Source organism: Cupressus sempervirens, chromosome 1, assembly GCF_028749045.1.
Source record: "Cupressus sempervirens isolate cs-2001-9-10 chromosome 1, ASM2874904v1, whole genome shotgun sequence".
Classification (NCBI taxonomy): Eukaryota; Viridiplantae; Streptophyta; class Pinopsida; order Cupressales; family Cupressaceae; genus Cupressus; species Cupressus sempervirens.
The window spans coordinates 48,600,874-48,889,231 of NC_143118.1; the positions used below are offsets into that span (position 1 = coordinate 48,600,874).

General features: G+C 35.1%; 3 protein-coding genes across 6 annotated transcripts; all 3 read right to left on the reverse strand.

The window, feature by feature from the left end:
* Positions 1-8,731: 8,731 nt before the first annotated feature.
* On the reverse strand, positions 8,732-142,867 carry LOC149576111 (lactate/malate dehydrogenase family protein). Its single transcript, XM_089816349.1, has 14 exons — positions 142,665-142,867; positions 142,369-142,471; positions 127,976-128,062; positions 90,297-90,381; positions 35,497-35,678; positions 35,290-35,360; positions 35,042-35,132; positions 34,787-34,861; positions 34,404-34,505; positions 34,050-34,172; positions 9,852-9,920; positions 9,587-9,655; positions 9,388-9,441; positions 8,732-9,241 (listed from the first exon to the last, which is right to left on the reverse strand). The coding sequence occupies exons 1-14, from the start codon at positions 142,823-142,825 to the stop codon at positions 9,188-9,190; spliced, it is 1,326 nt and encodes a 441-aa protein (XP_089672475.1). The 5' UTR covers positions 142,826-142,867; the 3' UTR covers positions 8,732-9,187.
* On the reverse strand, positions 48,620-49,811 carry LOC149576112 (uncharacterized). The gene is made up of 2 exons (XM_089816359.1): positions 49,460-49,811; positions 48,620-49,324 (listed from the first exon to the last, which is right to left on the reverse strand). The coding sequence occupies exons 1-2, from the start codon at positions 49,809-49,811 to the stop codon at positions 49,164-49,166; spliced, it is 513 nt and encodes a 170-aa protein (XP_089672485.1). The 3' UTR covers positions 48,620-49,163.
* LOC149576113 (uncharacterized) lies at positions 49,734-52,542 on the reverse strand. Of its 4 annotated transcripts, none has more exons than XM_089816347.1 (6): positions 51,918-52,541; positions 51,081-51,729; positions 50,726-50,958; positions 50,456-50,608; positions 49,970-50,370; positions 49,734-49,865 (listed from the first exon to the last, which is right to left on the reverse strand). In XM_089816347.1, exons 2-5 carry the CDS (start codon positions 51,695-51,697, stop codon positions 49,970-49,972), a joined length of 1,404 nt encoding a protein of 467 aa, XP_089672473.1. In that variant the 5' UTR covers positions 51,698-51,729; positions 51,918-52,541; the 3' UTR covers positions 49,734-49,865. The 4 variants fall into 4 exon arrangements, with proteins under 4 accessions (XP_089672473.1, XP_089672468.1, XP_089672464.1 ...); XM_089816342.1 differs by having other exon boundaries at positions 49,735-49,865; positions 49,974-50,370; positions 51,081-51,726; positions 51,918-52,542; XM_089816338.1 differs by having other exon boundaries at positions 49,735-49,865; positions 49,974-50,370; positions 51,918-52,542.
* Positions 142,868-288,358: the final 145,491 nt, after the last annotated feature.

Consider the following 288,358-nt stretch of genomic DNA (forward strand, 5'->3'; position numbering starts at 1 on the left):
TCTTATTAATACTAAGGCTAAGTTGATTTACTAGTTTCTCACTTTCAATTTTGTCATTATTGAACACTTGAATTCAACCTAGAAGTTGTCCCTCACATGAAAAGAGTGGAAAAATATCCTTGCTGAATTATTGCAAAGGCCTAATGAACCTAAAAAGCTATGTTTTCTGTGAAGACTCCTCTTGCACAAGGTGCCCATTCTTAAGCCTGATGAGGATTTTAATATTTTCTCCTGCGGCAAGAACCTTGAAACCATCTACCACATCTTTATTCTGAATACTGTTTTGCCAAGGAAGTATGGGCCATAATTTTGATTCTTATTGATGAGAACTCTAACATGAATGATATCATACTTGGGAGATTTGTGAGTGACAACAAATGCTGCAATCTCTTTTGGTATGTTCTTTCTACTGAAATTTTATGGCTTATATGGAAAAAAAAGAAATTATAAAATATTCTCTGAGATTATTAGAAATCTTATTGGGTCTCTTAGGAGACTCATAATTTATGAAATCTCTATGCAGATCACTATGATCCTCAAGATTGAGGAAGAGAAGTTTCAGGAGCTTCTTCAAAATGGATCAACCATTGTGCTTAAAAAGGAGGTGAAATATGGTTGTACAGAAATTGATCAAGGAAAGCCTTCTGCATTTGGGAAGACCTTGAGGATAGAAAGAAACAAGATCCCTAAGAAGAAAGAGGATCTGCTTGTGGTTGATCTTGTGGCCATTCTTCCTCTTGCTCTAGATACCGTGTTATGCCCAGGCCCAATGGGTTGGATCACCGTTGTTCCAAGGAGTTCAATGCTTGAATAAATGTGAATGCTCATATAGTCTATTTTCTTGTATATATGTTTGTGCCCTTTTGTTGCACTCTTCTTGATGAGCTCATAATTTGTTACATAATAGTTGATGCTACAATCATTAAATAACAAACCGATATAATGGCTAGCTATACAGTTGTAATATTTTTTCTCTTATACTCAATAAAAAATACTTATAAAGTCAATTTATTTTAATATTTATTTTTATTTGCAAATTAATAAAACATTTAAATAATTTTAAAACTTAAATCTTTTTAACATATGATTTTTTATATTAATTTACAAATACTTTCATATATATATATATATATATATATATATATATATATATATATATATATATATATATATATATAGATAAAAGTTAAGTTGTAGTCTATCAAGAGAACATTATAAGGTAAATTAATTCAAATAACTTTTAATTATTTTGTATTACAAATATTAAAATAAATTTCAATTAATTTTAGCATTATATATAAATTTTGTTTTTAATATAAAAAAATTCACAATTGAATTAATATTTTATATTTCAATATTTTTAAAAAAAAATCAAATTGGAAAAAAAATTATATTTTATATATAAAAAAAAATTTAAAAAAAAAAAAATTATTCTATAACAAATAATTTTTTCAATAAGATAAATGATTAAAAATACTAAATTAATTTAGCAAGAGCCTACAACACAATGGTAAATTATGAGTCTCTCATCTAGGGGGTGGGGTCTTGGGTTCACCTCTACTCAAGCTTAACACATAATAATAATTAATCTCAATAGATTATAATAATAAAATAATAAATAATTTATTATTATTTGTTGAGATTGATTATTATTATATGTTAAGGTTGAGTAGATTTGAACCCCTCAAAATTTATTAATGTGTTGTAGGCTCTTGTCTAATTTTAATAATTTTTATTTGTTATTTGTAAATTTATAAACAAAAATCAACTCAAAGAAATATATGAGCTCTTTAAAAAATGAAATTAGATTTTAAAAAATCATCTAAATATTACTAACTTCACTATTAAATGTATAAAATGCAAAATTAACCCTAAAAATTATTTGCATATCACATATTTTGCAAGTATTTTTAAGTTGATAGGCTTATCCAGATTTTACGATTTCCCATCGGAAAATTGTTAGCCCATGTCAGATTTTAGATTTTTTGGTAATAATGCTTTCCTTTCATTACCCACTTTCTAATTGTTTCTATCTATCATGTATATTTCTAATTCAAACTTTAATTTCTATTATCTACCTCATTATTTGAAGGATTTTATTTAACTTTTGTTTATAAAAAAACAAACTTAGCTTCAAAATTGAATGCTCAAGCCTTCTTAATTCATAGAAAAGTCTTAAATCAGCTATACATGCAACTTATCATCTCTATTATATTAATCCATGTGTTGCATTAGCCTTTGTATTTTACGAGTGTTAACATTTTATTCATTTTTCAAATGTTTATATATTACATTTTTAGCCTATTTGTTAGTTTATTACAATATATATTGGGAGAATGATTTTATGAGTGTTAACATTTTCTTCATTTTTCATATGTTTACATATTACATTTTTAACCTATTTGTTAGTTTATTACAATACATATTGGGAGAAATAAATTTGTTTAAAAGATGCCTTTTTAAATGTATGTGAAATTTTATTTCTACATTTTTTTATTAAATCTTTTTCACTAGAAGTTTTCAAATATCAAATGATGAATAATGCATTATATTTATTTGTATATATGAAACAACAAAAATATAAGGTCTTTATGCATTTGATTTAAGATCAAATTGGGAATAAATTATATGAAATTTACTAACAACTTTTCAGAATAAATCTTTTACGATTTACTAAATAATTTTATTCTAGATTGATAATACTAGTTTTTTTAATTTGAAAATTGTTAAATTACTTAAATTATAGAAAACAGGAGAATTTTTTTTATGTAGAGCATTTGTAAAAATGACAAAATGAGAATCACATGTTGATGCTTACAATAAGTTGGGGCATTCTCTCCATTTTATGATTTTCTCATGATGTATTAATATATTTGTAATATTTGATTATTTAATAGTGTGAGTTTATAAAATAAATTATTTTCTAAATTCGATTGTGTGTATTTTTTTTATCATCAATGTTTCAGATCACACTACATGATCCATCATCAAGATGAGAAAGTGCAGGATAGTAAAGATATGCAGACTGAACCTTTCTCAAGAACTATAAGAAGAGAAGGGGAAAGCATGCAAAACTAAGTAGAGAAAAAAACAAAAAAACAAAAAGTGCATCACCCAAAAAAATAAAAAAATGAGAAGTAAATGATAAAGGGCAAAAATAATAATAAAATATAAAGGAAGGCCCCAAAAAATGAACCAAGGAGTCAAAATCATGAAAAGAGGAGGAACACAAATCAAACACAAGAAAAACACTTAACATTTATAATAAAAGAAAGTGGATATATATATGCATACACGTGTGAGTATATACATACACACACACACATAGATATATACCTATATATAAGTATAATTGTATATATGTAGAAGTATATTTATATATATGTACACACACACACACACACATATACATATATACATATATATATATATCTATCTATCTATCTATATATATATATATGTATGTATGTATATATGTCCAAATGTGTGTGTGTACTATAGAGCCAAGATTACAAATATATGAGAAATAAATGATAAATGCCAAAAATAATTTAAAAATATAAAGGAAAAATCCCAAAAGATGAACCAAGGAGACAACATCATGAAAAGAGAAAGAACAAAAATCAAACACAAAAAAAACACATAACATTTATAATAAAAGAAAGTGGATATATATGCATACGTGTGTGAGTACACACACACACACACACACATATGCATATATATAAATATACTTCTACATATATAAAATTATACTTAGATATGTATAATTGTATATATACACACACACACACACACACACACACACACACACACACACACACACACACACACACACATATATACACATATGTGTATATATATGTACACACACACACACACATACGTGTGTGTGTGTCTACTATAGAGTCAAGATTACAAATATATATTATATGCAAATCTATATTGTTATGTATATTACCTCCCTAATGTCTATAAATGTAAGAAATTATCTATGCTAGTAAGTAACAAGAAAATTGAAAATAAAAAGCAACATCAAGGGAAATTAGAAGAAAACCACAAACCAACAATGACAAACACATGAAAGAAGAATTCCTAATACAAGTACAAAAATAAAAAAGAAAGTAGACACACTAAATAAATGACTAACAAGATCAAGAGACCACTTAACCAAATAAATAAATAAAATAAATGTGTGTGTGTGTGTGTGTGTGTGGGTGCGCGCACGCCTGAGAGAGAGAGAGAGAGAGAGAGAGAGAGAGAGAGATCAACATGCACCAAGAAAGAAAGAACTAGACATGAATAATTTCACCAACCAACAAAAAAACCAATATAGAAAGAAAGAGAGGGTAGAGCAAGAGAGAGGGTGGTGGGGAGGGGGGGGGGGGCGGGGGGTGTGCGAAGAGGAAACAACACCACAAGAAATTGAAGAAAACATCAAGGATGGTGGGGTCTGTCGAGCGTGCCAAAATGGAGGCTATCAAGTGTATCGAGTAGGGGGCACCACGAATGGTTAATGGACCACCCATCATCACGATTGAGGTTAATGGAATGGTTAATGGACCACCCATCATCATGATTGAGGTTAATGGTCCATTAACCTCAATCGTGATGATGGGTGGTCCATTAACCATTCGTGGCGCCCCCTGCTCGATACACTTGATAGCCTCCATTTTGGCATTAACCTCAATTGTGATGATGGGTGGTCCATTAACCATTCGTGGCGCCCCTTGCTCGATACACTTGATAGCCTCCATTTTGGCACGCTCGACAGACCCCACCATCCTTGATGCTTTCTTCAGTTTCGTGTGTAGTGTTGTTTCCTCTTTTCCCTCCCTCTCTCTCTTGTTCTTCCCTCTCTTTGTTTCTCTATTGGTTTGCTTGTTAGTTGGAAAAATTATTCGTGTCTACTTCTCTCTTTCTTGGTACTTGTTGTCTCTTTCTTGGTGCATGTTGATCTCTCTCTCTCTCGCACACACACACACACTCTCACACACACACACAACATGCATACTAGCATTGATAATTTCTTGCACTCACTTCTTTCACTCACACACACACACACACACATTTATAAATCTATCCATGTCTCTCTCTCTCTCTCTTTATAGAGAGAGAGAGAGAGAGAGAGAGAGAGAGAGAGAGAGAGATGTTTATATATCTATATATGCACACACACACACACACATTTATTTTGTTAAGTGTTATCTTGATTTTGTTAGTCATTTATTTAGCGTGTCTACTTTCTTTTTTATTTTTGTACGTGTATTAAGAATTCTTCTTTCATGTGTTTGTCCTTGTTGGTTTGTGGTTTCCTTCTAATTTCCCTTGATGTTGCTTTTATTTTCAATTTTGTTGGTACTTACTAGCATAGATAATTTCTTACATTTATAGACATATAGGGAGGTAATATACATAATGATATAGATCTGTATATAATATATATTCGTAATCTTGACTCTATAGTAGACACACACACACACACATATACCTATATGTATGTACATATATATACCTATACATACATACATACATACATATATACTACTTAGATATATATGCACACACACACACACACACACACACACACACACACACTTTATATGTGTGTGTGAGAGAGAGAGAATATATACTTCTACATATATACAATTATACTTATATAGGTAAATATCTATCTATCTATATATATATGCTCACACACGTATGCATATATATCCACTTTCTTTTATTATAAATGTTATTTATTTTTCTTGTGTTTGATTTTTGTTCTCTCTTTTCATAATGTTCTCCTTGGTTCATTTTTTGGGGTTTTTTCTTTATATTTTTAGATTATTTTTGTCCTTTATCATTTATTTCTCACTTTTATTATTTTTTGGGTGATGCACTTTTCACTTTTTGTTTTTTTTCTCTGCATAGTTTTGTGTGCTTTCCCCTTCTCTTCTTATAGTTCTCAAGAAAGGTTCAGTATGCATATCTTTACTATCCCGCACTTTCTCATCTTGATGATGGATCATGTAGTGTGATCCGAAACGTTGATGATAAAAACACACACAACCGAATCCATAAAATAATTTATTTTACAAATGGATTGTGGAAATATGCTAATGTTAAGTGTGAGTTTATTATCATTATTTTTATGATTTTCTAATTTTATAGATAGTTAGCTATCAACATTAATTTATTGGAACTGCTAAAGTTGCATGGTTTGAGATTTTCCTCAAGTTCTAATAGGGTGAAGTTTATTTTCTATAATTTGTGCATATCTACATACAATAGATTTGACAAATTTATATAATCTCTTGATTTAAATAATTTAATATACAAACAAATTTAGATTAAGAAATAATAATTTTTATATTAATATATTATAAAATGGAAATAAGTGATAATGAAAAGATATAAAATTTGACAAGTCTATTTTTTTAGCAAAATCTCTGTATTAATTATATCTATTTTTCTTTCCATTCAATATATCACTTCTATCGACTTTTTCGTTGCACGTACTAAACATGCAACTACTAGTCTTATGCTCTTCTCAACTTACTACTAAACTCCACTCCTTTAATAAGATTGTATATGTTTAGTGATTTATTTTTTACAAAAAAAGTTCAATTGGATGAATTTAAACATCATTACCTATCCCGCTAGAAAGAACTCGACTAATTTCACTCTAGTGTTTTTGTCTCCCATAAATATGATACAACAATCATGGCAAAATCCGATGATCGCTCTATGGAAAATAAAACAGGGCGAGTCAACAAAGTAGAGTTAACAAACAAAGTGTGTAAAATGAACACATGAATATGAATTGACAGGGAAAAATCATGACAAATGAACGGATCAATGAAAATGAACCAATATTTAATGGTCTAGATGAAAACAATGGTCATCCATGTTGTTTACATAGTTGATCGCTTAATTTAGCTCGTCAATCTCATATAGAAAATGCCTTCAACAAAAATATTATCCGTAGATTGGATATAGACCGATGATTACGAGTTGAGTTGCTCAACTTTAGCAGATCGACCCTATGCCCATGAGATTGATCTTGAGTGCTAAGATCAAATTTGAACAAAATAGATTCTTTTTTGTGCTCCAAAGTGAAAACTTTCTTTCATATGATTCTCTTTTTAAGGCATAGGATTTTCCAATACAGATTTCTTATCATCAGAATTCATTAAATGCCTTTAAATACCAAGATATCCATTAAATCATGCAAATTTTTACCAAGTTAACTTGTAACAGTAGTGGAATATGTAGTAGTTGGCAAATATTGGACCACTATTTTGTTGTTTAGGATCAACCTACATGCTACAACATTGACTTAGCGCATGAGAGTGGATATTGGGGGCAATAGGAAAATGCATGGAAATAGGTGTAATGAATGATAAGTGTAGTGAAATATGTGGTATTAAGATAAAATATGTAGTATAATGTGAAAATGAGTATGAGTGAAAATCAAAGAGCTAGTCCAAATTTTTGCAAGAGTGCCATGTTTTTTGACATGCAATTGTATTGAGCCATCCATCATAATGAGCTTGAAATTAGACGAGACTTCACATATATGAATACTAAATCTTAATCAACCACCCAATTTTAATAATATGGGTATTACATGCAAGACTACGCAATCCTCCACAATACTTCCAAGATGCAAACAATAGTATACACACATGATAGGGGATACCAAATACATTTCCTGAATATAGTTGAGACAAAATAATTTATACTTAGTATAGTAGCCCTTGATTTTATTAGTACTGGAAAAAGGCACATTAAACAATTGATATATGTAATCTATTTCTCTATTTTGCTAAATTTTGAAGAATACTATCCAAAAACCTAAAATTGTTAGCTTGAAAATAATTGGATTGTCATTTTTCAATTGTAGCATAAACTGTGTATAAAAGTGTAAGCATGTGATTACAATGACATTTTGTTTGGATGGAAAGTGTCGTACATATCAAGGAAACTAATGCATCCAACTTTCCTAAGGCACCCTTGGAGTCACTAATAGATTTTATAGAAAATGATCACATTTAGCACCAAGCAAAGTGTGTCTCAAGTTTCATTCCTTTAGCCTTTGGTTTCATTTGTGTAAGCAATGTAAATATTCAAGGATGACTGGTAACAAACTCTGCATATTCTTCATCTTCTTTTCTTCCTCTACTTATTTACAATTACAAGTACAAAATTGACTGCAGTAATTATAAGTGGTAATACAAATAGTTGTGTGGGTTACTTATAAGGTATCTTTATTGTCATCAAAGAGCTTGTGATTCTCCACTCCCTTTTTCAATTTTGATTAATAAATTGACTTTTTCTAAATATAAAAGAGGCAGGTCCATTTTTGTTGATGCATTCTCCATTTCTTAGAAATTAGAGGATGATTAGGGTATATCTCATACAATCCGATAACATCTATCTAGCATTCAAGATGCACATTTGACTATATTTATTAATTAATTGAAATTAAAGCTTATGTTGTAAATTTCAATTAACCAAAAAACAAGATTAAATGTGCATATAGAAAGATGGATAGACAATATGCGTGAACCCCTAGTCCCAAAGACACATGTCAATAGTGATATCAAGATGGGAGTGAGCACACGAGACCACTTATGCTCATATTTTTCTAATAAAGAGATAAAAATATTACCAATATATAATATTTTATGTACTGATACAATTTCCAAATTTAGGGCAATATAAGCATGCTTTCAACGCTGAATAAACAAGAATAAATATATATTTAAGAACAAAATGATGTAGACAGAGTTGTGCAAAGTCAGAAAGTGTTCTGTTCAAAAAATAAATAGTTCTAGTAAAATGTATTCAAATGCTTCCCTTGGTACATGTGTATTGACTTTATATAGCTTCACATGTGTTTTATTGCTCAATCATCCATTATAGCTCCACGTGGAAGTAGAATTGGTATTGGTGACATAAAAAATTCTACTTCTGCCTGATAATTATTCTATTGTGTACCTATAATGCTCAATGATTCATATGGGGCTAGATGGTCATTCGGTTCCAATTGCAATTTCAATTTCCAAAAATGCAATTTCCACTGCCAGCTCATAACGATTGAAGATATGAATCATATTGTGTATAGTAGTACTATTAAAATTACTCATTCTTCTGTTTAGTGAGAAACAAATGCAGTCTAACAGAAGAAATTGAATGCCTATTGCTCTCCTGGAAGAGTGGTGTCGCCAGGCAACTCACAATAACCATTTCCCTGAAAAAGAACAGTTTTCAATGTTCAATGTGTCTCACAAGTTATCATGATCTCTGTACCATAATAACTGATAGAAAACCAATTTTTAACAAAATCTAGATAATGCCAGGAGGAAAACATGGATATTGGCTACACTGAAATCTTACCTCTCCAATCAGATGAGCAACACACCTCTTCTCAGCGAGAAGCTCATCTTCACTCTGCAGAAAATTAATAGAGAATTAAAATATATATCAAGTGATAGTAAATAATTCAGACAAAATATTCTTTAGAAATTTGAGATTGTCAAGCTAAATTGCATATGCCATCTTCATCTCCAATGATTAGGGATACAATGCTGCGAACCTTTTTTATTCTGGTGCAGAGGAAATCATTAATGAGAACATCTGTTGCCAACTCATAATCTCCATCTCCCTGTAAAAGAATGAATCCTTAAAAATTCCTTGAAAACCTTTTCCCCTCAAAATGTTTCTAGAATCTAAGAGTTCCGGGTTTTCTTTTTAGTGGAATATTTATCTTGAGAAATAAAAGGTTTTGATGGTGAAGGTCATGGTTGAAAGCATTCTAACAAAAATATTTAGTATCTTCAATCCAGAAGGCAAGCTCTAACCTTTGATCTGCATGGCATGCTAAAGATAATGTCTTCTGCAATTCCATAAGGATTCCCAGTGGTGTACACCTGTATGTTCAAGATGACGATTAAGTATTCAGTTATTATCAAATCTGATGAAAAGATCAGATTGTGTTTCAAAATATTGTAAAGAACTTGAGTATGTAGTGAACTAAGACAAATGAGAAATGTGAGCGTGTGACTTCAACATATAAAAACTTGGTTTCCTATGGATAATCTGACAATACAAAACTCAAATTAAGTAAATAAACAATTATATAAAAGAAGAACCAAATATAAATTGTGTTAGAAAGACATCAATATACTATTGATACTACAAATCTGAGATCAAATAGAAATGTTTATTAAATTGTAGCTTTTAATTCATGATACAAAAGTATAAATGCTTTTAGAGATACATTCATTATGGTCATGCAAGGTTGTAGAGTCAACCAGAGGAATATTCACAGCTATTCTTATTATGCCTATTATTGTGGAAGGTTCACTGCAAGTAGCAAAATTGGGCAAGCATCCATAACATTCTTCATGCCCTGAATGTCCTTAGATCTAAACCCTTTAACATGTCTAATCTGTATTAAAGCCAGCCAATGAGTGATCATCTTCCTATGTAATAAGCCCTGCTAGCTCTCAAACAATCTGTGATGAAGAATTGATTTTTCATTTTTGTTTTTGAGGTTTTGCAAATTTTCGATACAACAATGTAGTAGCAAAATAGAAGATATTGCAATAATAATTCAACTTAAATATTTCGATATTACATGGGGAATATATAGTTGAAATTTCCAGAGTTTAATATCAACTCAGATACAGAGTATTTTTACAAAATACCAACAACCCGATTGATAAAAATCCCCTATTATCTAAATCAACAATACCCAAAAAAATTAGAAGTTACAATTCATGAATTTACAAGTAAAACATGCCTTGAAACCCTCTGAAATTAAGACTATAAGCAGCAAAATAATTCTTCAACATACAAATGCAACTAGAGATATGGAAAATGTTGCTCCCAAAGTGCAGATAGAAAATAACGTCCAACGGCATATATAAATGGGTGCTCAACCAACTCCAAATTAACCAGCACACAATTTGATATAACAATTCTGATGAATCCCTTCACAAATTACCTAAGTTGCCGGTTTGGACGCTGGTTCAACATTTGGGTTCGAAATTCGTTCAATTTTTTTTTGGGCTAGGTTTAGGTTAGTTTGTAAGTTTTTAAAAAAATAAAATAAATAATAGAAACATATGCTGCAGGAGTTCATATGCCACTATGCTAATATTAAAGCGATTTAACAAAATATCATTTAGTAGTGATAATATCAAGCAAATCTGGTAATTCAGTAAGATATTGGCTAGAAATGCCAAGAAAAGCTAAATAGAAAATAAGGTATGGTATAGCGGTTGGATGAATGTAAAAATTGTAAATAAAATAGTGTCTTTTAATTTGGAATTTCTTACTGCTATACTTTGTTGGTAGATTTTGCTCTATGGATAAACTTGAAATGTCTCTGAAACTTTGTAATTGGTCCTAGAATATTTTGGAGCCTTAGCTTTTCGAGCAGTGTTTCATGGAATTAGAGCTTAGCTCATTCTGGGTTTACGAAGAGTCACATTGTAGGCTGCTGGAGATCATACCTGTTTTAGGTATTTTGTTGCATTAAACACCAAAACGGGGTCATTTCAGGTTTGCTGCTGCTCAAAAAGCACTTTACTCCAATGTTGAAAAGTCAACAAAATAATGTCATTTTCCAAATTCGTTGAATTCCACCCGAGCTCCGCTAACATTTAACACATTCGCTACAAATTCCCCCAAAATCGACTAGGGTTCAAAATATTGAATTCGCAAGGAATTTCATAGGCAACAGACGGATTTGATAAGACTTCGAACCGACTAAGAATTTGAGGGAATTGAATGTTGAATTTGAGGATTTTGGAGCGAATTCGACAACTTAGCAAATTATAGAACAACCTCCAACAGCAAGAAAAATTAAACTTCTCCTTAGCAACAGTTAATACAGTAGGAGAAATGACAAATTCTACACCTTAGCACAATTTGCCAAGCAATCTCGAAATGATTCTCAGAATTAAATATACAATATTTCAGCTGTAGATCCCAAACCCTTATACTTCAACAAGGACACCAAATTTCAGAACTTTAGAAGTGTTACAAAGACAACAAGAGAAAAAATAATATTCAATCAAATGCTTTTCCTATGAAATGGGCTCATATTTATTATCTCCAAATGACACAAAGTATCCCAAATGCAACTTCACTTAAGAAGCTTCCTCAACACAACATTAAAATCTAACAAAGTGCCATATAATATAATTATTAATTACTTTTGGCTCCTAAAAATGATCTTTTCCACCATAACATAATATTTTGACACACAAGGCCACTGTTTCTTGTAGTCATGATTTAAAACTTTTCATCCCTGTTCTAACAAGCTATGATATTGTTGTGACCAACATAAAACACCGACAAAAATAACAACCTCAACATATATAGATGAATAATAATAATTCACCCATCTTGCGAAAACAATAGAAGAAGCATCAAAATCAAAATCTAACAACACCAGAGTGATCCTAATGAAGAAAGACAAAGAATGAACTTGACGAGGTGACTTAAAATAAATAGATACTCCCTCAAAGATTCTTGGAGCCCAAACCAGAAGCCGAAAATAAAAACTAATAGCATCACTCAACTCTTCTAACTCAACTGAGTTCATTTCAACCAGCGATTTGACTTACTATAAATAGTAAGTACCTCAAACCGAGCCAAAACACACCACAGGCTGTTGGAAAGTCTATAACCCCACAATTGAGACCCTCAAATCCCATTTTCAGCTCACGAGGGTTGCAATGGTGACCTGACTAAGCCCAAACGTAGGAACTTGCTAAGAAATGGGGTCATTACATCCTATACAAAGCCAGTGTTGTCATTTCATGTCCTTTTCAACCCATTGTTTATAGCCAATATAGGAACCTTGAATGTACTTCTATGTAATGTTACCTCAATTCTTAATCAAGTTTATGAAGTGATAGAGATAATTGATTAAACACAAAGGAGAGAAATACCGAGATTCCTTACATAGGAGATTATAGAGGATCTTTCCATAATGGAAATGATTGAGAACTAGAGACATAAAAGAAAGTTACTAAACATTAACTAAACAACTTAATCAACACTATAAGCTAAATATCACAGTATCACAGTCAAGAGCTTACAACAAAATAGTGAATTGTGAGCCTCTCATATGGGAGGTCTTAGGTTTGCGTTTAATTGAGCTTAACACATAATAATAACTAATTTCAAAAATAATAATAATAAATAACTAATAAATAATCTAGGCTTCCAACCATTACCTATCAAAATAAAAATAAAAATCTCACAATATTACTTTAATGCCCTCCCTTAATGGTCATTCTACTAATTACCATGCAAAAGACTTGACCTGATTTGCTGTTCTGTTGGTTGTTAATGCACAGAAGGTTGAATCCTCCTCTAAATGCTCTACAACATGAGCTTGTTTGGATTGTTCATCAGCCATCCACTTTCTATAGAGTTTCTTCATATGACCAAGTTTACCACAATAGTAATATGTGAAATTTTTTGGATTCTATGAAGAATCGTTAGGTTTGCTTTGTCCTTTTTGCCAAGTGGACTTGCCTTTGCCTTTCTCATTGGCAATAAAAGTTTGTTCCACTTTGACTATCTTGTTGTTTCTACCAAACTGTTGCTTCTACCTATCTTGCTATAAGAGATTGTTGAACAAATCATCAAACTTCAAATAAACATTGGTAGAGGTGATCATGGTAAGATTTTCAACATAATAACCACCATGTTCTCTTCTTCCATCTTGCAACCAATGGACTCCAATTGATTGTAAAGTCATTGATCTTCATTAAATGATCTTGCAAAAGACATCTTGTCATTCATCGTATTCGAGAAAAACATATTTTTAAGGAAGAAAACCCAACCTTTATTTGATGTCTCATGCAGATCTTTTGAGTGACTCTAGATCTTCATGTCAATGTTGCTATATGGCACTTCTGGAAGCATCTCATTGGCAACAGACAACTTAAGCAGCATAATTAGTTCATGATTCCACTCAACAAACTTGTCCAAATCTTTACCACAACCGGGTTATGAAGAGCTTTACCAAAAATGTTACATCCCAAATTTATGCTTATTTTTAAAATACCTTATAACTGTTGAGGTTTCATGTGAAGCCGATGGATTGGTAGATTAGTTTAACATTATGGTTTCATGTGAAATGGAAAAGTTGGTTATTCATTTTAATTTCTTGTAAAGTGAAATGGTGGTTAATCATTATAATGTTTTATGAAAATGATTACTTGCTATAGTAACTTGATTTTATAATAAGGAACATGTTATTATCATGGAATTTCTCTTTTTGCAAGAGTGTGACAAAGGGGGGAAGCATTGCCAAAGAATAAATGGCATAAGGGATACCAATCCGCCTATGGGCCGACAGATATGAATTCTAACCACGAAAGCTAAGGGTAAACAACTAGGTAAGCAAGATTATACTATGGACTACCATGAGCCAACCCAGTCAACATTTATGTATCATAGGAATGAGAATCACTATGATTCGTCAGATTTAGGCGATTTGTCTTGACTCTCCTGATTTTTCCTAACTCGTTGAATTGCCTTTGCAATTTTTGAGGCATCAATTGCTTGAATCACTGGTTTAGTCGATTTTTGGCTAAATCCTCAAGTTATGTGCCTCATGACTCGGCGAAAAATAAATTTAAAAAAAAAAAATCAATTTGTTTTTTTGTCGGTTTCATTTTTTTGGTTGCATCTCAATTATGGGTTATGATTATTTAAAATTTTATTGTTCGAGCAGCAAATATTGGTGTTTTGGAAATACATCAGATATATAGTTACAAATAACTTTGAGAATACCTTCCTTGACTGAACATACCATGAACTCCAACATTCTTAGAAGATTAATTAGATCCTCCTTAAAATCTTTCAATCATATGCAACACTTAAAACCTTTCATTAGATCAGATATATGATATATGATATTATCAATTTCTATTTACTTAAGCTACAATTTTCATTTTATGCATTTGGTGGATCTATCATTTATGTTTCTTGTTTATATATGTTAGCTTCTATTTGATGATGTTATTGTGTGTTTAAGTTACATTCAATAAAGGGTGCATGAAATAAAATTTAAATCGTCAAAATCTTTAAATTTCAAGGTTTTTTTCAGTTTGCCAATTCATAGGCAATTCATAGGCGATTGACGATTTGAGTAAGCCTTGCCCATTCTGATCCGATTCCAAGTTTTGGTTCTTTGATATGTTTTATAAAAGAAAAGATCACTAAGCATTAATTAAAAATAAGAACTAATGTGTTACCTTATAAATTGGAATGCTCTCAGAGCTTCCTATGATATCTGTCATGTCTTAGTATATCAATACCATAATGTCTACATATACTTGCATATGTATATACACATATAAGTGTGTATGCATAAATTCGAATGAGACGTACATATACGCCCACTTAATATATGATGTAGACACTCGATATGTTGTTGGAATATCACACATACATACACATATATACATGTGTACGTACATACCAAAGTGTAGGTAGGTATACTATGATATTTTTATAGTAAGAAATTTAATAGAGTTATTATTTTTCCAACCTTGGAAATGATTTTGTTATTATATCATGAGCGGCCATATTTCTATATTCTTTCATTAAACCCTTATATTTTTTTGGTGGCCATTTTAATAATAGTGCCACACATGTTGCCCATGGCTTTTTGTTTGTAACTCTTTTCCACCTTTTACTTTCTTGCTCGTAATCGAGCATGCAACCAAGCAAGACAAAGATTTTAATTTGTGCAATGGTTCATAATGAGAAGCATTCGAAACTTCATAACAGAAATATCGCAATTTCATAATGCCTGCATTTCAATTGGTATTGTTTCACAATCTCATTTTGCTTGTGATTCTTTCATACTACCTCACAGTCGCATATAGTTGCTATTTCATTTGCCTTGATTATTGAATCGAGCATCATCGTTGTGAGATCAATTCACTATAAAATCTCTTGCACATATCTTTCCACATTGTGAGGACACAAGTTGAGAAGTTTCGCGAGTCGCATTAGAGGCTATACCAAATATTTCTCTACTCTTTAAGTTTTTAACCCTAGTTTTACATCTACCAGCAACTGCTTAGAGTCTGATTGAGCATTCAAGGAAGTGATATTACAATTCAGTCATGCAATACTTCTACTTATTTTTGTTCTTTACAATTAATATACGAGGCTTGTAAATCTTAGCCTAGAATTAAGAAGGCAACATTATCATAGATAGAGCCTTGCTTTGAAATGAACTATTTATTTTATTTTTGTCTAAGTTTTGCAAATATGCTCAAGATCGAGCAATTTGTGACAACCTGTAATAACATCTTCTTTTAAAATTGTTTTTTAGTTTGGAATAAGATCCAAATAGTGCAAGCTTATACAGCGATATCTCTTATATACCCTCAGAGATAAGAGACAACACTCTTATGAAGAGTCATGAATAAATTACAAGTATCATGAATCTATTGTTAAGCCATAAGCCCACATCGAGTAGAATGAAATTGGCTGTGATTATACAATGATTAGACAGTCAGCCCAGGAATTCATCAGGGAAGACCAGCAAGGTCGAGACGAAGGGTGTGTAGTGATAATTATTGAACCACGGGTTATCCCTACATGATAAGAGAAAGAAAAATCAGTAACAAATATGCAAGTGTTTAAACTGAGTTAGGTCATGGTAATCCATTGTATAGGTCTTGTTGTCAAGTTGAGCATTGGCTGGTCGGGTAAATAGTGCTCACACAAATCCTTGGCCAAGGTAGGTTAGTGGCATGCGTGCTGCTGTGATCACTAAAGGTAAGGGTTGCTAGTAGTTGGCAAATAGACAAATGGAAGGTATCCATAGCCTAACTAGTTGTCTAGCCAACACTCTAACACCAAGATGCTTGGTGTCCGGACAATGGTATCCCAAGCCTAATCCCAAGGTAGGGAGGGCCTTTCTCAGTAGAGATTGTGTGGGGATACTTATGGGTTTGCGGTTGGGAGGTTAAGCCCTTGGCAATGCTTCTTCTCTCTTCCAGATGCCAAGGCTTGCACAACACGAGGATAAGATCTGCATGCAAGATAACTACTTTTCGGGTACTTTTATATTTTCCACATTCTAATCTATGTATTGCGTAAGTGGTTATTATAGTGAAGTTAGTTATTCTTTCATTGGATTAAGAATCAGTTAAATTGTTCCTACCACTTGAATATATAGATTGAGGATGAAACTATTTTTCATGTGTATATGATATGATGGCCATTATAACTGTTCTTATTTTATTATTTAAATCAATTAAAATAGGAGTGGAAATTTTAGCTTGTACAAAAAACAAGTTGACAAGATACCAATACTCAAAAGTGGTGAGCACGTGTTAGTTCCAAGTATTATAATTCTTATCGTTGAACTGCTGACTGCCTTTGAACATGATACTGGATAACGAAGCCATTCCTCACCCAATCTACAAACATAAAAATTTCAAGTTCTCAAAAAACTTCAATTTTTATTGACAAAAAATCAGCAAAAATCTGAAACCTACAATATGTTTACAAAATAGCGTAATTTTTTTTAATACCCACAAATTCTATAAAAAGTCATCCGAAAACACTAATAAAAAAATCAGAAAATTTTCCAGCACACCATTTTCCCTAGAAACCCTAGGCATGACCTTGAAAAACGCTGCCCTGAGAAATTCAACCTAAAAACCCTAGGCACACAGAAAACACCACAATTTTGGTAAAAATGTCAAAAACATTTGCAGCAAAACATCCCGTATGTCCTATAATATTTGGAGGACCTTTCATGATGCTGCCTAAACTGGTAACTGAGGATCTTTCAAGAGATACAAGCAGATCCAAGAGAGATTTTTGTGAAAAGAGCTTAACGATGATATCCTTAAATATATAGAGGAATGCAAATTGTGTCAATAGAAGGAGCACACTTTTTGTACTGGTTTTCTACAATCCTTACCAATTCGCAACCAAAAATGGGGGAAAGTATTTCAACGGGTTTCACCATTGGGTTATCAGAATAGCAACAAAAAATTTGTATTTATCTTATTGTTGACATATTGACCAAACTTGCAGAATTCTTTGTTGTATTTGAAGGCATTAAAGCAATTCAAGTGGCTTATTTATGTTGGAGTTGATGAAAGCCAACTCCGAAGACGCCCAAGAGAAGCCAAGGAGAGGAAGAGTATGGAGCAAAAGTAAAACCCTAAACGGACATGAGAGACCACATATATGCAAACACAATGAAAATGTATTTACAATGAGAAGTGATTATGTGATGAAAAAATACAAAGAGGGAGCCCGAATATAAAGAGCTCATGGAAGCTTGTAGAACAAGCTGGAAAGTGGTAGAAGATAAGGATGACAACTCAGCACACATCCACAAAAGGTGGAACATGCTAGAAGGGAACAAACTCTCGTGTTGTCAACAACTAACCACTACATGCATTAAATACAAAATATTAAATAAATGCATTTGCCTAAGTAAGCTTAAGCAATAGAATAAATAATTTATTTATTTACTCTAACACCCCCCCTTAAGTGCAACTTAGGGAAATGCCTTAAGCTCACAAAACTAAGATGAATGCAGAATGGGTCCCGACAACGAGGCCATGTTAGGTACCCATGAACAATGCAAGAAAATGCAACCTCTGTAAAACGGGAAAAGAGAGAAAACCACATGGGAAAAACCCTCCCCCAAAAAGAGGTAAAAACCTAGTGAAGAACGGAAGAAGCCTCCAACTAGGGAAATGTCCCCTAAAACAGGAACAAGGAGTGATCATGAAGAGCATCACTGAAGCATGAAGAAGCCGCAAATCTGCCAAACTGCTGCTCTGAAGAACCTCCATGGAAGAAGAAGACACGAACCGAGCATGTCTATATGGTAGATGATCCATCTCACCGAAATGCATAGGTAGCCAGCCACTGCAATTGCCTTGTACGTAGGATCAACCATTGAATACATAGTTCACACTATCGAACCATCGAACCACAGATGTATTAGAACAACAGCATAACCCCCCCTTAATGCAGACGGGGTGTGATGACAAGCAACTGAGAAGGTGGGCCAGTGTCTCCTGTAAACGAACCAAGAACGACGAGAGAGGAAGAGAGGTACAGACACCTATAAAGACACGGTCAAACTGACTCTGCACGGGGCTAATGTCGTGGAAGGGACACTCACTTGACAAAGGGAGAAGCCTAAAATAGCAAACAACTATCCCCCCATGGTGCTTTATGAAAATAGTGCATGTACAACTGACTCAGAACAACGTTGATGACCCCCGGAATGCAAAAGTGACACTTTATCTCAGTGCGATACAAAAAAGTTCTTCAAAATGATAGCTACAATAATCAAAACTAAAACAAGCTGCAACAAAACATAGTATAGCCTAAAATAAAGGAAACCATGCCAGGAAAACGATCCTCAGGCCTAAAACACTCAAAATATCCACCATATAGCAAAAACGCCAAAACTATGATAGAAAGAGCATGGGCCAAAAACAAAGAAAAAAGGACCATATTTCTGAAAAGGGGATAGAAGCAGCTTTCCAAAAATATAAAGTTTTCAAAAAACAGGCATAGGATGCAAAAGATATGCTTGCCGGAGTCAAAAATAGAACTTTGAACTTCAACAGAAAAAGGGGCAAAAAAATGCATCAAAACCTAAAAATACCTACACCAATGTCTCCGTCTCGAAACCAGCTTTTCAGCACTTCTTTCGGATCAGAAAAATACCTCCGTATGCTCAAGTTATGGCCAAAAAGCCGCAAGTAGGTCCAAAAGTGACCTTGGAGATGTGCAAGAGGCTTGATGCAGTGACATCATGCTGACGTCATCAGTTTACTGCATTAAAATTGACGGCCCCGTCAGCTGTCGCAGCAAAAAAGATGCCACGTGGCAAAAGGCTAACGTGGCAGGGTCCACGTGGCAAAGCGCCATGCGGCAGCCTTGCCACGTGTCATGCGGCAAGTGGTTGCTCACTGTGCAGGTTAGATCGCTGATGGAGTAGCTAACTGGATCTACGTGGAGGCTGAGTTGTTTGCGGGCGGCAAATAACAGGCTGCCACTTGTCAGAAGAGTGAAGCAGAGGGGCCGCTGCTGGTGGCCTGCCGAACAGGTGGCGTGGAGGAGGCCCAGTTGAGAGGAGAGCCAGAGGAGCGGCAGGAGCCTCCAGCGAAGCGGCGCGTCGGAGGTGCGCGGGTGGCCCCACGGTGGCGCGTGAGCGCTGTTGCGGCGGTGCTCCCGAATTTTATTTTTTATTTTTTTTACTGTCGCGCGTCCGTACGACGGTACAGTAAGGTCCTGCAACAAAAAAAATTTGCCTCCCGGAGCTCTGTCTCCAAAATCGAAAAGCTTTATATGAATCCTGACTGCAAACGGCCTTTCAGATCCAATGGTGATGCCCGTTTGGGCCCAATGTGCTCCGAAAATTTGCTAATCCCCTGATTTGAAGAAAAAATGCACAAACAAACTAGGGTTTGTGACTTCAAATCACGACTTCAAAAATCTTCCACGAAGCAGCAGTAGGAAGGCTCTGATACCATGTTGGAGTTGATGAAAGCCAACTCCGAAGACGCCCAAGGTCACCTACATGCGAAACCTGTCAAAGAGAAGCCAAGGAGAGGAAGAGTATGGAGCAAGGGTAAAACCCTAAACGGACATGAGAGACCACATATATGCAAACACAATGAAAATGTATTTACAATGAGAAGTGATTATGTGATGAAAAAATACAAAGAGGGAGCCCGAATATAAAGAGCTCATGGAAGCTTGTAGAACAAGCTGAAAAGTGGTAGAAGATAAGGATGACAACTCAGCACACATCCAAAAAAGGTGAAACATGCTAGAATGGAACAAACTCCCGTGTTGTCAACAACTAACCACTACATGCATTAAATACAAAATATTAAATAAATGCATTTACCTAAGTAAGCTTAAGCAATAGAATAAATAATTAATTAATTATTTACTCTAACAATTTATTCTTCAAGGAAGAATTCTAATTGCATGGCATGCCAAAAAAAAATGTAAGTGAGAGAGACAACAAGTTCCTCAATCTTTTATATCAATACATTTTCAGATTGAGAGGGATTGAACCTAGACAAGTGGGTGGAAGGGTAAGTAAGAAATTACGTGTCTTGAGACAACAAAAAGATTGGTAAGATGGCTACAGTTGGGCAACTATTGTCACAACCATAGTTGAAAAAAATCATACTTGGCAACTTCTCACCAAGACCTAAAAAAAAATTCGGCAACTTCATGGCAAAAAAAATCAACTTAAAAAGTTGCTTAAATTTAATAAAAAATGTAATTTTTTGTAAAACTCAATGAGATGTATCTAATGAGTCCGTAAATGAATAAACAAAGGAAACATGTTGAACCTAGATATATTTAAATGCAAATTGGGTACAAAATGGCATCCTAATGTGGAATGTTAATGACTGGTAGCCTGATAGTATGAAGCAAAATTAAACTAGCAAACTATCGGATTGGGGTGAATTTGAACTCACATGTCATTGAGAAGGATAAGTCATTAAAAGTGTCAATAGTATTTACATCCAAGAGAGATATCGAGCAACAGTTTGTCATATAGAGTGAGGGGGCACAACCACAATAGACTCTCTCGAACTACACCTTCTAGTTCTACCTCTCCCCTAGATTTTAATAGAGTTGGGAAGAGAAAGATGTAAAATGTTTTGATGTAGTATTTATTTTTAGCTTTACAAAAGCAATTATCTATTGTAATTTTGTTTCAAACTATCGGCCAGGAAAATTCTACATAAGGATGCTATGTTGTACCCAATTTGCATTTAATGCAATCAAATATAGCTAGACCCGGCTTTTTTCTTTTATGTACTCATTTATTGACTCATGGATGCATCCATTGAATTTTGCGAAGCAATGCATCTCTAATGAAATTTAATGTAATGTTCCAATGTTCGAGAGACTCCCGAAACAAACTCAAGACAAAGTGATGGTCGTACGGTATAGCTGAAAGGAGTGAGAAACATTGATGTATGGACTGTTTGGGGTGGACCACATGGTAGCTTCTGGAAGGCCATACGGTAGTTGCTAGGAAGCTATACGGTAGCTTCTCGGAGGCCGTACAGTAGGAGATGGGGGTGTGTGCAGACAAGAACGTACGGTGGGGGTAATGAAGGGGCCATACGGTACTAATGGCAAGGCCGTACGGTGAGGGAAAATAGAGCTGTACGAATGGAAACACAAGGCTCTACAGATGGATAAGGCTGTGTTGGTACACATATGGACCCAGATTTTAAACTTTCAGTTTCAAGTCTTGAACCTTTCAGTTAGGTTTTGAACCTCTTTGAACTACTTCGAACTTGGTTCAAAGTGGTTTGAAGTGGTTCGAAGTGGTTCAATTTGTTCAAAGCAGGGTTCAATGTGGCTTATTCCATGTTCAAAAAAGTTCATGTGGTGTGACAGGTTCAAGATAGTTCAAATTGGTACAATAGTTCAAACTAGTTCAAATTGGTTCAATTAGGTTCAATATGGTTTAAATTTGGTTCAGAAGGACCAGTCTACCTCATTATGGTATAATACAGGCCAAGCCAACTCAATTAGAATTCAGTAATGCATAGGTGCAAACTCAGGTATAAAGTTGCAAGCAGTCTAGTGGTCTTAGTTCAATGATTCAAAGATGCAAATATGAGTTCAAAAGTACAGTCAAGTTCCTAAGTTTATGACAGTTTAGTGATCCAAATGATGTAAATTCAATTGCCTAAAACCCAAAGTTTAGAATTCAAAACTGTGAATGTGGGATATGGAAAAGAGTGGAAATGGATGGAATTTATACATTTTTGGATCAACCAATAAGACTTGCAGGGACTATGGGAAATCATGTTTTGCATACAACAAGATCAGTCACGGGCATTGGTTAGACAGTTATATTTGATAACTTGATGGAAAAGAGTTTGAAGGCAGTGAATCTCCAAGAATGATCAAGGTGCTATAACATAGAATGGTTATGACATCAAATAAAAATACAGTGAAATGTGAATTTGATGGAGCATCCTTATTTCGATGACAATACAAGTAGCATTGTCACTCTAGTTTTCGACCCATTTTGTCCCTTGCCTTATGAAACATAAACTGCTTCATAGAATGAAGAATACAAACAAGTGTTCAATGGATATATACATCATGCTTTTATGGAAAGAGGAATTCAAGAAGTAGTTATGATTTCTATAACCATAGATTTGCAGGAAGCCAAAAAATGGGTCTCCATGCGCAGGGCATAACTCCCAACTCCACCGTTGGATCATGCTCCATTTTAGACATGTGTGAGTAATCCTAATTCTCTAATCCCTGATTGGAGAGATCTTCAAATTGTTTCCATATTCAGGAGTTACATATGACTGTTTGTACCACTGTCGGATCAGCAATAATAGTCACAAATTGCGGATGACAGGAAAATTAGTCTCAGTGCGAGTGCCATAACTCTAAACTCCACCGTTGGATCTCCCTAAAATTAAAATATGTTGTGAATATCCTAGTTATCTAAATCCTCACTGGAGCGATCTTAAAAATTCAATTTTTTTTGTGAGATATAGGTGACTCTGTGCAGGTCTATCAAAATTATCTAGAACCCTCACAAATGCAGATGACAGAAAAACAATCATATTTTGGGGGCCATATGTCTCAATCTGACCATTGGATCAGGCTGTATTTAAGATATTTATTGGAAAACCTAATAATCTAAATTTTCTCCAAAGATTTTTATGAGATTCTTTATGGATCAAAAGTTATGGGTTTCTATTTGCACCTCTATCGGATCAACAGTAACAGTCACAAATGTGGATGACAGAAAAATTGGTCTCGGTGCGGGGGCCGTAACTCCCAACTCCACCTTTGGATCTTTACGAAATTGAGATATTAGAGTATTCCTAATTCTCTAACTTCTGACCAGAGTGATCTTTATAATCTTTCCGGGTTGATGAGATACATGTGACTGTTTGCACCTCTATTGGATCAACATTGTGTCACCAGCAAATGCCACCTGTCAACATATTTTAGATGGTCGTGAGATCAAGAAAAGATCCATTATGTCACTTGTGGAAGAGTATATGGGTGCATATTTCAATATGAAATATGATTATTAATCTATTCATATTTCTAATGTTTGTAAAACATTAAAGCTGATAAAGGGATACTTTTCAAGAATTGGTTATTATAACCGTATAACAGTTTTGAAATTCTTTATATTGGGAAAGCAGCAATGTGAAAGGGGTTCCACTTTTCTTCCAGAAACTACAGACTGTGTGCTTCAACAGGGTGGGGGAAGTCGTCCAGATTTGTTCCATTTTCTTGTGAGGAAGAGAGGGCAGAATTTATTCCTGAACTGTGTGTTAGAGATAGGAGAAATTTTGATTTGTTAATGTAATGCAAGGGAAAAGAGTTTTAGTTTTTCTTTTAGACAGTGATTTTGATTGCAAATGTGTAATAGGATCTTTGTTATTTTTTACATTTTAGAGAAGGGAGACTGGAGGATAATTGCATATCAAAACTTTGATTTTGGGGCAGTTTCCTTCCACTAATCATGATCTTTGTGTTGATTTTAGTTTTCTCTGAAATACATTTCAATGTCACTGTTTCCTGATTATGTTATCATTTGAAGATATCTTTAACAGCTCTAATTCCTCATTTCCTCAAGAGGATGGAAGATACTTTCTTTGTGTTTGTTTGTTTCATAATACAACATCCAGGCAAATAGACTCTAAGTTATTTGTTGTTCTTTTCTTTTCAGTCATTTAATTTTTGCATCTATTTCGTATTTACAAGTAGATGTTTGTAAACCTTTTGTGCTTTTTGGTTAAAAGCATCCATATTTAATTCATTGTAAATCATGTACGAGGAGCTGTACCCAATAAAATTCAGAGGAAGGTTATCAATTCAATGATAACCTATCCAATTGTTAGTGCTGATTTAGTCTTCTTATCTAGGCATTTAGAGTTAATTTGTATGTATTTTCTTGGAAGACAATCTGTTCACTAACAGGCTGTGATACGGAGAGATGTGCTTCGTGTTGTGGGGTATGGATGGAAATGCTCAATCATGCAACCAAAAACTTACAGATCCAAATTCATGAAATAAGCCAAACAAGAGATTGAACACGAATAATCCTTCAATTAATATATGCCACAAGATGGTGCTCCGATTTGCCAAATTCGAGTGAAGTATTATAGGCGACAAAATAGGGTGAGGGTTGAATCCCATTGAAATCGAAATTAGTCAAGTAGGGAAGATCTTTCACTTCCGAGATGGTGAACAACAGAAATCCAACAGGAATTTGCAATATAAAGAAAATAATCAAAATCACATACCTACAACTACCTACAAGCCGTGCTTAAATACCCATCAAGAAAAACTTTTTCGAGGGTGTACAAAGGTAGCCGACGACAACACTTACCAACTAAAATTTAAAAAAATGGGTTCGAGATAGACTAAATCAATCAGCCCATTAACAAAAATTTGATTAATAATTTATTTTATGACGGGGATATTACAGTCCTCTCATCCCAAATTTTGCTTGTCCTCAAGCAAATGCAATGCCAAATGTTGTAGAATGTGCTCGCCTTCCCATGTTGCATCGTCCAATGAAAAGTGTCTCCAGTGTACCAAATATTCCTTGACTGTGTAGTTCTGTAGGGTCTTCTCACATACTTCGATGATCTCAGCCGATTCCAATATGAGCTTCTCTTCTTTATTGAGCAGCGGAAGGTCTGCAGCTACCATTATGTTTCGTCCCATAGCTTCTTAAGGAAGGAGACATGAAAAACATTATGAATACGACTCCCCTTTGGAAGTTCCAGCTCATAAGCAACTTCACCGATGTGGTGAATTACATGATAAGGGCCATAAGATTGTGGCTTCAGTTTTTTTCCCCCTTTTCCTTTAATGAGGACTGCCAGTATAGCTGAAGTCTGAGATAGACCAAGTCGCCTACTTTGAAACTTCTCTCGATTCGGCATTTGTCGGCATACATCTTTTGTTGATTTTGCACCCATTGTAAGTTTTCCTTCAAGCATCTCTAGATGTCCTATCCCTCCTGAAGCCAGTCCCTCGCCCTTGGTGCACGACTGTCACCCGGTACCGTGTCAATGAATGAAAGGGGTTCATACCCATATAGTGCTTTGAAGGGTGTCATTCTGATGAATATGTGGTAGGTGGTATTGTAATAGTATTCTCCGAGGTGCATCCATTTGACCCACGCCCGTTGTTGTGTCGGAATGTAGTTTCGAAGGTAGCCCTCTAACCACTTGTTCACAATCTTTGTCTGTCCATCTATCTAAGGGTGGTAACTAGTACTTGGTGACAATTCTATTCTTGCCAACCAAAACAGTTATGTCCAGAAGATAGTGATAAATTGTCCATCCCAGTCACTAACAATGTTTCGGGGTAACTCGTGTGGATGAAAGATTTCTCTGAAAAATAGATCGACTACCTGTGTAGCTTGAAAATCGGAGGGGATGGTGAAGAAATGTGCATACATTGTCAATCTGTCAACTACCACAAAGATATAGTCCTTCCCGTTCACCTTAGGGATTCCAGTAATGAAGTCCATCGAGATACTTTTCCACTTCTATTCTGGTATAGGCAGAGGTTGCAGTAACCCGACAGGTAGAGTATGTTTGGATTTGTTCACATTGTCTTACATACTGCAATATGCCTCCTTTAAGACCTTTCCATGAAAATCTCTCCCTGATTTGTCTGTAAGTTTTGAGGAAGCCTAGGTGCCCAACCAAGGATGAGTCGTGTACCTCCTTCAAGATTCTCTGCTTCAATTTGGATTCAAGCACTAAGTATATTCGATCCTTATAGTAAATGATGTCATTCACCACTTTGTACCGATCATCCTGTGTTGCCATCCATTAGCTCATAGGAAAATGTGTTTTTGGAATATTCCACCAACAAATGTGCTTTCCAATCAGTTGAAATCTGAATCAGTAAGTAGATAGCAAGTTTCCTAGACAAAGCATCTGCAACCACATTGTTTTTTCCCTTCACATATTCAATGTCAAAATTAAAAGCTTGAACATTGCTTACCCATTTTTGTTGCCTTTCGTTCAAGTCCCCTTGCTCCAGAAAATATCTCAAGCTATTATGATCAGTATGGACGACAAACTTTGCACCCATGAGATACTGTCAGAACTTGCTTAGTGCATGAACGATAACTAACATCTCCTTGTCATAAATGGAATATAAATGCTCTGCTTGTGTAAGTTTTCGACTCTCGTAGGCTATGGGGTGTCGATCTTGCATCCGTACCACACCAATGCCTTCTCTAGATGCGTCACATCCAAAATGAACAGTCGAGTAAAGTTAGGTAAGGCAAGTACTGGACAATTGCTCATTGCTTCTTTCAACTTACCAAAAGTGCATTGTGCCTTTTCATTCCACTAGAAGGAACCCTTTTTTGTCAAATTTGTTAATGGTGCATTGACTTGAGAGAATCCTTTAACAAACCTTCGATAATAACTGCAAAGTCCAAAAAAACCTCTCAACTCAAAAAGTGATTTTGGGGAGGGGGGGGGCAATCAAGGATAGCCTGAATCTTCTCTTGATGAACCTGTACTCCATATTTACTAACAATGTACCCCAGGTACAATATTTCTGTCATATCGAATTCACACTTGGATCGTTTGGCAAACAAAGACTAATCCTTCATGATCCTTAGGACTTCATCCAGATGATTCAAGTGCTCTTCCCATGTTTTGCGATAAATAAGGATATCATCAAAGAATACTAGTAAGTACTTATGCAATTGTTTGTTGAAGATGTGATTCATACATGACTGGAATGTAGCGGGTGCATTTGTTAATCTGAACGCCATGATTAGGAACTCATAATGGCCGTAGTGACATGGAAGGCCATCTTCTACACGTCTTCCTCCCTTATGCAGATCTGATGGTATCCGAAACAGAGATCTATTTTTTAAAAATAAACCATGCCATGTAATTCATCCAATAACTTATCAATCCTCAAAATAGGATATCTGTTTTTTATCATCTTTTTGCACAACGCATGGTAGTCCACACACATGCGCATTGTCCCATCCTCTTTAACCAATACCACTGATGATGCAAAAGGGCTAGAACTAGGACAGATTGATCCTTTCTCAAGCAGTTCATGAATTGTCTTTTGGATCTCATTTTTGAATTTCTTGGGATGGCGGTAGGGTGTGGTTATGACTAGCTTGGCACCTGCTTCCAACTCGATAGTATGTTCAAACCCACAATGGGGAGGTATGCCTGGAGGGATGTTTGTAAAAACTTTATCATGAGCACTCAAGATATTTTGAAGATCATCATCCTAGGGAAGTGTTCGTTGTCCTTTTATGGGTTCTGCTGAAACAAAACAGTGTGCAGCCCAAGCAATGTCATCATGCCGAAAGATTGCCTCCATCCGATGTGCTGAAACTTCCTTCAGTTCCTCATTAGCCATTCTGTGGAGAACAACCTTCTTCCCATCAACAAAAAAAGCAAAGTCCATTCGTTTGAAGTTCTGAGTGTATTCATCAAGTGTCTCTATCCACTGTATGACTAGAATAACCTCCATATCATCTAGGTCCACTATGAAGAAATCCTCTGTCACCGTGTGGTTAGCCATGGTGATACTTAGTTGGGGAACAAGGTGTGTACAAGGCAGAAGGGTCCCTCTAACGACCTTGACCTAGAATCCTACATGTGTCTCAGTAGGTAGACCTCTTCGTTTCACCAAAGATGAGTTTATGAAGTTTAGAGTGGCTCTGCTATCGAGCATCACCACGACCCTTTGTCTTTGAAGGTATGAAACACCGTGCACATCGGGCTCCTAGTTAAGGCGATAGTTCCTCCGCACCGTACCAATGCCGTAATTCTCTCTGTACGGTTCAAACTAACCATTTTGTTGTCTTCGTGGGGATGACTTTCTTTAGAAGGTAGATCTTCTTGTTTGTCCTCATCATCAGAGACGACTTTGATGTAGTGAATTTTTCCTTTCCCAATGCATTTGTGCCTAGGTTCCCACAGTCCCTTGCAATTGAAACATAGTTTCTTCCTTCAAAGCTCCTGTTGAGTAGCTTTGTCCGATAATAGCTTCTTCAGTACAGGTTTAGTATCTTTGTCCCTCGAAAACACTAGCGGTTTGGAATGTGAGTACCCTCGAGAGGATGACATTGATGATGATGCCATGCGCTCAGCCTTCTTGATGGCCTCCAATAGGGTGGCAAGATTGAACTCTTTTACCCAACCCTTCAATGGTTTTGTCAATCCATCCATGCAAAGCACTATCTGTCTTCTTTCGAAAATGTCTGTGACCAAAACAGAGAGTTTCTGAAATTTCGTAATGTATTGGTCAATCGATCCAGTTTGCTTCAGTTGTGCCAATTCTTTGAAATTAAGTTCCGGATCTTTACCATCAAATTGATCTATCAATTTCTTAGTGAATTCTGCATAAGTATTTATTTGGTCATGCCCTAGTGTGATGGTCTCGTGATGCCACCATTCATGTGCTACTCCCTCCAAGTGTAATGTCGCAAATTTAATTGCTTCTTCTTCTGGCATAGGATTAAGCTGGAAGTAAGTATCAGCCTTCATTACCCAAGCTTGCGCAGATATGGATCCGGGTCTGTCAAATGGAGACAAATTTACTTTACTCAACTTCCTTTTGAGATCATCGTTAAAATATCCTCGGTTTCTGCCTCCCGAATATCTCATTCTTAGATCTGCGTAGTCTTTGTAAGATATATCTTCCTCAAAATTCGCATTCTTCTAGTCTTCTCTCAACTGTTCTTGAAATTCCTCAAAGGTTGGCTTCTTCCATCAGGGTGGTGCCTCTGTCCGTAGGTCAAAAGACGACATGGAAGGTCGTGAGCATACTGGATGAGGGTTTTCTTTACCCGACACCGAGTCTGCGTTGTGACCATTTGTTCACCGGATATTTTATTGTCTACCAATTTTTTGAGAGTTTCTTCCATGAGTCATTGAGTATCATTGATTTGTGCCTGATTCCTTGCAAGTTCTCTTAGCAGCGCTACGAGTTCGGCAGTTGTAGGTTCTGGTTCTGCCACCATTTTATCAACCGAATGGGATCTTCTTCTCTTCGAGCTATAAACTCTCATTCATTGTCCATAGGTTGGCAAGATTAAAGCTCTGATACCACTGTAATGTTCTGTTGTTCGGGAGACTCCTGAAACGAACTTAAGACAAAGTGATGACCGTATGGTATAGCTGAAAGGAGTGAGAAACAATGATGTACCAATTGTTTGGGGTGGGTCGTATGGTAGCTTCTGGGAGGTCGTACGGTAGGAGATGGGGGTGTGTGCAAACAAGGCCATGCGGTGGGGGTAATGAAGGGGTTGTACGGTACTTATGGCAAGGCCGTATGGTGAGGGAAAAAAAAGTTGTACGAATGGAAACACAAGGTCGCACAAATGGATAAGGCTGTGATACAGAGAGATGTACTTCGTGTTGTGGGGTACGGATGGAAATGCTCAATCATGCAACCAAAAACTTACAAATCTGAATTCATGAAATAAGCCAAACAAGAGATTGAACACGAATAATCCTTCAATTAATATTTTTCACGAGATGGTGCTCCGATTTGCTAGATCTGAGCGAAGTATTATAGGTGACGGAATAGGGTGAGGGTTGAATCCCACTGAAATCGGAATTAGCCAAGAAGGGAAGATCTTTCACTTCCAAAATGGCGAACAATAGAACTCCAACATGAATTCACAATACAAAGAACATAATCAAAATCACATACCTACAACTACCTACAAGCCGTGCTTAAATACTTGTCGGGAAAAAACCTTTTCAAGAGTGTACAAAAAAACCGATGACAACACTTACCAACAGAAACTAAAACAAAAATGGGTCCGAGATAGACTAAATCAATCGGTCCATTAACAAAAATTTGATTAATAATTTATTTTATGACAGGTATATTACATTCAAGCAAATTTTTAAGTTGCTGAGTTTTTAGACAAGTCCAGCTTTTTCAACTTTGATGTGAAGTTTGAATTTTTTAGGTTGTACTATGACCTCAATTATTCATCCAACTAATTGAGGTTTGGTGTATGAACTCCTAATCCATGCACTGTTGTTTTGGGAATTTTCTCATATTGCTAGGTGGTGCCTTACTCATATGATTACTCTTCTATCACATTGGCATTAGAATCTTTGAATTTCATGGTGTGGTGAGTTTTTTAGTAGTGTATAGGGGGTTGTACAATGTTACTCTCAATCATATCAAACATGTTTGGTAGTTTTTAATGCTTGTAGGTGTAATTATTTATCATAATATTGTTGTTGGAAATGTCTATTGCCCTTGATTTATTGTTTGGAAGGGGTAAATCAACATTTGGTGTGTTTGCTGAGTGATTAATGTCATCAGACCTGAATAGATCTTGTTACTAGAAAGGATGGAGTTGTAGCAAATCTACATCAGCCTATATTCTCATCTCTCTAAGGTATTCTACTTGTTGGATTCGGGACTAGATTAATTATCCGTATCACTCAACTTACTATGGAGTATTAGAGAAATTATATGAGTTGTATTGCTTTTGCTATATCATTGTAAAACATTGGATGGTAGTAATGTCAGTGGACATTCATATTGTCATTGATGCATTTACTCACCACACTAAACAAGTGAACAATATTGGTCTTTCTCACCTCACTGAATAAGTGGAAAATATTGCATTTTTGTTGCCCAATGAATAAGCGGTACTTTTCTATTTGTTTCCATTGGATAAGTAGAAGTGCCATTGTTTCTTTCTTTGAATAAATTAGTATAAATGTGAACTCTTTGTTTCAACTGTATTGCACACTCCACTAAATAAGCCTGGAGTTTTCATTCTTTCCAAAGATCACCCAAGCACCCCTGAAGAAGTGAGACTGGCTGGCCTTCCACCTAGTGCGTTTTCTTTCAAGTCATTGCATTCCATTTAGAAAGTATGGTCTTAAACACTATATGCTCTCACCTTGCCCATCTTGGGAACTAGCTGATTAGAAAGTGGAAAAGATTTTCCATCATTGTATCTCATTTTCAATTGGGAAAAATTCAAACTAATAGTAGTGTCTATTACATCCGAAGATGGGATATTCAAACTCTCACATAATCATAGACTTAAAATATAAGTAGAAAACCTCCATACCTAGAACTCTTTTGGGAATTTTGAAACTTTCTACACATTGATAGCACATGGAGGGATGAAGAATGAGAACACATACATGAAAACTTAACTAAGGGAGATCCATTATGAATTTTTGCATATTAGTTATAAATGATGGGGATAATAAGGACAAATGCATAAGGGGGTTACAATTCAAGACTGATTTGGACACACTGTCAAACTAAACACTAGCATTGTAATAAAACAACTTACAAATTAAAAGAATAAAATTGGAAATAATTATTACTATGTCACTTTGGGAAAGCGGGGGGGTGGTGGACTTCCTAATATTCTTTGAACAGGATGCCTGCAACATTCTTCATAAGAACATAATACTCTGCGTGATCCTAAAAACTATATACTAACTCCTACAACTAGCTAATTCTGCATTAGTTGCCATCCAAGCCAACTTAAATACTCACCTATATGCCTTAGGACAACTTAAATACCTATTAATGTTTAAGTAACTTATATAAGAGTTAAGGTAGCCACAAGGTGAATACTCATAACCCAATATACACTACAGGATTAGGGGCATAGCAAACACAAACTCCATATATTTGAATTATATATTGGAGGGATGTCTTAAGATGTTTTAATACAGAAGAAACAATGGATCCTATAATCGGTTTGTTGGGAAGTATAGTGGATAATAATCACGAGTGTAAAGAAAGCTAAATGCAACAATATAAGGAAACAAGATGAAAAAGAAGAAAGATAGAATGGAGGAGGAACATTAAAATAGGAAGGAGCAGTTTAAGCTGAATGTGCTAGAGGTTGAAAGTTGCAGGAGGAGATTAGATTGGTGGGAAAAGATATAAACCAGTGAAATGGACAATGAAACAAAAAGAGGTGCTAGGGGTCAAATGAGATGGTGGCATTTAACATAGCATTATGAATAAGGCAAATAAGAAGAGTTGCAAATACTAACAACAAAGAAGATATGAGGATTGACAAAGTATGACCTAGTTCCTTGTTCTAGAATTGGTAGAGAGGAAAGGAACCCTGCAAAATTTATTCTCATTTGGAAGCACCATAAAAGAAGGTTTAGTTCATTTGTGAAAACTCTTTGGAGAAAAAGAAGAGATCTGAGAAGAAAGTAGTGTCCAACAGAGTAAATTAGAGTTCAAGGAAGAGGGACAATTTGTATTGAAATCCAAGACTACAATTAGGCTTGTGTAAGCCTATTGCAGGGAAAATGATGTAATTTTGATTGAATATTTATTTGCTAATCCAATTCATGTTCAAAAGCTTGAGTTGAATTTTTGGGTAATGCTTTGCATGGATTATATATATTTTGTTTTTTGAATAGTTCTTAATTGGACCCTTCTACCATGACTACATCAGAACAGCACTCCTTAGTTGTAGCCTTCTATTATGACCACATCAAAGAAGCACTTCCAAATGCACAACCTCTAGTGTTGCTTTATTGGCTTGAACTTATATTTGCAAAAGAAGTTGAAATAATAGTTGATTTAGCATACAATAAAAATGTTGATCAACAGAAGCATTGGAGTAATCAGAAAAGAGCAGAATTCGTATCTTTCAAAATAGAAAATATGACTTAAAAAGCATGCTAAATCTGTTCCAATCTCCAGGAAGTGCAATGTACAACGTCACAAGCTGAGGGTGAAAAGGTTTTAAAAAGTTACGAGTCCATGTCAATGTAGATTCAGCTCTACAACAAAACCAGTTCTTGATAGCTTCCAAGTGCCTACTATAAGATGTGTGATGTTGCATGATTTAATTACAACATTAGATGCATATTTTAGAAAAAAAATGAAATCAATGATACATTACCAACAATGTAGCTTTATACTGAATAAAAGACATTGCTAACAATATGACTCACCCCTGAAGAAAACCAGTCCCCTGGAGGAGTAGGTGTGACAAGTGATTTTACAGCATCTACAATTGACACAGCTGTGGACGCAGCTGAAGATCTTCCCCACTTCTTTATCAAGACACCTCCACGCTGCATTTGAGAAAAGAAGGAAAACAAAAATGAATTTGAAAACTACTTGGTGCCACTGAAAAAGATCATCACTAGTTAATTCCACAAGTGTACAATTTGGTATTCATCTCTAACAACTACACATAATCTCGGTAAATGAAGCATAATGGCACAAGTGATTTCTACTCTTATTATGTATATCACTTGTAGATTCATTGAGGAACTACATAAGGCTTCACATGAAATCTGTACCTTTTGAACTTTTTCAGTGAATTCTTCTTCCAACCATTTGGTATCAGTGATAATTTCTGTGACAGGTATTCCATGAATTTTTGCATTGACAAAATCTGGAACCTAGAACATAATAACACGAATCAATGAAAACATAACCAATTGTTGTTATCAGAAAAAAAGAAATATTCATATCCTTTGTTGTACAGGCATGGTTTGTTCCACTACTGGAACCCAATCCATAAATTCTGGATTTGAATGCTTGATGAGACTCTTTATGCAAGTGCACAAGAGGATAAAACCCAGCAAGCATCATTCATCAATTTACTTGCCACGAACTTCTGCTAATAAATTGGTATGCTACAAGGATAACTGATATCTAAAAAACACCCAAAATTTCAAACCTGAGTTGTTGAATGATTTCCCCAGATTGTCATGTTTGATACATTATCATAGAAAACTCCAGCTTTGAGTGCAAGCTGTGTCCAGAAAAGACAAATCAGAAAATGCACTTAAATTGGCCAACCAGAAAAAACTAGAGACGAACATAGGATAGTTGGACATGCATAAAAAGAAGAGAAAAAGCATTTCATAAAAGAAAATGTATAGATATGTCCCATAAAATGCAACATGATTTTGGAAGAATGTAATATGTATACCTGACATTTGGCTCTATTTTCATCGAGTCTTGTCAGTGCGTGAAAATTCTTAGGGGAAATATTGGGAGCATTTTTAAGACAAATGAGGGCACTGCAATACAAAAAACGATAAGCCTCAAAAGTTCATTACATTAGAGAGGATGTTGCAGTTGTTTTTCTATCCACAGCAATATGTACAGCTCTATATTCTTGAGAAGGTGGTAATTATATTTTTCATTTAAGTTCAATTGTGAAAAATGTAGACTCACTTTGTGTTGCATGGATTGCCAACAACGACAACTTTTACATTCTTGCTTGCAACAGCATTAAGAGCCTTTCCCTGAGAATTTTGTTACATTTTAAATAACATGAATTTATTTTTATATAGTATAAATGATAAATCAGTAGATTATATCTGTACATCTTGATAAAGCATCTAAATTTATAGAGGTATGTTTTTATTTCAATGAACTAACCTGCTCTGCAAATATTTTTCCATTTATGTCAAGCAAGTCTGCTCTTTCCATTCCAGGACCACGGGGCTTTGCTCCAATAAGAAGAGCCCATTCAGCATCACGAAAAACATCGTAAGGATCCACTCCTATGCTAACCTCTCTCAGCAAAGGATATAAAGAGTCTTCGAGCTCCATTGCAACACCTGGCAAGTTTTGTAAGTTAGCAAATCAGCATAAAATGTGACACTTGGTCTAAATGACATAAGATTGCAGAAAAAAAATGACAGTGAAATTTAATCATTTTGAAAACAGGAAACTCAAAAACCAGGCCCTTAAAGATTTTGATATTGCATAGAAATATTGCAGATCTATTTATGCCTATTAAATATTTCACATTTTTCCAAATGGACATGGATGTGAACCACAATAGGATGACAGGTTCAATAGGATCAATGAAATGATGCTCCATAAAGGGTTGAAGACATTGCTTGAAGGCAATAAGAAGTCATTTATTATGGCATTGTGGCCTCTTTAAAGTGCACAAATGGAAAATTCATGGAAAAGGTTGATACATCATACAACACCTACCAGTTAGGATTATTTTTGGTTAGGAAGTAGTGTTCACATGGGCATTCAAATTAGTATTATATGTATAATAAATATTAAGATGAGAAACAACTTAATATTATTGTTAGTGTAGTTTTATAGAATGTTTGTTGCATGAGTGCATGTAGGGACATGAGATAAGGGATTTATTATAGGAAAATGAACAACCTTCCAATAATATAGTAGATGTGAATCGTATATACATGTGCTGTATTATTGAACAAAAATAAGAAATTGAAAACATATCATTATATGTGCACTCTGAAATTTAACATTTTCCCATTTCATACTACATATGTATATGTAAATGTATATTTCTTTGTCTATATATAGATAGATAGATAGATAGATAAAAGCATAGTAACCTCCCCAAACCCATTTTGTTTTACCTCCCCAAACTCATCAGTTGCCCATTGTCAATGAATTCATTGTTGAATGTGATTAAAGATCCATATATTTAACAGCCAAATTATCAGTCTTCTAAGACAATGTTTTTTTATAGGTGTGGATCCTTATATTTAAATTTAACCACCTTTTTGAGAGCTACACTAGACAAACCATATATCTTCTCTCTTTCTTCAATTTCTTGTCAGGGATCAAATAATTTATAGCTACTTTTCATTCTATTAAAAAATATTGCTCACTCCCTTTCCAAATCAATAGAAGACCACCTCACTTCTCTTCGTTTTGTTCCAACATGTTAAACCTCCCCCTAAAGTCCAAAGGATTCTATGAAGAGGATTCAGCCATTTCCACGACTTATTTCTTTCCCTATAGTCATTAGCATAAGAGGAAAAGCATATTCCAAACTTCAAATTATATTTCATAAAAATCACTCACCCACACCCTCCTACAATTGGGAACATCCATCCTCCTTATCATAATTGGCTCACGTATTGCTTAAAAGAATGAAAATTCCTCCTTTCCCTTTATCATGTTTGCCACAAAACTGAGAGGCTTCTTTCCAAATAGAAATCAGGCTGGTCTCCAATTGAAGCCAATTGCTTTGACTTCTTGAAGGAAGAGAAGATCGAGAAAGTTACTCCTATTTAAGAATCTCCTAATAATATACTTTCTATTTGGGGATTACAAAACCTTTATTCCAACTAATGCACTTTAGGTTCATCATTATTTGAAGATGAATTGACAACCGTTGGATTCCTATAAGTTCTAGCAAAGCATTTTGGAGTTTTATCATCCTTTCCTTTTCTTCTATTCTTTTTAATCACTCTCTTCCCTACTTTGTTGCTTTCTTTTTTTCATATTTTCTGACTTCTTTTTCCAAACCAACTTTGTCTTATTCCTATACTAAGGGTAAAAGGTTTATCAAGTGTTGTTCTGCATTTCTTTGAGTTTAGTTCATTATTTAATTGGCTAACATTGATCAATCAATCAACCCCAATTTTTATAATGAACCCTTTTATTGAAGGCTTTCATCAAGTCCTTTTCATTTTTCATTTTATTAAGCCTATATTTGATTTTTGAAGCCATCAACGCCCATTTTTTGCATTTTTTAGTGTGTGTTTATTTGCTTTTGATCTTTTGGTTTTGTTCAATCCCTTGCTTTCGATTTTCCCTTCGATTTGGTATATCTTAGGGGTTAATTGGAATTGGCAGTCAAAAGATATGACCATTTTAGTGCCCAAAACGTGAACTCTCTAGATGCAATTACATGATTTAAGAAAACATGTTATATTTTTATGTTGACATTCACTTTTTGAAAAATATAGCATAAGTTCACTTTATGTTATGTTTTGAAGTTACTTTATCACTTAAGTGACTATAGAGCACTTTATGTTATATTTTCATGTTGAGTTGCTTTTAAATTTTTTCACTTAAGTGACTATTAACTATATAGTTTGATTTTTTTCGAGTTACTTTATGTTTTATTTAAAACATCTAAGTTAAATATTACTTTTTGAAATGATATTTGCACATAATATATTCTTTATACAGTGTAAATGTTAGTTTTGACCCAATTAAGTGGTATTTCCTCAAAAATCAATTAGACATGTGCTTAATTGATCACTTAAGTTGTGCATTTACTTGTTTTCCAACCCATTTACATGTTATATGTAAGTGCCTCTAGAGAATGAATTTTTTGCACTAGAGAGTCATTTCAAAATACTTAAACATGTAATTTAAAACATGCAATGGGTCTTCTAGAATGTGTTTTGCATCTAAAGGCTCAAAGAAATGAAAATGCATTGTTTTTAAAATATGCAATAACCCTTGGAGAGTGCAATTTTGCACTATATGCTTGGTTTTGACAAGTTTTAAAACATGTAATGCCCCTTCTAGAATGTGATTTGCATCTAGACTCTAAATGCATGCATTTTAAAATACGCAAATGTACTCCAAGAGTGCAATTTGCATAAGAGACCAATTCCTATGCATTTTAAAACATGTAATCTCTTCCCAAGAGCACGATTTGCCTTTCCTACACATGTTATTGCAAGTTGAGAGCACAATTTTTATCTCCAAGACCAAAACATCCATGTTCTTGCCCCCCAAGAACACGTTTTTGCTAGAAAACTTGAGATCTGCCCATTCCATGGCTTGGAATCTCTCCAACTAGGGTCATTTTTGCCTCCTTATGCATTCCCATGCATTAGGCATTGAAATCCAAGCAAGAAACAATGCATTTTGTGATATTTTGAGGACACATTTTGGTTAAAAATGGCCAGATTTGGGGCATTTTGATCACATTTTTGTCTAAGTTGAAATCATTGTGGAGTTTCTAGCCTTGTATTTGCTATCATTCAACACATTTTTGCCATTCATTGTCAAAAATGGTTAATGTAGTGGCAGATTTTTTTTGTCAAAAACGTCCCTCTATTTGGTATTTTGCAAAACCAACTTGCATCTTGGAGATCAGAGAGAACATTTTTGGCATATCCATGCAAAAATGCACATCGATTACTCATTAATGTCCATCACTTACAAAGTTGAAAAAGTCAATATAGTTGTTTGTGGATTCGAATTTAGAGGAGAATCTTTCTTCAAATCTATTAATCCTCTACATTTGGCTCTTTGATCACCAAGTAAGTCGAAGTTTTCAATTCCTTGCTATTTCATTGCATCTTTTCATCATTCTTGTACATTTGTACCAAGATGTGCTATTTAAAGTGCGGTTTTTTAAAATAAGATGAGAACCTCCATTTTTTGAGTGTTTTGAATTTCCCCAAATTCTAAATTCAAATTTGCATAAGAGAGCAACTTTTTTCTTGTCATGTTTGAGTCAAAGAACAAAGGTATGTTTTTGTTTAGTTTCATTGGTTGTTTGTTTGCTGTTTTGTTTTTCTTCTTTTCGAAGAAGTTGCAAGTTCTTTCCCAAGAACGTGAGATCATTTCCCTTCATTCCATTTTCCACCTTTTTATGCAAGTACAACATTTCAATTCACATCCATCATCACATTCCAAGCACATTACATTTCATTCTCCATATGCCAAGCACATGCATTTCCATCCTCCATCCACATTTACATGTAATCTCATCCTTCATACACATTTACATACATACCTATCCTCCATACCCACTTATATGTAATTCCATCCTCCGAACCTAATTACATGTTTCCATCAAGTAATAATTACATGTAATTACATCTAGAGAACCTGATTTTGGTAAAAGGTCACACTTTAAACACCAAAGTTGTCATTTGCATGCATCCTATGCACCTAGCTTGCAATTCTTGGCCATACCCGGAAAAGTCCATCTTCACGCATGTGCAATCCACCCTTGAGAGTCTGATTTTGGCCATTTTCGCCCAAATACATATGCTTTTCGGTTTATTTTCAGCTATCATATGTGTTCTATCCATACTTTGAACACTCATCCCTCATGGATTCATCATTGTAACTCAAATCTCAAAGTTTTCATGGATCCAATCTCATTGAAAGATGTTTTCATCTTGATGTTGTGGCATACTCTTCAAGATATGTCAAAAATTCTTCAAAGGACAGAGCCATCTTGTCAAGAAGACATCCTTTGATTTTCAGGAAGCAATTATTCATTTGATCTCCATGTTGGTCTGAGAACCTTGGTTTGTGAAGGAATGCGTCAAGCACATTGACTGTAAAAGAAAAAAAGAAAAAAGAAAAAAGTTTAAAGTGCTGATGGAAAGTTATTCGGAGTTTAAATCCAGACACTATTCAAAGTGTTACAGACTCCAGAATGTGCCAATCTACAAAGGAGAATTCACGACAACTCGAACGAGAAAAAACTTGATCACATCAAGTTTTTAAATAACAACAGGCAATTCATCAAAGAGAGATAGAGGCCATCAAAAGATGCAACATCATGGTTATTAAGGTGAATGTAGTGGCATAAAATACATTAACTCCTGATCCTATGATCATCTGGGATTGCATCAAGTATAGGGCCTTCGTTACATCCCAATTTTTGTGGGCTCAATTTAAAAAATGTTCATCTAGCCATTGAGGTTTCATGTGAAGTTAGTTGACAGGTACATTTGTTAGGATCGTGTGAAATGGTAAGATGGTTAATCATTATAATTTCATAAGAAGTTGGCATGCTAGTTAACCATTATGATGATATTTTAATGTTATCTTAGAAAGTTGGTTATTCATCATGAATTCATCGAAAGTGAAATGGTGATTAACCATTATGATAGTTTATGAATAATAAAAGTTATGATAATTATGGTTATATTGAGGAATATAATATGATTATGGAGAATTACTTCCCTGCAAGAGCACGTCAAAGGGGGCAAGTATTACCAGAAAGAAGTTGGGCACAGGGGGGCACCACCTACCATTGAGCAAATAGGTGGGTGTCCTAAACTACCATGACCAAGGATGAAATGACTAGACAAGCAAGAAGAACAAAGAATGACCATGAGCTAGCCAGTTAGATTAAAAACATTATAAAGAACTTAAATAAGAATATTACCTTCGTTATGTATTGATCTCTGTGTACCTTGAAAGCTATCATGTCTTAATATAGTAATATCACATCTATACTCATGCTTGGGTGGGTAAGAAATATGTACATATGCATACACATATATGTATGTATGTGCATATGTATACAAAATTCATCAACAGCGTATACATGTACATGTACATACACACACACACACACACACACATCCCTACATATCATAATTACTCAGGCAAAGTCCAAGAGGTTTAGCTTAGTTGGTTGAAGCAATGAGTTCTTATTGTGGAGACCCTGGTTCAAAGCCCAAGAGGGACATCTTTGTGGAATTCTAAGTTGTGGCTCTTGATCTTCTATTGGTTGTATTTGTCTCATTGATTGCTCGTAAGGAGCTTGAATAAGACTATAAGTCTCGTGTTATTGCTTTAATAAGCACAAGATTTGTAAATGATTTCAATATTATAATTACTTAGGCAAGAATGAAGGTATAGGTATGGTACTAATATACCAAGACATGAGCTAAGTGTATTTTTTTGCCACCTACATTTTTTATATCTTCAAGTCTTAGACTTTAGTCTTTTATATAAATATTTGAGCAATCATGTTGTCTTGCTATTGCCACCTTTGGTGCTACGTCCTTAATATTATTGTATATAGGGTTATGAATAGTCAACTTGTGGCTATCTTAATCCTTAATTAAGTCATGTTATCATTAATATAGTATAATTTAGGTAGGTAGGTCGGCCTAGGTGTTATGAAGGGCTGTGTCTATTCAACCTAAGTATAATTAGGTATATATAGGAAATTGTGAGTCTTATTTCATCTGAAGTGTGTTCTCAATGGAGATATTTGGAGGTTGCCCCCTCGAAGTGGCCTATTACTCTCATTTATTATCAAGTATTTATATAATATTTCATATTATTCCTTCTATTATGAAAGTTATTTCATTACATTAAGATCTTGGCACCATAGAGGCAAGATTTTTTCTCAACATTGGGGCAATTTTGGGAAGAGCATAACTTTCAGATTTTAGCGAATTTTTCAAAGATTTTTAAAGGGTTTTTGAAGAACATATTAAAGAAGCAATAGTCCAAAATTTAGAGGAATTGGAGTAAATTTGAGGAAATTGTTGCAGAATTACTACTTCTACACAATTTTTTGAGATCTTCATATCTCTCACATCCTGCCGAATTGGAGTATAACTTGTATTGGGTTTTTCAATACATAGAAGAGGAGCCTAAATTCAAAGCTTGGAGGAATTGAAAAACAAAAATAAGCAAGATATTGCAAAATTAGGATAATTCTCTCTCAAGGCAGAAAAGTTGCTAATTCTTTTGGGGATTTTTTCCGAGTAAGGATTTCTTGGCCTAAGTAAGTTACAATAAAAAATAAATAAATCAGAAAATTTACATTTCATTTGTGTGATTTATTTCAAAAATATTGGTTTCCATCATGACAGGGCCTCCAACAAGAGGCAAAAAGAGTTCTACCACACCGGGGAAATTTGCTAATCAAGATTGGGAAGCAATAGAGGATAGTAGGCCCAATGAGGAACTTAGTAAGTTCAAGGAAGAGGTTAAGAAGGAGATATATCAGATATACGAAGCATGTTAAGAACCTATATGAATGAAACAAGGAAGTAGCTTTCAAGCAATCAAGGTGAAACCTTCAAGTCGACTAATAATTACACAAGTTTTATTAATCCTACAAGATCTAAGAATTTTTTTTCCAAAGGTGGATATGCACAAATTTGATGGCAAGGATCCTCTAACATGGATAAATCAAATGGAGATTTTTTTTGAAATACATCAAATCCCATATAGACAAAAGGTTACGATGGCTTTCTTATATCTAGAACCAAATCAATTCATTTGGTATCGTTGGCTTTGTACTCATAGGAGGAAAACGGGTTTCACTATATCATGGTCAATTTTTACAGAAGAACTGCAAGCACAATATAGCAATAGTGTGACAGAAACTTCTTTATCCAACTTGCTAAGCTTCAACAAACAAGTTCAGTTAAGGATTATATTCAACAATTCCAAAATCTATCCTTAAGAGTGGATACAATTACAGAGGAGAACTTCAATGATTTATTCTTGGGTGGTCTCAAGGATCACATTCAATATGAGGTACACATGTTTTGTCCCAGTTCAGTAAATGAGTCTTTTATATTGGCACGCCGAGTAGAGGAGAAGTTCTTGATTTCTAGAAAGCAAGGGGCTAATGTGACAAGAGACAAAGGATATTCAGCACCTTATCTTCCTCAACCTACTAGGTTGACTCCACAACAAATTAAGGAGAAAAGAGCAAAAGGGCCGTGTTTCAATTGTGATAGAAAATATAGTCGAGGACATAAATGTAGTGAAAAGAAATTGTTCTATATTGAAGGTCCAAGTGAGGAAGAAGAGGATGAGCCCATATCAGAGGAGGATAGGGAGTCAGGTGAGGAATCACACAATTCTCAACCAATCATTTCTTGTTATGAACTTTCAGGTTTTAGTGCACCACAAACTCTTAAGGTCATGGGTTTCTTAAAGAAGCAGAAAGTAACAATGTTGATCGACTCAGGTAGTACTCATAATTTCATCAACAAAAAGTTGGCAACTCTTCTAAATTGTTTTATATATCCAGCCCCAAAGTTTCAGGTTTTGATTGCAGATGGGGGCACAATTAGTTGTTTAGGGAAGTGTGTCATAGCATCAAATTATCCATGGGAGATTATCAACTTGACACCCCAATGTATGCGATATCCATGGGTGCAGCAAATATTGTTTTGGGAATACAATGGCTTACTACATTGGAAACAATTGAGATGAACTTCCAAGAACTATTCATGCGATTTCAATCACAAGGAAAGGTAGTGGACCTAAGGGGATTGAAGGCAAAATGCCCACAGATGGTAAGTTCTCATCAAATGTAACTTCTTAAGAAAGGTGTAGATGGATTTGTGACCCAGCTATGTCATTAGAAGTCTCTCAATCTAATGCTCTTACTCATCTAGATTTACAAGCAATAATTGATCATCATTTAGTGATTCTTGGAGATATGCCTAAAGGACTTCCTCTTAAGAGGGATCATGACCATGCCATACAACTAGTTCTAGGGAGTCAACCACCAAACATTAGGCCTTATAGGTACCCACACATACAAAAAACATGAGATAGAAAAAATTGTGGAGGAAATGCCAGAGGTAGGAATTATCAGGCATAGCCAAAGTGCTTACTCCTCACCTGTTGTGCTGGTACGTAAGAAGGATGAAACTTGGCACATGTGTCCAGATTATAGAGTGCTCAACAAGTACACCATTATAGAGTGCTCAATGAAGCAACAAAAAAAGAATAATAAGTTGTCTCCAAGATATTATGGACCATACCAAATCATGCAAAAGATTGGTAGTGTTGCCTAAAAGCTTGAGTTGCCACCAACAACAAAGATACATCCAGTTTTTCATGTTTCTTGTTTGAAGAAGGTAATTGGGCAGAATATTCCTACTCAAACACTACTACCAAAATTTGATGAAGGAGGAAGAATAATTTTGGAACCAAAGTGCATTCTTCAAACACGCAGGAAGAAGCAAAGGAACAAAACCCTGATTCAGTATCTCATCCAATGGAAGAATTTACTAGTTGAAAGAGGCCACATGGGAGGATGAGGAGTTCATTCAAAAGAATCCAGACTTGGTTAGCATTGAGGACAATGCTTCTTTCAAGAGAGGGAGCATGCTACGCCCTTAATATTATTGTATATAGGGTTATGAATAGTCAACTTGTGGCTATCTTAATCCTTAATTAAGTCATGTTATCATTATTATATTATAATTTAGGTAGGTAGGTCAGCCTAGGTATTATGAAGGATTGTGTCTATTCAACCTAAGCATAATTAGGTATATATAGGAGGTTGTGAGTATTATTTCATCATCATATTGTGAAGTGTGTTCTCATTGGAGATATTTGGAGGTTGCCCTCTCGAAGTGGCCTATTACTCTCATTTATTATCAAGTATTTATATAATATTTCATATTATTCATTCTATTGTGCAAGTTATTTCATTACATCGGGTCATCAAGTTAGTACAATCGTTCGAATTTCTTATGAATTTTTAATTCTTGGCAACGTTTCCTATCACCGTAATCTTGTTGCTAGCTGCTGCAGGAGGTCTCTTTTCTTGACCAATGATTATTTCCATATATTTACTCTCAGATCATGCTGCAGGAGCTCTCTCTCTTTTTGTTTTTACTTCATAGAAAATAATTCTCTTTTCCCTCTGCAGTTCGAATCCGAGTATTATTGCTTTCCTCATTTTTCATTTTCACACAAGCACTCTGTGATATCAAGCTCTTCCTAGAGGAGAGAATATATATATATATTACAAAGCCATAGATAGCATGAGTCTAAGTTTGTGTTATTCATCAATCTATTGAGATCTTGGTGCCAACATTTCCACATACCTACTATAGACACCAGATTGCCACCTGAATTAGGTTATGTTTAAATGTTCCATCATAATCCTATGTGTCTTTCTTTCTATTATGCCGGAAGTACTGTTCGGCTGTATTACTATTATTTGGCTGCAAGCAATGAAGTGTGATGTTGTTACAAGTTTTATTCTGTTAAAAAAATATTTCACTATAGTTGTTCCAAAGAACTGAAGCAAGGGTCATCATACGTAGACGTAATCAATAAGTCTTTGAGATAGTGTACTCGATTTATGAAATCAAATTAGAAACTTTAGTCATATTTACTTATGATGCCATAGGCTGGAATGGCATGATTTTATGGCAAAGGAATAAGGATTCATGAGATCCTACATAGAAAAAAATACACAGAAGAATTATTAGCATTAATATTTGAGTACAAGAGTAATTAAGCTCTTGGTAATCTCTTGAAAGGATTCTTTTTGTCAAGTCGAGGGATGGTTGTTACTCTGGCACTAGGTTGCTTAGTGATTGGTCAGTGGTGTCCTAAGCCTAAGTCTAGGGTAGGGAGGGCCTTTCTTGGTTGAGATTGTGTGAGAATATTTGAGGGTCCGCGGTTGGGAGGTTAAGCCCCTAACAATGCTTCTCCTCTCCACCAGATGCCAAGGCTTGCACAAGGCAGAGATAGGATCTGCATTCAATATCTTCTGGTAATGGGTATTTTACTCTTATAATATTTTAAATTACAAGATGAAGTTATGTTAGATTGATTAATATTGTTGAATCAATTATTTGCTTCAATGAAATCAACTTTTCCTCTTCACTGCAATTGGTAAACAGTTAGATTAGTTGATCTTTCAAATTAAGCATGAAATATATTTGTATGCTTGAGATAGGCCTACTTGATGGATGTTATAACTATCCTTCTTTTATGTGAATAACGAAAAATGAACGTATCTTTTAACTATATGTTATTGCCATAATTAGAAATAAGGAAAGGGATGATACAGTGGTATTTGATGCTGTAAATGGTATTGGTCATTGCAATATAGTGGTATAACTATTTGTGCCTTAAGTGGTATATGTGAGCTAACCTGAGTTTTACAGATGCTGCCCTAGGTGGATTCTGGTTTCGGAATTTAGGGTATGGAAAACTTAAATCCTCTATTTAGATTTATTGAAGATGCCTTCAACTGTTAGTTATGATAATTCAGTTAAACTGATTATAACTATTAATCTCTTTTGCATGAACATAACTATTAAAACTTCCTTCTCATGAATGTGAATTAGTAACTATATTTCATTGATTTGCTAGTCATTAGCTAAGACTTGTCGAAGGAGATGTTACATATGGTATCAAAGCTCTGGGTTTGACACTGAACCATAGGCCCAACACTATTTCAGGGAAGCTGAAAATGTAATGTTGAATGAGATAGAATGAACATTTATTTTGCATAACTGAATATTTTACAATGTAAGTTGGAAAATCACACCAAAGATCATCCAAAATAGCTAGGGAAGGGCTGAGATGATGGTATGGTCCATATGAATTGGAAAGCTAGATAAATTTGCAAAATCATAAAGATGAATCATAACTATAAAAATTAATATGATTGGCAAGTCGAGCAGTGGGTGATCGGGCACACAGTGTCCATAGGAAATCCCTGGCTAGGGTAGGTTTAGTGGCAAGATTGTTGCTATGATCACCAAAGGTCAAAGTGCTAGTAGTTAGAAGATAGGTTGATGGAGGGTATCCACAACCTCATCTGATGTCTAGTCGACGCTCTAACACCATGATGCTCGGGTGGTAGGACTGCAATGGTGCACGTGCCTTATCCCAGGTTAGGAGGGCCATCCTCCGAGAGAATGAGTGAGGATTACACTAGGTCCAAATGTTGAGGCTTTAACAATACAAACCAGTTTCCATAACCCTTGATGCAGTGTTATCTAAACCTTGATTGTAACTTGTTATTTCTTTTAGTTACATGTTTCGGCATTATTCTTTATGCAATCACATCCTTGTTCATATAAAATGGTAGTTAATATTTTGTTATCCATTTTTGAATTTGAATCAAAAAATTGTGAACCATGATTTTGAGAATTCTTTTTCTTTAATCTTGAAAGTGCTGATCTTTTCTAATGGTGAACCATGATTTTGAGAATTCTTTTTCTTTAATCTTGAAAGTGCTAATCTTTTCTAATGTTGATTAAATCACGAGAAGGCCATACATCACATTTTGTGCTCTAGTACGAAGTAAGCACACTTGCATAACTAAAACTATCAATGCTTATTTATAGATGTAACTTTTATTTGACTTGAATTTTTCCTTGAAACATTATGGTGTCAAGATGGGCATGAGAGCCTAAGTCACATGAATGGGAAAAATAGATTCTCAAATCTCTATAGGTGATTGGCAAGCACGCCCAGATGATCTACCTAGCTAACAAGAACCCTATGTAAATTTTTTTAGATGCTTATGATCAATTTATAACCCAAGGATGGGTTGAGCTAAGAAATTCCATCTTAAATGGTAATGATTTTCAGCATGGAACTTGATTTAATAGATTACGAAGAACTTACAATATTTTACTTGTTTCCAAATATCTAAACTATGTCTCAATTGTTATAAAATAACTAAACTAAATTAGTGTGCACATAGGTGCATGGATTTGAAATGTCTTCTATGAAATAAACAATACTAGACAAGATATATGATATGAGTTGATGCTATGAGAAGTATGCTATTATGAACTTGATTAGATGAGTGAGGGGATTCTTTAGGTAGAGTCCCATGGAAATGTAAAAGTTTTGTGGATAAACCAGACTTAGGGTCTGAGCCACAATTGGAATGTTGTGGATAGAACCAAAGTAACAAGAATCGGAATAGGATCGGAATCGGCAAGGCCGAATCGAATCGTGAATCGGCAATGAATCGGCAATGAATCGGCGATGAATCGGCAAATTTGAAAAAACCCTTTAAATTTAAAGATTTTAACAATTTAAAACTTATTTCATGCACCCTTTATTGAATATAACTTAAACACACTATAACATCATCAAATAGAAGTTAAAACTTAACATACATAAACATGGAACATAAAATCCATCACATATGTAACTATGTTATCTAAAATGTAAATTGTAGGCTAGCTGAAGTAAATAGAAATCAAATGATCACAATGATTTAAATCATAGAATGTTTGTAAGATGATCCATAAGACATCAAATCATAAATGTATGTAAGAATCTAAGATGAAGATCCATGAAAGTTTGAAACATATGTCTATCAATGATTCAGTATCAATATCTGTAAACAAAATATAAAAACAAGGCTCCAGCTCAAGCCTCAGACTCATAGTCATCATCATCATCCTCAACATCATCCTGAAGCTCGGCTGCAGCCTCAGCCTCAGCCTCTGAGTATCCAGTCTGCCTAGTAGCAAGGCGTCTAATGTAGGTCCTAGAGGACTGTCGAGCCATATCTCCCGCATGTAAGATGGGCTCATGAACATCGCTAGGGCCTGTGCCTGTGCGTGCACGTGTGCGTCTACCAATGCCTGAAGAACATGCTCTAGCTACCTCAGCCTCTATATCCACCTGGTCAACCCACACACGGTCTTCCTCAGTGAAGACTGGATCCACAACCTCTGTGAGCCACTCTGATTCTGGATCAATCTCCTCCAGAATGATCGGAGAGGAGTCAGTGCCAAAAATCTGTCTGATCCTAAGATGGAGGTTGTAATGAACAAAGACAATATCAATCAAATCTGCACTGTCAACCTGTTTCTCCTCTTTGAATGGATGTGCTCGAACATGGACCAACTGCGCTCACATCCAGAAGCGTTGCTTGGCTGACTCAGAATACGAATGGCAATTTTTTGAAGTTTTGGGGTTGTGGCCCCAAACATTTGCCACCATCTATCTGCAATAAGGGAAAAATTGAAAATAGAAACAATTAGTCTCATTTACAAATTACAAGTTAACTCTAAAATTACATAATCAACTTTAAGATTAGAATCTAGATTCATGAACATTGAATATATTATTTAATTTTTACTTGGCTGTAGTGTTGTCTGAGCATTTATGGCCATCCTGCCAGAGAAAAGTGGCCCCTCTTTATTGTTGAACTGGTCTAGCTCAACAATCGCAACAGTGCTATCTTCATCGCTACTCAACCTCTGAATCACTGTGTATAAGCCAGTGAGAACCTCCGCATCCGCCTTGAACTCAGGACGGAAACGATATGCCGGATTCAGAAAGTAAGCTGCTGCATGGATGGGTCGATGGAGCTGATTCTGCCATCTCCTATCGATGATGTCCCAAATAGGGCCATACCTCTCCTGCACTCCTGCATATTGGGCTCTGATGGCCTCCTTGGCCCTATCCATGCCCTCATAAATGTAGCCCATAGAGGGCTTCTCTCCATCAGCAGTTCGTAGCAAAGCTACAAGGGGCTTAGTGACCTACATATAAAGTAAAACAAAAAACTTGAGTCAAAACTTAAATATAAAATAATATAACTTAAAGTAAAAGTAAAATACTAAATGTTAAATTGCAATAAATTTACCTACAGGATTTCTCTAGTGGGTTTCCAAAAACCATCCTCATCAAATATGCAATCCGCCACATCTATCCCTACAGTGGTCATAGCATAGGAAGAGGAAATCCACTCCCGCCCAACAAACATGCTCCTCAATTCATCCCTTGATGTCAACAAGGACTGCAAGGTGATGAAATTCGAGGCAAACCTCGTGATACCTGGGCGAGCTAACTCTTTGCCTTCTGTGTACTTCCTCATTGTGCTAAGGACAAATGAATGATTATAAATGAATTTGCATATGTTTTTTTCCCTTTCCACACATGACTTGACAAACTCAAGTTTGTCAATTTCCTCCAACATGAGGTCAATGCAATGTGCCGCACAAGGGGACCAAAATATGGTGGGGTGCCTCTCCATCAAAAGTTTACCTACAACAATTTTAAGTCAATTAGAAATTCAAATTTCAAAATTCAAATAAATTTATTTTCAAAACTTGAAAAGTTAAAAGTTTACCTGCAGCAACATAACTTGCTGCATTATCCGTCACCACCTGGATCACATTTTGTTCTCCCACCTCTGCTATGACTTCCTCAATAGCCTCACATAAGTATGTGGCATTTTTTACATGTGCGGAAGCATCAATGGATTTGATGAACATGGTATATCCTACAAGTAACAAAACAACGAATTAGAATATTAAAATTAAATGGATCATCAACAAATTAGCATTCAACAAATCAAAATTTACAATTATGTATGTAGGAAAGTAGAATGATCAATTACCTCCACAGGATACAAGAAAATTGAGGAGTGTTCTATTCCTCCTATCTGTCCAACCATCAGTCATGATGGTGCAACCCTTTGCAATCCACTCCTTTCGGTTCTGCTTGAGCTCAGCCCTCATGTCCTCTACCATCTCATCCAAGAGGTATCCGCTCAACTCAGCCTCAGTTGGGGCTTTAAACCCCGGACCACAAATAGCAACCACGTCTATCATATTCTGCCAATAAGGAGCCCTGTCACAAATAAAAATTTAGATGTCAAAGACTCAAATTATAAAACAAGTAAATATAATTAAAGTTTTACTTTTACTTTTAATTTTAACTTTAAAGAAAACAACGAAAAAAGAATCAATTACCTGGCTGCAATAAATGGAATGTTGCAAAAGTACCAAAATTTGCATATCTCCTTTCTGGCAGCATCATGAATTTCCTTGTTCAAACCCATGCCCTCAAGCGTGGGTTGGGAACCAGGAGTAGTGCGGGGCACAAAGTAACTATCCATTCTGTTTTTTCGCACTCTAAGCTGCAATAGGTTGGTGTGGGACTCTGTCTCAGTATTTGACCGACTAGCACTAGCACGAGCAGAAGAACTAGGATAAAAAGGAGGCTTAGAAGAAGCCTCTCCAACACAACCTACAGATGCAGAAGCTGATGCAGATGCAGATGTGGATGCGGCTGCAGATGCGGATGCGGGAACATGGGAGCCAATACCCCTTAACCCTTCAAGTTGCATTTTCCTATTGGCTTTGTCTTTTTCAATTTTTTCTAATGCCATTAAGCAAGTGCGTTTTGCCTTAGGAGTTTGGTGAGTGCAAATTGTAACATCGTGTCCAGGTATAGCAGCAATGTGGTATTTCAATCTATAAATACCCCCAGAAGTTATTTTTTCTTTACAAAAAATACATTTTGTTTGATATTTGGTTCTTCCAGGAAACTCTTCGTTATATTTCCAACATTCATCTTTTCTACCCATTGCGAATTTGCAAAAAATGAAAGCAAAGGCTGCTGCAATAAAAATTTATATGTAAAATATCAAAGTTCGAAGCTAATAAAAGCTACAAAACAACAAACCCTAGTTTGCAACTTAGTAAAAATAAAGAACATTCAAGATCTAAACTAAAAATCTTGAAAACTATAAAAATTTAACAAAAAATGCATAATACACTAACATGCAAAAAAAAAAGAGCACTTACCTCTTGCAAATGAGTTGAGGAGTGTTGAGATTGGCTCCCTAATGCTCCCAATGCAATTGATGGCCTCCCCAAATGGATTGCTGATCTCTTTTGTGCTCTTTCTTCTTGCCGGTTAGAAACCTATGGCTTTTCTTTTCTCTTCTACTCTCTCACTTTTCCTCTCTTCTACTCATGTTAAACAAATAGAAGGCCCTTTACGGTTATAACAAAGAGAATAGGTCAAAAACAAAGTAAAAAAAACAAGCAATTTTTTTAAATTTTACAACTCTATACTTTATTGGCCGCGGGCGATTGCTGCTGATTTTTCTAGGCGATTCATGCGATTTTTTGGATGAATCGCCTGAATCGGCGATTCAGGCGATTCACCTGAAGAAATCGGCAATGGCGATTTCCGACTCCAAAAAAATCGCCATTGCTGAATCTAATCGCCGAATCGCCGATTCAAGTGATTTTATGGCGATTCTCATTACTCTGGTTTTATATATATAATATCTTCAATAGTTTAGTCACATAGGTTTATCCGATTGAAGCTACCAAACATCAACACTCCCTCTTAGCTAGGGAGAATAAACGCAAGATTACCTCAATGTAAAATCAGGAATGACAAGATTTAAGGATATCTTTTATCAGAAGATATCTGCCATTTAGATATCATCTCATGATATCAAGAGTAATGGTCTCAAAATATCAAGTCACAGTACTAAAAAATGCCCATAGATAATGTATCCTCAATAATACTTATCATAGAAACATTCATGGTCTATTTAAGGAGCTTAATCCACCTTGCAAGATATAATCTATCATGATCTATCTCAGACATCATAAGATGTCCATCACAATAGAAGACCATGATGAACTTAATCGGCCATGCAATTTATAAACGTATCATGATCTTCTTAGCATTATAAGATGTTCATCATAATAGAAGATTAAGTTATTTAAAGATCATTATGTTTCAATAATTTCTATAGATACAAGTGATAATCATTTTGAAGTTGTCACTTCCTCATGATGTACACAGGGGTAGGCCCATTAAATTTATGCAGTCACACACATGAATATTCAGACTCCCTTTGGATATCAATCTTCTAAGCTCCTCATCTAATGTTAGTTTTGATGAAGTGGCAGACTCCCTCTAAGTCTGATATGGATCTTCCTTTTCCTACAATAACATCCCTAGAGAGAAAGGAAAAGGTCAAGGCAAATAGCTCTTATAGTACATATAAAAATACAAATAAGTGAGAGACTACAATGAATAAAAAAATGTAATACTCAAGGAAAATACTTATCTACACATCAACATCTATGATGCAATCTATTATACTTCGTGATTCGTCCTCTTGATGCTAATATCAATACTCCCTTTGAAGTAATAATTCTGAACAATATATATCTTTTATATTTTGCACACAAATTTGTTAGCATGAATGTTGATGCTATTGGGGAGCATTGCAAAACATTGTTATGATGTATCTATAATTGTGTTTGTCATTGATGACAACATAGTAATGAGTTTGTAAAAGATTGACAAAGCAGCAGACTGTGATTTTTGTATTTAGGACAATACATTACTTATCTGCTTATGCATAGTTACCTGCACATACCATAGTATGTATTGGACACATGGGCAAGTGCGCAGAACTTGAATCGACAATGTATGGAAGATATGGTTGATATCAAAGTTCCAAAAATCGCCATGAAATCACCAAAATCGCGATAAGATTCATGGCTCCCGATTTTTTTGGAATCGGAAATCGCTGGGGGCGATTTTTTCCTGTGAATCGCCTAAATCGCCAAAATCGGCGATTCATGGCAAAAATTGCCAAAATCGCCATCGTGAATCTCCAGAAATCGGCCGCGGCAGCAAGGATAGAAAGTTCAATTTTAAAAAAAAAACACATGTTTTATTTGCTTTCTAAGTTGACTTTCCTCTTTGTTATAACCCTAAAGAGCCTTCTATTTGCTTAGTATGAGTAGAAGAGAGGAAGAGTGAGAGAGAAGAAGAGAAAAGAGAATCTATAGGTTTCCAACCAGCAAGAAGGAAGAGCACCAAAGAGAGCAGAAGTCCATCTGGGGAGGCCATAAATTGCATTGGGAGCATTAAGGAGTCAATATCAACACTCCTCAACTCATTTGCAAGAGGTAAGTGCTGGTTTTTTTTTTGCATGTTAGTGTAGTATGCATTTTTTGTTAAATTTTTTTAGTGTTCATTTGCAAATCTTGAATGTTTTTTATTTTTACTAAATTGCAAACTAGGGTTTGTTGTTTTGTAGTTTTTGTTTATTAATTGCAAACTTTGATTTTTTACATGAATTTTTTTATTGCAGCAGCCCTTTGCTTTCATTTTCCAATTTCCACAATGGGTAAAAAAGATGAATGCTGGAAATATAATGAAGAGTTTCCTGGGAGAACCAAATATCAAACAAAATGTATATTTTGCAAAGAAAAAATAAATTCGGGAGGTATCTATAGATTGAAATACCACATTGCTGGCATACCTGGCCATGATGTCACAGTTTGCACTCATCAAACCGCTGAGGCAAAACGTACTTGTTTAGTGGCATTAGAAAAAATTGAACAAGACAAGTTGACTAAGAAAATGCAACTTGAAGGGTTAAGAGGTATTGGCTCCTGTGCTCCCACATCCGCAACCGCATCTACATCTGCAAGTGCATCTGCATCAGCTTCCGCATCCGTAGGTTGTGTTGGAGAGGGTTCTTCTAGGCCTCCTTTTCATCCTAGTGCTAGTGCTCATGTGAGTGTTAGTGGTAGTCGGTCTCATACTGAGACAGAGTCCAACACCAACCTATTGCGGCCTAGAGTGCGGAAAAACAGAATGGATAGTTACTTTGTGCCCCGCACTACTCCTGGCTCCCAACCCATGCTTGAGGGCATGGGTTTGAACAAGGAGATTCATGATGCTGCCAGAAAAGAGATTTGCAAATTCTGGTACTTTTGCAACATTCCATTTATTGCAGCCAGGTAATTGATTCTTTTTTCTTTGTTATCTTCAAAGTTAAAGTTAAAAGTAAAAGTAAAACTTTAATTATATCTACTTGTTTTATGATTTTAGTTTTTGACATCTAAATTTCTAATCAATATCATTATCTATTTGTGACAGGACTCCTTATTAGCAGAACATGATAGATGCAGTTACCATTTGTGGTCCGGGGTTTAAAGCCCCAACTGAGGCTGAGTTGAGTGGATACCTCCTAGAGGAAATGATTGAGGATATGAGGCATGAGCTTGAGGACAACCGAAAGGAGTGGATCGAAAAGGGTTGCACCATCATGATTGATGGTTGGACAGATAGGAGAGGAAGAACACTCCTCAATTTTCTTGTATCCTGTGGAGGTGATTGATCATTCTACTTTCCTACATACATAATTTTGAATCGTGATTGACTATTTCAAATTTTGATTTGTTGATTGCTAATAGTAATTATAATTCGTTGTTTTGTTACTTGTAGTATATACCATGTTCCTCAAATCCATTGATGCTTCTGCTCATGTAAAAAACGCCACATACTTATGTGAGGTTATTGAGGAAGTTATAGCAGAGGTGGGGGAACAACATGTGGTGCAAGTGGTGACGGATAATGCAGCAAGTTATGTTGTTGCAAGTAAACTTTTAACTTTTTAAGTTTTGAAAATAAATTTATTTGAATTTTGAATTTTTTCTAATTCTAACTTAAAATTTCTAAGTTTCCTAATTTCTAACATGTTTGAAATTTGAATTTCTAATTATCTTAAAATTGTTGTAGGCAAACTTTTGATGGAGAGGCACCCCACCATATTTTGGTCCCCTTGTGCAGCACACTGCCTTGACCTCATGTTGGAGGAAATTGGCAAACTTGAGTGGGTCAAGTCATGTGTGGAAAGGGCAAAAAACATATGCAAGTTTATTTATAATCATTCATTTGTCCTTAGCACAATGAGGAAGTACACAGGAGACAAAGAGTTAGCTCGTCCAGGGATCACGAGGTTTGCCTCGAATTTCATCACCTTGCAGTCCTTGTTGACATCAAGGGATGATTTGAGGAGCATGTTTGTTGGGCGGGAGTGGATTTCATCTTCCTATGCTACGACCATTGCAGGGATAGATGTGATGGATTGCATATTTGATGATGATGGTTTTTGGAAACCTGCTAGAGAAATCCTTAAGGTAATTTTATTGCAATTTAACATTTAATATTTTACAGTTTACTATGCTAATTGTTTAATGATTTAGTTTTACCTTAAGTTATATTATTGAATTATTCTATGTTTAAGTTTTGACTCAAATTTTTGTTTTACTTCATATGTAGGCCACTGAGCCCCTTGTATCTCTCCTACGAACTGCTGATGGGGAGAAGCCCTCTATGGGCTACATATATGAGGGCATGGATAGGGCCAAGGAGGCCATTAGAGCTCAGGATGCAGGAGTGCAGGAGAAGTATGCCCCTATTTGGGACATCATTGATAGGAGATGGCAGAATCAGCTCCACAGACCCATCCATGCAACAGCTTACTTTTTTAATTCGGCATTTTGTTTCCGTCCTGACTTCAAGGCGGATGAGGAGGTTCTCACCGGATTATATACAGTGATCCAGAGGTTGAGTACTGATGAGGATAGCAGTGCTGCAATTATTGAGCTTGATAAGTTCAATAATAAAGAAGGGCCACTTTTCTCTGGCAGGGTAGCCATAGATGCTCGGGAAACAATACAGCCAGGTAAAAATTAAATAATATATTCAATGTTCATGAATCTAGATTCTAAACTTAAAGTTGATTATGTAATTTTAGAGTTAACTTATAATTTGTAATTTGTAAATGAGACTAATTATTTTTATTTTCCCTTATTTCAAATAGATGGTGGCAAATGTTTGGGGCCACAACCCCAAAACTTCAAAAAATTGCCATTCGTATTCTGAGTCAGCCAAGCAGCGCTTCTGGATGTGAGCGCAGTTGGTCCATGTTCGAGCACATCCACTCGAAGAGGAGAAACAAGTTGACAGTGCAGAGGTTGAATGATCTTGTCTTCGTTCATTACAACCTCCGTCTTAGGATCAGACAGAGTTTGGGCACTGACTCCTCTCCGATCATTCTGGAGGAGATTGATCCAGAATCAGAGTGGCTCACAGAGGTTGTAGATCCAGTCTTCACTGAGGAAGACCGTGCGTGGATTGACCAAGTGGATATAGAGGCTGAAGCAGCTAGAGCACGTTCTTCAGGCATTGGTAGACGCACACGTGCACGCACAGACACAAGCCCTAGCAACGTTCATGAGCCCATCTTACATGCGGGAGATATGGCTCGACAGTCCTCTAGGACCTACATTAGACACCTTGCTACTAGGCAGACTGGATACTCAGAGGCTGAGGCTGAGGCTATAGCCAAGCTTGAGGATGATGTTGAGGATGATGATGACTATGAGCCTAAGGCTTGAGCTGGAGCCTTGTTTTTATATTTTGTTTACAGATATTGATACTGAATCATTGATAGACATATGTTTCAAACTTTCATGGATCTTCATCTTAGATTCTTACATACATTTATGATTTGATGTCTTATGGATCATCTTACATACATTCTATGATTTAAATCATTATGATCATTTGATTTCTATTTACTTCAGCTAGCCTACAATTTACATTTTAGATAACATAGTTACGTATGTGATGGATTTTATGTTCCATGTTTATGTATGTTAAGTTTTAACTTCTATTTGATGATGTTATAGTGTGCTTAAGTTATATTCAATAAAGGGTGCATGAAATAAGTTTTAAATTGTTAAAATCTTTAAATTTAAAGGGTTTTTTCAAATTCGCCAATTCATTGCCGATTCACGATTCGATTCGGCCTTGCCGATTCCGATCTGATTCCGATTCACGTTTCTTTGTATAAAACTATAATTAAAATTGTCATTATATTAATGTATATACATGTCCCATCAAGGGACATGTCTTGTAATAACCCTATCTGCTTATAGCTTAAACAAGCATCAATTTCTTTCATTAATAAACACTCTAGGATTTCATCAAACACTTGGCGATCATTCCCTAGTATGGCTGAAACAGTCATCTTAGTTTTTGTTTGGAATGTAACTAGGAACTTTTAAGAATCTTCAAATCTTCTAATGGTTAAATTCATATAACCAGATGTAATGCCAATTCCCTACTTATTTAATTTTAAACTTCACATTCATGGCGACATTAGAAAGATGATAAACAGTTGAATGAACAAGACCTCTTCAATTATTGTCTTAACATAGAGTGCAATTACTAAACACCATACAACTATGTGTGAACCTGGAAATGATTGTCACCATTAGCCTCGAGCTTCTCGACCAATTTGCAGGTCTGAAATGTATTGCTATAGCAGACCCAAAATGATGCCAAACAGTGAATGTGCTGCCTTTAACAAGAGTCATGTAAACACCAAGAATTCTGACGAATCTAACATCCAATGGTAGAGGAACTATGCATTCATTGGGTACAGAATTTGCAGGCCATTGATAATGCCAACCAGTATATTGGGTGCCAAAATCTTATGCTAGCAGTGTCTACAAACTGGTTCAAATGTCTAGAAATAATGTGGACAAATATCAACAGCAGTATCATAAATCCTCCACATTTTCCTCCCAAAATGTCAATGCCAAGGCAAGGGTATGCTGTAACAGTAATTCCTTGTTGCCAAACTCTGCAACCATAGACTCCCAAACATGCAGATACAAATAGGCTCCACACTAATATATAAACACCTAGTCATGCAAACAAAGCCAACTCTCAAAGACCAAAGATTCAAGTATTTAAAACTCAAAATGGAGACTCCTTAATTGTGAATTAAATTGCTATTAACTTGCAGCAACAATAATGTCCTCCTAGCAATAACAAATACAGAAGGGAGGCCAAACAAATTCTAAACTTAGTTTAGTCTACTATACCTCAGCAATAGACTGGAGAATAATCAGCTCCAACAATTAATCTTCTCCTTAGCCACAGTAAAACAGTAGGAGAATTTAGCAAACAGTTTTACCTTAGCAACTATTTGCAAAGCTATCCCAGAATTAAATCTCAATTTTGAGTCTACAATACTTCAGCCGTAGATCCAATGAAACAACCCAGAATTCAGACACTTATACTTTAGCAAGGGCATGAAAATCAGAACTCAGAAAAAACCACAAAGGCAACAAAAGTAAATAAATATCCAAGCGTGTTTTTCCCAATGAAATGAGCTTGTAATTATAACCTCCAAATTCCCTTTTGCTGCCAAAATGTAATTTCATTCAAGAAGCTTCACCACACAACATTAATTAGAAGCTTCCTTTAGATTCTCTCACTTGACATGGCTTAACTAATTAATAAATGACACTTTCCAATGATAACTCAACTCTCAAGTTAAGTGAAATTATAAAGTTAAATTTAAACTTTATAATAAGCCATTTAATAATTAATAATAGTTTGGCCACTAAAAATATAATAGCTCCCAAAATACTCATCATTTAAATATGTCGTCTGAAATAGGAGTCATACCTATTATTTCTCCATGTGACCAAATGCACTTTCGAAAAATAGAAAGGGTCCATCTCAATCAACACCAACTCACTACAAATAGGAAGTACACAAAACTAAGCCCAAACGAAGTCCAATCTAAGCCAAACGAAGACCAACCTATACCTTACTGAAATGTGGAGAAGAGAAGACCCTCCCAAGCCAAGCCACTGCCATAGAAGATCCTCTATCCACAATAATTAACTTACGAGGATCACAATAATAGGCTAAACCCTGAAACTCCAATGTTGGAAAAAATGGGGACATTATAGTCCTCCCTCCCCGAGATTGCTTGTCCTCAAGCAATCCGGCAATACAGTGAACTCCAACCTTCAACTTGATCCCAAATGAAGAAGTGTGTGAAATCTCTGTAGACACTAAACCAACTGCAAACCAACATCATCAGGACCAACCACATGTCCTGCAACCTCACTCCCAAAACTTGTGCAAATGATGTAGAAGTCAGAATGTTACCAGAAGGCAATTCCATAGAAGATCTATGCATCCTCTTCTTCCTTGTATCAACCCACATAATATATATTGGACAGGAGTCCTAATCATGACCAATAATAGCTGAAAAAGATGTAACTACAAGTGAGCCATATGCACTCATGCCAACTGTATCAACAATAAGTGTAGCCACATCATACGCGAACATAGGAACAATACCAACTGTCGCAATAGAAAACTGAACCGAATCTGTTGTTGATGAAAACTCATAATCATCAACATGTGCGCCATCATCAAAGCACACACCAACAACTGCAAGCATATCGCTAAATTCCTCCATAGATGGCTCAATTGTCGCAGAAGTAGCCGCCAACGCTGATATGACTGTATCATCGCATGCTCCTACTCCCACTATCATTGCATCACCATCAAATGCATAATCCTGGAAACTAATGCCAACAACTACATCATCTTACTGTTTTACAATACCCTGTATCTCAGATTTTCCATCCCTAGGCAGAGAAGTATGTCCTCTGCGAGTATAATATCTACCTAGAATGAATCTTCCATCACCATCCATGTCACTGTACCAATCACAAAATTAATCTGACAATCTCAAAAGTAAGCACTAACCAAAATAATAACAGAGCCCAATTCTTGCAAGCTGGCAGGAAACTACTCTGAGACCACTGTAATAACCCTGTCTGGTTATAGCTTACACAAACATCAATTTCTTTCATTAATCAAAAATCTAGCATCTCATCAAACACTTGGCAATCATTCCCTGTAATGAAATGGGCTAGCAATGACCAGATTTGAGCTTGAACTTGAATGCGATTGCTGGTCTAAGATGTCCGTACGGTAAGAAAGAGGACACTCTGTGGTAGCTGTACGACAGTACACAGGAGATTGGCGTACGGTTGGATAGGAAGTGGAGTATGGAGGTCAAATTAATTGACCATACGATGTATATGGGGACGCCAGCAAGAACAGTATAGTGATACAGTGGTCCGCATGGGAAGTGTCTTTGGATGAGAATAGGATGGTCGTACGGTGCGATTAGAGGCTGTACGGTGACAAACTTGAGCCGTACGATGACAATTAAGTCAATACGGTGATTGAAAATGCTGTACGGGTGTGCTTGGAGGGGGGGGTGTCCGTAGAAAGGCCGTACGATCGTACAATGATACAGTGAATACAGTACAATGATAAAAGGAGAACATTATTGTTATTGAAGTTGCAGAGATAGAGAATGAATATGGATTTAAGAGGGATTTGCAACAAGAAAATGGGAAAATGGTGTGCACAGGGTGTTTTAATAAAATACCTTATAAATACAATCATAAGAGAATCAACCTGCAATGATGGAGTGCCAAATTGCCAATAGGAACAGAGAGATAATTAAGCCTTCAATTTGCCAGATACGGATTGATGAACACCAACGGAATAGGGTGAGGGTTGATTCCCACCAAAACCGTACAAGCCAAATAGCGAATGTCTTCCACTTCCGAAATGGTGAACAATGCCGAACTCCAACAGGAATCCGCAGTACAGAAAGATACAATTCAAAGCATGCCTACAACTTTCTACAAGCTGCGCTTAAATACCCATCGGGAAAAAGCTTTCCGAGGGTGTACAAAGTTAGCTGACGACGACACAAACTACGAAAACTAAATAAAAATGGGTCCGAGATAAAATAAATCAATTGGCCCATTACAAAGATTAAATAAGTACATTTATTTTATGACAGGAACATTACAGTCCTCTCGTCCCAAAATTTGCTTGTCCTCAAGCAAGTGCAATGCCAGGTGCCGGAGGATGTGTTCGCCTTCCCATGTTGCATCGTCCAATGGTAGATGTCGCCAACATACCAAGTACTCCCTCATGGTGCGGTTCCGCAAGACCTTTTCACACAATTCAAGAATCTCAATAGGTTCCAAAATGAGCTTTCCTTCCTCATTGAGTGGTAGAAGGTCAGTAGTGACTGTGACGTTTTGCTCGATAGCCTTCTTCAAACAGGAAACATGGAAGACAGTTTGAATGCGGCTACCCTCTGGAAGTTCCAGTTCGTAAGCTACCTCACCAATGCGACAAATCACGTGATAGGGACCATAAAAATGTGGCTTCAGTTTCTCCTTTCCCGTTCCCTTTAATGAAGATTGTCGGTATGGTTGAAGCCGGAGATAGACTAGATCCCCTACTTTAAAACTCCTCTCTATCCAGTGTTTGTCGGCATACACCTTCTATCGATTTTGTGCCTGCTGCAAGTTTTCTTTCAAGCTCCTCAGAATGTCTTGTCCCTCCTGAAGTCAATCCTTTGCCCTTGGAGCGTGGCTGTCACCTAGAACTGTATTGATGAAGGAGAGTGGTTCATGCCCGTACAAAGCTTTGAACGGCACCATCCCCATCGACATGTGATATGTGGTATTGTAGCAATACTCCCTGAGATGGATCCATTTTACCCATGTGCATTGTTGTGCCGAGACGTAGTTCCGTAAGTAGCCTTCGAGCCATTTGTTCACAATTTTTGTTTGGCCATCTGTCTATGGGTGGTAACTTGTGCTCGGTGATAATTCTGTCCTTGCCATCCAAAACAGTTCTGTCTAGAAGATATTGACGAATTGTCCATCCTGATCGCTAACGATGTTTCAGGGTAACCCGTGCAGGCGAAAAACTTCTTTGAAAAACAGTTCGGCAACTTGTACAGCCTGAAGGTCCGAGGGGATGGTGAAGACTTGAGCATACTTTATCAATCTGTCAACCACCACGAAGATGCAATCCTTTCTATTCACCTTGGGAAGACCTATTATGAAGTCCATTGATATACTTTCCCAGTCATGTTCGGGAATCGGCAAAGTTTGTAACAATCCGGCAGGAAGAGTGTGTTCGGATTGTTCTGTTTGCAAACCATACATTCGCTCACATGCTGCAGCACGTCCCCTTTCAGTCCCTTCCATGAAAATCTCTTCAAAATACTTCTATAGGTTTTAAGGGAGCCGGGGTGTTCAACAAGAGGGGAGTCGTGCACTTCCTTCAGGATCTTCTAAATCAGTTTGGATTTTGGCACTAGGTAGATCCAATCTTTATAATAGATGATATCATTCACCACCCTGTATCGATCATCGTGGATGTGACCATCCATTATCTCACAGGCAAATGTATTCTTGGAATATTCTACCAATAGTTGTGCCTTCCAGTCAGCTAAGATCTGTTCTAGTGAGCAGATGGTGGGTTTTCAAGACAAGGCATCTGCAACAACATTGTTTTTCCCTTTTACATATTCAATGTCTAAATCAAAAGACTAAACTTTGTTTACCCATTTTTGTTGTCGTTCGTTTAAGTCCCACTGCTCTAGGAAATACCTCAGAGTGTTGTGATCCGTACAGACAACAAACTTGGCACCAACTAGATATTGTCAGAACTTGGACAGTGCATGTACGATGGCCAACATTTCTTTATCATAAATAGAATACAGGTGTTCTGCTGGTGTAAGCTTCCTGCTCTCATAGGCAATGGGGTTTTTGTCCTGCATCAAAACCACTCCAATGCCCTCTCCAAACGTGTCGCGTTCCAAAATGAACGGTCGAGTGAAGTTAGGCAATTCCAGAACCGGGCAAGTGCTCATGGCCTCTTTTAATTTATCAAATGTGAGTTGTGCTTCTTTGTTCCACTGGAAAGCCCCTTTCTTCATCAGATCCGTTAAAGGCGTGCTGAGCTGAGAAAAACCTTTGACAAATCTTCTATAGTAACTGCATAATCCGAAGAACCCTCGCAAATCTGTGAGTGATTTCGAGGGAGGCTAGTTGAGGATAGCCTGAATCTTCTCCTAATGTACTTGAACCCCGTATTGACTGACGACATGCCCCAAGTACAATATCTCTGTCATACCAAACTCACATTTGGACTATTTGGTGAATAGGGACTATTCCTCCATGATACTCAGGACTTCATTCAGATGCTTCAGATGCTCCTCTCATGTCCTACTAGAAATAAGAAGATCATCAAAGAATACCAATAGATACTTACACAACTGTCTGTTGAAGATGCGGTTCATGCACGACTGAAATGTGGCAGGTGTGTTGGTCAGACTAAACGGCATGACCAAGAACTCATAGTGTCTGTAGTGGCAGCAGAAGGTCGTTTTCTCCACATCTTCTTCCCTCATTTGGATCTGATGGTATCTAGAATGAAGATTTATTTTTGAAAAATAGATCGCACCATGTAGTTCATCCAGCAGCTCATCTATCGTCGGGATGGGGTATCTGTTCTTTATTGTCCTTTTGTTTAGAGCATGATAGTCCACACACATGCGCAATGTTCCATCCTTCTTCTTGACCAACACCACAGATGACACGAACAAGCTAGAACTAGGATGGATCCATCCCTTCTCAAGCAACTCTTGAATCGTCCGTTCGATCTCATCCTTGAATTTCTTGGGGTGGTGGTACAGAGTGGTTATGACTGGTTTTGCCCCTAATTCCAACTCTATTTTGTGTTCAAACCCCCGATGTGGTGGTATGCCAGGTGGAATATCCATGAAACTTTTTTATGCCTACTTAAAATATCCTGAAGCTCATCATCTTGTGCAGGTGTTCAGTGCCCCTTCACAAGTTCCACTGAGATAAAACAATGCGCAGCCCACTCAACATCATTGTGCTGCAAGATTGCCTCCATCCAATGCGCGGAAACTTCCTTCGGACCTTCATTTGCCATCCCTTGGAGGACAACCTTCTTTCCATCAACCACAAAAGTGAAGTCCATTCGCTTGAAACTCTGAGTGTACTCATCAAGGGTCTCCATCCATTGTATGCCAAGAATGACTTCCATGTCAGCAAGGTCCACTATGAAAAAGTCCTCCATAACCATGTGATTCGCCATCGTGATGCTCAACTGAGGGACAAGGTGCTTGACCTAAAAACCTGCGTGTGCTTTCGTAGGGAGACTTCTATGCTTTACCAAGGATGAGTTTATGAAGTTCAAAGTAGCTCCACTGTCCAACATCACCGTGACCCTTTGTCCTTGAAGGGTACCCCGTACATGGAAAACTGTGCACCTCAGACTGCCAGCCAAAGCAATGGATCACCTGTGCTGTACCAAGGTAGCAATCCTCTCCGTTCAGTTTAAGCTGGCCATGTTCATGTCACCGCTAGGTTGGATATCTTCCACTGGCATTTTCTCTTGTTCTTGTTCATCCTCTTCATCAGACATTACCTCGATGTAATGGATCTTCCCCTTCCTGAGGCATCGGTGGCCAGGCTCCCAAGGCCCCTTGCAATTGAAACACGACTTCTTCCTTCAGAGTTCTTCTTGGGATGCTTCATCCAACGAGGCTTCTTGGGCAGAGGCTTGTCCCTCGAAAATGTCGATGGTTTCGGATGTGGGTAACTTCGAGATGATGAAGATGATGCCGATGACAATGCCATGCTTCGGGCCTTACTGATCACTTTCGATAGGGTTGATGGATTGAATCCCTTCACCCAACCCTTCAGTGGTTCTGCTAACCCGTCCATAAAGAGCACAACACACCTCCTTTCGGAGATGTCCGTGACCAACACGAAAAGTCTTTGAAATTCTGCAATGAACTGATCTACCGATCCAGTTTGCCTCAGTTGCACCAAATCTTTGAAATTGAGCTCGGGGTCTTTTCCATCAAATCGTTCTATTAATCTCTCCGTAAACTCTACATAGGTCTTTATTTGATCATGCCCTAGTGTGTTAGTGTCGTGGTGCCACCATTCGTGTGCAACACCCTCCAAGTGCAACGCGGAGAATTTGATCGCTTCTTCAGGCATATGATTTAGCTGGAAGTAGGTGTCATCTTTCATCACCCACGCCTATGCTAAAATGGAACCCGATCCATCAAATGGGGACAGATTCACCTTACTCAATTTTCTCCTGAGATCATCGTTAAAGTATCCTCCTCTGTTTCTGCCTCCCAAGTATCTCATCCTCAAATTTGCATAATCTTTGTAGGAAATGTCCTCTTCAAGGTTTGCATTCCTCCAATCCTCTCTTATCTCTTCGAAAGTTGGTAGTCTCTCTCCGTGATGGGCTTCCATCCATGGTGGGAAAGTCGGCATGGAAGGCCAAGAGTGTGCTGGCTGGGGTTGTGGCTTACCCGATATTGAGTCCGCACTGTGCCCATTTTGTTCTCCAGATATTTTGTTCTCCGCCAATTTCTTGAGGGTTTCCTCCATGAGTCAATGCGTATCCGTGATCTGTGCCTAATTTCAGGCAAGTTCCCTCAGAAGTGCCACAAGTTCGACGCCCGTTGGTTCCCATTCGTCAGCCATTCGATCAACAAAATGCGTCCTTCTCTTTTGGCTATAAACTCTCATTCACCCTTCACAAGCTGGCAAGATCGGAGAGCTTTGATACCATTGTAATGAACCGGGCTAGCAATGACCAAATTTGAGCTTGAAATTGAATGCGATTACTGGTCTAAGATGTCCGTATGATAAGCAGGAGGACACTATGTGATAGCCGTACGATAGTACACAGGAGATTGGCATACGGTTGGATAGGAAGTGGAGTATGGAGGCCAAATTAATTGACCGTACGGTGTATATGGGGACGCCAGTATGAACAATAAGGTGATACAGTGGTCCGTATGGGAAGTGTCTTTGGATGACAATAAGATGGCCGTACGGTGCCTCTTACAGGCCATACGGTGACAAACTTGAGCCATACGATGACGATTAAGTCAGTATAGTGACTGAAAATGTCGTACGGGTGTGCTTGGAGGGGGGATGTCCGTAGAAAGGCCGTGTGGCCGTACGGTGATACAATGATTACAGTATGATGATAAAAGGAGAACAATATTGTTATTGAAGTTGCACAGACAGAGAATTAATATGGATTTAAGAGAGATTTGCAACAAGAAAATGGGAAAATGGCGTGCACAAGATGTTTTGATAAAATACCTTATACATACAATCATAAGAGAATCAACCTGCAATGATGGAGCGCCAAATTGCCAACAGGAATAGAGAGATAATTAAGCCTTCAATTTGCCAGATACGGATTGACGAACACCAACAGAATAGGGTGAGGGTTGATTCCCACCGAAACCGTACAAGCCAAATAGGGAAGGTCTTCCACTTCCAAAATGGCGAACAATACCGAACTCCAACAAGAATTCGTATTATAGAAAGATACAATTCAAAGCATGCCTACAACTTTCTACAAGCCATGCTTAAATACCCATCGGGATAAAGCTTTCCAAGGGTGTACAAAGTTAGCCGATGGTGACACAAACTATGAAAACTAAATAAAAATGGGTCCGAGATAAGATAAATCAATCGGCCCGTTACAAAGATTAAATAAGTACATTTATTTTATGACAGGAACATTACATTCCCTAGTATGGCTGAAACAATCATCTTAGTTTTTGTTTAGAATGTAACTAGGAACTTTTAAGAAACTTCAAATCTTCAAATGGGTTAAATTCATATAACCATATGTAATGCCAATTCCCTACTTATTTAATTTTAAACTTCACATTCACAGCGACATTACAAAGATGATAAATAGTTGAATGAACAAGTCCTCTTCAATTATTGTCTTAACATAGATTACAATTACTAAACACCATACAACTACCTGTGAACCTAGAAATGATTGTCACCATTAGCCTCGAGCTTCTCCATCAATTTGCAGGTCTGAAATGTATTGCTACAGCAGACCCAAAATGATGCTAAATAGTGAATGTGCTGCCTTGAACAGAAATCATGTAAACACCCAGAATTTTGAAGAATCTAACATCCAATGGTAGAGGAACTATTCATTCATTGGGTACAGAATTTGCAGACCACTATGTTGGGCGGATATTTTGCAACCAACAGTTTTGGGTAAAAATCCAGTCGCAAAATAGGATGACCAGCCACAGCGTGTGAGATAGTCTCTCCTCCCTTAAAGGGAAAGCTCCCCCTTCTCACTATTCCTTGGATCAAATCAAGGTAAGAAAGAAGTTGAGAGATTTTATAAAATGGGTGTTACTAATATCCTTTCTTCTTATCTTTCAAGAAAGAATTCATTTACTCGTAGATTGAGTAATGGGAAGGGTGAATCTCTAGCTACACTTCTATCAAGAGTAGGAAACAGCGCAATTAGGGAACAAAGACTCCTAAAAGTAAAAATAACTTAACTATTTTGTGAATTAAGAAAGAAGTATAAGCTACAGACAAAGCTTCTAGCTATATATTTCCACAACCACTCCCGGTCAAAGCTTCTACTCTGATTGCTTCTTAAATCACTATGCTCTTTTATTGAACACACAATAATAACATGAATTAAGAAAATAGGCACAAATTACAGTCAATGCTTCTAATTTACTCTATCACAATTGCTTCTAGACAAAGCTTCGAATTCAATTGCTTCTTTTATTCACTTTTCTCTCAAATTTGTACTACACAATCAAAGTTATGCTTGCACAAATGTGGCAGAGCTTTCTTGCATACAAAAAAAAATAATTTTTACAATGAGGAGGCACTCCTTTATATAGGTACAAGAGTTGAGAAAAAGGTGAGAGGAAAAAGTGGGAGCAACTCAACCAACTTTGACCTAGCCTAACTAAAAGAGAAATTATAAGGTTACATGCAACTCGCATTACATCTTTTACATACACATGTAATTTGCATTACATGTAATTACACATCTTCATGTAATACATCCTCTTCAATTACAAATATGAAAGAAGAAGAAAGAAGACAAAAGAGAATAGGATGTTCTAAGGGGCCTTGTATGTAATAACCTCTACTAGATTTGGATTAAAACATTGAACTAAAATTGACAAGCATTTCGTCAAACAGTTGTAATATAACCAGTTCTTTAAAATATCATGTAATTACAATCCCAACTCTTTACTATTTCAAGGAGTTAATTCTAAGAACATGCCAAACAAGATACTAATACATTCAATCAAATCGAACTTTGAAGCTAAATACAAACTCACACAAACTTATATTCAAACAAATAAATCAATGAACTTAAAGCTGCAGTTTGAAGATGTGATTCAATCATATAATATCATCAGATAACAAAATGAACATTACGGAATGAATAAGAAAGAACAGACCCGAATCTGATGAATGCCACTAAGAGCCTTGAATCCGGTAGCAACCACTCAATCTACCAATGATTCCAGATACTCAATCCGATTGCCAACTGTTGCTGAGCTCTGAACGTTGAAGGAATCTGACTCCTACTGTAGGTGTGGATAATGCCGAACCATCTTTTGTATACTGCTAACTGGCTATACTTAATCACCTCTGTCTACCTTCTAACCTCCACTACGGTTTACTTGTGTCCAGTGTGTGACCCGACGAAATGATAAAGGGATCTCTAGTGTTATGTGAATGTGTCCAACTTTTTGCAAATACATATGTCATCCACCTTGCATATGACCCAACACCCGCAAGTTATGTCTACTATGATTCCCAACGTGTTATATTGAAGAGATGGTCACGCAAATAGAATTTTTGAGACATTATCCTAGGGCAGTCCAACTCCTCTTACTGCTATACATTCAACGCCTCCACCTGATGCTAAATGGTGTAGCTCAACTAATTGGAAATGACAGAAGATTTATGTATGAAGCCACTATCCTTTGCTATGCATTCCTTACTGCACTATACTATTGAATATTGTCGCCACCATTACTGAAGTATGGAGAAGGAAACTTACTTTTGAAACTCCTACTTGCCGTAGGGGAAATGACTTGATCCTTGATGTCTACTCCACTGCTAAAGAAAAGGCGAATGGATGTGGAAAGTGAGATGAGTGAAAATGGAAGCAGAAAATAGGATAACATGCATGTGTGTATGGTGGATGAGATGGAAAACATGCAATCGCAATTGTCGGATGAGATGCGAAGTGTTGTGACATGGAAAATGGAAGTGGAATGTGATGATGCTTTTGCATGAAGTGAAGCAAAAACAAGTTCTTAGGAAAGAACTTGTAACTTCTCCAAAGTGGAGAAAACTGGCAAGTAAGCACAAAGCACAAAACTCAAAAGAAAAATGTACCTTTGGCAAATGACTCAAACATGTCAACATCCAAAGCACTTCAACATGCAATTTCGAATTTCAAGCTTGGGAAAGAACCAAAAACATGAAAATACATCATTTCTTCATTTTTAAAGGAAAAATGCACTATTCATGGCATATATTTGGACAAATGTACAATAACAAGCCATAATATGCATGAATATAGCAAGATAAGCATGAATTAATGAGCAAGTTTGAAAATGTCCACTTACTTGGAGGTTAAAGAGCCAAAATAGCAAGTTTTATAGACTTGAAGACCAATTCTTCCTTAAATCCAATTTTTCAAACAACTTTTTGACTTTTTCTGTACTTGCATTTAACAAAAATTAATGAGCAATGAATGGTCGAAATTGACATGAAAGTGCCAAATAAATAGTCTCCAAAGACAATATCATGCATTTAAAACTAAAAAACAATCCCTCTTGATCAAAGGTATGGGCTGGAAATGCATTTCTTTGAGTTTTTAGAAAAAAAAAATAAACTTTTTTATGCCAAAATCTGGGCCGTTTTTGCAAAAACGTGGCCAAAAAATGCATGTTTTTGAGTTGTTTTTGACTTGTGAATGCAAAAACAACTTCCCCAAATGCATATACATGGATCAAAATGCAAAAATGTGACTTTAAAATGCAAAAAAATGGATTAAAACCCCAAATTTCTGGGCATTTTTAGCAAAAACTTGATTCACAAAAGGCATGAAATGAATTTGTTTTTGGCTTCCAAATGCAAAAATGTGAGCCAAGATGTATTGCAAATGATTGAAGATGCCAAAACGTCTTTTTTCCTTGCAAAAACATGATTTAAATCACTCAAAATGGATTTATTTGAAGATTTTTCCAAAAACGTGCCCTTGAAAGGAGTTTGAAAAAAAAGTTTTAGCAAGATAAATCAATTTTTGATGTTAGAAAATCCATTGCCATGAAAAAATGACTCTACTGGAAAAGATTTCATGCAAAACCATCAAGTAAATCTCTCACAATCTCCAAAATCGGGTTCTTGGAGGCCAAATGCATGCATTTATTCAAAATTGGACTTTTTGGAGGCCAATACACATATTAAAACATGCTTTAGTTTAAAATCAGACCTTTTAGAGTCAATAGCATATTTTAAAATGTGCAAGCAATCAAAATCGGATCTTTTGGATGCAATTACACATTTTAAGTTACATCTCACATTTTGGATACAACGACATAAAAACTTAACTTTTGATGCAATGACATCAAAAAGGTCCACTTTTGATAATCTCTTGATGTAATGACATCAAAAAGGTCTACCAAGTTGAACTTCATATGTAGTGACATGTAAAATGTCCACTTTTGATAACTTAAAGTCATTTAATCTACTTAAATTTATAAAAATGTTACTAAATGGGTCATAAACAATATTTATCTATCATATTTAAAAATATAGCATATAAACATTATCTAAAAAGTAACATTTAAATAAGCATTTGATTTAAAAATCAAAAATTAAACTAAAACTATATAGCTATATAGTCACTTTAAGTGAAAAATTAAAAAGTAACTTAACTTAAAATTATAACATAAAGTGCACTATAGTCACTTTAAGTTAAAAATTTAAAGTTAAAGTAACTTAAAAACATAACAAAAAGTGAATTTAAGTTATATTTATCAAAGAGTGAAAGTCAAATTAGAAATATAACATCATATTTTTTATTCGTATTGTTGCACCAAAAAGGTCCATTTTTGAAGCACTAAAATGGGCATATCTCTTGACTGACAACTCTGATTGAGCTCTAGGTTAGACCAAATCGAAGGAGAAAGTGAAAGGCATGACATGAACAAGACCAAAGGACTAAAAACTAACAAACACAAACTCAAAAGCCAAGAAAAGAACTATGAAGGCCTCAAAAATCAAGCATAGGCTCAACAATCAGAAAAATAAAGAAGACTTGACGAAGGTCTTCAATAAAAGGATTCAGTATATCAATTGGTACTGATTGGTTGATCGATACTAACCAATAAAATAATGAACTAAACTCAGAGAAATGCAAAACTAAGGTGAAAAAGTTTCGTACTGTTCCTGCAATGCAAGACAACACACTGATAATGCCAACCAATATATTAGGTGCCAAAATCTTATGCTAGCAAGTCTACAAACTGGTTCAAATGCCTAGAAATAATGTGGACAAATACCAACAATAGTATAACAAACTCCTCCCCATTCTCCTCCCAAAATGTCAATGTCAAGGCAAGGGTATGCTGTAACAGTAATTCCTTGCTGCCAAACTCTGCGGCCATAGACTCCCAAATATACAGATACAAACAGGTTTCACACTAATATATAAACACCCAATAATGCAAACAAAACCAACTCTCAAAAGACCAAAGATTCAAGTATTTAAAACTCAAAATGGAGCCTCCTTAATTGCGAATTAAATTGCTATTAACTCGCAGCACCAATAATTTCCTCCTAGCAATAGCAAATACGGAAGGGAGGCCAATCAAATTCTAAACTCAGCTTAGTCTACTATACCTCAGCAGTAGACTGGAGAATAATTAGCTCCAACAATTAATCTTCTCCTTAGCCACAGTAAAACAGTAGGAGAATTTAGCAAATAGTTTTACCTTAGCAACTATTTGCAAAACACTCTCAGAATTAAATCTCAGTTTTGAATCTACAATACTTCAGTTGTAGATCCAATGAAACAACCCAGAATTCAAACCCTTATACTTCAGCAAGGGCGTGAAAATCAAAACTCAGAAAGAGCCACAAAGGCAACAAAAGTAAATAAATATCTAAGCATGCTTTTCCCAATGAAATGAGCTTCTATTTGTAACCTCCAAATTCCTTTTTGTTGCCAAAATGTAATTTAGCTTCACCACACAACATTAATTAAAAGCTTCCTTTAGATTCTCTCACTTGACATGGCTTAACTAATTAATAAATGGCACTTTCCAATGATAACTCAATTCTCAACTTTAGTGAAATTATAAAGCTAAATTATAACTTTATAATAAACCATTTAATAATTATTAATAATTTGGCCACTAAAAATATAATAACTCCCAAAATACTCATCATTTAAACATGTGATTTCAAATAGGAGTCATACATATTATTTCTCCATGTAACTAAATGCACTTTCGAAAAATAGAAAGGGTCAATCTCGATCAACACCAACTTACCACAAATAGTAAGTACACAAAACTAAGCCCACACGAAGTGCAATTTGAGCCAAATGAAGACCAACCTATAGCTTACTAAAATGTAGAGAACATACGACCCTCCCAAGCCAAGCCATTGCCACAAAAGACCCTCTATCCACAATAATTAGCCTACGAGGATCACAATAATAGGCTAATCCCTGAAACTCCAATGTTGGGAAAAATGAGGACATTGCATGTCTCTTCTTTATTTATTCTCAATATAAATATAAGAGATCATTGCCTTCGGAAAACACATACCGAATAGGTAGTGCTAATACATTTGCAACAATCCTCTAAAACTCAACACTTTCTTTTTAATATCAGTGGTCCTTTATTAATGGTCTTCAATTTTGCAAAGAAAACAAGCATTCAAACCACTTAGAATTTCAATTTTGTAGAAGACCAATTGGCTACCTAGATTTATCCCAAGAATTTCAAGAATATATAGTCCATTGATATAACTAAGAGGTGGGGGATGAATTAGTTATCCAACTAATATCATCAATATCAACTTAAAAAAATCTTAACCATATGAGTAATATAAACTAAAACCACAACAAGATACTCATACAGATTCCAACCCTGTTAGAAGTTGTGCCAACCTTGTTAGGAGTTGTGGAAGATAGCTGGACCTACTGCCCAAACAACTTCAAGGGCAAGACCAATGAACCCACTATCCAAATAATCTCATTATTATTCCTCGCAGAATAATAGAATTGGCACTACACTGTTCTTTCTTCTTCCTCTACCCTGTCAACTGGACCTCTACTTCTGATCTTGCAACTAGATCATGAACTACACATCCAATAATCCCTTGGATCGCTTACACTCATTCCTCAAGCACACTACTTCTTTTTGTACTTCACACTTCATACAATAATAGATACACTTTTCAATCAAGGAAAACATCTTTCCTTTATACCATATCTTCATAATAATTCCTCGAGTCGGCATTGAGGCTTTCCCAATTAATTAAAATAAGATAATTAATTAATTACAATTACAATAGCACTATCGGCTCACAGTCTATACAAAACTTCACACATGCAATACTAAGGCTTGCGCACTCATTGACATCATCAACTGACTGTCGTCTATCACTACCTGACTGCGCATCGCTTCATTACATCTCAAATGTAAGATATCCAACAAATATCAGGAACTGATTTCCCAATACTTTGTCTCTGAATTGCTCTCTGTAAATTAGGTACAACTTTTGTACATCTTCGACTCAGACTCTGCGCACTCAATCATGTGGTCAGGACACTATGCCGAACATGTCTATAACCGCGCATCACCAGACAATCAAACCATTGTCCATACCATCAAGATCTATGTCTGCTACTCTGTTTGTCTTTACAAAAACAATGCTATGTTGACATCAATGACAAACATAGTCATGAATGCAACATATCAATACTCTCTAATGCTCTGGATACTCCCCCAATGTAGTATCATCAGCATTCATGCTAACAATCTCCCCTTTTGGCATTGATGGCAACATAGATGAAAAACCATCTAAGTTCCAAGAATATCAAGTAATCTTCTACTGCTGCTTCTGTTCATATCTCTCCCCAGTAGCTTAGGAGTTCTTCTCATGCATACTCCCCCCCATGCCTTAGGAGATGTTTTTCATGCATATGCTCCCCCATTGACATTAATGTCAAAGTTCTCAATCTCAATATTACAACCAATTGTTACATACCAATTGTTAATCAGTTGCTCTAAGTCATCAACTAGCTCGAGTGTCCAAATACACTATTCAATACCAAATACCAAATATCAAGAATCCTCAATGACTCAGTACATACCAGATACTCCCCCATACAGGAAACATCAACATTCAGTCCAATAAATCAATAGTGTTTTGCGCCACTAGACTAATGCACTTTCTGCATCACTTACTTAGAAGTAGGCAGGGGCATAACCCCAAGCATACCTCTTAAGTACTCAAAAGTATCTTTAGGCAAAGGCTTCGTAAAGATATCTGCTCTCTGATCCTTAGTACTTACATACTCCAATCTTATCTCCTTTTCTATTGCTTTCTCTCAGCACATAATACTTAATAAGTATATGCTTAGTCTTAGAATGCAATACATGATTCTTAGACATACTCATTGTACTTGGGTTATCACAATAAATGATAATAGGTTCTTCAATCTTAATTCGTATATCCTTCAACATCTACTTCATCCACATAACTTGATTACAGTTATTTGTTGTTGCAACATTCTCTGCCTCAGCGGTACTCTGTGAAATGCAATCTTGCTTCTTGCTTAACCAAGAAACCAATCTTCCTCCAAAAAAGAATGCTCCACCACTGGTGCTCTTTCTGTCATCCATACTATCTACCCAATTAGCATCAATATATGCACCAAGTGTGAAATCATTTGATCTGTAATACCAAATTCCATAACTAGATGTCCCTTTCAGATATCTGAATATTCTCTTCACTGGTGCAAAATTGTAACATATGAGTTTTCCAACCAAATACAAATCAACTATTTTAATAATAAACTGATTTTATGTCACATGACAATGATTTCTACTAACAGAAAATAACTGAAGAAAACCCTTTTTAATATATATTACATGTTTAACTGAATTTTTTGGAAATACAAATCGAGATATTTATACATTGCTAACATTTAACTACTTTCAAATATTCAATAGGAAATAAAATAACAGCTATTCTTGAAATGAAATAACTATCTAAAATACAAAATGAGATGTTTCTTCTAAATATTCAACTGAAATTAAAGTAACAGCTATTCATAAAATAAATGACTTTTATCTTGAAACGAAGTAACTATCTATTCATTCAAAGGTTTAAAGAACATATAGTATAAATGGAGAAATTTCTTTAACTTGTTGTCCAAGCCTTGGCATTGGTGAGAGGAGAAGTATTGACATAGGCTTAACCTCCCAACCGCAGACCATTACTTATCCCCACATATTCTAATTTAATAGAATGGCCCTCCCTACCTCGGGATCGGGCTTGGGATGTTCATAAATCTAACCAACAGAGTAATCAGGTGGGTTGAAGTCCCAACAGTTATTCTCCAAAATAACTGAAGCATCTAGACAATTAACAAAGATCACTTGTTCGGCATATTTGCCTAATTCTACCCTGGCCAAGGATTTCAAAATTGGGTCTACAAACCCGATCTCCACCAACTCGACTTGACAACATTTAACATAACTAAAACATGCATGAGTTTTTGTAGTTTTTAATTTATTAATCAAGTCTGATGCCATTCTTTTTCTATGCAAACTCTCTCTACACCTGCTCACCTTCTCACGCTGTCATGCCGATGATTCCCAGGTGCTCATGAGTCATATCCATACACCTCTTCACTTATAATGGCATTTCGCCAGTGAATTCCTTGGTGTGGAATATATATACTTACCAGACAAAGATGATTGTATTAAATTCTGATCAAAGTTATTATTCAAGGTTCTATGGCATATCCAAAGGTTGATACTTTAAACTAAAACAGAGATTATTAATGAGATGCTGGACAGAATAGTTGAACCAAAACTATTCGATTTTCAGACCAAAAAGGAAATAGATGGCTTCGCAACATACTCTAATTTGGAATAATTATAAACTATTTCAAGTTCAGTCAGATTCCAATGGATAGTCCAAGCTCACAGCCAGCTCAATAATATGATGGAGAACATACATATATCAATGGTTTAAACTTTATTCAGACAAGGCATGTGAAAGTATATTAAAAACATATTGGAAAAATCCTTTCATAACTGCAAATCTGTCCCTGAACTCTTCTACAGTAGAGAGAAAGACACGATCCTTGCTTTGGCTGCAGTCAGGGAGACGTGAGAATAATATGAAAAGAAATAAAGTAAAAATCTAGAAGTAAGTCGCAGTTTCCTCCTAAACCTTGTGAGCCGTGAGTCACCGAAACTGTGAGGAAAAGACTCGGTAGGCTCTAATATAAAGATTATCTTGGCTCATTGGCTTCCAATAGTTACAAGAAACCGTTCGGAAAACATTTGAATCGATAAAGAGGAGAGAGGAGGGAAAGAAAAGAAAGAAAAAAAATAAGAAGTTAAAGGGTTATTGTTATTATTATTTTATTATTATCATTTATTCTTATCTACATTCATGTGTACGTATTGATAAGGTGGCATCATTAGATTATAATTTATAATGTATTGGTGTCATCTTATTTTTATATACATATATTTGTATTTGAGAATGTAAAATAATAGTTAAATAATAATAGTATTTGATAATTCTTTAAAGGTAAGAATTTATGTTTATTTTACATTATTTATTATATTGTTCTTTTATAGCTCATGCGGTTCCACCATGTAATATGTTGCCAAGTCCTTTTAACTTTGCCAAGATAGTTTTAGGTCAAACCTATCGATTCTGATGACTAGACCATTCGACCATCCCCTTCCGATGACCCCGTTTAGCAATGCTTCCCCTCTCTCTTTAGTCTTCTTCCTGTATTCAAAATAACATTCTCATCAAAACATCAATTCAAGATTTATAAATAGTTAATTCAAAATCATCTAGTGACTGTTAGAGATTTCATCAACATTTGAATAATTATTTGCTTTCACATGTTCATGAAAATATCTCATTGTCATATATATATATATATATATATATATATATATATATATATATATATTTCAACTAACTCATTTCACATGAAACAACGACTATAATTAACTATCTCACTTTTATATGATCAAAAAGAAATAAATTGATACAATAGTTATAATTAACTAACTCGCTTTCACATGACCAGGAAAAATTAAATACAATGGCTATAATTAACTATCTCGCTTTCACATGATCAGGATGAAATAATTTGATACAACAGCTATAATCAATTTAAAATTTTAGGGAAAAATTTGGGATGTAACAAAAATGATATTTTTTAGGATCAGCTTGAAATCTAGCTACTATCCCAATTGCATTTGCTATATCTGATCTGGTGTGAGTCAGATATTGCAAACCTCCAATCATTGATCTATTCTTCTGCTCTACTGCAGGTGTCTCATCTTTGTTGGACAACGTGTGACTAGCTATCATGGGTGTACCAACAGATTTACAACTTTCTAAACCAAACCTTTTCAACAAGTCTTTCAGATACTTAGCTTGTGAAATGAATATACCATCATTATTATGTACAATCTACAAACCAAGGAAACACTTCATTTCTCCTATCATGCTGATTTCAAATTCATTCTTCATTTCCTCAGCAAATTTATCACTAGCTTCATCATTACCTCCAAAAATGACGTGATCAACAAATATTACAATGATTAGCAAACCATCTTCAATTTATTTTTAAGTACAAGTTATTGTCTGCCATACCTTTAGCAAATCCAAGCTTTGCCAAGTAACTGTCCAACCTTGCATACCAGGTTCTTCATGCTTACTTCAGACCATAAAGAGCATTTTTCAATCTACATACCATGTCTTTGTCTTCTGATAAAAGAAAACCTTCAAGCTACTCAATATAGACCTCTTCTTCTAGTTCTCTATTCAGAAAGGCAGATTTAACATCCATCTGATAAACCTTGAATTTCTTGTTCGCTACATAAGCCAGGAACATCCTTACTGCTTCCATTCTTGCTACTAGTGCATATGTTTCCTCATAATCAATGCCTTCTTGTTGTGAATAGCCTTTACAAACAAGTCTGGTCTTGTTTCTCACAACTTCTCCTTGTTCATTCATCTTAATCTTGAAAACCCATTTTGTTCCTATCACATTCTTGTCTTTTGGTCTAGGAACCAACTCCCATGTATCATTCTTTACTATCTAATTCAATTCTTCATTGCTTGGATCCAATGATTATCTTTGGTTGCCTCATCTGTGCACTTGGGTTCCAACTTGAGATATCAAACATATCTCCTCATTTACTCTGTTCCTTATCATTACTCCTTTTTCTTTACTTCCAATTATCTGCTCAGGAGGGTGATTCCTTGTCAGATTTTTGTTAGGGGTAGGAGTTGACATCTCAACTCTTATCTCTTCTCTAAGTTCAGATCTTTGCTCAACAATTTGCACATCATTCTACAAGTCATTGTTAGTCTTAAAGAAAACTTCAGCATTTTGTCTAACAATTCCAGAGTTATCTACTTCTTCATCTGAATTATAATCTATCATCTTTTCTTTGGTTCCAAACTTCTCATCAATCCTTACATTTGTGCATTCAACTATTGTCTTAGTTCTATAGTTAAAGCATCTGTAAACCTTACTTTTCAATGAGTAGCCAAGAAACATACCTTCATCGCTTCTTGGATCAAACTTACCAATGTCATCATCTCTCTTAATATAACATTTTCTCCCAAATATCCTGAAATATTTGATTGACGGCGAATGCCCAAACCATAGTTCATAAGGTGTCTTGTCCATACCTTTTCTGATCTGTACTCTGTTCTGAGTATATACTGTTGTATTAAGTGCTTCTCTTCAGAATGCCTTAGAAACATCATTCTCAAATAACATTGCTCTAGTTGCTTCTACTACAGACTTATTTCTTCTTTCAACAATCCCATTTTGCTTAAGTGTTCTAGGTGCAGATAGTTGTCTTTTGATTCCATTTTCTTCACAAAATATATTAAATTCTTTAGAGGTGAATTCTCCTCCTCTATCAGATCCCAAACACTTAATCTTAATACCAGATTCATTCTCAACTCTATTCTTAAATATCTTAAACTTCTCAAAAGCTTTAGATTTCTCTTTAAGAAATGTTACCCACATCATTCTAGTGAAATCATCAACAAAAATCATAAAATACCTTTCACCATAGAATCCTCTTGTTCTAGTAGGACCACTCAGATCTGTGTGAACGATCTCCAACTTCTTTGTGGTAGTGAACTTTTTACTAGGGAATGATACTTTCTTCTGCTTAGCCAAAATACATTCCTTACAACATTAGTAGGCTTAACAATCTTAGGCAAGTCTCTAACTACAAAAGTGCTACTAACCTTCACACTATTATCAAATTTTATGTGACAAAATCTTCTATGCCACAACTAACTATTATCCACTTTAGCTACTAAACATGTCATCTCAGTAGGATTCAATTAAAATACATTACCTATGGATCTAGTGTTAGTTCCAATCATCTTACCATCTTTGTCTTTGATAGTGCAGGTCTTCTCAATAAACTGCAACTGATAACCCTTATCCACCAACTGAACAACACTCAACAAGTTATGCTTCAATCCATCAACAAAATAGACATCATTAGCGTCAATTTTACCATTAAGAGTAAGGGATCCAATTCCTGTTATATGACAAGTTGCACTGTTACCAACTCTTAAAATTCCTCCATCATGATTCTTGAATTTAACAAACTTATTCATATCACTAGTCATGTGATGTGAACAACCACTATCAATTATCCAATCAGACTTCTTTTCCACTTGGGTAACTAGAGCTCTTTCTTCTCTAATTTCTCTATCAAGATCATCCTCCTTGATAGCCACAAATCCTAATTCATCATCACTTTCAATTTGACCTTTTTCATCAGACTCTTCATCCTCATTTGCATACAAACAATTTCTATCTCTGTCTTTTCTAAGGTTAAACTTTCCATTATACTTTTTCTCTCTTTTAGGACATTTAGATGCATAGTGACCAAATTCATTACAAGTCCAACATTTAAAGATTTTCTTACCATCTTTTTCTCTTCTCATCAGAAGGGCTTTTCCTTCCTCAATTTTCTTGTTTTCATCAGCTCTGCTGCTGCCAGCAAAATCTCCACAAGTGCTTTCACTCCTTGTCAAATTAGGTCAAATGTTCAGGGCACTGAAAGCTATTTTGACTCTTGTAGGTTCTCCAGACTGTCTCAAATCTACTTCTGCTGATTCTAATCTTCCAAGCAATGTCTCTTTTGTGAAATCCTTAGTGTAAGCAATTACTAATTGTATCATCTAAGCGATAGGCTTCAAAGATGGTGTCAAATTTTTCAAGATCTTCCATATGACTTCATAATCTTCCTTTGTTCCACCATGAGACTGAATTCCTGCAACCATTTCTGATATTCTGCCAATATAACTTCTTACAGATTCATCTTCCATCATTCTAGCATCTTGAAAGGCACTTATTCAATTCTGTAATCTCATACTCTTTACATGATCATCACCTTCAAAAGTAGATTCTAATGCTTTCCAAATTTCATCAGATGTAGCAAGTGACTTTACCTGATTGTATTTATTCTTTGGAAGAGATGTCAATAAGGCTTCTCTAGCTCTCATGTTACACATGAACAAACCTCTTTCTTCCTCACTACATCCTTCAAGATTTTCTTCTTCAACGATTACCTTCTTTCCCTTTGTTAAGATCCAATATCCCAAACCCATGCATAGCAAATGTGTCTTCATCTTCTCCTTCCAATTATCATAGTTGGTCTCATCAAATCTAGGACTATCCTTTCTGAAAAAGATTCATCATCGATCTCCCAAAGTTGTTAAGCTTATCCTTCAAGGACCTGATGCTCTGATACAAATTGTTAGAATATATAGTCCACAGATATAACTGGGGGGAGGGGGAGGGCGGGGGTGTGAATTAGTTATCCAACTAATATCATCAATATCAACTTTAAACAATCTTAACCATATGAGTAATATAAATTGAAATCACAACAAGATACTCATACACAATAACACCAGATATGTTAAATAGGGAAACCCTTGATCAGAGGGAAAACCCTAGTGGGGATGGTACCCACAAGATGATGTACTAATATAAATATTCCTTGTTAGAGGATAGAGCCTATTAGGAGTTTGTTACAACATTCAGTACATATGAGTCCCTGTTAGGAGACTTTGAATCCTTGTTAGGAGTTGTGCCAACCCTATTAAGAGGTGTGGAAGACAGTTGGACCCATTGCGCAAACAGCTTCAAGGGAAAGACCAATGAACCCACTGTCCAAATGATCTCATTATTATTCCTTGTAGAATAATAGAATTGGTACTATATTGTTCTTTCCTCTTCCTCTGACCTGTCAACTGGACCACTGCTTCTTCTAATCTTGTAACCAGATCACGAACTGCACATCCAATAATCCCTTGGATCGCTTACACGCATTCCTCAAGCACTCTGCTTCTTTTCGCACTTCGCACTTCATACAATAATAAATACACTTTTCAATCAAGGAAAACATCTTTCCTTTATACCATATCTTCATAATAATTCCTTGAGTCGGCCTTGAGGATTTCCCAATTAATTAAAATAAGACAATTAATTAATTTCAATTACAATAGAACCGTCGGCTCACAGTCTATACAAAACTTCACACGTGTGATACTAAGACGTGCACACTCGCTAATGTCATTAGTTGACTGTCCTTTGTCACTGCCTGACTGTGCATTTCTTCATTACATCTCAAATCTAATGAAGCCAACAAACATCAGGAACTACTTTCCCAATACTCTGTCTTTGAACTACTCTTTGTAAATCAGATACAACTTCCATACGTCTTCGACTCAGACTCTGCGCACTTAACTACGTGATCAGGACACTGTGTCGAACATGTCTATAACTATGCATCACTAGACAATCAAACCGTTGTCCATACCATCAAGATCTCTCTATCTGCTACTCTGTCTGTCTTTACAGAAGCAATGCTATGTTGACATCAATGACAAACATAGTCATGAATGCAACATATCAATACTCTCCAATGCTTTGGATACTCCCCCAATGTAGTATCATCAGCATTCATGCTAACAATATATGCATAAGAGAAAGTGAGACAAGAGCCCTAGCATTCGAGGCACTGTGGCTCTAGTCTCTTATATTTAGAGCACTTCCCTCATAAATTATAGCAGTTGGAGAATAAAAGCACATAATTGGAGAGAGAATTTTTTTTAAATTACCCATATCTGAGGATAGAACATGGTGGAACCTCATCTTCTAGCACTTTAGGAGACTAGGCTACAGTTTTTAAGATTGTTTTTTCAACATTTCAAAATTCTTTACTCAGGGCCCAATTTTGAATATTGTATTTTTTGAAAGAAATGATAAACACCTTTATGATTCATTCTACAAAACAAAACATAAATTTCAACCTTTATCCCCCAAAATTTCAGATCCATTCATCGAAAAAAAATCCAATGATACATTCTCCTTCTCCATGGAAGCAAAGAAAACTGCAAGACTTTTTGATTTATTTTCTTCCCTAAAAACTGCAAACCGTATCGCAATAAGAGGAATTTTGAGGGGGAGAAGAGTGTAATATCCCCTTTTTGATAGGCACCAGCTACTTATTTTATTTTAGCCTTTATTTTCCCCGAAGGCTAAAAAGGAAGAAATAAAGGGGAAAAGATAAATTAAATTAATTACTTATAAGGTTACTAAACAATGAAATATTTAAAAAGTAACTTTATATTTAATTGATTTAATATTAAAGTGACTAACATAATAAAATATCAAAAAGTCACTTAAAAGAATAAAGTGTTGGATTCCTCTAGAAGCTTCTTGGAGTTGCTTGTGAAATCTTTATAAGGACCCTTAGGGGGGTCATTTTACACATCTTGAGTTGCATATTCATCTATTGTGCTGAGAGCCTTAGTGCTTGCATACTTGCCTGAGGATTTGAAGACTCTAAGGTGCCAATTTTGGTTGTGAGATATCAACCCTAGTTGGGAGTGGAGGAATTGGTATTCAGCCAATTCATTTGTGATTAATTGGGAGATAATATTCAGTGATTTTTGTTCAGCCCATGCATCTAATTTTTGACATCAGTTGGCAAAGAGAAAGGTTTCAGTTTTTGCAGTAGATCCGAAAAAGCAAAGCGAAAAAGCAGAGCTGAAAAAGCAGTCCGAAAAAGAAAATTCGAACAAAGCAAAGCCAAAAAGCATGTCATCTCAGCTACTTATTCCAGGTTCTTTTGGTATTTACATTTGGCAATTGTAGATGGATACATTTGACAAGTAATATATGTCTTTTTGTTACCAAAGTATTCAGTCATTGTAAACATTGAAGTATTGAAGGAAAATCAACTTAATTCAGCTATTCAGTTTGTATGCCAAATGTTTGTAAAAACGTCTCATTGCATAGTCATTCATAGGTTGCATGCCAAGTGTTTGTGAAAATACCTCTTAGCTGTAGGTGTGCATTTTACATCAGAATTTCATGTATTTGCATTTGGAAAATAATAAAAAGAAGTTGCATATCACTTTGATTTCCAATTAGTTATTTTGCAATCATTTGTATTCATCAATATCATTGGCATTCAAAAATCATAGTAAAACAACAAACATCAACAAACTGAGGCTGCAAGGGAAATGTTTGACAAAATTCCTAAGGTAGAAAAACAAGGATAAAACTTCAAAAATTGTCAAAGCACTTTACAATGGTATCTGTACAGGTTATGAGTGAAGAGTTTCCAAATGTTCCATTTATAAATCTTTTGGATAAATTCTATAACAGGGCAAGAAAGGGCTTAAGTCCTTTAGAAATCATGGAAGAAAGCAGTACCTAGCAAATGCTTAATGCTCTTGCAAGAGGGCAATAGGAGTTGAGAGATGAAATGGCAAGAGGAAGAGAAGAACTGTCACTTATCCTTGGACAGCTAGTAGATAACAGAAACAATGGAAATGATAGGAACCATAACAGGACTAATGGGCAGAATGGACACAATGGAGGTCAAGAAAACAATGACACAGCTCAAAGCAGTGCTAGAACAGCAAGTAGAGCTACTCCTAGGCCTCTTATGCCTACATTTTTGAGAGAACAGGTTGCTGCAAATCACAACCAGCAAGTAAGAGAAGAGGGATATGATGATTATTTGAGGGAGTACAACTCTCTAGGTGATGATTTCAAGGCTGCCATGTCACTAGTAGACTTTTGTGGTCTTAAATTGAGAAATAAACCAAGAAACAATCAACAGGGAGTGCAAAATCAAGACTTGCAGCGTAAGGTGGGAAAACTAACCTTACCATCATTTGATGGAAGTAACAAAGGTACAGCTAGAGCTTGGGTTCAGAAGCTCGACACATATTTGCAGCTCAATCCTATGTTGGAAACAAAGGCTATCCAGTACGCCACACTCCATTTGGAAGGAGAAGCACATGAATGGTGGTACCATGGACTTATCACCTTGGGGCATGCCAACATTACTTCATATTTGGAATTCACCCAGAAGCTCATTGATAGGTTTGATCGTAAGGATCCTGAACTCCACTTTAGGGAGTTAGCACAACTCAGGCAGACTAATTCAGTGGATGCTTATATCATAGAGTTCCAACGGTTGGCAGTTATGGTGACAAATATTTCAAAACAACAGTTGGTTATGCTCTTCATTGAGGGATTGACAGAGCCTCTTCGTGGTTGGGTTAAGGCCTTCAAACCAGATTCTCTCCAGGATGCTATCATGAAGACTAGAGACATGGAATATTCTACATCTAACATTAGGGCTCCTAGCAAGCCTTTCACATCCCATAAGGATAAGGGGAAGAAGCCATTCCAAAAAAAAGGTAATAAGGAGAACTTTGATGAAGCCTATAGACAGAAGTGTCGGCTTAAGGGGACTTGCTATCATTGTAAGGAGAAATGGTCTAGTTGACACCGTTGCCTAAGAAAAGGCAAGGGTCACTTAATTGAGGTGATATCAGATGATGAGAGCAAGTCTGAGGAAGAGGAACCTCAAAAGGAAGACAATAACGGCTCAGATGGGGAAAATCATGATGAGATCATTGCTTTTATCTCCAGTGTTCCTAAGTTCAACTCTTTCAAATTTCGTGGGGTCCTACAAGGTCATCAAATAGCAATATTGATTGACAGTGGAGCTACTCATAACTTCATTGATGCATCATTGGTGAACAAGCGACAAATTCCTCTAGAGGATTTTGAGGGATTCAGTGTGATGGTGGCTAATGGGCGTAAGATAGCTTGTACTCAGTGGATTCCACAGTTGTCTATTATGATGGGCAACCACACAATTACAGATGATTTCTATGTGGTTGACTTGGGTGATATCCATGCCATACTTGGGGTCCAATGGTTGCAGTCATTAGGGAAGTACTCACAGAACTTCCAAACCATGGAACTCAAGTTCAGAGATGTTGATGGGCGTAGAGTGGTGCTTAGAGGTATGGCATCTAAAGCACCTAAGATGTTAGCTAGACGTATGGAGAGTATTTTCAGGCATGATGACATAGTTTGGGTAGCAGAGTGTGTGATCACTCTTAAGGAATCTACAAATTCAGGACAGCCAGTCCACATTGACATTAAGGAGCTATTGGGCAAACATTACAAGGTTTTTGGTCAGATACCCCCAAGGAGGCCACTAGACAGAGGCTTCGAGCATACTATTGAGTTGGAAGAAGGGGCCAAGCCAGTGATTACTACCCCTTATCGCCATCCTAAGAAATTTAAGGATGAGATCGAGAAAGCAATCAAGGAATTGCTTAATATGGGACACATTCATCCTAGCTCCAGCCCTTTCGCTTCTTCAATGATCCTGGTGAAGAAGAAAGATGGGACCATGAGAATGTGTATAGATTACCGAGCCCTCATAAGAAAACAATCAAAAATAGGTACCCGATGCCCAAGATCGATGAGCTATTGGATGAGTTACATGGGGCAGTATATTTTTCAAAGATTGATCTTCGATCGGGTTACCATCAGATTAGAGTGAGGGAACAAGATGTGCACATGACTGCTTTCCAATGCCACTATGGGCACTATGAGTTCTTGGTGATGCCATTTGGATTAACTAACGCACCTGCCACATTCCAGTCTTGTATGAATCATATCTTCAACAAACAGTTGCGTAAGTTCCTCTTGGTATTCTTTGATGATTTGCTCATATACAGTAAAACTTGGGAAGAACACTTGCAGCAGCTTGACGAGATCCTTACCATCATGGAGGAGCAGTCCTTGTACGCTAAGGCTTCGAAATGTGAGTTCGGCCTTAGAGAGATTCTTTATTTGGGACACGTGAGCAGTGCAGAGGGTGTCCAAATGCACCAAGAGAAAATACAGGCTATTCTAGATTGGCCCACACCACGGTCACTTACAGAGCTACAGGGCTTCTTCGGACTGTGCAATTACTACAGGCGTTTTGTTAAGGGGTTCTCACAGTTGGGGACACGTTTGACAGATTTGACCAAGAAGGGTGGATTTTGTTGGACAGCAGAGGTGCAGCGAGCTTTTGATAAGCTCAAGGAGGTGATGAGCAATTGTCCAGTGTTGGCACTTCCTGATTTCACGCAGCCTTTCATTCTAGAGTGTGATGCTTCAGGGGAAGGCATTAGTGCAGTATTGATGCAAAATCAACACCCTATCGCCTTTGAGAGCCGTAAGTTGAGGGGAGTTGAGAGACTATACTCCATCTATGATAAGGAGATGCTCGCCATTATGCATGCCTTGGCGAAGTTCAGACAATATCTAGTTGGGGGAAAATTTGTGGTGAGGATAGATCATAACAGTCTCAGATACTTCTTAGAGTAGAAGGACTTGAACGAGAGACAGCAGAAGTGGGTTAGCAGGATAGGGGCATATGATTTCGACATAGAGTATGTTAAGGGGAAGAAGAACATTGTTGCAGATGTCCTCTCGAGGAGGCCTTCAGCTTGCTCACTCTCTGAGATTTCAGCAGATTGGAAATCCATCTTACTAGTGGAGTACTCCAAGAATACATTTGCTTGTGAGTTGATGGATGGATTGATTCGGTATGACAGGTACAGGATAGTTGATGATGTGATTTACTACAAGGATAGGATCTACCTGGTACCAAAATCAAAATTGAAGGAGAAAATACTACAATCTTGCCATGATACACCCCTAGCAGGCCATTAGGGCTACTTCAAAATGTATAGATAGATTAGAGAGAGGTTTTCATCGAAAGGCCTCAAGGATGATGTGTTGAAGCATGTGAAGGAGTGCGTGACTTGCCAGCAGAATAAGTCTGAGCATACACATCCAGCTAGGTTACTTCAGCCTTTGCCCATTCCTGAGCAGAAGTGGGAGAGCATTTCGATGGACTTCATCACAGGCCTACCCAAGGTACAGGGGAGAGACAGCATCTTTGTTGTGGAAGACCGGCTCACAAAATACGCACATTTCTTTGCTATTTCGACTGAGTACAAGGCTTCACAGGTGGTTGAGCTATTTTTCAGGGAGATCTTTAGATTGCATGGGCTACCTAAGAACATAGTCAGCGATAGGGATAACAGGTTTATGAGTGCTTTTTGGCAGGAGCTGTTTAGACTTACAGGTACTAAGTTGACACCCAGTACCAGTTATCACCCTCAAACTGAAGGGCAAACAGAAATTGTTAATAAGTGGGTTGAGGGGTACTTGCGTAATTATGTGGCAGGACAACAACAGGCTTGGATCAGGTGGTTCCATTTAGGAGAGTATTGTTACAATACCACACACCATATGTCCATTTGAATGAGTCCTTTCAAAGCCTTGTATGGGTATGATGCACCTTCATCTGTGGAGATGGCTTTTGGTGAGAGTAGGGCACCTAAAGCAAAAGATTGGATTTAGGAAAGCCAAGATATATTGAAGGCACTCAAGGACAATCTGGTAATGGCACAGAATCAGCAAAAGACTTATACAGATAAACATAGGGTTGAGCGCAGCTTTGAGATTGGTGATATGGTATATCTACAATTGCAGCCCTATAGACAGTCCTCTCTTTAAAAGAGTGGAGCAGAAAAACTAAGACCAAGGTTCTACGGTCCATATAGGGTTACCAAGAGGATTGGGGAGGTAGCATATGAGTTAGAGCTGCCTGCGAGCAGCAAGATTCATAATGTATTTCATGTTTCATGCCTCAAGAAGGCATTAGGTCAGCAGGTTATCTCTTCCATGGATCTTCCACCACTTGATGAGGAGGGACATTTGGTCTTGGTGCCTGAAGAGATCATTGATGTCAGAGAGAGGAAATTGTGGAATAGAGTGATTAAAGAGTACTTGGTGAGATGGAAGGCTCTGCCTGCAAAGGACGCCACATGGGAGAATGAGCAGATTTTACAGCACCCGAGTTTGCAATTGCTTGAGGACAAGCAATTTCGGGAAGAGAGGACTGTAATGTCCCATTTTTGACAAGCACTAGCTACTTATTTTATTTTATCCTTTATTTTCCTCGGAGGCTAAAAAGGAAGAAATAAGGGGGAAAAGATATATTAAATTAATTACTTATAAGGTTACTAAACAATGAAATATTAAAAAAGTAACTTTATATTTAATTGATTTAATATTAAAGTGACTAACATAATAAAATATCAAAACATCACTTAAAAGAATAAAGTGTTGGATTCCTCTAGAAGCTTCTTGGAGTTGCTTGTGAAATCTTTATAAGGAGCCTTTGAGGGGTCATTTTACACATCTTGAGTTGCATATTCATCTATTGTGCTGAGAGCCTTAGTGCTTGCATACTTGCCTGAGGGTTTGAAGACTCTAAGGAGCCAATTTCGGTTGTGAGATATCAACCCTAGTTGGGAGCGGAGGAATTGGTATTCAGCCAATTCATTTGTGATTAATTGGGAGATAATATTCAATAATTTTTGTTCAACCCGTGCATCTAATTTTTGACATTAGTTTGCAAGAAGAAAGGTTTCAGTTTTCGCAGCGGATCCAAAAAAGCAAAGCGAAAAAGCAGTCCGCAAAAGCAGATCCGAAAAAGCAGTCCGAAAAAGAAAAGCGAAAAAGCAAAGCCGAAAAAGCAGTCCGAAAGAACAAATCTGAAAAAAACAAAGCCAAAAAGCATGTCATCTCAGCTACTTATTCTAGGTACTTTACAAAGAGACATCTAATTCATAGACCTCTTCCAAAACCTCAATTGCTACTCCTTCAATAAAGATACTTTATGTTCTGTTTTTAACCATGAACGGAATGTAGATTAATTTAAGTTTCTATAATTAACAAATCAATTATTGTAAGCTTCTAACAATTTTGAGAAACTGTATTCTTCTACAATAAATTTTGTATATGGTACATGTTGAAAGATTGGTAATTATATGTACTTGTTAGAATTCTTTAAATTCACCAAAGATAGGTTAGCTTCAGCTGTACTTAAGTTCCCATTAATTTTATACCAGACAGATATTGATCGTGTTACAAAAAGGGAAAGAAAACTAAATATTAAAAGAAAAATCAGCTTTCAAGGAATACAAAATATACAATGGATCCAAAAAGATTTTTGCCTTTTACATAAAAGCAGTAATTACCTTCAAGAGCTGAGAATGATCTCTCAGATCCCAATAGGTTCAATGCAACTGGCTGGTCTTGTCCAAAAACTTCCCCAGAGGCAATCTGTAAAGTAAACCATAATATCATATTTGCAATAATGAATATGTAAAATAACATGGAGATACAATTTGACACCAATGGAATTTGACAAGAGAAATATGTTGTTCTTAACTATTGAAGCTTAATTAAAAAACTAATCTAATCACTATTCTTAACTTGCCAGAAATTCATGTTGGAGGAGGGGACTGCGGTTTCTAAACCTGAGCAGAAACAAACATTGAGAATGAAGATGGTGACCAAACAGATATGATTTTGAAAACAGAATATAGTTTTATTTTTATAAAACTTAATTACTTTTATTAAAGTGTAACTATGAATATAAAAACCCTAACATAGATAGAGACACTATAACATTTAATTTCCAAATAGAAGCTAGAATTGACCAATATTACATACACAAAGCAAAAGTAAATCTGTTTAGAGACAGCATAAATAAGACAACATTAAAAGTGTGAGACCCCTCCTCTTAATGCACTCAATAAAACCCTAACCTTACAAATGCATTCCTTGTTAGAGGGTCAAATCATTCAGAATGACCTTGTATTGGGGTTAGAAGAGTCTATGTGGTAAAGTCAATGTACGATGGTAAATATGTCAAGTGAATCATTGAGCTAGATATGTGTTGACCCATTTTTGGTCGCCCTATTTTTCAAACTTCCCCCTTAGTCTCCCTAAGAAAACTATGTTACTTAGTCTATATTCCAAAATTGACTAAGTCCATAGTTAGGTTTTGGCAAGGGTCGCTTCTCATCAGGAGTCCCTTCTTCCCTTAAGTCGGGTTTTGGGAATCCCAGCACATTGGTTCTCCCCAACTTGCTTTGTGTAGAAAACTCCTAAGTCAAGTGTGCACATGGGTTGCTTCGTTTTAATTGCGTCTTCCCCTTAGAAGTGTCTTAGGCTTCCCACCCCTCCCTCCCCCCCTCAATTGAGAAAAAATGTTTCCAAGTCCAGATTGTTGCCAAAAGAATACAGAGTTTGGAGTCTCCTATACTCCACTCCTTCACCCGGAGGCGAAGTTTTTTAAATGGGATTCCCGCAACGAAGAAAACTAAGTAAAATCAAATTGTTCGGGAAAGAAGCAAAAGCTCTTCTTCAATGCCTAAGGCGAAGTGTGTTCTCTCAGAAGCCGAAGTTCCAAAACCCCTATAGAAATCATATGCCTTAGCCAAATTCGATCTCGGGAAAATAAGATTTCTACTTCTCCTAGTTAAGGCAATGGATTTTCAAAAAGATCAAATTTGTTGAGGAACAAGTTGCATGGAGAAGGTGTAGGTGATGTATTTTCTTCCCCTTAAACCATTGCATTAATTGAAATTCTGATCATTAAACTCCATGTGCCCCCGAAATTTAATGCAAAACAGATCATTAAGATTTTTGGCCAACAATCAAATAGAAGGATCTATAAAAAAAGATTGTCCGACATATTTCATCATCTCATTTTCTAACGGCCCTTTTCGAATTTTGCAAGGCTGTTATCATAAGTTAGTTCGATCTCCACCAAATTGATCTATATATTTAACATCGTATCAGAGCCTAATTGGTAGAGAGATTGCTAAATTGCTTAAAACAAACTTTCAAAATAACAAAATAAGAGTGACATCATGGTAAGCAATGTTAGAGTCAAGGATAGGCTTGAAGGAGCAACAAATTTCTTCTCATGGAAAATTCAAATTACAACAATCCTTGAAGAATTGGAATTAGAATCATTTATTGAAAAAGAAACTACAATACTTGATGACAAGGTAGAGAAATCCACTTGGAAAAGGCAAAATAATAAAGTGAGAAAAATCATTGTTCATTTAGTAAAAGATCACATTTTTCCTTCCATATCAAATCTCAAGAAAGCAGTTGAAGTATTTAAAACAATTAAGGATACATTTGAGATTAATAACTCAAGCAGATTGCTCACATTAAAAAAACAACTTATGAATATAAAAATGAATAAAGGAGAGTCAATCTTGTCCTACTTTGGAAGAATTTCCGAAATAAAGAATCAACTATCTTCTATTGGCAATAAAGTTGAAGATCAAGAATTATCCATAATAGCACCTAGAGGGCTACCAATATCTTGAGAAGCATTTATCCAAGTCGTTAGTAGACCTTCAATACCATCTTTTGATCAACTTTAAAATGATTGCACCTCAGAAGAATCAAGACTAATTTCTAGAGGGATCATTTCAAACCAAGAGGGAGAAAATCAAGCCCTTTTCTCAACCTCTAATAACAAAGGGAAGAAGAGGAAATTTAAACATAAAGGGAAGAAAAATGACCAAAGGAAAGGAAACAATAATCACAATAGGAAAGACTCTTCTAAAGTTCAATGTGACAAGTGTGAGAAATTTGGACATACTTGCAAATTATGTCCAAAAAGGGAAACAATTCTAGCCGCCATAGCCGAAGCTAAAAAGGAAGAAAATCTATTATTCTACTTAGCTCTATCTAGTGAGATGAATTCCAACAAAAATGTGTGGATAATCGATAATGGTGCATCTCATCATATAATAGGATTTAGAGATAAGTTTGAAACTTTTGAAAATTATCTCACTGAAGTAGTCACCATTGGAGATAACTCCACCTATCTAGTAAAAGGGATTGAGACTTGTTCTATACAACTAAGAACTAGGATCACTCTAAAATTGAAAGATGTTCTCTTTGTGCCTGGCATAAAAAGGAATCTATTATCCATCTCAAGACTTGTAGATGAAGGGTATCATGTTACCTTTAATGAAGACAAAGTGTTGTATTGGCCTAAAAATTATAACATTAAAAATGCAATCACCATAGGGTCTAGAAATGGAACTCTATATAAACTATGTAATACTCAAAAGAAAACCCTATATCATGAAGTATCAAACCCTAATGAAATATGGCATAGAAGACTTGGACATCTTGGATTCAGTGCACTACCGAATACAAAAAAAATCAAAATTGGAACACCTAACTTAAATTCAAACTATATAGGCATTTGTAAAGGATGCGCTCTAGGAAAGAATGTAAAAAGATCTTTTCCTGCAAGTAAACACAAATCTAAATCAGTACTAGAACTAGTTCACCCTAATTTATGTAGACCTATGCCAACACTCTCTTTAGGAGGATACTCATACTACATAATCTTTATTAATGACTTTTCTAGGACAACTTGGATTTCCTTCCTAAAAGTCAAAAAATCAAATGAAGTTCTATTGAAATTTAAAGAGTTCAAAACACTTGTGGAAAATCAAATGTTGATGATAATAAAAACTCTAAGATTAGACAATGGAGGCAAATACACCTCTCAAAATTTCAAAGATTTATGCACTTCTATTGGGATTAAGAGGGAGTATACTATACCTTATAATCCTCAAGAGAATGGAGTGGGAGAAATGAAAAACAAAGCCATGGTTGAAGCGACAAAAGCCATGTTACATGATCAAAATTTACACTTCTGATTCTAGGCTAAGGCCACTAATACTACGTTGTATATATTCAAAACAGATGCTCACACTTAATCCTAGAAAACATAACCCCTGAAGAAGCCTTACAAGAATTAAACTTGACCTAAGTCATCTCAGAATATTTGGTTGCCCCATTTACATTCATATACCTAAAGAAAAAAGAACCAAGTTGGAACCATTCGGGAAGAAAGGTATATTTGTTAGATACAGTGAAAACACTAAAGGGTATAGAGTCTATATGCTTGGGCAAAGATCAGTCCAAATTAGCAGAGATGTCAAATTCAAAGAAGACACTGCCTTCAAACTATCCACAACTAGAGAAGATGAGCCCATCACAGAATTGGATAAAACTCAACGAATTGAAAATCAGAGGGAGAACATATCAGAAGAAAATGAACTTTTATCAAGCACTGAAGATACAAACATCTCTAATATCAAGAAAAGGCCACTATGGGCAAGGAAAACAATTGAAGGAAAAAAAATTTGTTGGGTGGATATTTTGTAACTGACAATTTTGGGTAAAATCCAATTGCAAAATAGGATAACCAACCACAGCATGTGAGATAGATTCTCTCCTACCTTAAAGAGAAGGCTCCCCCTTCTCACCGTTCCTTGGATCAACTCAAGGTAAGCAAGAAGTTGAGAGATTTTGTAAAAGGGTTTTACCAATATATTTTCCTCTTAACTTTCAGGAAAGAATCCACTTACCCATGGAGCAAGTAATGGGCAAGGTGAAATCTCTAACTACACTTCTATCTAAAATTTTAAAATGGTGATACTGATAAACCAACACTAACTCAACGGCTAACTGAAAGTGTACCAATTTGGCTCTAAGTCCTGTTTATTTAATTTATAAAAAAAATACTACCATTGGGGTGTAAAGACTTCCAGAAGTAGATGATTTCTATTCTATAAGAAAAATCTCTACCATTGGGGCATAAAGACTTCCAGAAGTAGGGAAATTCTAACTATTTTTTCGTGAATTTGAGTTGGTAACACAAGCTGCAGTCAAAGGTTCTAGTCTATGTATTACCACAACCGCTCCCAGTCAAAGCTTCAGCTCCGATTGCTTCTTAACTCACTATGCTCTATTATTGAGCACAAAATAATAACATGAATCAAAGACAATAGGCACGAATTACAGTCAAAGCTTCTAATTTGCTCTATCACAATTGCTTCTAGTCAAACCTTCAAATTCAATTGTTTCTTTTTATTCACTTTTCTCCCAAATTCGTACTACACAATCAAAGTTATGCTTGCACAAGTATGGCAGAGCTTTCTTGAATACAACTAAAGGTGATTTTTACAATGAGGGGGGTGTTGTGACCAAGAGGCACCATTACCCATGCCTGGGACCCCCTGCTTTTCAAACTAAGTCATCATCCATGGATTTCCTTGTTTGGCGGAGCGCAAGTCAACCATCCATAGGGAATGGTCAAATCCAAAATCCTTGACTGCTGTAAAAGTGCGCTTTCCACACTCCATGGAGTGGGAGTTCGTGATGGTGTGGAAATATTTTGTGGACAAAATCCTTCGTCCGACAAAAACCCCGCTTCTCACAAATTTTGGAGCGCACATTTGGGTTGGCCATGGAATGTCTCCCACGGATAAATAATCCATAGCCATATTAAAACTACGACGCACACCTTTTATTGAGTGCACTTTTCACATAATGGAGGATTTTTATTTATTTCAACATGGATAAAACCCATATGAGTTTGAAAAATCCTGCTCTCCGCACATTATGGAAGAAAATTTCGATTCTTTTTTTTATGTATGGAGTGGAATCCTTGAACTCAAATCCCAAGGGGCGAGAAAAGTTTCGAAGAAATCATTAAAATTTGGAAAACTTGAAATAATTTTAAAATTCAAAAAAATAATAATAATAAAAAATCACCCAATTTTCCAAAAATTCGGAAAATTGAAAAATGTGAAAAAATCGTTAAAACATGGAAAGTGTGAAAATCCAAGACATCCCAAAAAATTCCGAAGGGAAGAAAAAAGAAGTTTGGAATCCAAAATCTAGCGGAAATTCAAAATTCTTGAGGATGAAAATCCAAAATCTTGCGAAAAATTCAAAAAGTATAAAAAATCATGAAAAGTTGAAATATTGGGAAATTTGAGAAAAATCCCAAATTTGAAAAGAAAATCGATCGAAATATAAAAAAAGGCAAAAGAATGGAAAAGTTGGATTCATAAAAAGGAAAAAAAAATGATTTTCTTTCAAGGAGATTTTTTTGGATTTACATGGAAAATTAAATATTAGTTTTATTGATATTTAATTTGGTTGTTTAAATAATAATCCAAAAAATAAATATTGGAGAAAAGTTGGAAAGAAATTTGATTTTTCATTAAAACATGGAAATTAATTAAATTGGATAGTCCAGGAGGTGAAGAGGAGATCAACATTCAAGCAATCCAAAGGAAAGAGCAATTGGTGATTCCGAGAGACCAAAGTATACCCATTCCAGAATGGTTGAGGCAACGAATTCAATTGCGTCAACAAAGGGAGGTTGATCCGGCAACTGAACTACAAGAAATTTTGGACCGATCAAACTGATCGGAAGAGCAAGGGAAAGCAAGAAGATATGCTAAATTCATCAGAGGAGAATCAAGATCCAAAATCTTGCAGATTGCGACTCCCATGGTTGACAAAGGCAAAAATCAGATTACTCCAGATGAATATCATGTTACAGAAATAAATCTTGGTCGGGCCTCCCTAGAGAAAATATTAGAAGAATTTGATGACCCTACACAGGCTTGAAGGATAGGCTAAAGAAAGTGGAAGAGGGGTACGAAAAACAGAAAAGAGAAATTAGGGCCTTACGTCAGTACATCAATAACTTGCCTCATCCAATAAGAGAGGAAGGTCCATCATTTATCCCTCCAACAGGTGTTTCCATTGAAGTGGTAGGTGATATTGACAGAATCAAGCGGACTGCTCAAGGTGCAAAGGTTTGGGTCCAAGGAATCCAAGAGGCAGCCTTCAAACATGCAGAAGAATTAGTGCAAGTACACAATAGGGCATTAGCTGCACTCTCTAGGATCCAGTGCATGGAGGAATCATGGGTGGATGAACATATTTACCAAGAAGAGGTGATTGCTGACATTTAGAATCTAATGGAGACCCCAAAGCAAGAATTGATCAATGGTCAAGTTATCAACAAGGGGGATGTCTATGATTTTATTCGATGGTACAGTGCAGTGATCATAGCTAAGGAAATGTTTGAGAGCTTCACTAAGGAATCCACTCAATGGAAGAAGATTGTTGACAACATCAAACAAGGAATAAAAAACGCAATTGCATCCTTGTTATCGTAGAGATTGATGGAAGAAGAAATGACAACTGATAATCTAAAAGTCAAGTTAGAGGAATTCTTTCAACTAAATGTCTATGAAAGAGATGATTTTGAGAACTTCTCCATCTTCTCAAATACAATGCACACTACTAAGGACTTACTACCAAATTGGGATGAAAGCTTGGGAAAAGCAAAAGGAGCAATTGCAGTTCTAGAATTCAAGCAAGAATCTGCACCAAGCATCAGTACAGAGGAGTTGGAAACAGTGTTAGATCAATTTTGCTCCTTCAGGCGGGGGAATCAAGGATAGATGCATTTAGTGCATAGTGGGTGTTCTTAGGGGTCATTTATTACACCCCACTCCTTCCTAAACGAGCATGCATAGTGGCCATTTATTACCCACTACAGTAGTGGATTCCTTGTTGCATTAATGTAGATTCCTTTCCTTTTCCCTAACCCTAATTAGGGCTGATGTGGCATGGTCTTGGCCATCGGTTATTGTGATCATCCGGGCCACCTATTGTAATCAAGGACCTATATAACGGCCTCATTTCTCATTTGTAAGGGGAGATTTTTATGAGATTGTTTCCATGAGCTACTGAGATAATAAAGTTTTCATTGGAGCTTGGTGAATACTTGATGTGTCTTAGTGCTTGCTTGTTCTCTTAAATTTCTTCAATTAGATTAAGTTTAGCCTAGTTAATGTGTGGTGATTACAATGAAGAATATGATGGTGTATTGATGAATTCCTTTGGTTCATACTTTTGACGTTTTAGTGATTCTAACTCATTGTGTAATGTTAGCCTGAACCCCTTTCATGCATATGCTTAACTTCCATCATTCGTATACATTGTTCTTTATGATGGTGTATGTGGTGATATGAAAATCTTTGGCATAACCCTTGAAGATTGCACCAATTCACGCGTAGTTGTAGTATAACTTGGCGAAGTGGAATTCGGTAAATTGAGGAATTTGTTCACTAGAGTACTATTTGTTGTTATCACTACCCTTAGGATTAGAATAGAATTCCTAAACCCTCTCTTATTGAATTTCTACATATTTTGTGAAAACTCCAAAAAAGTACTTCATTGCAAAACCTTAAGATAGCTCCCACATCCAGTATGGCTTGAAATGAATTTGAATAAACACGTAAGGCCCCTTGTGATCCTCAGCAAATCACATCAACCACCGATCTTATCCACAGTCAAGACCTGACATTAAAGGAATCTTGAAGTCATTGTGTGATCTTCTAGCAATCTTAGCATACACGAGACTTTATTCAAGAGAGGATAAGATATTTCAGTATTTTGTTCTACTGTTTGGTGGGTCATAAAACACAAATCAACAGGGGGCACTCCTTATATAGGCAAAGGAGTTGAGAAAAAGGAGAAAAAGTGGGAGCAACTCAACCAACTTTGACCCAATCTAACTAACAAGAGAAATGATTGGATTCCATGTCATTACACATGTAAGTCGTATTATATGTAATTACACATTTTTTATGTAATACATCCTCTTCAATTGCAAACATAAAAGAAGAAGAAGAAGAAAGATAGAAGAGAATTGAAACAATCCTAGGGATTGTTCTAAAGGACCTTGTACTTTGCGATGCAATCCTAGATGATAACAAGATCGGGAGTTCCTATATTTTGTGCCACTACATTCACCTTGATAATCATAGTGTTACGTCTTTTGATAACCTCTGACTCTCTTTGATGAATTGTCCATTGTTATTTGAAAACTTGATGTGATTAAGCTTTTTTTGTTCAAGTTGTGAATTCTCCTTTGTAGATTGGCACATTCTGAAATCTCTAACACTTTGAAAACCTTCTTGACGGTGTCTGGATGTAAACTCGGAATAACTTTCCATCAGCACCTTTAACTTCTTTTTTTCTTCTTTTTTTCAACAAAGTGCTTAACAATTTCCTACATGTACTCATATTCTCGGACAACCTTTGAGAAAATGGAGACCAAATGAATTAGCGCTTTTTTGATTCGAAGCTCGCCTTCTTTACTGGATGTCTTCATTCTTTATAGAAATTCTGGCATATCTTGACTTGCTGCAACATGAAAGTTTAAATGGGATTTAATCCATCATTGGAAGATATGGATTCTAACTTCCATAAAAATATTGGCAAAATGGAACTCTAAGGAACAGTATATGCGGAGTATTAATTAGATACTCATGGAACATATGTAATGAATTGGATGTGATATGGAAAGTACATGTGAAGGGCTAAAATGGGACTTAGGAAGATGGATGACATGTGAGCAATGATGAATTTTTGTGGGTATGACCGAGAATGCAAGTTAGGATGCATATGGATATGTGCAAATGATAACTATGGTGTTTAAAAGAGTGACCTTTACCAAAATCGGGTTCTCAAGATGCAATCGCATGTAAAGTGATTTAAATGCAATCATGACTTGATGCAGACATGCAATGAGGTTCGAAGAATGAGATTACGTGTAAATGCATATGAAGGATGAGATTACATGTAAAAACATATGAAGGATGGAATTACATGTAAGTGGGAAAGACGAATGAGATTACATATAAGTGCGGATGGAGGGTGAAATGCAGTGTATCATGACATGGAAAGTCGAATTACATGTAATTGCATATGAAAGGAATGGATGCAATATGCCTTGGCATGTAATGGTGAATATGGAATGAAGTGATGCACTTGCACGAAGAGGTGGAAGGTGGAGTGAAGTGAAACATGCTCAAGTTCTTGAGAAAGAACTTGCAATTTCTTCCAAAAGAAGAAAAACGAAAAAGCAAGCAAACAAACACAGACCTTTAGTTTTAGACTCAAACATGTCAAGAAACAAGTTGCTTTCTAGTGCAATTTGAAATTTGGAATTTGGGGAAATTCCAAATACTTAAAAATGAATGTTTTCATCCTATTTAAAGAGAATTTGTGTAAAAACCCTCAATAGGCTATACCCTGAAAATTGACTTCTAATAGATGAAAATGGATTGTAACTCTCAAGAAATAATCCAATTTACTCACAGGTTCAAAAATAGATGCTCCTTGCTTATAATCGCAAGTGCTCTAAAACCTGATTGCTGCCCTCCAATAATTGATTGCATCCTTCCACAAAGTTTGAAATCTCTGTCAAATATAGGGATGACAACCACAGTACATTCCTCTTTAACCATGCCAAACAATGGACAATAATGGCGTTCCAAATCACAAATTCTCCAACCACAATGAAATTCCCAAGTACAGTACATAATAGTCGGGAAATAATATACTTTAATTAAGACAATTCTTAGAATTAATTCACAATACCTCAGCTGTGAATTACCAGGCACTTCTTAATTCCAAACCCTTATACTTCAGCAAGGGCAAAGAAATCAGCAAACTCAGAAACTCTTCACAAGCAACAAAAGAAAATAATCAATTGGATGCTTTACTCATCAAATGGGCTCATATTTATAATCTCCAAATGGCACAAAGTTTCCCAAATGAACTTCACTTAAGAAGCTTCCCACACACAACATTAAAACATAATAAAGTGTCATTATGAACTAAATTATTAATTGCTTTTGGCTCTGAAAATGACCCTTTCCACCATAACTTCAAAATCTGACATGTAAGGCCACTGTTTCTTGTTCCCATGATTTAAAACTTTTCATCTCGGTTCCAATGAGCTATTATACTGAGGTGACCAACCAACAACACTAACAAAAATAGCAACCTAAGTGTATTTAGATGAATAATATTAATACTTCACTCATCTTGTGAAAACAATTGAAGAAGCATCTGAATCAAAATCTTACAACACTAAAGTGATCCTGATGATGAAAGATGATGAATGAACACGACAGGATGACTTACTATAAATAGACGCTCTCTCCAAAATTCTTGGAGCTCGGAATAAAAACTGTGAGCATCCTCAAACTCCTCTAACTCAACTTAACTCATCGGAACCAACGGATTGACTTACTATAAATGGTAAGTCCCTCAAATGGAGCCAAAACATACCATAGGCTGTTGGAAAGTCTATAACCACTCAACTAAAACCCTCGAATCCTATTGTCAACTCACGAGGGTCATGATGGTGAACTGACCTGGCCAACTACAGCAACCTACTAAAAATGAGGACATTACAATTTGATGAGAAAGTTTGAAAATGTCCACTTACTTGGAGGTTATGAGCCAAAATAATAAGATTTATAGATTTTGAAGACCAATTCTCCCTCAAATCCTTTGACTTCTTGCATACTTGCATTCAACAAATATTAATGAGCAATGAAGGGTCAAATTTGACATGAGAATGCCAAAAACGTAGCCTTCAAAGGCAGTATCATGCATTAAAACTCAAAAACAACCCCTCTTGATCCAAATGTATGGGCTGAATTGCCATTTTTGAGTTTATTTAACAAAAACCTGGTTTTTTAATGCAAAAATATGAACCGTTTTTGCAAAAACGTGGTTAAAAAAATGCGTGCAAATTGATGGTTTTTGACTTGTGAATGCAAAAACTACTTCCCCAAATGTTAATACACAGATCCAAATGCAAAAAATGTGGCTTCAAAATGCAAAAAAATGGTTAAACCCCAATTTTTTGGGCGTTTTTAGCAAAAACGTGATTCATAAAAGACATGAATGAAGCTTTTTTGGATATCTAAACGCAAAAAAATATTCTTCACTATAATATATATGGACTAAAACCTCAAAATAACTTATATTTGAGCCAAAAAGTGATCAAAACGGCCCCAAATATGGGCGTTTTTAACAAAAACGTGGCTCAAAAATGTAAAAATATGAGTCATTTTTTTCTTGAATATGCAAAATCATGACCCCCAAATGCATATATAAGCATTAAAACTCAAAAATGCCCCTCTTGTGATGGAGTTCAAGCCATTATATGGGCAGATCTAAGCATTTTTGATGAAAAATGTGTTTTTGAAGGAAGAAAACATCAAGTTTTTTGCCTTTGAATCTTCAAAAACGGGTTTTTGGGATGCAAATGCATGTGTTATAAGCAAAACGCACTTTAGAGATGCATAGACATGTTTTAAAAACGTCTTGGGCTTCCTTTTACCAAATGCACCTTTTAGGTGCATTGACATGTTTTAAAAATATGCATTTTGACCAAAAACGGGTTTCTAAGATGCATATGCATGTTTCATAGGCAAACGCACATTTTTAGTGCCATCACACATTTTAAAACTTTCAAAACCAACCTCCAAGGAAAAACACACCTTTTGGTGTCATTGACATGTTTTAAAAATGCATTCAATGGAAAACACACCTTTTTGGTGTCTTTGCATATTTTTGCAATATGCATTTGCATGTTTTTTATGCACTTACATGCATTTTCATTCAGAATCGCACCTTTTGGGTGCAACTGCATATTTTTGATGAAAATGTGCTTGTAGACATGTTTGCACAACTTAAGTGATGAATTAAGCATGTGTCAATTTAATTTTTGATGAAATATTAATTAAATGGATCATAGATAATATTTACACTATCATAATTACTATATAATGTACAAATATCATTTTAAAACTAATATTTACTATAGCATTTTGATTTAAAAATAAAAAATTAAATTAAATTATATAGTTAATGTAGTCACTTAAGTGAAAAATCAAAAAGTAACTCAACATAAAAATATAACATAAAGCACACTATAGTTATTTTAAGTGAAAAATCAAAATGATAAAGTAACTTAAAAGCATAACATAAAATATATTTTTCAAAAAGTGAATGTCGATTTAAAAATATAACGATATTTTTAATTCGTGCAGTTGCATAAAAAATGTCCACATTTTGGGCTCTAAAATGGTCATATCTTTTGATTTCCAACTCTGATTAAGCCCTAAGATATACTGAATCGAAGAGAAAACCGAAATCAATGAGTTGAACAAAACTAAAGGACCAAAAACCAACAAACAGACACTCAAAAAATGCAAAAAATGATGTTGAAGGCTTTCAAAATCAATCATGGGATCGACAAACAAAAAAACGAAAAAGAGTTGATGAAAGTCTTCCATAAAGATTCATTTTATCAATTGGGGTCAATTGATTGAGCAATGTTATCCACTTAAATAATGAACTAAACTTCGAGAATTGTGAAACTAAGTTGAAAAGTTTCATACTATTACCTACATTTTGTGGTGACAAAATGCAGGACAACAATGTTCAACCGGATGAAATCTCTAGAGAGAGTAAGTAAACCAGAAATAAATCATGCTACACTACACTAGTAAATAAGCTTACAAAATTTGAACCATCAACTGTTGCAGAAGCTTTATCATGTCAAGCATGGAAAGATGCTATGGTCGAAGAATATCAATCCCTATTACAAAATGATGTTTGGGATATCCTACTTAGGCCAAAAGACAAATCAGTTGTCTCATCAAAGTGTTTATACAAAATCAAGTATGGTTTAGATGGTAGTATTGAAAAACATAAAGCAAGATTTGTTGCACGAGGTTTTTCTCAAAAGGCAGGTATTGATCATGAGGAAACATGTGCTCCAATCGCTCGACACATTTTAGTTAGGACAATTATTGCAATTACAGTATCCAAAGGATGGAAGGTACATCAAATGGATGTCAAGACCGTATTTCTATATAGTGTTATTAATGAAGAAGTATATATCAAACAACCTGAAGGTTTCAATATAAAAGACAAGAACCTATATGTCTGTAAACTAAAGAAAGCTCTTTATGGCCTTAAACAAGCACCACGAGCTTAGTATGAAAGGATAGATAGCTATCTCTCCAAAATAGGATACTCCAAAAATGAAGTTGATCCTAACATATATTTCAAAATATCTAAAGGTGACATGTTAATTTTTGTTCTCTATGTCGATGATTTATTAATAAAAGGTGAAGATCATCTAATTGAAAATGCAAACAAGATCTTGTGGCTGAATTTGAAATGAAGGATCTAGGCCTACTACACTATTTTTTAGGTCTAGATGTGTCATGTCCCCACTATAGCTCAGTCTAACAGAGACATGTGAGTCAGCTTATTATGGAGTCTTGTAGGCTGACAGGGTTGGATAGAGACCCAGTATGGTTATTCAGTGTTGGGGACTTGGTTTTCTGGTGGGTATTGATCAGTTGGGTGACGTTCTTTGTTTTTAGGAGGTAGTTCCTACATTTATGGGGTTCATTCCTACTTTTTAGGAGGTATGATCATGCCCAGGGCTGGGTTTCCATGAGATGACCCTTTGGGTTCAGTTTCAGAGGGATAGGGCTTGTTTCCTAAATTTTAGGAGCATCCCTAGATTTTAGGGATGAGACTGCCAATGGATCCTTGATTTCTGACTTCAGTCACAGACAGGTGACAGGATGATTTTATAGTTTGTGATGTCAATTGGGCAGTTTGTGGCTATTTGGGTTATATTTTTAATATTTCCTTAGTTAGCGTTTAATATTTAAATAAGGCCAAGTTAATAGTCATTTTGGAGTAATAAGGGAATTTTGGCCTCATCTGGATGCGTATCCCATGTTATGATAGCTCGTTGGAAAGGTCTTGAAATTCTCTAAATCTTCCTCTTTGGTCTCAGGGCAATTCGGTGAACGGATTTATTACTATAGTGGAAAAGGTCATTTTCTAGTGACATGGTCACTTTAAAATAAGATTTAATTCATTTTTTTATAGCCAACACCAATTGGGGGTCACTTTAGGGTTTGAATTGCTTTGCAAGGGGTTATAAGGAGATGGGCGCCATTTCTCATGATTATGCATATTTTTCAAACACTTCTTTTCAGATTTGCTCTGCTTGAGCGATTTGCATTCTGGGACGCAAACCCCAGGGTAATTGCTGGCTGGGACGTAACCCTCAACAGCATTGGGTATTGGTTTGTCAGTAGTTTCAACAGTATTCAGGAGGAAGGTAGACATCACTTCAGCTTGGGCCTACAGTTTGTTTTGTTGGGCATGTTCTTTGGTGTATGGGAGGTGAATTCTAGCAGCCGTACACTGCCATTTCTTGCAGCTGTACTCTATCATTTGCAGCATTTGGATACATAGAAAAATCGGTTACTCAGCAGCAGATTCTTGCATCTTATCAACCAGTTGTGGCGTCATTGTTAGAGGAAATGTACTGGATCTTTTATTTGGCTCTATAATTCAAAGATCTGCCTGGTACAATTTGTATCAACTCTGACTTTACTAGATATTGTTATTTATTTTCAGACTCTTTTCTTGCCATTTGCTACTTCTCATTTCTATGTGGAATAATCATCAAAAACACAAAAACAAACAAACTCTTCTGCATTTCCGTCTAGTTCTACAAGAAAACATTAATAAACAGGAAAAAACAAAAATATAAAATAAATCTACGGCAGATTTGCAGCAGAGATCGATCAAGGATCTTTCAGTGGTATCAGAGCTTACATCCTGCCAGCCTATAGGGTTTGTGAGAAATTGTCACAACAGATTTCGGCATCTGGGTAGTCACTAGTTGGTGGATTGAATACAAATCTATGCATCCTGGTGGAGAAATACACAGATTCTACGAGCGCAGGAGAAACCAGTGGCAAGCAGAGGTCGCCAGAGACGCACAGATACTAGCTATGGGTGAGGCACAGGGTGCTGCTGGCAACGGCATGCCTACAGAGGCAGAAGAAAGAGAGATGGTGGGGACCCTATTCACTACTCAGCCCAGGATCGCTCAGGCTCTAGACAGGTTACAGGATACCTTGGAGCGTTTGGAGATGAGTGGACACAGAGGCAGGCAAAGTAGATCAGTTTCAATGGCTGGTAGTCAGCGCAGCCATCAATCCCATTCTTCAGTTGGGAGCTCCCTTCATTCCAGTAGGAGGCATCGCCATCGTACACCTACTACGAATAGGCCATTGCTTCCCCAATTCATACCAGGTGAACGGCCAGCGCAGGTGGAACCACCAGAAGTGGGGTTTCAGGAGTCAGTTTTGGCGGCCACAGCTGAGTGGAGAGCCCTACCTCCTGAGGTTAGGGATGTCTTCCCTCTTCCCCAGTATTGTGCACAGCGTAGAGATACAACCAGGTTCAGGGGAGATCGTGGTAATAGACTACCACAACAACAGCAGAATTATGACCTCAATAGAGCTACTGGGAAGATTACATTGGCCCCATATAATGGCTCAGGAGACACTAGTGCACGAGCTTGGGTCCACAAGTTGGACATATACCTTTCATTGAGGCCCATGCCTGAGCGTGAGGCTATTCAGTTTGCTGTGTTGCATTTAGAGGGGATTGCCTATGATTGGTGGCACTATGGATTGGTCACCCAGGATCACGCCTTAGTTCACTCCTATGCTGAGTTCACCGAGTGACTCATTGCACGATTTGACCGTAAGGATACAGAACTTTATTACAGGGAGTTGGCTCACCTTAAACAAACTGGTCATGCAGAAGCCTATATTAATGAGTTCCAGCATATTGCAGTTATGGTACCGAATATGCCCTAGAAACGTAGTGTCATGTTGTTCATTGAGGGTTTGCAGGATAGACTAAAAGGATTGGTACATGCTTTCCAACCAGCTACTCTTAAGGAGGCTATTGATGTGACATTGAGATTGGATACTGTTCCCACTTCTTATCAGGCAGATAAGAAACCATTTAGAGATTCACGGCCTACACAGAAGGCCAATACGATACAGAACAAAGGAGGGACCTCATCTAAAACTCCTTGGATGAATCAGGAGACGAGGAATGAATTGAGGAGGAAAAAGTTGTGTTTTTCCTGCAAAGAACCATGGGAACTAGGACACCGTTGCATGGGTAAAGGAAAGGTTCATTTGATTGAGGTGACTTCTGAGTTAGGGGATGAGGAGGTTCCTGATACTGATATTGAGGATAATACAGAGGATGTTGAGCAGTTTTTGACACAGTTGGAGTTAGACACCGCTGAGCCTGTGGCATCAACTAAAGTAGTTATGGCTACCCTCTCCAGTTATCCTAAGTTTCATGCCTTCCAGTTGAAAGGTACACTTAAGGGTAAGCGGATCACCAGTTTGGTAGACACAGGTGCTACGCATAACTTCATTGATCAAAAATTAGTTGAGAGGCGTGGCTTACAGTACGAGGAGTTTGGTGGTTTTGGAGTGAAGGTGGCTGATGGTGCCATTTTGGGTTGTACCAAGCGGATTCCACAGCTTAGTATTCAGATGGGAGATTATACTTTGACTGATGACTTCTATGTGCTTCCCATAGAAGATTATGATGTGGTTTTGGGCATGCAGTGGTTACAGGGTATTGGGCGTTACATTATTGATCACCACCGTATGCAATTAGAGTTTCTTTCTGGCGGGCAGAAGGTGATTTTGAGGGCAGCGTCAGATGGTGGACCCAGGGAGGTGACTTCTCGCAGGATGGAGACCATCCTTAGGCATAATGATGTGCTTTGGGCTAGACACTGTTTGGTTAAATCCAAAACACCCATATCTCAGGATGGTCGTGTATTTCATGTGGACATTCAGTCAGTGATGGATCGTCACAATAGAGTGTTTGGTGATATACCTCCTGGAGTGCCACCAGATAGAGGGTTTGAGCATGGTATAGAGTTGGAGGATGGAGCAAAGCCAGTGATTACTACCCCATACCGTCATCCTAGAGCCTATAAGGATGAAATTGAGAAGACTATTCATGAGCTATTGGACATGGGTTTCATTCGACCTAGTTCCAGCCCCTTTGCTTCTTCTATGGTGCTTGTTAAGAAGAAGGATGGGACTCTACGGATGTGTGTAGACTACAGAGCTTTGAACAAGAAGACAATAAAAAACAGATATCCCATTCAGCGCATTGATGAGTTGTTAGATGAGTTACATGGGGCTGTCTACTTCTCTAAGATTGATCTTCGTTCAGGTTATCATCAGATAAGTGTACGAGCAGAGGATGTACACAAGACCACCTTCCATTGTCACTATGGGCACTATGAGTTTCTGGTAATGCCTTTTGGCCTTACCAATGCACCAGCTACTTTCCAGTCCTGTATGAATCATATCTTCAACAAGCAGTTGAGGAAATCAGTTCTAGTTTTTTTTGACGACATATTGATTTACAGCAGTACTTGGGAGGACCATCTCAGACATCTCGAGGAGGTACTTAGCATATGGAGAGTCAGTCTCTATTTGCTAAGCTTTCCAAATGTGAGTTTGGATTGGGGGAGGTGTTATATTTGGGTCATGTGATCAGTGTTGAGGGGGTGAAGGTGCATGAAGAGAAGATTCAGACGATTCAAAATTGGCCTGTTCCTCAGAACATTACTGAGTTACGAGGGTTCCTTGGATTGTGTGCTTATTATAGAAGATTTGTGAAGGGTTTCTCACAGTTGGCAGCACCTTTGACAGATCTCACAAAGAAAGGATCGTTCAGATGGACAGAACAAGCACAGGGGGTCTTTGATAGACTCAAGGAGGTTATGAGTACTTGCCCCGTTTTGGCACTACCTGATTTCTCGCAGCCATTTGTCCTGGAGTGTGATGCGTCAGGCTTGGGTATAGGAGCGGTGTTGATGCAGAATAGACACCCCATTGCCTATGAGAGCAGGAAGTTGCAAAAAAATGAAAAGTTGTACTCTACCTATGATAAGGAAATGTTGGCTATTATGCATGCGCTAGCCAAGTTCAGACAGTATCTTGTTGGCAGTAAATTTGTGGTGAGAACAGACCATAACAGTCTGAAGTATTTCCTAAATCAAACAGAGCTCAATGATCGACAACAAAAATGGGTTAGCAAAATTCAGGCTTATGACTTTGATATCGAATTCATAAAGGGGAAGAATAATACTGTGGCTGATGCACTCTCTAGAAAACCTTCATTGGCTGCCCTATGTTCATTGAGCGAGATTTCAGCAGATTGGAAGGCTCAACTTTTAGTTGAATACTCCAAAGATCAGCATGCTTGTGAGATTATGGAGGGATTGATAGTGGATGACAGATACAGTGTGGTAGATGATATTATCTACTATAAAGACAGGGTTTACCTTGTTCCGGGTTCTCAGTTGAAATAACAAATTTTGCATGCTCTCCATGATATTCCTACAGCCGGACACCCAGGATATGGTAAGACTTACAGGGCGGTACGTGAGAGATTCTCTTGGAAGGGCCTCAAAGATGATGTTTTACGCCATGTCCGTGAGTGTATGACTTGTCAGCAAAACAAGTCGGAGCATACCTACCCAGCGGGATTATTGCAGCCCTTGCCTATACCGGAACAGAAGTGGACAGGGATCTCCATGGATTTCATTACAGGTCTTCCTCGTGTTCAGGGGAAAGATTGCATCTATGTTGTTGTGGATAGGCTAACGAAGTATGCCCACTTCTTTCCCATTGCATTAGATTTTACAGCATCGCAGGTGGCTGAGTTGTTCTTCAGGGAGGTGTTTAGACTTCATGGTCTTCCCAAGACCATTGTGAGTGATAGGTACAGCAGATTCATGAGTTCCTTCTGGCAGGAACTTTTTACACTAGCTAGTACTTTGTTAACACCTAGTACTAGTTACCACCCTCAAACGGATGGGCAGACAGAAATAGTTAACAAATGGGTTGAGGGATATTTGCGTAACTATGTGTCACGGCAGCAAAAAGCATGGGTGCGTTGGCTGCATTTGGGCGAGTATTGTTATAATACTACGCATCATATGTCCATTGGCATGACACCTTTCAGAGCTCTCTATGGATATGAGGCATTATCTTTCACTGATTTGGTATTTGGTGACAGTAGAGTTCCCTTGGCTCAGGATTGGTTACAAGAGAACCAGGATGTCATGAGATCTCTTAGGGAGAATTTGCAGCAGGCCCAAAATCAGCAAAAGATGTACGCTGACAGGCATAGGATTGAGAGGGCATTTGAGGTGGATGATATGGTTTTTCTGCGTTTACAACAATATCGGCAGAGCACCCTAAAAAGGGGGAGAGCTGAGAAGCTCAAACCACGTTTTTATGGTCCATACAGGATACTCAGGCGAGTGGGAGAGGTTGCATATGAGGTTGAGTTACCACATGGCAGCAAAGTTCATAATGTATTTCATGTATCTTGCCTGAAAAAGGCCCTTGGACAACATATTATAGTTTCACCCGAATTACCTCCTATGGATGAGGAAGGTAAATTGATTTTGGTCCCTAATGAGATTCTTGAGGTGAGGGAACGGCGGCTGAGAAGCCGGGTGATTCGAGAGTATTTGGTTCGATGGAGAGATCTTCCCATAGAGGATGCCACTTGGGAGGGTGAGAGCATTTTACAACATCCTACGTTACAGTTGCTTGTGGGCAAGCATCTCCGAGAGGGGAGGACTGTCATGTCCCCACTCTAGCTCAGTCTAACAGAGACATGTGAGTCAACTTATTATGGGGTCTTGTAGGCTGACAGGGTTGGATAGAGACCCAGTATGGTTATTCAGTGTTGGGGACTTGGTTTTCTCGTGGGTATTGATCAGTTGGGTGACGTTCCTTGTTTTTAGGAGGCAATTCCTACATTTATGGGGTTCATTCCTACTTTTTAGGAGGTATGATCATGCCCAGGGCTGAGTTTCCATGAGATGACCCTTTGGGTTCAGTTTCAGAGAGATAGGACTTGTTTCCTAAATTTTAGGAGCATCCCTAGATTTTAGGGATGAGACTGCCAGTGGATCCTTGATTTCCGACTTCAGTCACAGACAGGTGACAGGATGATTTTATGGTTTGTGATGTCAGTTGGGCAGTTTGTGGCTATTTGGGTTATATTTTTAATATTTCCTAAGTTAGCGTTTAATATTTAAATAAGGCTAAGTTAATAGCCATTTTGGAGTAATAAGGGAATTTTGGCCTCATCTGGATGCAAATCCCATGTTATGATAGCTCGTTGGAAAGGTCTTGAAATTCTTTAAATCTTCCTCTTTGGTCTCAGGGCAATTCGGTGAACGAATTTATTACTATGGTGGAAAAGGTCATTTTCTAGTGACATGGTCACTTTAAAATAAGATTTAATTCTTTTTTTTATAGCCAACGCCAATTGGGGGTCACTTTAGGGTTCGAATTGCTTTGCAAGGGGTTATAAGGAGATGGGCGCCATTTCTCATGATTATGCATATTTTTCAAACACTTCTTTTCAGATTTGCTCTGCTTGAGCAATTTGCATTCTGGGACACAAACCCCAGGGTAATTGCTGGCTGGGACGTAACCCTCAGCAGCATTGAGTATTGGTCTGTCAGTAGTTTCAACAGTATTCAGGAGGAAGGTAGACGCCACTTCAGCTTGGGCCTACAGTTTGTTTTGTTGGGCATTTTTTTGGCGTATGGGAGGTGAATTCTAGCAGCCGTACACTGCCATTTCTTGCAGCCGTACTTGCAGCCGTACTCTGTCATTTGCAGCACTTGGATACATAGAAAAATCGGTTACTCAGCAGAAGATTCTTGCATCTTATCAACCTGTTTTCATCAGCCAGTTGTGGCGTCATTGTTAGAGGAAATGTACTGGATCTTTTATTTGGCTCTATAATTCAGAGATCTGCCTGGTACGATTTGTATCAACTCTGACTTTACTGCATATTGTTATTTATTTTCAGACTCTTTTCTTGCCATTTGCTACTTCTCATTTCTATGTGGAATAATCATCAAAAACACAAAAACAAACAAACTCTTCTGCATTTCCGTCTAGTTCTACAAGAAAACATTAATAAACAGGAAAAAACAATAAAATAAAATAAATCTACAGCAGATTTGCAGTAGAGATCCATCAGGGATCTTTCAAGATGTGAAAATAAAGATCATATTTTTCTAAATCAAAGGAAGTACACCCATGACATCTTGACTAGATTTGGTATGATGGACTGCAAGCCCCTAGCGACTCCTATAGAAACAAATCTACATAAGTTAAAGAAGAAGTAGTGAATTCAGAATCTATTGATCCCACTCTCTACAGATAGATCATTGGATAATTTATGTATTTGGTAAACACTAGGCCTGATATCTACTATGCCACCAATGCATTAAGCCATTTCATGTGTGAACCAAAGAAGATTCATTTGATGGCTGCTAAACATATCTTGAGATATCTATGTGGTACTATTGGTCTTGGTTTGAAATACAAAAATGTTGAGATAAAACTTAAAGGATTTATTGATTCTAATGGGGTTGGTTGTTCCATAAACCGCAAGAGTACTACAGGGTGTTGCTTTAGTCTTGCATCAGCAATGTTATCTTGGTTTAGTAGAAAACAACCAACAATTGCTTTGAGTTGCATTGAAGCTAAATATATGGTAGCCTCCATGGGAGCTTGTGAAGCAGTGTGGTCAAGAAAGTTATTATTTGGACTATTCGGAAAGCAACTAAGCTCCATAGTGATTCATTGTTATAACCAAAGCTACATCAAACTTTTTGTTAATCATGTCTTTCACAATCAATCAAAGCACATCGAGGCTCCATATCATTACATAAGAAATATGGTTGATAGAAATGTTATCAAACTGATTTATATCAGCACTGATGAGCAAAATGCTGACTTTTCACCAAGCCCTTTGAAAGGTTGAAAATAGAGTACTTGAGAGGTAAACTTGGCATTACAAGTTTGTAAATACATTTGTAATTTAATATATTCATGAATAATTTAAATTTAAATTTTTTCATTTGTGTGTTATGAAAGGTGACGATCTTTCATGTGTGTGAGGTCACTATTGTAAGATGACAACCTTATCAATAGTTTGACCTATCTCCTAGATATGCTACATTAACTTGTAGCACATAAATGTGTTGGATGTCTCGGAGCAAGTGTTATCATGGTTCTTTGGGCCTGGGCTGGATCTTGCCGGATACCATAATATAGTTACTATTATAGAGTAGACTTAAGGTGGTGTTTCTTAACTTATATTAAAGTTATGTAAATTGCTTCAATTCCCTCTTTGCTAAAGAGGGAGTGTTGAGAAATTTAGGCTCATAGTGAATTGAAGCCAATTCTATATATTATATATTAATATAGATGTGTTGATGAAAACATAATATATGAAAGTTGATTTAATATGCACATAATTATATATATATATATATATATACACATAATATTATCCAAAGCATATTAAACCTTGCAAAGTATCAACTTTATCAAAGACCGATTATCGACCAAGTATCAACTCTCATTAACAATGATAATACATTGAGTTGGCAAGTAGTATGTGACAATAGTCACATGTAATATCAATTGTGACCACGTAGGGTCATGCCTCTATGTGGGCATGTTTTCAATGATATTTATATACCGTTCAAAGACTATTTAGGATCATCAATACAAAGCAATGTGAATCACAATCCTCCAATGTATTCAGTCTACCATCCATTTCATATTCCATCAATGATATATATATTCAGTACAGTCTGAAATAGATCTGAACTCAGAGAAGTTCATGTTTATTATCATCAGCATAATTGAATTGAAAAGAAAGTAAATCAAATATATATATCAGAATTCCAAGAGAGAAGTTGAATAAATACTCAAATCAGTACAGTATTTCTGCCAGCATAAGTTAGTTCGATCTCCACCAAATCAATCTATATATTTAACAAAATGAAGAGCAATGACGCTTTCACGATGCGGATATACAGGATGCTCCAAGGGTGTCCAAAACGTCTTTCTCTAGAGGCAGTGGCCACGATGACTCAGTTTAGAAGATTCTTTATCCAGCTCCACCTTTCTCCTATATAAGAATTGCTGGATTTGATGGTTTCCCCTGGAAGCTTCCTAGGTATTCAGATGACCGGATTGTGTTAGTAGATATGTGCTGACAGATCCTAGGAGTAAATGAGCCTTTTTTGAGTGCGAAGAAGGCAAGAATCTCATTTCTGATTATAGTAGGAGCATACTCGTGCTTCCCAATCAATTGCTAAAAATATGTTTAAGACTTTTGAAGAGAAGTATAAGCTTGATTCATATAAAGTAATCAAGTTGAAGTTCGACCCTATAGACCATGTTAAGGACAATCTATAGTCGGGGTCCTGAACAACATCTTTCTCCAGAGGTAGTGACCACGATGACTCAGTTTGGAAGATTCTTTATCTAGTTCCCACCTTTCTCCTATATAAATATCGTTGGATTTGATGGTTTCCCCTGGAAGCTTCCTAGGTATTCGGATGATTGGATTGTGTTAGTAGATATGTGCAAATAGATCCTAGAAGTAAATGAGCTTTGTTCAAGTGCAAAGAAGGTGATAATCCCATTTCCAATTATAGTAGGAGCATAGTCATGTGCTTCCTGATCAAATGCTAAAAATATGTTTAAGGCTTTTGAAGAGAAGTATAAGCTCGAATCGTATGAAGTAATCAGGCTGAAGTTCAACCCTGCAGACCATATTAAGGACAATCTACAAAAGGGGTCTTCATTCAGGCATGTTCCCACCCTAGAGGTCTATTGGAGAGATTTTTCTCAACGATGACCGTTAATCAAGTAAAGCTATATGGTGTTAATATTTATGTGGAAGGAGTCAAAGATAATGGGGAGAACATGCAATCTTCCACATACTTGAACCAAATTAAGAACACCATAGTAGATTGGACCCCTCCTCTTGGCCCTATTGTTGATACTTTAGAGGAATTAACTACTAGAGTTATTAAAAGAAGTTGGAATAGACAAATGGGTTGAATGGACCAAGGCTCGGAGAAAGTGAGCCAGTGATTCTCCATCAGGATTGCAGCCAATGCAGTCAAAGTGCATCTAGCAATTATTTGCCCCACTAGCTAGTAAGGTGGGAAAGTCCTCTGATTCCAAGCCATTTGATCCTCCGGCTGAAGAGAACAAGGCCCTGCTAGCTAAACTCCAGGAAGAGAGACATTTTGGTCAGATAGGTTGGAAGTGACTAGAAGATATGAAAGCAAGGGGTCTCCCCTTGATAAATTGAGTGCCCTGTGCATATGGATTGATATGTTGAAAGGGACTGTGTACAACAACATGGGATCTGTGAAAACAAGCATTGAGGAGTACAAGGATTATGCATCCCTATTGTATGAAATTATTAGAATGAAGAAAGAGAATGCCATCAACTTGGGAATTATAAAAGATGGGGACAAACCTTTATCCCATTGGATGATATCTCTCGAGTTTGAGAGAGAAAGCATGACGAAGGCTGAAAAGCAGCAGAGAAGACCTATCAAGTGATCAAGAAGATAGAGAACACAATTTATGACTATCTTTGAGAGCTACATACAAAGTCGCACGTCAAAAAATGTGGTGAAGTCATAGGTGTAAAACACATGAAGACAGCTTATCAAGACTTCATTGATGAACTAGTGCACCCTAGCAAGTTCCAGCCCTCGGATCTTCACACTCTAACTGCTATGGACAAAACATTAGCTAAGGTGTCAAAAAAGTTGCAGAAGAGGGTCAACACCTTGGAGGACTTAGCCATAGACCATGATTACTAGTTGGTTAGATTAGATAACACGTCCATTCCAAACCCAAAGGATCTTGTGGACATCATTGCAGCAATGAAGTGTCCTATAATGTCCCTACTTCTTAGGATGACTTTACCTATAGAAATTATTAGCAACAAGATTATTCAATTCTATTCTTATGATTTATATCTAGGAATTCCATTATTTCTACACATCCTTAAAGATTCCTTCAATCATGCTTTCTAATCCTCTAGGAGGATCCTCTATGTCCTAAGGAATGACCCACAATTATTTGGCCTTCTTTCTTGAAACTATGTTTCAAGATTGGCTTCATAATCCTTTGTGAGGATCCTCTGTGCTCCATAGGACGACCCTCAATTAGTTAGCCATCTCATTGAAGAGAGTATCATTAAGGTTTACCAAGTTTATCTATCAAAACAACTACAATTCTCATATCAAAGTCAACCATTATTCCTTACAATTCTTGATCTTAATAATCCAATCTAAATATATTTATTTCTAATTTCTTATTATAATATAACAATTACTAATTATTAGAATTCCTAACTATGATCCTAAGAGTTCTTACATTTAAATTATATAAATTAAATTACTAATAATACTATTACTATTACAAAATAACTAAATACCATTAAATATTCCTTACATCCACATATTCCTAAGTATAACTAATAATAAACATTACTTCATATAAATAAATATTCCTACACTACCCTTATACCTACTTACATTAGCCAATGGTGATGTGGGCACTACTATTGTTTTCCATACCCACCATGACGTCATGCACAATCACTTGAATGGGGTTGACTACCAATGTTCCTTTCTATCTCCCTATCGACAAGAGTGTCATCCCTTCTACATTTTCTTAGGCTTGCCCGATGACGTGGTTCATACCCTAATATGTTATGGCATTTTTATGTGTTCTCTCTCCACCTCCATTTCTTCTTCATTGAGTTCGCAATTTGATTGTGTGTTCGTTTCTTGAGAGTATACCCGCTCACCTGATACAATGTAATAACTTCCTCCTTGAATATTGCGCAAAGCTTGACATTTTTTATGTTCTTTTATTTTCTTTCATAGGTTGTATACATCATGTGTTTATATAGATCCCCCTATTTATATGTGGCAAGGGTTAGGAGTCGTGACCTATGGGTTTAGGGAATACAATTTAATGTTGAGTGGCTGATTTTCTTTATGGTATTTACTTATTTAATTGATTAAGTAATAAATTAGGAGTTTACTTTATCATTCATATGTTAACATCATTGACTTGAATGATCATTTATAATTATAAATATCATTTGGACATTCAATAATCATACATATTTAGTATTTTGAATATTCATCAATGGTGGTTATTATAACAACTATATCATATGACTAGATACTTGATTTATCATAATCTATAAAATATGTATGTTTTAATTAACTAGTATATGAAATATTTTAATAAATTTGGGTTTATGACATGTCACAAGCTGAATCAAGAAGCGGCTAAGTCAACGGGTGAGGGTAGCCAAGACACTATAGCTCCCCCTAATTGATCATTACTTTGTATCGAGTTGACATGTGTCATTCCTCTTTTTGCACTCTCTCCTATGTTCTGAAACTGTAAATCTTTGTAAGGGCCAAAGACAAGGGACCTATAAATCTAACTTTTTAATAATAAATAAAGGATTGGCAAATTTTGGTGTGAATCTCCCCTCTTTAGTTGGGACTATTGAGTGAGTAAAAAATTTACATCAAGATTGTTGTTCGTGGAGAATAGATTTGTGCTTGAATTTTGGAGTTGTTGATTTTCAATGGTCGTTGGGGGTTAACAGCTCTAGCAATATGTGTATTGATTAGTTTCATGTATTTTCTTCTTCCCTGTTTTGTTTTGTATGTTCATTTTGTTTCAGAAATTGGGATGTGAAGGAACTGGAAAATCATTAAGTTTAACGGTCGTTAGTTTGATGGTTTCTGCTGATCTGTGAGCCACCTTGGTTTTGTTCTATCTCCATTTCCTCTGTCTGTGCTTGCATTTAGGATAAAAATTACATATCATCCCATGAATAAAGTAGATGCATGTAGAAGTAGTTGATGTGCTGAAAAGAAGTTCAGTTATTTCCATGGTCGTGGGAGTAATTGGGCTGAAATCCTAAATTTCACCTAGGTTTCTTGTTGTTGTAGGAAATCTTAAATTAGCCTCTCTTGCTCTCTGGTTAAAAGCATATCTTGTAATTAGAGAAGGATTCAAAGTGATATTCGTTGCACATCTACTAGGAGGGAGCTCTACCTCTAAAATTCGAAGGAAAGCTAAAGGAGGAATGAAACCTAAATATGCTTCCCGTCTGTTGGTTATGAATTGTTTCCCTATAATGTCCCCACTAATAGGGTTAGTTAGGGACAAGTAATAACTGCAAAATAAATGTTAGAATTGCAATAATAATAAAACTAACCATATTATTTTACCCTCTAAGTTAACCCCAATCCTAAGGACATCTCCAGATCGGGCTTCTTAGCTCATAGCTACCTCACCGTCATCTTGGGAGCACACCCCTTAAGATTCTTCTTGGATGGGCATCCTCTATCCAAGGCCAACGACATATGCATATGTTTGACAACATCAAAATATTCTAGCACATGGAGATTATCCATTGATTCTCAGCTATGGTGGTCAGATGGAGATCTTAACATCTCACATACCCCATACTTTGAGTCTCGTTAATCTCCATGGTGTTAACCCCATGAGCTAACACAATATTATTGACAAGTGCAGTTCATTAACATGAATAAATTGATAAGCATAATTAAACTAATATAACCCATAAAAATACCTTTCTTACCTTCATCTTTTCTTGGTCAATGTGGCTCTATCCTTAGTTGCCCCTTAATGAATTATTCCTTCTAGATTATCTCAAATCTATATTTACTTTGTAAAATTCTTCCTTTTCTAATAATAAGGAAAGGATAAAATATAGTATTTTGTTTCTTCTTTTCGAAGAGTCAACTTTTCATAATCCAAATCCTTTGAAAAGTCACAACACTCCATAGTTATAATTCTTTCAAAAAGTTACAACACTTCATAACTAAAATCTTTTGGAAAAGTCTCAATACTTTATAATCACAATATTTTTGAAGAGTCATAACTATTCATAATTATGACCCTTTCAAAGGTTCACATCCTTTCAATATCATTCATACCCTTTCAGAAAGTCACTTCCTTATTTTCTTCATATTACTTTCCTATTCCATTTTTCGTTTTTGAACTTCTATCTTCTCCTCTTCATTTTCCCCTCTCTAAAATAAACTCTTCTCCTTTTTAGATCTTAATTTTAAAGAGTCATGTCTATTTGTTAAATCTCTCTTGACTTTAGATTTAGTTAATTTACATTATTCTATGTTATATTATTTATTTATTTACTTATTTGTGTTTATTATTATTTATTATGAAATTTTATTTAGAAAGTTAACATACTTTCTACAATATTGTCTCTTGTATTTAATTTTATTTCTTTATTTACGCTTTGAAAAGTTATTATTTTTTAATTATTTAAAATATCATACTAAATATTATTTCATTAATAATATAGATTAAATAATTATTATTTCCTAGTTTTACAAATATAACTTTATTATCATTATTTATTTAATAACATTTTATTATCTAATTATTATTAAAATTCTATCTTAGAATAGGGATATGACATTCCCCACTCATTGGCCGTGAGAAAGAGTCATTTCTATTTAAGACGAGGGAACAAACTGTCAACCAACATTATGTCATGATGATATTTAGTTGTGGGAGGTAATGTTTCTATCGTGTGACTAATTAGCAAAATTATGTTGACATCATTATGCATGTACCCTGTTTAGTAGACTTAAGTGATTTTATAGATTATACATCTTGTCCTATTGTGCTTTATCTCATGATGGAAATTGAATGTCTTAATGATAGTGGTTAATTGATTTGAAAGGACATCACATTGTAATGAATATGATCTATATGGGATGATTGGGATAAAAAGGGTAATTAAGTTCTTGTTATGTGATTATGGATTCTAATGTGAATTAAGTTAAGTTGCATTTTGCATATTGGAAAGTATATGAATTGGCTAAATGGTGAAATGAATTATATGAATGTTGTGATTTTCTACACGTCATATTCATGTTAGGATATGCTTATGAATTTTGGCTTATGATGATTTTTAATGGAAAGGAATTGAAATTCTGCATTTTACATTGATTCCTAAATTAGTGTATGTGCATTGACTATATGATTTAGAATAAGTAGAAGTGATCATGATGCATTATGATATACAATCTAGATTAGAGGATATCAATGAATCTGAAACATGTGGATGTTAAGTTGTGTGACTTGATTTTTAGATGTTGCAAATACAAGTTTATATATATATTGGTTATGTTATCACAAATGTTGGGATTTAGAAGTAGGATCTTTATGCTATCGTGTATATTTATTTTATGTATGCCTCGTATTGGACCACTAATATTTTGCATGAGTGTGCAATTAGTATAACCATGGTCAAATGGAGAACCTTCGCTAGGTGAAATGTTGTGAAATCCTTATGAACCCAAGGTTGACCCTAAAGAGGGACATAACCTAATTGTAATTGCGTTTTTTTTTGTAAAATTGTGTTGGAGTGAATTATGTAATTGTTAAATGTAAATGTGGAATATCCTTGTTGCATGCCTATTGTTTGTGAAGTGATGTGTTTAATGCGGTATCAGTTGACACATGTATTGTGATGCAGCATGCCAAGTGAGTTGGGTAGGTAGTAGAGTGACCCTTGAGTAACCATGTAGGAGCCCTAGGTGAGATTTCGTGCTTAGAGAGCCAAGATGATTGTCCCATCACCCAATTTCGTTGGTCAATTCTTGGTGGACTTTTGGAGGGTAAAAAGTGAATCTAAGGGGTAGTTTAGGCTTAAAATGACTTTCCCCATGGGTATGCTATGGGTTAAGGGGTATTTCTAGGCCAATTGAGCTTCTCAAAACCTAATGAAGCCCCTTTAAAAGTGCTTTGAAAGAGAGAGATGAATTTTGAGGTAGGGAAAAGGGGTTTCCTTTCACCAAAATTAAGAAATCTACCCCCATGATTAGGAGACAGTGATGGAAGAAAACCATTCATGAGATCTCCCACCATGATGGGTGGTAGGTGAGAGTGGATGGAAGTCTTCTTAGAGGAGTTTTGGAGGAAATTGTAGGCTAATGCCCACTCTCCAATTTTGGAGACCACTAGCGATGTTGGTAGATTTTAGGATTCCTAAGGATTTAGCTAAGGCAAGGAGGAAGCTTGGGGAGGAAGGAGAGAAAGCTTGTTAGAAGAGATCTCAATCAGCCTTTGTACAAGCTTGGGAGAAGAGGTTGGTACCCCTAATGGAATCAGGGCCTCCATTCAATTACCACACATTCACCCTTTTTCTACTGTTGATATTATTTTTTCAATTATTAATCCATTTCCCTTATTTTTGATAGCTATCCCTTTTTCTTGTTTGATACACACGATATTGCCTTCTCTAACTAATAGCCTAACCTTGGCCTAATTTCTTCATTTGATACAATGTTTGTGCTTCTGTGATATATAACAGATTCAAATGTGAGCCCCTTACTAGGATTTTTGTCAAGAGAACTCCAACATTAGTTTTAGGAGAAGGAAGAGAGGTTATTAGCCAAATTGAATTACATGTTCTAGAGATTGCAATAACTTTCACTTCTACTACTGAATAAATAAAGCTCAGATGCCAATGCAAAGCAGAAAACTCCTCTATCAAAACTACAGGGACGATTTCACTAGTGATATGATACTCAATGGGGATGATCCCTGGCAGGATTTTTGTAGCATAGTACACAAGATTTTAATATACATCAAAGAGCAAGTAGGTAAGGCAATGCCAAGTGTGTTTAGTAAAACAATTATAAGCACTTCTCTAGATTATTCTGCTACCACGGAAACATGCAAATACTAAGTTGACCAATAAGATTCATCATTGCCACAAATTGAGCATAGTTTGTTTTACAAAATACTTTCCAGTAATAAGAATACGAAAATTGATAAACTATGAAGGAATGATGGTAAAACAAGACAAGTCTCCGGCAATATTTGACAGTGAGCCATTTTTGCACCAACAACATAGAATATGTGTTCGAAGGTATGTTGTCCAGTTTGAATCAATGAAAAGATGTCGTCAGATGTCTTTGTCATGGATTAGTGTTTCTCACATGCAGGATCAGAAATGACGAGTCTCAACCAATTACGTCAATATCAATTCTGTGAATTATAGACTTAATATATATGAACAATGTTATCATAGAGAAATGATATCTTCATACTCATAGCATGTATGCATATGATTTGGCAATAACATTTGCAGCAGAAAGAACGTTGAAAGGATACAACGATGCCATCACCAGGGATATGTATGTCAACGTCAAATATATCACAGAGGCCATTAAAATATAAAAGACTTGCAAGATTGAGGAAAGTGGTGAAGAAGCCAAAATGATTCCACTACCCGATAACAATCCAATAACCATGGGTGAAGAGCAACAAGTTTGAAAGAGTATACCGCCTGAAGTGAAAGACTGCCATGCCCTAAGTTTAGTATGTGAAATCAAAATTTAGAATCTCGACAAAAGGCTAAGACATAGAGGAACAACAACATACTTCGAGGAGGAATTTTTCACATGCCGCATTCTGATTATTTGCAAACCCTCGCCCTCAACAACGACCATTCAAAAACTTGTTGTCGAGGAGCCTTTACTTAAAAATCCATTCGGGGACATTGGACAAAGAATCTCTAGGACAAGATTCATTAGTGTTGGTAGATACTCTCTCTTGATGCAGTATTTCTTCTTCTACATTCCTTCTTTGTATCAGGCAATGACCGGAGTTTTTCTTTTCTAGTTCTTTTCTCCGGGAGCTCTTTTGAACCAGTTATTAATATAAATATAATATTTTGCCAAAAAAAAAATATTTGTTTATAAAATTAAAACTGTCATTATGAAAGTATTGTTTACTTTGGAAAAGAGATGATTCTTCATCTTTGAAAAGTCACACCTTTCATTTGACTGAATATAAATGAGAGTTATTTTTGTAAAAGGACAAGGAGAGCAATAAGAAGACACATTCAAAACGCATTTGAAGAAGTATTGATATAATTTAATGAGAAGAGCAATACGAAGACACATTCAAATATAATTGTATGAGGAGAGCAATAAGAAGACACATTCAAAAAAGCATTTGAAGAAGTATTCATATAATTGTATGGAAGAATAAGGAGCTTAAATGACCTTGTAATATAAATTTATATATTATATTTTAATGATAAATAAAACTCTTTTTTGCTTTTTATTTATTTAAAACTGCAGTTGATTCATCCTTTATATTTATCTTTAAATTCCATAATCAGTTTATATATTAGATAAGTGGATATGGTCATTTAGAATCTTAAATGAGATCATCACAGATATAGTGAAATATCAAATTGCTTCCGTATTTGTGTCCAGTTTGTCTCCCTACCGAAGGAGTTAAGGTTCAATCTGGACTAATCCAAGATTGTGTATTTATCTATTGCATCTTGATTATTAAATTGTTGACAGTACATGCGTGTAGAATTTTATAAAGTTGTACGTGAAAATCTTCATTGTAGTTGACTCCATTGCCCAAATAAGCAAAGGTAGTGGTCTTTTTGTCATTGAAGTATTGGATTTATATTTGAAGTCAAAAAATCTATAACTTCCTTCTTACAAACCTCAAATCCATTGTTAAAAACTTTATACAAAACATTCATTTCAAACTATTACATAACTCCATATTAATCAAGTTCAAAGACCTTGTCAATCGGAGAACTTGCAAAGCTTAAATTCACTATAGAAAAGCTTTGGATCAGGTGATCAAGTTTGGAGTGAAGAAACACCCGCCTAAGTGTAGCGAAGCCTGAAGTGTAGGGGAATCAAAGAGTATTCCCGTTTGTTGGCCATAACTGATTGTGGAATCCTATTGGAGAATTGGCAAGCTCTTGGATTTCCAATCTATGATTTTGGGAACCAACAACCCCTATCTTGTGGAATTCATGTTTATGCAAAATATTGAATCAATGTTTTTCAAATTGTGTTACATTTTGTGTAGTGCTGCAAATTTGCATATTGTAGATGTGTTTTCTGAAGTTTTGGTGTTGTGTAGTGCCTATGGTGTTTATGTGAATTTCTTACGTTTTTCTTTGATTTGGCTGAATGTGTATGAGAGTTCAAGGTGAGCCTCACCCTTAAGAGGGAAAAAAAACCTTGTTGGGTGAAGGGTATGGGGAATGTTTTTGGGTGGAGAGTCTCTTTGAGAAGGAGAGGGATAACATATGGGTGTTACGGGCCCCATATGCCACATTTGCTTGGGGGCCATAAGAGATTTTTCTTGGGGGTCATAAGGGATGTGCATGGAGGTTGATTATATGTGTAAAATGTATGTGATAGCCTTCTGAAGGAATGTGTTGCTTATTTGCAATGTGGTTCTCCCCATTGTTGATTTCCACCTTCACCCTTTGAAAGGATCAATGTTGATCCTATGTGCAAGCCCTTGGATTGGGAGTGATGTGTAGTAATGCGACATTGTGAGTGTTTGTAAAATCTGTTGTATATTTAGTATGTGAGAATGGCTACAATTTTATGTGTTTTCCCCACCTAGCTAAGGTTATCCCAGCTCGAGGGTGGCCTTGAAAAGGCCTATGGCTGGGAGGTGAGCTTTCAATGGGCAGATGTGTATTTTCATTGCAGGTTTCTTGTGAAGTTCCAAACTGAAAGTGGAGTCTTGTTGTTGTTCTTGCTATTAAACATATTTCATTGTCTTGTGTTATGTACTAAGTGGAAGTTCAGGTTTTTTTGCAGCGGTTGTATCTGAGTTGAAAAGTACAAAGAAAATCTGTATTGACACTTTGTAAACTTGTGGAATAAGAGAAAAAGATGAGTAACAATTGCTGATAGGAAATGTTAGGAGTTTACTTGCAGTTTTCAGACAATGTATGTAACACACTCTATTTATTATTTGTTTAAGAGTATAGTTGGCATTTTCATTTGAGATAGGTATACAAATTGAAAGCATTGTATCTTAATGAAAATTAAAAGAAGTGTTTGCTGTTATACTATTCTTATTTTATTTCATCTTGGCTAAGTAGTAAGAATGCAGAAATCTGTATGATAAGAATGGAATACTACATTAGATTTTTATTATAGTTTCTTGCAAATGATAAGCAACATGTATAAAAATTGATTTAAGGAAATTAATTGTGCTACATGAATAGTAGAAGGAACAGTAATGGTTAAGCTCATTAACCTGAAATGTAGGTTTTGTTGTTATACATATTAACAGTAACGACCTTGCATATAACCAGGAATAGAAACATACGTATCCAAAATGCATTTTAAAAAAGAATATCTGGTTTTGTCTCTAGATTTTTGGACACTACAAGAAGGCATGATAATTCCAAAAAGTACAGAGAAGAAGAGTAAAGCAGGAAGTACAGAGATAAAGTGTAAAACAAACAAAACTTGGATTTGCAAAGGAAACGGTGGAGATCCTTTTTCTTATTGGGACAAGGTTTAGGTGCCCTTCCAAGTTCCAAAACCATTCAACATAACCTTCATACTGGCTGTTTAAAAAATAATGCTCTATCAACTAGCAAGCTCAGTCACTTCGTGAAATTGAAAATTCTTGGGAATGGCCTTGTCCCTTGGAATTTTCATTCCCTACAACTACTGGTTGACTATGGAAAATGGTAAGACCGAGTGACAACATCCACAAAAAACTGCATATGGAAACTGTAACACCCCAACTAGGATACCAAAAATGAAAAATGAGATGAGATATTTTCTTTCTACTTAACAATTAAAACTTAACATTTTCCATTTTTCAATAAGCTGAGGCTAATCCCAACCATAGTAATCAAGAAGGCATTGTGTTTGTAAGTGGGTCCAGATAATCCTTGTTTGCCTCAAAAAGGGTAAATGAATTAGAAGCCAATTACTTGGTGAACCGAGTAACACAAGGCTGAGGATTAAGGTGGGAGAGTTTGTCAATGACTTGGGGGTCTTCAAGGTTTGTGTTAACCTTTGGAAGTACACTTGTGCTATATCTATCACTGTGATTGTTGGGATACAATTTGTGTGGGAAGTAAGCAAGTTAACTGTGAGTCTAGTGTTCTTTTGGCAGAGTTGATGGTCATAGGGATTTGTCAAGGGTAAGGCACATAGAAACCTTCAAGGGACCCTTGAACATTGAAGTGGGGTGTGTTGGGAATTGTACAAAGTTTCTTTGTTGCAGTGCCATTAAGAGATTGTAAGATCATTGATTTCTTGTAGATTCCTTGAAGGACAGAAGGACTACAAGTTGAGACAAGTACCATTGGTTGGTGACAAGTACAAAGATTATAGAGAAGTACAAGAGGCATCGAAGTTGCTTCCATTGCCACTCTGCATCATAACTTATGCAAGAGTGAGGTCTATCCCACTCAATCTCTAAACTTCTAAAGTTCCTTAGAAAAGGCTTAGAAACTGCTATTCATAGCACTAACCATATCCCTAGGCATCCTATGAAGTCTAAAAATCTCCCTGAAGAACAAATCAGCTACCTATGTTGCAATGTGTGTTGCAAAAATCACAAAACAATGTGCAAACATAGTCGACCTGTCCATCACAATATATATGTAGTCCTTGCCCTGTACCTTGGGTAGCCTAGTGATGAAATCCATGGAGATGCATACCCATTTTTTATCTAGGAGGGGCAAGGGATGATGAAAACTAGCTAAACAATTGTGCTTATTTTTGTTCTATTGGCATGTTGGACACTATATGATATACTTAACGACTTAATTTTTAAGTCTTAAGTCCTTTCAATGCAATCAACTCTCAGATCTGCCCATAAGTCTTAAAGAACCCAGGTGACAGCCATAGGCATATCATGTTAAGTATTCAATATCTTCACCTTAAGCTATGGCACCAAATAAATCCTCTATTTATAGAGAATCAGATCATTACTCACTGTGTACTTGTCATCAAGAATAGCGTCCTCTATAATTCCTATTACCCAAGGATTTGTTGATGTGGGCTTTGTTCCACTACAACATGCAAAGCTCATAATTCTTAAAACCCATGGATAAACAAGCTCACCAAAAACATGTTCAATGTTCAATCATCACTGGTTCAAAAATTCAAACATATAATTGGTTCATTCATTCAAATATGTATGTATGTATGTATTTTCATAGTTTCATACATGTAACATGTTCAATGTTCATTCATCATTGGTTCAAAACTTCAAACATATAATTGGTCCATTTATCATTGGTTCATGAGTATTCATAAAAAAATTCTACAGCTATAGAACAAAGAAAAATGGTGAAAAATGCTTGAGAGATGAATGAATGAACATCAAATGACCAAATGCATACTTAATGGTTGACTTAGATGGTTTTTCGATTTTAGAAAAATTGAAAAAAGGCTCTCACAGCCTCGGGCGCTCATGGATTCAGCCTGAATTCCAACAAGATTCCAGACAGGCATCCAGATTCCTGGCTGGAATCTGGAAGGAATCAGAATCATACTCACATCAGAATAAGGATCCAGGGCTAAATGCAAGGATCCATTAACTTAGATTGAAAAGACTTGTATGTGAAATCGCTCGAAGGAAATTTGTAAAAGTGGAAAATGCATATTGGAAAACTTCATATCAGAAATTGAATGATAGAGAACACCATCATTTGCAAGCATATATTATTTGGCAAGAAATTTCAAAAAGCAACATCATTAGAGGTGGTTATTACAATATGATATACAATTTGGCTATGTTCCACAAGCAATCTATGGAAAACAAGGTGTAGGGCAATGTTTAAGGACACTACCTCAGTTCTCCTATCATCCTAGGAAAATTGAATACTTCTAGGGAGGTAATGGATATACAGGTAATGCTTTAGGATAAATAGATCCATTAAGATATTGATTCATCTACCACTGATTCTAAGGTCTGCAGGCTTCCTTAGCAAATGGAGAGATACTTTTCTAGTAACACTATTGTTGCGCGATATTTTATTACGATAAAACTAGTGTACATTTGCAATTTTCTAAAATAATATAAGCTGCATTTCTGCCCAACACCAGTCACCTGAAATATTGAACTATACACCTTATTCAATTTTAGTAAACTCTACTGACATGTGGATGAGTGAGATTCGAAAATACAGTCAGTTAAAAGATGGAAAATGTTTGTTATGTTCATCAGAGTTAAACACTTATGTAGCATATAGAATGTGTATGATTTCCCTGTCTTTGGAGATCAAGTTTCTCTTTAGGCCATTTATGGCCGTTGAGATCTTTTTTCTTAAAATGTTATTTGTTATTCATGATATCCTATAGTGAAAAAGATATATATAAGATCTAAATTGTATTTTAAAGAATCCATCTCTATCCCAGCCCAATCTCTTCTTGAACTGATAAATACAAGAAACAATAAAAAATGTTTAGGATCAGAAATAGTACTTTGAATAGAAGATGATTTGATATCATTCCTGCAGCTCCTGATACTGCAATTTTTATGAGCTTCTTCCATGTCTTTGGTTTTTCATCCTATAACAGGGAAATAATATCAAATTTAGAATTCAACTAACCATCATTCACTCATTTACCTACTCATTTTCTCTCATTAATTTTTTTAGACATACATTTTCTATTTATATGTATACCTCCTCTTTCAAAATATCATGGTATAAGACTATATCCAAAAATTAAAATAAAAGCACTAATAAAAAATATTAGAATTGATTAAAATCTACCCTTTCTTTCATTCTCCTTACCTCATTTAACTTTTTCACTTTAGTTCACTAACTGACTGCAGAAACTCTAGAATAGTGATTCCAAAATTTCTTATATTCACCAGGATCAATTTTAATATCAAGTCACCACATATGAAACAAGTCTTTCTACATGCATCAGATGCAACCATTTGGACAAACTTTAAAGCTAGTACTAGAAATTCCATGTAGACCAATGACAATGCGTGAATTATTACATTCAATTGATGAGTGTTGTAATAAGAAAAGAATCCAATATGACTGCTAAGTGGTTGTATAAGTTTCATTCAAAAAAGTTAGTCCCTATGCCCACCACATCCATGTATATGTTGAATAACAAATTTTCCAATAATCCTTAAAGTTTGTTAGAAGAGAGGGGAATGTTAAGACATAAACTTGAAGTTTCACACTCCCAAAGCCTACTTTCAGATTGGAAAAGTTTTTTGTATATGTGATGCCTTATATGTATATATTGTCTAAAAACTACTATCAATGTGGGATAATCACAAACCCAAACAATCAGAGTTTCCACAGTGCAATTATTTAGATATTTTATTTTGGGAAGTTCTTAACTTCTGTAGTATTTTCATGCTTGAGCCATACTTTCAAGATGTATTTCACATGAGAAATCATTTCTTCTGTTACCTGTCTTGCATATTGATAACTCCAGCTAGAATTTAGTTGCAGGTTGCATAGGATGCAGATCCTGGGTCCTGTTTTATATGGAAAAGACTTGAGACCTTATTGTAGAAAACTCTTATAACTTTTCCTAGTAGTTTATTCAATATCAAAGCTTTTAACATCAGTGAGAAAGTGGCTGGATTCCTATGAGTCTAGAAAAGGTCTGCAATAGGATCATGTCAATCTCTAGTCTGCAAGATAACTTGGTATTATTTAGGAGAATTGCTTGACTTCTTTAGGACAGGATTTTTTTTGCACAACATCGATTCTAGTGGGTTCTAAAAGGTACTTCCTCTCATGTAGAATACATGTGAATCTAGCAGATAAAAATTTCCATCATTCCCTTTGGATGCTTTTGGAAAGGGGTCTGCATAAAATGGATCTGAAACTTACCAAGTTGCTTGTCTGGAGACCTTGATCTCCTTTTGATGGTCCATTTTTTCATTTTTATTTTCTTGGTGTCTTGCAGTAGTCATTCCAGGTGGTTTCCAATGAAATCTTGTCAATATCATTTGTTGAATCTTATGGACTCCCAATGTAGAATATGAATCCTTTGAAAATAGAGAATCAATAACTGTTAAGCTATGTTGGTTGATAGTTTGTCCCTCCTATGGTTTGGCTTACACCTTGACTCTTGAATGCCCAATTTGTGGAGGAACAAAGCTGTAATCAACAGATGGGTCAGTGTATGGGTAATATCATTGTGCTCTGAATTTAAAGATATAGCACCCTTGTAGGTGCAAGATATGCAATGGATGTCAATTTAGTAGATCAGATTTTGGAGATATACTTTTAACCAGAGAGCAGAAGAAGCCAGGAAGAAAGAATGATTTGGACAGCCCACAACACCCACAGCTATGGCTATTATAAGCTGTCTTTCATCTCTTCTACACTAGCTTCTACTCTAACAACTAATCCTCCAGCTACACTACTGAATGCAAGGATGGTGCACTCAAGAATGAACATTCATGGCCCAAGTGGCTCTTTGACCAGACAAGATTACCCAACAGTAATCTCCCAGCTCACTTATGTCCGAATCCCAAAACACACCAATGCAAGCCTACACTACAAGATGCAACCAGCAACAAGAAACAGAGGAACATTCAAGGAAAGCAACACTCAGATTACCCCGCTAAGCCACAACGACACCTCGATCACCATAACTTGATCAGTTTACCATTAAATGTATTCTACTTCTCCCTACTGAAATGAACATGCAAGCTACTTTAACAATGCAATGAAACAGGGGAAATGAACCAGAATTGAACTTGAAAAGAAACACTCAGATTGTTTACAACACTAACACTTAGATCAATGCAACATTAACAGCTTCAAATTCAATTGTCTTTCACTTCCATACAACCTAAACAGGACCAACAAACATTCAAAGTAAACCCATATTCTCACTTAGTAGTCTCAGCTACAGGGGTGAATTCACAAAGAAGTTTGCCGATCTTTTATTCATCTTTCAAAATTACATATATAGGTCCTCTTTAGAGTCTGGCCGGTTACATTCATCATTACATTTTAGAGCAGTTGTAGAGGCATAGCCAAAATTTAGGCATGACAACAGTCGTCCGTTACAAAAGTATGCATGTGAGGAGAATTGCCAAAAATAGCTACAATAGAAGGAGTGAGAGAGAGAGAGAGAGAGAGAGAGAGAGAGAGAGAATAACACTTGTCAAAACTTGTTGAAGATTCATCATCAGAAGAATGTAACACTTCTTCTTCATGTCAGTTCTTCTTCTTCTGGATTATTGACATGGCCTTATGCGCTCTTAATGAATTGAGTACCATTCTGATTTCTTTGACACCTAGGACATAAATGTTATCTTCTCTGACTACCCAGTAGTCATGGCCCTCTATCAACTCTTCCACTATGGCAATTTTGGATTGAAGCTTGTCTAGCACCATCTTTAGGGTGTCGTCTGTAGCATTTAACTCCTGGATCCTTGAATCTTGGAAATTGGCAAGACTAGTAGTTTCTTCTATTAATGCTAGGAATTTGGTCTTCATGTGTTGGATGTCCACCAACTGTCCATTTGGAGCCACTTGAGATTCTGTGTGGAGATCCTTCAGATATACGTAGATCTTCTCCATGATCTTCTTCGCATCAACATATACATTCTTTGGTTCTTGCTCGGACTTCAGCAAGCTCTCCTTCTTGAACTCCATAGTTTGCTTCCAATGAAGCAAAGATTATTTGCCAGTTCTAAGGATCCAAAGACTGATGGCAATGTCAATCTTTGGAGTAATGCCAACTCCTCTGTTATTTTCTGAGCTTCGGATTGCATAGAGATTTGATGACTACTCACAGTCTCCTTTAGCCTTGATGCATCCAGCAATAGATTATCAAGGTTCTCAATTAAGGAAGGACCTTGGATCTTCATGTCCTCTACCCATGCACGGACTATTTGCCCAAAATGTCTCTCTTGTTGCAACTTCATAAGAAAATTCTTGTTTTCCTCTGCAATAGGATCAAATGTGCTTAGGGTAACACCATCAGTTGGAACAATGGCAAGAGGCCCGAGCATAGCACTGATATAATCAATTAACTCCTTATTTAAGGCCTTGAATGTTGCCTTAGCCAATTGGAACTCCTCAAACCTATCTTCAATCTTCACATGGAGTATTTCCACACATTCGACATGGTGGCATGCATTGGAGGTCCCATGTCATGTGTCTTTATTTGGAAATCACCTCGGGTTAGATCTTCAATTCACCCACCCTTATGTGGCTCTGCTATCTCCATGACCATATGTCCTGTATTGGCATCAGTAACAAGAGTTACTAATGTCTTTTGCTTCTTAGTTTTTTGGAATGGGGGTTGTGGTTGTATTGGCTAAGCGATCAGGTTCTTTGGTGGCACACTGTCCTCCATTCTTCTCTTCTTCCTCTCGATAGTATCCTCCAACCAAGAGTTGGTTGTGAGGACATTGAGTGTTGACTATAGCGCTGAGGGATCAAACAATTTCCTCGCAACTGAAGGAGTCTCCTTCCTACTAGAAAATGGAAATGTTACAGTCTTACTCACAGAATAAGCAGGAGCATTACCTTGATCAGTGCCTACTCCTCATTGTTGTTGTTGTGGAGTCTCTTGAGCCTAATCACCTCCATCTAGTACATCGCCTGGCTGATTCTCCTTCGATTGATTTCTATCTCCATCAAGGTTTATCATGGAAATTGTAGAGGAGTCTTTCCCAACTAATTGCTCCTTTTCCATTTATTTTTCCTTCTCCTTCTCCGCCTCTGTGTCTCCAACATTACCAATGTCAGGCAAGAAGGCCTCCTCCACAAGTAGGAGTTATTTGAACATTCTTTTCTAGAGGCTGGTCTTTCCCTCCTCCACCAATTGATTGGGAAGGACCCATAGATGTAGAGGTAGTCATTGTAGTACTGAAAGTAGGTGTGAACATTGTTTGAGCTCCTCCAAATATGCCTGTAGATGAACCAGTAGCACCCACTCTCTTTCTTCTAGCTCTTGTCCACTCTACCCACTTATCAATCCTTTTGATGATGCTATCCATTAGAATCTCCATTTTGTCAACTACGGGGCCATCATGTGGAGTAGACACAATTGGTGTGCCCTTGATTTCTTTCTCATATGTTGAGGACCTTGATGCAGAACCTCACCTTGGAAAACTCAAGAGGAAATAAATCACTCAACTAAGTCTGCATCAAGGGGTTCATGCACCTTTAGGATTGATAATTCTGCTTAACCCAAATTGAATCTATCTGATTCTCTTAATACCGACTAATATGCAAACATGCTACAATAGCCCATTCAACCTCCAGTAGCAACATTAGTTTTCCTACACCAATTTAATGGAAATCGACTAGACTCTTCTTCAATGCAATTGAAATACATAGATAGTTTTAGTCACCTTCGAATGTAAAATTGGGGACCCAAAAACCGATCGCAAACTAATCATTGAACAATATTAATCCGTTTTCTTGTATATACCACCTTTCTACATGCGTGGTTTTAGAACTTGATAACAGAGCAACCATCAATTATGAAATTCTCAGTCATTAACAACATCTGCAAATCCCTTATGCAAACCAACTTTTACCATTGTCACATATCAACTATGTGATTTCAACACATCGGTGAATACATAAAGATATTCACCATGATCATGAATCTCCTTCTGCATGGACATAGACAGAAACAACCAAAAAAGTAAACACAAATGAAAACATAAACATATAATACATAACCTCCTACAATCCCTGAAAACATATTGCAGAGAGTCTAAAAGACTCCCACGTAGTGTCCCGACCCTCAAAACAGCAATCAATTACATTCAAAAACTTAAAAAATTGAGTTTCCTGTAATAATTTTCAAAACCAGCAAATCTAATTTGAATTCAGAACCGAATGGGTGTTTTGTTATTCTACAACGATCTCCTTTTCTGTTACAATTTTCGCCTTTTCATACTTTCTCATCTCTGAGATTGGGAAGATGAAACACCAACAACAAAACAACAAAATGAACACCGTTTTTCAAATCATGAAGGGTCGGTCAAAAATCAGAATCTACCGCCAACTCTTCCAGCTATTTGGAGCTTCCTGTAGCCATCGATTTACTTAGTTAGCTTAATTATTTCAAACACACACAAACACTCTAAAATAAAAACAACTCAACCAAAAATGGAAAATTAACTTTATCCTAAGTGGCTATAATTGGAGAGCTTATAGAATCACTATTCCATTTATGCGACCACACCGTAGGACTTTATTACAAACACCAAAATTTTAATCCTACTAACAAACACACGAAAACATGACATCAACTTCCTTCATAGTTTGTATAGCTTCTTGTAGCATCATCTTTGTTATATCTTCCTATTGCACAATTTTGAAGTATTGTTTCATCTTTGTTTGTTCCTATAGCATATTTCACCATGTTAGTTCCTGTAGCATAATCAGTCTGGTCTGCTCCTATAGCAAACCTCACATAGGATCCATTGTCTTCAATGTAGTCAACATTGATATTCACCTTATATAATTTGACTTGCTCCACTCTGAGCCTAGACCAAAACTTTTCTCGGGTTTAAATTTTAGTGTAGTAGTCCACCCAGTAGTCCTCTATATCAGGCACATGTTTGTAATTGGAACCAAGCTGAAGATTGTCCTTCACATTGTCTATTAGATCAAATTGAGGCCTTATGACTTCATAATCCTTGAATTTATATTTTCCCTCAAAGGCTTTGACCAAGTTCTGTAATGTCCCCCACTTAGCCAGTTTGGAGGTATGTTGTCGTTAGCCCATTCTTGTATGGTCCCGAGGGCTAACCAGGACTTCAAAAGGGATCCTGAGGTTATTTGGCCTAGTCAAATTTAATTACAGGCCAAACGGAGTTCATTTGTTGGGTTGTCAAGAAGACTTACTATTTTTAGTAAGCCAATAGGGGGATGCAGTGCCTTCAATTTTCAGTGACAGGATGAGATGTGTTTTGTTGGGCTCTTTCTAATGAGCTATTATATGTGGGATTTCGAGTTTATTTGGTATATTATTTTAATGTTTGAAGTTACAACGGTAAAGTGACTATTTAAATTAAATATTATAATGTTTCATAAAGTCACTTTATAAAAATCAAGAGTCCCCCTTTTGAGTACATACATGGACTTTGTAAAAAGAAAAAAAGAAGTAATATTAAAAGTCATGTATTATCCCACATTGGCAAGACGAAAGCGTGGAGCAAGAGAGGAAGGGATTAAAAGAAAGAGGATAGCTCTCATTTATTCAAGCTTGGGAATATCAAAGAAATTGAGAAATTTTCTGGAGATTATGCCTCAATAGTTTGGAGGATGAAATCCCTTCAAGCTGGAAATCTTGATGCCATTGAAAGATATGGTCTTGAGATTCAACATAGCAGCAGTCCGAAAAAACGAAACTGAAAAAGCAGGCTGAAAAAGCGGGTACGAAAAAAGCAGGCCGAAAAAGCAGTTCGAAAAAAGCAAAGCAGAAGGGGCAGCATAGAAAGAAATTATTTCAGCCATCTACAACCAAGTTCTTTTGTTAGTATTGTTTTTTAGGGTGTTATGAGCTTTCAGCTGTAGTGTGCATTATACCAGCATTATCATTTTGTAATCCATGTAAATGCCAAAGTCTTGGCCATATTTCATGAGCATTGTAATTTTCATTGCAATTAAGAAGATAATAGTTGCTGGTGTCATTTAAGCAATTTAATATCATTATTTATCAACTAGTTAGTTTGCATACCAACTGTTTGTAAAAATGCCAGTTGGCTAGAGGTGTTCATTTCTCATGCTTAGATCATATATATGCACTAAATATTGTCAAAATTAGTAGCACACTCATGTTAGGTCATTGTGTAGTCCATTGTAGTCTTCTAGCACAAGATTTTCATTGATGCAAATTGTAAAAAAAGTCATTTGAAGCTAGCTGAAATACTATATCAGTCATACGTCCCTTGCATGTGAATTGTTTGATGAAATTCTTTGAGCTTTTCATCAGCAATTTTTGAGGGCAGATTTGAGGAGGGTTATTACAGGTTCTTTGCATCTGACCTAGATGCACATGAGTATGCTCCTATAATAATAGGAAAAGGGATTCATGCTTTCTTAATAGTTGCACACAATGTATTCACTTCTAGAATTTGTCTACACAATTTAATAAGCACAATTTTATCCTCAGGATACCTTGGTAGTCTCCAGCAAAAGCCATCGAATCCACCGATTCTTATGTAGGACAAGGCCGATTGAATAAAACAACAACCAAATTGGGTCACCACTAAAATAGCCTCTGGTGAAAATCTCCTCTCAAGGCATCCTTGTAGCTCTTTGCATTGCCTCATGGTAAAGGCATCATTCACCTTTACAAACTCCTCGTAGCTCTTTTCTAGTTGCAAGCAAGGATAAAAGTCATAAACCTTTGTTGTTTCATCAAACTCTTCAATGCGCAACAAGCCTAGCCATAGTGTGTTGCCAAAACATATATGAGATAAGAAGACATATAGAATTGCTTGAATGCCTTGGCTTGATTCATCCAACTGGTAAGCTCATCACATAGGATTTGAGCCCAGTCAATGTATTGTCCATCAGCACAAACGGCTTGCACCAAAAATAAATGGTGCTCTATGAAATTTAGGAATGCTTCATAACCTGTTAACCTTAGCAACAGGGCCAAAATATCCACTATCTCTCACTTTGGATTGGTTCCGAAAAAAGTTTTTGGAACCTTACTTTTTTTGCTCTTCAGTGGCTGGAACCAAGTTGCCAATATATCTCCTCGCCTCAAGGTCTTCTTCTCATTATAAATAGAGGTGAACGAGCCAAAGTCTATGTCACAATATTTGGCTCTATTTGGGATCCCAAATGCACTTTGCATGAGACCTCTGTCAAATGTGAGGAGGACAAAGTCGTCTGGCATTTTGATTTGATTAGTGCTCACATCGTATCTGGCAATACGTTCCCGAACTAATTCTAGTGCTTGAACTGCCATGGGGAACCCAACGGCTTCCACTAGCCCACTCTCTTTAAGCTTCTGAGTTATAGGATGAATAGGCTGAGAGTTCAACCTCATACGCAAATCTCTAAGATTGTCAAATCTAAAGAATGTATTTGTATAATTCTTCAACTCACTTTCAAGACCAGGCAATCTATCACTACCACCAATTCTCCCTGCCATTAGCTATATATAATCACACAGAGCAAGAGAAATCACACTTAACATGAAATTGTACGCGTTGCAAGATGAAGAACTAAAACAAGCATGAATCCAAACTTATTGAATTCGAATTCGATCATTGGGCATTGGATTTCCCGTGTCACACATGTGAAGAGCAGCCCATTAATCTAGATTTCTGCTTCAATGGTGCAACGATCAGATTTGCAATTAATTTGGTTGGTTAACAACTCCATTCGATCAAATCCACTATTAACAGGGAATCTTACAATAAATTTAGCCTTTAAGATCTGGCGTAGCAGAGAAGACACCTTTCCGATTCTCCATTATATTTAAGTCTTCAAAGGAGAAGCTCTTGATCGGAGAATCCGACTCATAAGAAAACAATGTTTTTTAGCTTAGTTGGGAACAAAGCCTTATCTCTACTTTTCCACAAAAACTGATGTATATGGAGTCTATTCAATTTTGTAACCACTATTGTCATAACTACTTCCCTATTAATATAATTAAAACTAATATACAAGTCAACCAACTATTGATGCATAATTCATCCAATCACCCCTAGGCATCCATCTAAGTATTTCCAAGGTGTTGGAGTCACATGAGATACATAGAGTTTGCAAGGTTAATATTACCTTGATTCTAACATTCTCTCATTTGATATTATATATATTACCATGATATATGATAGGAGACATAAAGTCACATATTCAAGGCCTATGGCCTATCTATGCAAAGAGAAATTCAAATTATCCATTCTTAGTGGTTTTATAGTGAATCTACACATATCTTTCAAGTCAAACTTCTAACCATGACCTTACCACTTTCCACCATCTTGGAAATAAAACGGTACTACACGTCAGTAGTTTTGTATAAGCATGATACATGGGACCTGGCTAAACAAATAGAAATCTAAATGTCACATCTAATTTGAACCATCCATTGTCTTCGGGTATGTAGGGTCATTGTTAAAAACTTTGTAGGTGAAGTAAAGCAGACATCAAGGTTCAAATCCCTACTGGCCCAATGTGCTCAAAGGCTTTCTGCCTTTGTTGGGTCACTAAGCTCATAGGTTTGAACAAGTGAAGTGTGAGGATGAGGTCCCCCATTTCTGCCTTTGCCAATTCATATCTCTAGGTCAAAAGTATTTGATGTCGAGTCAAAAGGTGTGTTATGCCAGCATCACCAGTAACATTAAATTTATTTCCAAGCATTAAAATAAAAATAATATTGAACCACTCTGTAATCAAAACCAGCAAGTCCAAAAGAATGTTCATTCACATCACTTCCTAAGAGAACCTGAACTCCTTGATCATTTATGTGAACACAATGTTTGTAAGTATATGTCCTCTTTACAAGCATATGTCTCTGCACTATAATATACTTTGATGGTGACAAAAAAACCATGAGTTGTCTCTTAAACATCCATCCAATAGCACTACCAAATAGAGACACAGCCACAAGTGGTGCTCCAACTATCCAAGTTGTCCACTCAATATGTATCAACAAAGCCATGTATGTCCAACCTCTTATATACACTTCCTAACAAAACCCACTACTTGGGCAACATCCAATCGAGTACAAACTATTGCATAGATTTGGCTACTAATAACACTAGCAAAAGGCATATAATACATATCCTCAAAATCATTTTCCAAATTAGGACACATCCAACAAAATATAGAGTCTATAGGAAAAAGAATATTCACTAATTTACAATCTGAATAGAAACCGACCAAAACACAATGTCAGTGTTGGATCCCAAAATCACTATTCACATATCTAGAAGGATCAATCAAATTAAAGGCTAGGGGAATGTCATTCATGAAGACTAGATAGATCAACTCATCAACAAAGAGTGAGTGATGAAAAGCCAATTGTTGAGAGTGGATGCTCTCTCTTCTACTTCGAGCTCAGCTAGACCAACGAGGTCATATCTAAGGGTATCCTCAGCAAGATTGAGCAAAATTGAAAATAAATAAATTGTAAACATGGTACATACTACAAGTTTCAAGTGTATGCCTAACCCGAAAAATTTCAGTAGACTGAGTTCAAATCTGTTGCAAATATAACCTCTATAAGCTAATAAAGACATAATTGCATAACTGCAAGATGCAGGTATGTAGGACATGAACTTGTAGGATAAAATTTATAAGGATCACTTAAAATGTTTCCCTAGATAAATTATTGAATCATGAAATGCATACAATTTTCTTACTCCTAAATTGTTGGTCAAAGATATTTTTATCTGAGAATATAGAGGGTCATATGTTTCCATGAACACCTTAAGTATGGGTTGCAGAGTCACAATCAACCAAAAAGTACATCTTGTCAATATAATAGCAGAGATATGATATCAAAAAAAATAGATATGCTTAACAATCCTCTCCAAAGATCAAGAATTCATCCATGATAAGGAAGAGAATATTACAAACAAATCTATGATAAACTAAAGTGATATAACATTTATCAAATTCTCATTAAGATCTTACTAGCAAATGTAGCAAGAGAAAAAACTAGGTTAGAATGCTATCACTATTCATCACAAGTTTCCCTTAAAATATACAATGACCAAGGAGACATTCAATCGCAAGAATCAACTACAAACAAGATACCTCCCTAAGATTCACAAACTATTATATTACTCCATAGGCAACTAGATTTGTAAGAGTTGAAACCCAAGACTTCACTCAATGTCTATAGTTGCATGTATGTGGAAAATGACCGATTGTTGTTCAATCAATTATCAAATAACTCAAATTTATAGCATTTTGTCTGATCATTGAATCCTTGCGACACAAAGAGAAAAGATCCATAGAGGCAGAAAGAGAAAACATCCAAGTGAATCATTCCAATACTCAACCTATAGTTGGTATTAATCTAATCCATAACTCATGCCTACAAAATTGTTACACCTACCAGCCTCGTTAAAAGAATTAAGGAGAAATGAAAACACCTCCAATTCACATGACAAAGAAAAGCATATCCATCCGACTATCCTTCTAGCTTACACGAGAGAGAAAAAAATCTACATGTCAAAATGAAAAGCATCTAATGCAGACATACATGCATGTTGAGCTGCAACATACTGATCCTCAGACATACATATGCCTCACTACTCATTCATATTCCACACAAAGGACTCAACCTCTAGCAAGACACAAGCACCTTGAAGAGTTGGACACACCATATATCAAAGTGAAACACTTAATAGTTATTAATGTGTCCATCAAGCTCTCAGTCATTATGCCCCCAGCATGCATCACTGGCGTGTATTGATATAACTTTCATTGTCTAAACTATATGCATGATTGCAAGCACAGCCCAAACCATTGAGACAAAAGTCAACAACATGAGATACTACAATAAAGAACTAATTTCTTGAATTTGTATCTCTCTATTAAAGTCACCTTGGCAACTTGTCCTCAACATAATAAATATATGATATTACAAATACTGGTTATGATTTTTAGGGTCTTGCTCTCAATGGTTGTGAAGATAGTGATCATGTGGAGACTTACAAGAGTTTATTTCTTTGGTGCAATATTTGATGTCTCCTCTAGGTTGATTGTGCTTTAAGTGGACTGAAAGGACATGCTGTTTGAATAAATGAGAAAGTAAAAAGGTAAAGTACTGCCATTCTGATCAATCACGATCATTAAGTGAAGGCACATCCACATTGACATCATGCAAATAGACAATTGCAAAAATGTCAACATCAATAGCCCTTATTGTCATCCAAGGAAGCAAAAAAGAGCAACATATCAAACAAGACACTTGTTTCTTGTTCATTTCTTATATCACATGCATGCACACGCTCAATCAATTTTATGAATTGATTCATTTGGCTGCATAATTGTGTATGCACATTCCTCTTTGTCCACTAACCTCAATCTCAAGTGGGTCATCATGCATATCATTAATATCATCTTCAATGGCCAAAATGTCTCATGCAATGAAGAAAGAAAGCTAATGACTCAATTTGGATTTGAGTTGCTAAAAACAAGGGGAGATCTGGCCTGGTCCATCCATACTTGAAAACTAGAAAATCCAAGTCACCAATGATAACAAGGCAAATATTTTTACTTAAGAAGTGCCAACAAAAGCCAATATGCTACAGCTAAGGCATAATGACACATCATGTTTCTGCATAAAGGGATTTTATATATGAAGTTAGGAAAAAACTTCTACACCTCCTAGAAGGTGTCTAAGCATTGCCAAGTGTATTTGCATAGGGTACCAATGGACTATGCAAGAGAACTAGAACCATTAGGGTCAGTGTTTTTTCCTATTCAAGAGCACAAGTTATAGTTAAGTTTTCAATGAGCTGATCTTGAAGAATGCAAATACCATCCAAGGTCCCAAATATCAAACTTGACATGAGAGTCGACAAAGAAAATGGATAAGTACAAGAAATGGTTAATAACCTAAAGGATGGATCAGCATGGGGAAATTGAATTCTAGGTGACAGATGCAACCAAAATGCCATGTTTACTCAAATTGCCAAACAAATGAATCCAAGATCTTGAAGCCAGTTAAAATAAAGGGTGGTCAAAGAAACATTCAATTAGGAATTGAATGCCACTCAATCCTCATGTTATTCTACACAGTGCTGTTGAACAACCACAAGTGACTGATAGCTCTATTTGTTAAGCTTAAATTGATTTATCTTTAAACATTTAAGCCACACAAAGCAAATATGTGCAAAGGCCTGGACACATGCCCTAGAGAGTTCGACCTCCAACAGTTTCCAACATCTTTCTGTCATCAAAAGGTCAGTCAGCCAAGGCTGTAACTCCTCTATTTAATTAAAAGCATATTTGCATGGAGACACGTCCCTGACCCCTTGGGATGTGTACCAGAGACTAGGATGCACCTCCGGAACCGGAGACTTATGTGGAGACTTTTCTATTGTAGTGGTGAAAGATCTAATGGTTCTGGGCACCATTTTGAGATTTAAGAATTTAAAAGCAACTGCAACAGCAGAAATGAGTGGACAGTTCAATATTGGTAGGCAATTTGGTGTTACAGTCTCCAAGTATCATTAAATTATAGTTACAGTCCACTATATATTCAGATTTCTCTATATATTATTAAATCATATTTAAAATAATAGCAGCATCTCCAGGTACCCTGTCTCCTATTATGAAAAAATAGTCATACCAGTACCAGTACCAATCTCCGGGTGTCTCCAAGTACTCCCATCTCTGTACAACCTTGATGTTAAAAAGAAAGTTGAAAAAGCAAAACAAAAGAACTCTTTTAAACTACAATTTAAGCTTGGCTTCTCTACAAATCAAGCTATTCTGGTCACAGTAGCAAAGAGGAATCATGAGAAGTCTAATTCGCTAAAAATAGTCAAGGGTCTCAATTAATTTCACAGAAAAACGAGATATGAGGAATCTATTATGTCCAGTTTACTGTTCGTAATGTGGCTACTGTTGGAGATGGCTCAGATAAGGCCTCTCTAATTTATGGGCATTGCGAAATGGACGTTCTGACCAAAGAACAGAGTTCGCACAATTAATTCTACAATAAATGGCTTCTCAACCAAAAATCTGAATATGAAATTCATTAATTTGCCATCGAATAATGACTGGAACAAACACAGAATATAGATATATAATAATCCTAGAATGACTGCGTGTAATAATCATTTAAGCAATACACTCTTTACAACATAACTTCATAGTAATAATAACAAGATTTTCAAGCTCAAAAATGAAGAAAAGAATTAGGAAAACTACCTCTTTTAAGTCATAGGTGAGACAGAATACGCCAAAGCACTCTTTCTTGTTTCCTTCCGGAGTAATAGTGATATCAGGCGCAGGTGTTGGCGTCTGAGTTTGACTAGATTACACATCATTATATTTAAATAACTCATTATACAGGAGATTTACAAACAGCTTCACTTTCAAACCACAAATTCCCGCCATAGAATTTTCCTCAGAGTGACTGAACGCAGTTCTGTCTAAATAAATCTACTATATGAAATCACTCATAATTCTACTTGTAATCCATGAATTGTCTGGATAGACTTTACCTGGAAGCGACCGAACACGAAATTTTAGCATGGCGAAAATCTTTCTTCGCATTTGATCTTTTGAAGTTAAATTCGACAGATTTTTGAGGCCGGAAGCAAGATGATGAGATCTCCTTCCTTTGCAGAAGAGGTCGAGATAAAGAAATGTCTGCTGCTGCCATATTTGCTCTGATCAATTTGGCAGCTTCGATTTCAAACAATATGGTATATTAAATATGCTCTATGATTAAGTATAAAGCTCTGCAGGAGTTGTGTGGTTGTCCATCCAGTTGAATTTTGACTGGTTGGGATTACACAGCTGCTTATGTGCAGTTCATGACTGAATGTTATCCAAAGGAAATCTTGTGTGGTCCGTGTGTCCAACGTGTCATCAGCTTTGTAAACCAACTATTCTTAAACCCCAAGCAGTTGACGAGGTTGATTGAAACACTTTCACTTTAAACCCAATAATGCACAAGCTGCCATAGGACACTTGCGAAACATATATGACATGTACTTGTTAGCATAAAACTCCAAGGAATTAAAGATCATCCCGACAAAACTAGCCTAACTCAGGGAATATATATATCAAAACCTAAACATAATATGGCTACCTTGTCCCTCCTTTGTTGATAGCATTTTATTGTTGCAAGATTTGTAGTTTAAGGTTTGTTAAAATTGTTGGTTTTGCGTTATTGTTTGCTTGAGTGGAATTTGAGGTTATTTGTTTGAATATGCAATCTTTGATTTTATTTGTAAATACATATTAGGTATAGATGGGTGAAAAATAGTAGTAAGGTCATTAGAGAGGTTATAAAGGGTTCATTTTATCAAAGAGTTAAGTTTCAAGTTGTTCGGATTATCTATTGATTTTTCTTGGTTATATATATCAATGACTCAAAGCTTAGCTTTTGATGAGACAAACTCTTTGTGTCTGTATGAAATCTAAATTGACATAGAAAAGATTGTGGATCAATGTTGCACCCTACATAATCAATCATTACATTCATTAAACAACATGGCACACACAATTGATTAAAAAAAAAAAAAACATTTTACTCATATTTTCCTCTTCGATACCAAAGAAGGCAAACCATTGTATAAAGACACCATTGCAAATCTTGTCAACACAATAGATGAATGAGTTCTCGTAGGTTAAACATCTTGAGGAACTATTAACAATTACAAGGAAGATCAAAGACCATATTCACAGACACACAAATGGTGTGTATAGTGATAAAAAAAAATTTAATGCCCTTGAATTGTAATATTGGACAAATTTTGGCTTTGGTGTTAAAGGCATTGTTAAGTTTTTTCATTGATGTCAAGGTATTTGGAAGTAATTACTATCATGTCCATGTTTGAGCATTTGAGATCCAGAAAAGTTGTATCTAGCTATGTTGAGTGGCTCTCTTTAATGTTATCATATGTTGGATAGCTCTTGATGGAATATCTTATTCAATGTTACCTAGAAGCTTGTGTGGCTTGTAAGGAATTAAAGGTAGTGGAACAACTTCTTACACTAGCCTTGAGAGGAGGGTTATGCAAAAACTTTCTCAAATATCTACTTGAGAGTCACAAAACTTAATTAAAATGAGCATAAATAATTTGCATACCACAAAATGATGATTTACATGGTGAAAACTCTTTCAAGGGAAATCCTCACTCTCCAAAAGTTACCCAATGTATTATTGAAAAAAAATTTAAAAAACAGATTACTTGCAAAGCAAGCTTCTCACAAGAGTATCACCTACCACATATCTAAAGGTAACAACTATTAGACTCTCACACAAAACTCGATCCTATGTACCTACTATAAAGGAGATATAATACATGAATTTATCAAATGGCAATACAAAATCATGGACTTAAACCACCCAAAAAGTGGTGCCCATCTTATCTCCAATCTAAGGTGTCCTATGATATGGCAACACACATACTAACATGCATGGCTCATTTTTATAGTTCATTTATGTGTGAACAGTATGTCTACATATTTCCTATTTCAAGAGACCCAACTTCTAGAGACTTTACCTTTTAAACTAGGAATCTGATTAACAAACTATTTGAAGTGTCAAAAGCTTGTGACATGTGTTGTCAAGCTATATCTAGATATACGAACTATGAACACCTTCGACCCATTTAGGAGTCCCTAAGGCCTTCAAATTTGATTTTGAAAAGTCTTCTTAGGCTACTTTAAAATGATTTTTTTTTAAAAAATAAAATGTAGACATGATCTTGCAACAACATTTGATATACATGCTTATCTTGTTGATTCGTAGCTTGGGGAAAAATATTATACTATGTTGTGTTCAAATGAAAACTTAGTATGAATAATGAACTATATAAATACAAAGTTGAGATGTTATTTTCTTGAAATTCTCCCACTTCTTGAACTCCTTACAAGAGAAAAAGATGTATCTACACTATGATTTAATTATTAGGGGCCAGGAGTCCCATAGACTCTAAACACTGCTAAACTTCTTTGTGTTCGTAGCCTAAATCAATCTATAACATTCACCAAGGTATCTACCTTAACCGACTTCACCCTATGATCCTCAACCATATGTCTAATAAAATGATATTGAACATCAATGTGCTTGCACCTTGCATGAAAATTCAAGGCTTTAGAAATACAAGTTGCACTCTGACTCTGAGAGTAAATTATTACTAATCCTTTGTTTATTCCCTTATATGAAAAATTCTCATAAACAAAATAGTTTTTGCACAAGCATGGATAGTTTTCATATACTCAACTTCAATATTGGACAAAGAAATCACATCATGACACTTATTCAATTGATTACACCACCAAATAAAGTAATTGTACAAGCTCTAGTGGATCATCTACAATCAATATCACATGCCCAATTTGAATTTGCATAATCATGAATATCAAGGGAAATCATGTCTTCTATCAAATTACCATGATCATAGAAGGAATTCTCTGAGGTACCTTTAAAATATATAAAGACTCTTCAACCTACATCCCAATGAACTCTACCAGGATTACGCATATATCTAGAAAGAACTCCCACTACTTGGGAAATCTCTTTACTCTGCACCAAAAGATACCTCGAACTTTTGGAATGACACTCTAGTAAGGTACTTTTCTTGTTTCTTTGATCCCAAATTATGATGTAGGAAAGTCTGAAATAGAGAATCTTTTTTCCAACCATAAAAGAATCACATAATGTTTTAAAATCCTACATATTGAACCTCTCTAAAATTGTGTTCACATTGCTTTCTATTCGCTTTATCTCTTCTAATTTTCATCCCAACGTGTTGTACTACACGTTGATATTTCATTTCATATTTAATGGCAACTTGAGATTTAAAGTACTACAATCATACATTTTCCTTTACCAATGAATAAAATATCAACATATAATGCAATGTATAGGAATGATCACCATTAGATTTTTAATAAACACAATGATCTAATCTAGAACACCCAAATTCCAAACTCAACACTTACGTGTCAAAATTATGATACTACATCATATGACTATGGTTGAAGCTATAAAATATTTCTTCAATTTACAAATCAAATTACTTGTATCATTTGTCACATATAAGTCTTCTAGTTGCACCATATAAATATTTAGAAAGTCCATCTTTATTAGTGGTCATATGAAAATAGGCACCCAAGTTAATTAACCAAGCATCATTACCTATATGAGTTGTCAAAGTTACAATAAAAACATCACCATATTCCTTCTCAGACCTATAATCAAAATTAAGTTTCTTCTTTGTCTTCTTCTTTTTCTTCATTCTAGTCTTTATGAATCTATTTAAAATTCTTGCAGGTCTAGCAAACAACTTTGAACCTTTTTAGGCGATTTGGATCTCACCTTGTATTTGGGTTTGTTACTACTATCAATATTCTTTCATTTTTCCTTGGGTCTTCCAAGAACAGTTGGGGAATCCTTAGAATTAATGGATACCTTAATCCTCATCTCTTCAAAAAGGAAAGAACCCACTAGATCTTCAATCTTCAAAATGACAAAAGTAGTGTTCATGGCCATAACAAGAGAATCCCACAAATTAGCAAGATTTGAAATTTCTCCTCACCATAAATCTTGACAACAACATATGCGAAATGTGCCACCAACATATTGAATTCTTCTCTATGGTTTATAATTCACTCACCCTCTTCTTCCTTTAAGATTTATCTTGATACATCTCACCAAGCTTCTTCAATAGTTTACTTGTAGAGGTCTCTTCATGACAATTGATCAAAATAAATTATTCCAAATGCAACAAGGTTAAACCCTTAAATTTAAGGTACCTAACAATGTATTTTGTAGTCTCAGTCAGATTTTTAGGTCTTAATACATTATCATCAACAATGATGAGACCAAAATTTGCCTTTATTTTATGATGTTTAAGATACTTTGTTGATACTCTGTTTATCTTTGTTAAAACATTTGTGGACCTATGTTTATCGAACCTATGATAAACCTATGGGGTAGAAACTATGCCATCTTTTTCTAATATTATACATAGTATGCAATATTTCATATAGTTATTAGAATGTGTGTTCTTATATTTGAATTTAATTTAATAAATGTTTATTTGCAAACATGTTTTGTGTTATAACTAACATATTAATGAAGAGTGAAAGATGATTGGAGGAATTCAAAAGCTAAGCATCAATAGCATTAAAGGAGAAGAGAATGCCAAGGAGCAACCACGGTGGAGGAAGTTGTAACGGTTCTAGAAGACACAGTATTGAGTAAGGAGGAACTATGAAGACATGTTACCTTCTCTACATTTACTCTATGGCGATTTTGATGTTCAAACTTTATTATTCCTACCTTAAGCCGTTATTCCTTCTTCCCACCTTCAGTTGTTATCTTCCTATTAAATTCTCTCTTGCGGATTTTAAGCTAGGTCATTTACTTTTCTGTTATGGAATAAATGTTGATTTCCTATATATATATAGGAATTAACCCAAGTGTGTTAAAAGTTTAAGAACCAGTTAGAAGAAATAGTTTAAGAGAATAGACTATTAACTTTTACAGTTGTGTTTTTACAGTTCTGTGTTATGTAATGAATTTCTAAAATCTAATGAAATATTTTTTGGCTTCTATCTTTTGTTAGTAGTTTAGAGAAGCCGACCAAGGGGGCCCACTTGGAAGGTGGATTAGATTAGGATGGAATAGATTTATTTTCAAGCATTCATAGTATCTTAAGTAGAAGTTGTGAGTTCCTTCCTGTAGTATCACACTTTGTGAATGTTCCTGCAACATATGTGAGAATAGTTTTAGTGGATGAGCCAAGTTGGAATATTTGTTATGTTTTTATTGTATTTCCAGTATTCATAGAGTTAAGTGTGTTAGTTTCCTGCAATAATAGTGTAAGTTTTTTTTCTTGCATTTTTACTTTCCTACAGCATAAGCTTAGGGACTCATTAAGAGACCTAGTGCACATACTGTGTTGACCATTCCAAGTATACATCCCTGGGTTGATAAGATTAAATGCACCTCATAGTGGGAGAAATAGTCCTTAGTTTGAATATATTATTCCTAAGCAAGGTCTAGTGCATGACTATGATACACCTATTGTGAGGCGGGTCATTTTTGGCGCCATTTTTTGGGGATGGTGTCAAGCTAGGAGCATTTTTGAGTCATAGTTCCTAGATTTAAAAAAAATTAGAAATCTCATGTTTGAAGTTTCTTTCACCAGTGTGAAAAGTTTAACTGCATGCATTGAAGAGGAAGACAACGAGATGAATATGGTAGATTTCTTCCATGGGGATCTTTTAATTTGAACAAAGAAGTTGAAGAAGAAGAAGTTGAGTTACCTTTTGAAGATGCAAGCCCTATTTTTCCCACAGTATCATCATCAAGAGCTAAACCAATAGATATACCTAGTCTTCAACCTTTCACTGAAGTATTGGCTAGTTTTCTTGATAACACTGCTCTGAATCCACCAGTTGCTAATCATCCAGTACCCAATGTCCCTTTTCAGCAACAACCTCATAATCTGATACCTCCAGTCATGGCACAACCTACTTTTCCATTTCCTCTTCGAAGTCTTGTAACCAATGCTAATCTTAAGAACATACCTCCCACTACTCTTCCAAAGTTCTATGGCCTTGCAACTGAAGGCCCTGATACTTTCTTGTTTGAATTTGATATCCTTTGTCGTAGTTTTGACTACAACACTAATGCCCATAAGCTTAAATTGTTTCCAGCAACATTGAAAGAATTGGCTCTATGCTGGTTCATGGGCTTAGGAGCCAATGCAGCAGGAACTTGGGATGAAATGCAAGCTCTGTTTCTAGATAAGTATAAAGAATATTGTGAAGCATCTAGTTCAAGAGGGGATGATATCTTCAGGATATCATAGAAGGAGGAAGAAACATTGGAAGACTATGTTTCACATTTCTTATACACACTGCAAAAGAACCCTCAACATACATTGTCTAAAGATTCACAAAAGCTAGTCTTTTTGAGAGGTGTGAATGATAATTGTCTAGAAGCATTGGACCTGATGGCTGGTGGTGATGTATATCAAGCTTCCTGGGATGATCTCAAGAAGATATGTTAGAACTATTCAAGGTCAACCATGAAGAAAGGCTGCGAACCTCATTCCACAGTCACTAAAGGAATCGCTCAAGGCATTTTGAAGCTTGAGATATCTAACCTATTGTTAGATTTCAAACAAGATATCATCAACGATGTTGCTACACATCTAGATACAATGACTACAAAGAAGAAGCAAGAAAAAGCTGAATTACAACTAGTTGAGTACTATCATCATTGCTAGAAGCAAAAGAAGGATTACTAATGTAAACTAGTCGCAAGCATGGAGAACCAACATCTTCTAACTGAATACGTCAAGATAGATGGAGACGATGAGCAAGTATTCTTTGTTTCTCAATGCCGACCATGGGCCCAACTTCAAGGTATGCCTTAGGACCCCTTACAAAATTCAAATTCATATGGTAATCAATGGAAAAACCATAATTCCCAAGGTCCTCCACAAAATCAATCCAATTGGAACAATGCTAGGCAAAATAACCCACAACAATCCCAATGGCCTCAGAATTCCCAACCACCCTGGCCTAATCAATAGAGTAACCAATGACCACAAAACTAATAGAACCAACAAAACTACTGGCAAAACTAGCAGAACCAATGGCAACCACCTCAAGGGAATTGGTAGTCTATGAACCAATGGAAGGGATCTCAGCAATGGCCTAACCAAAATACTGGTGCTCCACAATTACCCCCTCCAGTTCAACAACCTACTTTAATGCCACCACCTACAAATCCTAGACCTCAAAAGAAAACACAATTACCAACAAAACCTCAACCAAATCCAAATAGCCAACAACCATAGTAGCCCATGTATAGTGTTGATGCTCAGCAACATCCTGCTTACACCTTGAATGTTGTTGATATATATCTGAGATCTGGTACAACTTTACCAGCACCTAAACTGCCTCTTATAACTGAAATACTAGATTCTCCTACAGCATCAGAACCTTTAGTTACTAAAACTATTGACCTAACCAATGTTACTATGTCAATACTAGTTCAACCAACAATAGAACCTCCTTTTCTAGAAAAGATAATACAAAAGAAACATGAACAAATAGAGGAATAGTCTTTTGACATCATTGATCAATTGAAAAATATACATGTCCAAATACCACTGTTTCAAGCTATTAAGAACATTCTAGTCTATGGATAAGCTATTAGGGAAGCTTGCTTGAAGAAACTTGGAAGGAGGAAGAAGGACCCCACCATAGTCCATGTTGTGGGACAATTGGCTAACATCATGCTAGGGAAATTGATTACACCAAAATATTCTGATCCAGGAAGTTGAATAGTGAATGTCAGCATAAATGGCCAGTTTTTAAAAAATGGTTTAATAGACTTTGGAGCTGCCATAAATTTTATGACCAAAGATACCATGAAGATGTTACAAATAGAAGGACTAAGGACTAACCAACAATTCTGCAACTTGCAGATAGTTCTACTGTTACCCTTGATGGGATGATAGAAAACATAGTTGTAACCTTAGATTCTCTAGAGTATCCTGCAAACTTCATGATTTTGTCCCCTAAAGTCAATCTATCTAGTTACCATGTCATCTTAGGTAGACCATGGTTAGCTATAGCCGATGCAAACATAAGTTGTAGATCAGGGAATATGACCATATTAAATGGCCAAGCAATAAAGAAATTTGATTATATCCTCCAACCCAACCATTACCAGATTTGAGTACATCTATCTGGCCAGATTTAGGAGATGAAGAAGAAGAGTTAAATTCTATAGTACAAATCATGATGTTGCATAGACCATCTTTTCTAAATTGCAAGAGGAAGATTTGGTACTTCAGAGTATCTTCACTAACAGTTGTGTGGTAGAAAAAGATGTATCTGAAAGTTCTGTGTTGGAATTAATCACATATGAAGAGTGTGATAGGAATTCTACTTTGCTTAAAAAACCTAAAATTCTTTATCCACTTCTACCTTGTGAATTAGAAGCAAGCCCAATTTTTAAAGCTGCTATGATAAAGTCCACCACTACTATTGAACTGACTAAAGGTCATAATCTCCATGTTAATCCTAAGTTAACACCCACATAGATGGAACAATTAAAATAATTGCTTTGAAGGCATGAAAAGACCTTTGCATGGGATTATAGTGATATCAAAGGGTTGAGTCCTACACTGTGCACTCATAAGATATACATCAATGAAGGTTGTCTACCACTCCGTCAACCCTAGAGAAGGATAAATCCAAGCCTTAGAGAGATAGTTAAAACTGAATTGCAAAAATTACTTGATGCTAGTTTTATTTATCCTATATCTGATAGTAGATGGGTGTCACCCCTAGTTATAGTGCCTAAAAAGGGAGGAAAATGGAGAATTTGTGTAGATTACAAAGAGTTGAACAAAGCTACCAAAAAGGATCACTTTCCTTTACCATTCATAGATCAAGTTTTGGACACACTAGCTGGAAAGAAGTATTTCTCTTTTCTAGATGGGTAAGGTGTTTATAATCAAATCAGTATTGCTCCTGAAGATCAAGACAAAACCACATTTATGTGTCCATGGGGTACTTTTGCATACTCTGTGTTACCATTTGGTCTATGTAATGCTCCTACAACATTTCAAAGAGCAATTATTAGTATCTTTGCTAATATATCACATGATTGTATGGAAATCTACATGGATGACTTCACAACATTTGGAGTCACTTTTGGAGAAGCAATGGTGAATCTTGAAAAGGTTTTGGTAAGATGTCAAGAACATAATTTGGCACTTAATAGTGAAAAGTGTTTCATGCTCATGCAAGAGGGCGTGGTACTTGGGACCATTTCATATTCAGTGCAGGAATACAAGTGGATCCAGCTAAGATAGAGGTAATTCAAACATTGCCCATACCTAAAAAGTCAAAAAATGTACGATCTTTTCTAGGTCATGCTAGATATTACAGATGTTTCATAAAATATTTTAGCAAAATAGTTAGTCCTTTGTATAAGTTACTCACAAAAGAAGTTGAATTTAGTTGGACATCTGAATGTGATGAAGCCTTCGTATAGCTTAAGAAACTTTTGACTACAGCCCCAGTCTTACAAGGCCTTGATCGAAATTTACCTTTTCATATATATACAAATGCCTCTGATTATGCCATAGGTGCAGTCTTAGAGCAGCAATCCCAAAATCTTGAAAATACAATCTATTATATCAGTAAGAGACCTCATGGCCCAAAGCTGAACTACACTATGATTGAAAAAGAATTGCTAGCAGTACTTTATGCCCTCAACAAATTTTGGCATTAAATAACTGGCTATTCCATATTTTTTCATACTGATCATGCAACAATTAAATATCTCATGAACAAGCCTGCTATAATAGGTAGGTTAGCAAGATGGTTACTATTGTTGCAAGAATTTGATATATAACTATTGTTGATAAGCTATGTTGTAGCTAATTATTTATCAAGAATCCATCATGATGATACTGACACTACTTTGGTAGATGATGTATTTTTGGATGAGCATTTGTTTCATATTGCCATTCAAACTCCATGGTATGTAGACATTGTTAACTACACTACAGCTAATAGAATACCAGCACATTTTTCTTACAAAGAAAAGAAGCTTCTTGTAGAGAAAAGTTTTCGTTTCTCTTGGATAGATAATCTCTTGTTTTACACTAGACCTGATCAAGTTATGAGAAGATGAGAAATATGACATTCTACATGCATGTCATAATGAACCATGTGGAGGACACTTTGCAGCAAAAAGAATAGCTTTCAAAATCCTGACAATTGGTTATTATTGGCCTACACTTTATAAGGATGCAGTCAACTATATAAGAAAGTGTGACCAGTGTCAAAGGATGGGCCAACCAACTAAAACAAATGAAATGCCTCATAATCCTTAGATGGTGTTGACACCATTTGACAAATGGGAAATGGACTTCATTGGTCCAATTGATCCTCCATCTAATGGGAAGTCCTATATTCTGGTGTGCACTGACTACCTGACAAAATGGGTTGAAGTTAAGGCTATGAAGTATGTCCGTGATGAAAAAGTTGTTGAATTCTTGTATGAAGAGATTTTTACTCGCTATGGTGTACCCAAAGAGCTAGTCACTGATCAAGGTGCACAATTTACCTCTAATTTGATCTCAGAATTGATGTAACAATATAACATTAGGCACCAAAAATATAGTTCTTATCATCCACAAGCTAATGGACAAGTAGAGGTTACAAACCGGGAGCTTAAAAATATTCTAACAAAAATAGTCCATTTGCATCGTCGGGATTGGACTAGTAGATTACAAGAAGTTGTTTGGGCTTATAGAACAACCTGGAAGACTACTACAGGATTCACACCATTTGAGCTCTTGTATGGAAAGGTGGCAATGCTTCTAATTAAATTTGAACATAAAACTCTAAGGAAAACCTTGGCATTGGATATTGAACTTCCTATAGCACAAAGAGAACATCTTCTGTATCTTAACTCTTTGGATGAGATGCACAAAGTTTCTTTGGAACATACTAAACTGGTACACAAATAAAAGGAACAATGGCATGATTCTCATATTATCAGTAACCAATTTCAAGTTGGTAACTAGGCACTCCTATATGATTCTAGATTCAAGGATATGCCAGGAAAACTACAAAGAAGATGGCTGGGACCATATGAAATTAGTCATGTCTTTGAGAACGAATCTGTTCAGCTAACTACAATTGATCAGGTACCTTTCAAATTGTTAGTCAATGGTCACCGACTCAAGTTATAGAAATAGCCACAAACAAAAGTGAATTTCCTGCAGTAGTTCCAACAGCTAGATTCAAATACAACTCAAGTAACTCTTTTTGTAGTCGAAGGTGTCAACCTTTTGACTGCTGCTCTTCAACATTAGTTTTTTTTTGTGTGCATGCTCATAATAATGACTTTATGTTCGCATAAAGTTCATTTTTCTATTCACTTTTTCTTTCTATCTCATCTCTTTACCTTCTACCCATCCACCTCATCTCATTTCTTTATCTTCCATCCACCCACTTTCCACGTCATCAAATTTTCCATGTTTTTAATAAAATTCTTCGAAATGTTGATGGATGCTATCACTGATATTATTTCTGCCACCTTTTGGTACGTGTGACAATTAGATTGACAGGGATAACATTTTCAAATTATATTCCATTTATAGTCCACAGATTTTGTTAATTACATTTAATACTGCATAATCTATATAATGGCAACGTTATGCCAATCCCTTACCCGTATTGGGTCTGACAAGTGAGGACACTTGTCTAAATTTAGCAAGGGGTAGGGAAATCCATAATATCCAAAGGCATGTCTATTTACCTGTGATGATTTTCTAAATCTTCACATTACCCTTCGTTAATGAAAATTTATTTCCATAAGTACGCAAAGCGAGGTGTTGTACTCCCTATTTTTGAATGATTTTCTTAATTTTTTTCCTCATTCAAACCCTGTTTTTGAACGATTCTCACACAAATTTATGATTAACCTTCATTCAAAGCTTAATTATTGTGCATAAAAATTTGTTATGACAATTAATTACTTCTTAAAACAAAAAAGTGTGATGAGTTTGAAGAATAACATAGCAATTTGAAGCTTGAATTGAAAAAGGGAGAAAACAGAGTAAATAGAGGAAGTGTTAAGGAAATGGGTGGGCAGTTGCAAAGGAGAGAGTCGGTAGAGCACATTGTTGCTTTCAGACATAGAAGTTGTAAGAAGGTTTAATGCATGTGGATGGCTAGGGTATTTCTTGAGCTTAACTGCATATGATGAAGAGGCGGTTGTAGAACTTACGAGGACATTCTACGAGGGAGAAGCTTCTATTTGGGGCTTAACAGTAGTTGCGACAGAGGAGCGCATCACCGAGGTAACTGGGTTACTTGCAATTAGAGAACACTACCCCAGCACACATGACGCTAGGTCAGCGAGAGCCCAATTTACCAGTCCATCTGACCCTCAATTGGATGTCACAAAACAAAGTTGCAAGAGGTTGTCATTGCCCCCACTATACCATGAATTAATGATGCACATTATCAAGTATTTTACATGCAAAGGTAGATTTTCATACCTGCATGCACATCATTTCAAGCTACTTAGTTGTGTAAGGCATAATCTTGTTGTGAATATTCCAAATTTCTTGTATAATATGCTTTGCATTAGTGTGGAGGAGACTTAGAAAGGAAAAGAGAATTTGGTTACTCATCATGCTTTAATTAAGTTGTTAATAGAGAGATCACTTAGGGATGTATCCCAATTAATGTGGGATGAATTTGTGTGACTTAAAACCCTACAACCCCAAGTTGGCCCTAGTGAACAACATAGTGAGGGAAATGTAGCTCCCACTAGTGAGCTTGCCGAAAAAAACATTCAAGAGGCTGAAACTGAAAAGACTCAAGGAAATGAACAAGAAACTACCCTTGTTCAAGAAAATTTGCCTCCACCTGTACAAGAAATTCCTAAACCTACTACCAAAAAATCTAAGAGGAAACAAAAACTGCCAGAAAAAATTTATGTTCAACAAGAATCGAGCCCTACAATTGTAAAGCAAAAGATAACAAAGAAGGGTCCTACAAAAACTACTCCTATAGAAAAAACACCCAAGGGGAAAAGTAGGCAAAAGGTTGTAACATAGGAAGAAACCCCTGTAAGGAGAAGCCCTAGAATGAGAGGGCAAGTTTCTAATGATCCTATTCTGTCTAAAACATCCACTAGGGAATCCCCTGTACAAATTGTTTCTGATCATTCTCCTCCTCATCCTGAGACTACAAGAACTCCTGATAATCTTACTGAAGAGTGTAGGGAAGAAATTAAAGAAAATATAGATGATACTCTAGCAGACTTACCACACACTTCCAGTTGTAGGGATGAGACAGTTCCTAAATATGTTGATCCAAACACTACCTTAGTTACACATAGATCAACATGGATCCCTGGTTTAGCAGAACATCTATGGAAGGAACAAAGAAAGAGGAAAAGGGATTATGAAGAAGACAACAATGCTATCACACTACAGAAACTCCTCTTTCAATTGTATGGATAGTATTTGTTTGCTAAGGCATTGTGGAAAGAAGAAAAGAAAAAGATGAATAAGATTATAGTATCTCAAAATGAGGAAATTGTAGAATTAAAGGAACATCTAGAAAGCCAAAAACAACACATGAACCATGCTCTTAAGCTAGCTGGCCAGGCCCTTGCTTTTAGGCCACCACCTAGAGTTTATGCTCCCTACTTGAAAGAGAAATTTATTTTGTTTCAATTAATGTTAACCCTCAAGAATGTGAATGCAGAGTTTAAATCAGCACAATAATTTTATGGATTGTATCAGACTCTACCACCATGGCAACAGAACTTATTGTGTGAATTATATGTTCAAAATTTTGTTATTCCTTCGGAGCCTAAATGGAATCCCTTGCTTTACATAGGAGATGTACACTTAAAAGCCCTCATGTCATGGATGTCTAATGAAGCGAATTATGACAGGCAGTTGAATAACTACAGGATGAGGAAAGAACAAAACCTTTACCTTTAAGAGTAGAAAGTAGCAAGCCAGATGAAATGCTCAAGGATTGGTTCACATTGACCTATGGAAAGAAGAATCTAGAAGTAAGGGAGAAGATCTTTGCTACCAGAACTAAGGTTTATGTTGAATATGAAAATTTTCCCTACTTTGCATTTCAAAGAGCCATGATTGGTGCTAGGAGTAGGTGGGCCAGACTACCTGAATCTCTTAAGAAGTCAAAACCACACAACCCTATTAACTTGGAAGCAACACTTCACAGAGTTCCAAAATATTTAGAATTAGGGAAGCAACCCAGACTGAAGTTGTGGTGTCCCTTAACAATTCAACCTCCAATATTCCTATGGCCCTTGTATTACATTAATGTTGATATACTTGACAAGTTGTAGGAAGATCATAGGAGAGAAGTGTGGGAGATAACTAGAGGATTTTACTACACTTTTAAGAGCAATAGAAAGGGAAGAACAAAAATTGGAGAGTTCAGGTCACTAACAAGGAAGTGCAATGCTTGAGGACAAGCATTAGTTTGGCAGGGGACAGATGATGAGACCAAAATTTTCCTTTATTTTATGATGTTTAAGATACTTTGTTGATACTCTATTTATCTTTGTTAAAACATTTGTGGACCTATGTTTACCAAACTTATGATAAACCTATGGGGTAGAAACTATGCCATCTTTTGCTAATATTATACATAGGATGCAGTATTTCATATAGTTATCAGAATTTGTGTTCTTATATTTGAATTTAATTTAATAAATGTTTATTTGCAAACATGTTTTGTGTTATAACTAACCTGTTAATGAAGACTAAAAGATGATTGGAGGAATTCAAAAGCTAAGCGTCAACAACATTTAAGGAGAAGAGAACACCAAGGAGCAACCACAGTGGAGAAAGTTCTAACAGTTCCAAAAGAAACGACAACGAGCAAGGAGGAACTATGGAGACTTATTACCTTCTCTACATTTACTCTATGGTGAGTGGATGTTCAGACTTCATTATTCCTGCCTTGAGCCGTTATTCCTTCTTCCTACCTTCAGTTGTTATCTTCCTATTTTCTCTCTTGTGGATTTTAAGCAAGGTCATTTACTTTTCCATTATGGAATAAATGTTGATTTCCTATATATATAGGAATCAACCCAAGTGTGTTAAGTTTTAGAACCAATTAGAAGAAATAGTTTAAGAGAACAAATTATTAATTTTTACAATTGTGTTTTTACAGTTCTATGTTATGTAATGAATTTCTAAAATCTAATGAAATAGTTTATGGCTTCTATCTTGTGTTAGTAGTTTACAGAAGCCAACTAAGGGGGGCCACTTGGAAGGTGGATTAGATTAGGATAGAATAGATTTATTTTCAAGTATTCGTAGTATCTTAAGTAGAAGTTGTGAGTTCCTTCCTATAGCATCACACTTTTTGAATGTTCCTTTAGCATATGTGAGAACAGTTTTAGTGGATGAGCCAAGTTGGAATATTTGTTATCTTTTTATTGTATTTCCAAAATTCATAGAGTTAAGTGTGTTAGTTTCCTATAGCAATAGTTTAAATTATTTTCCTTACACTTTTACTTTCCTGCAACATAAGCTTAGTGACTCATTAAGAGACCTAGTGCACATACTGTGCCGACCATTTCAAGTATATGTCCTTGGGTTGATAAGATTAAATGCACCTCATAGTGGGAGAAATAGTCCTTAGTTTGAATATATTATTCCTAAGCAAGGCCTAGTGCATGACTATGATACACCTATTGTGAGGCAGGTCAAACAACATCTCATATATCTTGATCTATTAACAAATACTCCTTTAGCTTCCATATTTAAAAATTATTTCTAGAAAAATTATTCACTTATGTTCTCTCTAACAAACTTTCCATCTAAAAATTCCTATGAAGGACTATAAAGTATTTGTTACACATTTTTTCTCTCAAATATCAAAAAGCCTAATAGCCCACAACTAAAACCAAAGGTGATTAACCTCTAATGCCACTTGTAAGGAAAATAATGTAGAAAAGAATTCCTACACTAACTTTCAAGGGAGGGTCATTGGAAAGCTTTCTCGAGTCTTTTCAATAGTAATAGAAATTGAAAATATATATATAAATAACATAGATACCACAACATAACAATTGACAAGGTAAACCCTTTTAGGAGAGGAAACTCCACACTCCAAAAGAAAACAATATATTATTTTGAAATAAATAATAAATTAAAATATTAGAGATATCAAATTTCCACAATCCATTATAATTGTTATCACAAGTTTTTGGATTTGATTGTGTGTTTTATTGCATCAACATTTCAGATCACACTGTGATCCATCATTAGGATGAATAGCAAGAGATGTATAGCAAAGAATGTGTTGCAACTCCAGACTCGCTCTGAATATAAATAGGAGAAAATATAAAAATACATAAAAATCAAGAAATAAGGCAAAAAAATGAAAAATAATTAAGTCAAAAAATTAAAAATAAACAATCTAGTCAAGAGAAAAGGAGAGAGAAGGAAACAACAAAGCCAAGTTAACTAACAGAGAGGACTAAAAGCACCACATGAACCAAACCTACAAATTAAAACCCAAAAAGGAAAAAAAGATAATAAATGAAAATAAATAAAAAGAAAAAATAAAAACCAAACAAAATAAGAGCAAAAGGTTAATTGATGCAAGAAGTCATATATATATGCAGGGCGCTCCCTTTAATACCAGAAACTCGTAAGAGAAACATAGAAACAACAACAAATGCGAGAACAAAATATAGACTTCTTATTTGCACCACAAATACAAAATTACAAAATTCATAAGTACAATATGCTAACCCACATGGACACTTTTAGTACAATAATTTGCAAGACAAGCTGCGAACTACCACCCAGAGTTGTCCTAGACAATGTTCAGGCCTTTCTTAAATAGGCAGTTGTATGCCGCCCAAGAAGGTTCTAGATGCTCAAACTTAATACCTAGGGTCTAAAAACCCTAAAAAAATATATAGAGTTAGCCAAATACATCTTTGACAATTATTTTAGAATTTTCGGGTAGCCCAACTTCGGAAGGCCATAACTCACAAACCATTGCTCTAATTGGCTATTATAACCACTTTTCAAAAATGCTAGCTTTTGATCTACAGGCTCGAAACTATGTTAGCGCCCTTTTGTCGAGTTTTCAGACCTCATATGGGCACTCTAAGGCCTCCAATGGTGAGCCTAATGATTTTTCTACAAATTTTTCCACCGAAAATCCTCAATAACTTCTCTAATACTAATGCTTGAGCAATGGGATTTTTATGGTAGGCTTACAACTCTAAAATGAACCTTCCTTTAGAAAATGAGAACATTTCAAGCTCATATGAAAAACTTACTAAAAATAGTAAATTCCCATAAATAGTAACCACCCTGTCTACTAGTCCTTATTAAAATAGAAAAGACTGAAAATAAATTTTTTTGGGTGATGCAAGATTTCCCTTGCACACAGGATGCTCCTGCATCATATATATGTGTGTGTGTGTGTGTGTGTGTGTGTGTGTGTGTGTGTGTGTGTGTTTGTGTGTGTGTGTGTGTATGTATGTGTGTATATATATATATGTATATATATATGTATGTATATATATATGTATATATATGTATATGTATATGTATATATATGTATATGTGTATATATATATATATATATATATATATATATATATATATATGTATGTATATGTATATATATGTATGTATATGTATATATATGTACATATATATCTACATATATATGTACATATATGTACATATATCTACATATATGTGTACATATATGTACAGATATATGTATATATATACATACATATATCTAGATATATATATAGATATATATGTATGTATGTATCAAAAGATATATGATGTATAACTTTATCTAATATATAAACACATTGATATCAATGAAAAACAAATTTCCATAATATATAATATAGTGCATAAGATATTAAAAAGAAATACTATAAGACTTGTATAAAGATAGCTTATATATACTTATATATATAATATGCAGAGAGTCATCCTTCTCGAGACTTGCATAAAACTAGCTTATATATACTTATATATATATATAATATGCCGAGAGTCATCCTTCTTAAGGTGCCTATTTTAATTCAAAACCTATGGTTTTTTTGTGTGGGTTAGGATTTGAATTAAAATAGGCGCTTGAGAAGGATGATTGTCGACAAATTATAAATATAAGTATATATAAGCTATTAGTAGTCGTTGTGCACCATGGAAAACATTTCTTAAGAAATTTGGATGGTTATGGTTAGGAGCAAGGAATATAGTATTTTAATTTTAAAATATTTTCACTTTGAAGAAATTTGGATGATAATATTTTAATTTAAAATTTTAATTTCTATATATATAAGTATTTTTAAATTTTTCTATTTTTGATAAAGTTGGTGTCAATTTATTTATTTATTTTTAAATATAGTTGTATAAAATTACTATAAAATTGTAGTTTTGCAAAGATACATTAAATTTTTTAATACTTTTTAATTATAGTTGTATAAAGCTACTATAAAAAAATTCTTCAATATTTAATATTTTAATTCTATATATGGTGTTTAATTTGCATAACTTTAATTTATTTTTATTTTAAGAATATTATTATGTAAAATGTTACAGTCAGGAGTAGAGTTGTGGCTAGGGTTAGAGTTAAGGTTAGGGTTAGGGTTAGAGTTAGGGTTAGGGTTAGGATTAGGGTTAGGGTTATGGTTATGGTGACAGTTACTGTTAGTGTTAGGACTGGTTATAGTTACAATTAGAGTTAGAGTTAGAGTTAGGATTAGGGTTAGGGTTAGGGTTAGAGATAGAGTTAGAGATAGAGTTGGAGTTAGGGTTAGGGTTAGGGTTAGGGTTAGGATTACAATAAGAGATAGGATTAGGGTTAGGGTTAGGGTTAGGGTTAGGATTACAATAAGAGATAAGATTAGGGTTAGGGTTAGGGTTAGAGTTAGAGTTAGAGTTAGAGTTAGGGCTAGAATTAGGGTTAGGGTTAATGATAGAATTAAGGTTAGGGTTAGGGTTAGAATTAGAGTTTGAGTTAGGGTTTGAGTTAGAGTTAGAATTAGGGTACAAGAGTAAGAGTGAGAATTAGAGTTAGAGTTAGGGTTAGAATTAGAGCTACAGTTAGAGTTAGAGTTAGGGTGAGAGTTAAGGTTAGAATTAGGGTTAGGGTTAGGGTTAGAGTTAGGTTAGGATTAGAGTTAGATTTTATAGTTAGGGACAGGGTTAGGATAAGGGTTAGAGTTAGAGCCAAGGTTAGGGTTAGGGTTAGGGTTAGAATTAGAGATAGAGTAAGGATTAGGGTTAGGATTAGAGTTAGAGTTAGGGTTAGGATTAGACTTGGGGTTAAGGTAAGGGTTAGGGTTAGGGTTAGAGATAGAGTTAGAATTAGAGCTAGAGTTAGTTTTAGAATTAGAGTTAGGGTTAGAGTTAGAATTAGAGTTAGGATTAGAGTTAGGGTTAGAATCAAGGTTAGGGTTAGAGTTAGGGTTAGCATTAGGGCTATAGTTAAAGTTTGGGTTAGCATTACGGTTAGGGTTATAATTAGAGTTAGAGTCAAAGCTAGAGTTATAGTTATATTTAGGGTTAGAATTAGGGCTATAATTAAAGATGTAGTTAAGGTTCAAGTTAGAGCTAGAGCTAGTGTTAGAGTTAGAGTTAGAGTTAGAGTTAGAGTTAGTGTTAGTGTTAGGATTAAGATTAGAATTAGGGTTAGAGTTAGGGTTATATATAGGGTTAGGGGTAAAATTAGGGCTAGAGTTAGGGTTAGTGTTAGGGTTAGGGTCACAATTAGAGTTAGAGTTAGAGCTAGAGTTAGGGTTAGAGTTAAATTTAGATTTAGAGTTAGGGTTAGAATTAGGGTTAGAGTTAGGTTTAGGGTTAGAGTTAGAGTTAGAGTTAGAGTTAGAGTTAGAGTTAGACATAGAGATAGAGTTAAGTTAAGAACTAGGGTTAGGGTTAGACTTAAGGTTAGTGTTAGGGTTAGGGTTAGAGTGAGGGTTAGCATTATGATTAAAATTAGGATTAGGGATAGGATTAGTGTTAGTGTTAGTGTTAGTGTTAGGGTTAGGGTTAGGGTTAGAGTTAGGGTTAGGGTTAGGGTTAGAATTAGAGATAGAGTTAGAATTAGGATTAGGGTTAGGGTTAGAATTAGGATTAGAATTAGGGTTAAGGTTAAGGATAGAATTAGGGTTATAATTAGGGTAATGGTTAGAATTAGGGTTAGGGTTAGGGTTAGAGTTAGAGTTAGAGTTAGAATTAGGATAAGAGTTAGAATTAGAGTTAGGGTTAGGGTTAGAATTAGAGCTAGGGTTAGAGTTAGAGTTAAGGTGAGAGTTAAGATTAGAATTAGGGTAGGTTTAGGGTTAGGGTTAGAGTTAGGGTTAGAGTTAGAGTTAGAGTTAGGGTTAGGTTAGGGTTAGGGTTAGGATTAGAGTTAGAGTTAGGGTTAGGGTTAGGCTTATAATTAGAGTTAGAGCTAAAGTTAGAGTTAATGTTTGGATTTGAGTCAGAGTTAGGGTTTGTGTAATTATTGTAGTTAAGGTTATTTTTGGGGTTACTACTCCTATCAGAGTTGACGTTAGTGCTATTATTACATTCAAAGTTAGCATTAAAGTAATTGTTAGGTTAATTTTTTTATGTGTGTTAGTACTATTAAAATTCTCATGATTAGTGTTATTGTGACACATATTATTATATTATTTTATAATATAGTTGTTCCTTTTCCCATCCCTTCCCACTCTCTCTAGAGATTTCCTTTAATCACTAATCTCTCTCTCCGTCCATCTCTAATATCTAGATACACCCCCTAATCTCTCTTTCTATCCCTCCTTACTCTCTAGATACAACACCTCTCTCTCTCTCTCTCTCTCTCTCTCTCTCTCTCTCTCTCTCTCTCTCTCTCTCTCTCTCTCTCTCTACTCTCTAAATACACCTCCTAATCTCTCTCTATAGACTCTAGATAATCCTCCTAATCCCTCTCTTTCTAATATCTAGATACACCCCCTTATGTCTCTCTCTCCCTACTCTTTAGATAAACCCCCTAATATCTCTCTCCCTCACTGCTCTCTAGATACACCCCCCAAATCTCTCTCTCTCTCTCTCTCTCACACACACACACACACACACACACACACACACACACACACACACACACACACACACACTCCTTGCTCTCTAGATACACCCATTAATCTCCATCTCTCTCTCTACTAAAAAAATCTCTCTACAAAAAAAAAATTATATGAGCCCCCTCTCGTCTCTAGATATGATCTCTCTCTCTCTCTCTCTCTATATATATATATATATATATATATATATATATATATATATATATATATATATATATATATATATATATATATATAGGGTTAATTTTAGGTATATAATTTACTAAATGCTTAGTACAATCACATATAGAGTCAGGATCCAAGGTTCACAATTTCATTTATATGACACTTAGTGTTATGGTTAGGGTTACTAAGTGGTTAAATGTTACACTAAAGCAAGGGACACAATTAATAGAAGTATGAGATTTAGGTATAGTGTAAGAGTATTTAGAGTAGAAGTATGATCAAAATTGGGATATAGGTTTTAAAAATGACTTGAATTATATGGAATTTTTTTAATTGTATCTTGTTAGTGAAAGGGGAATTATAAGTCCCAACACAATTATTTAGATGATGTAAGATATAGGGTTAAGGTTAGGTATATAATTTACTAAATGCTTAGTACAATCACATATAGAGTCAGATCCAAGGTTCACAATTTCATTTATATGACACTTAGCGTTATGGTTAGGGTTACTAAGTGGTTAAATGTTACACTAAAGCAAGGGACACAATTAAGGGAGGTATGAGATTTAGGTATAGTGTAAGAGTATTTAGAGTAGAAGTATGATCAAAATTGGGATATAGGTTTTTAAAATGACTTGAATTATATGGAATTTTTTTAATTGTATCTTGTTAGTGAAAGGGGAATTATAAGTCCCAACACAATTATTTAGATGATGTAAAAAGCATGAAAAAAAAAAAAGAATCAATATTATGGAAAATATTTCTCTATGATGATGTGAGAACATTATATATTGTTAAATTTTTAATAATGCTAATGCAAGTTTCATTGCAATGATTAAGAATTGTAAATATGTCTATCATGAAGGACGTTTATGTAGACTTGTGATTTTCTTTCTTATATCCATCGAAGACATCTTTTATAAAAATAAATTTTATTTTTCTTGTTCTCTTCTTCATGAAAGTTAGAACAATGGGGAAACACAACTCTCAATAAAAGTAATTAGAAGAAGTAAAAGTCTAAAACTAGAGACAAGATTGAACTATATACATAACATTTATCTGTAATGGTGTAAATACATGTCACATTCTTCAATGATTATGATTGTATTGTGACCTTTATTTGAATAATGATTATGAAAGACATTTCGTCATTGAGGGAAACCCATCCACTTTGGCAGATGTGTCACACATAATTTTTTTGCATCTTTCATTTGCATTATTTCCATTTCCTCAACATAGTCAATTGAAAATATTGCATTTTCCACAACTTTAATTATAGTTGTGCATGACTCTTTAATTATTTATAGGCATTTGTTAAACTCAGTATGAAAGAAATCATTTGAGGCCACTGAAGTAGTTAGGCTAGTATCAATATGTTTGATTCTTTGTTCAAGGCATCCATAACTCAAACATCAACCTGCAAACTTATAAACAAATATCAACATATTGAAATAATTAGAATAAAAAATAATTAGAAATTAACATAATTTCTTTCAAATGAATAATGTTCAAAATAAGAAAAATAAAAATAAAAACTATTTTGATTGAAACATTTATATTGTAATGTTTGAAATATGGTGGCATTGCCTTCCACTTTTAAAACATTATAGACATAAACATTATATACATATTTTTAATGAAAAATACTAAAATAAAACACATAAGTAATCTAATTAAATAATGATAAAATATACACTAAATATATGATTTGTCCATCTTAAATAAATTATTAAATTTAATAAAATATAAATTTCATTAATATGGCGACATTGCCATCCACATTAATGATAACATTTAATTATGAAACATGAAAATATAAATTTCTGAAACATGCAAATGTAAAACTACTATGAAATATACAAATCTAAAACATGCAAACCAAAACTATTTTGAAATATGCAAATCTAAAACTAATATGAAACATGCAAATCTATAACTAATTTGAAACATGTACATTAACATACAGATGAAAAATATTATCAAATATATAAATCAAATAGATTTTGAATGCAATTATAAATCCAAATCAAATATACAAGGTTGAACTATTACATGCAAATCTAAACAATTTTGAATGCAATTCTAAATCTAAATAAAACTAATTGAAATTGAAATCTAAATCAACTTGTAGAATACTATAACTAATTTTGACACTAAATCTACATTTAAATCTAAATACATAACTAAATATAAATTTAAATGCAAAGTTAAATAAAAACATAAAAAAGTAAAAGTAGAAATCTCACCTACAAAAAATTACCCCAAAACTTCAATCAACTCCTCTTAAAAAACTTCAATCTACTCCTCCAATAATCTCCACTTCATCCTCCCTCCAAAAACACAAAATGAAAATGAAATGAGGAGCCTTGTTTTATAACTTGTGACAGGCTCCTTATATCCCCTAATGGATGTCTCTTCACATTCCATGAATTTGTTTCAAATTCCACCGCTCCCCACAAAAAATAAGCATGAATGTGTGTGCAAAAATATATTTTAAAAAAAAAAAATTTAAATTTTTAATGAAATTATTTCAATCATAATTTTTTGGGTCCTATGTTTTTTGCCCTATTTTTTGTACCTTATTTTCACCCCTATTTTTTCGGTCCCTTTTTTTTAGGGCTAATATTTCAACCTCTATTTGGCTTCCTATTGTTTTGGCCAACTATTATTTCAAGATTGCTTTATTATTTTATTATTTAATAATTTTATATTATATTTAAAATTGTGCAATTCCTCCCTTTTCTTTCTTATTGATAAGGAATCTATTTTAAATTGATTTCTAAATATAAATTTCATTTGTAACCCCCATCAAATTTTTTTTCTATTTCTATTTGTTAATATTATGATTGCCAAATGGAAGATATTCAAAAGTGAACTATGGCAGAGACATCGAGAATTGCAAAAATAAAAAAAGCAAGGAATTTATTCCCAAATTTGATCAAGACAAAATTACCATTAAATGGGTATCACAAACCATACGAAGAAACCCTAGTAGACAAAATGGTACCACCATAGAGCTGGTCAAATTGTTGAATCAATTTGACATACTAGTGGAAAGGGTGAACTATGGCAGAGACATCGAGAATTGCAAAAATAAAAAAAACAAGGAATTTATTCCCAAATTTGATCAAGACAAAATTACCATTAACTGGGTATCACAAATCATACTAAGAAACCCTAGTAGACAGAATGGTACCACCATAGAGCCAATCAAATTGCTGATTCAATTTGACATACTAGTGGAAAGGCATGAAGAATGAATGAAAGAAATAGTGGCTTATAATAAAAAAAATGAGATAGAGAAACATAAACAACTGAAAATTCGATCACATAAGTGATCCAATTTAGATAAAATCTCGGCTTCAGAGGAAGAATGGATACAAGTCTGACCTTGAAATCAAAGTAACCCAAAGGAAACCTTCATGATAGATCTAGGAAGAGCAACGCATATTTGTGACAAAAATAGGGATGAAAGAAGGGAAAAACAAAAAAAGTTTTTTCAAAAAACTAGGTATGCAAAGAAAGATGAAAAGCTGAGTACAAAATCCTTTTTTCTTGCCTAAGAAGGAAAATAGAACTAATTTCCATGAAACTCTAAGTTACCTTAAGCACTCCATTATATTTGAAGCTAACAATTTTCCCTTAAAACCAAACCCAAAGATGCATCCCCAATTTCTCGTCAAATTTGCCCATCTTGGATAAAACTGTTAAACCCTATCAGTATAGTTTTTAATTTGGAAATTTCAATCTAGGCATATTATACCATCAATCAAAAATAGACTTTGCAACAAGAAAAAAAGTGGGTAATGCAATTATCATCAGTGACAAAATTTTAGAAGACAAATGGTTTGAATGTGAAAGAAATAGTCTATATGTTGTATGGACAAGACCAAAAGTCGAGAGATCAAAAATAGTGAAATGGTTTAGGACAATGGATCCAAACTAGGTAAGTATCTCTTTCCTTTTGGATTGTTTAGTTTATATGAATTGCAAAAATTTAAAAATTAGAGCAGAATTGTTGAAGAATGAGTTAAAATTAATAAATTGATACAACTTAAATTTCTTTAAATGGAAACCCAATTTTACTGAAGGAGAGGTCAAAAATCTAAACTTACCTATTTGGATCACTTTAAACAACATCCCAGTAGAACTATGTAACATCAATATCTTCATACAAATTAGAGAAAATTTGGGAGGTATAAAAGGATATGAACCACATAACTCCAGATCTTCCAATATGAAATTTCTTGTCAAACTTAAACTAGAGTTATACAATCAAGAACATATTAAAATAATAACCAATAGATTAATTTATAAGATGAAATACTCCATTTATTTTGGGAAAATCAGATGTATTAACTATCTAAAATAATGGAGAAAGGTGGTGACAAGCAGCTTTGACTTCAAAGAAATAAACCTCGATGAAAATATAGGGTAACATGAAACAAGATAGATTATGAAGGAACAAAATAAGAAGTATAGAATAGACAAAGAGAAGAACAAAATAGATAGTATAGTGATTATGGATAATAAGGAGGTGAAAGAAGGTGAGATAACATATACATAAATTATTTAGAGTGTGATAAGAAGTATAGAAAAGAAACCACGAGCAACAGAGGAAAAGGGTATCTGCCAAAAGACTCAATGTCATGTCCCCTTTTAAAATAATTAAAAAAGAAAATCTTTGCTAAGGCAGGCAGGCCCAAGAAAGTGAAGTTTCGGAAAAAGGGGGTTAATCTTTGGAAACCGTTGGACTAATAAATGAAAATTATTATTAAAATAAGTTTCATTAACCTCTCTTGGACGTGAGTTACAGTTATTCCCTCTTTTAAGGGGTTTGGAGGCATTTTGGGCTCATTCTAGAACTTGATTTTTGCTCATTCTTTGTTATTCTTCAGAGGCTGCCAAACCTGTGGAGAAGGAGACCCAAGAACGGGAGTTTGCAGGTTTCCAGGGAGACCCAAGAACGGGAGTTTGTAGGTTTCTAGGAAGGCTAAGGATGGGAGTTTGAAGCCATTCCATGTGCATGCTCATACAGAGTTTGCCTTTGTGCTGAACAGTGTAGATTTGTGGGTTTTTGGGTGTGGATTTTTGCACGAGTTTGGTGTTTTCAGTTGAGCATTTCATATCAGTTTTGGTTTCTGCTGTATTTCAGAATTTAAGCTGTTAAAATAGAGATGAATATATGTATTGGGATGTGATTAAACTTCTAAGATAGTTTATTAGTGTTTTTGTGGTGTTTCCGGGCATTTTTGTGTTAATTTCGGGAGCCCGATGAGCATAGTTTTTGTCCTACATTTGTGAGCTGTTTTGTAAAGGCTATATAGATCTAGAAATGAAATTTTATAGGCTTTTATGCTTCTCAAATTTATGTAAAAATGTCTACTTTCAGATTTATTAATAACAGGTGAAGCTGTGAAGCTTTTTGGCACTATTTTCGACATACCCGATTTGGGGTTTCTTAAGAAATTTGGTGGATCTTTGTGATATCAATTGTTTGATCTTAAAGATCTGATTAAAGGTTGGAAATATCATACAAAATTAGAAAAGAGACATTTCAGTGGTATCAGAGCCATGATCTTGCCAGCCTGAGGGTTTGTAGAAGTTGCAGGTCAGTTTTGACAACTACCCAGATCTTGCATGTCAGTTTTGACAACTACCCAGATTTTGCATGTCATAATTTATGGTTGCATGTTTCTTCTAATCAGATGCATGTTAAAATTTATGGTTACATTCTACTTCTAATCATTTTCATGTTAGTTCTTGGTGAATTTGGTGGTTGTAGAAGTTTGCATTTCAGTTTTGACAAGTACCCAGATCTTGCATGTCAGTTTTGACAACTACCCAGATCTTGCATGTCATAATTTGGTGGTTGCATGTTGCTTCTAATCAGTTGCATGTCCAAATATATGGTTTCATGCTACTTCTAATCATTTGCATGTTAGTTCTTGGTGAATTTGGTGGTTGTAGAAGTTTGCATGTCAGTTTTGACAAGTACCCAGATCTTGCATGTCAGTTTTGACAACTACCCAGATCTTGCATGTCATAATTTGGTGGTTGCATGTTGCTTCTAATCAGTTGCATGTCCAAATCTATGGTTGCATGCTACTTCTAATCATTTGCATGTTAGTTCTTGGTGCTTGAAGAAGTTATATCCTATTGGGGTTACACTCTACTTTATCCAGAATGGACAGGTATAGTACAGAGTCTCAGAGGGAACGATCTTGGACAATTGATAGCCAGAGTCAAAATAGTAGAAAGGATGGTTATTTAGACATTCGAGATAAACTTATGAAAATAAGCCATGACATGTCTAAACAGTTGGTTGAGCACCACTGTATAAATGACATGTTATCTGACCCAGCTAAGGTGGATAAGTTGACTGGATTTCTATTTGGCAGATTTTCTCATAGGACAGATGACACAATTCCCAAGAACTTGCATGAGGAGTTTGAGAAACTAGCTGATAGCCAGGTAGAGGTCTCAGATTCTACTCTGCCACAGGAGGTGGTGGGAAAGGATATCACACAGATTAATAGTAACAGTCAACTTGATACTCAAATTGAGACAATTGTTTACAGGTCGTCAAAGGGTGATGCCACAGGTATTCAAGATGGTATAGTTACAACAGACAGTGACTACAGTGTAGTGGGTTCAGATGATGATTATGAGGATGTTGTTGTGCAGGATGGTGAGATACCTGGTAGAGATGAGCAGGCATTGAGCATTCATGACTTTGCTGAGAAAGAGTACCAGGCACAGTTAGATGCTTCATCACATGAGGTTGAGGCTGGTAGTACTTCACATGATTTGTCCAGCCAGCTGAAGGTGAACCAAGATAGTATTGTGACTTCATTATCTCATCATGACAGGTATGTGGAGTTAGTTGGTATTGGTCATATTACTCAGGTGAGGAGTTTGCTTGAGTTACCAGTTGATTCTAGTTTACGGATATGGACTCGAGATTGTTATATTGGCATTTGGGATTCAGTTGACTGGAGATCTTTAACACTTTTTGGTAGCAGTGTTTGTTTGGGTGCTATCATGGATTTGATTAGCAGATTACACGGTGTTGTCTTTTCTTGTGCCAGTATCTTGTTTGATGTTGGTATTAGTTTTTATACACCAATGTTGGGCTTTGTTCATATATCTAGTCGACCATACTTGCTGGAATGTGTTGATGATATTTCATATTTGGCAGTGTGTATAGATGAGTCCCAAGATCATATTGGCATTGATGACATCCAGGAGGATGCAGTGGGCAGTTTTGAAGACTTAGTTTCCTTGGGTACAGAGGAGTTGGACAGCAATGCTAATGTTTTTGATACTCCGTATGTTGATATGAGCTTTAGATTTGATTCATAGGATATGGATGGTAATACTCTAGAGACTAGTAACTTTGAGGAAACTCCTTCAGATAGTGCATCAGAGGAGGTTTGTAGGAGACAGTCAAGCCAGTGCCATCATGTGTCTAATCAGTTGAGAGTTAGTGACCAAGACATTGCTATCACTTGCCAACATTTCGATTCTGCTCATCAGTTGTTAGCAGTTTATGGATGGGGTTCTCCTACTAGTGATGAGCAGGGAGGAAGTTATCTTTCCTTGACAGAGATCCACTCTTTATGGGAGGCTATTCGGATTTTGAGACAAAATTATATGCATTTGGTAGCCGACAGAGATTATCTTATGGAGTGGGGCAGTACAGCATATGATGCATTGTTGGCCAAGGAAGATGAGGTGAGTGAGCTTACTGAGCAGCTTGAGGTGACTTCTGAGATTCTTGAGAGTACACAGTTGGCTCTCAAGGAGTCACAGTTTCATTTGGCTAAGGTGACCATGGAGTTAGAGCGACTACAGTCTTTACCTAATTCTATACAGCCACAAGCTGTGGTGTTTGGTGATCTGAGGATGTCCATGGCCGAGATTGTTAGAGACAGTGGAGATGGGGATGCATCCATCCTTGATACTAACATTGGCATATCAGGTTCATTCCCACTAGAGTCAGGTTCAATTGAGTTGGGTGCTGTAGTAGATTTTTGTGGTGTGCCTGACATGGTGGTGACCTCTAGTACTAATGGCACGAAGACTAGAGATGTTGTATCAAAGACCATGTGTGATGTTGGTGAGCTGATAGTTGGCATGGTTTCTACTAGTAATACTACTCCCTTCGCAATGTCTTCAGAGGTAGTAGTCAGTTCCAACTTGGTTAATGATCGATTGTAGTTAGTTACATCTGGATTGCAGTCTAAGCCACTAACTGAGATTGGTGCATTCTATCGGCATTACACTGTGAGGTATGCTCATCTATCTACCTTTGATGACCATGTTGATGAGATGATGATACAGAGATGTACTTTGGTTCCTAGTGCTTATCATCAGTTATGGGATAGTTTGATGCCTCGGGATGAGAGTTGTGATGGGCATGACATGGTGATAGGTCCTGCAATTGACAGGTTGATAATACATGACTTAGAGCAGGAGTTTTGGAGTGAGGCTTTAGCAGGTGTTGTTATTGATTCTACTCCTTTGGCTATGACATCTCTTGACTTAGCTGGTGAGCAGTCACAGTGGTTTGTATCACTTCTTCATGGTGAGCTGTTGACTGAGGTTGGTTTTTTTTATCAACATTATATTGCAGGGTATGTACATCAGTTAGCATTTGATCCTTGTGCTGAGGAGTTGATGGCAGACAAATTTGGTTTGGATTCCATTTCTTACTCTTTATCTTGTAATGTCTTTTCACCATCAGCAGTGTATGGGAGTTATGGTTATGAAATAGTGGCCGATGATTTGCAGAGTTGTGTTGATTGCAAAAGTTGTACAGTTTGTGGATTCTCCATACTTGGTACAGTTTCATTCGAGAGGGTTCACCATTGTTGCAGAGTTGGATTGTACATTCCATATAGGCCAGTGGGATGCGTTGATGGTATTTACTGTGTTGGTAGTTTGATTTGTCCACTTTACTTGGGTTCTGATGTTCTAAGAGTTTGTGCCTCATGGGTTTTTGATTGTGGTAGTGGTGATTTCGGAGTTTGGTTGAGCTATAATTGTCAATTTGATTATGGATTCCTCTTGGTCATATTGCAGAGGATATTGCAGGAACCTGTGTTAATTGGTAGTAGTATAGTTCATGACTACATTTGGGATCCAGGTGGATTGATTGGTTTATTGTTCATCCATTGCTTGAGGATAAGAAATGATTGGGAGGGGAGGACTTGTCATGTCCCCTTTTCAAATAATTAAAAAAGAAAATCTTTGCTAAGGCAGGCAGGCCCAAGAAAGTGAAGTTTCGGAAAAAGGGGGTTAATCTTTGGAAACCGTTGGACTAATAAATGAAAATTATTATTAAAATAAGTTTCATTAACCTCTCTTGGACGTGAGTTACAGTTATGCCCTCTTTTAAGGGGTTTGGAGGCATTTTGGGCTCATTCCAGAACTTGATTTTTGCTCATTCTTTGTTATTCTTCAGAGGCTGCCAAACCTGTGGAGAAGGAGACCCAAGAACGGGAGTTTACAGGTTTCCAGGGAGACCCAAGAACGGGAGTTTTTAGGTTTCCAGGAAGGCTAAGATGGGAGTTTGAAGCCATTCCATGTGCATGCTCATACAGAGTTTGCCTTTGTGCTGAACAGTGTAGATTTGTGGGTTTTTGGGTGTGGTTTTTTGCATGAGTTTGGTGTTTTCAGTTGAGCATTTCATATCAATTTTGGTTGCTGCTGTATTTCAGACTTTAAGCTGTTAAAATAGAGCTGAATATATGTATTGGGATGTGATTAAACTTCTGAGATAGTTTATTAGTGTTTTTGTGGTGTTTTCGGGCATTTTTGTGTTAATTTCGGGAGCCCGATGAGCATAGTTTTTGTCCTACATTTGTGAGCTATTTTGTAAAGGCTATATAGATCTAGAAATGACATTTTATAGGCTGTTATGTTGCTCAAATTTCTGTAAAAATTTCTACTTTCAGATTTACTAATAACAGGTGAAGCTGTGAAGCTTTTTGGCACTATTTTCGACATACCCGATTTGGGGTTTCTTAAGAAATTTGGTGGATCTTTGTGATATCAGTTGCTTGATCTTAAAGATCTGATTAAAGGTTGGAAATATCATACAAAATCAGAAAAGGGACATTTCACTCAAAAAAGATACAAGGAAGGAATTCAACTCCTTAACATGCTAAGGGAAGAAGTAGAAGTCTTAAAAAGAGAACACAAGATAGAGGAAACTAAGGTATAGGAAGTAGAGGAAAATATAAGAGAAATAAAGAGACTAAATGAGGAAATAAATTTAAAAATGAATGATGTTATAGACCAAATTGAAATTATAAGATTAGAAGAGATTATGAAAAGCCACAAAAAGAAAAGTTGAAGGACATTAGAGGACAGGAGAATAAAATCATACAGAGCAAGGAAAAAGAACAATTATAGGAACGTAGATAGGCAAAAAAGGATGGATTAAGGAAAGTTAGTAAGCCTAAGGATCAAGAACAAGAACTAGAAAAAGAACAACCAGTGGAGGATATAGAAAATCTAGGGCTATTTAGTAAAGAAACTACACAAAGGATGAATATGAAGACACCGACACAAATTAGAGGAAAAAAATCATTGGAAAAATGATATGAAGCAAATGAAGTTGCAAATGAAGAACATAACTTACAAGGAAAAAATTCTCCAGCATCAGATACTCAATGGAGAAATATTACTATAAGGAAAAGAGCAAAAAAGTGATGCTACAAGTTTGGGAAACACTAGAAAACTGGGTAGATCCCTTTGTAGGTTAGGAGAACTCAGAACCAAAGAAGACAAGAAAACTTATAGATATAGTTAAAAGATTGGAGCCCAATAAAAATCAAGAATTTATTAGAACAAGGAGAGGATCAAAGAAAAATAGAAGGGAATGAAAAAGAAACATGGCTGAATTGGAAAGACTACAATGTGTTGATGTATATGTAACAAAGACAAATATAGGAAATAGACAATACAGAGACCACATACATGGAAGATAATATATATCAAAATGAAGAGCAAATGAATATAGAAGAAAAAATAATAAGGGAAATAGGAGGAGAAAAAGAAGAGGAAGTAGAAGAAAACTAGAGTGTTAATAATGCACACAAAAAAATGCAAAATCTAGGCATCTATAAGAATTAGGAAGGGATCAAAACTCCATAACATGGCAAACAAAAATTGAAACGAGGAAGGAAATCAGTAAGAGAGCTAAGAGAAGCAGATGGTTAGGCAAAAGAACAACAGAAAATAAGCCAAATGCTAAAATCAAGGAAGGGGAAGAGCCTTCCTAGATCAGTAGGAAAATAACAACTTGGAATGCTAGGGGCCTAAATGCCTCTAGCAAAAAAAGATTAGTCAAAAGAAACTTAAAACAATTTAATTCAAAAATTATATTAATACAAGAAACAAAACTAAACAAAGGAGAGGAGACCAAATTAGAAAAGAAATTAGGTAGTTGGAATATGGTTCTATAGGATTCTAGAGGAGCCTTAGGAGGATTAGGTCTAATATGGAATTCTAGGAAAATAAACATAGATTTGCTTAATTCCAATCATAACTGGATGATTTGTAAAGTTAATAGTGTTAGAAACAATCTAAAAATAATAGTAATCTACAAATAATACTAATCAATGTATATGGACTAACATAGAATGCAAATAAAAACAAATATGGGATGAAATCAACTTATTCGTAATTAATCACAACAATGAAAATATTCTAATAGGAGGAGATTTTCATGTAATTCTAAATCTGGAGGAAAAGCACAGAGGAATACAACATCTCTCACAAGCATCCTTAGACTTTAAAAATTAAATTGAATCTAATAACTTATTAGATATACCTATTAACAATGGAACATATAATTGGAACAATAGACGAAAAAAATTCACTTTCATAGCTGAGAAATTAGATAGATTCTTATTCAAAGGGGATTTAAGAAAGTTAGATATGGGGCTTAAATTAGAGATCTTTCCCATAGTGAGATCTGGCCACTTCCTAGTAAGGATAGAATTATCATAACCTAACAAACCTCAAACAAATCCATTTAAGTGTGAAAAAATGTGTTTTCTCGATAAGAGTTTTATGGAACAAATTAAGATATGGTGGACACAAGGAGATTTCAAAGGGTCAAAAATGTATTTCTTCGTCACAAAAATGAAAATGTTAAAAGAAAATATACTTAAATGGAACAAATCACACTTTAATAACATATTCAAAGAAAAATTAGATAATGAAGAAACTCTAAAAAATCTAAATGAGGAAATAATAAAAGAAGGATTGGATAATGCAAAGTATGCTAAAGAAAAAGACTTGCTAGCAAAGCAAGAAGAGATATTGACAAAGGAAGAAACCTACTGGAGACAAAAATCAAGAGAAACATGGCTATTAGAAGGGGACCGTAATACTAAATTATTTCATAGTAGTACTTTATTAAATAGAATGAGAAATAAGATTACTAAGATCAAAGATTCAGTAGGGAATGTATTGAAAATCCCACTGATATAGCAAAATCCTTTGTAGACTATTATACACACACTCTTAATAATTTGAATAGTTCTAATATGTTGGCACAAAGGAAAATCTTAGAATCTATTCCAAAATTAGTAACCTCAAAAGATAATACATTTATAAATAAACCTTTACACTAGAAGAAGTCAACGGTTCTCTTTTTAGTATGAATCTAGATAAATCTCCCGGACCAGATGGATTTCAAGCATTTTTTTATGTCAAAAGTGCTAGGATATCATTGGAGCAAATTTATGGGTAGCTATAGAAGCATAAAGGAATGGAGGTTCAATATTATTAGAAATCAATCACACTTTCTTAACATTGATACCCAAAAAAGCTGACCTAAAACATCGAGGGAGTTCAGACCCATAGCACTTTGTAATACTACCTACAAAATTTTGTCTAAAACTTTATCTAGGTGTGTAAAATTAATTCTATCCAAAATTATATTAGAGAAAAAAATAGGTTTTATTCTTGGTAGATTAATTGTAGATGAAATAATCATTATACAAGAAACTATGCACTCAGAAAACAAAAATAAAGAAGCAAGCATGTTTTTGAAATTGGACATACATAAACCATATGATATGATGGATTGGATATTTCTTTATAAAACTTTAGAAGCCCTTGGATTTTCCAATCAATGGGTGAATTTCATTTTTAAATGCATTTCAACCCCAAAAACATCACTTCTGATCAATGGGTCCCTTGAAGGATACTTTGACTCATCAAGAGGCATTAGAAAAGGAGACCCAATGTCTCCATTTCTATTCATTATCATGGCAGAAGCATTTGGAAGATCAATTAAAAAAGCACAATCTAGAGGAAGAATTAATGGGATTATAGTAACTAAAAATATTCCTAACATAACCCATCAACAATATGCAGATGGTACAATTTTGCCAGGAGAAAGCTCTTTAGGAGAAGCTCAAAACTACAAAACATAATTACACAATATATGGAAGCATCTAGTCAAAAAGTAAATGTTGATAAATCTGAAATCTTCTTATAAATACTGAACCTACAATGGAAGACCAGATTTGTCATTTCATGGGGTATAAAAAAAGGAACATTTCCTTGTAAATATCTAGGGATAGAAATAGAGAAAGGCTCTAGAAGAAATAAAGGATGGAGCAATATCCTAGATAGAATGGAGAAAAAGATAGGAATCTAGAAAGGCAAATGGCTAACAAAAGGAGGTAAAGAGACAAAAATTAAAGTAGTATTATCAGCACTTTGTAATATCCTCCCCTGATTTGAACTTTGACTTGTAGAAATTTAACTTAAGGAATATTGTCAAACACTTTGTATGCAAACTCATAAAGCTGATTTCCTCAATAAATTGCTTTCCAATGAGTAGATTTACAAACAACTATGAAGTGACATTAAAATGCATAATACACATCATAACATTTTCACAAACACTTGGCACACATTCAACAATATATGAAAAATCTGGAAACTCTTTCAATCTGCTGATAAAGGGTGATTTTTAAATGTAGATGTGTACTTACAGCTGCCTTAAAGGCTGCAACAACTATTCAGACTTGTATTCAACAATTATTATGCAAAATATCAAAATTTGACAAAAGAAACCTGGAATTAGTTGCCGTAGTATTTTGCAGATGTAGTCGGCCAACCCTCCAAACTTCTAATTAGCCAAAAAAACAAGTAAACTTGATACCAACACTGTTCACGCCGTACTGTAGCAAAATAATGTTCATGCCGACTGTAGAAAAATACTGTTCATGCGGCACTATAGCAATAACTAACTTCAGATTTGCACCTCAAACCCTTGTAAATTTCTTTATGCAAATGCCCCAAATGAAACCCAGTGTGTTCCCTGAAGTGAAAACACCCTTGATCCTCCTGACTGTGTCTTCCAATAGCGAAGAGAATGCTAGCAAAGAGGGATTCCGTCCTCCAAGCCCGATAATCAGATATCCAGCAACATAACATTAATCTTCATCCAAGCATACAAAAAAAAAAGCTCTTCCATTTCTTTTATAGTGTTCTCACAAGAGCTCAATCCTTCGTTTTCTCAATGTGGGATAAAACATAACTCCCTTTATGTACCTTATGTCTCCAATGTGTTATAAAAATAAAGGAAACTCTTTTAATTTAAATATTTCCCACAAACTATAATCTATGCATTAATAAAGTTAAATATTTAAATTTAACTTTATAAAATGGCTTTATCAATGCATAACAAATCTTATCAATGATAAATAAGTCTTCCTGTTGATTTTAAACAATTACCATCGACATACCACTGTGACTGAATGTTCGGCCATGTCCAAGATGACTTACTATAAATAGTAAGTATACCCAAATTTGCCTCAGAACCCCTTAGAAAGACCTGCAACTGAAACTGTCTAGGCCAAATGGCCTCTAAGCCCCTTTAATGTCCTAGTTAGCCTACGGGACTGTGGGGAAATAGGCTAACAACAAAATCATGCTATGAATGCTAGAAAGGGGACATTACAGTCCGCCCTTCCCAAAATTGCTTGTCCTCAAGAAATTTCAGCTCTGGATGCTGCAATATCTGTTCATTTTACCAAGTAGCATCCTCGACAGGTAGGTTCCTCCACTTCACTAGATACTCCCTGATAGTCCTCCTGCGAAGCACCCTCTCCCTGGAGTCAAGTATGGCCTCGGGAACCAAGATAAGCTTTCCCTCATCATCAAGAGGTGGCAATACTACTGAAGGCACCACATTGTGACCCAATGCCTTCTTAAGGCGTGACACATGGAACACATTATGCACTTTACTGTCTGCAGGCAACTCCAACTCATAAGCTACTTTGCCCACTCTCTTGATTACTTTGAATGGTCCATAGTAGCGTGGTTTCAATTTCTCTGCTCCACCCTTCTTGAGAGGGGACTGTCTATACAGCTGTAACATGAGGTACACCATATCTCCCACCTCAAAAGACCTCTCAACCCTGTGCTGATCAACATATTGCTTCTACTGATTTTGTGCCTTTTGCAAATTTTCCTTCAAGGATCGCATAATGTCCTGACACTCCTGCAAAGTATCCTTAGCCTTAGGCACCCTGCTGTCCCCAAATAACAAATCCAAAAAATTAGGAGCATCATACCCGTACAGTGCCATAAAAGAGGACATTTGAATAGACATATGGAAAGAGGTAATATAGCAGTACTCCCCTAGATGTAGCCACTTCACCCAAGCCTTCTGCTCTCCTGTAATGTAGTTTCAAAGGTACCCCTTAACCCATTTGTTCACTATCTCTGTCTGCCCATCAGTTTGGGGGTGGTAGCTGGTACTCGGAGTGAGCTTTGTTCCACATAACCTGAACAACTCCTGCCAAAAGTGGCTCATAAATCTTCTATCTCTATCACTGACTATGCTCCGTGGTATCCCATGTAGTCTGAATACCTCTCAAAAAAATAGTTCTACTTTTTGTGATGCTAAATATGTAGACGAAATTGCAAAGAAATGTGCAAATTTCATCAATCTGTCTACCACAACAAAGATACAATCTTGACCCTGTGCCTTGGGGAGGCCTGTGATAAAATCCATGGAAATGCTATCCCACTTCTTCTCTGGTATGGGTAGGGGCTATAGTAAACCACCCGAAAAAGAATGTTCCTGTTTGTTCTGTTGACACACATGGCATTCCCTAACAAACTGAAGCACCTCTGATTTGAGTCCTTTCCAAGTGAAGCGCTCTCTCACCTGCCGATATGTCTTAAAGAATCTAGGATGTCCTACCATTGGTGAATCATGAAATGCCCTCAAAATCTTCTGCTTCATAGCAGACCCGGGTACTAAATAAATCCTTTCCTTGTAGATGATCAGATCATTTACGACAGTGTATCGACTATCTTGAATAGCTCCCTCAATAATGCTAGATGCCCAACTATCCTTAGCATATTCTACCAAGATCATCTCTCTCCAATCATCCATGACTATCCCAACAGCAAGTAAATGAGGCCTTCTAGATAAAGCACCTGCAACAATATTTTTCTTCCCCTTGACATAGGCTATGTCGAAATCATAGGCCTGTAATTTACTCACCCATTTCTGTTTCCTGTCATTAAGGTCCTTCTGTCCAAGGAAATGTTTCAAGCTATTATGATATGTTTTTATTGTGAATCGGCTTCCCACTAAGTACTACCTGAACTTAGCTAGCGCGTGCATGATTGCTAGCATCTCTTTGTCATAGATGTTGTGGGTTCTCTCCACACCTCATAATTTTCTACTCTCATATGCGATGGGATGTTTGTCTTGCATGAGAACAGCTCCTATGCCCTCTCCCGAGGCATCACAATGCAACTCAAAAGGCCTGGTGAAATCTGGAATGGCTAAAATAGGACATGTACTCATCAGCTCCTTAAACCTGTCAAAACAATCCTGAGCCCTCTCTAACCACTTGAAACTATCTTTCCGTGTCAAATCTGTAAGTGGTGCTGCTATCTGTGAAAATCCCTTCACAAATCTACAGTAGAACCCACAAAGCTCGAGAAATCCCTTGAGTTGTGAAGTGTTCCTCGGTGGTGGCCAATCCAGAATGGCCCTGATCTTGTCTAGGTCAACTCGAACACTTCCTGCACTAATAATATGCCCTAGATAGAGCAACTCTGTCATCCCAAACTCACATTTACTCATCTTGGCATATAATGACTCCCTCTCTAGAATACTGAGCACTGTATCAATATGCTTCAAATGTTCCTCCCAAGTATGGATGTATATCAATATATCATCAAAAAATATCAACACAAACTTCCTCAACTGATCTCTGAAAACTCTATTCATACAGGACTGGAAAGTGGCAGGGGCATTTGTCAACCCAAAGGGCATGACTAAGAACTCAAAATGTCCATAGTGGCATCTAAAAGTTGTCTTCTCCACATCCACCTCTCTAACCTGTATCTGATGGTAGCCAGATCTCAAATCAATCTTGGAGAAGTAGCATGCACCATGCAATTCATCAATAAGCTCATCGATGCGCGGGATAGGGTATCGGTTCTTGATTGTCTTCTTGTTTAGCTCCCTATAATCAATGCACATCCTCATTGTACCATCCTTCTTCTTCACCAATACTATTGAAGAAGCGAAAGGACTTTTTCTTGGCCGTATGTGCCCCATGTCAATCAACTCCTTAATTGCCTTTTCTATTTCATCCTTACATCTCTTCGGATGGCGGTAAGGTGTGATGATAACTGGCTTAGCCCCTTCCTCTAATTCAATAACATGCTCGATTCCCCTATCTGGGGGTCTCCCTGGAGGTATCTCACCAAACACCTTAGTATTTTTGGTTATTATTTTTTGTACATCAGGTGGATACTCTTGTTTATGTTGCTCTGTCATCTCAGGCATTACTCTAAACTCTGCTGCCCACTGCACCTGATCATGTCTAAAGAAACTCTGCATCTGCTTGAGTGACACCACTCGAAGTCTCCCATCTGAAAAACCTTTGAGCACTATCTTCTTACCATTTTCCTCAAATCTCATTTCCATTTTCTCAAGGTTAAATGTAAACTCTACCAGAGACTTCATCCAGTTCATCCCAAGCACCATATCCTAATCACCAATGTTGACCACAAAGAAATCTCTTGTCATGTCACAATCTCCCAAACGAAGCTGCAAGTTGGAGATTTTCTTGGTACATTCAATTTTGAATCCATCGGCAACCATCACCTTAAATCCCTTATGCTCCTTTGTATGTAGCCGTCTGCGTGTCACAAACTTCTCATCAATAAAGTTATGTGTCACCCCTGTATCAATGAGTGCCACAACTCTCTGTCCATCCAAGGTTCCCCTAACTCTGAAAGTGACAGCCTCCTATATACTTGACAATTGAGCTATCGTGCTATCACCGCGTGCTTCCTCCTGTGAAGAACTATCATCATCTCCATCTGATTCGGATGATTGCTCTGAATCTCCATCTACTGACTCTTCGACTGAAAAGTACTCCATCTACTTAGCTTTTGCTTTCAATGGACACTTATGTGACAAATCCCAAGGCTCCCTGCAATGAAAACAAAGCTTCTTCTTCCTGAGATCATTAAGTGTCTCATTGTCCAACCTCTTACTTTCCTCCTTAGCTGGCTAAACCTCTTTATGAAAAGGTTTCCTGTCCTTATCTTTCCTTGAAGGGAAACTCTTTGCCTGGAATTTATTTTTTGAAGATGAAGAGGAATCCATGTCACGAGCTTTCTTAATGGCTTCCTGCAAAGTGGTAGGGTTGAGAGCTTTAATCCACCCTCTCAACGGATCAGCTAACCCATCCATAAATAGAACTAGTATCCTCCATTCAGATACATCTGTTACTAACACTGCAAGTTTCTGAAACTCTAAAATGTATGTTTCCAATGATCCCCACTGTTTAAGCTGAGCTAACTCCTTGAAATGGAGTTCTGGATCCTTCCTATCAAAATGTTCAATCAGCCTCTCTATAAACTCCACATATGAGGTAATGTGTGCATGTCCCATAGTGACCATACCATGATGCCACCACTTGTGTGCTAACCCATCCAGATGAATTGCTACGTACTTAATAGCTTCTTCCTCGGGCATAGGGTTCAATTGAAAGTATGTGTCAAGCTTTTGAACCCAAGCTCTTGCTGTAGACTTTCCTGAGCCATCATAATATGGTAACTCAAGTCTCCCTACTTTCTTTCATAGTTCATAGCTCTGGTTCCTGTCATGTCCACGTGGCATATGTTTCATCCGCACATCCATATACTCCCTAAAGGTAATTGCAACAGTAAAATTTGGCCCTTCGACTTCCCAATCTCTCCTCAAATGGTCCTATATATCAGTAATCTGGGGCTCTGGTATGAGCTACTCTGGAGCTCTAGGAGGAAATGTAGGAATCATGGGCCTTGAACTCACTATCCTAGCTCGCTGGGGTGCATGACCGAAATTGTTCCCAACTTGTTCATCTCCATTATGTGTCCCATCCTGATCATTTCCATTCTGATTGTTACCATTCTGATTATTTCCTCCACCCATGTTAGCATTCAACCGCATTTGACGAGCCATCATCTGCATCATAAGATCCAATCTCTGATTCTGTTCCTGTGCCCTTTGTTCTGCTACTCGCTGACCCTGTACCAAGGTCTCTAATAACTGTAAGAATCTTTCCTCTCCAGGATCAGGACTGACATTCTCGCCTCCACCTAATCTTGTATTCCTGTCATCTCGGTCACTCATATTGGTATCTTGATCAAAGAATACCTCTGCTTTGTCTGTATGACTGGATTCTATACCCCCCTGTACGGATGAACTAGACTGTTTGCTTTGCAAGTCTGAACTCCTACTTTGTCTTGCTTTGGTATTGCGGAAATTATAAGGCCCCTATCGCATGCTCAAACATAAATTCTCTGATTTTAGTGTTTTGACATTTCATCAAACACTTTCCCCTCTATCCGCCAGTTCCAAATTTCCTATAAGACCTCCACAGGATGACAGGACTTAGAGCTCTGATACCACTGTAATATCCTCCCCTGATTTGAACTTTGACTTGTAGAAATTTAACTTAAGGAATATTGTCAAACACTTTGTATGCAAACTCATAAAGCTGATTTCCTCAATAAATTGCTTTCTAATGAGTAGATTTATGAACAACTATGAAGTGACATTAAAATGCATAATACACATCATAACATTTTCACGAACACTTGGCACACATTCAACAATATATGAAAAATCTGGAAACTCTTTCAATCTGCTGATAAAGGGTGATTTTTAAATGTAGATGTGCACTTACAGCTGCCTTAAAGGCTGCAACAACTATTCAGACTTGTATTCAACAATTATTATGCAAAATATCAAAATTTGACCAAAGAAACATGGAATTAGTTGCCGTAGTATTTTGCAGATGTAGTTGGCCAGCCCTCCAAACTTCTAATCAGCCAGAAAAACAAGTAAACTTGATACCAACACTGTTCACGCCGTACTGTAGCAAAATATTGTTCATGCCGACTATAGCAAAATACTGTTCATGCGGCACTATAGCAATAACTAACTTCAGATCTGCACCTCAAACCCTTGTAAATTTCTTTATGCAAACGCCCCAAATGAAACCCAGTGTGTTCCCTGAAGTGAAAACACCCTTGATGCTCCTGACTATGTCTTCCAACAACGAAGAGAATGCTAGAAAAGAGGGATTCCGTCCTCCAAGCCCGATAATCAGATATCCAACAACATAACATTAATCTTCATCCAAGCATACAAAAAAAAAAGCTCTTCCATTTCTTTTATAGTGTTCTCACAAGAGCTCAATCCTTCGTTTTCTCAATGTGGGATAAAACATAACTCCCTTTATGTACCTTATGTCTCCAATGTATTATAAAAATAAAGGGAACTCTTTTAATTTAAATATTTCCCGCAAACTATAATCTATGCATTAATAAAGTTAAATATTTAAATTTAACTTTATAAAATGGCTTTATCAATGCATAAAAAATCTTATCAATGATAAATAAGTCTTCCTATTGATTTTAAACAATTACCATTGACATACCACTGTGACTGAATGTCCGGCCATGTCCAAGATGACTTACTATAAATAGTCAGTATGCCCAAAGTTGCCTCAGAACCCCTCAGAAAGACCTGCAACTGAAACTGTCTAGGCCAAATGGCCTCTAAGCCCCTTTAATGTCCTAGTTAGCCTACAAGATTGTGGGGAAATGGGCTAACGACAACATCATGCTATGAATGCTATAAAGGGGACATTACACACTTCCAACCTATCAATTATCATGTCTTCCATTAAATAAAAATATGAATAAGAAAATTGAAGAAAAACTAAGGAACTTCTTTTGGAATGATGTAGAAGAACATAAAAAATTGGCATTAATTAAATGGGAAACTATTTGTAAACCCAAGGAACTTGGGGGTCTAGGGATTAAAAACTTAAATTGACATAATGAAGCATTGGGAGAAAAATTGGTGTGGAGATTATACCAAGAAAAATATCAAAAGTGGGAAAAAATTCTCTATAAAAAATATTTGAATGTTTCAGATCCAACCTCCCTTTTTAAAATGAGACAACTACCCAAAGGCTATGTAAGCTGGAACTTCATAGAAAAGTGCAGATCATTAATAAACAAATTCATCAATTGGGACATAGGGAGGGGAGGGGAAGCACTCTTTTGGGAGGACTCATGGGATGGACATCCCTCAATAGATGGATTAGGGATTCCAACAAATATAAAAAAAACTCTGGTTAATCAATGGGGGAAACATGTTAGCAATTACAAACACAAAAAAGAGGAAAATGGGAAAGAAACATGGGTTTGGAGACCTCTAGAAGGTATTGATCTAGGAATTAGAGAAAAGGAGATATTTGAAGATAAACTACTAAAGAGGAAAGTAAATCAAATGGAGAGGGGAGACAAAATCTTTTGGGGAGCTTCCAAATATGGAAGATATAGTGTTAAGAGAGGTTATGATCTCATAATTCAATCTCAAAGATGGGAAGAAGTAGATTCACCACTCAGAATATGTTGGGACTTAACATGTTTACCTAAAGTAGGAATTTTCCTCTGAACTACCCTTTAAAAGAGAATTTTGACAACAGAAAGGCTTAAGAAGATCAATTTTGAGGGCCCTTTTAGATGCGTATTATGAAAAAACAACTATGAAACTATAGATCATTTATTATTCCAATGCCCCTATACTCGAAAGTTTGGGAATGGATCAGGTAAAAGCTTGCCTAGACCTTGCTCTTACTAGATAAATTAGACAACAATCTAAAAGGTTGGCTGAAAGGTAAATCTTTGAATATATATGAAAAATGATGGAATATATGCCCCTCTATTCTTATATGGGAAATCTGGAAAGAAAGAAATAGAAGGATTTTTAACAAAAAGGAAATAATAAACTCTGTATTACTTAAAATTGAAGCTAGCATCACTGAAGTCATGAATGTACACCTAAGAAAAACTATCAAAGTAGAAGGTACATTCTCATAATGGTATGGTGTGATGAAAAGAAATTGGTATAGTTAAATTAATCCTCCTCTAACCTCTAAGAAATGTAACCAAGAAGCTAGGGAAAATTGTAGATGCCTCCACCCCAACAAGGATGGACTAAATTAAATTTTGACAGAGCATTAAGAGGAAATCTAGGCAAAGCAAGGATAAGATGCATTATAAACAAGGATTTTGGGGGGTGGTTAGTCAAAAGAGCAAATTCTATGGGGATTCTGACAAACAATCTAGCAGAACTGGAAGCTCTCCAAGAAGGCCTCCAACTATGCATCAACATAGAAGTTAAGAGACTCATTATAGAAGGGGACTCCCAGATTGTGCTCAATGCATTAAGGAAAAGGACTACTCCTAATGGGGTATTACACTCCAATTTAGAAGAAGTATTAGAGCTTTTTGATCAACTCAAAGAATACAAAATTCAACATTTTTTTTGAGAAGGAAATTGAAAATCGAATAGCCTAGCAAATCTAGGAGCAGATGGTAAAGAATTATTAATCTTTAAATAATAAAGAAAGTCTTATAAATATTAATTATCAAGTGGATTTATAATATGATTAAAATAATCAAATAAACTCTTGGACACTACCTAGTAATGATGGGGTAATTATTAATCAACATACAAGTAGAAACTCTCATCATATTTAACTTAGTCTTCTAGAGCTTTCAACACCTTTATTTTATATATAAGGTGTCTCATCAACATTTTGTCAAGTTTTGTGTTGCTAAAATTTTGTGTAGGTAACTATGGACTCTGTTGTAATGGTTTTTTATGGTTTAGAGGCTATAACTATGTCTTTTAGGGGGAATTTCAAACTGGAAGGGTGGAATAGGATCTTGACTCCCATGGATGATCTTTCGAAGGTTGTTATTGGTAGAGTGTTAGGAGAGTAGGTTTTCAATTACAATTTTCCTTGGCACATGAAAAAATCTATTATAGGTTCCTTCATAGCATGTCTTTCTAGGGTTAACATTGAGCATGGCTCGATTATTAATTTGTACCACGACATCTTTGATCCCACCTAGCTGGAAGGTTTAGAGCATGCGATTTTGAGTATTGTTAATCAGAAGATCCCTCTACTGGAGATTTACATGAATCATCCACCTAGTAGCTTAGGTTCAACTAAAGTCTTTAGGCATCCCATCATGACTATTAGAGACAATGTCTAGTTTTACCAAGTTTGGCAAATGATGGAAGCTAACATCTTCTTCCTTCTTCACTAGAGGGAATTAGTGGTTGAGCCAAATGTAGTTTGGCTCCATAATTATCTCATTATGTATTCAATGTATGTGGAGCCAGAGGTAAATTTGGATGACCTTGAGAATGTGGAATTCTTACTCTTGAATCTGTATAAATCAAGAAAAGAATAGACAACATTTATCTTTTCGCCTGGGTGTTCGGTGACTAATAATAAAGATGCTATAGAGATTATTATGGTTTGCATTAAAAAGGATGAAATTTAAATCCTTTTTAGTCTCTTTATGCAGTAAGGTTTTAGTAGATCTTGTGTGCAAGGTTTTGTAACTTGGGCTATGTTTGGTATTATAGTAGGGTTCTCATCTTTTTGTCATCCCCCTTTTTTGGTTTTTCCCTATGTAAATTTTGGGTCCTTCTAGTTTTTTTGCAAATTTGTTGTATGGTCATGTTCAAAATTTAAAGATATTAGATTAAGCATGACATGTTTCCAACTAAAGGTTTTTTTATTTTAAATATTAAAATGTCATGAATACAAGATATTGTTTACTCTATTCATAGTTATTTATCTATTTTTGACTTTAGTGGGAATGAAATTAGTTTCAGATATCTCATGATGGTTTAATATGGAAGCTTTCAAACAATAAAATGAATGGGTATAATAATTCAGTGGAAGATTTATACTTGAGAGACTCTTTAGTTCTAGCTTTACTACAAAGATTGTGTCTCTACAATTCACCTTGTAACTCAGAGGCTTTCAAGAGATACCAATTTCATGATAGACACTGCAAACATCTAATTTCACTAACATCATTAGGATCCCTAAAAAGTTAATGGTAATCTAATAATCTAAATAGCTTAACCTATAATATAGGTAGGAGAGTAGGTAGATCGAAAAGGTAACATGTATATACTAGCATTTTGTTGAAGCCTACTGGGTAGATTTCATTAGCATGGATTAAGAGACTATTGATTGTCATATATGTCTAAAAATAGATTGTTTGAGTTCATGTAATTAAAAATACTAGCATTCAATATAACCATGGAGATTTGAAATTTGGTAAATACAAAAAAGGAAAGAAAGGTCAACATTCATTAGAAATTATTTAGTAGCCCCCCTTAGTGAGCTCTTGGGTTTTGATTATTTATCTCTTTGTTACTTTTGTCACCTCAACTATGGTAACTAATCCACATTTGGAAGATATCCATGTTTTGTCATGCAGAAGCAGGTAAGATTATCACATAACGATAGGACATTCGATGCAAAGTCTATTATCCTGTCTCTCTTCGAGTTCTTTGATCCCCTTTCCTTTGAAGTTTCTTTATTAGTTATTACAATTGTATAAATATGTAAGAAAGAATTTATAAATCAACTGGGGTATGTCCCTTTTACTCTGTATAATATAGGACTTCGGTCTCAGGCAAGATTAGAGGTTTTCTTACTATGTTCTTTCCTACTAGTGCTTGTTTGAATGGAGAACTTTGTAAACTCATTTTTTATTTATTTAATATAATACAAGGCTTCAACCGTTTACCTATTAAAAGAAAATTATGATTGCCAAATGGCATTACATATTTTAAATTGGTTTTTAATATTTGTGTGAATGTTAAATGATATTTTCTATTTTAAATTAATTTTTAAAAATAAATTTAGTTTGTAACTCCCATTAAATTTATTTTCTATTTCTATTTGTTAATAATTATGATTTCCAAATGATATTACATATTTTAATTTGGTTTTTAACATTTTTGTGAATGGAACGTGACATTTTCTAATTTAATTTAAATTTTAAAAGTGAATTCCATTTGTAACTCTCATCAAATCTTTTTTCCTCTAAAACCAAAGGTGATTAACCTTTGTAACTAAAACCAAAGATGATTAACCTCTAATACCACTTGTAAGGAAAATAAGGTAGAAAAAAATGCCTACACTAGCTTTTAAGGGATTGTGATTGGAAAGATTTCTCAAGTCTTTTCAATAGTAATAGAAGCTCAACAAAAAATATAAATAACATAGATACCACAACACAATAATTTACAAGGTGATCCCTTTTAGGAGAGGAAATTCCACACTCCAAAAGTAAACAATATATTATTTTGAAATTAACAACAAATTAAAATATCAGAGATATCAAATTTCCACAATCTATCATAATTGTGATCACAGGTTTCTAGATTTGATTATGTGTGTTTTATTTCATCAGCATTTTAGATCACACTATGTGATCCATCATCATGATGAAGAGCAAGCGTTGTATAGTAGAGAATGTGTTGTAGCCCTAGACTCACTCTAAACATAAATAAGAGAAAATATAATAAGGTACAACAACCAAGGAATAAGCCCAGAAAATGAAAAATAATTAAGTCAACAAATTAAAAATAAACAATCTAGTCAAGAGGAAAAGTGAGAGAAGGAAAGAACAAAGCCAAGTTAATTAATAGAGAGGACTAAAAGCACGACACGAACCTAAGCTACAAATTAAAACCCAAAAAGGAAAAACAAGATAATAAATGAAAATAATTAAAAAGAAAAAAGAAAAACAAAACAAAATAAGAACAAAAGGTTAATATATGCAAGAAGTCATGTGTGTGCGTGCGTGTTTGTGTCAAAAGATATATGATGCATAACTCTATCTAATATATAAACACATTAATATAAATGAAAAGCAAATTTCCATATAATATAGTGCATAAGATATTAAAAAGTAATACAATAAGACTTGTATAAAAATATATCTATTATATGTATTATAATATGAGTGCAAATAATATTTGGTATTTTTTGAATGTTTCTATCTTCATTCCATTATAATACATATAATAGATATATTTTTATACAAGTTTTATAGTATTACTTTTTAATGCATCGCATCCTTGGGAGGTGGGGCCCTTATAATAGTAGGTGGGCATCCCATCACTGATCATATTATGTATATAATTTGGCATCGATTGCATCACTATGCATCTATAGCATGACATCATGACATGATAAAATATCTCATCTCATCACCAATCCCCCTTTTCTTTCTATAGTGGGTGTATTATATATTTTTATACAAGTTTTATAGTATTACTTTTTAATATCTTATGCACTATATTATATATTATGGAATTTGTTTGTCATTTATATCCATGTGTTTACATATTAGATAGAGTTATGCATCATATATTTTGATACACACACACATGACTTCTTGCATCTATTAAATTTTTGTTCTTTTTTTTTGGTTTTTCTTATTTTTAAAAAATTATTATCATATTTTTCCTTTTTGGGTTTTATTTTGTAGGTTTGGTTCATGTGGTACTTTTGGTCCTCTCTATTAGTTAACTTGGCTTTGTTGTTTCCTTCCCTCGCTTTTGCTCTTGACTGGATTGTTTATTTTTAATTTCTTAACTTAATTATTTTTCATTTTGTGGCCTTAGTTCTCAACTGTTGTGCCTTGTTATATTTTCTCCTATTTATATTTAGAGTGAGTCTAGAGTCGTAACACATTCTCTTCTATACATCTCTTTCTATTCATCTTGATAATGGATCATAGAGTGTGATCCAAAATGTTGATGCAAAAAAATACACACAATAAAATCAAGAAACCTGTGATAACAAATTAAAATATACTTACAAAGCAAGTTTCGCACAAGAGTATCACAAACTAGAGATCCAAAGGCAACCCATTAGCTATAAGACTGGTATGCATCCACCTTATACACCTAATATATAATGTAGGTAAAATACATGAAACCATCAAATGATATTACAAAGATATAAAATAAAACCACCCAAAAAGTGACACCCATCTTATCTCCAATCAAGTTTCCCTATGTTGTGTGTCTCAAACCACACAAAAATGCATGTAACTCCCTTTTAGAACCCATTTTAATGTGTCATGCCACTTACTCATCATGACACTTGCTCATCTAGTTGATAACACCACCAATCAAAGTAAGTGTCTAAGCTTTAGTAGATTCTCTAAAATCACTATTGCATGCTTAGTTTGAATCCATATAATCATGAATATTACAAGGATATTGAGTTGTGGAGCCTAATTAGACTCGAAGGTTAATTTTTCCTCATTTCATTCAGCGTTTTGTCCCCTAATTTTACTATGGGAATTTGGGGGAAGCACGCTCATGCTCTAGGGGTCAAGGGACAACACCCCTTGTTGGTTCCTAGGGTAATTCCCTAGGTGGTGTCAAGGGATGCTGCCCCTTGCAGGGTCATGTGGTTAATGGCCACAGGCACACTCCTTATCATGATATAAGGTAGGGTCAAGAGGCAGTGCCCTCAAAACCAAAAATGAATTTACTATTGTAAAAAGTGTTAGAAGTTATATTTTTCTATTGGTCAACTTATTCTAGCCCTAATTTTTAAGTGACAAAAAGCTTGTATAAAATGGCTTAGGGTTAGGGATTTCATAATGTATGATAAGATTGTAGCTTCTTGTGGTAGTATTGACCTGTAAGTGATTATAGATTGTAATCAAGTTGTAATCATTGGATAATAAGAATGTTGGAATCATTATTTGGTGGACATAGCCCAGAGATTGGGTGAACCACATTAAATCTATGTGTCTTGTGTTCTCTTCTGTGTGATTTATTATTTTATGATATTGTTTATATTTGCATGCAATTGTTACTTTTGTCTTGTTAATCCTGGCAAGTGGTATTAGAGAAAGGTTGTTTTTAGTTATCCTCTACAAAAAGGTCTTGCACTTGAGTGGGAGTTTCATGGTTGAGTGCTAATGATGATAGATGAGGGTAAACTAAATGTTGGGAATTTTAATGGGAAGAACTTTTAGTTATGGAAAATTCAAATGGAGGTATATCTTTATCAAAATGATTTATGGAGTTCGTTTTAAGGAAAATCCAAGAAACTGACCACTATGAAAAATAAGGACTAAGATATTTTGGATCAAAAGGAACTTGGAAGTATTTTTTTATACATGGAAAAATATGTAGCATTTAATATTATGAAAGCTAAGATGATGGAAGAGTTGATACAAACCCTAGCGAAGTTGCATGGAAAGCCCTTTGCTTCAAACAAGATATTTCTCATGAATTGTTTATTTAATATGAAGATGGAAGAAGAAGAGCTATTATAGATCATTCAAATGAGTTTAATAAGGTTACTAATCAATTATCTTTTGTAAATCTAAATTTTGATGAAGAAAGTAGGGCTCTCTTTATTTTGCATTCTTTTGTCTGAAAGTTGGAATGGTCTAGTAATGACTGTGAGTGTTTTCTCTAGAAATTGCACCCTATCTCAAGCACCTAAACACTAGAGATTTCTGGAGAACATGAGATCAGTGAAAAGTATGGGTGACCTATAACAAGACTAAACCTCTAGGTTCTAGGCTGCTTCCTATTAGTTTGAAATGGTGAATCACTTTAAAAATGGAAAGATCAATGAAACTTGTTAGGAAAAGGGATAAGAATGACTAATAATTAAAAAATACAAAGAGAAAAATGGTGATACACCAGAAAGATTTTAAGGTGAAAATGGTATTTCCTTAAAGACAAGTCAAACTTGAGCAATTGAATGACTAATACAAATTTTGACACATTAGTTTACACATAAGTATTTCAAAAGAAGACCCAATATTCAAAGATATTAAAAGGAATTTAATCACATTTAACACTTGCAAATAAAACTAGTACATCTCCTAACCTGTGTAGAACAATAATAATCATGAAATATGCTTAATGATACAAGTCTTAAAGGTTTTAGAAATAAACACTATCAATAATATCAATCATCAATTTGCATACAAAAACACGACCTCAGAAATAGATCCCAAATGCTCAATATATTTCTTCAAGGTTATGAAAATATATCTCCAATCTAAAACAATACAGAAAAACATAATCATAGTAACCAAAGGTCTCTTCCCAATACTAAATGTATTTTCAAGTAAAAGTGATAGAATATATCAAAATCCCCCTTTACTACCCAATAAATAATGCCTAAAAATGAGGAACCACCTTGGGTCGAGCAGAAACAAATTCCCCCTAAAAAAGGTCTTTAGAAAGTTCCAAAACATGTGTTATTAGTGTCAAACCGACTCTTCATATTATACCCATGATGTCAAGTCAAGAAACTCCATAAGGCTCTCCTAACTTAACTCAACAATCTCCTATAGACTCCTAATTGTCTTTAATAACAATTGAAAGTCTAGGGGAGAGTTATGACACATGACATAAATGGTGAACTATCACTCTTTTTACAAGACTTAATCAACATGAAACCCTATTTTTGATCCAACATGATTACACCTCACCTCCTCTTTGAATATGACTCCTTCAATTCCTTTATACCTTTTAGCTTTTTAAAATTTTAATCAACAATGCATTTATTATTTTAGTGCTAATCAATTGATTTATAATACATCAATTAAGTAACATTAATTACATTGAATTAACACATTGTTTATAATATAAACAAGAACTAAAAGGGATCAAATAATATACATTTCCTATTAAATCCTTAAGAGTCCTAACTTGACCCAAAGAATGCAATATATTAAAATGACTTATCATTATTATTGTTGCAAAGGAATATGAAAAGGTTTTGATTTGAAACTTGGTTCATAAGGTGCAACACGACATACCGTCCTCCTAGTTTATTTTGGAATGAAAACCTAAAGTGAAAAACAAAATACTTCATTTCCATTCAGCCATTGTATAAGGTAAAGAGAGAGAAAGCCCTTGCTTGCATGATGAATCTCTTGCAATTTGTGAAGCATTTTGGGCCTAGTTTCTCATTTGATTTATTTGTTATTCTAAAGTTGAAAAGCATAGTTATAACTAGTGTTTTATTCAAACTTGTTGTTGTTGAATCTGCTCCCATCTTCAAGCCTCATTTTGGACATTTGTACTCTTATTTTATCTTACTTCAGCCTATGATATTTAGTTGTAATTCAGAGGGCTTTCTGAGTTTGTCAAGCCTTAATTTTCTCTTGTGTTTAAATAGTGCATCAGCTCAGGGTCTTTGACGAATTTTGACCTTTTCTCATCTTGACTCCTCCTTTCTTTGGCCAAAATTGTTGATGATGTTTGGAGTTCATAGGATTGATTTTAAAGAAGATATAGAGGTGTTCTTGTGTGACACCCTACTAATCCATCTATTGTTTATGTGGCTTCATATTTTCAGCATTGAATGCCATCTATAGGTATTAAAGCTATAATTAGTCTTCTCCCTTGTAGTTGTAGATGTTTAATGAGATTTTTAAACTTTTCCTAATGGTTTTGAATGAAAATGCATTCTTCCCTTGCTCTTCATTGAATCTTTTTTGATGGGTATTTCATTTTTCCTCTAATTGTAGTTGGTTATCCTTTTATATGATTATATCTGGTTTTTTCTTATTTGTATATGTTGCTTGAAAGAAGCCGCTTCTAGTTATTTCATAGCTCGAGCATCATCCCTCTTTTTATCATGTTAGTTGTAATTTTATACAAGGTTGGATATTCATGTTGAGACTTAAAATATTCTTGAACTCATAGCATGATATTTCCTTTTCCTGGTGTATAGCTAGGTTTTGTTAGAAATAGGGAATACTGGGGGGGGGGGGGTGCGAATTGGTATTGTACAAAATTTTGTCGCTAACTAGATATTATTAATTACTTTGAACCATGCATAAGAAAGTAAACAAGTAATGATCAACATAAATAATAACCATCCATAAAGAGAACTCATAACACCATATTTTGTTAACTAGGGAAACCCTGGCCGAGAGAGAACCTTGTTGGGGATGATACCCACTAGATGATATACTGATATATATGTTCCTTGTTAAAGGATGGACCCTATTAGGAGTAAATGAGAAAATTAGGTATAAAGAATCCCTATTAGGAGACTTTGAATCCGTATTAGGAGATTCCAACCCTGTTAGGAGTTGGGGTACAATGGATGCAAGATGAGCTCACTGCCCAAACATGCACTCCCAATTACAAGAAGAGCTCATTGCCCAAACAAGTAACTAAATTTTAAGTTTCTCAAATATAGATGTATAGATGCTATAAATTCTTGTAGACTAATCTTTGATCTCAGCTAGATCTTGGATCACAAAATCAGGTTCTCAAAATCTTTGCATATGCCACTTCACGAAAAGTTTGCATATCACAAAAGCATAACATACACTTCCTTTTAATCTCTCAAGATGTCCTTCACATAAATACCATGCCTTTTCACAAATTTTTTCCAAGTTGGCTAAGACCATAATACATTTTTCCAACTTAGAGTAAACATCTAGGATGTTGACCCTAATTGGTCAAGTAATTATTTTGTAAACAAAATAATTCCTTTCCCTTTAATTTTGTCGTTCTATTTCAGTAGTAAATCATGAATATCTCTTTTTAATACTATCCATACTGATGTCCAAGTTTATATACATAATCAAAAACATGTATACTATCTCCATCTAACTTCTCTAGTCATAATATGATGTCAGAAACATTTTACATATAAAACAATGTATTGCTATATGTACTTAGACAATTTTTTGAGTACCAAAAGCTAAGTATCTTTATTGTTGAGGTTTACTACAAGTATTTACACCATGTGTTTCCTTTAATGACAATAATTATATCACTACATATAACCAATTGTCAACAATCTCCCCCTTTGGCATTGATGGCAACAAAATAAGGAAAATTGGCTAAGTGACAAAACCTTAACAAAAACTTACAATACTTATCATCTAATACATTACATATACTTCATAATACAAATGCTCAATTTCTTAATTACTCCCCCTTTGGATATGATTGCTACATCGATAACTTACTACACAATTTTCTTCTACAACTGCTCCCCCTTTGACATCAATGTCAAAGGTTAGAAAGTCCAAGAACTATCAAAAAGTTTTCTGTCTACTATCAAACACTATTTTGCTACCTCAAGCTTCTAATATCTTCATGCGATCATCAAAATTTTCCTTCAAACTATTCATACCTTTCTCCCAAATGTCCTTTTTTGCTTCAATAGTGGTCAGCATTGCACATAAGGCATATGGTGCAATCTCAACTACATTCAGGTCAGAGTAGGTGAAGTTTGGCATACGCGTCCTTTTCTTTGACACATTCTTCCAATTGTCTCTCAATGACTGATATCTTCAAAGCAATAGATTCTTTGAATTCTGATAGTCTTCTCAAAATTAGGTCTTTTTCAAGTTCTAGTTTCCTAATGTCTATGTGAACACCAACAACTTGTCCTTCGAAATCATCAACTTTGCAAGAGGGTTATTGTAACTGATTGATTAGAGCTTCTATCTCACTCAGCTTCCCTTGAATCTTTTTATTCAAATCTTTGGTCAACATATGAGATAAATTACATTTGATGTACAATACCTTGCCAATTTGTTGACATCTTTAGAGTTCCTTGATACAAGTATCAGGACTCAACAAATCATTCTGAATATTTTGATAGGTGGTGCAAAAGAGATTAGTATCATGTGAAATTTGAGCCTTAGACTCAACAATATTCAATAAATTTGTAGATTCATCATCAAATGATTTTACTGCTGCTTGAGCTCTCTATTTGGGGTCTGCTTTAGTGTGTTGGGCTATGAGGGTATTTGTAAATTTTTCATTCACCTCCATTAATTCTTTTTGTATACTTTTCACCTTTTTGTTCTTCTCAAACAATTTTTTTAAGGACTAGGTCATGTTATATTGATCGTCATCATCAGTTGTAAGGCTAGCAAGAGATATAGGAGAGGATGAGCTGGATGCTTTAACCTCATCTTTCTTTTGTTTCTTCTCTGCTGCCTTCTTAGATTTTCTCTCTTCTTCTTCCTTCTCTTCTCTTTCTTTCTTTTCTCTTACTTCCTTTTCTTTTTCTTTCTTTTCTTTTTCCAACTTTTCCTCCTTTTCTTCTTCTGTCCTCTTTTCATCTTCTTTCTACTTCTTTTCTTCTTCAAGCAATTTCAGCTTGGCTTATTCAATCTTCTTCTTCTTTTCTTCTTCTAGCTATCTTTTCTCTACTTCAATCAATCTCAACTAATCTTAAATATCTTCAAAATGGGGCTTAGGCTGATTGAATGGATCTTCATCAATGTTGATAGTAACATTTGTCTGATCAATATACATAGTATCACTACTTATTGATACTTCCAAAGTTTTCTCTACAATAGTAGGCTCTACCTTTAACTCACTTATCATTTGATTGATGCCTATTGTAATTTCAATTCTTATAACATTATTTTCTCCTCCCATGAAAAAAAATGCCCTCATCTTACTTTGCAAGCAAGGTGCTAGTTTCTTCATCAATTTCTTGATTTCATCTTCACTATCTATCTTGCACATAGTTCTTAGGATTGACTTCCAAAGTTCTATGTCTTCTTCATTAACTAGTGCCTTCTTAGCTCTAAGTTTTTCATAAACCTTTTGATTCATCATGCCTTCAATACTCTCAAGTTTCAAGTTGTTAAGAATCATAGTAGATATATCAATTTGTTCCTTCTCAATGTCATTGTATAAATCATAGAACTTTTTCATCTGCATAAATTTTCCTTCATTGACAATGGTTGTGTTGATTTTCTCTATCTTAGGTTTCCATGGTTTCCTTGTTTTACTTGCTCACTGCTTGGAAACAATAACTTTCTCTAGCTATTTTTCTTATGGTTCCTCTTCTTCTTCTTCATCATTGGAGTCCTTAATTGTCAAAAATGTCTTCTTTCTTTTCTCTGGTCCAGTAGCTTGCTGCTTAACTCTTTTAGATTGTCTTTTTGATCCACTGGGTTGCTTAGCTGATACATCAGCATATGGAATGCTCTATTCTATAGGAGTTACTACAATGGATACACCAGATGCTTAGCCAACTGACAAAGGTGTCACATACATTATGTTGGAATTACAAGTGGGAAAGGAGTAAACATTTTAGGGTGGGGGGGGGGGGGGGGGGGGTGTGGGGTGAATCAAGAGTTTAAACTTGGATCCATAAAATTTTACCTTTCATACATCGCATGCATAATAAACTGAAATAACATATAAAGCATATGCTTCAATCATGTAAATATATAATCAAACACACACACTTGACACCAGATATGATTACCCAAAAACCCTCCAAATGAGAAGGTAAAATAGGGGTGGGGATGACACCCACAAATCTTGACTACTGCAGCAACAAAGTGTAGCCAATTAAGGTTACAATGATTTGACCATGAATCATGATCTACCTTGTGAAAGGCCTACCTTATTAAAGGCTTACACAGATTGTTAAGTCCCACCTTGATAGAAGATTTCAACACCCTACTCGAAGTATTCCTTGTTAGAGGACTTCAACTTACAATTAAGTGAGCACCCTGTTAAAAGATTTCATACAACCTGTTAAGACTACTCTATTAAGAGATTTATCTGAAATCACCTATCAAAATGTCTCAGCATAGATCTTGCAGCTGGCACTTGCTTTCCTTATAATATATCACCTCTATCCAATCTCTGATTAACCCTTCATGATCTAATGTATCAATGCTATATCCTCTATCCTCTATTCTTCACTTAACTAATTCTGCAATTCACTCTTACTACTAAGTCACCTTGAATGCTCTGTAAACTATCTTGTTCGCTCCTTCAATTTGACCATTCACCCCTTTGCAATACTCTAAATATCATTAAAAATTTAGGGCTTTGTCCTCCTTAGGAAGACTGAGGTGGCTTAGGGTTAGGTATGAATCTACGATTGAGATTCATCTATTTTTCCATTTAAACCTTCCCATTTTTTGATTGGCTGCATGTAATTGCATAGGGAATCTGCATATAGATTTTTCCTTATCTCTAAAAGATCAAAATCTATCCTTAAGTCGACTGAAAAATGGTTTACATAGTTATTTGTGCCATAACAAAAAAAATGTCTAATCTATGTTACTCGACATATGTAGTCTCTAATGCTTAGCATACACTATTCTAACTTGACCCTTGAACTACTTGGCATCAACTATTTACTCGGCATGGTCTATCTGCTCGGCACTTGAGTGACTTGGCACACATTGTAACTCAACATGGTTTAATATTTACATGTTGTACTTAGAATGCATTACTAGTTCAACATGAACTAGGTAAATGTCTTAAGTGTGTTGACATCCACTTGTCAAAACCAATCTAAGATCAACAATCTCCCCCTTTGACATGAGTGTGAAAAACACTTGAATATACATAATTAATCTAATTTTCTTGAGTATAACATATCCATGACTCAGCTTATATACAAAACTTCAATATTTTTAAAATTTTGCAATAACCTATATACCTCAAAATTTATAATTCCCCTTGAGTTAATATGTCTGTTCATTATCCAAAATTTGTTCTCCATTTTGAGTAGATTCATCTCTACTAACTAATACTCTTTGACATCAATGAACTTATACTCTTTCATGCTCTGTTCTACTCTGTTTTTATCTCTGCATTGTGTTTCTCAAAAATATGTATAACTCCCCCTTTCTTTATTCTTCCTCATAGTGTATAACTCATCCTTCTTGCTGTCTCCACCTTTTTATCTGTCTCCCCATAGAATATTATCCCCCTTATATTATATCCCTTATATTCTATCTCCCCCTTTTTGACACTTATGTCAAATGGGCTATACACAAATAGTGTGTTTGTCCAAAAATGATTTGTGGACCTGCATTATGATTTTTAGAGTTGCATCCGAGTTGTCACATGCAACATCTAATGACTTGAGTTGGATGGAAAGCTTGATAACAAGGTGTACTAGGCCATCTAGAGTAGAAAGGTTGGGGTCTTTCTTTAGTAGAGTTTCCACATAGCCTAATTCCTTATGCAAAATTTCCATGTGAGGGATGAGAGATGCCTGCATATTTGTTAATTTGGCTCTCATGTTAGCCTCTTCTGTCATTAACACAACTAATTGAATTTGTGTTTGAAGAAATGTATTAAAATGATTCTCACTCTGAGCTAGGTTCTGAGGTAACCTTGTACCAGATATGTATAGATTTCTCTCTAGGCTTTAGATATGATGTCTAGTCTCTTGGGTGAAGAGTGTAGGGTCACACAATTTGGTGTACAATGAGAATATGTTCTCAAGTACCTTCTTCACATCCTCAACCTTTGTTGCTAATGCAACTTGAGTCAGTGCTATGTCACCATATATCTTCTCATTGACCTTACTCTGGAATTTCTTTTCTGACCACTCTAAAAGTTTGGCACTTAAATCAATGTCTTCATTGTTGACCTTTTCCACTATGTCTAATTTTTCTTCTTCTAATAGTGGCTTTGTTTCTTCAAGAGTAGCAAGCTAAATGCATCTAAAAAGATGTCTTTAATTTCTTGCAATGCTTGCTTTTTCCTATATTCTTGCCTAAGTATTTCTTGATGCTTCTTCTTCTCTAAAACTTGTTGTAAAATGCTTATTTGGTCTATTGTCATTGTGTCATAGTCAAATTTTTGAATAATAATGTGTTCATCTAAAGTGATATCACCATAGTGAGTTACCTTATCAACTTTTGAAGAGCTTGAGCCTGGTATTGAGATCTACAATGGTGTAGCTTTTTTTCTTGACTTCTGAAGAACTTTTGTAGGAGAAGTGCTAGATGTTGGTAGAGTTACCAGTGCCTAGATGGCTTCTTTCTCCTTTACCTTAGGTGTTTTTTCACCTTCTTTAGATTAGCTCTTGTTTGATACAATGACTTGAATATCATTCTATCCTTGTGCCTTAGGTATAGATGAAAATATATGTCCTGCTTCCTGTTGTCCAGTTGTATCTTTTTCTTCTTCATGCTTCTTCTCAAGAGTAACAACTTTCACAAGTGTATCAACCATAGAGGGTGTATATACTATAGTTTGAATCAAAGGTTTCACTGGAGTAACTAAAGGGATGGTAGATGGTGGTTCTTGTGGATTCACCTTATACCTTGTGATGTTAGTCACTGCCTTTTGGAGCTCATCTACACTCACCAAGACTAGATTATCACATAACTTAGCATGTGGTGTAGATTGGTTCAATATTTTATTCAAGTCATCTACAATTAGTGGATTGATGTTCTAAGCTGATGCATTAGGAACATCCTTGACAATAATAGTTTCTTTTGACTTGATAGTGTCATGTGGGGGATTGACACTTGACACTTGTGTCTTCTGCACACTCTGTTCATCTTGCTACTATTCAATTGTAGCCATGTCATCATCTTACTTTTGTGTTTCTTCCTCAACTATATTATATTTATTTTCATCTTTCTATTTTTCATCATCTTCTTTTTCATTTTCATCTTTATCATCACTTTTACCCTCAAAAGAGTCACCTTCCCCTTGCTTTATAGTGGTCAACCCATAGATTAATTTCCATATTTGGGTAGACTTTTTGACCACATCTTCAATGTTTTTTTGAATTATGCTGAAAGCTCTATACTTAGGTGTAAACCTAACTCCATATTTCTTAGTAGCCTTAGCAATCTATCCTTTTATTAGTTCTAGCATTACTTGGACCAATGTAGTTTCCCTTATTTGTTTTTCCAAATTTAAACAATAATGCCATTTTTGCTCAACTAAATCATATAATTTCTTAGGTACTGAGTTAGCAAATTCCAATGGCATAGTCTTAAATTTAGACATCATTGCATATAGGGCATCTTCTACTAACTTTTGTTCTTCTTTCTCAAGTTTTTCAAAATCAATATGTTTAAATCTAGACAAATCTACATTATTTCTAACATTTTCAATATTAGAAAGTGGTTTGTGACTTACCACTTTGAATTGACTCAAATAGTCTAATTTAGTCTTTTCTTCATCTAAGTCAAGCTGTGCAACATATTTTCTTCTCTATTTCTTCTGCACTTGGCCTCCTTGTTCTATAGCCTTAATCTTCTCCTTGGCCTTTTGTGTGTTTGCATGTGTGCTGGCTTTGGTGGTAGGTATTGTTCACTTGGATTTGCAATTTTCTTTTCCTTAGTTACAAGCTATACCTTATCCTTTCTTGATGCAAAGGGCAACAAATGGAAGCACAATACAAAGGTCCAACCCCAAACAACCCTCAAGATGTTTCAAGGCTTGCACTTATGGTTTTTTCTACTTCAACTAGTGTTTATCCCTCCTATAAATCACTGTGAAGGTTTCAAGACTTGCCACACACAAGTAAGACACAAAGCAATTTGATCCCAAATCAAGTCTTAAGGACAAATTCCCTTAAATTGGGTAGAATAGGGATTTTATGGTTCTAGGCCTTACAACTCTCAAAAAATACTAGAAAAATACTTAGTCTCAACCCAACTAAGCCAAATCCACCACTAGTTGCACTCCCAACAACCCACAACACAATTTGCAAGAAAGGACCTAGAATCCTATTAGGTCTGCAAACTCTAATTTTTGCCAATAACTTCAAAACTTTCCAAAAGACTTGATGCAAAAATTACAATTTCAAATACCCTTTTCCAAGTTTCTCAAACCCCAAGGTTGCAGATAATGATTCCACTCCAACATATCATAACTATGACTAAGTCCATAGGCCTAATTAGCTAGGTTAGGCTTGGGTTCAAAGAAAGAAGTTAAGAATGGGTACATAGAACAAAAAATCCACTTTTATCATATTCTAATAACTCAAGCAAGGGAACTTTGTTCGATCATCAAGTCCTTAAAGTCTCTCCATCTCTAAAACTAATTTGATTTCTTCAAAACTGGGTCAAATACATGGTAATATTTGACCTAGGGCTCGCTCCCAAAATTCAATGCTTTCAACTTCTATTCTAAAACTATAAGAATATGATAATATACATCCCTAACTTGCATTATACAAGTGGAGAAGAAATTCCACTAGTGGATCAACAAGTTAGGGCCATTTAAGTGCCCAAACCTTGAAATTGAGGGTTTCATAGACCAACAAGTTAGTAAATTCAATTACTTTTGAAAAAGAAAGGATGAAAACTTCTAACCAATTCCAAATTTTTTTAGACAATTAACTTCAACTTTTAGATCACAAAGATCATCCTCCAACCCTTATTCTTTCATACTGTACTTGTAAAATAACCAAAAATTTCTCTAAAACAGGTATTTTATTGATTTAAAAGCAAGGTTACAAATTGAATCTTCCTCCTCTATCCATTTTTGATTGTTTCAAGCCTATATAGGCTATTTCCAATTATTTTACCCAACCACCAAATGGTTTGGACCATTGGGTCTCTTAAACAAAAAAGTTGATTAGCAAATTACAAAAGTTGCCGTCAACTTTTAAGCAATTTTTGTGCTATGGCAAGAAATGTTCCAAAAATTGCAAGAAATGTTGCAATTGGACTTTATTGACACTTAAGAACTTTATTAGGCTTCCAAACCTCTAATACACACCTATAAAGACATAAAATGACTAAAATATCACCCATTAGGACCAAATGATGCCCAAGGTTTATAATCACACCAAGGGGTCTTGTGTCCTTACAAAATGGATGGGTCATAGGGAGATCATTAGATCTTTCCCTAGACTTTATTACAAACATATAGATGAATGAGAGTTAGATGCTCTACACCATACTCCCCTACTCAAAAGGAACTCTAGTTGTAGAGTGGCGAAGTGAGAAGGATCAACTTCATGTTCTTTGAGAGCCTTCTCAGTCAGCTAAGTGGCATTTTCTACTCTTTGTCCTTTCCATTGAACTAGGTACTCATAATATGTGTGCCTCCTTGTTTGTTTTTTGATTGTCCTATCCAGAATAGTGTCCACTATTGGTTTTTGCATAGATGGTATGGTTTTCTTCAACGCTTCTTTAGGATCTTCAAGTGTACCTACATCTACATTAGTTGACATAGCACCTTTGAAAACATAGAGGTCATAAACATTGAATATAGGAGACAAATTAATGTCAGAGGGTAAATCAATTTGGTAAGCATTATTGCCACATTTTTTAACTATCTTAAAAGGGCCAATTTTCTTCATTTGAAGCTTTGTATGCATCTATTTTGGAAGCCTTGCTTTGTTAAGGTGTACCATCACCATGTCCCCTACTTTGAGTTGTACTTTTCTTCTCTTTTATCTACCTACTCCTTATATTTGATTGAAGAAGCCTTCAACCTATCTTGCACTTGTTGATGAATCCCTTTCATAACCTCTGGAAAACCTTTAGCTTGAGCACTTTTCTTCTCCATTTATTTTATGTCCCTGAGTTCCAATGTACCCCTGGGATGAGTGCCACATATAACTTGAAAAGGTGTGAGGCCTGTACTTCTATTAACTGACTCATTAAAGGCAAATTTTACCTAAGGTAAGACACATCCCATGAAGTTTCATGCTTCTTTGAAAGAAATCTTAAGATGTTTCCAAAAGACCTATTAACTACCTCTATTTGGCCATTAGACTGGGGATGGTAGGCAGATGAAAAATGCAAGTTAGTCCCTAACTTCCTCCACAAAGTTCTCCAAAAATGCCCCAAAATTTTTGGATCTCTATCAGATATAATAGATAAAGGAAAACAATGAAGTCTAAAAACCTCCTTAAAGGACAAACCTGCTATGTGGTAGGCATCATGAGTGGTTTTGCAAGCTATGAAGTGAACCATTTTAGAAAACTTGTCAACAACTATAAAAACACTATCACTACCTGATTTGGTTTTTGGAAGTCCTACCACAAAATCCATACTTATTGAATCCAAAGGCTTGTGAGATATTGGAAGAGGTGTGTATAGACTTGCATTTGATGTATTCCCCTTTTCTCTTTGACAAATCAAACACCCTTCAACAAACTTTCTGATATCTGTCTGCATCCTAGGCTAAAAGTAGAATCTCCTAACTTGCTCTAGGGTCTTATCAAATCCAAAATGACCAACCAAAATTCCACATTGCTTCTCCTTTATAATTTTTTCTCTAATAGACCCCTTGAGAACACAAAGTTGACCACCTTTGAAAAAAAGTCCCTCTTGCAAAATCTATTCACTGAAATCAGTGTGATATCTTCCCCCATGGAATTGTAGACTTGGTATGCCTCCTTAAAGTCTTCATAGTGTTCATACATATCCTTCATTGCATGGATTCCAATGCTTTCTAACTAAACTTCTTGGATTGTCAAGTTCCTCCTGTTAAGTTCATCAACAACCTTGTTGCTTTCTCCTTTTTTATGCTTAATGATGAAGGAGTAAGCTTGCAAGAATTCTATCTACTTCATATGCCTATGGTTCAATTTTTCTTGTCTATTCAAGAAACTTAAGGCATGATTATCAATATATACTAAAAATTATTTAGGTAATAAATAATGTCTCCATTTCCTAAGAGACTGCACCATAGCATAAAGTTCAAGGTGATAAGTTGAATACTCTTGTTTGGCCTTATTGAGCTTTTCACTAAAGAATGCCACAAGCCTACCCTCTTGGCTCAAAACACCTCCAATGGCCTTGTTACTAGCATCACATTAAATTGTAAAAATCTTGTAGAAATTAGGTAGCACTAAGACAAAATGGTTTGCATTCTTCTCCTTTAAACACTCAAATGAATCATTAGCCTCCTTAGTCCAAGAAAACACACACTTTCTCCCTCTTTTTATAGTATTGATCGTAGGATCACACACACCACTAAAATTTCTAATAAATTTCCTCTAAAAAATGCACATACCATGAATTCTTTTTTACCTCTGATGGTGTGGTGAGAGGTGGCCAGTTGAGGCTGGCCTCAACCTTTGAAGGATCCATTTTTAACTCATTTCCTGATATCAGAAATCCCAAGAAGATCAACTCTGTCTACAAGAATGAACATTTTTCCAAATTTATCATTAGTTATCCTCATGAAGTTTATGCAAAACCAAATCTAAATGCTTCAAGTTTTCATCCCTATCCTCATTTAATATTAGTATATCATCCAAATATAAAACAACAAATTTATTCAAGAAAAGCTTTAAGACTTATTCATAAGTCTCATAAAGGTTCTAGGTGCATTGGACAAGTCAAAAGGCATTACAAGAAACTCATAAATGCCTTCTAAGGTCTTAAATATTGTTTTCCACTCATCTCCACCTTTGATCTTGATTTGATGATATCCACTTTTGAGATCCACCTTTGAGTAAATGTTTGCCTTCCCCAAACAATCTATGAGTTCTTGTATCCTTGGCATAGGTAACCCATATCTAATGGTTATCCTATTGGTTGCCCTAGAATCTGTACATAATATCCATGTGCCATCCTTCTTAGGTGCTAGGACTGTAGGGATTGCATAAGGACTTATACTTTTTCTAATGAATCCTTTAGCCAACAACTCTTCAATTTTTCTTGCTATCTCCTCGTTTTGTTCAGGGCTCATCTTGTATCCTTCTTTGTTTGGAAGTGTGGCTCCTGGGATGAAATCTATGTAATGACTGATGTCTCTCTCAGGTGGTAATGTTTATGGCTTGCTGCCTACAACTATCCCTCCATACTTTTCTAACAAGTTCCTTACTTCCTTGGGTCCTACATCAATTACCTTTGATTGTCTTTGTGACTATTTAATGGGATTTTTTTGTGGTCTGATTACCAATGCAAAGAAAGGAGTGTCCTTCTCCTTAGTGACTCTCATAAACTCCTTTTCACCTACCAACATCACCCCATTAGTAGCAGGTTTCCCATCATCTGGTAAAGGTGGCATGTTATATTCAACCCCATCCCTAGTTATGGTATAGAATTTTTTTTTGCCATCATGCTTAGCACATACATCATATTTCCATGGCCTCCCAAGAAGTAAATGACATGCATCCATCTCTGCTACATCACACAAAACTTTATCCTTGTACTCCCCAATTTTGACTTCCATCCACACTTGTTCATTTATAAGTGTTTTTTTCTCTTTTGTCAACCATGATACCTTATATGGATAAGGGTGAGGCCTTCTAATCAATTTCAACTTGTCAACCATCTCCCTAGAAGCAACATTATCAAATGAACTAGAGTCTACTATAACTCTACAGATTTTTTTGTTTACTTTGCAATAGGTCTTGAATAGTGACTTTGTTTGTGGTGGTTCTGTTGTTGTAGGTGCTTTCAACATTGTTATTTACATCATTAAAGATTCACCATGCTCAGGAAGTGTAGGCCTAGAAGTGGTAGGCTGATATGATGTAACACTTTGGTTATCTTCCTCTTGAGTTAATTGGATTTTCCTATCCCCTCCTTGTTTATTCTTTTCAGGACACCTAAAGGACTGATGTCCTACTTGGTTACAAGTGAAAGATTTACCAGTAAATACACTAGGTCCTCTTCCACCTAACCTCCCTCTACCATTAAATCTCTTGCCTCTAAATGACCATCTATTAGTAGGTTCATTTTCATTATGTGAACTACTAGACTCCTCTTTATTTATACTAAAGGATCTCCTTCCTTGGAACCTACCTCTACCTCTATTGTTATTTCCCTTACCCCTATTGTTTGTATCTCCTCTCCTCTTATGCTTTTCTTCTATTTTTAGAGCCATGTTAAAACATTGATGAACTGAACCAAGAGTAATCAAAGTTAATTCATCTTGGATACTATATTTTAATCCATTTACATACCTTGCTAGCTTCTACTTTTTAGTCTCATATACCTTGGCTCTGAGGGTCAGATTGTAGAACTCTTGTGTGTAGGTATTGACATCCAAGTCCCTTTGCTTATGATTTTGCAACTTCTTGTGCACCAACATCTCATAATCATTAGGTATAAACTACTTCCTAATCTTAACCTTCATTTTCTTCCAAGTGGAAATTTGTTCTTTTTTCTCATCCAATCTCTCATTCTCTAAGAAATTTCACCAACTCAAGGTAGGGCCTTTGAGTTTGGCTTTAGCAATTCTGACCCTCTGATTTATAGGGGTTGCATCACATTCAAAGTGGCTTTCTGGTGCCTCTATCCAATCTACACATTCATCAAGTTCCAACTTACCATGGAAGATAGGTAAGCCTCCTTCTCCCTTCTTCCCAACTCTCTCCAATGCTACAAGGAAGGGTCTCTGATATGTAGGGATATTGTCTTGATCTTCATTTCCCCCTATCTTCTCTAGTTCAGACTCCTCATCACTTCCCTTTCTCATTTTGTTCTTGAGTTTATCTAACTCCCTCTTCATAGTCCTATTTTCTTCACATACTACTCTGCTTTTAGCCATTTTCTCTTTGACTAGCTTGGCTAGTTCCACATTGGTTATCCTCAAGGGAATATCCCTTTTAGGTTCTTCTCCTCCATTAGCCATGATGTCTCTTGATGTCACAACAAGATCAAAGTGGCTTTGATACCACTTGGTATCAGAGGGCAACAAATGGAAGCACAATACAAAGGCCCAATCCCCAAACAACCCTCAAGATATTTCCAAGCTTGCACTTATGGTTTGTTCTACTTCAACCAGTGTCTATCCCTCCTATAAATCACTATGAAGGTTTCAAGAATTGCCACACACAAGTAAGACACAAAGCAATTTGATCCCAAATCAAGTCTTAAGGACAATTCTCTTAAATTGGGTAGAATAGGGATTTTATGTTTCTAGGCCTTACAATTCTCAACAAAGACTGGAAACATACTTAGTCTCAACCAAACCAAGCCAAATCCACCACTAGTTGCACTCCCAACAACCCACAACATAATTTGCAAGAAAGGACCTAGAATCCTATTACATCTCCAAACTATGATTTTTGCCAATAACTTCAAAACTTTCCAAAAGACTTAAGGAAAAAATTATAGTTTCAAGTACCCTCTTCCAAGTTTTCTCAAACCCCAAAATTTTTAGAGATTGACTCCACTCCAGCACATCATAACTTTGACTAAGTCCATAGGCCTAATTAGCTAGGTTAGGCTTGGGTTTCAAAGAAAGAAGTTAAGAATGGGTATATAGAATCAAAAATCCACTTCCAAGATATTCTATTGACTCAAAAAAGGGCACTTTGTTTGATGATCAAGTCCTTAAAGTCTCTTCATCTCCAAAAGTAATCTAATTTCTTTAAAATTGGGTCAAATACATGGTAATATTTGACCTAGGGCTCGCTCCCAAAATTCAATGCCTACAACTCCTATTCTAAAATTGTAAGAATCTGATAGTATACATCGCTAACTTGTATCATACAAGTTGAGAAGAAATTCCACCAGTGGATCACCAAGTTAGGGCCATTTAAGTGCCCAATCCCTGAAATTGAGGGTTTCACAAACCAACAAGTTAGTAAATTCGATTACTTTTGAAAAAGAAAGGATGGAAACTTCTAACCAGTGCCAAAAACTTTTAGACAATTAACTTCAACTTTTAGATCACAAAGGTCATCCTCCAACCCTTATTCTTCCATATTGTACTTGCAAAATAACTAGAAATTGCTCTAAAATAGTTATTTTATTGATTTAAAAGCAAGGTTACAAATTGAATCTTCCTCCTCTATCCATTTTTGAATGTTTCAAGCCTATATAGGCTATTTCCAACTATTTTACCCAAACACCAAATGGTTTTTACCGACTCAAACAAGGGCACTTTGTTTGATCATCAAGTCCTTAAAGTCCCTCCATCTCCAAAACTAATCCGATTTCTTCAAAACTGGGTCAAATATATGGTAATATTTGACCTAGGGCTCGCTCCCAAAATTCAATGCCTTCATCTCCTATTGTAAAACTATAAGAATCTAATAGTATACATCCCTAAGTTGCATCATACAAGTGGAGAAGAAATTCCACCATTGGATCAACAAGTTAGGGCCATTTAAGTGCCCAAACCCTAAAATTGAGGGTTTCACAAACCAACAAGTTAGTAAATTCAATTAATTTTGAAAAAAAAAGGATGGAAACTTCTAACCAATGCCAAAAAATTTCAAACAATTAACTTCAACTTTTAGATCACAAAGTTCATCCTCCAACCCTTATTCTTTCGTACTGTACTTGCAAAACAACTAGAAATTTCTCTAAAATAGGTATTTTGTTGATTTAAAAGCAAGGTTACAAATCAAATCTTCCTTCTCTGTCCATTGTCGAATGTTTCAAGCCTATATAGGTTGTTTCCAACTATTTGACCCAACCACCAAATGGTTTCTACTAACTCAAACAAGGGGACTTTGTTTGATCATCAAGTCCTTAAAGTCTCTCCATCTCTAAAACTAATCTGATTTCTTCAAAATTGGGTCAAATACATGGTAATATTTGACCTTGGGATCGCTCCCAAAATCAAATTCCTTCAAATCATATTCTAAAATTGCAAGAATATGATAGTATACATCCCTAACTTGCATCATACAAGTGGAGAAGAAACTCCACCAGTGGATCAACAAGTTAGGGCCATTTAAGTGCCCAAACCTTGAAATTGAGGGCTTCATAGACCAATAAGTTGTAAATTCAATTACTTTTGAAAAAGAAAGGATGGAAACTTCTAGCCAATCCCAAAAACTTTCATACAATTAACTTCAACTTTTAGATCACAAACGTCATCCTCTAACCCTTATTCTTTTGTATTGTACTTGCAAAATAACCAGAAATTGCTCTAAAATAGGTATTTTATTGATTTAAAAGCAAGGTTACAAATTGAATCTTCCTCCTTTATCCATTTTCAAATATTTCAAGCCTATATAGATTGTTTCTAACTATTTGACCCAACCACCAAATGGTTTGGACTGTTGGGTCTCTTAAAGAAAAAGGTTGCTTAGCAAATTGCAAAAGTTGCTGACAACGTTTAAGCAATTTTTGTGCTATAGCAAGAAATGTTGCAATTGGAATTTATTGATACTTAAGAACCTTATTAGGCTTCCAAACCCCTAAGACACACCTATAAAGACATAAAATGACTAAAATATCACCCATTAGGACCAAATGATGCCCAAGGTTTATAATCACACCAAGGGGTCTTGTGTCCTTACAAAATGGATGGGTCATAGGGAGATCATTAGATCTATCCCTATACCTTATTAAAAACATATAGATGAATGAGAGTTAGGTGCTCTACACCATACTCCCCAACTTGAAAGTTTTCCAAGTCCCTTAGAAATGCATTTCTAGTGATCTGCAACAAACTTTGATTACATGCTTCTGCTGCACCCTCTAATCTAAAAATGACTCTCAATTTTCATTTCTCTCTTGTTCCACTTTGCCCCTGTGTTCCTCTTTATTACTTCTTTGGAGGCACTCTACAAAGTCTTGAGCTAATCTAGGGTTGGGAAACTAGTAACCCTATGAATTATTCATTTGGTAATCTTTATTGGTCCTCCTTCTAGCCACAAGGATCCATCATGTATTCGACTTAAGAAAATTATGATCCATTCATTCTTTAAAATAGTAGGAAAGTCTAGGGCATGGGTCAAACCCTCCCTTTTGACAATTTTATGTTCTTCTTTTAAAGCACCATTTTCACATAGCCTATCATAGGCTTCTCTAATTTCTAGGTCTCCAATGCTACTAATCTTACAGTTGTAACACTTCCTAACATCTTGAATGATAATAAATTTTGGCAGGATCATGGATAGTGTGCCCAAGGGATCTTTTTTATATGCTATGTTAGGGATGGCCTTGAATATGGGTCATTTTACTTCATTGATAACTAGCTAAACATTTAAAATCTCTTTCCCTTCTATATTCCTTGAACTAGACACCATTTGTCAGACTAGGGTTTGTGTAAAATAAAAACTACATAGCTCAACTTGTGATAAATACGTTATAAAATCTGTATTCTGGTGTAAGATAGTCACTAAAATCTTTAAAATCACTTTGAACAAGTTTTTGAATTGCCTTCTACTCTATTTGTTCTTGCTCAAATTTGAAATGATGAAAAATGAGTGAAAACTAACTATATACCCTTCAAAAACCCTTGCATTTAATGCTTAGTGCTTGTACAATTATAAACTTGGCATCAACATGATTTCAAATTCACTTGTCATCTATTGAAATTACCATCACTTGATAGCTACTATAGACTCGACATCAACTAGCTAGGTTTACAGCTCAACATCAACTAGCATTCCACTCAGCATTCATTGAAAACTTTTCATGCTCGACAACAACATGAAAACTTAAAAATTTAATCTTGAATTTTCAACATCTTGCATCTTTATTCATGCTAATTTAGTCCTTTTAGTACTAACTTCTTTTGGAATTGATGTATGATATAATACTTTAAATATCAGTCCCACATACCTCTTGTTTGCTTATTTTGATGAGGTGTGACCACTTGACCCATTGGGTGAAGTGATCCCTTCTCCATTTGATGTCTTGCAACCATATTTCTTCTTCCATGTCTTGTTCATCTCATTCCTAATGTGTTCAACATCTACCTTGCCTTTGCCTTTATCAAATTCACAACTTGGTGCTTTTGACCTAGTTGGGCAATGCTTACTAATCTGACCAGTCTTCAAATAGCTAAAGCATGTGGTTTGACTCAACCATCTTTTGTAGTTACCATTGAAGTGAGTCCTAATGTAGTTCTTAGGGATATGTCCATATTCTTGACAATAATGATAGCTATATCTTGTGTTTTAATCCTAATTATAAGACTTTCCATAGCTTGTTACCTTCGTTGGCTTGTTTGATGACCACATGGACTTGGATTTGCATTCAAAGGCTCTATGTCCATACTTCTGATAACTCTAGCAGTATTCTTCAAATCTTTGTGCATGCATGGTCCTAGTTCTTACATTCATGTCCCTAATGACCTTGTTTGTTGCACTTATGACAATGAACCATGTTCTTAGGCTTGTCATTCTGATTTGTATTGTTGCTTCTAAACACATTAGTAGTATGTCCTTTCTTTCAAAAACTATGACAAGTAGGTTTGGAGTTCTTACCTTTGATGTTCCTTTCTTTAGCAACTTTGGATGATTCTCCTTCTTTAGTGCTTGTGTATCCCAATCCTACTTCATCATCGTTGGATCTTGGGGATTGTAGTAATTGTTCAAAGTGATTAATGGCTTCATTTGGCTTGTTGAAACTTTCAACAATTTCTTTTTCTCTTTTCACATCATTTTCCAATTGTTCATTCTACAATTTCAATGTGGTTATTTGAATGTATTTAACATTCAACTCATGATGAGCATTCATCATTTGTCTTAAGGTATCCAATTGCATGTTTGAGATCTTGGTTAGCTCTGTTGACTTCTCTTCCAATCTGTTGTTCAAGATTGTTTTGTCTTCTTCAATTATGGCCTTATCTTCCATGGCTTTTTTCTTTTGTTCAATCACCTCACATAGAAGTATAGCTTGAGATTTTTGATTTCCTTAGCTTGTGCTCTATTATTTTCCATTAGATTTGCAACTATTGCATCAAATTCATTAGAGTTACCCTCTACAAATAACTTGATGGTGTCTATCTCTTTGTATAGTGTGTCATTCTCTACAATGGAAATTTCTTTCTTTCTCTTTGGGGAACTCTTCAAAGCATCTCTAGCTTCATTCAATTGATGTAATATAAGATTTATTTCAATCTCCTAGTTCTTAATAGTCTTTCCCAGCTTGTAGACTTCCATTTCAAGATCTTTCCTCTAAGCTTCAAAGCTTCTCCTTCTGAGAACTTAGATTTGATACCAATTGTTGGAATTACAAGTGGGAAAGGAGTAAAATTTTGAGAGAAGGGGGGGGGGGGGGGGGGGTGGGGGGGTGAATTAGAAGTTTAAACTTGGACCCATAAACTTTCACCTTTCATACATCACATGCATAATAAACTGAAATAACATATAAAGCATATGCATCAATCATGTAAACATGTAATCAAACACACACACTTGACACCATATATGATTACCCAGAAATCCTCCAAATGAGAAGGTAAAATTGGGGTAGGGATGACACCCAAAACTCTTGACTACAACAGCAATAAAGTGTAGCCAATTAAGGTTAGAATGATTTGACCATAAATCATGATCTACCCTATGAAAGGCCTGCCTTATTAAAGGCTTACAAAGACTGTTAATGTTGAAATTTTCAAAATGGGAAGAGTACTTCTGAGAGGGAGGGGGGGTGGTGAATCAGAAGTACCACATCTTTATATGTATTTCAATCCTTTAAAAATATAACTAAAAAATAATTTGTATGCATGTAAACATAAAAAAAAACATGAAATGAAAGCATGCATCAACACATAACACAAAGATTTGGTAACCCAAAAACCCTCTAGGAATAAGAAGGTAAGATTGGGGTGGGGATGATACCCACACAAATCACTATAATAATCAATGTTCAACCACTTCTAATGGTCTACCTTGTGAAAGGCTTGCCCTATTTAAAGTTTTACACTCTGTCAATAGTGACCTAGTTAGAGGATTTACAAACACTTACATGAAGTGCCACCCTATTAAAGGATTTACAATAGGTTGTTAAACCCACCTACTACATAGGATTTTCAATCACCTTCTCCAAAGGTTCTCCTACCTAGCTGTTAAGCTAACCTATCAATGTAGGATTTCAGCATCTAATACAATTGTGAGAAAGTATTCAAACATTTAACCTGATTGAATGTAATCTCAAATTGATGGGTTCAAGTACTAGATCCACTCTTCTCATTCTGGTCCTTGCTTGATTTGATCATTGTATGTGTTCCTTATCCCTTGTGCTATTCTAATCAACTGGATATGAAATTGTTTCTCTATTCCTCTAAGTCTTTTACTCTTCACACTAAAATTTTACTATAATCTCCCAATACACTATTCTCTTCTACACATGCAATGTGTTTTCAACCACCTTTTAAAGATTGTGAAGACTTAGGGTTAGGTAAGGATCTACGATCCACATTGAATTTCAAATTCTCACTCAAATCCTTTGTTTTCACCTACTGGTTGCATGCTGTCTCCAATTTTCTGATTGGTTGCATGTTGATTTTATAGGTAATTGAAAGGATTTGATCTTATCTTCTTATCCCTTCATGAGTCATGCAAAAAACTATTTTACACCTTAGTTTGTGATGGCACAAACACTTATGCTGATCCTGAGTTACTTGACACTCATTATATTACTGATGCTCGACATGAACTAATTCCTAGATTGCTCGACATCTATTACTTTCTTGGTTTTATCGACACTTGTTAAACACTGTATTGCTCGACACATGTATGTTTTATATTGCTCAACATTTGAACATTTCCTAGATCACTCGGTACATGAACATTTCCTAGATCACTCAGCACATGTTACATTTTGACTTGCTCGGCACCAACTGTGGCTTGACACCTATTGAAATTATAGCTTGGCATACATTATGTACTTGGCATATATAGTGAAAATGGTTAAGTGTGTTGACACTCAATTGTCAAGACTATTCTTTTGACCAATAGTTAAATCCCACCTTGTTAGAGGATTTCAACACCCTATTAGAAGTGTGCCTTGTTAGAGGATTTCAACTCACAATTAAGTAAGCATCCTATTAAAGGATTTCATATAGCCTATTAAGACTACTCTTTTTAGAAATTTAATTGAAATCACCTGTCAAAATGTCTCAGCATAGATCTTGGAGTTGGCACTTGCTTGCTTGATAATAGATTACCTCTATCCAATCTCTGATTAATCCTTCACAATATGATGTATCAATGCTATATCCTCTATCCTCTATTCTTCACTTAACTAATTCTACAATTCACTCTTACTACTAAGTCACCTTGGATGCTCTGCAAACTATCTTGTTCTCTACTTCAATTCAATCATTCACCCCTTTGCAATACTCTCAACATCATTAAAAATTTATTGCTTCATCCTTGTTAAGAAGGCCGAGGTGGCTTAGGGTTAGGTACAAATCTATGACTGAGATTCATGTATTTTTCCACTTAAACCTTCCCATTTTTTGATTGGCTACATGTAATTGTATAGGAAATTTGCATATAGATTTGTCCTTATCTCTAAAAGATCAAAATTTGTCCTTAAGTCAACTGAAAAATGGCTTACATAGTTGTCTACTAGTTTGGGGACCAATTCCCATGTCTCATTCTTTACTATCTAATCCACTTCCTCTTTTATAGCTTGCTTCCAATATTCATCTTTACATGCTTCTTCTACATTCTTATGTTCAACTTGAGATATCGAACATAGTTCTTCATTGACTCTACTTCTTGTCATCCCACCTTTATCTCTGCTTCCAATGATCTTCTTGGGTGGATAATTATTTGTCATATTCTTTCCTGAAGTAGGAGTTGTTATCTCAACTCTTGGCTTTGCTGAAGGTTTTGAGCTTTGTTCCTACCTTGTCTCTCCTTCATTCTACAAATCATTGTTAGTCTCAAGGAATACTTCATAATTCCTTGGTTTAGTAACAACATCATCATTTGAATTGTAATAAACTATTCTTTCATGTATCCTAAATTTCTTATCAACTCTCACATTTGTACTTTCCATAATAGTCTTAGTTCTCTAATTATAATATCTATAAGCCTTTCTTTTCAATGAATAACCAAGAAACATACCTTCATCACTTCTAGCATCAAACTTACCAATATCATCATCTCTTTTGATATAACACTCACTGCCAAAATTTTTGAAATACTTAACTGTAGGTGAGTGACCAAACCACAATTCGTAAGGGGTGTTTTTTGTGTCTTTCCTGACCTATACTCTGTTCAGAGTGTAGACTATTGTATTCGCAACTTCTTTCTAAAAAATCTTGGATACATCATTCTTAGCTAACATAACTCTTGTAGCTTCTATTACTAACCTTTTTCTTCTCTTTGCAATGCCATTTTTTTTAGGGGTTCTCAACTCAGCTCTTTCTTCTGCTCTAGGATCAAATCTTAGTACTTTAATTTGATTCCCATTCTACAAATCATTATTAATGATAACTTCCACATTTTCATGGTTAGCCTCTAGATCAACAAAATTTACCAAAGCTATCTTTTCTACTACTTCCTTTTCCTTAACCATTTCAAGCTCATTACCACAATCTTTCAAGAATCTTTCTATACTTGCTTTAACTTCTTCATCTTCATCAGAAAGAAAACACTTTCTAATTTTTCTTACTCTCTTAGGGCATGTAGATGCATAATGACCAGACTCATTACATATCCAACAAGAAAAAAATTCTATACCTTCTTCTTCTCTTTTCATAACCAGATCAATACCTTCTTTGATCTTCATGTCTTCTTTAGATCTGAACTTATCTTTGCTTGTGCCTCTATCTAGAAGCTCAATGCTCAAATTTGTACACAATTTTGATCTCTTACCAAGAAGCTCCATCTTCTAGGTGTCAAAATTTCCTCCATAAATTTCAAGATTATCTTTTCTAAAATAACACACCATTGATCTCCCAAAGTTGTTAAGCTTTATCTTCAAGGACCTGATACTTTGATACCAATTGTTAGAAACAATAGTCCACCAAGATAACTGAGGGTGGGCAGGCAGGGGGGGGGGGGGGGGGGGGGGGGGCAAGGTGAATCATTTATCCAAGAATCAAAACATTTATCAACATTAAACAATCTTATCCATTCATCCAAAGTAAATAATAACCATAACAAAATGTACATAGACAATCAGACTAGATATGTTAACTAAGGAAACTCTTGATCATAGGAAAAACCCTAGTGGGAATGATGCCCACAAGATGATGTACTAATATAAAAATTTCTTATTAGAGGATGGACCATGTTAGGAGTCTATTACAATATTTAGTACATAAGAGTCCCTATTAGGAGACTTTGAATCCCTATTAGGAGTTGTAGAAGACAGAAGGACCCACTATCCAAACAACTTTTGGGGCAAGACGACTGAACTCACTGTCCAACTGATCTCTCAACTATTCCTTGTAGAATAATTGTGTGTACTATACTTTAAATTATTTCCTCTATCTTTTCAACTAGGCCAATCACTGTCAGACATTGTAGACCAGGTCATAGACCTCAGATCCAAGTATTCAACTTTGGATCACATAGTAAAAGCTCGACAATGAAGTTTCCTTCACTTCTGCTCAGCTCTACTTATCTTCGTATTTAACTCTTCAATCATTCACATTCATCAATATATTCTACTTTCATACTTCTTCCATGATAAATGAAAATGTCCTTCCTTTATACCAAATCCATAAAATGATTCCTTGAGTTGGCTGTTACACCTTAATTAATTATTATAGGACCATATCAAGAACACATTACACTTAGCTATAACATTAATCTTTCATCTTGAAACTTGAATAACTTTACATACATGTAACATTATGATGAAAAATCTTCTCCATGTCATCATTAACATGTATTCTTCACATTTATAACTTTGGCTTACCAAAATAATAACTCTGCTAAGAGATATAACAACTTTACTAGAACATGCCTCTGTAAACTCTATCTTAGAACAATCTTCATCGAAACTTGCATAACTTCTTCCAGACTTAATATCTTATGCTTCCAAGGTTAGCAATGTATACAAGACACATAATATAATATTTCTTTAACCTCACTATTGAAAGTACTCAACAATCTATCCTTACCAACTTGATCTTTCCACTATTCTTCTATCAATTACCATTGAAAACTGCTATGTTGAAATCAATGACAAACACAATCATGAATGTAACATATCATCATGATAATGATATAATCATATTTCTATAATACTCCCCCATAGGAATATCATTAGAATTCATGCTTCCAGTACCCTCCACCTAATCCAAATATACTAACATAAGAGGAAATTCAAGGCTTAATAAATGATTCTAGTAAACACTGTACTAACCCAATTTTGTTACAGATAGTTGAACATCTAAAGCTTGAAAATAAGAACACTAATGATGTTAATGTCACATCAGTTATAGAGGATATAAGTTCCAAGAGAATTGGTAAGGCTTTAATTGTATATACACCATTCACTTGTATGAAATTTTTTTAAAAAGAGGCAAAACTTGAGAAAAATTCTTGCATCAAATCAGTAGAGGGTGAAGTTAGATGGAAAAAGAAAGAGGCTACTCAAGCTCTTATTCAACTATCAAGTGCAAAGGCAACCAAGCCTACAAATATGACACCTATGCAATAGGTAAGTTCTACTTAAGTGCAATAGCCAAAGAAGAGATTGAGTCATTTAAAAGGGGAAATAATTGCAATTATCACTACCCAATGATATACCCTCATGATCTCAGGATGTGACTCATACAAGTGAGGAAGATGATGAGTTAGTGAGCCTTGATGAGGTAATTACATTAACTAAACATGATTTGAATAATCTTATACTAGAGAAGATGAAAGAATTACAAACCTTGTTGAATCATAAGGTAAAACAAGAAGAATTGAGAAGAGAGAAAAAGAGAAGACATGTCAAAGATATTTTTATAGATGCATTTGGAATCACAAATTTCAACAATCAGCACACAATTGTGGATCAACTTATACATGTAGTTGATAGAATTCAGTCAGAAGACATTGACATAAATGAAAAGTTGTTACAATGGTCTAAGATAAGAATGAAGCATAAAGTATTACATAAATTATCAAAAGAACTTGTACATAGACAAGCTGATCTTTCTACATCAATCACCAAGATGAACACAATTTTGCAAACCATTAATTCTTTATATTTAAAATTGTGAGATATAGATTTCTTTATAGAAGATTCTACATGCTCATTAGAGATATTACATGAAAAAATAAGAGTCAATTCTATTACATTGGGCAAGAAAACAAGTTCAAGCTCATGCTCTAATAGTAAACTGACATTTAGTCAAAAGAGATTAGCCAAGTTCATGACTAAAGATACAGAGATCAGGCACAAGTTGATGCTGACTCAACTTCTCTTAGTGCCACATATAGAGATTATATAAAAGGTGGTCTCTGTTGCTAAAGATATTTTGAAGAAAGAGACACAATTCTCACATATTACAAGATTCATTGATCTAGCTATTAAGCTAGATATTTAATTTTAGATTTTGGGACAAGTACAAGAACAATGGAATAAAGGCTATGCCAATATTGTGGCAAGTCATCAATTTTTTTTGATAAATATAAATTAGCCCTTGCAGCCCCAAGTTCCATTAGTGACAAATACAAGGAGGATATGAAATAATAAAATGGGATATGGAAGAATAAATCAAGGAGAAGAAATATGCAGATCAAGATCAAACATTAGATCTTATAGGTCTCATGGGGAGTATACATTTTTTAACAAAATGATTTCATGACAAAGTGTTTTTTCAACTAATGTCAAAGTGGAAGATTGTTGATCTCTAAGCTTATGTTGTCTATGCATTGAAAAACTTAGTCATTTACAAGGCAAGATTACAAGGTCATTACTATGACCGAGTTATCTAGTAAAGGCCGAGCATACAATGCTTATATCGAGTAGGATAATGATTGTCAAGTATTAAGTAGAGACTAAGAAAATGAATGAGTTGAGAAATATAGTAGAGGTTGATCATGTTGACAAGTTACTAAGTGCTAAGAAAACATGATTAAAGAAGCCGAGTAACAACATGAAGATGTTTATATGATCGAGTGTCAGAGCATTCAAGTGACGAGTAGTTCAATTTTGACATATAAGTTTGTAATGGCACAAACACATAGGTAAACCATTTTGGCTGACTTTTATATGATATTTAATATTTGAAGAGATAGCTAAGGATTTTTTTACACATTACTGCGTAAGGTAGTGATCCCAAGATGTGCAATTCAACCAATCAAAAAATGGGATTGAAATGACAAAAGATGATGAAGTGTAAGTCATCGATCAAGATCTAGAACCTTCACAAGAAATTTATTTAAGGAGGATTCTAACCCTAGAATCAAATGCATACATGTGTATGAAGATGAAGTAAGAGAGTAGGAAAAGTATCCTTATGTGCATGTGAAGGGGTGAAGACAAAGTTTGAAAGAAGAGTAGACAAAGAGCAATCAGAGTAGTGAAGGATTGAACATAGTTATTAGATCAAAAGATCAAATTAGAGATACAAAAAAGAGGAAACCCAAGATCAACTTGTAGAGAAAAATGAGAGTCAGGTACTGAATCAATTATTTTTAGTTGAGACAAGGTAAATCTCTTAACATAATGTTCTTATTAGATCTATATAAACCTCCTAACATAGTCCTTACTTCGTTATGAGTGTAAAATAATTTAACAAGGTGAGACCTAATAGTCTCTTAAGATTTTAACAAGGAAGACCCCTCACAGGGTAGATCATATTTTATGATTAAACATTGTAACCCTAATAGGTTAACTTTATTGTTATAATAGTGAAGATTTGTGGGTTTCATCTCCATCCTAGTTTTACCTTCATCTTGAAGTGTCTCTAGGTAACCAAATCATTATGTTATGTGTTGAACTATTTATGGATGTGATGTATTTGATTTATGTTTCAATATTTCAAATTTTAATGGTAGATCTATGAGATGAATTAGGTGTGGATTTGTGTTATTGATTTTGAAGCTAATTTAAGATTGTAATTCGCCCCCCTCTCATTATCTTGTTTCCTATATACTTATTCCAACATATTAAACACAATTTCTCTTTAAGCTGATCAATCATTTATTCCATGCTCCCTTGGCTAAATCTGACATTGTGAGAAGTGTGCACAATCCATAAGATGCTAACTCTATTTCTTGGAAGTCTGGATAGTTGAAGTGTTCATGTGATATCTTCACCTTCAAGTAATCTTCAAGCTACTTCTAAACTGGGTCAATCTTCAAAGGTAGATTCTCTGTTAACAAAGAGAACCTCTGCAATGTTTATTCATTGTTCACTTCCAACATTCTTCTCTCATCATAAATCTTTCTTACTCCAAGTGAATCACTTAAGAATTTGCACTTTTTGGTTTGCTAATTACATTCTTCAATTCATATTTCTTTCCTTTGATTTGTGATGTGAAGGTATGCATATATACATGTGCAAACATTTCCCATAAAGTTCCTTACCTTCATGGACACATCTTCACAATTCCTTAAAGCATGTATCCAAGTTAGCTAAATCATCTTTGACATTTTGATATACCTTTCTAAACATATTTGCATCATGCTTATTTTGTACTTTAAGTGTAGCTACTTCAACCATAGTTTTGAAATGACAGTCAAATTCTTCTAACACTTTAGTTTCTTTCTTATGTGAATTTCTCTCATTAATCTGAATATTCATCAAGATTTCTATTTTTCCCATCATCTTCTCAACAACTTCTTGAGTTTCTTTGATTCCCTTTCTCTTTCAATAATTCTATTGGTGGCCAATGTAGAAAATCAACTAAGCATTTCTATCTCAAGTTCCTCTATTGTTGCTAGTGGTGTACCACTCATCATGCTTGCAATTAAAGATTCTAGTGGTGACTTAGATGAACTAGGTGTTTCTCTATTTGTATCTCTAATAGGTGTAGCCAAATGTTCTTGCAATCTCTAATTAACATTATCTACTTGCTAACTATCAATAAATATTTCCTTCTATGTTTTAGTATGTTTTACCTAGGGTGTGAAATAAGAAGTCTCTTGCGCTATAATTTTCCAAACAAACTATAACTTCTTATCAATAGTCTTAAGTACATCTATTGATGTAGCTAGGTCCTCTTAAACCTTCTTATATTCTCCTTACTCTTTACTTTTACCTTCTTTCATTTTATCTTCTTCATGCTTCTTATCACTTTCTTCCTTCTCTTCATCGTCATAACTTGTATAACCAACAAAATTGTCAACAAAAGGGTCATAGTCCTTAAAAGTATCCCCTGCTACATCTACTATGATATTGGTGTTATCAATCATTCTATTAGTAGCAATTATAATTTGTGGTGTCTCTATTGTTTTCATATTTGATGCTCTGATGGCTTCTGCATCTCTCATCATTGTATCTATTTTTATCTTTTATGCTATTGTTTTTTAGTAAAGGTTATAGACTTTTCATAATCCTCTCAATGTGTTCTTCATTCTTAATTTTGAAAAGTTTTCTAACCATTTTTTCTTTGATTACTTTGTCTTCCTCCTTGACTGCCTTCTTTCTATTTTTCAATTTTTCATACATATCATTGGGAACTTGTCCATGAATATTGATGAAATTTTATTTGAATAGAAACATATATGTCTGGTTATAGTATTTTCTAACTACAGATTCTTAAAAGTGTCATAAAGATTATACATTTTTCTCAAGTTTGAGAGATTTCCTTCATTGATAATTATATCATTCATGTTTTCTATCTTTGGCTTCCATTTCTTTCTGCTTTTGCTTATAGTCCTAGGTTTATCCTTTTCTTTCTATTTTTCTATTTTATCTTTCTTCGATTATGATTCTTGTTCTTGTTCCTTCTTTGTTTTATTTCCCGCATATGTAACTAATGTTTTCCTTCTTTTCTTAGGTCTAGTGGCTAATTCCTTCACTCTCTCATATTTTAGAGGTTCTACTAGCTCTTTTTTTTACTTCAACTAACCTCGTTGATCTTCTTGCACTACTAGGTATAGATGACTGAACTTTCACTATGCTAACATCTTCTTCTTCCATGGCCTGAACTAGTGGATATAGGAAAGTGTTACTATTGCAAAAGCTACATATGGTGCAATGGGTGACTACATGGATGGAACTATAACTGTGACTTCCATAGCAGATCCACTCTTAATTGCTAATGTTTTTGCAATTAAAATCTTAGATTGTCCACTTTCTTTCATTTATTTGGCTATGCCCATAGATTCTCTGAATACTTTTTTATTCATTACAATTTCTTTAAGTACTTCACTTATATTTTTGTCCACTTTCTTCTTAATATCCTTACTATATAGTTCTATGTTCACTTCTCTAACTTTTTCTTTATAGGTTTCCCATTTAGGACACTGTACATCCTTTTTGGATTCAAGCATTATATTCACATAACCTTCAATTGATTCTTCTGTCATGTCATAGCCCATAGGGTCAATTAATTTGACTCTTGGCTCAACTTCTTCCATACAAGTCACATTTGTCCCAACCATAAAATACATCTCATCTTTATATTTTTCTACAATGTAAGGTGGAATCCTAAATCTCTTCTTCATCTTAGCTTGAAAACTCTCTATCATTCTAGAGATGTCTTATATCATTCTATCTTCAGGTTGTTTTCTATAATAATGTGTAATAAATTCCATTGTGCACTTGTTAGAGTTCCATTAACAATCATGCATACTAAGGAATTTCCTTATTACTTGAAAGAATAGGTGTATCAATAAGGACTCAAATCTAAATGTTGCATTTTTAGTTTTCTTAATCTTGTCAATGTTATCAACTATTTGTTATCTAAGGATCTCACACATGTTAACTTTTTCTCTTCCTACAATCATCATCTAAGGTGTATGGATGAATCCAATAGGTATAAAATTCATGGTAGTGTTGTAGTTCATTTTGTATCCAATTATTTTATTGATCAAACCCACATCAACTTGCTTAATTTTGTTCAATTTCATATTCCTAGCATCAGACACTAATCTAGTGTTGGTTTCTATTATAATTCTTTAGAATAATTGAGAGAGAGAGGGGGGGGGGGGGGGGAATCAGTTATTCAAGGTCCAGTGCCACTTTTTCTCTCTTAATCCTCAATAGCACATAATTGAAACTATCATGCATATAATTTGAACATTTAAACAACTATGAAAAGTAAACATGCATCACACCATAACACTAAGAATTTGATAACCTAGAAACCCTCCAAGAATAAGAAGGTAAAACTAGGGTGGGGGTGATACCCACAAAATAACTGCACAATTTGATTTCAACCACTTCTGATGGTCTGCCTTGTTAAAGACCTTCCTTGTTAAAGGCTACAACACATTGTTAAATGTGACCTTGTTAGAGGATTTCACCATATTTTTAGGAATGGGCCTGGTTAAAGGACTTTGGAACATTCACTTGGAATGTCACCTTGTTAAAGGATTTATAACATGACTATTAAACCAACTAAAGTTCATAGGATTTATCTTAACTGTTACAATTGCTAGAGAGTAACAACAATGGCTTTTGATCTGATACAACTTACAACATATCTTGTAGATTAGAGATGACACTTCAGTTCAATCCTTTGCTTGGCTTTAATCACTTCACATCTGTCAGCTTGTCATCTCAAGCTTTGTCACCTTGAGTCTTCTTACTCATCATACCAATGCAATCATATCTATTGGTCACCTATTGAAGCTGAGCATCTGTGCTTTCTTTCTCCTTAGAAACTTCTTTAGCACTTCATGCTTTCATGCCCAACCACCACACCTACTTTGCTTCATGACCTTATGACTCCATAAATAGAAATATGGAATCTCGTTTTAGCTTGATTCTCCTTCTCCAATTTTAGGTTTTTAATAGATTAGGTAAGATATAATGTATCTATACCATATTTTACTCTTATCTAGAAACTTCTTCTAGAATCAAATTGTTTTTGTTAGAAACAGTTTACATAGTGTTCTGTGCCACCAACTCATCATTCTTATCTTCTATCTGGTTCATAGAATTCTAGATAACTCCCATGTCGGCTCAGATCTAGTGAGTCTTTGATTTTCAAAATAATGCAGTAACTCAGCATTATTGATTTACTGATGCTCGACACCCTCTGTATTACTCGACTCCTATATTCTTCTCAGCATTTGTATCTTGCTTGGCACTTTTATTTTTTCTACTACTTGGCACCTGACCTTCACTCGGCACCTGAAGACCACTCGGCACACTCTAAAGGTGAACTTGCTTAGCTTCAACTAAGAATATGTTCGGCACTAACTAGCTTGCTCGACACTCTCTTATGAACTTAGTTAGGCTCTACAAATGACTTAGCTAAACCTTACATCTTTGATATGTCTTGGTGTGTCTATCCTCTGTGTCTTAGAGTATGTCATCAATACACTATTTCATCAATGGCTTAGCTGATCCTTATACTTCATTACAACATCATAACTTCAACCTTTGTCTAGGTACTCTAGTTACATCTTATTGATTGCCACCTCCTTTTCAATCAACCAACTTATAGTATTTGGACCACTAAAGCAATTTTCATTCCTACAAGTAGCAAGTTTAACATCAATTACAAAACAATGATTGAAAACATTCTTTATCAGTTCCATTACTCCTCAATCATGAACTTTTCAATCATTTCCAACAATCTCCCTCTTTGGCATTGATGGCAAACCAAACTGATCACTTGATCAACTTAGGTACCACCAAAATCATATTCATTTCCTGCTACATTCTGATTCCTTCTTGACTGCTACATCCTTTACTACTGATCTCATATATCTCCATATCTTTACCTTTTAGTTTCTCATAAATCTCCCTCTTTCATATATATCTCCCTCATGAGTATCTCCTTCTTACTTTGTATTGATCAGTTTTCTGCATATATCTCCCTCTTTGACATAAATGCCAAATATGTAGCATCTTTAACATGCGAAATAAGCTTTGCATGTCATGGTTTCTCCCTCTATCACCATGCTTATGATTGATTTGGAGTTTCTTTTTTTTGCTGTCATCCTCTACATCATCCTTCTGATATTTCAATGATTTGCTCCAATTGATGCAGGGCAGCTTCTTTGCTTTTAAACTGCTTGAGTTAGGGGGATTACCCACAAATTGCCTCTAAGATATTCAAAAACATCCTTGGGCAATGGTTTGGTGAAGATATCTATAGTTTCTTCCTTTGTGTGAATGTACTCCATCTTCACTTGTTTGTCTTCTACCAATTCTCTGACATAATGATACTTGATTGCAATATGTTTTGTTTTTGCATGCATTACTGGATTCTTGGATATGTTTATAGCACTTGTATTATCACAATACAATATCACAGGTTTAGTTACCTCTTCTTTCATTCCTTTCAATAGATGTGTGAGCCACACAATGTTTGTGCAATTGACTGCTGCTACCACATATTCTAATTTTGTAGTGGACTAAGATGTGCATGTTTGCTTCTTGCTAGTCCAAGTAACTAGTATTTTACCTAAAATTAATGCTCCCCCTCTTGTGCTTTTTCTATCATCAATGTTGGCTCCCCAATCTGCATCTATGTATGCATTGAGCTCAAAATTTTCATTCTTTTTATAATATAAGCCAAAATCATCAATTCCTTTGAGATACCTCATTATTCTTTTTACTGCTATTAGATGATTCTCTTTAGGATTTGTAGAGAATCTAGCCACTATTCCAACTGCTATTGCTATGTCTGGTCTGCTATGTACAACATATTGTAGTTTTCCAATCATGGATTTGTACATTTTTTGATTAACTTCAGCTGATACATCATTTTTTGATAGTTTGTGTCCTGTTACCATAGGTGTGATGACTAGTTTTGAGTCTTCCAATCTAAATTTTTTAAGTATCTCATTGATGTACTTTGATTGTGTCATAAATATACCATGTTTTAGTTGATGTACTCGCAAACCAACAAAAAATTTGATTTTTCCAAACATAGACATCTCAAACTCATGTTTCATTTTGTCTGCAAAACTTTTGCAAAGCACTTCCTTTCCTCCAAAAACTATACCATCCACAAAGATTTTAGATACAATAATATCCTTACCTTCTTCTGATTTGATGTACATGTTGCTATTATCATCAGTTCTTTCAAATCCTATTTGCACTAGATACTTGTGAAGTCTCTCATACCATGCTCTAGGTGTGTGTTTCAGACCATAGAGTGCTTTATGTAGTTTACAAACCATATCCCTATTATTTTCATCAATAAATCCCTCTGGTTGTTCAATATAGACTTGCTCTTCCAATATACCATTAAGAAAATTAGACTTTACATCCATTTGATAGACTTTAAAACCTTTATATGTAGCATATGCAAGTAAAGTTCTTACTCCTTCCATTCTTGCAACAGGGGCAAATGTTTATCCATAGTCTAATCCTTCTTCTTGAGCATAACCCTTACATACTAGTCTAGCTTTGTTTCTAGTAATTTCTCCATTCTCATCTAGCTTGTTTCTAAATACCCACTTAGTGCCAAGCACATTTTTGTCAACTGGTCTGGGAACCAAACTCTAAGTTTTGTTCTTCTTTATTTGATCAATCTCTTCTTCTATAGCTTTATACCAATCACCATCTTGTAATGCATCATACACTATCTTAGGTTCAAATTTTCTTAACAAACATGATTCATTTCTTAATCTATTCCTTGTCATTGGCCTTGCATCTTTGTCACCAATTATCTATTTAGCAGGGTGATGCCTCTTTACATATTTGGACAATTGTGGTTCTGTCCTTGTTTCCATGTTTGATCTTTCAGATTCAGGGTCACTATGCACTTCGTTGTTAGGTAGTTCTACATCTCTATCATGTGTACTGACTTCAGAGTCAGAATGAGAATTTTATTCCTTCTGTAACTCAACTTCTGAATGTAGCTTGACATTCACTGGTTGTGACTCAGCTAAGACTGAAATTTGTTGTTGAATCCCAATTTGATTGATAGTATCCTCGTCAATAGGAATTCCTTCATAAGAATATACAAAGGTTCTGTATTCATCCATTTTCTTTGGTTTTTCAACTTGGACATCTGCATGCTCATCAAAGTTTACATTTGCACTTTCCACAATTTTGTCAGTGTTAGTATTTAAACAATTGTATGCTTTACTTCTAGTGGAGTAACCAAGGAATATGCCTTCATCACTTTTTGCATCAAATTTTCCATTTCTAGCATCTTTAAGGATAAAGCATTTGCAACCAAATACTTTGAAATGCTTTACATTGGGTGAGTGACCATACCATAGTTCAAAAGGTGTTGCATTAGTACCTTTCTTCACTTGTACTCAGTTCAATGTATGAATAGCCACACTTACAGCTTCTCTCCAATATTTCAGAGCAATAGTCTTTTCCATCATTAATGTTCCTTCTCTCAATAATTCCATTTTGTGGGAGAGTTCTAGGAGTTGATGTTTGTCTCTTGATTCCTTTGTCATTGCAAAATATCTCAAATTCGTTTGATGTGAATTCACCACCTTTGTCTGATCTCAAGCATTTCAAACTCTTTCCTATTTCTTTTTCAACTCTAGCCACATACCACTTAAACATTTGAAAAGCATCAGATTTTTGTTTTAAGAACATAACAGTCATAATCTTGGAATAGTCATCAACAAACAACATTATATATTTATCTCCTTTGTAGCTTTGTACTTCTATTGGACCACATAAGTCAGTATGGAATAACTCAAGTACTTCTTTAGATGTATAGTTTTTAATATTGAAGCTTGATTTGGTCATCTTCCCTAGCTGACATTGTTTGCACATGATATTGTTAGGTTTTTTCAATTTAGATAAACCTCTGACTTTCTTCATTTTACTGATATTGACCAGATTATCAAAGTTGACATGACATAGCCTTCTATGCCATAACCACACATCATCAAGTTTTGCAACAAGACAAGAAGCATTTTCCATATCAAGATAAAATAAATTACTTCTTGTTTGATCACCTTTTCCTATCAATTTTCCATCAGTATCATAGATTTTTGCAGTTTTATTTCCAAATTCTACTTTGCAACCTACATTGCCTAACTGTGAAACACTTAGCAAATTGTAGTTTAGTCCTTCAACATAGTATGCATTATCACATGAGATTTTCTCTATAATCTTAATGGAACCTTTTCTTTTGATTTGACATGGAGCATCATTACCAAATCTAACACTATTTCCATCATACTAAATAAAGTTAACAAACTTACTTTTGTCTCCTGTCATGTGATGTGAGCATCCACTGTCTATGATCCATTTATCATTCTTGTTCATACATGTTACTAGTGCTGTAGGCTCTTCTTCATCAAATTAGTCCTTCATGGCCACATAAATGACTTCATCATCATTATCATCAGAATCCTCTTCAACAATATAACAATTCTTGCCTTTGTCTTTGTAATCTCTCTTATCATCTTCTCTTCTATTTTTGTACTTGTTTCCTTCCTTGTATTCCTTTTTCTGTGTACACCTTGCAGCAATATGTCCTACTTCATTGCAATTGAAACAAATAATAGGTAGCTTACCCTTAAATTTTCCTTTGCCTCTGTGGAATCTTCTAGCTAGCAATGCTTCCAATTGTTCCACATCTTCCTCATCAGTGCTACTGTCACTGGATACATATTTCATCTTTCTTCCCTTCTTTTATTTCACCTAATTAGCATCTTTTAGTGATAGCTTGGCCTTGAAAGCAGATTCAACATTCTTAGGTCTGTAGTTGTCAAAGTTAGATAACTCAAATGCAATGAGTCTACCCACTATACCTTCAAAACTTAGATTGTTTCCTGGCACACATCTTAGCTCTTGTATAGCTTATACTCTAACATCATAGATAGGAAGTAAGGTTCTCAAAAACTTACTATTAATAGTATCATCATCTAATTGACCACTCAAACATCTTATTGCACTTACCACTTCCTTTATTCTGGCAACATACTAAACAACATTCTCAACTTCTTCCATTTTCATATCATCAAACTTTCCTCTCAGACTTTCTCTTTTTTCTCTTTGAACATTCCGATCTCCTCCATGAATGTCTGATAGGGCTTTCCTTTTTTTGAATGCAGTGTGTTTGACATCATCGAATTCAACATAGTTGAGTGCAAAAGCAATTTTTGGCATTGTCTGATTGTGTTCCTATTTGTTTTAAAAATCTTCTGCAGTAAGAGTACCCATTGGATCAACATGTTCAGTAATAATTGAATTTTGGGCATAATCTCCTATGGATCCAAGATGTAACTTCATCAAGCTTTGCCATGCAACAAAGTTGTCTTTGTTGAGCTTGAGAACTTCTCTCTTAGGCATTTTTATATTTTCTTCTTATAGTCCCTTTAAACTAAGTCAGCAACAACACTCTGATACCAATTGTTATAATTCTTTAGAATAACTGGGGGGGGGGGGGGGGGTCGGTGGGGGTGAATCAGTTATTCAAGGTCCAATGCCACTTTTATCTCTCTTAATCATCAATAGCACATAACTGAAACTATCATGCATATAATTTGAACATTTGAACAACTATGAAAAGTAAACATGCATCACACCATAACACTAAGAATTTGATAACCCAGAAACCCTCCAAGAATAAGAAGGTAAAACTGGGGTGGGGGTGATACCCACCAAATAACTGCACAATTTGATTTCAACCACTTCTGATGGTTTGCCTTGTTAAAGACCTGCCCTATTAAAGGCTACAACACATTGTTAAATGTGACCTTGTTAGAGGATTTCACCATACTATTAGGAATGGGCCTGGTTAAAGGAATTTGGAGCATTCACTTGGAATGTCACCCTGTTAAAGGATTTATAACATGGCTATTAAACCAACCTAAGTTCATAGGATTTGTCTTAACTGTAACAATTGCTAGAGAGTAACAACAATGGCTTTTGATCTGATACAACTTACAACATATCTTGCAAATTAGAGATCACACTTCAGTTCAATCCTTTGCTTGGCTTTAGTCACTTCAGATCTGTCAGCTTGTCATCTCAAGCTTTGTCACCTTGAGTCTTCTTACTCATCATACCAATGCAATCATATCTATTGGTCACCTATTGAAGCTGAGTATCTGTGCTCTCTTTCTCCTTAGCAACTTCTTCAACACTTCATGCTTTCATGCCTAACCACCACACCTAATTTTCTTCGTGACCTTATGACTCCTTAAATAGAAATTTGGAATCTCTTTTCAGCTTGATTCTCCCTCTCCAATTTTAGGGTTTCAATATATTAGGTAAGATACAATGTATCTATCCCATATTTTTCTCTTATCTAAAAACTTCATGTAGAATCCAATTATTTTTGTTAGAAATGGTTTACATAGTGTTTTATGCCACCAGTTCATCATTCTTATCTTCTATCTGGTTCACAAAATTCTAGATAACTCCCATGTCAACTCAAATCTAGCAAATCTTTAATTTTTAAAATAATGCAGCAACTCGGCATTATTGATTTACTGATGCTCGGCACCCTCTGTATTACTCGGCTCCTGCACTCTGCTTGGCATTTGTATCTTGCTCGACACTTGTATTTTTTCTTCTACTCGGCACCTGACCTTCACTCGGCACCTGAAGACCACTCGACACACTCTAAGGGTGAACTTTCTCAGCTTCAACTAAGAATCTATTCGACACTAACTAGCTTGCTCGACACTCTCTTATGAACTTAGGCTATACAAATGACTTAGCTAAACCTTACATCTTTGATATGTCTTGGTGTGTCTATCCTCTGTGTCTTAGAGTATGTCATCAATACACTATTTCATCAATGGCTTAACTGATCCTTATACTTCATTACACCATCATAACTTCAACCTTTTTCTAGGTACTCTAGTTACATCTTATTGATTGCCACCTCCTTGTCAGTCAACCAACTTATAGTATTTGGACCACTAAAGCAATTGTTATTCTCGCAAGTAGCAAGTTTGACATCAATGACAAAACAATGATTGAAAATATTCTTTATCAGTTCCATTACTCCTCAATCATGAGCTTTTCAATCATTTCCAACAGGTTTCAACCATTTTTTAAAACATTCTTTTCATTCACTTGGTTACTACCCTCATTTCTTAATCCAATCAATTTGTAAATCATGTTATTGTCAATCATTATTGGAATATCACTTACCCAAAATATATCCTCATGAATTGTGCTAAGAATTATTCTTGTCCACTCATGTTGGTTAAATTCCTCAAAGAACATATGTTTGGTAATGTTTTGGTTTTTGTAAGAATTTTTCTTAGGGAAGAATTCACCTAAGACCAAGGAACTCAAACACAAGCACAAAATAGACTAGAGTATGATCAAAATAACTATATAGTATTCAATTCAATGTACAAGTACAATGTACAAGTACACTAGGAGTACCTATATATAAAGGCCTCTAAAATGCATCTAGAATGCTAGGAATCAACATCATGATAAGTCATACAACTAGATACATGCCCATTAGATATGGGTTATCCTCCATTATGCACAGGAGTAAGTGCATTGATGAAAGGATAAGCCTACAAAGGTGTTGCACAAAAAAAAAGTTTTAGATACCATGTGCTAAATTAGGAGTGTGAATAACTGTGTTGTCTACATGACAACTCAGTGAATGATGCAAACTCTAATGTTGTAGATACCATGTGCTAAATTAGAGTTGTGTACTTCTGTGTTGTCAACATGACAACTCATAAAGCTATGCAAGCTCCTAAGTGTCTCACCTAATAAATAATAAAATAATGCAAAATAATAAAATAATGCATTAACCTAAGTAAATTGAAGTAAAGTGTAAATAGTAAATACTTATTTACCCCAACAACCCCCTTAAGTGCAACTTAGGGGAATGGGCTTAAGCTCACGAATGCATAATGGGTCCCAGCTACTAGGCCATGCTAGGTACCCATGTAAAAAAGTAATGCTCTACATACAATGATGTAATGCAATCTCTCATAAAGTAGAGAAAGAGGGAAAACCTCATGGGAAAAACCCTCCTCCAAAAAGAGAGATAATTAAAATAAAGAAGATGAGAGAGAAGAAGAAATCAGACGAGGAAAAGATCCCTCCTAGAAGAAGGAGAAGAGAGAAGTCAAGGGACTTCCCTTTCTACAACATCCCATACCCTAAATGATTTCACAAATGGTATACTTGACCTCAGCGAAGGGTTTGGTGAAGATATCGATGACCTACTCTATTGTAGGACAATACTGTAGTGCAATGATTTGCTCATGTATAAGCTCTCTGATATAGTGGATATGAACCTCAATGTGCTTGGTTTGTTGATGCTAAACTAGATGCTTAGAGATCTCAAAAGCACTCTAATTGTCACAATGAATGACTATAGGTTTAGGTAGATCAAAGCCAAACTCCTTTAGGATGTGCTATAACCAAAGAGCCTTTATAGTTGCATTGATAGCTCCTCAATACTTAACCTCAATTGAAGAAAGAGCAACAATATTTTTCTTCTTACTCTACTAACAAATAGGGTCAGCACCAAGGTGAAATATGTAACCTGAAGTAGAATTGCAAGAATCAAGGTCCCCTACATAGTCTGAGTCTGTGTATCCAACTAGTTGAAGTCCTATACCTGCTACATAATGTATCCCATGTGTATGTGTACCCTTTATGTAGTGCAAGATGCACTTTATGAACTTCCAATGAAGATCATGTGATTGCAAAAGCTATATCAGGCCATGTATGTGTCAAGCAGATAAGGCTCCCAACTAACTATCTGTATAATGTAGCATCAACAAGTGGAGTGGTACACTTAGCCTCTAAATTGACACCTAGTAGAAAGGGAGTAGGAGTAGGCTTGCAGTCACTCATGTGAAATTTAGAAAGCAAGTCAAGAGCATACTTGGGTTGAGAAAGTGTGATCACTGTTGAAGACTGTGTGATCTCAATACCAAGGAAGTAATGTAGCAAACCCAAGTCTATCATAGAAAATCTATGCTATAGGGAGGTCTTGACACTGGCAATGATGGATGAAGTGCTTCCTATAATGATCAAGTCATCTACATAAAGTACTAGTATCAAGTGTGAGTTATCCTTCTGAAGAATGTAGAAATTCAAATCAGAATGACACCTGGTGAATCCTATTGAGAGTAGGAATGAATCCATCTTGGCATACCAAGCCCAAGGAGCCTGCTTAAGACCATAGATAGACTTCTTCAATCTACAAACCATAGTAGAATCCTATACAAAACCCTATGGCTGCTCCATATAAATTTCCTTATGAAGATCACCATTCAAAAAGGCACTCTTTACATCCATCTAGTGTACAACCCAACCATGACCAGTAGCAATAGCTAGTGTTAAGAAAATGGAGTTCATCTTGGTGACTAGTGAAAATGTTTCTGTGTAGTCAATACTTGGAACCTGTGAGAAACCTTTGGCAACTAGTCTATCCTTATGCTTATCCATACTTCCATCCACTACAAATTTGGTTCCATAGATCCACTTACATTGAACCACTTTTCTTCCCTTATGAAGGGGATCTAAGTCCTAAGTGTTTTTTTTCATCAAAGAGTTATATTCTTCCTCCATAGCCTTGTCCCATTTGGGAATCCCTGATGCTTCCTTAAATGATTGTGGATCTGAAGTAATGGCTATATATGCATGTGGAAATGACTTGTGTTGTGACCTTGTCCTCTAAGTGTCGGAAGGATTCCCCACCAATGAACTTGTTACATCAAGGGTTTGTTGTGCCCAATGAGGTTTAGTGGAAGAAGAAGGAATGTCCTCAACTATTAGTAAACCTTGAAAAGGTGGTTTCCTATGAGTCAAAGTTGAAGGAATCTCATCTTCTAAGTCACTATCATCACTATGATCACTGTCCATGAAGGAGAAAGAAGGATGAGTTGAAGAAGCCAATCTTGCACAAGTTTCTTCAAAGTGAGCACTCCTCTCGTAAAAGATTTCACTAGTCTCTAGATCCATTAGTTTGGATGTCTTGAGATGGTTAGGATATCCAACAAATATACATGGTTTTCTTTGTGGTTCTAATCCATTTGGCTTTTGTGGAGGTATCCTTGTCCATGCTAGACATAAAAAAACTTTGAAGTGCTTTACACTTGGTTTTCTACCACACCATGCCTCAAAAGGTGTTATTCCATCTAAGGCCTTATGGGGACTTCTGTTTTGGATGTAATTAGCACAACACATGGCTTCTGCCCAAAACACTTGATCTAGAGACTTATGTTAAAGCATACAAGTGGTCATTTCTTTCAGGGTTCTATTCTTTCTTTCAGTGACACTATTTTTCTATGGCATGTATGCAACTAAATGTTGAAGATTAATACCCTCACGAGTGCAAAAGTCTATAAGCCTAGAGTTGACATATTCCCTGCCATTATCTATTCATAGAATCTTGATGGCTTTCCTTATTTTTTTCTCAATTTGAGCTTTGAAGGTGATGAAGTTATCAAAAACTTCACTCTCATGAGCAAGAAAAAAGACCCAAGTGTATTGGGAAAGGTCATCAATAAATGTGAGAACATAGTGGGCATTACCAAAAGATGGTACTAGAAATGGGCCAACTACATCACTATGAACCAATTCAAGAACAACGGTAGCCTTCCAAGACTTCCCCTTGTCATATTTCTCTTTGGGATGCTTGCCTGCTTCACAAACTAGACATACACCCTCTGAATACTTGACTTGAGGTAGACTAATGACCATTTCCTTGCTACTTGGTTATTGAAGGTAGTGATAATTGAGACGTCCAAATCTCTCATGCCATAGTTTACTTTGTGTATTTGAATAAGTCAACAAGGAAAGGGAAGTGGACTTAGGCACAAAATGTGAGAAATAATAAAGTCTTGTCTCATGATTAGCCTTTCCAACCATCACCATAGAATCATCTTGGAGATTTTTGACCATAACTATATCAGGGAGGAACTCTAGTTTGTCATTGCATCCATAGTGAGTTATCTGATAGATGGAGAGAAGGTTGGTGCTAAGATTAGGAACATGAAGAGCATCCTTGAAGATGCCATTTTCTAACTCAACATTGCCTTTCCCTTCAACTTCCACTTGAGTATCACTACCCACATACATGTAAGGTACATTTGATGGTTTTAAAGAGGAAAACTGCTCCCTTGAAGCACCCATATGATGTGTTGCTCCTAAATCAAGAACCCATTCCTCAACATTGTTTGTACTTGCTACCAAAGCTTGTCCCTTACCCTTTGAAGTGGTTGAAGATCCCTTATCCTTAATAAATTTGGTACATCAATTTTGTGTTTCCTAATTATGTTGACCAATTCATCAATCTACTTATCCTTGCACTCATGTTCATCATGACCATTCTTCTTACAATAGGAACAAGTTTTTTTCTCCTTTTTGTTGGAATTTTCCCCTTTTGGTTATTTTTGGAATAAGAATTTCCTTCTTGTGAAGAAGATTGTTGAGTGGAAGAAGATTGATTTGAGGAAGATTGCTATTTTGAGGAGGATTGTTGTGTGTCATCTTGTGGCTTAGCCTTCCACTGCTTCTGCTTCTTGTTGGAGTTTTTACCACTTGAATTACCTTAATTAGCTACCAAGGCTTTGGTCTTGGAAGACTTGAGAATTCCTATACTCACTAGATTGTCATGTTCTAAGATCAACATTTCTGAAAATTTCTTGAATGAAGGCTTAACATAGGCACCACCCATTGTTAATTTGTGAGTATTATAACTAGAAACAAAAGGAGCATATTCAAGTGGAAGATGAGTTATGACATGTTTGATCATCTTTCCATCCTTGATGGGTTCACCACTATCCTTAAGTTGTGCCCTATACATGTCTACTTGGGTAAGATAGTCTTTGATGATGTCAAAATTCCTAGGATCCAACTTGAGAAGTTTGTCCTCAATAGTGTAAGCCATGTCTTCATCTACTGTCCCATACAATGCTTCAGATTTAGCCCATATCTCTATTGGATCGGTAAGCTTCCTAATGTGAAATTTGATGAGATCAAAGATATTTCTCAACAAGGTTCCTAGGGCCATCTGTTGTTTGGATTCCCAGTCTTCTTTCCAAGCTTCATCAACATCAGTAGGAGGTTTCTTTGTTGCACTAGTTACATAACATAGTAAACCTTTTTCTACCAATGGTTCCTTAATCTTTTCTTTCCAAGTAGCTTAATTATGTGGAGTTAACTTTGAAAAAGAACCTGTAATACAAGAGCACAAGATCAAGGAGACACAATACACAATACACATCCCCCCTTTCTCACTTAATCAAAAAATCCCACCCCCCTGCCCAAATGAATGATTTTGGCACTTTATATATAGTGCATTTACAATAGGTCACTTGTCAAAATGGAAAAAGTGGGATTCTAACTTTTCTGATTACAACCTCTATATAGACTACAAATCTAGAATTTTATAACGTAGTTAAAAAATACAACAATTATGAAGTAAACAAAACCTATTTCTAAAAGTGGTATTTTTTTCCACACAAGCCTACAATTTGATTGCAGATTTAAAAAGTAGATGAAAAAATATGTACTTTCAAAAAAAATGAAACTTGAAAAGGATTCCAGATGAGCCCATACAATGCATTTGAAGTTGCAAAATGTAGGATTAGATAGGTATAGTTGCCAAAAAATGTTATTTTTGACAAATCCATGCACCAAAACCAGAAAAGAGCTGTACCACTAAAAAGTTCAAGAAATTCTACCCAAAATAAAAAAAATTGCACTTGACTTGGAGTCTGAATGATCGAGTTATGACCTCTCAAAGTCAGGCTGCCAAATCAAAACTAGATCTGAAGAGGGGTCTGGAGAGGGAAACATGATTTTATATTTGATAGTCAAACAACCATTGTATTAGTTCAAAATTGCCTCTAAATGAAAGTCAAATGGTTGTTAAATTTAGGTTAGCATATTGCTGAGATCAGTGAAAATGTAGGCCCTTGCTGACATGGAGATGATGTCACCTATATGGATGATGATGTCAACTGTACAGACTTGTACAAATTTTTTGACGTATTTATGTGAGTTGGTAGTACAAATCTACACTGGCTATATGACATGCTGCCATGTCTTTGATGATGTGTTTGCCTATGTGGACTGTCATTGGGGAGTTGATTGTGTAGCCACGTGTCCTTTGGCACTGACGTGGATATGTTGATGTCACTGCATGCATGGCACTAACTAGTTTTCCACCATGGTTGCAGTTGTGTCTGTTGTTTTGTATGGCTGGATCATGGCCTGTCGCATGTCAAGTGGGGAATGAGACACATTGATTGATGACAATGCTGGATGAAAATGTTTTACAATGTCAGGAATTTAAATGGTTGATAAGGATCTTTTTTGCAACGACACTGGGGTTTGTGTTTCAGTGATCAAAAGTTAAAAAATTGGTGGGGGCTATTTTGTGTTTTAGTCCCACATTCATAAAATGAATGCAAACAAGGATGTATAAAGCCATTCAACCACAGATGATAAATCAAACAAGGCTGTCAGAGTTACCCAGAATGTGTGGATGCCAATTCTGGAATGTATGTCAAATTTTGAATGAGCCTTCCAAATTGGTAATGCACTAGATTTATTGTTGGACTGTCTAGAAAAAATGAGAAGACTACTGAACTACTAATAAAAAATTAAATTTTGTCTAGGGTTGAGGTGTAACTACTCAATGCCTCTACAAAACAAATTTCTCTACATGCCCAACTGGGCTAATAATTTTGAATTTTTTTTCAAAAATTTAGAATTAAATAGATCTGAAAAATAAATTAGCAGATCAAATAAAATACCATACCCAACTTGCAAATCGAGCCTTCAAGTTTTGATTTTCAAATTTTTTTTTCCTCAAAACTAACTTTTGCTTAGGGTAGGAAAATTTATAGTCAATTTTCATTGAATCATCACTCTAGATGCAATGGTGAGGTCTGCTTTAGCTCTAGACGCTCTCAATTATAGAAGATGCTTTGGATATGAATTGGGTCCCTTCAAGAGATGAAGCAATGAGGTCTCCAATGGCTATGTAATGAGAATCTCCCTTAGCTTTGATACCATGTAAGAATTTGCCTTAGGGAAAAATTCACCCAAGACCAAGGAACTCAAACACAAGCACAAAATAGACCAAAGTATGATCATAATAACTGTATAGTATTCAATTCAATGTACAAGTACACTAGGAGTGCCTTCATATAAAGGCCTTTGAGATACATCTAGAATTCCTACGAATCAACATCATGATAAGTCATACAACCAGACACATGCCCACCAGATATGGGTTATCCTCCGTTATGCACAGGAGTAAGTGTGATGATGAGAGGATAATCCTACAAAGGTGTTGCACAAAAATAATGTTGTAGAAACCATGTGCTAAATTAGGAGTGTGAATAACTATGTTGCCTACATGACAACTCAGTGAATGATGCAAACTCTAGTGTTGTACACACCATGTGCTGAACTAGAGTTGCATACTTCTATATTGTCAACATGACAACTCATAAAGGTATGCAAACTCCCAAGTGTCTCACCTAATAAATAATAAAATAATACATTAACCTAAATAAATTTAAGTAAAGTGTAAATAGTAAATACTTGTTTATACCAACAGTTTTCAAAATGCTTAAACCTTTGTTTTAATGTTAGGCCATTTTTATACACTAGGTTCATGTCATGGTGAATGTCATTGTCTCCAATTATCTCAAACTAAGTGTGGATACCCTCTATGTGTAAAACTCTACTAGGTACTTGTGAAAATGCACTAGATAGATCGTCGTTAAGAGAAATAGATGTGTGCTTCTTAAAATTATACCTAGGTCTTTCACTCACATCACATATTATGGGGGTTTCCATTCTTTAATATTAAAAACCTTCAAATTATGACTGCAAGCAATAAATACCTTTAAATGTCATGAAATTAGGGTTCACTTAATTCACTTTCAATTTTCTTCAACGCACTTCAATTATTATTTCAAAGTTTCCTCTTTGTGCCCCTTCACTCTTTGCATGTGTTGGGACTCAAAATCACCTTCTCGATTTGAGTATCATTCCAAGCTTTTGAGCCTTATAAACACATTTAATGGAAGCTTACTTGGCTGTCTGTTTGAGGCCTAAGAGGTGTCCAGTATTTCTAACACCTTGCATTCAACATATCCACTCATACCATGAAGATAAATTTCCATTCCAAGTCATTCTGTGAAGTTTCGTTTTGAGCAATGTCCAAATTTGCATGTTTGCCAGTGTCAAATAGGGACGTGAGGCCTTGTTTGCATTTTAATATCTTGCACCTAGTAATGTTTCATGACTCACTACTTTGAGAGTTTTTGTATTCCTATCAAAGAACCTATATTTCAGATTTCAAGTCATTTTGATATGTTTTGTCTGGGTTTTGAATCCCTCAAAGTTAGTTGTTTATTGTTATCGTGTTGATGTAAATTGTTCAAAATTCTAGGAGGCCCTATTTGACTTGTTATAACTTTGACCCAATTCAGTGAAATGAGATAATTAATTTTGCATTACATTCTAGAGATCATAGAATCATTATACTTTAGATTTGAGCTTACGACAAATCCATTTAATCATTTTTGAGCACGATTCCAAATGCAATTTATGATGTTTTGCTAGTGTCAAGAAATGTAGATTGATTAGTACCCCTATTTGAGATGTTGTAACACTAAACCCATGATAGATGAGACCAAATGGATTGTACCATTGTGTTCTACTCTAAAAATTCTTTAAGTGTGCCAGTTTGTAAGTCTTGATGAATCCGTTTGCACACTTTCTAGGTCCATTTCGTTTGTAAAAACTGCTTTTCTACCAATATTCCTGGTTCTGCAAATCCAAGTAGCCCACTATGACCGCTCACCAAATTCATCTAGTTATTCATCATGAGCCCAAATTCTAGATTTATACTCTCCTCATGATAGTGAACCAATGCCCCAATTTTTGTGCCCGCAAGTGTCAGTTTTACCTATTTTCAAAGCCAAAATCAAATGCGGTTTATGGTTTTCTAACTTGTTTGCTTGTAGGCAGTTCTGAGAAGGCAACTTTGACAGTCAAAATATTTTGAATGATAATTCATCATGAGATGAGATTTGGTAGGGTGCAAGAATGTGGAATAAGAAATAGTGCATCTAATTTTAGAGCTCAATCGGGTGTTTTGGTCAAATTTTAAAGCCACCTAGAGAACCCCTTAGCACAAAATTGGTAGTTTGTAGATAAATAGTAGAATGAGTTTAATTGATATATTAGTAATGCAGTAAGGGTTAAATTCAATTAAAATAAATGCTAGATGCTCATTGAATCATTTTGAGGGTTCTGTTGTTTGAAAATGATTTTTTTTAGCCAAATCCACTTTGTGGCCCAACTAATCACATCAAATTGTTAAGGCAGGATATGAGGGTTTTAAAGGATGTTGCATTGGTTACAATCATTATTTATCTAATATGGTTGCACAAATTTCAAAGTTGAGAGAGATAAAGTAATTAAAAATAAAGGAGGTAATTGAACATTTTAGTGAGATTTTGAAACCCACAATTGTGGAGGATTAAATCTTGCCATGGTTCCCCAATGATAAATGTCTCTCAAGTCTCTATCATGGATATAATATATGGAAAGCATCCCAAATTACATCCCAATGTAAAATTTTTGAGTCTAAGTACATGAATAGAAAATGTCTAAGTGAATTCCTAAAGCAATCCATGTCGGGTCGCACCATCAAAATAGGAGCTCCATGATGAAGATGGACAAGCTAGCTACAAGGCATATAGGAGTCATTGGCTTCACTTGAAAAGGTGAATAATTTATTTTGTAACAAGACTAAGGTGTTACTTGAGATGAATGAGTGTAGGTATATACCCACTACCTCCAAAGGAAGGGTGGTGTCTTTGGGAAAATTGATTCAATAGAGGAAAGTCTACAACTATTCAAGATTGTTCTCCATGTTGACAAGATTACTTGCATTGGAAATGGTAATAAGTAATTTCCTTATGCTAAACCCATCCATGATGAAGGGAAGAAGATGCCATTCCACATTCATGGTTGAGCCATCTTTGAAGATAGAGGAAAAGTGGACAAAAGTAATCAATCAACGTCAAGAAAGATGTGAGAGGAGATGACCCAGATGCAAAGCTTCCATAGAAAATGACAAAATGGGAGCACTATAATAATGAGATTATGTTCTTAATTTTTTTGACCATGACTAGTGAAGAGAAGTTCAAGGAAGCAACATTGAAGGGAAAATACACTGGAGAGGAATTGTCATTCGAGTCTATATTGACAGAATGTAGGAGGTGTTGCCATCTTGCAGGATTGGCATGTGTTTTCTTTGCAAAGAGTGTATCTTTAATCCCACATTCATCACACATAGGGTTTCAAAGTTGTTTAAATACCCCAAGCCTAACATTACTAGTTGTCTTAAAGACAACACCTTTTGAGGCAAGAGCAGCTCGCTTGGGGCCTAGGGCTAGCCATCCAAATGAAACATGAGGAAATTTTGTACATACAAATATATCGAGGTGATGTGGACCCACCAAATAAATGAGATGATGAAAAGTGGTGTTAGATGGATGAATTTGATCATGACATATGGTAGGTTGACTCAAACTTGGCACAAATTTTTAGGTAGCCACATTAGCAAACAATGACATGTGGTACAAGGTTGCTATGTCACCAATGATGTGGTAGTTTCAAACTAGGATAGTGACATAGCAATGACCCACCATGTGGTGGGGCCAATGACATGGTGATAATGATGTAGCACATATGACAAGGTAGATGACATGGATGAAGGTGCTACGTATCATGACATTGCTATGCCATGTTGACATGGCAAGATGCTAACAAGGATAGTAACATGGTGACACAATCATAGCATAGCATGTGGCATCCAACCACTGATGTGGTAGTGAACAAACCAAATGAACTAGATCGCACCACATGGCAGATCAAATGACTATCACCATGTCACCAGGGAAAGATGCAAGGAGGATAAGCATGGCGACATGGCAACCCAATCAAAGGTAACCATGTGGTAGTAGGCTCAAAAAGACATGGTAGAATAAGGACCAATTTGGTGGTGATTGGCACTTGAGTGGCAAAGGTAGATGATTGTGTAGAGACAAACTAATCACAAGCTAACACGTATCAGGGCTAGTCAAACCTAGTTTGATCTAGATTGGTAATTGAGTGGAACATTTTAAAATACAAAAAAACATTTTTAGTATTATTTTCCTCCATAAAATTAGGTGCAAGTATTTTTAAATCAAAAGGATTATAATATTTTTAAATTTTTGAAAAAAAGTAAAGGTAGACTTGAGATCCTTGCCAGGAGCTTGATTTTCAAAATGAGATTCGAAGCATCTCTGATGCACCAATATAGGACTATTATATACTGCCAAAATTGGAAGAAAATGAAATTTCTATTTTTTGAGTTTATTTTTGCACAGGAAGCCATTGGTTTAAGTAATGCAAGGTTTTGTCTTAGATACCTATTTTTCAGTTTCATTCAATTAGAGCAGTTCAAATTTGATTTCCTATGAAATGGTGAACTAGATGAACAATAGAGGTAGTATGAATGTAGTTAGGGGAAGATTTTGTCACTTCCAAGTCATTTCAATGGATGGATTATCAACACTTCAGATGCATTTTAGATATTTTTGCAAACCAAGGGTTTTCATCATTTAGGAAGAGATATTTTCAAGTTTGTTACAGAATAATGATGAGAATCATATAAGATTTTAGTTGTAGAAAGATGAAAGATATTTTGCAATAGCAGGGAATGAAGATTCAAGTTGACACATGTCACTTCCAAATCAGATCTGGGGTTTAATTCTTTTCCTATATCTCTCTCTTTCTCATCCATTGTAGGGATTCCAATCTTTAGCTTTCTTAGTATTGTGAGACCAAGGTTCTAGTTTTGAGGTTTTTTCATTATTGTGATACCATTCTCTTCAGCATATTTTCTCTCTTGTATAATCAATAGTAGCGAAGCTAATATAGATAGTTTTGATCTATTTAGTGGTTTCATGAGTTTTTTACATGCAGCTTGAATGTATAATTTCAAAGAAATGAATACAAATGAGAAAGAATCTTCTTAGTTTCATTCTGATTCTCATCTCATATCTCTATAATCTATATGTTTTGAGGTTTAGGAATAAAGAAGTTAGACCCTTTTGCATCCCCTTAAGGTTGTATGTTTGGCATGTTTTTCTATTGGAATGAAGAGCCAAGTAAATGCTTGATGTATTTGACAAGGTTGCTGGTTATTTGAGAAGGATATTTCATGAAAATGAGGTCTTTATGAACACTGATGTCTGATTCACAAAGTGATAAGATAGATCTAATAACTTGATATATGGAATATGTCACTGATGTCATAGATGTATGTGTGTGATTTATGGAACTACCAAATAGTTAAGACACTGATAAACTACAAGATCAACTTGTTCTTACTGTTGCATATTTGGGGATTTGCTAAAATCAACATTATAATCATCCATTTCCCCTTTTTTTTAAGAGCTGAAAGGATTCCTTCACTTAGCTTATCAATTTCTTAGGTCATGTTATTAGCTATTTCATGTTTGGGACCTTTGCATAAGTGTCAAAAGATATAAGTGTTTTAATCTATTTTGTTAGATTCAAGTGTATGTTTTAGCACTGGTACCATATAAATGAATCTAAGGTCCACCTGCCTAGGTTTTGCAAAATCCTAAAGTAGAAGAAGGTTCTAACCTTAGAGTTGGCTTAGTGTCTAAAAGGATACATTGTAGATGGGAAGTAGCTACCCCTAGATGTATTTTGTTCTCACCAGAGTAGTTTGAAGCCATAACATTTCAAAACACCAACAACATGATTAAATGGTACTTAAAAATTCAATTTCAACCTTTAAATCCCTTCCAATTTACTTCTACATTAATTGTACAAGTACACAGGCTTCAAATAGATGATTTCACTAACTAGAGAACTTGTTTCTCTTCACACACTCATTTATGAACTCATAATCTTATGCAAACATAGGTATGGCTTCCTTACTTCCATATCTACCTTCTCTTAATTGTGCAAATCTTGATACAATCATACATGGGTTAAATAATTTTTTGATGCTAATTCCTCTTTATGTTTTATTAAATAAGTTGCTTGAATAGATAGAGGTTTGTTAGTAACTATCACTTACTTCAACTTGTTTTTAGGTGTGTCACTTTTCTTCTTCTCTAACCAAATTTATGTGCTTTCTAGTGTCTTAGCTTTAACAAATATTTCATTGAATTTTCCTAAATATCTTCCACATTTTCCTCTTGACTTTCATTACTATTCTCATTGTTTCTAACATTGTTTATGTTAATTCCTTCTAGGGTTAGGTGTCCTCATGTTTAACAAAAAAAAGGTGGTATGGCCACTTGATATATATATTAATAAATTTTTTACAAATACATTGATTCTAACATAAAGAGCTCTTGGAGAAAAGAACCAGGAAGAAAAAATACATTCATAACCCCATCAAGAAAAAAACATCCAAGAAATGCAAGATTTCTAGTCTAGGTAATAGAATCCCAAGATAAGTTCATCTAGTTTACAATTAATAGAAGATAGAGAAGAAGAATGCTACAACTACCACCAGAAACCTATATACTAAAAACCCAAAACCACCTTGCCCCATATTTTTCCTTACATGAAATATTACATCCAACTATGAAATCATAAATCTGAATAAATAGATAAGACCACTACAAGCGATAAGCTTATCCTTCATTAGTGACCAAATCCAAAATTTGGTAGAAACACTCAAAAACCTGCACAAGTCACAAAAGACAAAAAAAAGAAGGAAAAATTCATTGCATAATATAATGTCTTATTCCTTCATAACACATCTTGAAGGCTCAAAATGTCCAAGCTTGAGAGTAAGATTAGGAGTGGGGAAGAGAGGAGCCAAAGCTTGTGAAGCTATGGCTGCTTGAGAAATGTCATGTTCCAAAAGATCCAAAATGGAAAAAACCAATTGATGCACACTATTCACACATTCTCTTAATAAATGAGTACCATATTTTTGTAATGCATCCTTAACCGATTGAAAAGACTATCTCTTGAGAGGCTTTTTAATGCTCTCAAAAACCACATAAACATCATGGTTGTTAAGAAGACCATGGTGATGAAATAAACCTCCAATTCGAGTAGTGCAACACTAAAGATCATATTTTTGGCAAGCTCTTACAAGCTTACCACCCTGCAAAAAACCATGCTTAACAAACCTACTACCTATCAACTTCAGATGGAATGGAGATTGCGAAAGATCCAAAGCATTAGACAAAAAGATTGATAAAATTTGAGAAGGGTAGATAATTATTTTTCTTGGAGGGAAGAGAATGTCATACCCAATGATTCTCTTAATCCCTCTACGGATGTGTGAATTATCAACAAAAAAATGGTTGCCAACATATCATGTTTAATATAACCTAGAAAAGGAAATTCCCAAATTTAATTTCCAAACAAACTCTATAATTCCTAGGGTAATAGTCCATATGAAGTGCTAAGAAGATTGAACAAAACTCAATTGGGTAACTAATCCCTACCAAAGAACTGGGATGAGTTGACATAATGCTGCCCACAAAGAAAAAACTAGAAACCAGAATTAGAAGCCAGAGAAAAAAAAGACATCAAACCCACACAAATAAAATGATTCTTGCTCATGATAACCTTGATAATGAAATGATGAAGAGAAATGAGATCCATCACATAAGGTGAAATAATTAAAATGCATGAATGAAGTACAAAACCATAAAAGAAGACTGAAGCTAAGCATAATTTTGCACAAGTGACTACAAATCCAAGTACCCCACATAACTCTACAAAATCTTTGCTAAAAAATAGAATCAAAATCCAATCATCAGATGAAAACTGTTAAATGCCTTTGTAAAAATACACCAAAGATAATGTAAGCTTGTTGATGGTTCTCAATAAAGATATACAAGCCCGAATTATGGAAAAAACCAAGATCCAACAATTAGATAGGAATACACCACATAGGCAACCCAAGTGCATGAGATAGGCCCACTTTGAACTAATAAAGAAATCACTAGCCACTAACCCCTCATCAACTTAACTCCAATAGCCCACTAACTGCCAGCTGCTAATCCTATATTACCAAAACTAATTCACACAAAATAACATCATACAAGGCATAATTATAACCATATCTATTTAAACATATAACCTATATAATTAGATATTCATAAATATGCCCAAATGATGGCATTAATTATACTAAGATATCATTAGCAGCTCATAGCTAGCAAAATATAGGTGCCTCATACTTGATGATTACAGAAATGGAAGGGAAATTATCTAGCATAGTAGAAGAAGAATGAGAGTCCAAAAAAACTCTATCACATCCAAAATTTTCCAAGAAATCCACCAAAACATTACCTTCCCTATAGATATGTGTCAAAATATATCTATCCAGTGAATCAATGAGACCCCAAAACTATTGGAGAACACAACTAAGTTGCTAGTTATTTCTCTTCCTATGAATGCAGGCTTTCATGACAACTAAAGGATCACCCTCAATATGTAAGAAATAAATAGACATTCTCTTAGCCAAAATTAAACCTTCTAATAGAGTAGAGGCTTTTTCCATATTATTAGTACCATGACTAATGGGAGCTGCATAAATGCCAGTGCTTTACCAAGATGGTTTCTCAAGAAAACCCCAATGCTTGACTCACTAGGATTCTCTCTAGATGAACCATTAAAATTGAGCTTGACAAGAGAGGAATTAGGAGGCTCCCATTTAATTGAATTTCTATTGACTGGAATATTTCTAGTACAAGGAAACACATGAAAGAAGGAAGAGAGATAAACTTCCAAGATCGGACTATAGAACTATCCCAAGATGAGAAAATTCCATTCTCATTGAAATTCCTAAAAGCATAAGTATTCACTAATTTAGAAATAAGATGCTCAATTGTGGTAATAACTATATTCATATCTGTCATCTCTTTTTTAAATATTCTCATATTATGCTCCCACCAAAAAGACTAGATAACTAAAGAAGGAATAATGATCCATAAGCATCCAAATATTGAGTTAACAAACAATATGGGCTAGGTCTAAAATAATTTCCATAAGGATCTAGGGAGAGGAAAGGAGATAGATAATTTCCCCATAAAATAATATCAGCATTGCAGAGAGAATTGACAATGTATAAACATATGATCAACTAATTCTACACATAGTCCACACAAAACAAATGTAAAGGAATTAGCTATATGAAGTTTTTCTAATCTATCACTAGTTAAGACTTTGTTTTGAATAGCCAACTAGGAGAAAAGTCCAACCTTTGGAAGAACATGCTTATCCCAAAAAGAAACAAAGGCCTAATGGAATACATGTTACTTAGCCATGCTCTGAAGGGCTTCATAACTAGACTTAACAAAGTACACACCATTTTTAATAGGGCACCACAATAGTTTATCGCACCCTTTGGATAAAAATACCAACCTATTTGCCAAAATATCAACTAATTTCTTAGCCCAAATTCTTCCTATAGGAAGAGAGAAGGGGTCCTCATGTTATTCCTCATGTTGTTTAACATTCTCAATTTATTCATCCTATAACATCTTTTTGTGTGACCCATGTTGATACAAATGTGACATGCTATCACATTGTTTCCATATCTAGGTCCTGACTTATTGATCCATAATTTACAATCTCTCTCAATATGTCCAATTTTTTTTGCACTTGTAACACATTAACTCAATTTATTAGGACATTATTTCCTTTAATTGGTCTACTAGCTGCCTGGTTAGTACCTTGATACATATTATTTTTAAATCTAGATTTCCTACATTCACTAGATCTATGTCCATAAGCATAACAATTGTACCAATAACTAGAGATAAGGTTAGCATACTCACCTATATAGTGTTTCTTCATATGACCTATTTAATTGCATGCATAATATATTCTAGTAAGTTTCCTTTTTGCTCCTTTAGGTGGTTTATATTGTTTAGGTACTTCTTCAAATTGGTTAGTTTCAACCTTATTCAAATCTTCTTGTTGTTGTTCAAGCTATTGGATCGCAAGATCTAGTTCCTCAGTAACCTCAAATCTCTTTGATGATTCACCTTCATAGTAACCAATACCAGTTTTATCATAGGAAGGTATTTGTGCCATGATCTTCTCATCAATATTTTCATTACTTGAATACAACTTCTCAAGATGTTGCTTTGTCTATGTAATTTCTCCTTTCACAATATTGTAACTTTGAAGACTCAAGTTCAGATTTCACCTCGGTAAGTTTCAATTTTAGATTTGAATTATCAAATCTTATAAATGATTCAATCTTCTTGTCATCATCTTCCATACATAATTTTAGATTTTTAATCTCTATCTCATGCTTTTGGGTCTCATTTTTCTTTTTAAGCCTTGAAACTACATCACTATCCTTGATTTGATCATTTGAATCATTCTTTTAGGAGTCTATGTTCAATCTCCTTTTTTCAACTTCTGAATGGTAGCTTTAGCATCTATTGTATTTATTTTTCAAACTATCTCTTTCTTTAGTGATCACATCAAGTTCTTTGAGAGCTTCTTCTAGGTTCTTCGATAATTGATTCATACCCATAGAGATATTAATAAAGCTATTAGGTCTCCTCTAAGTAATTGTAATCTGACACCAATTGTTAGGAATAGGAAATATTGGAGGAGGGGTGATCAATATTCCATAAATGTTTTCCTAACTATGGATATCTTTTACAACCTTAAAACATGTATATGTGAATAAATTGAAAAGTAAACATAGAAATAACACAATGCAATTCATAACACCATTATTTGCTAACTAGGGAAATGTTGGCCAAGGGAAAACCCCAATAGGGATGGTACCCACAAAATGATTCACTAATCAAAAGTATCTTGTGAAAGATATTAACCCTGTTAGGAGTTTAGTACATCCATATAGTGTCTCAGTCCTTTTTATAAGCCTCAACCTCATTAGGAGTTGTTATTATAATTACACAATGTATGCAAGATGAAACTATTGGAAATAGAAAGTAATAACTGAGAGGGCAGGGGTAAATTAGTTACAAGAAAAGAAAATCTAGGTTCCTTTTAAGATGTCAACACAATATAAAACCAAATCCTATTGTAACTCGGTTAACAATAAATATTCTACTATAACATGGTTAACACTGAATATATTACTATAACTCAGTTAGCATAGATAATTAGGTCTTCAGATATTGATGATTAGACTTTATTAACTTAGTTGTAGAAACATAAAGGAAATAACATGAACACAAGAGACACTAAGATCTAACATGGAAAACCAATTTGGGAAAACCACCAATTGTAACTAGTTATTGTTTTTCACTCTTATAAAGTGAGCCCTATTAGGAACCAACCTTGTTAAAGGTTACAAAACAAATTTTTAGGTGTGACTCTATTAGAGGATTTAATTCACCCTATTAGGAGTGGCATTATTAGAGGTCTTTAGACACTTCAATCTAGAAATGCCACCTTGTTAGAGGATTTGCTAAAAATCTATTAGGCTAAGTTTGTTAGGAGATTTGATTCACTGCAACTGACTTTGCTGAATTAGATCTTAATTTTGGCTTGATTACTTGATCCTCCTTGATCAGAATGTTCTTTGCAGCTAGGTCTACATGAATGCTCTGACCTTTACATATATCCTTCAAATTTGTTTCCTCAATTCATCTTCTTCAATTCCACATTCCAATCCTCAACTTGACCTTTTATATATATGATTCACCTTGTCAAGTGAGCTTGAACACTCTTTTAATCAAACAATTATTATCTCTTAAGTTGGCTTGTATTAACTAATAAATTTATCAGACTTAATATGTTGATAGTTGGCTAATATAGAATTGAGTACTTAGTTAACACAAAAGTTCTAATGTTAACTGACCCAACTAGGTCAATAGTAGCTTCACTTCATTAACCAATTGAGCTCGATCAATACTAGAAACTACCTTTAATGCCTAAGTGAGCTTGGCTATTACTGACTACTTGATAAAGGCTTGATATTTAACATCAAAGAAAACATATAATTGAATAATTATTTGCAAAAATCTCCCTCTTTGGTATTGATGGAAACACAACATGTCATAATATAAAGAAATTTTAGAGAAAAATAGAAGCAAGGATAATATCCTTAGTTTCATTATGATTCTCATCCATGAGAACTCCCTCTATCAGTTAGAACTCCCTCTAACATCAATCTCTGCCTCTAGAATGATTTTTTCTGATTGAAATCTCTCCCTCTGACCTATTGATCTCTTCTTATGCAAAATGAACTTGCTGATACAAAATTTCTCTAATATGACAAAAAAATCTCCCTCTTTAACATCTCATGCCAAATAAAACTATCAATGTATTTTCCATGTACTTGATGTACTGATTCATATGCAATCTGCTTTAACAATACTACATCAACTTGACTGATCTTCAAAATTCTTGGTTGATGCATCACTAAAATTTTTTTAGTAAGCTTCAGATAGGGGAATAACCCCTAGCTTACCTCTTAGATACAAAAATGCATCCTTAGAAAATGGCTTGGTGAATATGTCTACAATTTTTTCCTTTGCATTCACATTATCCAATCTAACCTCTTTGTCTTACACTAATTATCTTGGAAAATCATACTTTATTGCAATATCCTTTGTCTTGGTATGCATCACTAGATTTTTGGATATGTTATTGCACTGGTGTTATAACATAAGATAACTATTAGATACTTGATTTCTTCCTTCATACCTAACAATAGTTGTTTGAACCAAACGACATTGGAACAATTAACTACTACTACAACATATTCTACTTCTACTATCGATTTAGAGATGTAATTTTGTTTCTTGCTTGTCCAAGACACTGGCTTCTTTCCAAGAAAGAATGCTCCACTACTTATGCTTTTTTTTATCATCAATACTTCCTACCCAATCAATATTAGTGAAGGCTTTCAATTCAAAGTTGCCTCCTTTCTTATACCACAAACCATAGTCTTTTGTAGCTTTTAGATACCTCATAATTCTTTTTATTGCCATCATATGATTTTCCTTTGAATTAGTAGAAAATCTTGCCACCATACCAATTTCTAATGCAAAATTAGGTCTTGTGTGTACCACATACTGAAGTTTTCCAATCATTGACCTATATGTAGTCTGATCTACCTCTTTGAGATCATCATTTTGAGAAAGCTTATGTCTAGTAGACATAGGAGTTCTAACTAGTCTAGAATCCTCCATTCCAAATTTCTTTAATATCTCTTTGATGTACTTTGATTGAGTAATGTAGATACCATCTTTCTTCTATTGAATTTGCAAGCCAAAAAATAATTTAATCTCTCCAAACATTAACATATCAAATTCTTTACTCATTTCCTCAGAAAAAGATTTGCATAAATCATCATGTCTAGTGAATAATATATCATCTAAAAGGATTTTTTCCAACACTATCTTCTTTCCTAGTCCTTTGTTGATGTATACACTATTGTTTTCATTTGTCCTTTGAAAACCAATTCTTACTAGATGACTATGAAATCTTTCATACCAGGCTCTTGGGGCTTGTTTGAGACCATATAAAGCTTTGTGTAATTTTCAAGCCATATTCCTTTTGTTAGGATCTATAAAACCTTTAGGTTGCTCAATGTAGACTTCTTCTTCTAGGATTCCATTCAAGAAAGATGACTTTACATCCATATGATATAATTTGAATCCTTTATATAAAACATAATAAAGTAGTGTTCTAACACCTTCTAGTCTTGTAACAAGAGAAAAGATTTCTCCATAATTAATATCTTCTTCTTGAGCATAACCTTTGCATATTAACCTTGCTTTATTCCTTGAAACTTGTCCATTTTCATTCAACTTATTTGCGAATACCCATTTTGTGCCAATTACATTTTTGTCCTTGGGTCTAGGAATGAGAGTCCAAGTTTTGTTCCTTTCAATTTGTTTAATCTCTTTATTAATTTCCTTAATCCAACTTTCATTGTCTAATTCATCTTTAATAGTTCAAGGTTTAAACTCAGTAAGAAAACATGTAATTTTTATTTTGTTCTTTTTCATTATTCCTTTTGACTGATCTCTAATAATTTTATTAGGTGCACGATGCCTTCCTTCTCTTTGGATTTAGAACTTTTTTCACTCTATTTTCCATGCTCAAGATGATCTTCTAGAATCATGCTCAGGTCTCATAGTCTGTAACTTGAGTCTTTTAGATTGTGATTCAATTTGCACTAGCTAAAACTTAAGTCCTTCTGACTAAGAGTTGGGTCCTTCAGATTGTGACTTGGGTTGCACTAGCTATAAGTTGGGTTGAACTAGAGATTTAGGGGGCTTGGGTGGTGAAGACCACTAATTTCCAATTGTATTTGATTGAATTTCAGGTAAAGTATTAGATTCAAAGTAAAAAAAAGTTTCTATAGTTTTCAAGTTCTTTTCTACTTTGTCCTACACTTTTTCTGCAAACTCATCAATTTTTACATGTGCATTTTCTATGACCTTGTGAGTAGTAAGATTCAAACATTTATATGCTTTTCTTTGGTTGGAGTATCCTAAGAAGATGCATTTATCACTTTTCACATCAAATTTCCTCTCAAGATGTAACATTTTCTTCCAAATACTTTGAAATAATAGACATTAGGTTTATAACTATACCATAATTCATAAGGTGTTTGATCTATGTCTTCTTCAGTTGAACCTAGTTTAAGGTATGAACTGTTGTACTAATTACTTCCTTCCAGTATTTGATTGAAACATTGTTCTCTATCATCAATGTTCTTGCACATTCCATAATGGATATATTTCTTCTTTCTTCTATGTGATTCTACTAAGGTGTACCAGGTGTAGATACCTATCTTTTGATTCCTCTTCCCTTGTAGAATTCATTGAATTCATTTGAGATGAATTCTCCACCTCTATATGACCCTAGACATTTTAGTTTCTTTCTTGTTTCTTTCTCCACTCTAGCCAGATACCACTTGAATTTTTAAAATGCCTCAGATTTGTCTTTTAGGTACATCACTATCATCATCCTAGAATAGTCATCAACAAATAAAATGAAACACTTATCTCCAGAGTAGATTTCTATGCCAATAGGCCTTTAAAGATCTGTATAAACTAGCTCCAAAACTTCTTCAGAATGATAATTCTTGCTTTTGAAATTTGTCTTTCCCATCTTCCCAATTTGACAATTTTTGCACATCCCCACATCAGGTTTCTTTAGACTTGGAATACCTCTCACTCTTTTATTCTTTCTTATGTTGACTAGGTTATCAAAACTCACATGAAACAATCTTTTATGCCATAACCAACTTTCCTCTACTTGAGCTAGAAAAGATGAACTTTCAATTAGATCTAATAGAATCTATTACTTTTTGTTTGATTGCCAGTACCAACTAGATTTTCTTTCCCATCCAATAGCTTGTACTTTACATTCATGAATTCTACCTTGAATCCAATGTTGTTCAAATATCCCACACTAAGTAGATTGTGTTTAAGTCCTTCAATATAGTAAGAATTATCACTTGAGAGCAATATTTCTGGATTAGATTGTGTGAGTTTTTTTAGCATCAACATTTCAGATCACACTACATGATCCACCATTAGGATGAGAGAATGCCAGAATAGGGATCCTAATGATGGATCATGTAGTGTGATCCAAAATGTTGATGCTAAAAAAACTCACACAATCTAATCCAAAAACATTGCTCTCAATTCTTAATGGATTGTGGAAATATAATAATGTTAAAGAATTATCACATATGAGTCCATCAATTAATGTAATGCAACCTTTTCCTTTTACAAAATAAGGTTCACCATTTTCAAATCTGACACTCCCACCATCATAAGTGCTCAAATTTTGATTTATCACTAGTAATGTAGTGAGAACAAACACTATCAATAATCCATGTGCCATTCTTGCTAATATGAGAAATGAGGGCCATCTTATCATTTTCATCATATAATTCATCTTTAATAGGAATGTAAACCATTTCATCTTCATCACTGCTATTAGAGTCTTTAGCCATGTAAAAGGATTTCTTACATTTATATTTGTAGTCTTTGTAGCTTTTGAAATCTTTCTTTCCTTTGTACTTATCATGCTTCTTTTCTTCTTTGCCTTCTTTGTTTGGATACCTTGTAGAAATGTGACCAACTTTTTCACAAGAAAAATAGATTAGGGGCATTTTACCTTTGTACTTTCCATTTCCTTTAGGGAATCTTCTTGCAAGAAGGGCTTCAATGGCTTCAAGGTCATCATTAGATTTATCTTCATCTTCACTATTAGAATTTTTCCTTTTAGATTTTCCACCTTTCTTCTCAAGTAATAGATTAGTTTGAAATGCAAACTCAATGCTACCAGAGTTAGGAACATAGTTATCAAAGTTATCTAACTCAAAGGATGTCAACCTTCCCACTAGTACATTTAAAGATATATCATTTTTGGGATCACATTTCATTTCTTGAATAGCTAAAATTCTAATTTCATAAATAAGAAGAAGAGCTATAAGTACGTTGATGACCACTATCACATCATCTATTTTCCCTCTCAAGGCTCTGATTGCACTCACACTTGCTTTGATTCTTTCACTATATTGTGCAATATTTTCATCTTCATTTGATCAAATTGACCTCTTAAACTTTTTCCCTTAGCTCTCATCACATTTTCATCTCCTCCATAGATCTCTTTCAGCTTGATCCACATTTCATGAGTAGTAGGATAATCTTTGACTTCATCAAATTCAACATAATCGAGAGTAGAAGAAATTCCAATCGTCATTATGTTGTGATTCTTCTTTTCCATAATTTGGTCCATAGTCAAAGGTCTAGTAGGTGCCACATACTTGTTCTCTAGGTATTTTAGTCTTGTCTCTCTAATCATTGCTAAATATAGCTTCATGAGTTCTTGCCATGCTTGGAAGTTATCTTGTTCAAGTTAGGAATTTCCCTCCTATAAGACATCTTGATCTTTAGCTAAGGTCCTTGAAACCTTATCTCAAGAACCAATGCTCTAATACCAATTTTTTGGAAATGGAAAGGGGTAACTGAGAGGGGAGGGGTGAAATAGTTACTAAAAAAACAAATCCAAGTCCCTTTTAAGATCTAAACACAATATAATTTTGAAAATCTAATTGAAAAGATCAGTACTGAAGAAGTGATATTGTTTGCAAATAGAGAGATTGTTGATAAAGAATGTTTTCAATCATTTTTTTATCACTGATGTCAAACCTGCTATTTTTTGGAATGACAATTTCTTATAAGATCCAAGTACTATCAATTAGTTGATTGATGAAGAGGATTTAATCAACAAGATGTAACAAAAGCACCTATGGGAAAGTTTGAGTTATGGTTTTGTAATGGAGTGCAAGGATCAGTTAAGACAATGATAAAATGATGTATTGATAATACACTTGAAGATACAAAGGTTGGATACACTTAGATACATTAGAAGTATAAGTTGTCATAAGGCTATCTGGAAAGCTTGACTAAGTTCATTAGTGAGTGCCCAGCAAGCTAGTTCGTGCTGAGCAAAGTAACAGGTGTCAAACATCAAAAAATTTAGTGGATGCTAAGTAAATCCATAGTAGGTGCCAAGCATCAGTAAAATGTAGTTAGTGTCAAGTAACATAGTATGTGCTAAGCACTAGAATTTCAATAATGTCGAGCTGCTACATTATTTCAGAAGTCAAAGACTCTCTAGATCTAAGCTAATAAGTTTGTTACCTTGAGTTTTCTGAACCAGATGGAGGATAAGGATGATGAGCTGGTGACACAAAATTTTAGATAAACCATTTTTAGATGAATTCAGGAGGATTCTTCATGATGTTTCTAGAAGGAACAAGATATGGGTTAGATTCATTAAATCCTACCTAATCCATTCAATTTGAAATTGAAATTGGGAAGAATCAAGTAGGAAAAAGGACTCCAAACTTCTATTTAAGGAGTCACAGGCCAAGAAGCTAGAGTTGTTGGGTTAAAGTTGTTGAAGGGTGTCAAGTAGAAGGCATTGAGGAGGAACGAATAGAGTACATAGACTCTGCTTTGATAAGTGGTTATATAAAAGATTGCACTGGTACATCAAGCATGGAGACTCAAGGAGACAAAGCTTAAAAGGAGGACAAGCTGTCAAAGCTGTATAGACTGGAAGCTAGACAATGTTGTGACTTGAATAGAGATCTGAAATCTACAAGTTAAGTTGTGATTTATATCAAGTCAAAAGCCCTTATTGTTACTCTCTAACAATTGTATTAGTTAGGGTAAAATCCTATGGAATTAGGCTGGTTTAACAACCATTTGTAAATCCTTTAATAGGGTGGCATTCCAAGTGAATGTTCTAAAGTCATTTAAGAAGGCCCACTTCTAATAGGGTGGTTAAATCTTTTAACCAGGTCACATTTAACAGTGTGTTGTAGCCTTTAATAGGGCATCAATTAAGAAGAGTGATAACTGAGTAGCATGTTACTAGTGGCTTTTCCCAAATTGGGTTTCCACATAAATCACTATGTTATGTGTTGATCTTTCATGTCTTATGCTTGCACATTTATTTTCAATAACTTGCTAAGTAGAAAGTTTAGCTTCGATGTATGAATAGTTTAATGGGCTCACTTTACTTGGTGAAAAAGTTTTATTAGGACATTTTGACCTTGAATAACTAATTCAACCCCCCTCTTAGTTATTCTAAAGCATTTCTAACAATTGGTATTAGAGCCATCTATTGGCTTAGTTTAAAAGCACTAGAAGCAGGAAGATCAAGATGTCCAAGAGAGAAGTTCCCAAGCTCGACAGAGATAACTTCATTGCATGGAAAAGTCTAATGAAGCTACACCTTGGATGAATAAGTGATCATGCACAAACCTCAATTGAAGAAGAACATGTTGATCCAGCTATACCCACTATAGAAGATATGAAGAAAAAGAAGGAGCACAATCAAGCAATGTTGGAGATTGCCTCTACCCTTAACTATGCTAAATTTGATGAAATCAAGGGATGCGACTCTATATTCAAGAAGTGGAAAGCCTTGATTGATATCTATGGAGGAGATCAAAATTTTCAAAGAGAAAAAAGAGAAAGCCTCAGAGGAAAGTTTGATGACATGAAAATAGAGGAAGGTGAGAACATTGCTCAATATGCCTCTAGAATGAAGGAAGTAGTAAGTGCAATAAGAAGTTTTGGTGGTCATTTTTAATATGACATTGGTAATAGTAAATTCTTAAGAACCTTGTTCCCCATCTATGCTATTAGAGTTTCAACAATACAAGAATTAAGATGTGTACCAGGAAACACACTAACTTTTGAAGGTATAGTGGGAAGACTCACTGCATTTGTGTTGTCAAACTTTGATAACTATAGACCTAAGAATCTTGAATCTAATTTCAAGGTCAAGCTATCATTAAAAGACATTGAGGAAATGAAACCAAAGAAGGAAAAAAAAACAAAATATGCAACCAATGATAGTAGTACAAATGGAGAAGATGTGGAACAATTGGAAGCACTACTGGCCATAAGAGTTCATAGAGGAAAAGGTAAATTCAAAGGTAAGTTGACTGCCATATGTTTTAATTGCAATGAAGTAGGACATATTATTGCAAGATGCACATAGAAAATTAATTACAAAGAAGGCAACAAGAACAAGAACCTACGAGAAGATGATATAAAGATTACAAAGACAAAGGCAAAAAGTGCTACATTACTAAAAAAGAGAATTCTGATGAAAATGATGATGAGGTAGTCTATGTAGCTATGAAGGATGAATTAGATGAAGATGAGGCAACAAAACTTGTAACTTGTGTGAACAAAAATGACAAGTGGATCATAGATAGTGGATGCTCACATCACATGCCAGGAGACAAAAGTAAGTTTATTACCTTTACTAAATATGATGGAAATAGTGTTAGATTTGGAAATGATGCTCCATGTCAAATCAAAGAAAAAGGTTCTATTAAAATTATAGAGAAAATTTCTTTTGATAATGTATATTATGTTGAAGGATTGAACTACAATCTGCTAAGTGTGTCACAATTAGGAAATATAGGTTGCAAAGTAGAATTTGAAAATAAATTTGTCAAAATCTATGACACTAATGTAAACCTAATAGGAAAAGGAGACCAAACTAGGAGTAATCTATTTTATCTAGATATGGAAGATGCAACCTATCTCATTGTAAAACTTGATGATGTGTGGCTATGGCATAAAAGGCTATGTCATGTCAACTTTGATAATCTGATTTGTATAAACAAAATGAAGCAAGTTAGAGGTTTTCCAAAACTAAAGAAGGATAAAAATACAATGTGCAAACAATGTAAACTAGGAAAGATGACCAAGTAAAGTTTCAAAAGAAAAACCTAAAAATCCAAAGAAGTATTAGACTTAGTCCATACAGATTTATGTGGCCCAATAGATGTGCAAAGCTGACTACTATAGGATGATGATTGCCATGTTTTTAAAACAAAAAATTAATGCATTTCAAATGTTTAAGAGGTATTTGGCCAAGGTTGAGAAAGAAATAGGAAAGAGTCTAAAGTACCTAAGATTAGACAAAGGAGGTGAGCTCACATCAAAAGAGTTTGAAATATTTTGCAATGACAAAAGAACTAAAAAATAAACATCAGCACCAAGAACTCCACCTTAGAATGGTATTGCAGAAAGAAGGAATAGATCAGTGATAAACTATGCTAAAACATTAATGATGGAGAAAAATATTGCACTAAATTATTGGACAGAAGTCGTAAGGACTACTGTGTACACCCTGAATTGAGTACAAGTCAAGAAAGGTACAAATGCAACACCTTTTGAATTATGGTATGGTCACTCACCCAATGTAAAACATTTCAAAGTATTTGGTTGTAAATGCTATATTCTTAAAGATTCTAAGAATGGAAAGTTTTATTCAAAGAGTGATGAAGGCATATTCCTTGGATACTCCACTAGAAGCAAAGCATATAAGTGTTTGAATACTAACACTAACAAGATTGTGGAGAGTCCAAATGTAAATTTTGATGAGCATGCAGAAGCTTAGGATGATGAAACTAAGAAATTAAAAGAGTATAGATTCTTTATATATTTCTATGAAGAAATCCCTACTAAAAAAGAAGCTATGAATCAAGTTGGGAATTAACAACAAGTTTTAGTATCAGCTAAGTCATAGCTAGTGAATGCTGAGCCGCACTTAGAAGCAGAGTTGTAGAATGAAGATAATGCATATTCTGATTCTAAAATTAGTATACATGAGAGAGATGATGAAATACGAGAAAGAAATGTGCACAGTGACTCTAAAGCTAAAAGAACAAACATGGAAATAAGGACAGAACTAGGACCATCCAAGTATGTGAGAAGACATCACCCTACAGAACAAATCATTGGTGACAAGGAAGCTAGATGAATGATTAGGAAAAGACTAAGAAATGAATCATGTCTCCTAAGTAAGATTGAATCCAAAATAGTTAAAGATGCACTACAAGATGATAATTGGTATAAAGCTATGGAAGAAGAAATAGATCAGATAAAGAAGAACAAAACCTCAACTTTAATTCCTAGACCAACTGATAAGAATGTGATTGGTACAAAATGGGTATTTAGGAACAAGCTTGATGAGAATGGTGAGATCAAAATGGGTTTTCCAAAATTGTATTTCCATGTAAATCACTATGTTATGTGTTGATCTTTCATGTATTATGCTTGCATGTTGATTTTTAGTAACTTGCTAAGTAGAAAGTTTAGCTTGGATGCATGATTAGTTTAATGGGCTCACTTTACTTGGTGAAAAAATTTTATTAGGACATTTTGACCTTGAATATCTGATTCACCCCCCCTCTCAATTATTTTAAAGCATTTCTAACAATTTTCATCAGAGCCATCTGTTGATTTAGTTTAAAAGTACTAGAAGTAGGAAGATCAAGATATCCAAGAGAGAAGTTCCCAAGCTCAATGGAGATAACTTCACTACATGGAAAAGTCTAATGAAGCTGCACCTTCGATAAATAATTAATCATGCACAAACCTCAATTGAAAAAGAACATGTTGATCTAGCTATACCCACTGTAGAAGATATGAAGAAAAAGAAGGAGAACAATAAGACAATGTTGGAGATTTCCTTTGCCATCAAATATGCTAAATTTGATGACATCAAGGGATGTGACTCTACATTCAAGATGTGGAAAGCCTTGACTAATATCTATGGAGGAGATCAAAATGTTCAAAGAGAAAAAAGAGAAAGCCTCAAAGGAAAGTTTGATGAAGCAAGATGAGAATGCTGCTCAATATGCCTCTAGTATGAAGGAAGTAGTAAGTGCAATAAGAAGTTTGGGTGGTCATTTGGAAGATGACACTATTGATATAAAATTCTTAAGAATCGTGCTCCCCATCTATGCTATTAGAGTTTCAACAATACAAGAATTAAGATGTGTACTAGGAAACACATTAACTTTTGAAGGTATAGTGAGAAAAATCACTGCATCTGAGTTGTCCAACATTGATAACTATAGACCTGAGAATCTTGAATCTACTTTCAAGGCCAAGCTATCCTTAAAAGACACTAAGGAAATGAAACCAAAGAAGAAGAACAAGGCAAAATATGCAACCAGTGACAACAATACAAATGAAGAAGATGCGAAACAATTGGAAACACTACTATCCAGAAGATTTCACAAAGGAAAAGGTAAATTCAAAGGTAAGTTGCCTATCATATGTTTTAATTGCAATGAAGTAGGACATATTGCTACAAGATGCACATAGAAAAAGAATTACAGAGAAGGCAACAAGAACAAGAACTTAAGAGAAGATGATAGGAGAGATTACAAAGACAAAGGTCAAAAGTGCTACATTGCTGAAGAGGAGGATTTTGATGAAAATAATGATGAGTTAGTCTATGTAGCTATGAAAGATGAGTGAGATGAAGATGAGGCAACATCATTGGTAACCTATGTGAACAAAAATGACAAGTGGATCATAGATAGTGGATGTTCACATTACATAACACTACTTGCATATGTTGCCTACAAAGGTTTCAAAGTCTACCAAATAGATGTAAAATTTTCTTTTCTAAATGGTATACTAGAAGAGGAAGCCTACAAAGAATAACCAGAGAGATTTTTTGATGACAATAACAAGGATATGGTCTATAAACTGCATAAAGAACTCTATGGTTTGAAGCAAACACATAGAGCACGGTATGAGAGATTGAACAAATATCTTGTAAAGATAGGATTTGAGAGAATAGATGACAACAACAACCTATATATCAAGGCAAAAAAAGGTAAAGATATTCTAATATTTGAAATCTTTGTTGATGACATAATATTTGGAGGAAAAGATGCTCTATCCAAAAATTTTGCTGATAAGGTGAAACATGAGTTTGGGATGTCAATGTTTGGAGAAATCAAATTCTTTGTTGGATTGCAACTACATCAACTAAAACATGGTATATTTATGACCCAATTAAAACACATCAAGGAGGTACTCAAAAAATTTAGCTTAGAAGATTCAAAACTATTTAGTACACCAATGGTAACAGGACATAAGCTATCCATAAATGATGAGTCAGCTAAAGTAAATCAAACATTTTATAGATCAATGATTGGAAAGTTGTAGTATGTTTTGCATAGTAGACTAGACATTGCATTTTGGAATAGTGGCACAATTTTCTCCCAATCCAAGAGAAAATCATCTTATGGTAGTAAAAAGAATATTGAGGTACGTAAAAGGAATAGATGACTTTGGATTATACTACAAGAGGAGTGAAAAGTTTGGCTTGAAAACCTACACTAATGCAGATTGGGGAGGTAACATTGATGATGGAAAAAGCACAAATGGAGGAGAACTTTTCTTAGGTAAAAGGTTAGTCACTTGGACTAGAAAAAAACAAAGTTGTACCTCATAGTCCACAAAAAAAGTTGAGTATGTTGTTGTTGCCATTAACTACACCAATATTGTATGGATCAAACATCTATTGCAAGGTATGAAGGAAGAAGTAAATAAACTTGTGATACTTTATTGTGATAACACTAGTGTCATCAACATATCAAAAAATCCTACGATGCATGCCAAAAAAAAGCATATTGAAATTAAGTATCACTATGTAAGAGAGTTGGTGGAAGACAAGCAAGAATGGAATATGTCAGTTCAAAGGAACAAATTGCTAACATCTTCACAAAAGCATTACCTAAAGATGAATTTGAGTATCTTAGAGGTAAGTTAGGGGTGATACCCCTATCCAAGGTTGTGTGAGAAATATCAAGATTACCTTGCATCAAATGAGTTGAATGATAAAATGTTACAAATTGATGCAAAGGTCACTCTCTTTAGGTTTCCGCCTAAAGCAATCAAAGTACTAAAAGTTCAAAAAAGTCACAAGTAAGGTGACAGAGGGAGAAATTGGAGTTACTAAAAATGTTACACCTACATGATAAGATGTTGAAATGGTATGTCTTTGGCATTGTTGTCAAAGAGGGAGAAATAGCAAAAACTGATCAAATCTATAGAATCAAATGAACAAAGGGAGAAGCAGTTGATACCAGAATAACAAAAACTGATCAATGCATATAGAGGTATAAATGACACATTTAAAGGAACAAAATGCAAAATGCAAGAGGGATGATCAAAGTGGTAAGCTATAGAAAAGAGGAAGTCATACAAGAACTGATTAGACAAGCAGAGGGAGAAGAAATAACAAAAAGGGAAGAAAAAACAACAATAGCTAAGAGGGCAAAGCACATAATAGAAATCAGTACAAAAGATTAGAGAAGGATATGTGAGATGAAAATAGAAATGGTAACAAAATTTGTTTTTGGCATCTGATTTACTATTTTAACCTAGTTAGCATTTTGATAACTTTGTTGATCATTTTGGTTTGCCATCAATGCCAAAGAGGGAGATTGTTGGAAATCTAATTGAAAAGATCAGTACTGAAGAAGAGAGATTGTTTGCAAAGAAGGAGATTATTGATAAATAATATTTTCAATCATTTTTTTTTCACTGATGTCAAACCTACTATTTGTTGGAATGAAAATTTCTTATAAGATCCAAGTACTATCACTTAGTTGATTGATGAAGAGGGTTTAATCAACAAGATGTAACAAAAGCACCTAAGGGAAAGGTTGAGTTATGGTTTTGTAATGGAGTGCAAGGATTAGTTAAGACAATGATAAAATGATGTATTGATAATACACTTGAAGATACAAAGGTTGGCTACACTTAGATACATTAGAAGTATAAGTTGTAACAAGGCTATCTGCAAAGCTTGACTAAGTTCATTAGTGAGTGCCAAGAAAGCTAGTTCATGGTGAGAAAAGTAATAGGTGTCAAGCATCATAAAATTTAATGGATGTTGAGTTAATCTAGAGTAGGTGCCAAGCATTAGTAAAATGTAGTTGGTGACGAGTAACACAGTATGTGTTGAGCACCAAAATTTTAATAATGCTGAGCTACTGCATTATTTGAAAAGTCAAAGATTCACCAAATTTGAGCCAACAAGTTTGTTACCTTGAATTTTTTGAACCATATGGAGGATAAGGATGATGAGCTGGTGGCACATAATTTTTAGATAAACCATTTTTAGATGAATTCAGGAGGATTCTTCATGATGTTTCTAGAAGGAACAAGATATGTGTTAAATTCATTGAATCCTACCTAATCCATTCAATCTAAAATTGAAAGTGGGAAGAATTGAGCAGGAAAAAGGACTCTAGACTTCTATTTAAGGAGTCATAGGACAAGAAGCTAGAGTTTTTGGGTTGAAGCTGTTGAAGGGTGTTAAGCAGAAGGCATTGAGGAGGAAGGAATAGATTATAAAGACTTTGCTTTGATAAGTGGTCATATAGAAGATTGCATTGGTACATCAAGCATGGAGACTCAATGAGACAAAGCTTGAAAGGAGGACAAGCTGTCAAAGTTGCAGAGACTGAAAGCCAGACAATGTTGTGAGTTGAATAGAGATCTAAAATCTACAAGTTAAGTTGTGAGTTATATCAGGTCAAAAGACCTTATTGTTACTCTCTAATAATTGTATCAATTAGGGTAAAATCCTATGGACTTAGGTTAGTTTAATATTCATTTGTAAATCATTTAGCAGGGTGACATTCCAAGTGAATGTTCTAAAGTCCTTTAACCAGCCCACTTCTAACAAGGTTGTTAAATCCTTTAACCAGGTCACATTTAATAGTGTGTTATAGCCTTTAATAAGGCAGGCCTTTCACAGGGCATCACTTTAGAAGACTAAAAATTGAGTATCATGTTACTAGTGGTTTTTCCCAAATTGGGTTTCCACATAAATCACTGTGTTATGTGTTGATCTTTCATCTCTTATGCTTGCATGTTGATTTTCAATAACTTGCTAAGTAAAAGTTTAGCTTGGATGCATGAATAGTTTAATGGGATCACTTTACTTGGTGAAAAAGTTTTATTAGGAAATTTTGACCTTGAATAACTGATTCACCCCCCTCTTAGTTATTCTAAAGCATTTCTAACATATAAAACCAAACCTTGTTGTGACTTGATTAACACTAAATATTCTACTATAACTTGGTCAGCATTGAATATGTTACTATCACTTGGTTAGAAAAGATAATTATATCTTAAGATATTAATGTGATTAGCCTTTATTAACATAGTTGCTAAAACATAAAAGAAATAATATGAACGCAAGAGACACCAAGATTTAACATGGAAACCCTGTTGGTCTTGTTTTTGCCTCATTTTTTTATGAATATGTCATTTTGTGAATTTTTCTTGGTTTTTATAAGAAAATTAGGGTTTGGTTCCTTTTAAAATTGTTAACGCTAAGAAAAGCCCTAATTAATATCTTGCATGTTGTGCCCTAGGTAAGCCCTTTAATTTGTATGCCTTTACTTTATTAATTGAGTGGGAAAAATCAATTTTGAAAAGGTAGATATTTTTAGGAACTTTTAAAGATTTTTCATCTTTGCTTCATAATCTCCCAAATTTTTCTTTATCATTAAATCTTTCTAAGATCTACGGTGGTCGCGTTGACATTATAGAAAGTTGCACTCATTTTATAGCATGTGACATGGTGACCAAGCAAGTACCACCTATGGGACCTAGTTGATATTTAATATGGCTTTAATGTGCTTTGCCTATGCTATTTGATCCTTTAAGATCTATGGTGGTTGCTTGTCACCATCGAGAATCTTATGATTTTTCTGGCTGTGACATGGTGACCTCTTGTAAAAGTGAAACATGGTAGGGCCAACACTGAAGATGGGCACCATAAATTTTCTTTGTCATTAATAAGCCATGTCATCATCATGGAATGTTAGAGGTGTAGTAAATAAAGTATCATATCAAGAACGTGCTTATTACACGATGCCAGATTTCTTTGAAATATATGTTGGACTCTATGTCACCACCAAAAATTATGAGAACTTCATCGGTAGCGACATGGCAACTTCCCATGAATTAGAAACATGGTGGAACTTGATTTCAAAAAGTAGCGCCAAAAGGTTTGACAATTATAAATGACTATGCTAGCATGTCAAGGTGATCTGATGTCACATACCACATGGATTCGTACTTAGAAAAGGATACATGCTGATTGGAGCCATCAAATCGAAGATGCATCAATGATGGACAGCATGTTGCTATGGAAACTTGCTCGATCTTTAGTGCATGTGACATGGTGACCAAAGGAAAATGAGAAGGATTGATCACAATTACATTAAAACACTTGTAAAATGTACATCGTCAGATCAAAGATGCATCAACGATGGTCACTATGTTGCATGCAAAATTTGATCGATGTTTATGCATAATGACATAGTGAGAGTGTGACACCTGTCCATGAGTGCTAGTGGGTCTAGAATAAGTTGCTAGCAATGGAAGGAAAAGCTTATGTGGAGAAACTTCATTGGGTTGACTACCAACCTGGCAAATTGAAAGTGAATCATTCATGATTCTATTCCTAGATTGTCAAAAAAATTTAGAATTGACAGTGTGTTTTCAAAATTAGAAGGTAATCCCATCCTGTTTCTCCTTGCAATACATTTATGAAAATTGAAGAAGTGTTCCTTGTGTGACTAAAGTGCAAAAGAACTTCAAATATCCATAGTGTGTATAGAATTGCAGTGAAAGAATAATAGATGACCAAGTAAGTATCCAAATCCATTGGACAGTAAAGAATTTTGGTATTTTGCATCACTAGTAAACATGCCTCCAAATAAAGTTTTTTAGGAGAAGTAGATTATGCCAGTAGAAATATACATGATAAATTTCTTGAACTATTGCTTGAGTCTATGAATGAGTCTACCTAGATGAAAAACTTAATTTTTGTGAACCTTAGGCTCAAGATTGAAAATGGTCTATATGATAGAGGGAATTGGATTAGGGATGCCACTACTACTAAAACAGGGCTCCATCTTTTTAAGAAGTGGTTTTCAGAAAGAAAATTATTTTCTCCCCATGGAAACATTTGGAATTTTGATTTGGGAAAACTAGTGGTCCCTAGTGTTTTTATGGATTTTGACCTACTCATGGCCATTGCCCAAAATTATGACCCAATAACTAGGATAGTAAGAAGAATAGATGGGGAACGCTTGGTAAGAATAAATGCTAAAGAAATTTGAGAAGTTTTTGGTTTAGAATCATTTTCAGATTATCATGTAACCATTTACTTACCAGGATTGGAGAAAGAATACTTGTCTAAGAGGGACAAGATCAGGCAGGGTGCACTGAGGTCACACTTGGGCTCAATTGGAAATTTTCTAGTAGTTACAATATCTAATAAAGAGCCCTTTAAAAAGAATTTTTTCACTTCTAGGGCCATATAAATATATATGACTCTATGCAGGGGTTTTGGTGAGGATGAGCAAAATTTTGTGCCGATAAATTTTATGTATACATTGACTTAGATCTCTTCTTTTGGTGTTGATATTGTTTTTTATTTGGCATCTTATATAGAAAAAGAGATTCACATAGGATTAGTTAAAACTGCAAAGAGCAAGTTGGAAAAAACTTTTGGCCATTATTCACTATTAATGCACATGTTCCTATTTAAAGGGGTTATATATTTTGAAAAGGAGATGGTCCTAAACTGAAAATATGAAGAAGAGGCTCTGTCAGTCTAGTTGTGGAGTATAGACATGACTTGGGATGTAGAGGAGGCTAGTTTTGTTAGGTTTGATAGGTATTTTACCTCTAGATTAAGTTGCCTCTTATTAAGGGACAATCCTAGAGCTCCCAAGGCACTGATGGATTTTATCATACATATGGATAATCCTTCTAATTTAAAAGTGTCCCACAATTGGGAAAATATCATACCATACCCTATTTCAATAGTTTTTAGGGTTTATGGTTTCCAAAGTACTCCCCATGTACTACCATACTAGGTGCCTTTGAAGGTAGGGATAGCTAAGATGTTGTGGCAAATAGGGGGATTGGAGGAAGCACAATTGACTAAAAAAATAGAGGCTCAATTTTCCCCACTTGTAGTATAGCCCACCACTTCATAATCATAAAGGGTGATTGGTTATTCTTGTATAAATTCCTGGACTAGTACAAAATGGCTATGTCTCATCCCTATTTTTGTGACACTGAGGGATTTTTTGATTTTTTTAGAAAAAGGGCTAAAGTTGGTGCAAAAGACCACCAATTCTATTTTCCTGAATATATAATAAGAAATGAGTTCTCTTTTCAAGAGGAAGAGATCAAGAAAGAAAAATGGAGAGTTTATTATAGATTTTTGGAATTCTTTCATTGTTTTGATAATAATTACAAGCCTCTAGCTGATGCAAAAATAGAGGCAGATTGGTTAAATAAACTAATGACCACTTTTCCTAAAATTATAGAGGTCATGAATGAAAAGAAGTTAATCTTTATCAATCCTTTCCTAGAAAAAGCCAAAGAGGTCATGAGGAGATTATCTTTTACTCCTATAGTAGGATTAGGGTAGTTGATTGTTCAAAAGAGACCTGGCTATAATGTGATCCAAAATAAAAGAGCCACTATAGATAAAGAAAAATAGATAATGAGGTCAACCAATGTTGTTCTTGAGGAAAGACCTGATGAGTCCTCACCCAAGAGGAATAAAATAGTAAAGGAACAAACACCTCAAATTGAGGAATATTCACCCACTCAGTCCCCATTACAAATAGGAGATGAACAACTCACTAGGGAGTAGATGGAGCAGTTGGGATCCCATGGGGGAGTTTTCATTACTCAAGCAAAATTAGAAGAGGGGAATCTTTAGGAACCTCCAATGCTAAGCCTTAATTAACTGTGGTAGATTACAAAGGAAGAGTGTTGGAACCTATGATCGAACAGGCTTGTCATGAATTTATTTCTAATGATAATTTTATCAAATCAAGAGCCTTTTACCAATTTTATTGGAGAACAAACATTAGAAAGTTTGAGAAAAGATGCAAAAAATTAAAAATAGAGCATCCATAAATGGAAGAGGTAGATGTACAAAACCAAGTCAAGGAAGACATGATGTAGGAATTCAAGGGCTTGACCCTTAAGGAAGGGAGACAAATGATAAAAGCATCCAAGGTATTACTGCTACCCAATTGGGATATTGTAGATGCTATGGTTTTTAATTCTATTATAGATAAAATGAATGTAGAGGAAAAGGGGAAGAAAAAAATAAAAGGTGCTAAATTTAGTGAGGACCATGCTGCATTGGTCATTTGGTCAACAAGAAAAGGATCCAGGGCTAGCTCTTCCTAGCCTGATGATACTAGCTTGAGAGGCAAACTAATTGTGAAGAGAGTTGATGAAACTACCACTGAAGAGGAAGCAAAGCTAGGTGTTGGATCAACCAACCTCAACTTAGCCACAACTCACAGAGACAAGAGAGAAAAACTAGAGTTGCAGGAAAAGTATGAGAAAGTCTTGGTTGCATACAATAAAGAAGTTCAAAAGAGGATTGAACTAGAAAATAAAGTGATGGGATGATGCACTAGGCCAAGAATCACATATGCTCACCCACTAGTGGAGCCTTTTAAAACCACTCCTCTCATTGAAATCCTAGACACACCACAAACGCCATAGTATTATACTGTAGAATAATTTGAAGAAAAAAGAAAATTATGGGCACTGCATGTGGAACTAGATGTACAATATGAGGATAAGAAAAGGAAAGCTCTCATGTATTTAGTTCATAAAATTGATTGGCCCTCATTTATGAGAAATTAACAGTGAGAGTAAATATATAGGAGGAAAGAAAGGAAAATGATGAATCCTTGAAGTCAATTATCAACAAACGGAGTAAATGGAGTAGAAAGATTACTCTTTTATGTTTTTCTATCATCAGTTTATCACATGAACATTTATAAAAGACTTATGATATTGCCATGATCTTTCAAAATTTGATAATAAAAGAGTTGAGCTACAAAGGAGAATTGTCAGTTATTTGGACAAATACAAGAGTGTTAAATTTGATTTGTTCCCACATGCTTTGGATAAAAAGAATAAATTGAAAAATAAGGAGGAATGGGCCCAAGAACTAGATGATGTATTTTTTCTAAGGATGAATATAGTCATAAATGAGAATGGAAATGCACAGTGATCTGTTACAACTGAAGAACTTGTAAAGGTTCAAATATTATTTGGTTCTTTAAGACAAGATTTTGTTGAGATTGACAAAGTTGTAGGATATGTTATGAAAAAGTAGTAGGTTATTCTACAATTTAATTGGCCAGATGACACATTTTTTGATAAGTGGATGGAAAAATTCATTGATGCAAATCAATTAGAACATGTTGAAACAAATGATGAAGATATGGGAAAAGATGGGGTACAAATTATTGACACATCAATAAGAAAAGAAGAGGACAAAGATGAGCAACCAATTGTAGTTGGAAGCACATAAACCTAGACTAGTGACTTGGCAGAAGAGAAATAAGATAGAATTGTTGTCTTATTAGTTCATGATGATATACATGGAGAATCTTGAGTGGAAGTTAGCCTACAACAAGCAAAGCCAGATATATCACAATCAATCCCATTGGCTGCAACCTTTGAGGAGAAACAATAGTAACAAGGCCAATCATCAAATTTTTACCACAAAGAAATGCAACAAAAGGTTTAATAGAAAGTGGTCCCACCAAAAAATGTTATGACATAAACTTTTTCTTTTTGCACAACTTTTTGTCTTTTATGATAGTAACATTGAAGATATTTTTATATCTTAAGGACAACTTTCAGTTCCTCTATGCCTAAAGTTTGTTGCATCTTATGCTATATAAGTGAGATTCCAAGGATAGAGGAAAGGTCCAAATCATTTACAATTTTAGTGTTACTAAGTATTGTTTAGTCCAATCTTGATACAAACTTTGTGATGTATTTTCTTTGCAAGTATGTGAGAATACATTGATGTTATAGGATCTTGATGTCTTATCTTGAGTTATTTTGAGTCTTATTACAATTGTTATACAATTTTCAAAGGAAATTAATATAGAGATGAATTGTCCCCATATCTTTTCTTCCTAAATCTTGTCTCTAATTTTATTACTTGGTTATCTTGAAATTGCATAAGAAAAGCTTGTTCAATTGAATGCAGTTATGTTAAGTTGTATATCATTTTCGCTATTTCTTTTAATTCAATGAATTAGGTAAATGATTCAGTGAATATGATAGGGTTTCCTTGGTAGTAGGAAGGATGTGTATAAGAATGAGTTTCAATGAGAATTGCTGATAATAGTAATTGTAATGCAGTCAATTCAGTATGGAAATTGGATAGACTCTAAATCCCAATGAATAAGGCACTCATCAATTAGTTCAGTCTACATATGAAGAAACCATGAATAGGTATCAAGCTTATATTCAAAATCAATTTTACTTTAATATTTCAATAATGTCAAAGCTGGTTAGGACTTGTTTACATTTAAATCTTTGAGTCTTAGTTAGCTACTATTACCCATAATTAATTGTAAATCTAAGAAGAATTGTGACCATTCTTCTATAAGGGATGTGTATTGTTGTAAAACATCATGGAATGAGTGAAACATGTACATAGTATCAAATTGAAAATCTTTTATCCCTCAGGTGCACTTGCCTTAGTTTTGTAGAGCCAAAAGAGTAGAAAATCTTGTATGATTTTGTTGAAGTTGGGTCTAGTTTTGAAGCACACATAACTATTTATGGGAAATAACTAATCCTTAGGTTATTGTGATCTTTATTATCTTGGTATTAAGTATTTTTTTTCTTAATAGAGTAAAAACACCAACAAACCCAATTTGGGAAAACCACCAATTGCAACTAGTTATTGTTTTTCACTCTTCTGAAGTGAGCCTTGTTAGGAGCCAACCCTATTAAAGGTTACAAAATACACTATTAGGTATGACCCTATTAGAGGATTTAATTCACCCTGTTAGGAGTGGCCTTGTTAGAGGTCTTCAGACACTTCAATCTAGAAATTTCACCTTGTTAGAGGATATCCTAAATACCTATTAGGCTAACTCTATTAGGAGATTTGGTTCACTGCTACAATTATTAGAGAGTAATATTGACTTGACCTGATTGCTGATGCAACTAAAATTGTTGATTTAGATCTTAGTTCTAACTTAATTACTTGATCCTCCTTGATCAAAATAGTCTTTGTAACTCAGTCTACTTAGATGCTCTGCCCCTTACACATATCATTCAAATTCACTTCCTTAATTCATATTCTTCAATTCCACATTTCAATCCTCAACTTGAATTTTCATGTATATGATTTGCCTTGTCAAGTAAGCTTGAATACTCTTTTAATCAAACAATTATCATCCCTTAATTAAGCTTGTATTAACCAATAAATTTATCAAACTTAATATGCTGATAGTCAACTAATACATAATTGAGTACTTGATTAACACAATTTTTTTTAATGTTAACTGACCCAACTCAATCAATACTAAATTTGCTTCATTAAATGACTAAGCTTGATTAATATTGGAAACTGTCTTCGATGCTCAAGTGAGCTAGGCTATCACTAACTGCTTGGTAAAGGCTTTACATTTTGTGTAACATCAAAGACAACATACAATTGAATAATTATTTTCAACAGAACCCACTACCCAAACATGCGATATAAAATAGTATTCTTGTTGATTTATGGAGGAATATAAAATATAAAATAGATACTGGGGGGTGGGGAGTGAATAAGAATCTATATCACCTTTTAACTTTTTACTAATTCATTCGCACCTATCAATAATTTGTGCATGTAAAACTTATAATGTAAAATTGTTGTAACATATAAATATGATCAATCACATACATGAAAATGAAACACATAACACAATATTTGTTACCAAGAAACCTCCAAGGTGAAGGTAAAACTAGGATGGGGATGACACCCATAATTCTTCACTACTTCAGTAAAAAAGTTAACTAGTTAAGGTTGCAATGTTTGACCATAAAATATGATCTACCCTATGAGGAGTTTACCTTGTTAAAGGCTTAAGATACTACTAGGTCTCACCTTGTTAAATTATTTAACACTTACAATAAAGTAAGGACTCTGTTAGGAGAATTACAAAGATCTATTAAGACCACTATGGTAAGAGATTTACCCTAATTGAAGTTGGTTAAAACTAATTTAGTACTTGAATCTCAATTTTCTCTACAAGCTAATTTCAAGTATTCTCCTTGATAAATAATCCTCTCCTCTAATATGATATGCTTGTCTTTCCATTTTACTTCACTACCACAACTAGGTCACTTTCTTTGTTAGATGATAACAAAACCCTTCACTAACTTCTGATCTATTCTCAATCCTTCTTTTGCATAACACTTATAGTTTGCATGCATAAACCTTCTCTTTCCTTGCTCTTACTTAACTTTCTTATGATCAAGGTTAATACCATCACTATTTAAATAATTTCATAAACAGTTTTGTAGATGATTCCATAATAGCCTCTTTATCTTGATCGTCAAACACACAACATAGGGATCTATGCTCCACATCATGCAAATATTCTATGAAAACCTCTATAGCTATTAAATTTTCTATAATAACCTTGAAAAAATTTAAATATTCCTTCCAAGTCAGCCTGATATTCACTTTGCCTCAAACTTTGTTCCATTCCTGACTTTTATGTAAACTCTTCTTTGCTCGGTCTTTACTATTTCTTGATGCTTGACATTGTTGTTGCTTAGTTTGTATTACCCTTTTGATGTTCAACATGTGTTGTGCTTGACACACACTATATAACTCGATACTTTTATACTTGGAATTCTCTTGATTACTGATGAGCTCAGTTTGTATAGAAAATACTCTGTGACCAAAAACTTACTCAGCTCCTATAAAGCTTGGTACATACTCACTTATGTACATGACTCAACCTATATAAAGTAGCTCGATTGTAGTGATGACCGTATGATTCTACCTTGTAACTAAATAAGTGATTTACACTAATAGACAACAATGATTAGAGATACCAACAATTCTATACACAAAAGGTATAGATATAAAAACCTCTTGCCAATGTTGATATCTTCAATATTTGATATGAAATTTGTATCTCACTATACAATCTTCACATGTATTTCTTCTCTTTCCTCTTAATATCAAATTTGCATAAAAAAATGATAGAATTATAATTGCAATACTTGCACATAACTTTGCATTCCCAAGTCTTTCCTTTATACCATGCTATTCTATTATGTCAGCCTTCATATCTTTACATGTGTCTCAAAATGAAAAATTGACATTTTCTCGCTTAGGGTTAACATCTATGATGTCATCCCTAATTAGTTAATTAATTATTTTTCTAAAAACACAATTCCTTAACTTGAAATACCTCTTTCCTTTTCTTTGTCCTATTCTTCATGTGCATAACTGTAATCATTAAATTATAAATAACTTTGTCTATACTGAAAATAATGATGTAGGATCTTGCATGTAGAATCATCATGACTTGTACTTGCTTCCCTCAAGTTTTCACATGCCAATTCATAGTCTATCAAATTTGCAAATCAAATAGTGTCTATGTTGATAGATAAACTTTGTGATACTTCAATTTTTTTGTAAGTCTTTAACCTAAAACTTTTTCTTCATAATATGTTGACTTTATACAAGTAATATATTTCCATAAATGAAAACTAGAATGCATTTCCATACTTACCTCTTAGAAAAATTTCCAAAAGATCCCTCTACTCCTTTGGGCTATTTTATTTTAGAGGAAACATGGACTAGTAAGAAGGGGAGTTATTCTTTTCTCAAAACCTTTGGTTGTGGAGCATTTACACATATAGATTCTGAAAAGAAAACCAAGGTAGAAGCTAAATGATAGAAATCTTTATTTTTTGGATATGGCATTGATGAATTTGGTTATAGGATTTGGGATTTTGAAAATCATAAAATTGTAAGAAGAAAGGATGTCATATTCAATGAGAAAGTATTTTTCAAAGATCTTTTATAGCAACATGAGAAGAAAAAAAATGATTATGTAGTGTTGAATTATACTAAAAAATGTGATGTTTAAGTAGTACCTCATGCTCTACAACAGCTGCAACAAAAAATACCACACACCCCAGTGAATGTTAGATGATCAACAAGGCTAAGTAAACCTCAAAAAATATTTCCTCCCTCTTTGTATTCTATGTTATTAATAGATGTTGGTGTACTTGAATACTATGATGAAGCTATGCAGGTGCATAAAAAGATTCAGTGGGAGCTTGCAATAATAGATGAAATGGCCTCCTTGTTGAAAAATTATACTTGGGATTTATGTAAGTTACCTATAGATAAAAGGGCCTTATAGAATAAATGGGTTTATAGGTTGATAGAAGAGGATAGAGGTAAGAAAATATTTAAAGACAAGTTAGTTGTAAAAGGATTTTCACAGAAAAAAGGCATTGATTTTGATGAGATATTTTCTCTTGTTGTTAAAATGACTTCTATTCACATTATTTCAAGTATTGTGGCTACTCAAGATTTTCATCTGGAGTATCTTGATGTTAAAACAACTTTTCTTCATGGTGATTTGGATGAAGAAATATATATGGACCATCCATAGGGATTTGAGGTCAAAGGTAAGAAATACTTAGTGTGCATATTGAAGAAAAGTTTACATGGCTTAAAGCAAGCACCTTGACAATGGTATCTCAAATTTGATAGTTTTATGCTCAGCATGGATACACTAGGTATCATTCAGATCATTATTTTATGTTTATATGTTGATGATATGATTGTAGTTGGGTCTAGCATGGATCACATTAAGGGGTTAAAACAATGATTAGCACATGCATTTTCTATGAAGGATTTGAGAGAATCAAAATAAAGAAAATTTGCACAGATAAGAAGAACATAAATTTGACATTATCGTAGAGTGATTATATTGACAAGGTGTTGCAACATTTTTCTATGGAGAATGCAAAAGTTTTTAGCACACCTTTGCCTAGTCAATTGAAATTAACTAAGGAGATGTTTCCACATACACAAGTAGAGGAATATAAGATGTCCAAGGTACCTTATGCTTAATCTCTAGGGAGTGTGATGTATACCATGGTATGTACTAGGCTAGATAGTGCACATGTAGTGGGAGTTGTTAGCAAGTATATGAATCATCCTAGGATTGAGTATTGGAATGTAGTCAAATGAATTCTCGGATATTTGAGAGGTACATCTAATAAATGTTTACATTTTGGGGGATCTACTACTAATTTACAAGGCTATGTTGATTTATATTTGGTAGGGGATCTCAATACCAAGCAGAGTACTACAAGATATGTATTAACTATTGGTGGGATATCCGCAAGTTAGATTTCTTGGTTATAGAAGGTGAATTCTCTATCCAATATAGAGGCATAATATGTTTCTTCTAAAGAAGCATCTAAGGAGATAATATGGCTTCTATTCTTAATGAAATAATTGGGATACACATAGAGGGATATTTATTTTTTTATAGAGAGCTAGAGTGACATTCATCTTGCAAAGAATTTTTCTCTACAATCAAAGATAAAGCACATACAATTGTAGTACCATTTTATTTGTTCAATTTTGGATGATGGAAAAATAAAGTTGGAAAAGATACACAAAAATGATAATCCAACATATATGTTTACAAGGGAAGTTAGAAGGGAGAAGTTGAACTCCTCTTCATCTTTAGTTGGTCTTTTAGACTGAACAGAATAAAAGAACAACAAATTTTGGGTGTAGTTTTATGTTTCAGTGGGAAAAAAAGGTTTAGCAGTGCTATGATTAGTCTCCAAGTGAGAGATTTTTGTGATGTGGAGCCTAATTAGACTTAGAGGTTAATTTTTCCCCACTTTATTCGGTGTAGTTTCCTCCCACATTTTACTATGTAGGTTTGGGGGAAATGTTGCCATGCTCTAGGGGGTAAGGGAAAATGCCCCTTATTGCTTCCTAAGGAAATTTCCTAGATGGGTTCAAGGGGAAGCACCCCTTGTGAGGTCTTGGGGTCAACAACCCCAAGTGCGTTCCCTATCATGATATAGGGTAGGGTTGAGGGGCAGTGCCCCCATAGCCAAAAATAAATTTACTATTGTAAAAGGTGTCAGAAGTTATATTTTTTCTAGTGGTTGGCTTAATCTAACACTAATTTGTAAGAAGAAAAAATCTTGTATAAAATGGAATAGGAATATGGATTTCATATTGTATGATGAGATTGTAGCTTCTTGTGACAATATTTAGATGTAAGGGATTACATATTTTAATTAGGTTTTAATCACTGGATAATAAGAATAGTAGACTCATTGTTTGGTGGATGTAGCCCAAGGATTAGGTGAACCACATTAAACATTTGTGTCTTGTGTTCTCTTCTATATGATTTATTATTTTATGATACTGGTTATATTTTCATGTATGTCTTGTTAATCCGAACAGGAAAATCATGTCTCTTATCAAATTACCATGATAATATATATAAAGAAACTCTAAGGTACCTTTAAAATATCTGAAGACTCTTTAACCTACATGCCAATAAACTCTACCAAGATTATACATATATCTAGTAAAAATTCCCACCACTTAGAAAATGTCTCATCTAGTATGCACCAAATCATACCTCAAACTTCCAACAACACTCTAATAAGGTAATTTTCTCATTTCTTCCATCCATGATGATTACGTAGGAATATCCAAAACACATGAGTTTTTTTTCCAGCCATAAAAGAAATAGACAATGGTCTAAATCCTACATATTGAACCTCTCTAAAATTGAGTTGACATTCCTTTCTATTCACCTTATCTCTTCTAGTTTATATCCCAAGAATGTATTTCACCACACCACAAAAATTCATTTCAAATTTAATGGAAACATAAAACTTAAGCTCTACAAACATATCTTTTCCTTTACCAAAGATTACAATACCATCAACATATAATGAAATGTATAAGAAATTATCACCATTATATTTATAATGAATACAATTATTCTATCTAGAACACCCAAATCTCAAACTTAACACATACGTGTCAAATTTATGGTATTGCATCCTAGGACTCTATTTGAGGCTATCCAAATATTTCTTCAATTAAAAAACCAAATTACTTATATCATTTTCCACATAGTATTCAAGTTTCTTCATAATAAATATTTATAAAATCCATCTTTATTAGAAATCATATGAAAATATACATCAGAGTTTAATTAGCCATGCATGATTATGTGTATAAGTGGTCAAAGTTACAATAAAAGCATCACCATATTCCTTCTCAAGCATAGAGTCAAAATTAAGTTTCTTCTTTGTCTTCTTTTTCTTCTTTCTATTCATTACTAATGTGTCCTAACTTCTTACAAGTGTAGAAAACAACTTTGAACTTTTCAAGTGATTTGGATCTCACCTAATATTTGGATTTATTACTATTATCCTTCTTGCATTTTTCCTTAGGTATTCCAAGAACACTTAGGTCCTCCTTAGAATTGATGCATACCTTACTCGTCATCTCTTCAAAAAGGAAAGAATCTACTACATATTCAATCTTCAAAATAACAAAAGTAGCATTGATGACCATAACAAGAGAATTTAACAAATGAGACAAAGGACAAAGAAAGATTTGAAATTCCTCCTCATCATCCATCTTGACACCAACATATGCCAATTTAGCAACCAACATATTGAATTCATCTATATGGTTTTAAATTCATCCACCCTCTTCCATCCTTAAGATTTATCTTAATATATAATACCTTTCCTTTTTCCATAATTGTTGATTGTGTTGTTAAACCCTACCAGGTCCTTCTGTGAACTTTTAGGCTCTTAATAATTATAGTTTTTTATTAGATGAAAACAATTTTTCAAGCAACCCTAAAACCCTTCACATCTTAGTGAAAGATATATTAACCATTAGATCATAAAGACAAATATGAAACAAATATGGTAAGGAAAAAATCTAGCCATACACTAGGATAGAAAAAAGGTAACCAATAAGACACAAGGATGAAAAATACCAAAAAGAAAGGACATAACACAACACCACTAGCTTAGACACTATAGTAGCTTTTTTGCCTCAAGCTCTAGCATCTCCATTTCCCTAGAAACCTTCTTTATCTCTTTAACTTCATTTGATGAGGGGGACTCCTTTTCCTTGATATGTGAATTGGTCATCTTTCTAGGCCTAAAATGCAAGTCCATGGGAGAATCAATTTCATTAGAAACATGCATAATAGCCTTGTACAAGGAGGATTTATCCATCTTAATTAGAATAATCTTTATGTGTTAGTAATTATAATTACTCTCATGATGATATTGTATTATGTCACTTTATACGATGCTTTCTATTATCTTCATGATGATGGGGTTCTTATATTAGAATACGATATTATTGATATGAAAAACAAGTTATGAAGGGTCCCTAAAACCATGTACATAAGAAAAAAAGATGAGAGTTAAAAGCTTGAACCAACAAAAGGAGCTTGAACCAAAAAAAGGACATGAACACAAATTCTAGCAAAAATTCTATCAAGAAAGGGATAGCCAAAGAGACCAAACACTAAGTAAAAAAACACGAAAAAAAAATCAACCCATTTTTCTAAGGAGGTTGGAAACCTCCTTTTCTAGCAAGTCCATTTTCCCAGCAACCTCTTTAATGTCAATAGTTTCATTGTTATCCTCCAAGATTTTCTTCTTCTTGCTGGCTCTAGTCTTGTTTTCAGGTCCTTCAGTGTTCTCTACACTAGAAACATCTTCCTCTACAATAACCAATGCCTTTTCCACTCTAGGAGCTCCAACCTGCTTATTAGAGCCTTGAGGTTCTCATTAGATACCTTTATAATATGATATATTTGATTAGTTATGTCCATCATAGTAGACATAATTCCTTCCACATTTTTGTTAAGGTCCAACACCTTTTCTTCCAACCCACACTAATACATTTGGAACCAAATTGCAATGGCAGTGCCGTTGCAATTTTTCTATCACAACCTTGTCATCATTGCAATTGCGATGGTCTATCGTCGCAATTGAAACAACAACAAGGTTGTGATAGAAAAACTGCAATGACACTACCATTGCAATTTGGTACCAAATGTATTAGTGCCATAGAAGGAAACCAAATCCATAAACTGGTTAGGGTTGGCATTCTCCCTATTCCCTATAGCCTTCTTACTATTACCTTCCAATGACTCATTCTTTTATTCAATCCATTAATCTTATGGTACATCCATTTAATGGATCTAAATTTTTCCATTATACTATTTTTTGCAATATTGAGCACATTCATGTTTTCTTCTTTACTAATTAAATCACTCATAATGATCATTGCTAGGTCAATGAGCTTTTGAAGATCAATCCCCCCCCTTGCATGTATTCATGAATTTGTAGATTAATGTTTTCTTTGGCTATCCCCAACTAGATACTCTTCATATTCACATTTTTCTAGGTGGTAACCCTCCCTTTAGAAGAGGCTGTCAAATTATCCGTCTGGTCTTTCATTTGGTCCTCCATACCCATCTCTTTGGTTGGGCTTTTCTCCCTACCCAACGCATTCCCAACTTCCTCTTCTTGACATGACCTCTTATCTTTATGTTTAGGTCCCTTTCTCTTGTCAACACTTTCAACCTCTAAATCCATGCCCATTTCCTCTCCTTCCTCATCTACATCCTTAGAGGAAGACACCCTCCTTCTTTTCTTTGAGGGTTGCTTGGATTTGTCCATTTTCCTCCATTTTTTAATAGGGACCTTCTTTCTTATAGCCTCCACCTCCTCAATATCCATGTCCATGTCCTCATCACTAGCACTATACTTTCCCTTTGACTCACCAAGGTTCCTTGAGCTATGTTTGCCCGGTGAAGCTTTCAAAACTCCTTTTTGCAATTGGGCTTTGTGTGCTTTCCCCTTGGCTTTTTTCCTTTTTCTATTGATGGGATTCGAATCCTCACCAGAATGAAGACCATCACTATCCTATGTTTTGGAAGAATCCTCTTATTCTTTAGACTCCTCCTCTTCAGCCTCAACATTCTCGATTTCAATGAGCTTCCCCATTGAATTAGCTTTGATATCCTCATAAATTAGGACCATAAGGCTACCAAAAAGTGGGGGGTTGGTGATACTATGGTCTCTCACTCCATTGACACTATTGTTAAAAGAGGAGTAAAGATAGAAAAGAATAGAGATTTTCACATTGTGTCTAAAATGATTTAAAAAGACAAAATGGTACGAGTAAACCCTAGAAAATCTTCCACTCAGGGTGACATTGGAAACAATAGACCTTAGAATGAACCTCCAAAATTTATTCAAGCAATTGGGCTGAAATTATGTGATACCTTTTATCTTGACAAGTTTCTTTCTCCCATTAGGTATTTTTTGAAAGATGTCGACAATAGAGTTAGACATCTTCCTATCCCTATAAAAATTCTTCCCTATTATAGGGATGTTATTAATGTTGGAAATATCCATGATGGAAAATTCCCTGCCATTCATGGTCAAATAAACTTCATTCCAATTTTTCAAAAATGGCTAGATAACCTAGGAATTACCTCCATGAAGTGTGTCCATAAAAGTCAAAATTCCCTCATTATCCAACGCTTCCCATATTTGCACCCTCTTCCTCTATTTTGCATAGTTTGTTGGCTCTCTTTGTCTCCTTTAAAACCCCATTCTCTTCCAAATTTTCCTAATAGAGCTAACAAAAAAATTTCTCAAAGTGAAGAGAATAGCAAAAATGGTGACCAAAAGGACCCAAAAACTGTGTGGTTTAATTGCGAAATAATTGCAAGTACCACTACCAGTCCTTGCACTCATTATATAAAACAATCCCCCTTAGTATCCATCACTTTCTTTGATAATGATGCCTTATACACCTAGCATCACTTCATGATTAATCCTTGAAATGATAGTATTAGGACAATTTTCATCCCATCTTCTCAAATTTTGACATGTCACAACCATGTTGGACATTGCATCCATGGATCCGTTGGCTTCTTGATGGGTGTGACTAATAAAAAAAATCATCAAAGGTATTAAGGAGGTTGATATTTTCCTTAATAATGTTATTTATGGTCCAAGAGGGAGTAGAGAGGCATTTAAGACACTTAACCATGTTGAGTGAATCTCCCTCTAGAAAAATGTTGGAAACACCCCTCCCTTTAGCAAACTTAGTAGCTTAGGAAAGCCATGGCTTTGGCCACCGTAATTTCATGTATATGATGTGTGTGGATATTTTACATTTATGTTTGACATGCTTGATATGGTCAAGGGAGGGAGTTATAGCCACATGCGAGTTGAGATCTATAAGATGTACCACTCTCCACCATTGGTTGTTTATGTGTGTGTGTGTTCATCTTTTATGTAGGTTTGTAGGTATTAGATATTGACTTCCTTGAATTGCTAGGATGAGTGTTCCCTATCATGATATCTCAATAGTAAGAGAGGGGAGGTGTTGGCCTATATTTCACTTTGTTCTAAATCCTAAAAATTTATTTTGAAAATCTAGTTCTTGTCCTAAGCAATTAGGGTTTTCAATTTTCATGAGAAAAGTTGCCCTCGAAAAAGCCCTAGTTCTTAATCCATACCCTTATTTTGATTAAAAGACCTCCTCATGTTTTAAATGTGTTTTCATGCTTACAAAATACCTTTTAAATTCTAAAGGTGTGACTATGTGATCAAGATGATCACATTGTCATCATGTAGTCTAGCTTGCAACATTTTTATGTTGCAACTACGCGAAGTAGTGAGAAATCCCTTTGATTACTTGGTTACAATAGTTAGTAGCATAAGGAAACTTTACATAATAAATGAGAGAAATGGTTAAGGAAGAAGTAGTCATGCAGATAAAATTAATGTTAGAATTTCAAGAAGTGACCATGTGAAAAGATGTTTTTGTTTAGTCACAACCCTCTTGTAGTACAAAGATCTTTACATGTGGAGACATTAGAAAAGGTTTGCAGATTATAAAAGTGAAGTTGTAAGTGTGACTATGCGACCAAAGTTATGAGAATGTTAGTCAATGTTTTGTTTCTTTAAGATCAAAAGGTTAAAGTGATGAAGTGGCTCGACAACCAGCTATGATCACATGATCAAAGCCTAAAAAGCATAACATTTAGAGATAGCAGCAAAAGAGTGAAACTATTAGTGCAGACAGTTAAAAACTTTGATCATGAATTCAAAAGGCTTAAGTAGTAACAATAAATATAAGTCATGACCAAGGAATGTAGTTATAAGAAGTTAAATAAGTTTTTGTTCACACGATTGCACAATTAGGAAGCATATGATAAACTTAAGTTGTGACCTAGTGAAGCTATCAAGATAAATGTAATAGTGCTAGTTCATGCAATCATGCAATTAAGATATGAATTGTTAAGTGATGTTGTGACCTGGTGAAACCTTTGAGTATAAAGCAAAGAATGCTTAGTCATAAGGTTAAGAGGAAAAGGTGAAGTAAATCCTATGACCTTACAAATCCTTTGATCATACAGTCACAACATTAAAAGAGGCATAAAAAATATAAGCATGAGGAATGCTTAAATTGCTTAGTCACATAGTTGAATTTCAAAGATGAAAAGGAGACTTTAAACATGCAAAATAGCTAAGAGCTCACAAAATTTATCCAATCATGTGGTCACCCAATTAAGCTCTTAAGGAGAAATAAAGGAAATGACATTGTAATTTATATAATATAAATGGTTTCACATGGTTGCGAGAAAGAAATTATTAAGTTAAAAGTAAAGAGTGACCATGTGATTCAATTAAGAAAGTGCTAAGATCTATGAAGGTTCTTAGTCACATGGTTAAGTGCATAAAACATAAAATGGCTACAAAGTAGTGATGAGGCTTAGAATTAGTGATTGTTGGGTCATAGGCTTAAGAGATTAAGCTCAAAAATAAACCGTGAAGCAATGACCAAGGGCATTCGCACGGTCCCAAGAAAAATTTTCAGCCTTGTCAAGCCACAAATAACTAAATAATTTATGGTGTTGTCATGGCTGAAACATAGGCTATGAATATAAAAAATGACCATTGAGAGCTCATGATGATTAAAAAGGTAAGTACTATCTGAAAAAGTGCAATAAAGATTTTGAAAGCCTGGAAGTACATGTAAATTTTGATGCTTTTAGAGATTTTGAGAATTCTCATGCATTATTACTTAAAGACACCATAGATGTAGTTCTATTTCTTATTATTCTATTAAAGAGCTGATGTAACGTATTCCTAATTAAAAAATTCAAAAAATTCAGAGCTAAAAAGATTGAGCACAAAATATTTTTTAGAGTTCTAGAGTTTGCAGTTGTAGAGAGATTGTTTGAAGAGTTGAATTCAGAATAATGGCACAAGAAAAGGAAATATAATTGCTCAAGTAAATGTAGAAGAAGCTTCATAGGATGCTAAGAAATCTAAACCTAAATTATTCAGCCTGTATGCTAAGGAATGGGTGTCTTTCCTCCCAAGGTCATCCCATGCACAAATGATGAATTCTCACACCTTCAAAGACACATACAACTTTTTTAGGGATGCCATGTTAATCTTAGATTCATTTTGACATATGGGTGATGATATACTTAAGTCATTTACTTAGTCAATGTCAAACAAGTAATATGCACCAAGAATAAGTTACTAGATAGTATATATGCTGAGTGAGAGATATTCAGTATGTGTTGAGTAACTAGTAAGTATTGAGTCACTCAAGTGCTGAGCATCTATGAGTGTTGAGTTATTTAGATACCAAGTGATCAATGGATGTTGAGTCATTCAAAGGCCAAGTTACAACATTGAAGTTGTAGTTGATGCCAAGCATTAGGGACTTCAAGTGCCAAGTAATACAATTTTGACATTATTGTTTGGAATGGCACAAACTACTACGTAAACCATTTTGAGGCTGACTTAAGGATTATTTTGCAATCTTAGATGATAAGGATGAATCCTTATTGAGAATCCCTATGTAGTACATGTAGCTAATCAAAAAAAGAAAAGGATTAAGTAGAAATATGGGTGAATCAAAATTATTGATTCATACCTAACCCTAAGTCACCTAGGTCTTCTTAAGGAGGAAAAACCCTAAAATTTTTATGAATGTTGAAGGAAGAAAAGAGAGAAGTTTGAATGCACAAATAGAGCAGTTATGGTGACTGAGGTATTGTGAATTGAGATACATTATAGAATCGGTTAGAGGAGAATAGAGGAAAGGAATTAGAAGACATCAGAGATACATCTGACTAGTAAGGATCAAGTACACATTAGGAAAGAGATGATCTATTATCTAGCAATAGAGTGCTAACTGAAGGATCATTACTGAGACATTTTAATATATGAATCAGTTAAATCTCTTAATAGAGTATTCTTAATATACTATTGTAAATCCTTTAACAAGGTTCTTACTTCATTTTAAGTTAAAGTCCTTTTACCAGGCACACTTCTAATAAGGTTTTGAAATATTTTAATAGGGTAAGATCTAACAATCTTGTAAGCCTATAATCGGGTATACCTTTCATGGGGTAGATCATGTTTCATGATCAAACAATGTAACCTTCATTGGATACACTTTATTACTATAGTAGTGGAGATTTCTAGGTGTCATCCCCACCCAATTTTACCTTCTCCTTTGAGGGTTTCTAGGTAACCAAATATCTTGTGTCATACATGTATTGAATGTCATTTACTTTCAAGTTATGGATGTATGTGCTTAATTTGATATTTTAGTTTACATGCATAGATTATGAGATGGATGTGTGGTGGATGATTTTAAGGTTGAAGTTTTAAGTGCTAATTTACCCCCCCTCTCAAATTTTCCTTTTCCCATTATATTTCCAAAAATTGGTATTAGAGCTTGTTCTTTGGAAAGTAGATTCTTGTAGCTTTGAGGAAAGATCTTGGAGATGGAAGTCTACAAGTTGGGAAAGACTATTGAGAACCATAAGATTGAAATACAACTTTCCCTACATCAGCTGAATGAAGCAAGAGATGAGTTGAAGTAATCATTGAAAAGAAGGAAAGAGATAGCTATTGAAGAGAATGACATACATTACCAAGAGATTGAAACTACTAAATTATTTGTAGATGGAAACACAAGTGAATTTGAGGTAATAGTTGCAAATCTAACGAAAAAGAATCGAGCTTAATTAAAAAGGTTAGATATCTCAAGAGAGAACAAGAAGTCCAATTAGTATTTCTATGTGAGGTGACCAAGCATAAAAAGAAAGATGAAGAGGAACAAGTCATGATTAAAGATGACAAAAGGATACTAACCAACATATCGGAAGAGAAAACATTAGAGGTGAATAGGATTTCTCACATGCAATTGGAAACATTGAATCGAATGATGATTATAAATCATGAATTGAATGGAAAAGATATTGAGATCACAATAGTGAAGTTGTAGAGTGAACAATTGAGAAATGATCTGAAAAGAGAAAAAGAGGTTGCTAAAAGCTTCAACAGACCTAATGAAGCTATCAAGTATTTTGAGCAACTAATGAAATCTCCTAGATCCAACAATGATACTACTAGATTAGGGTACACCGACACTGAAGAAGGAGAATCATCTAAAAGTGGTGAAGAGATAAGTAACAAAGGTAAGAACTCCAAACCTACTTGTCATAATTGTGGTAAGATAGGTCATACTGCTAATGTTTGCAGGAGCAAGATTGTAAATCATAATCTTAAGCAAAAATTGATATTATAATACTAGGTATAGTTGTCACTATTGTCAAGAATATGGACATGTTGCTGAAAATTGCATAAGAACACATTTCAGAAGTGACTACAAAAGATGGTTGAGTCAAACTACATGCTATAGTTGTTTGAAGACTAGTCACATAAGCAAGAATTGTCCAACAAGGTCAAAGGCACCTAGCAATGAATTCAACAAAGGAAAAGGAAAGACAAATGTAAGAATTTTAGAAATGAGATGAACAAGAAATGGAAGAGAAAGGAAGATTGCAGCACATTAAGTTCAGATGGAATCACTTCACCCAATGGGTTAGGTGATCACACCACCTCCAATTAAGCAATCAAGAGGTATGTGTGGGAATGATATTTAAAAGATATACTATACATCATTTCCAAGGATTTAGTTATGAAAATATTATATTTGCATGAAAAAAGATGCAAAGTGTTGTTTAAAATTTGGAAGAAATCTTTAAGTTTTGTTAAATTTCATGTTACTACCGAGCATGAAAAGTTTCACTACAATTGCCACATTAAATATAGTTAATGCCAAGCTATCACAAGTGATAGTATTGATTGATCTTGT

Coding starts and splice junctions, on each gene's coding strand:
- LOC149576112 (XM_089816359.1), bottom strand. CDS start 49,811: ATGGGCTACATTTATGAGGGCATGGATAGGGCCAAGGAGGCCATCAGA. Junction 49,325..49,459: donor TCAGACAACACTACAGCCAA/GTAAAAATTAAA, acceptor CCCTTATTGCAG/ATAGATGGTGGCAAATGTTT.
- LOC149576113 (XM_089816342.1), bottom strand. CDS start 51,697: ATGGGTAGAAAAGATGAATGTTGGAAATATAACGAAGAGTTTCCTGGA. Junction 50,959..51,080: donor ATTCCATTTATTGCAGCCAG/GTAATTGATTCT, acceptor TATTTGTGACAG/GGCTCCTTATTGGCAGAATA. Junction 50,609..50,725: donor TTTTCTTGTATCCTGTGGAG/GTAATTGATCAT, acceptor TGTTACTTGTAG/GATATACCATGTTCATCAAA.
- LOC149576111 (XM_089816349.1), bottom strand. CDS start 142,825: ATGGCAGCAGCAGACATTTCTTTATCTCGACCTCTTCTGCAAAGGAAG. Junction 35,679..90,296: donor ATCATTCTCAGCTCTTGAAG/GTAATTACTGCT, acceptor AAAACTTGCCAG/GTGTTGCAATGGAGCTCGAA. Junction 34,506..34,786: donor GAAATCATTCAACAACTCAG/GTTTGAAATTTT, acceptor ATTATGTTCTAG/GTTCCAGATTTTGTCAATGC.